The 228997-nt window shown below is 31.3% G+C and overlaps 7 protein-coding genes across 9 annotated transcripts; 4 read left to right on the forward strand and 3 right to left on the reverse strand.

Moving 5' to 3' along the window:
• Window positions 1–790: 790 nt before the first annotated feature.
• On the reverse strand, window positions 791–25718 carry LOC113517630 (annexin B9-like). 3 transcript variants are annotated; one of them, XM_026902374.2, is made up of 9 exons: window positions 25424–25718; window positions 24804–25292; window positions 19379–19555; window positions 15039–15243; window positions 9238–9317; window positions 7928–8000; window positions 7248–7421; window positions 5039–5220; window positions 791–4317 (listed from the first exon to the last, which is right to left on the reverse strand). In XM_026902374.2, the coding sequence occupies exons 1-9, from the start codon at window positions 25439–25441 to the stop codon at window positions 4261–4263; spliced, it is 1455 nt and encodes a 484-aa protein (XP_026758175.2). In that variant the 5' UTR covers window positions 25442–25718; the 3' UTR covers window positions 791–4260. The 3 variants fall into 3 exon arrangements, with proteins under 3 accessions (XP_026758175.2, XP_026758177.1, XP_026758176.1); XM_026902376.3 differs by lacking the exon at window positions 24804–25292 and having other exon boundaries at window positions 25424–25715; XM_026902375.3 differs by lacking the exons at window positions 24804–25292; window positions 25424–25718 and adding an exon at window positions 22094–22360.
• Window positions 25719–27374: 1656 nt separating this feature from the next.
• LOC113517645 (uncharacterized) lies at window positions 27375–50036 on the reverse strand. Its single transcript, XM_026902398.3, has 13 exons — window positions 49880–50036; window positions 41282–41390; window positions 40622–40858; window positions 39610–39783; window positions 38434–38588; window positions 37833–37982; window positions 34591–34764; window positions 33751–33865; window positions 32875–32994; window positions 32330–32554; window positions 29322–29495; window positions 28121–28275; window positions 27375–27647 (listed from the first exon to the last, which is right to left on the reverse strand). Exons 2-13 carry the CDS (start codon window positions 41381–41383, stop codon window positions 27500–27502), a joined length of 1929 nt encoding a protein of 642 aa, XP_026758199.2. The 5' UTR covers window positions 41384–41390; window positions 49880–50036; the 3' UTR covers window positions 27375–27499.
• On the forward strand, window positions 44103–47848 carry LOC113517644 (alcohol dehydrogenase 1-like). Its single transcript, XM_026902397.3, has 5 exons — window positions 44103–44263; window positions 45784–46020; window positions 46318–46491; window positions 47021–47175; window positions 47630–47848. The coding sequence occupies exons 1-5, from the start codon at window positions 44165–44167 to the stop codon at window positions 47778–47780; spliced, it is 816 nt and encodes a 271-aa protein (XP_026758198.3). The 5' UTR covers window positions 44103–44164; the 3' UTR covers window positions 47781–47848.
• A 10953-nt stretch (window positions 50037–60989) lies between the features above and the next one.
• LOC113517470 (15-hydroxyprostaglandin dehydrogenase [NAD(+)]-like) lies at window positions 60990–71396 on the forward strand. The gene is made up of 5 exons (XM_052898548.1): window positions 60990–61158; window positions 63849–63974; window positions 66806–66979; window positions 68151–68305; window positions 68843–71396. The coding sequence occupies exons 1-5, from the start codon at window positions 61063–61065 to the stop codon at window positions 68991–68993; spliced, it is 702 nt and encodes a 233-aa protein (XP_052754508.1). The 5' UTR covers window positions 60990–61062; the 3' UTR covers window positions 68994–71396.
• Window positions 71397–74207: 2811 nt separating this feature from the next.
• LOC113517422 (uncharacterized) lies at window positions 74208–188019 on the reverse strand. Its single transcript, XM_031912369.2, is given in 15 exon segments — window positions 74208–74342; window positions 75023–75245; window positions 79468–79655; window positions 80238–80360; window positions 80362–80469; window positions 81540–81753; window positions 82065–82271; window positions 82471–82659; window positions 82900–83133; window positions 84139–84494; window positions 85341–85930; window positions 86437–86728; window positions 110486–110622; window positions 151934–152224; window positions 187362–188019. Coding segments are annotated over 15 exon segments (3273 nt in total). The 5' UTR covers window positions 187375–188019; the 3' UTR covers window positions 74208–74234.
• On the forward strand, window positions 98596–103502 carry LOC113517469 (15-hydroxyprostaglandin dehydrogenase [NAD(+)]-like). The gene is made up of 5 exons (XM_026902137.3): window positions 98596–98853; window positions 100649–100885; window positions 101496–101669; window positions 101976–102124; window positions 103333–103502. The coding sequence occupies exons 1-5, from the start codon at window positions 98749–98751 to the stop codon at window positions 103481–103483; spliced, it is 816 nt and encodes a 271-aa protein (XP_026757938.1). The 5' UTR covers window positions 98596–98748; the 3' UTR covers window positions 103484–103502.
• Window positions 188020–211781: 23762 nt separating the features above from the next.
• LOC128200700 (fringe glycosyltransferase-like) lies at window positions 211782–221126 on the forward strand. Its single transcript, XM_052894965.1, has 3 exons — window positions 211782–212249; window positions 220794–220842; window positions 221003–221126. Exons 1-3 carry the CDS (start codon window positions 211959–211961, stop codon window positions 221107–221109), a joined length of 447 nt encoding a protein of 148 aa, XP_052750925.1. The 5' UTR covers window positions 211782–211958; the 3' UTR covers window positions 221110–221126.
• The last annotated feature ends 7871 nt before the right edge of the window (window positions 221127–228997 follow it).

Raw genomic sequence — 228997 nt, forward strand, 5'->3', positions numbered from 1 at the left:
GCTCAATATATGATTAAAGTTGTTTTAGCGGAAATATGAACAAAATATTTTTTAATTATTTTTATGTTTTATTTAAGTGTGCTATACCTAAATATAATATAAAAAAAAAAAAAACAAAAATGCACATTTTTAATGTAATTATGTTGTAAATATTTATTACCTTTAAACGAAATATTTAAGAACAATCTGAAATACTTTGTACAAGTAAAAATCCGGACGACTCCGAAACAAAATTAAAATTATAAGAAATACGTGATTTTTTGCTAAACTTCAATTCCATATAAATTCAGATCTGTGTACAAATTTACAAAACATGCACACTAGTGTAATCACTTTCTTTTCTCATTTTTGCGATTGCATTGTCAGTCTGTCAGTATGCAGTACGTTATACTACGTCTATGATTGGTACCTATAAGCTGGCAGGGTACCAGTGGGAGATGATAGACCAGTTAGCTTACTGTGATAAATACACTAGAAATTGAGCATGATGATGGTTTCCGGAGAGAACGTATGGAGTTTGAGCTGACATGGTAGTGTGTTGTTAACTTGATCGCTTTAGTACTGCGTTCGTGCTTACGTCAATAATTTGTATTGAAAATAATGACTGCAATCTAACGAATGGTTTCGAAATATAAACTTATGGAATGGGTTTCCATAATTCGTTATTGGATTTTAATTGCATGGTATTTAATACACACCATGCACTGCATATCTGAAATCAAAATCATTTGCTGCCTTTTAGAGAAATAAAACTATTTTTCTATTCTAAATGCTTTAAAGAAATAAAACCATTAATTTAATAATTATTTTATTATTCTTATATAAACATTGTAAGAAAATCAATATTACAATTACATTAATACAACAATATTTTTAAGTATAGTTATACCTACATACAAAATGAAATAACATTTATCTTGTATCCAAGCACAGAGTTTTCTCAATAAAATGTTAATAAGTAGAAAAACTTTTATGAAAATTATTTAATCATAATAAAACAAATTATTAATTAAAAATAAGGAACAGAACGAAGTATTTAATACTAACTGACATATACCATTTATATTATTCTAGTATCGAGTCATACATAGCCATGTGTTAGATACATAGCTACATACTTAAAACTGTTGGTATTCAAAATGGAATTGTGTAATCGAAGAATTAAAAAAAAAAAAAAAAAAACTTAATAAATAATTACTTATCTAATAACTAAAACATTTATAATGGGTCCATAGATCTTAGCAAAATGTTTTTTAGATTTATAACAATACACTTTCTTCTTTCCAAAGCATTTGTATTTAAAATACCAATTTCAGGATAAGTAGTATAGGTATTCTTAAATATTTTACTACCCGCACCAATCTATTAAAAATAGTTTAGTTCGTTTTAACATTTTTTGTTTTATATTTAATAAATTGTTAATTTTTCATCCTAACCTAATATTTTCATATAGCAGCAGCGGTAATATTACATATACCTATTAGAATCACATTGTTTTTAATAATTATTATTAAAACAATTTTTAATGTAGCTTTAACGACAGTACAGGTTTCTTTTTATAACAGGAGGCAAACGAGCATGCGGCTCACCTAATGGTAAGTGACTACCGCCGCCTATGAGCACTCGTAATACCAGAGGCATCACAGGCGTGCTGCTAGCCTTTTAAAAAAGGAATATGCTCTTTTCTTGAAGGTTATGATATCGTATCCATTCAGAAATACTGCTGCTGGAAGTAGATTCCAAAGAGTTGTTGTGTGAGGAAGAAAGTGCCTTGAAAAACGTCACTCACCCAAATAGTTGGGATGGAACTTTGGATGGGATTCTTTTGAACGTTGAGGACAAAATTCTTCAAACACGCTATTCAATGTAATTGTATTTGTATTAACGTTGTAAAAATACGTGAAGAAATATATTTTGTCTGTAGAAGCTCCTGAGAACTTAGCGGAGTTTTAATTTATAAATATAACAAGTTGAGAATAAAAATTTCTATAAATTTTTTTTTTGAGAATATTAAACAAAAATATGTGTTAAATATTAAAAAAATTAAAATATACTTCTGTCATAAAAGATTGGTGGGCATATGAGAAATAATAAAACATTAACAGGAACCGGGTCAGACTAAAAATAATACATGAGAGTTTAATATAATTGTATAATGTACATTGTAGACTTACTAAATTAAATGCATATTTTATAATGACATGAAATATGTAAATGCTAGATACCATGGACAATTTAAAAATGATAATATTGAGATAGTTCCTAGGTGTAGAGGTCAATGAGATGGCCTGGGAATAGAGTTGGCTGGAAGAAGTTTCATGAATTAGTTGCACCGACAAGAGGAAACTATTAAATTAAAAGTAGTGATAGTTTTAGGTTAAAACAATAAATATACCCGTCTTAAAGTTATTTTACCAATATTTGAGACTTGTTTATAATCAATAATAACTATAATTTATACTGGTTTAATCGAAAAAAAAGTGATTCAGTAACAATAACACACTCATATGCTTATTGAATTAACAATTACTAAAAACGCTAATAATAAAACCGTATATAACCAGCCTAATAATATAATCGGTGAACATATTGAGAAACAAACTTTGAAAACGTCTTATACTGTTTAACTAGAATAGAACAAAAATAGGTTTTTATATTAACCGGTTTTGGTGATTAATAACAAATAATTATCATAAGATTATTATTTATTAAAAACTTATTTAATAAAAAAAAAGATATAAATGATCCTTGTGAAAGACATGTGAGTCAAATAGATCTGAAATAGTTAACATCTAAAATAATTATTAGGATAAACCAATTGTCATAATACCTACAAGTTGAATAGCTATTATAATCTTGAGTATTTAAAATTATTTCGATTCTATTTATTTTTGATTGGCTATATTTAACAAAAATTTAATTATGATGCAGTAGGTGGACTTAATTGCTCTAGGTATACCATGCACCTTTGGAATTGTGTTAATTCATTAAATATATAAAGGCATCTCTAATAACATCTTAAAATCCTTGATTTAAATAGTATCATAGTATTTATACTACGTTTTTATTTGATTCGTTACCACATTTTAATGTAGGCACATTATTATTAAGGGCACAAGATAGTAGTCTTAATTACTTTCAATAATATTAAGAAATTGGGGTTTTGGGGAATTGGGGTACTTGCATAATTTGTGGTCTTAGTCCGTGACTAAGTTTATTTTGTATAATAATCTGCATATCGTCTTTTTTAATTTAAACAGTAAAATATATTTTTCGATCATCAATACTACTAGAACACAAACTCAAACAAATCCAATATCTTCATCAGACTGGCATAGATGATATTAGAATTCTTAAAAAGAAAATATATTTGAAAACTTTAATAATTTTAATGTAATTTAAACCTTAATTATATGTAATAAAATACAGTATTGTGTTGAAATAGATTTTTTGAAATATGAACTCATGCTATATTTGTGACTATATTCACTTTGACCAGACATTAGTAGTATTGATGACAAAAAATGTATTACACTAGTTATCATCGATTTAAATAGTTTTTCAATATAATATCGTATATCAAAGTTAGGTCTTTTAATCGACAAAAGATAATTTCGAATCCAATTGATTCTTTTTATATGCAACGCGAAACATGCGCTAAGTGTAACTAACTTTTCCTTTCCAATCAAATGGACTTTCCTTCTGAATACAGTGTCTCAAACAATTTTTGATACTCATTCATTTTTAACATTAAACAAATTTTGTTGGCATTTAAACATTTTAAGTTTATAATAATGTATTTCATATTGTTTACAAATATAAGACTTGTTATTTGGCATACATAATAGATTCAGATAATCTCTATGCAAAATCAGATCAGTGGGACGGCTTAGCTTACAATAGCATAAAAAAAAATTGGCAAAGTATATTAAACCTCGCCTTTTTCTAAAAATATTAGGCCTTAACAATTTCAGCAGAAAGCCTTGCTAAGAACCGTAAATTCAAGATCTTGACCGACTTCGTGAGTACATCGAAACGATTTGAACTTTTCTTAAATTACACAAATATAGCTTAGTAGTTAAAATGTCTAGATTTTCAAAATTAATATACAAGTTCGAATTCTTAGCAAAGGCATCTTAACATTCATAAAAGACATTTGCATATGTATATAAAATATAGCCATATAATTTCCGTAGCTAATTTGTAAAAATACCAGCAAAACATTTATATTTATTTTATGTAAAGCTAGCATTAAAAAGATTAGTAGAGACCTAGCAATCCAAGTAAACATTTCTTGTAGTGGCCGGAGCAGTCACCCTGAAAGCAAAGATAAACAATTATATAGTATGGAAGCAGTAACATCATCGTCATCATATTAGCCTTTAACTTCCACTGCTGAACATAAGCCTCCCCCGTTGGGAGTTTGCCAGTAGTTGCCACACTTGGCAGGCGGATTGGCAACCGTAGTTAGGCTTTAAAGATGTTTCAAGAGAGATCAACCCCCCCCCCCCCCCCCCAACAAATCATCATTATTATCATATTAGCAGTTAGTACATCAGCAGTTAATAAACTACTATGGCATACCAAAGGCAGTGAAGACTGAGGGAGACTATTGACAAAAGTCGTTTGCTTGGGCACCTCTGTCCCATTCATATATTTCTAGCGCAAAGCAGTTGTGTTTGCATGGCCGTGGGTTCGGTTTGAAGGGTGGGGATATGACAGTAAATTTACAGAATACAGAGGTATAACACCCGAGTCCTCAGGAATGGCAACGCATGGGTATCATGGGCGAAACAGTATACTCTGTTATGTCCATGGTACTGCTCATGTCTATAGGCGACGGTTACCACTTTCCACCAGGAGGGCCGTCAGCTTCTTTGCCATTCTAAGTTGCGTAAAAAAACTCAAATTCACTGATTCCTAGCAACAACATTTGGGGTCGACTCACTATTTCTTTCGAGTTTATCTTATGTTTGTCTAAACGATTGTCATGCGAAGATTTTTATGCTCGATTAAAAAATAAAGGAAATAATATTACCTCTATCCAACTGGCGAGGGTCTCCCCGTATTTGCTCTGGAACATATCCGAGATGTCGCCGAGGTCGACCTCGCAGCGAGTGACCATGATGCGAATGAGCTGCCGGTCGTTGGTGCCGAGACCTTTCATCGACTTGTGGAGACGTTCGGCGAAGAACAGCGGTTTGTTGCGTACCACTTTCACTGTAATGAAATATGTACAGATTTATTTTTACTAGTTTTTATCTACGTCTTCTTCCGCGTGACAGAGATATGTTTACAGATTGAGATAAAAGACGGCCTATATCCTTCTCTAACCCATATAATACGTGTACACCAAATTTCATAGTAATTCGTTAAGCTGCGCTATAAGGTAACAAACTAATTTTCACATTTATAATTATAGTAAGGATTTGTGGTTTTTACACTTACACCAAATATAACAACAATTATTAAAAAAAATCTAAAGCCAAAAGTTTTTTTTTTTTTACGTGTCATGTTTGATGGTAAACGATTACTTATTCCAGTACGCACATACATGAGTAATGACGACCCAGAATGAACCTTATTGCATCCTATATATGATAATATAATATTGTAGTTTTAGAATTAAGTGAACTACAATTTTAAAACTGATATCTTATACTTATAGGGTAGTGGTGACCCTCAAAGAATTTCGTTGTCACTTTTATATCTAATATCTAAAGTTATCAAGTTTAAATAAATATATTTACGTCAAGTGTTTATGGTTCCTCAAACATATAGTTTCATATTAATTTAGTTGAATAAACTTTCAAGATTAAAAGAGAAACTAAATGAAATAAGAGATGTAAATCATATAAGTATAACATCATCATATCGTCCGTTCATTGTTCACTAAATTATAGATAAATTGTGAGTTATAATGTAAATGACAAAACATCCAAAGAATCATTGTATACGTTCATAGAATAAAATTATAGGCAACACCTATGACTACATAGGAAGTAGCGCCAATCTCGCTTGAAACGAGGCCAAGTGAACGTTTAACAGGGATTGATCGCAACCACATCATGTTTATGAGTCAGCTTTACTATTTTGGCAATTCGTGACGTATACGTCATACATAATGAATCGATGACGCATGTCTGACTCGGGCGGACACGTTTACGTGTACTATGGTGAGTGTAATGTCTTTTATTTTGCATTACGCAGCGCTGTGACGTAACATGACTCATGCATTGCGTCGTATCGTAAAAAAAGGCCTTACAAAAGAAATATAATTATGGTTGAGACAGCTATCAATCGTAATTGTCAAGTTTAGTTTTATGTGCTGTAAATATGAACTAGAAACAATGCCATACTTTATTTAACGATCGAATAGTGTAACAGCATGGTTCGTAATTATCAAATATAGTAAATTGAATGCCCATTAAATATAAATTTATTAATTTAAGTATAGATTATTATCATAATATATACAATCATATTTATTATTATGTAAATTTATAATAATAGTTAAATTTGATTTTTTTATATAATGTAAGTTCGCCACCACTGTCTTCAAACGTTTTCTGTTTTAATGATTAGCTGGTAAAGGATGTCATACGGCATTAAGCTCGTTATTTGTACAAATAAAAATTGTACAATAAAGAATAAATAAACAATGCAAAGTTATTTAATTTGTATTACAGTATACAATGACTGATATTATTGACGAACATTAGTATTGTACAAAATGTCGATTAGTAAACAAAGACCAGAGGCCTACCATGAAATATTTGCTGAAATTTCGGGGGCAAACGAAACAGAAATCTGATGTTAAAATTACATAATACATGCTGTTATTATTGTTATTAAAATGTTAAAATATCGTTCCTCTGGACTATTAGGATAGGATTTATGATGAACGAAATGTTAACCTGCATTTACTGTGTCGATTTCGGTACGAACAAAAGTACGAAATTGAGCCCGAAAATTAGGAATAGAAATCCACCAGATTTAATGCTAAGAAATTGCAAAAAGTAGTGATATTTATTAGTTAATCATCAGATCCATAATGTTTAAAATGTTATAAACAAATGTAAATTCAAAGATTCATAATAAGAGCTCAAACTAAAGTCTAGACCTAGCTCTACAGACAAGCCATTTATTTATTTTTAGTTATCTCTCTTTTCTAAATTATTGGCAAAACTCATGTTCAGCAGTGGACGGTTAAAAGTTGATATGTATAAAAAAATATAAAAACTTACCAATAGCTCTTAGTGCCTTTTCAAGGTCACCAGAGAACTCTGCCTTGATGGCGTCATCGATGTCGTGTCCGGTGAGGAACTGGTACTCCTGGAAGATAGCCGCCAGCTGTGGGAACGAGCGGGAGCACAGCACCGCGTTGAATACTGACTCATCGGTGCCCAATCGAAGTTCACCTGGAAACATACATTTTTGTTGAAGAGAATGTTTTTTTTAAAGCAAAAGAATAACGCAAATAACTTAATATGCTCCTACTGGTGGGAAAGGTATTGTTAGTAATGGAGACTGAGAATCCCATTGCTAACAATATACCCAACCAGGTCGACCTCCTCGCGGTTCCCCCTGGAAACTATCATGATTAATTACAGATGAATTCATCATGATGAACTAACTGGCCTGTTTTCATCCTCATCGATCACCATTCACTGGTGCCCCGCCAGCGTATCCCGTTAGCGCAGGTGGGGTTACCATTCCATTTTCATCCAATAAAAATTATTCTTCTATTTTTGTAGCTGGCCTAGGTGTATTTGTAATACCAAATTGGTCAGATTACTTATGAACATTTGGGCTTAGAACCATTATTATTTGTACAAAAAGAAAAATCAGATATTTGTTGATGTAGGTAAAAATTATAATGTGCTCGGGTCAATTTAACTTTTTAAGATAAATGAAATAAACTCACCCGCTTGGAGCAAGCTCCTTGCGTCTTCCCTTGCCTTTTCCTGATCCACATGGAAATCCTCAGCTCTGTTGCCCTGGAATTATAATTTAAACATTTTGTCAATTAAATTGACAATATATATAATCGAAAGTTACCATGGTGTTAATGTGTTAATAAAAAATAATATATCTTTGTACAGCTGTATGATCTAACGACCTTAGCCTGTATCTAACAGCGAGCAAATTAAAAACAAAACAAATAATATTAATTATTCTAGAAAGAACAGTAAACAGTAGTAGCTTCTAACAATATTCTGACCTTTACTTGTGTTTATTTTGCTTTAGATTCTGAATCATTAGATAGACAATGAAGTAATGTTACAATGTTTTCAAGATATAGACTAAGTATCTATTAATACAAACAACACTTACTAATATTTTAGGTAAATAAGAAATTAATTTGTTTATTTGTTATCGCTTGGTACCATAACCCTCTGTCCGGGCATCCCGCGATTTTCGCGTGCAGTATCTACTAGTCTAATTTTACACATGCCGCGATTTCGACGTGCTCGCATTTTTTTTTTATTTATTGACGTTGTTATCCCGCGATTTTTGTTTTGGTAGATTGATATTATTTCTCTGGATCTCGTTACATGGCTAAATGCTATTTATTGCCAAAGCGATTTGTTTTATTGCTGTGAAAAAAAATACGCAGTCTGAGGGTTAACTGCTTAATTATCACGAAATTTCACATATATATTTGGATGGAGAAACACGCGAAGTATATATAGTTCAAAACAAATCTTTTGGAGGAAAAGGGTTGTTAGTAATGGGTTCTAACAGCCCCATTGCTAGCAATATACTCTATCAGGTCGACCTCCACGCGGTTCTCTCGTCGTGGTTAATTCTCGTCTAGTTCTTCACGACGGGCCGACTGACCTGTCTTCATCCTCACCTATCATCTATCACTGGCGCCCCGCCAGCGTATATCGAATATCGATAGCGCAGGTGGGGTTACCATTCCATTGTAAAAAAAAAAAAATCTCTTTCATATACATAAAACAAATAACAACTAAAACCCATTACAATGTAAGCAATTAATCATAATTGAAGTACCGTCACGCCCTCGTACGAACATGCGAATTCACAAAGAAGTACCTAAATGTTAGAATTAAATTATAGAGGTGCGTGAATGGAAATAATAATTAAAATTTAATAATACTAGGTTTAAACCGCGGAGTTACTCGCGTGAATTAGTATTGTGTTAATCTAGACATCTCCTAGACAGCTTCCGAGTAATATGAAAAGGATTATGTGAAATTGTTGACTTACCATACACAATGAAGTCATCAACCTTTTGAAGTTTCCCGATGTGTCACCGCGCAGATCATCTTCCAAGAAATTGCCGTACACTTGAAACAAAAATAAATACGATTAATGAAATATCCTCGATTATGTTATAAGCAATCTCTATTATTACTTTATAGTACAAATATATAACACCACGAAAAAAGTTAATTAATGCTTCAATATCAGACTAATATTGTTATTTGTTTTCCTTGTAATAGGTATTGAAAACATGACAGGAAAAACCAAACTACAATTATGAAACCTGCATAAATATTTGTTCCTTGTACTTTCATGAACAATAATTGTATGTTTAAAAAAAAAAAAATTTTTAAGATTATGTTCCAGAAAAAAAAAAACTATAATAATGGCAATACCAGTTATTTTAATTTAAAAATTAAACTATTGAGCTAATTATGATAAAATTTCTATGGGATCGATCTATCTGAAAAAATATACGTAAGTATACTTACGTATATTTTTTCAGATACGTAAAAATTTACGTAAAAATATACTTACGTATATTTTTTCAGATAATAAAAGAATTTTCCAAATCGGTTTACAACTGGCGGAATTATGGGGTGACAAACAAAAAAAAAATAACCGAATTGAGAACCTCCTTCTTTTTGAAGTCGGTTATAAATAAAAATACCTAATCACATTTTATGGATTAAGGTAGAAGGCATTTTAAATGATAATTATAAAACTGTAGTTCACCTATACATACGTAAGGTACAAGTTGTTTACATAGATCGTGCGTACCATCAACTCGTGCAGCGACCCTAATTATAAAGACTGCGAGAATTATATGCCAGTTTGTGTTTCAATTAAAATTGTTAATTATTTGATTTCGGCCTTAGTCTTACATAGCACTGATAGTTTATATAGGTAATCTTATTACAAATCTTAATAATAAAAAATTTTTGTTACGATTTTCGTTCACATTAATCTCCGAAATCGCTCAAATGTTTTTAATGAAATTTTGGAAATGTGTATTGAGATTGCTCCAACTTGAATATTGATTGAGGAGGTAAACGATCGACGATATCTCGCGGCTTTACACACGTGGAAAAGTATATAAAGTATCTTATGTGCTAAATTAGAATATAATCTACCTGTGCATTAAATTGCATTAAAATCCGTCCAGTAGTTTTGCGTGAAAAAGTAATAAACAATGATCCATCCATCGTTACATTCTTTTGCATTTATTATATTAATATAATATTTATTATTTTGAACCTAGAGGTGGAATCATAAAAAGCCTATTTCAATAAAAGATTATTTCTATTCTATCGCACGAAGAGCTTTGACTACAAACGTTCTGTTGACGAAGCATTATTACTGCCCGCACTAACATTTTTAACACATTTTAACGCGTAAACAATACTGCGAATCTCATGCTAGGCAGAAACTCATGTTGATAAGCTTTGCCAGAACGCTGACTGCTACTCGATATATGTATTAATAGAATTTCATTTATAAACAAAATACAATCAAGAACTCGTCGGCTTAATTTTTTAATTTTCAATGCGTATGTGGGTAGAAGGGATTGTTAGTAATGATGGACCTGTCCCATTGCTAGCAATATACACTGTCAGCCTGTCAGGTCGACATCTACGCGGTCAATATACTTGGAAACTATAGTGCCGAATTTCCAGGTTTATTTATCACAACGAGCTTTTATTTTCATCTATTATCCTTCACTGGTGTCCAGCTTATACCGGTTTCACAAGCTGGGCTACCATTCCATTATTATTCATTAAAAAAAAAACGCGTAAGTCACATGATCGACAGGAGACTTACGCGTTGTTGATACACTATAGTTCCAAGTTACTAATTGGACTCTAACATGACCATAGATAACGAAAGGTTGGTAATGAGTTTTATGAACTCAGAATATTTATGGCGTTCAATCTTTGGTGGCGTCATACCTATGGAAAATGAGTAAGTAAAATATTTAATTCAATGTTCAAACGTCTATATATTTTTTAAAAAGAATGACAATTTCTAAATTTTATACTGCGCGCGCAACTTCGCATGCGCTGTTATTTATAATTTATTTTTCTACAGAAATTCAAAAGGTATTTATAAAGGTTTGTTATAAAATATATATATACGCCACATCATCCCCTCCGAGACCGTTAACGGGCGATAGTAATCTGGAAATTTAACTACTCGTCCTGTTCTTGTTTTTATAATTTCTTTAGGTGGAGGTAAGGCGTCCAGAGGTTCATGTAGGCTGCGGTCATCTAATATGTAGGCAGGTTTCAAGCGATCTATTGATACAGTAACAGGTTTGCCTTTAACTAATAATTTGTATACTTTTTCAGATTTCTCCAGGACAGTATATGGACCGGTATATGCTGGTTGTAAGGAAGCTCGAACTGCATCTTCTCTTAAAAATACATGTGAAGCTGTTGGTAAATCCTTATAAATAAATATGGACGGTTTTGTATGTCTTGATGCAGGGGAAGGCTTTAAGTTATTAACAAACGAACGTAAGCGGGCAGTGTATTCTGTAACGTCTGTTGTTCCAGCTGTGCTTGGGTCGAAGAATTCTCCCGGTAATCGCAGCGGTTCACCATAGACTATGCAGTGCTTGCTTGTATGTCCTCTTTATAGGCGCTTCGAATCCCGAGCAGAACTAAAGGTAAGACTTCCATCCAGTTCTCTGTCGCATGACAGGTAATAGCGGTCTTCAGCTGTCTGTGGAATCTTTCTATAACACCGTTACTTGCGGAGTAGCAGGGGCGATATCCTGGATACGGTTTGCTAAATCAGAGAGCACCTCCAGTGACGCTGTAGGTTGAGCAGCTATCACTGTCTGTACGTTGCGTGGTAGCCTACTTGTCCATATGGTCTTGAGAAAGTCCTCTGGCACGTTCGGTCCGGCGAGGCTTTGTAAATGCCGTTTCCATTCCTCATGCATAAGTAGTTGTTTTACCTGCTTCTCGCGTGAATAGACGTTTGATAAGTTCAGTTTTCAATTTTTCATACTTTTCCGTCGGAGGTGGTGAAATTATAATGTCCTTCACTTCCTTTGAAAATTGGTGGTCAAGTTGTCCAATAACGTAATTTTTTGCATCTGCTGTTATTTTTGAGACGGCAAATTGTTTGAGCAAACCATATTTGTTCCTGCCAAAATGGCGGAACTCGTATTCTTTAAATATTTGTCGTTGTTGTTAGACGATGCCATTGTAATATGCGTTTTTTTTATGGGAAATTAAGTAAAATATTTAATTCAATATTCAAACGTCTATATATTTTAAAAAGAATGACAATTTCTAAATTTTATACTGCGCGCGCAACTTCGCATGCGCTGTTATTTATAATTTATTTTTCTACAGAAATTCAAAAGGTATTTATAAAGGTTTGTTATACAATATATATATATACGCCACATACCCTTATGAATATGAGATAATTCTTAGGAGGAAAAAAATCGTCAGTAACAGACACTGGCAACCCTATTGCTAACTATATATCCTCTCAGATCGACTTCCACGCGGTTTCCCCGGGAAACCATTGTGGTTAATTAATTCTTGGTGAATTCCTCACTGATCGGCTTTTATCCTTATCTATCATTTCTCATTGATGCCCCGTTAGCGTATTCCGACAGCGAAGATGCTACCATCTTATTATCCTAAAAAATCGTAATTTCCATAGAGGTTGGAATCAAGACTACTGTCATTGATTGCGGTTTGGTAGATTTTTTATTATTTTTGTGATTGTGTTTAAGTTTGTGATAGTCATTTTGTCCATTCATTTTTTTTTTGTTACAAACTTAACTTTTATTTGAAAATAGCAACAGCTGTTTCTTGCTCGTTCTTCTCAGATGAAATTGCAATCCGAATTGGGCGGTAGATTAAAAAAAAAAGAGTATTCAAAAATGTTTAGTATTAAGTTTACTTGAATAAATTTTTTTATTACACAGAATTGAGAAAGAATATCCTGGTCATGCGAACACAGCCAGTATAGAATATATAGTTACAAGTATGAGTATGTAAATTAAACGATAGGTTACTAAAAAAAAAATTCAATAGTGTGACGATAGGTTATTAAAAAAAAAAACATTTTCAATACTATGATAAAATAAGATAAATTTTTATTCGCTGTATCTTTATTTCGACTCAGAAGTATACGCGTAATTTTTGCATCTACTCTCGGAAACAATTCATTAGAATTTACAAGAATATGTAGCCAAGGACGGATTGTTCTGCGAACATACTGCTGTTTCAGTGACCTGGCCATTCTTCATATCATTTAACATTGGACGCGGTAATTGTTGATATCCTATCCTCGTTATTCACATTAGGTATAATCATAAGAATAAAGACTAGGTAGAAGCGACACTCCCGCCAATTCAATAATAATACCGCGTTTGTCGCTCGAGCCGTAAGAATTGAATTCCTTTACTCAGTGCGATCGCGCGCCACACACAGCATGTTTAATTGTACGCTAAAAGATGGTGCTGTATTTTTTTTTTATTTTACCAATTTAAATATCAATAATTATTTACTTAGCATTCGTAAAAAATGTATGTAAATTTTACAAAATTAAATTTAATGTTTTTTAAAGTAGTAACATTTCTTACTATTTATTTGACATATTTTGCTATAAAATAGATTACTGTTTATTCATTTTTTTATTAATAACTATTTTAATATATGATGGTGGGAACTCCAATAGAACTATTATTATTTTCTGGATATAACCCCTCTTCATATGCCTAAATATGTTGTATGTACCGTCTTTTGCCACGTTATTGATATATTTCCATATCGTAACACAGTGGGTCTCATTACAATACATTTATCTATACAAGGTCGCCACTTATGATTTTTCAGCTTTTTCAATAGGCTAACGGATTGCTTTTTCATTTGTGTGTGAGAAAATAATTTATTAAATGGGTATCAATTTGTGACAACCCTATTTGAATAAGAAGAAGCGAGGTACAGTTTGATAGCATCGGTGCATTTAAGAAAAAAAGTACATGAGTGTCAAGTATATACATATGCATATTATGATATAATCTAATGAAATCATATGGTCAATTTGTCAGTCGGAATTGACTTAATTTAGAAAATAAAAAATCGTAAATTGTTATAAGAAAAGACAAAAAGAAATATTAAGAAAAAAGATTAATTTTTAAGCGGGACAAAACCAGTATGGGCCAAAAGGAGAATGAATTATCGACTGAAAAAGATTTAAAAAAAAGGTATATAATTGTAAACGGAAAGCCGTAATAATAAAAAAGCAAACTGAGAATCTTTTACTTTTTTGAGTCAGTTAATAAAAATTAGTAAGCCATTAGACAGACAACAATACTGAATTCTAATTTCAGCATTCATTTGTGAGAAAGTGTTGTTAAGATGAGGTTGTTGACCTCGATAAACATAGAAATGCTAGTGTTACTTTCGTTGTCGGTTCATTAAATAGCAACATTTTCTATCAATAACTTCGAATACTAACGAAATTATTGTTCGTATAAATAATTTGGCAGGGGGAAAGGGATTGTTAGTAATGGAGACTGAGAATCCCATTGCTAGCAATATACTCAACCAACTCGACCTCCTAGTGGTTCCCCCTGGAAACTATCATGGTTAATTCCTGATGAATTCATCATGATGGGCTAACTGGCCTGTTTTCATTCTCATCTATCACCCTTCACTGGTGTTCCACCAGCGTATCCCGATAGCGCAGGCGGGGTTACCATTCCATTTTCACCCATAAAAAAAAGTTGGCATAAAAGAATGAAATTTTCAAAAAGTAAATCAATTACTTACTAGCCGTGTAAGCTTGTTTGATGACCTGTATCTCATGATTGGACATTGTACACATGACTTCAATCAGTACGTCCTCATCGGTTCCAATGCCTGAGGTAGCGTCATGAAGTTCCTTAGCATAAAATTGGGGCAGTGGAGTCATCAACGCCACAAGGAGATCTTCAAACTTGCCGCTCGTCTCACTCTTCAAATCGGAGATGAGATCCTGATAAGAAAAATATAAATATATAATATAACATACATACTCGGTTATGTAGTATCTTTATAAATAAAAAGTCTCCTTGACCCAGTAATGGAAAAAGGCTTCAAGAATGATGTCATCAACAAAAATGAAATCACCTGTATGTTTTTATAATAATATGTGTATCTAACACAAAATACAAACAAACAATTACAAACTATCTCAAATGTTCACAAAACCAAATTCAATATTAATATTGTGTTCGTGTGGTAATTGTAATACCTATTATTTTTCTTTTTTTAAATAAGTTATTTTTTTTTGTCATCACCAATTTACAATTTTTAACAGATATTCAAAGGTTGACGGGAAGAAATCACTTTTATGGGATAACTTCGCCATTGTACTCATTCTTTTCTTAAAAACGCTGTATCCAATAACTTAAAATTTTACAACAGTGTTACAAACCTATAGTATATGTGTACTTGATGAATTCTGAATTCCAATAAGCGGCATGTAATATCAGCATCAACGTACCAATTTCAATATGTATATTTCTAACCTTCTCTTGCTTGTAAGTAAATTACTCATTACTAATAAATGAAATTACGTATTCTTAACTTTTATTGACCCAGTTGTAGTTGCTACTAAATTTATTGATGTATATAAAATTTGTTTACAAAATATACACTCTGTATTCCGTGCTTCTGAACTGTAAACTTCGTATAAATTTAGCAAAATAATTATACTAAGAATTGAAATTTTGAAATAATATAAAACTTGATTTGATGAGATGTTTCGGTTCAGAATTTAAGATTCATAGCAAGAAGTACCTCTTAATCGTTCGGTTATTGGAAACTAGTAACAAAAAAAACTAGTAAAAAGAAAAAAACAAATAAACTCTCATATAATAGATGATACTGGTTCTTTTGTATAAATTTTGTCACTCCGTGTACATGACCGGTTACCGTGTCGTAATGTGCGCGGATCTAAACAAGAACTAACTCAAGGTCAATCATGGTACACACATATGATGGTTATATGAATGACGAAACTGTCAGGCCAGTATACTGATTTATAAAAAAATAAGTTACTGTGCATGCTCTACCCTTAATCCATAAAACAAATCACGAAAAAAACTACTGTATCTTTTTTATGGATAATAATGGAATACGATATGGGCATACACTGGCGGGGTACCAGTGAGGGATGATTGGTGAGGATGAAAAGGCAGATCAGTTAGCCCATCGTGACGAATTCAACGATAAATTAGTCACGATGGTTTCCAGGGGGAACCGCGTGAAGGTTGACCTGATAAGGCGTATTGATAGCGATGGGGACTAACCTCCCCATTACTAACAATCCCTTCCCTCTAAACTACCGTATTAGGACCAATTTCTAAGCTATGGTCTTGCTTTAAGACTGCCTAACTGGATTATAAGGGGGGAAAGGGATTGTTAGTAATGAGGTATAACTGACCTATTGTCAGCAATACTATTAGTTCGTCCTCCACGCGGAGGAATTCGTCACGATGGGCTAACTGACCTGCTTTCATCATCACCTATTATCCTTCACTGGTGCCTAGCCAGTGTATACCGATAGCGCAGGCGGAGCTACCATTCCATTATCACCCATTAAAGAAAATTTAGATTATTAGATATCTTTTGCAGACCGATATCCGGCACAAAAGTAAGCCAGTGTCGTCAGCCGGTATCCAACTCGCTCTACATTATTGTTTTCATCTCAATAAAGATTTTAGATGAATATTTTATGTATTTATATTTATGATTACAGATATATTTATTGGCCATACTAGTTATGTTATTTGTACCGCTGAGGTAACAAATAACTATATAGTTCACCTGATGGTAAGTGCTTACTATACTCTATGGGTGCTTGCTAAAGGCATTTTGTGCGAATTTATAATTAAATGCTTCTCTGCTGAGAGGCATTATTTATACAAGCTAACTATATACTGAAGGTTGCTACTGACCATATGAATACTAAGGTATCAATGATCAATTTACCACTTTAAAAAAATAAAAAAGAAATATCCGAATATACAACTATGGGTAGCACTATATGAATATGCACATGTCTATAGGCGACGGTTACCACTTGCCATCAGGTGGACCGTCAGCTTGTTTGCCATTCTAAGTTGTATAAAAAAAAATAAAAAAAAAAAAAACACTCAATTAATACATATTTGTTACAAGTAGTATCAACTCGAGACAGATTAATGATAAATAATAAATGAGGACTAAGGTCTCTTCTATCTCGAGGTGATTAATTCAAGACCTTAATCTTGAATTAGATATTGTATGTTATCATCCATATTAGAGCGTATAATACTTTACCTAACCAAGCGATTATACAAAACTCTACACTCAGTGGCTTGTTATGGTGTAATAGTCATAGCAAATATACTCATTCATTCATTCATTTAATAAAAAAAAAAACACTCGATAAGAAAGCGCCTATATATTGTTTGTGTAAACAATTAAACATATTAAGATAAAGAGCGATTATACAAACTCGACTCTCAGTGGCTTGTTATGGTGTAATAGTCATAGATAACGATAAGAAAGCGCCTATATATTGTTTGTGTAAACAATTAAACAAAGATAAAGAGCACGTACTTTTTAGAAAAATTTGGTGTAAAAAATGCCGGGTAAAACAATTATGATGTTTTATTTAGGTATATTTAAAAGTAAAATATTACAAATTGAAAAAGCCGAAGCTAAGGTATACCGTTCCTAATTCATGAACGGACAAAACTGTTATGTAGATTATTATTAATGTAAACTATGTCTGAAGGTCGTCTGATATATCGTGACAAATCGATTTATAATTACTAGGTATATTAACCCTGAGTGCTATGGGCTAACTTTATTTTGGTTAATATATATATTTTCAATAATTTATCACAGTAAATGTAATGGAATAAGGCAGAAATTCTATATAATGTGCGCTGACTGAACGATATAAAATAAAAAAAAAATCTATAGAAAAAATATCCATTACATTTAGCTTTACAAAAAAGTTCGCGACTCCATATATCGTGATTAAATATCTCATAATATAAATGAATAAATAAAATAAAAATAACAAATTTTGCAAGATTAAGTTTTGATACAGGTTTCACGTATATTTTACAAATTCTTATAAAAGCAAACAGATAAATCAAAACGTAAACTTCATGGAGATAAAGTTTTCTTTTCATAACATGTTAATTGTTGCAACTGGTCTGAAGATAATGAGAAATAAAAACAATCAAGCCGGTAAAATTGTTGCGTTATCGCAGGCGCTGGCCGTGCGAGAATAGTAGACCGGGTTTGGAGGTGAGGAGCGGATAAGGAACTATTATATATAAACGTGTCCACATTAAATTGCTAAATAGGTCATTCTTTTTAAAATCGTAGAAAATATTAGTGCAGTACTTTCACACATGCCAAAATACCAGCCTTACAAAAATATGCTGAACAGTTTTTAAACTGTTTAACATAAACAAACATTGCATCCGTGCGAAGCCGGAGCGAATCGGTAGTCGATTTATAAATAAGGGAGTTCTGAAGTAACAACATAAAAAAAATACAACCGAATTAAGAACCTCCTTTTTCAAATCATTTGAAAATTGTATAACAATGTACACAAATCGTATGACTGCCTATTTTTATTTTTAAATAACAATTTAAGTCACTTGAACAGGTTTGCTGGAAGAAATCTCTTATTAAAGATAAGCTTGCCTTTATACATTACATTATATATTGTATAATAAAGAATAAAGAACAATTTAATCCTATACCTTACAACTTAAACGGTCTCGTGCAGTGAGGAAAATACTCAAGAATTTCCACACGCTAACGTTTGTGTTACGAAATGACCTCACTACTGAGGTTTTTCAGAGACCACAAGACAAAAGGATTTTTAAAGCCCAGCAATGGACACGATTCGTAAATTATTACAGGCACCAATAGGCTTTAGTAATAGCTTACGATCAGACCGATTAATGTGATTTGTGTAAGCATAGAGAACCAATATTCAAGATATCCAGACTTCGAACGTTAGATGAAAACAATATCATCCAATAGGTGTCTATTACTTAATAATCTATCTATCACTGTCTCTTTAGCCATGCAATTTTGATAGATGAATAACTTACCTTTCCATACAGCGTCTTGAACTCGAAAGCGATTCGTAAACGCTGCTCATTGCTGCGTCTCGTAAGAACTTGGATGATGGCTTTCTCGTCTGTTCCAAAACCTTTCATAGCCTTCCGGAGCACCGCTGCATCCTCGCGAGGATCGAACGGATTGACAGGCACTACGGTGGGTTTGGACTGGAAAAAATGTTCTAATTTTAGATTTCTCTCACAAAGACAAAGACATCTAAATAATTTTTATTCGAGGAAATATAATTTTAAGCATTAGAGATGAGACATGAAGCATCCTACGTTGTTGATATTGTAATTAACATATTCATAAACATATTAGTACACATTGAATAATTGATTAATTAAAATTTTAATACGGAAAGTTACAAACAGTTTAGTGAATATAGAAACGTAACTTTACATAGAAGTTCCTGATATAGGAGCTAATGCATAGTAACGAGGGCGACAATCATTCAAAATTTTCATTAAATAAAAAATGAAAGTCTCTTTACGTAATATAGATGATAATTTTTCAATAAAAAGAGATAATAATAATTTGCCGGTGTCTAATAGACAATACTGATTCATACAAATGAATTCGAGCCAAACTATAATTGAGCTTGTCATCAAAGGTCATCAGTCAACAATAAAGTGGAGTACAGAATAAATTGTACCAGTTTCGAGTAATAACATCCTGTTTAAATATATTTTTTTAAATTACTACAAAATAATAATAATAATAGAACATTCTTCTTAACAATGGTCTGTCAGGACTTTAGAAAAACACGAAGAGAAACTCGAAAACACAATTTGAGTACTCCAATTATTTCTACTATTTTAATTCTTGCTTTTTAGTGCCTACTAAATGAATACATATTATTTATTCCGGTTTATTATTTATATATATATATATATATATATATATATATATATATATATATATATATATATATATATATATATATATATATATATATATATATATATGTTATTAAGGTAAGAAAGAATAAATATATGTTATTATCATAAAAACTATATGGTACTACCTGATTTCCAGAAAAGCAAAATTACTATGTCAGGAGCTAGAAAATCTGATCATACCTTAGTAACCTACAAAAATATTGTTTTGTGGGTTACTAAGCGCCATGCGCCAATGGTCTTACTTATAAACAAGAGCGAGACCCCAATATAAAAAAATAGCTAATTTTAGCTTGATTTAACTTGTGACGATTGCGATAAGCTGGTTATTTAACAATGTTGCTATAAATTAGTCATTTGTGAGACAAAAACATGAACCTGTCAGATAAGCTATCATAATGTTGAACATTTGCGGTTGAAATATACCCATGATAGCCAGTTACACACATCAACTTATAATACCTACGAACCTGCTAACATAGTGGTATGTGTGGTTAGCACTACAAACAGTAGGTACACACTTTGCTGATTGTATGAAAAACGGAAATGCGAGTGTTATCTTGTGATGGATCCTGAGTACAGCCTTGTCCGTTTTTGAGATAATACAAAATGTATTGTGTTAAATATATTAATATAGTATTAGGTCAGTACCTAATTTTTACTATATTAACCTAGTTTAAAGGGCGTAATTTATAATTAATATCTACATAAAAGTGATAATACCTACATATCCATTGGAGGTCTATGTTCACAGGTGGACAAATAATAGCTGATACGATGATGAGGGTTCACTCATAGTTTATAATTTCACATGTAACTGATTTATACAACTACCACACAATTTTTGAACCCCAAAATAAAATGTTTATTACAAAATTTGACACACAAAAATAATCGTGCGTGACGTGACGTCTTGATTCTTAGAAAGTCTAATCAATCTTAACTAATACTTTTCCTACTCATGAAAATACCAATCCCTAACAGCAATACCCGTAGTATGGACGAATAAGCAAATTATCATTATGTTCAATCATGTTTCAGAGTCTAACAGCTCGACCAGCCACGCGCTGACAGCCGTCTGGATATTTAATCACGACTGGCTCTTACCACCCCAACTATACTTGTAATTCGGTTTATACCAACTCCATTGGTTGATATTCTTATTCCTATTTTAGATCAGTATTAAAGTATATCTACACCAGACCACCTATTCATAAAAACGTTAAACCTCTCATAAATCTATTTTAGCTATCGAACTATTTTGTCTTTTTCGTTTATGCTAAATTCCTGATTTGAATGAAAGTGACAAAACAGTGTAATAGTTAAAATAGGTTTGTAGGTGATTTTAGTTTTTATGAATATAAGAGTAAAAGTATGATGAGAACAAAAAAAGAAAATCAGAATTTAAAATCAATACCAATAATATGCATGAACAACGTAACATATAAAATGATAGATACGTTAATGCTGTTACTATTACTGTACATACTGTATATACTGTGAAATGAGCAACTAAAGAATATTCTTACAATACTATCTATTAACATCCCACTTCTGGGCACATGTCTCTCTTAACACAGAGAGGTGAAGGAAGAGGACATACTCTTGAACTGTTGTACTGTTCTTTATTCCCTTAAATATCTCTTACTATATCCTGGGAATAAAATTAAAAGGTGACTCATTGTTTTATTATTTCACCACCACAAAAAGATTTGTTATGGGAAACAAAAATCCATAATAGAGATAAGCAGCATAGGTATATCTCTAACTGTGCAGAACGAAAAAGCAACAATGAAACATAAATACCGTATAACGAAACGATTTGAGCCCACGCCGTAGACCAATTGTGACTCTATATGCACTGCGCATACTTGAATTCGATGTTACAGAGGACATATTAATTGGTTATTCCGAATTCCTCACAGGCGTAGACGAAGTTCACGGAACGTACACAATAGAGTCACATCACTATGGTACACCATGAGTTCGAGCTATCAAGGTGTGTGAAGGTGAGAACAGAGGTTTTCAGGCCTCACCACATCCATTGTAGTGGGGACCAATGCCAAGACTGAATTGTTGCTTACTGCGACACACGAAGTGAGCATAACAATGTAATTGCAGCGAAACGTTCCTTGAATAGATTCATGTAGGTACTGACCAGCCTCCTATATTAGTGATTTCACTTGTTATCTGTACATGTGATAAAATGAATTTTGTTTTTTTTTTTCATGGCTTGGAACAAGCTGACGGTCACCCTGATGGTATTTGGTAACTGTTGCCTATAGACACGAATTGTCTATAGAATATACAATGTATTTGTCACGCCCATGCTATGAATAATAATAATCGTCCGTGGTATCCCTCATGCGTTTTGTTCTTAAGGTTAATATGTTCCTCTGTAGTAGGTACTTCATATCTAGTCATTTCAATCATTCAGGACAGCCGTACAAGTTTTGCTGCACGTATTTTATATATTCTACGCCGTGTGGTTCTAGCATAGAATGGACTACCCCTTCCTTTCCCGTGGGTGTCGTAAGAGGCGACTAAGGGAACTTAATGGTAGAGAGACAGCTTCAACATCCCTCCTAAAACATCACTAAAAACCTAACTACGGTTGCCGGCTCGCTTGCCAAGCGTGGCAACTACTGGAAAAACTTCTCATATGGGGAAGGCTTATGCTCAGCGGTGGACAGCTAACGGATGATATGATGATAAATTAATGTAATGTATAGCATAAGACACAAGGGGATGTCCCCTTGTGTTTCTAAATTACAAGTTTTTTTTTAATATAAATGAATCCATAAATAAATAAATACCATCAAGGATGACAGTTGGACATTATATTTTCAAAGCACATTGATGAAAACCATTGTTACTCTAAAGGCCAATTTCTATACATAAAAGGTCAACATCAAATATAATACCTATTAGGACAATTAAGAAAGTTATTGCTTTCCCTGAAAAAATGTTTGTCATAAAAGAAAACTATATGTATTTTCTGTTTACTTTGTGAACTGAGATTAGATGGATAATTAATTTTTTTTTAAACTTGCATGTCTCATGAATATAAGAAAAACTTCTAATGAACATATTTATATAATAGCCATTATATCATCTGTAGCCAGACAAAAAAATTTGCATTGTTTCAGGTTGAATCAGATTTTTGCTTCTTAGTCATATATGTACCATTTATAATAAATTTACAATATATCAATATAACAAATATCATGTGTTAAAAATTCATTTTAAATAATATTAATAAAATTAAGTGCATATTACTTAGACCAAATCTAAAGAAGAGTATTATAATTTAAAGATTTATTTTTAGAGTGGCAAAGTTAATATTATACTAATACCAAAACATTGCAAAAATAAATTTTATCAAAATTGGTTCAGAATTGGCATATATTATGACCTTAATATATACAGAAAAAAGGCAAAATAAGATAATTATTTTAACCTTAATTACAAAACAGAGAATTTTAGGTTATTAGTTCTTATTTTTTAATAACTTAGATCCTATAACAATAAAAAGAATATTAAGTTCTGACAATAAAATTATTACAAGGTTTATTAAGGTAAATAATTTGTAAAGAAATCCACAGATAATTTACACATTCATAGCACTCAATTTTATGCATTAATTGAATACATGGGTGAATAACAGGAAGGAAATATTCATCACTTATTTGAAAGTACTAACATTGAAAGGTAACATCACATGAATAATTTTTAAAAGAATAATATTTAGCAGAATATCATATAATTGTTACTATTAATTTGTACTGTTCCTCATTCAGTCTATAATAGTAAGAAAATAAAAAGCAAAGTTTAATGATTAAAGATAAAGCAAAATCTGTTGCATTAAAAACAAAACAAATAAGCAAAACATAAAACATACCTAATAATAGCAAATAATTGTGAAATATACAGTTACATTATAGCCTTATTAAGTTTGGAAATGTTAAAAGGGAAATATTGCAACTATTGATATACAAAAAACCACCACTCTCTTGTCTATACTAAAAATTACACTTAAAACTCCATGATTTAAATTAAACTTTAATTTTAGAATGTTGTTTTTTGTTTCTGTGTATATAGGTTTTTTAATATCAATAGTTTAAACTAGCAGTTTCCAATTCAATGTTTCGCTTATCACAAATAAAAATATTAAATACAATGAGAAATAAATGAATTAATGACCTTTCAAATGGAAAAATGATGGGTTACACACTGCTCCAAATAGAATAAATGTATAGCACAATAAGGTATAATATTTATTGAAAATGCCAAGTTAAATATACCTTTGGTGTAATGTATGAATAATTGGATTGATTTACATATATTTTAGTTGAGAATACTCGACTGGGTTTGGGGCCATCCAGGACCCTTCATCATAAGTGACCTGATTAAGATTGTTAGCCAAGCATTCTCGACTAAAACACATGTAAGTTAATCCAGGTATTCTTACATGAAAATATAATATATACTTACGAAACTTTTAACAATTAAATACCTTCGGTGCGTTGGGCACAGGTCCTGATGAGACACTGTAAGACTGCTGACTTTGAACAGGTGTATGACTATGCGGTGGATATCCTTGGTATTGGCTGGATTGGTGCCGTTCACTTGGTTGTGGATATCCAGGTTGGGGATAATTGGACTGAGCAGGCTGGGGGTAACCAGATTGAGCTTGTTGAGGGTAACCAGATTGAGCTGGTTGAGGGTAACCAGATTGAGCAGATTGTGGGTATCCTGAAGTTGGATAGCCTTGAGCAGCATTCGGTTGTGAATAACTCTGATTAGGTTGAGGATAAGGCTGGCTTGATGGATAGCCAGAATTTGGCTGAGGGTAACCCTGGGCGTTAGGATAGCCAGGCTGCGGTGCTGGATAACCCATTGTAGGGAAACCAGGCATAGGCATCGGGTTCCCGAAAGATTGTGGGGCCGTGTTGCTAAATCCAATATTGTGTAGGTATTGTTGACGTGGGTATGGCGATTGACCCTTGAAATGAAAGGAAAATGCACGTAAATGCACAATTGCATTGAATATTTTTTTGTTTTTGTGATAAACAAAACATGCAACAGAAATCAATTAACAAAAATAATATCTATTGACTGTTGAACACTACTTACTTGCTGATAGGGATTCATTTTGATAGAAAAGCGGTTAATCTACTTTCTTATTCGGATTCAATTCACTTGACTCACTACGTTTCACTTCACCGTAACTTTGCGAGGACTGAATTTAAATTCCAATAAAGGGGAATATTACACAATAAATATTTAATAATCGTGCGATTTTTCCTTACACTTTGAAACAGGTAAAAGTGACTAAAGTTTAAAAATAATATTATACACACAATTTAAATAAGAGGCAATGTTTTTAGGACAATGCTATAAAATGGAATGAATTGAAATTGAATGAAAACCGGTTTTTGCTTGACAGAGAGCGAAGTCTCTGCAGCATATGAACTAGAGAATGAATGATTATGATTGTATTATTTAAGAGTCGACACTTTACTAATAATAACAAAATTGGAAAATTATTTGTGCAACCACCCAAAAAAATACAATAAATGATTATAAATTAATACTCATAGTAATAAATTATTTTTCTTTATTTTTTTTATCCTTAATTTATTAGAATTATATTTGATTATTTGCTACGTTCAAGGCATTTTCAAGGGTTTACATTTGTTACAAAAAAATCTTACTAATATAATAAAATGGTAACTAGATATAAGACGATAGTTGTAAATTAGAGATATTAAATATATATGTATATATACAAAGTTAAAACTAATTATAAAGTTTAACTGTTTGTCTGTCTGTAATGGTCTGTCTGTCTGTTTATATATATTCTAATATTACATAAAAAAACTGGTGTATATTTTATTTGGTACACTATTATTAATTATTAATTTACCTACTTCTAAATACCAAAATACCATATGTATATAGTAACTGTCTGAAAGCTAATTAATTACAAATAAATTAATTGAAGATTTGTTTCAATGTTGTGTTCATAGTATATAAGTACATAGTATTGTATAAATAATTATAATACAGTTCTGTTTGAAATATGGGTAATGATAGACATTATGAAAGGTCCAGTTATTTCTTGGAAAACTAGACATTAATTAGTTAATAATTACATAGATATTTACAAACGTCTTTTTCTTAATTGAAGTGACGCGGTCCTGTTTTTTGGTACAGCGCTGAGAAGAACATCGCAGATGTTTGCAGATTTAGGATCATAATTTATATATAGATAAATACTGAGATGTAGAACCAGTGATAGAAAAGTTAAGAAGTAACCGTTTATCCTGGTATGGGCACGTGATGCGCAGAAATGAGGAGCATATTTTAAAAAAGGTATTAAGAATGAACGAAGATGGCTATAAGAGCAGAGGAAGACCTAAAAAGACATGTATGGATTGTGTGAAAGATTTATTATCTCTAATATCTGATATATCTTGAAATACTAGTAGGAAGATGATAATGACTGAGATGTAGAACCGCAAATACTATCCTTAATCTATGTCTCGGTCTTGTCTATAATTTATTATCTCTAATATCTGAAATCTTGAAATATAGAATCCTAGGTAGAATGTATCTAATCTACCATGCAATGCTGTGCCACAGACAGAGTAATCTTGCCACAGAACTGGATAACGTAGAAAAAGAATACTACTCATTAAACTACTAATTTAATAAATTAAAAAAAATAATCTAAAATGGAACTTTTCACATCATTGCTCATTATAAAATTACCTAGCGCCCATCTCACCTATTTGCAAAAATATGTCTGAGAATAAATATATTGTTTTTTGCAAAGGATCCAGTTCTGGAAAATAATCTTATTTTAGAATCTATTGTATATAGAAAATAGTATTTCATCTGAGATTTGAGCCTTGATATTTGATTAAGAAAGAAGTTCTCAATTCAATATATTTACACAAATTCTTCCACATATCTTCGCCTTTTCTATTCTGAAGTATTAGTTCTACAATTTTAGAAAGAGTGGTACATTTTAGAAAGAATGAAACAGTTTGGACAATGTAAAAAATTAAAAGAAACAATATAACTCAAAACAGATTTTTTTTTTGTTTCATGTCTTTTAGACTCACAAGTTACAGATATTTTACGATTTAAATTCTTAACAACACACTTTTCTTACTGTAACAATTTCAACAGAAACTGTTGGTACTATTCAATGCCTTCAGATAATATTTTGTAAGCTTTCTTCACGTTTTCTGTTATATCTCTTACGGGCTTATCATTCACTACCAGCCATGTGCTGCCACTTTCACCTTTCTTGTATGCTTCAATTAAACCTGCGGCCGCTGATTTAGAACTATAAAAAAGAATACAATTATGTATATAAATCGGTGGTAAAGAAGTAACATTATTATTACAGTACAGATAATACATGGATCTATTTAGATATGATAATTCGATGAAGATTTCTTATAACAACAAACTTTGCTAAAACTGCGCGAATGATAGCTAATTGTAAAAAATGGTAGGTATTACTACTAATATAGTATTATAATTATGGCCCCGTAAAAACGAGTACATGCCATAACCAAGACATATCTTTGGGCATAGCTGAAACTCGATTTTTGAAGGTGTTACCAGACTATTTTGAGGTGGGCAAGGCTCACCTGCCCTTCCTTATATACGCCTATGTTTTACAGAGTTTTACATTTAAAAATACTTTTACTAAAATTATAAATAATTTTACATATTTGAAAATATGTTTAGTATCTATCCAATTTAATTCAACGAAACTTCGAAACGACATCAAATTTTATTTTTATGGTTTACCTTTGTATTTGTAATTCATTTATTGACTCCATTAAGTTATCGTTAGTGTATTTATCGAAAGCGCCGACATTTCTTTCTAAGACTAGTGACGTCTTCGTGGCACCGAAACACATTGTTATCACTCGAACTCCAGTCCTGGCGTAGTAATAATCCAACTGTAATGTGAAAAAGTGTAAGATAACATTATTATATTAACTTTTACCTGTACCTTGTACGCATCGACTGTGAAAATAGGTAAACCAATAATATCGGCCATTTCTAGAAGGTATATCAAGACAGATAGATAGATACTCTTAATTGTTTCCTACAAAACATTTTGATAGTAAACTTATTATAGACACAAAAAATCACTAGAAATGAGCACACTGAGAAAACAATGGACGCCCTTATCGCTACAAGCAATCTCTTTCAGACAACCTTTTCCAGTTAAAGTTTTGGATTTTTTTTTTATACAACTTAAAATGGCAAACAAGCTGATGGCCCACTTGATGAAAAGTTATAACCATCGCCTATAGACATGTGCAGTACTATGGACATAACAGAGTATACTTTTTCGCCCATGATACCCACCAGACGAGTATGTACACTTGGAACAATTTGTTTGACTAGGTAAGTCCAACTTCGTGGGGGGAAAAGGATTGTTAGTAATGAGATCTAAAAGCCCCATTGCTAGTAATATACTCTATCAGGTCGATCTCCATGTTGTTCTCCCTGGAAACCGTAGTAGTTGTTGAATTCGTGACGATAGGTCAACTGATCTGCTTTCATCCATACCTATTATCACTTACTGATACCCCAACAATGTTTATCGACAGCGCAAGCGGGTATACTATTCCATTTTCATCCATTAAAAAAATCAACACCGAGAAAGTAAATGAAGGCAAAGCAAGCTGAAGTAGAAATGGGCTGGTCATATAGCTTGAAGAACGTACAACCAATGGGGAAGAAAGCTTTTTGAGTGGCAACCCCGTACAGGAAAACGTTCTCCCACTAGATGGAATGAGGACTCAAATGTATTGCAGGGAGTCAGTGGATGTAGGTGGCTTAGAACCCTTTCTTATGACAGTTAATGATTGAAATTATGAATGATGATTCGAATCATTATAGTAGCCAACAGCCATAGTGGCCAACAGTCAAATGAGTTGTAACTGTGATGATTTAGGTATACTCGTATCATGTAAATTGTACTTTTGTTACTTACGCCAAGGCAATTACTGAATTGTAAGACTGCACTTTTAGTGGCGAAATATATAGGTACAATTGGATATTGAACTAATGCTGCAATTGACGCTATGTTTATAATTGTTCCACCTCGTCCACCTTCATCCTTGCGCATTAGTTCCATTCCTTTAATAGAACTAGTACACACTGCCGTCTGAAATTATAATAATGGTTAAATTGGTATGTTATATTACCCTATTATGCCAGTGAATAATTAATAACTTAATATATAAAAGTTAGATGCCATAAGACTTAAATTTCTTGAATTGTGATCTATGTATACACATATCCCTCGCAACTGCCTTCTATTGAGGTAAATAGAAACAATGGAACGCCAAGTACTCCCATTCAAACAGATCTCTTTCGCTTTCTCCACATTAATCAATCTATTCATTCAGACTCTTTACGGTTATTTTTCAATTGGTCCCTCTTTAGCATGTCGCCTGTGATATCTGAGTGAGATATCTATCTGCAGTATGTGATTAGACAAATTGTTTTATACGAGTTCAAAAACTAGAAGGTTCCGCGATCAGGTGTATTGTATCTTTTTTATACTTATTTTTATTTGAGATCCATGTATACCCCATGAATTGCCCATTGATCTACTCTTATATTTGTATCTTTTTAATTTTGTATATTAACCTTAAATTGCCATTTTTTCTATCATCCTCACCTATTTTACTTGACTGGTGCCCCGCCAGCATACTCTAACAGCGCAGGCGGGGATATCATTCCATTTTTACCCATTAATGTTGTTCAAGATTTTAAATGGCCTTATTTTGATACCTGATGTTCTTAAGGATATACGCTTGATAGTACCACGTAATTTCAATATTAGAACTGCTAAAATAGTTAACACATTTTCAACATACGCTTGTCCTACTAACTTAGGATTCAATTCTCCCCTTAACAGAATGTTATTATCCTATAATAAAGCCGTAAACGTTGACCATGATATCGACATCTTTGGTAATTCTTTAGTGCAGTTTACTAGGCTTATAAATTATATGGATTGGTAATTAGGTCTTATCTAATTGTATAATTGTTACTTAGTATACATTGACGCTTATCTGTGAGAGCTGTATACACCTTTAATTGATGTGTTCATATGGCCTTAAGCTTGGTAGTGAGGAGTGAAATGTTTTTGTTCAAGTAAACTTAGATTTAAGTATTTTTTAACAGTAGTTATTAACTTTTTACTTACCTATATTATTATACATTGTCTGTTTAATTGTTGTAAGCATATTGTTGGTGTCTTTTATAAATAAATAAATTAATTAAAAAATATAGTAAAAATCATCAAGCTAAAATTAGTTAGCAGACATCCCCAAACTTGCTCAAATTTTTAAGTAACAGTATGGGGTGTATTTGCTACTCACGTAATGGCAAGAGATAATATTCACACATAGATATCACGGAGTACACATTAAAATTCTAGCTACCTCTCAAGCATTACCAATTCCTGAGGACTAAGGTGTATTGTCTCCGAGCCCTGTAATTTTCCTACTATTCCTACCTTCAAACCGAAACACGATCATACAAGCACAGCTGTTTTACTGTACAAATGCAAATGGTTAATGCAAAAAGACAAGGGCCACCCCTTCCTTTCCCGTGAATGTCGAAAGAGATGACTAAGGGAACATAATGGTTGAGGGACGGGCAACAGCATTGCTCTTTAAATTTCACTAAAGCCTACACTACTGTTGCAAACCCTGCTAAGCGTGGCAACCATTGGCAAAAATCTTTAAGGGCCAAGCCTATGTTCAACAGTCTACAGTTATAAGCTGATATGATGATAACGACAATGTAATCATTACTTATTCATACAGACGACATTTGCACAAAGTTTTTGTTTTGTAATATAGTCATATGGGTATGATACCCATAAAACGTAGGTATAGATGTTTGTACATATATATACTAAGGTTTGTTGCTCTCTTACCGCAACTGTTTCAACAACCATCTACCTATACTGTGAACTGTTTCAACATAGACGTACCTACACGCCCCGGACACATAATAAAGCATATTTTATAATTGTAGTAAAAAAAAATACGTATCGGAACGTACCGTTGAATGACAAGAATTTTAGAATACATTTAGAATAAAAATATTCAAATTTAAAACACAAAATTTACAAACAGTTTTTTACTCCACCTTTGGGAAATCGAATAAATATGGTGTGCCTAATTTATAACTCTCACTGGTAAATATATTTTTTATATATTATACTACCTTTTACCGGTGACTTAGTCCACGTGAAAGGGATATATTTACTGACCGGAATAAAAATGAGGCTATATCCTTTTCCATCCATATACGAATACTATGTGTATACCAAATTTCAAAGTGATTGATTAAGCCAATAAGGCGCTATAAAGTAACAAAGAAGCAAACTCAGTTTTACATTTATAATATAAGGATATATTATATTTAAAATATATTTTTTAGAAAGAGTAAATGAAATAGATCACTTATCTATGGGGTATCAAAATGAAAGAGATATCAGATTTTAAGTTACACATTCAGGAATACAACTGTGAAAACTGTATTTAATTTGGTGTCGTAGGTTTTGCATGATGCTGGATAAACATACAGACAGACAAGCATTTTTTTTATAACACAAAGATAGCAAATAATTATACGGATCACCTGATAGTAAACAGTTACCGTAACCTATGAATGTCTGTAATGCCAGGGGATTTCGCGCGCGTTGCCGTCCTTGAAGAAACCTCTTCTAAAAATTATTGTTTTGGCTTCTATCGCTTTTATTAAGACCTTATTTTCTTAAATAATTCCCATGCATAGACATTGTTTAATTATAATTTATTATTATTATTTTATTATTTATATATTATATGTCATGATAATTTCAATGAAATTTGGTAAACATCAGAAAGACCATATTCTGTGTTATCACAGCAGTTGATTGTACTATAATTCATATGAGGAAAGCCGCGGATCATAACTAATGAATAAAACACTTGCCACATTTATTTCAATTTCCTTCTTATACTTCTCCAAGGAATCATTCATGATGCCAGCGTTATTGATCACAACGTCTATAGATCCAAAGGTGTCGATCACTGCCTTATAAGCGTCAAAGAGTTGGCTATCATTAGTCACATCGCATTTTATATATTTTATTTTATTTTTATTGATTATATTTTGTACTATTTCCGCAGGATTTCCGATATCCAGAATTGTTACATGCTGAAAATAAAATAATGTGGCATTAAAACAAGGGAACGTTGTTCCACAAATTTGCCAGTTAATTGTAATAAATACATCGATGTACGTTGAGATATTTAGTAGACATTAGATCGAAAATATTTCAATCGCGTACGTTTGTGAATTTCTAAATAAAAATATTTTAAAATAGGTAGACTTTGTTTAACATTTTTTTACTTTTTTTTCGTCCTCCAAAGACAAATTAATATAGGAGCAAAATATAATGCAAAAATGAAATGATTCGTATATCGGCAAAAATAAGCATTCAGAAAAAAATTATGAAATCTTAAATTATTTATTACCTTTACATTTTCGTTGTCGACTAACATTTTTACAACATCAGCGCCTATTCCGCTCGCGGCGCCGGTAATCAGAACCACTTTGTCTGCCCACGAGTACGACATTATTTCACCGCGATCAAACACGATTTACATCGCGTTTCCTTATTTTCAACTTTTATATGAAGATCTATATCATATACCTATTGTTAAACTCTATATATACTTACTTATTTACTTAAATATAAGGTATGCTACTATATACTGAAATAAAGTATACAAAAGACTGACTGTTTTGTGTCTTTTCAGGTGACTTCCAAAAGATTACATAAAATTTATTTGTGACAAATTGAAATTGAAATGTTAAAAATTATGAATTTATTAACTTTTTTTTTTTATTGATAGAAAATGGAATAGTAACCCGCCTGCGCTAACGGGATTCGCTGACGGGGCACCAGTGAAGGGTGATCGATGAGGATGAAAATAGACCTAACTGGCCTGTTTTCATCATGATGAATTAATCAGGAATTAATCATGATAGTTTCCAGGGGGAACCGCGAGGAGGTCGACCTGGTTGGGTATATTGCTAGCAATGGGATTCTTAATCTCCATTACTAATAATTCCTTACCCCCCAATTTATTAACTTTGATAATTATTTTTGGTATTGATATGGTTTATTTCCGTATTAATCCTATCTATATAAATTTAGTCGCTTCTCCATTTGAAGTAGCTGTTTTAATTTATAATCTACGCATAGAAAATAATTCGTTTACAAATGTTCAATATACTTATTTTATCTCATCTTATATTCGCATATGGGGTCAGCTAAGCCGTTGCACGTCGACCGATCTTTTGTGCCTCCTGCCTTATACTATTGTTTCAGAGATCTTATGTGTTACGATATCTCGCGGTTTAAGATATCTGTAGTCCCTGGCTCTAAAACAACCGTTCCCAGTAGCATACGCATACTTGTCAACGAAGTGTTCCATGAATTCTGATTTCTCACCGTACAGTCTGCACAGTGTGTCCGAAGATAGACCCATCTTGTATAGTATATGCCTTACTGGCATATGTCCAGTTAAGTCATCCATTATGAGTCTTGCTGTTAGGTTAGGTTAGGTTGGTGTCTGCCACCGCTGTAGATGAGTTTATCTCATCCCTCAGCATTATCGTTTAATAACTTTTTAGTATTCACATACTCCTCAAGGACAGAGTTAAGAACACTTGATGCAAGTGGAACATATGGTTTAGGACCTATCATTTTTTATTCTGATATCCCTTATTGTCAACTCATCTGCCCTTTCATTATTTTACCTATATGTCCAGGGACCCATACTAAACTAACCCTACCCAATGCCTATTCAAATTATTTAGGTTTTGAATAGATTAAGGTTAACCTTGAATTCACCCTTGTTGATACAAGTGCTTTGATAGTCGCTTGACTGTCACTTAAAATATAAATATTCTTGTTTTTTTTTTTTATTTTATTATTTATAGCTGCACAGCTGGTAACAGCATGCATTTCTGTTTGAAAAACAGTAGAGTATTTACTTTGACTAATTTCGTTTTCACTTGAAAAGATTCCAGCTCCAGTACCTGTTGCCATTTTGGAGCCATCCGTATACCACTATAGGACATTTTCCTTTAGAAATGGCGGACCATGTTCTTACTCTTCTCTCTGTGGTATATGAACTTTGAAGTTCCTTTTGAAGATGTATTTTGTTGTTATTTTGTCACACCTTATGTCCATATATATTCCCAAGTCTTTATCGACCTCCATTTTTGTGTGATCTGTAAGTGGTATAGATCTGTTCCATAATTTTGTTTCCTGCAGTCTATGAGGCGCCTTCCTTGCCTCCTTTTCAATCACTACCATATATTCAGCGGAGAAAGATTCAATATCATCTCCATTGCTGCTGTTGATGTGCTTTTAAAAGTACCAGATATTCCTAGACATGCAGTTCAATATACTTAATACTAAAGTCTAATAAACTTATTATCGTTTGTAGGTGTATTATTCTTATTGAAATTCCTGTCTTTTATTTTGCAAAATATTCTATATTATCTAGACTGAAACCGAAATTAATAGTATACGTTTAAGGGAGTAATGTATCAGTGAAAATGAACATTTTTGGTAACAAAGCATGGAGAAATATTGAGAAAATATTTTGTGCCTCCAATACTGACATGGCGAGGTCTAACTTTATGGTTAGTTTGGATTTTAAATCATAAATATTCTTTATTGCACTAAAATATACTGTTATAATAACAATTAGAAACAATGCAAGCAAAGTCAACTAAAAACTAAAAGTATAGAATCTACAGTATCGAAGAATATTATGCCATTATTTCTCATGTTTTGTTTGAAAGAAGGTTTAGTCTGGAGTCTCTTGATCAGGGAGTGCATTCCAGAGCCATGAAGAGTGTAAGATAAAAACATTTGATACGAAACCAGTGCGGAGAGAGAGGATTGAGAGTTGGAGAGTAGACAAGAACGTAGGTTAAATTCGTAGCTTAATATTATTGTAATAAAATAGGTAATGTTAACCCTTAAATCAAAAGTTAAGTATACAAAGTAATTAAAGTCTACAAATAAGTATAGAATTAAAATAAAATATATACATACAGGATTGCCGGCTTTTAGAAAACCTCGTGGATGCTCACGCTCTTTTGATTTAACAGTTAGGCACATCATTATTATTTCAGCTGCAAGACGTACACTGCTTGTTGGCCAAGCAAACGTGACTTAAATATAAAATAAATAATGAGATAAGGATTATTTTAGTTATATTATGATGTCTAGTGTCGTAGGTGCTCCGCAGTCACTATTTACCTCTCGTGGAAACTGGAGCCCCCGAGCATTCAAGAAATCGGCGCCCCTGTATATATACAATAGCAAATGGACCATATTACTAGGCGTTTGTCGGGTACTTTGCGATTAGTGATTTCAAATCAGCAATGGAAACTATCTTCCTCCGGTCGTTGTTAGGAAGAATGATAGCTACAGAACCATCAGCAGACCGGCATTTTCTCATGCCAAAGTGATTACGAGCCACAACAAACATCTCGTTATACTTTAATTGACAACTTAGAGATATATAATTTGAAGCCTTTTAAAGTAGTTTTAGTTTTCCATACCATGGATCAGAACTGCAGTGAAGTAAACCGAACAAAAATTAGGCGATCAGAATCCTTTTTAATATCTTATCTGTGGCAAGAAAAATTCAACAACATTAGGCTCTACAGTACTCAGTTTCATTCTATCAATTAATATCTTCAACAGTTTTTAGAGGTGTCCACATTTGATATCTCTTTGATATAGTGTAAGTATAGTAGGATCTTTCTACGGGAGTGGGTATCTAAACGATCTTGTCCAAGTTGAAGCAGTCCACTTGCAATTTGAGTAAACTAAAACACTTCCACATAAATGTTTTGAATGTAATATAGCAGAAAACGCTATAATTGTGGTACTTGTTGAAGTAGGACCCTCTTGCTGCATACCCTTCTTCGAATTCTTCCATACAGATGCTCAGAGCGCCAATATTAAAGATATATATTATAGGCTTGGGTGGATTACATACCAATCTTAAGCATCAATATATTATGTATATTATATATATATTTTCGACGATTAATAGGTATTATATGTATGTATTTATACTGTGTTTGTGACATATTTTTGAACGTATATAATTTTTTAACGTAATTTTATAACGTAGTATAATTATAGCTCACTGTTATGACTATTAGGTTATATTTTGTATTTTTTGTTTAGTTTTGTTATAAAAGTTTTTAAAAATAGAATATGACAACAAAAATATTTACGTTTAAATTGGATAAATAAATCGTTATCAATTGACCGGTCATAATTGTCAATGACTGTTATTAAGCTCATTTCACCTCATCGCAAGATAATATTAACATCTTGATATACTCTATGTATATTATCATAATATATTTTATAAAAATGCAATAATAATATTAAATAACCTTAGATTATATAGATAGAGCAACGTGTCTCATAAACGGGTCTACTTTTGTCAACTAATTGTCAAATTAACTAACTTGTTTTTTTTATCAGTTTTCTACATATTTAGAAAGAAAGAAAAAAAAATATTTACGCACAAAATGTGACTTGACGTATCTTTATTTTAATTGTTTAATAAATATAACGAGTTTTTACGCATATAAACGATGCAAAAATTATAAATACAAAATAAATATAGAAGTTATAGAGGAAACACTCATAATTATTTATCACGCAAAATTGCATGAAAAAGTTAACTCGTTTTTCTGGAAGATTTTATTTGGAGACACTCTATCTACATAATCTAAGTAAATAGACTATGTTATTCTACACGACTAATAGTACGTGTGAACTAAAGTCACGATAACTGGTTCAGTTGTTAAGATATCAGGATTAATAAATATTATTTTACTAAATCTAGCTTCTATTAGTGTAAAATAAAAACACTTATCTATTGGAGATAATATTATGTTGATAATTATAAAAAAATAATCGTCACTAAGTCATAAGAACTCGACTGTAAAATTTCTTTTTTTTTTTTAATTTATTTTATACTCTCATCTTAACTATCATATTTATACGAAACAGAATGATGTATTTATTCTATTTATAAAAATCTGTCTCTATCTAACTGTTTTGACTCAATTCTAAAATATAGCGGTTATTAAATACTTAATAAGGTGTGAATGAAACAGTCAAAATAAAAACACAAAAATACGTTATAAATTTTATAATTCAATTTTATATAAAAGCAACAATTTCCAATTAATCTGAATATTATATAATACTTCTTGACATGTATTACTCATTAATATATTCATGTTTGTTATATCCGAATGTTTTATATTCAATATGTAATTCCCAAAAATATATGATTACTAGCAGATGGCGCTGGGTAATAGTTTTAGTGACATTTGTTACTGTGATACATCGTAATTAATAATTAAAAGTTGTTAATCAAACACATCTTCAGACATTATTTCGTAAGCTCTCTTTATGTTGTTTGTAATGTCTTTGACGGGCCTGTTTGTTGTTGCTAGCCATGTACTGCCACTTTTACCTTTCTTGTATGCTTCGATTAAACCACGAGCCGCTGATTCTGCGCTGTAACCATTACATAATTACTTAAGTAAATAAGTTATTAAGTGGTGTAATTTTTAAATTTCATACGCTGAAATGAAATCTAGAATTTAATAGACTCTGTCAATAATGTTTTTTTTTTTCTAGTGGGATGCAAATGTCAGCTTCCACTTAATTGAATTCCAACTTTCTTAACCTATGTTACACTTTTGAGTTTTTAAAAAAGCTCATTTATTATATGTTTTTTTTTTTATTAATTTATTAATAAAAAAAGAAATATAAATATTAATTATTTATTTTTAAAACAAGTACAATATGCAATTTAGTAGTTTCAATTCATTATCATATATTTAATAGTTTAGTGTTAATTTTTTCAATATTTTCAAATATTATTTCTCAACGTTTAAATTAGCTAGCTTTTATGATAAAAATAATGTAAAATGCTTTAAATACCTAAATACTATTTTTATTTTACCTTTGCATTGGGAATTGTTTTATAATTTCCACAAAAGAGTTATGAGTGACTTTATCGAAAGAGCCCAGTTTACTTGTAGTCAGCAGCGAGGTGTTTGTGGCGCCAAAACACAGCGTTATGACGCGGACCCCGGTTCTGGAGTAAAACTGGTCCAACTGTGTCATAAAAAAAGTTTCTATAGTTGTCTGTGGCTTTGATTTTTGTCTGTTCAAGTGTTTAAATTTATAAAAACATAAAAGTAGATAAAGCAAGAAGTTGTAATATAAAATTTATTTTAATATAAAAAAAGAACTAAAAGCAAATTAATCTAAATTATTATCGGTTTCGCATGGGAATATTTGTTTATGTAAATTCAAATCGTTCAATACATTTTATTAAGGTTGGTATTTTGGCGTGTGTGTAAGTATTGTACTGATATTCTCGTATTTTGTAAATTGTTTTACTTATAGAAAGATACATTATCACCGAGTATAATAGGCTATATGTTATTTTAAAAACATAAAAAATTAAAACAATGTATTCTAAAGTACAACAAATTTTCTATATTAAAGGTAATTTAAAATACCAATTCATCTTTGATATATATCTACCCGTGCGAAACCGGGACGGATCACTAGTTAATTTATAAAAGACGGTAATTTAGCGGTAGCGTTTCGTGTAGATTGTCTCAAATTATATTTGCCCGTTGTTTTCAAACAGGCACTTGGTCAGTTCACTATTGCTTTAATAGTTAACATATAAATCTTATACCTACAGTTGTAATTACAACTTATAATGTCAAATTGTAAGCCGAGACCTAGGTATGTTATTAAAGTATATAAAATGAGTTTATTACAATTAAAAATATGCGAATTAATGGCTTAATACAAGTATTATCTATTTATATTGATTGGGTAACGGTTTTGGTTTGGTTTGGTTTAAATTTATTGGGTCTCTGTGCTTTTTGTTACTATAACAGATAACCCAGAAGAGAAGGAATCAATGAATTAAATCTCATGACTATCTGATTATAAATTACTGCGTATTATAAAATGACAATAATATATGATATTGTTGTAGTCAGGGGGGGAAAATAGCCTCCTCAATAATTGAAATAAAAGATCTATCCATCTTATATTTAAATTATGAATTAATAAATATTCTAAATACGAAAAAATAAATTGTATTTATACTTACGCCTAAGCAACTGCTGAATTGCAGAACTGCACTTTTGGTCGCAAAATAAATTGGCATCATAGGATGTTGAATTAATGCCGCAATCGATGCTATGTTTATAATTGTTCCCCCTTGTCCCCCTTCATCTTTGCGCATAAGTTCCAATGCTTTAAGGGAACTAGTGCATAGGGCTGTCTGAAAATATAGACATATTAAAGTATAGAAAGAGAAAAAAGTCCTTTTATTAGGTTTTTTTTTCTTAATAAAGTATTTCGAACATTTCGTTTTCGTCGACGTGTTAGTGTCTTCACAAATGGAAACACGAAGGATGATAAAGTTATTCTAATATTGTATTGAAAAACGATTGTTTAATATTTTAGAATAAATAAAACGAAAGTGAATAATAAAGCGAATACTATATCATAAAACTGAGGGAGTAAGAAATTACATAAAAATTGGAAATATTGCAAGATTTCCTTTTTTAATAACATGACTGGTAATGAGAATTAAGCCGAAGGGTACGCCCGTTGATTATTTGCACCCTTATTTATGGAGTTCGTGGGAGCAAGATCAAAATTCACTTTGATGAGTGTGTTGTACCAGTAAAATAGTCATTTTACTACTACATTTAAATATTTTTTTGATAAGCCACAGCATATAAGCTGTTTCTTGGCAGATTTTATTTACAAGTTGGAATGGCCGCCGAACTTGGTCACCGCCATTGTGATAGAAAGTGACCCCCCGTTGCTTATAGATATGAACATAATCAAAGACATCACAGAATAGATTGTGCATGTTCATATCCATGCCACGTTTTGTGAGTCGCCATTCCTAAAGTAAGTCCTGGAAGTGGTAGGCTTTCATTCTCTGTTGGAAATTTTGTGTTCTGTAATTGCGTTTAATTGGTTTATCATCTATATATTGCGATCTATTAGTTACATCACCTAAAATCTACGCTCTTTAAAAGTGGCTTTTAAAGTAGTTTAGACTTAAAAACATTGCCGATAAAAGTTACTGAAAAATAAATACCTACCACATTCAATTCGATTTCTTTCTTGTACAAGTTTATGGCATCGTTCATGATACCAGCATTGTTAACGACCACATCTATATATCCATAGTTGTCCAGAACGTCTTTGAAGGCACCGAAAAGCTGGCCATCATCAGTCGCGTCACATTTTACGAACTTGACTTTATTGCGACCGTATTTTAAGTTGAGAGTGTCTTGTAATGTGGTTCCTGCATTATCGACATCCAAAATTGTCACATGCTGTAAAAAATAACATATTTTTATTTCAGACCATTACATAGATATTATTTACATGCAGGGTCTTGGTATGGTATTTGTCGTATTATCTTTCATAATATGTAGCGTATTTTTGTTTAAATTAATATCTCGGTTTTAGGCTTAGAATTTCGGGATTTTAAAGCGACTCCATCGTTTTAATTTATTGATTTTACAAATTACAGATTGACAAATTTTTATTTTAGTACATTATGATGATTTGGATATATGATCATTGAAAACAATACTGATTGGGGCCTTATAGCAGATTTTCAACCTGATTTCTGGTTTTGATTTAGTCTTCCCATTTGTCATACGTTAAACATTCATATCTTCTTTTACATTCTTCTCTTGTATCTATTGTCAGTCTTTATTCATTTAGTAACATGATTTAGATTATAACGTTACCTTTACGTTTTCAGTTTCAACTAGAATTTTTACAATTTCCGCGCCGATACCCGTTGCGGCTCCTGTGATCAGCACTACTTTGTCTTTCCATTCGAATGCCATAATTATTCTGAATAAAAAATATAACTAATTAGATGTTTATTTGTTTCTACAACCCATTATTCAATTTCTGTGTCCTGTGAGCGCAAAGATTTCTTCTTAAAGTTTAAAAAATTCCTCACACTATACGTACTACGAACTAAGTAATATCTAGTTCCTGTCTGACTATTTATGTGTTTATATTCCATGCCAAATATATTCTATATACCTATCATATATATTTTATACACCAAATTTCATAATAATTGATACAGCCGTTAAGACACTAAAAGGTAACAAACAAACTCACTTTTTTATTGTTGAAAATTTCGTAAGCACATATTATATTTTATTTGAAATATTACCGGTTTAATTTACGTGTAATTAGATTGAGAAAGCTCGACTAATCTCGTGATCAATTCGTGGTCCTTAATCATGAGCGGCTGTGATCCATCACAACGGTCTAATTACATGTAAATTAAACCGGTAGTTAATATATTAAAAACTCACTTTTACATTTATAATGATAGTAAGGATAGATTCGCTTTTAAAATTTATTGCACTCGATAGAATAAAGATAATAAGTTCATAACACAAATAAGTATTAATATTTTTTCATAACAGTTAAATTACCTGTAATAAATTTTTAGCAAAGTACAGATGACAAGAAAATCACATCAGAGTATCACACCAGTAAGATTGCTTGTTTTTTGTAGGGGGAATTGTTAATTTTATTACTTGTATTTTATAATTAAACTTTTTGACTATAAATAATATAGATAAATGGAGCTGAGATAATATTTGGCGTAATTTAGCTATATCATTCTTGACAATTGTTTAATTCCATAATCTACCTCTTAAAATATTACGTTCTTGAACGTTTTACCAGAGGGAGCCTTTATACAAAAGTCGATTGCTTGGGTACCTGTGTCCTATTCGTGTTTCTACCGTGAAGCATGATGTTTGCATGGCTGTGTTTCGGTTTAAAGGGTGGGATATGGCGTGAATTTACAGGGTACAGAGGAATAACATTTAAGTCCTCAGGAATGGCAACGCATGGGAGGGTATCATGGGCGAAATAATATACTCTGTTATGCTCATGTCTGCTCATGTCTATAGGCGACGGTTACCACTTTCCATCAAGTGGGCCGTCAGCTTGTTTGCCATTCTAAGTTGTATAAAAAAACATACCTATACTTATCATGTCATAAAATGAATAAATTTCTACTTAAATACGAGCAAGTGTCTTCACTATAGATATTTTTTTATTTTATTGTTAATTTTTAGAAATTTTGTTGCTAGTGAAATTGCTAGTAATTTAACCACTAAATGTATCTGACACTTCAAAAGATTAAATTACTGGACATTTTATTAAATTATTAAAGCAGTGCTAACTAGGCTTAACAGCTTAATTGCAGGGTTATATAAAACAAATACTCCTGATCGACTTGTTAACCCTAAGGACAAACGGATATTAAACATTTCCTGTTATGCACTCCTTTGGACATTCAGCATATAAATTCGCAAGCAATTTTTAAATAAATTGGAATAGTTTAATTTTTGTATAATACAATCAAATATTATGTTTTGAATATTTATTTAAAAGAATCACAACTATGTTGTTTTATTAGTAATTTAAATATAAGTCAGAAATATTCACTTTGACAGTCACTTCGTGTTCATGTCTAAATTTCAAATGTTGACGTACCTCGCCATTATGTTTTGTTTTATTTCGAATTTAATTTAAGTAATTGGAATTGTTGAGTGTCATCAAATAAATAAAAATTATTAATGTTTAACTTAAGGACATTTAATAGTTTAATTCTATTTTAATATATTTTAAACATAAAGCATACTGTGGTTGCCTCTAAATGTAAAAATAGTTAGCCGTAATCAACTAGTGTATTGTATCAAAATGTTTCGCTGTATCTTACGTTGGTGATCCTAAATAAATAAATAAAAAGACAATAAAAAAGAAAAAAAACGTATAACCAAATTAATAAGAATACAAAAAGAAAAGAAATGGAAATTGGCAATTGTCACTATTGCTGATGTTTAGCATAATTATGATACAGTACTTAACAATGACTGCCATAGCACCTGATATTGTGCTGATATCTGATATTGATCACTTAATGTACACCTTTGCAAGCCACTTAGGCATAGCGGCATTTGGTTTTCGGTACTCTGTAAATGAACATGGAAAAAAACTCACAGAGTTCTATTTTTAAATTCCTAAAAGAAAGTGTAGATAAGCACCCGAGAAACATTTTATAAGTGCAAACTGTCCTTTTTTAACTGTATATACTTATGGACTTTGTCCGTCTAATATACGAATAAATGATAACAATTGAAACAACACTGCAACTGAATAGTGATAATGAAGTGAAATACACTATAATACGACATACGTATAGTCAAAGAGTAAAATAAATATAACAACGAACGGCAATAAAATACGTTGTTTATCATATATTAATGTTTATTTGGTTAATAGATACAGAAAAGTGTCAGCAACAGTAAAAAAACATCAATGACATTATCATTTCATTAGTTGAAATTGAGTAAAGAATAGATAGATAACTTATTAATAGTATCTTCAAATGAATAGATATAAAATTGTCGATATTAATAATATTTCGATTTATGCCAACTAATGGTTTTCATTAGGAATATATTCTTTTGTAGCCGACCGTACGCACGTTGTGTTATCTATCAATGCTGCACATGCTCAAGCAGGACTCATATATATATACAGTCAACGCTGATAGTAACATTTCGCTACGAGATACCTCAAATAACACTATGGTGCACGAATTGACGAACAAAGTGGTAGTCATTACCGGGGCTGCAACTGGTATTGGTGCACGAGTGGTCAGAAAATTGGTTAATGAAGATATAAAGGTGGGTACTTTGCGTACTCTTGTATAGAATTTTAAAAATTTAAATATCAATATACTAAATGGACATTGGATACGACGTAAATCACCTTCAACATGTGATTATGATGGGCAAAGTTGTTGGTAATAGGATCAGTCGCAGAAAAAAGTCTTGACTATTGCGGGCACTGCGAAAGCAGCCGAATTATTTTATCTCGCAGAAGACTAGGATAGGTTCCGTAAGCTAATAGCCAACTTTCACTAGTGAGGTGGGAAGCGAATGTTAATGATACGGACTACCAGTCCGATTGCTAGCAATATACTCTGTTAGGTAGACTCCCACGTGGTCCCCTCTGGAAACCGTTGTGTCGAATTCCAGGTGTATTCGTCACGATGGGCTAACTGACCTGTCTTTTCTATTTTACCTATCATCACTCACTGATGCCCCGCCGCGTATGTTAGTCGCCGTAAGTAGTACGCCGTTAGCGCAGGTGGGATTACCATTCCATTATCATCCATTAAAAAAACCATAAAAGATATCTTCACTAGGTATAGATTCACTATTGGCTCCGGTCGTCTTCAACTCGGGAACCCGGGGACCCGACATATGCGCCTCGAGGTACGTCGTGAGGTTTTAGTGGGTAAAAATCCCACACACCCCCCCTGCCTTCCCTCCGGCAGTTGGGAAGGTCTTTGGAAGATTTCCTCACGTTAAAAAAAAAAAAAAAAAAAAAAAAAAAAAAAAAAAAAAAAAAAAAAAAGGTGTAGATTCACTATAAGAAGAAGAAATGGACATACCTTTCATATTGTTTTTCAGTAGACACAAAATGCTTTTATAAGTAAAAAAAAGCGTATTTGACACTATAAAAAAAGAACGAACGCATTTTCGATTAAAAATTATTAAAGTCAGTCTAAAATAGACAAAGAAACCCTTGAACAGCGATGAAAAAACATTTTTTTTTCAAGAGAAAGACCGCGACACCAGACCTTGAAAATATTAACAATATCTAACCAACGTAATCTACGTAGATGTCTATCACTATATTTTTCCAATTAGATTCTTTTTAAAGAAGGAGTTTATAATGTTGTTCAAATATTATTATAATTTTTAACATTTCTTTATAAAACCAATAAGGTTTACTCTCATGTAATCTACACGAGAGTAAACGGATTTTAATTTAAAGAAAATTGAAGCTGTCCGTTTTGCGGTGCAGAAAATTGTTATTTACAAAAAACAAAATCCATAAACACGTAATTTAACGTTTTTAAAATTCAATTATTTACAATGTAGGGTATCAACAAAACTTCCTGTTTGTAGAATAGTTATCTATGAAATGTCGTTTATATTGTATCAAAAGGAGCAATATAAGTTATATATGTTATTACTACCAGATTTTCATATTCCTCTCCTTGCTTTTATTCTTTTTATAAAGTCAATAATTGTATTGTTATTTCGTAAAATTTCCGTATTATGTAATACATAAACGTTACCACTATATAGATAACAAATGTAATTTATTTGTAATTAACTTTATCTTTTTACAGCTTGCAGCTATTTTAGATATAGCAGAAAAACAAGGCATTGAACTTCAAAATGAATTAAATGCCAAATATGGAAACAAAGTTAAATATATTAAATGCGACGCCACTAAAGATGACCAGCTGTTTGCTGCATTTGAAACGGTAATTGGCGAGGGTGGATCCATTGATGTTTTGATAAACAATGCAGGGATACTAAATGATGCTTTAAACAGCTACAGACTACAAATAGATTTGAATGTGGTAAGTTTATCACATGTATTAAAAATTAGACGTATTCACTACAGGATTAATAAATTGTATTACGATGTAATGTCATTCCTACACTTTGGAATACAATAAATGGACGTAAATGTAATATTATAATTGAAATTAAATATACAATGAATAAATGAAATATGTGTGACATTATTATGAGCGATGAAGACATAATAGTCGATTCAAAGTGAAGAATGATAAGAAAAAATAGACTATATATATGTTTTAAAGATAAAAGTTTTACTATCTATAAAACAATAAATAACATAAACAATTTTTCAGAAAGCACTAATAACGGGCACGCTTAAAGGGTTGGAGCTGATGCGTAAAGATCAAAATGGAAAAGGTGGAGTTATCATCAATATGTCATCTATAGCGGCGTTGTGCCAGCTACCAGAAACTCCTATTTATTGTGCAACAAAAAGTGCAGTATTGCAATTCAGCAATTGTATTGGGGTACGTTATACTTTTCCCTATGTTTCCGGTGTTGAATAGGCCACCACTTCCTTTCTAGTGGGTGTAGTAAGAGGCGATTAAGGAAGAGCAAGCGATGGGCAACAGCGTTCCTTTTAAAACATCTCTAAAATCTAACTGCGGTTGCCAATCCGTCTGTCAAGTGTGGCAATTACGGGTAGCTCTCCCCCAAAAGGTAAAGACCTATGTTCAGCAGTGAACAGTTAAAGGCTGATATGATGATGATGATGATGTTACACTTTATTAAATATACTCTACGCAATATGTACTACATATATTTGTTCTAAGAAAACTATAAAAAAAATTGTAAAATAAATATTTTTTTTTGTAAACATTTTGCATAAATTACAAAAGGGTAGAAGTGCTTTAGTATTGGACTAATGATAATATGTTATATAATACATGCTTGTTCATTTTTACTTTTCACTTTTTAGGAGATTCTTAATCATTTTGTTTCATATTTTTGTTATATGTTGAATTTAATTTTACACGAACCTCCAACTGATTTCAGATGGACACTTTTTATCAAGACACTGGTGTACGAGTGATCGCAATTTGCTTCGGTGCAACTGATACACCACTTTTACATCTAGAGAATGTGGGAGCATTCGACAAAAAAGCAAAGGAATTATTACCCAATTTACTTAAATCACTTCCTATGCAAACGTGAGTATTTGTTCTGTAATGAAAAAAGATAGTCTGAGGTACTATCTAATAAGCTTTTAACCGAATACAATATTGATCTAAAACAAATATCAATATTGCATTAAACAAGCTGGTGACTGATGTAAAGTGCTAACCGTAGTCTATAGAAGTGAATATACTACAGTAGGTATATGCTGTGATGGCTATGGAACTCCTCATGCGTTGCGGTCTGAGAACTAATATGTTATACTTGGAGATGTTGCTGCTTTATATGCCATTATACACATCTTGTAAGCACAGATGCTTAGTGGTGAAAAGATGAATAGGATAGAGGTAGAGGTATTTATTTATTTATTATCTTATTTTATTTATTTATTTATTTAGTATCTAGCCATATAAACGACTTTTGAGCAAAGCCATAAATTCTACCTATAAGTTCTTTCTCAGTCCACTTTTCTGTTTATTCCTGTTCCAGTCCAGATGAAGCTGCTGCTGGGGTAATAGAAGTGATTAAGAAGGGGGACAGCGGCAGCACATGGCTGATAAGCAGAGGTAGACCAGCGGAGGATATCACGAGTACAGTGAAAAAGGCTTACGAAATACTTACTACCCTTATATTTAAATAAAATTTCTAATGTTATAAACATTTTGCCTGTACACAGTTATATTAATCTATTAAAGTTTTGTTGCTGAACTCGAGTTTCTTTCTATAAGCAGAAATACATATACTTCTTAATTAATAATATAGAAGATGTGTTATAAGTTTTAAGTTAAAAGAACTTAAATAAAAAACAATAACATTGCTAAAAAAGAAAATATGGTGAGTGACAATATAGTTATTAAAATAGTTCCAAGAAATAAACGAGAAAGTTTAAAAGACATAATGGGTGTTTAGTTGTTTATTACTCAACCACTTCCAAAAGCTAAGCAGATTTGAATCAAATAAAATTAATTTAAAGGAAAAGGATGATGCCTCAGAATCTATTCTATTTTCAGATGTCGAGTAAATACATTAAGATTAGCAATTGTCTATCAATTTTCTAAAAATATTTTTGATTGATTATTTAAAAAACGCTTTGCTAGTGAGCTAATACCTTAATACAACATTGCTGCACTTCAGTAAGCAAAAGTATAAAAGTACTTAAAGGAGATGCACAAGATACGGCATCACATCAAATTATTTAGATTGTTTCTCCATACAAATGTTTCTTATCCCTTATCTTTAATCCTTTGTCTCTTATACTTAATAATAATATTATGGTAAACCTATTCAGTGCAGCATGAATAACATAGTTGACCTATTTTTAGCGAAACATTTGTATGGAGGCTCTATTATCTATATAATTTAAAAGTACCTATTAAAGAATTTTTTTATGCAACTTAGAATGGCAAACAAGTTAACGTACCAACTGATGGAAAGTGGTAACCGTCACCTATAGACATGAGTAGTACCATAGAGATAACAGAATATACTGTTTCGCCCATGATACTCCCCATATGTTGCCATTTCTGAGGACTCAGGTGTTATTCCTCTGTACCCTGTAAATTTTCTGCCATATCCCATCCGTCAAATCATGGGGAAAAGTCATTGTTAGCAATGGAGTTTGACAGCTCTATTGCTAGCAATATGCCCTATTAGGTCAACCTCCATGTGGTTCCCCCTGGAAACCATCGTGAACAATTCTAGTTGAATTCGTCACGATGGGCTAACTGACCTGCTTCATTTCACTGGTGCCCCGCCGGTGTACGAGTATAAAGATAGCGCGGGTGGGGTTGCCATTCCGTTATCACACATTAAAAAAAACCCTTTAAATCGAAACATAGCCATTTAAACACAACTGCTTCACAGTAGAATTACGAATGGGACAGAGGTGCTCAAGCAAACGACTTTTGTACAAAGTCTCCCTCTGGTCTCCCACAACTATTTCACAGTTGTGCGCAACTTTATTCGCGTGTAAATTTTTATATTACACAATCTTATTTAAGCTACTCACAATGACTCTTTAATTCTTTACAAAAAATTCCGTAAACCAATTATACTAAATGTTATTATAATTATATCAGCCGTTAACTATCCACTGCTCAATATAGGCCTCCCCCGTAAGGAGGGTTTTGCCAGTAGTTGCTACGCTTGGCAGGCGGGTTGGCAACAACAGTTAGGTTTTGATGATATTTTAAAAGGAATGCTGCTGCCCATCGCTCGACCATTAAACGTACTGAACATTAAAAACTAATTGTACCATCTTATTATGTACTAGTTGCCTCATACGACACCTACGGGAAAGAAAGGGGACCCTTTCTATGCAGCGATCACAAGGCAAATTAATCTAATTTTAAGCTATATTTAATTAAAAAAAAATGTAAATCAATTTGTCTATGTTGATCTATATTTAATTACAAAAATTTGCCTGCAACCAAATAGTTTAATGTTCATCTATTATTAATTTTACATAATTAAACGAAAAATTGATTCTCTATTTGTTGCTTAAAAAAAGATTTTTAACCACTACAAATTAATTATTATGGTTCGTATTTAATTTAACATACTGCAAAAAATTATAATATGCTCGGGAATTAAAAGACTGTGAACAATATTTGTGAATTGGAGGAGACAAAAAGAAATAATGAAAAATAAGAAAATAATTTGCATTACGACACGTTACTACATTTATATATTACTAAACAATATTATTATATCATAATAATGTACGTCGATTTTACTTACATATTTAAAGCTTCGATCTTACGTATTTAATTTCGGGGTTATTCACCTAGTTGCAGATACGTTCTTATTCATGGGCACTTACACGTCCGTGTCGCAAGCAGGACTGCGCGACTAGCGCCCCGAGTGTTGCTTAATATTCGTTGGATTTTAACATCGATTATGAATCGACAGTTGAATCGGAACTACAAATAATTTAATAATCGATTATAATTGATTATGTTACTACCGATTAATCGATACTAGCATATAATTAATATAGTAATGTATGAGTTTACTTAGATATTTATAGTTTAGGTATTCGTATTTAATTTCGGGTTTATTCATTTAGTTTCAGAAAAGAATCCTTACTCATGAGCCCTTACACGTTAATAGTTGTTGGATTTAAATACCGATTATCAATCGACAGTCAAATTGGAGCTACAAATAATAATCGATTATAATTGATTATGCTACTATCGATAAATCCATACTATCGATTTGCAAATGGATATTTATATTACTTTGGATAAATATCGAATATTAAACAATATTGCAACGGAATTTTTTATCGATACTCGCATGCAGTCGGTGGAGGTGGTGGTGGGACTATATGTGCGGTGTAATTAAATAGTTGATAAGTAGGTTGAAGAAATAAAACCAACTTAAATGTATTATTATGCAACAGTATTTAAGATAGGAGATGTTTACAAAATGTTTGGTGAATATAAAGATAAATTGAGAGTATATGCGAGTAGTCCTTGTATGCTTGACCTTAATTACTTTTTTGTACCAAAATATAAGATTTTGTTACCCGAAAAAGAAACATCGACTTCAATCTTGGCAAAAATTTAACCAATTTTGATAAAATTTCTATAAGAACCATCTGAACATATTTTCATACAGATAAGAAAATATTTTTTTAAATTGGTTTATTAATACTTAAAGACTTATTAAAGACTTTGTACAAAAGTCGATTGCTTGGGTACCTCTGTCCCATTCGTGTTTCTACCATGAAGCAGTTGTGTTTGCATGGATGTGTGTGTGGCGTGAATTTACAGGGTACAGAGGAATAACACCTGAGTCCTCAGGAATGGCAACGCATGGGGGGTATCATGGGCGAAACAGTATACTCTGTTATGTCCATAGTACTGCTCATGTCTAAAGGCGACGGTTACCATTTTCCATCAGGTGGGCTGTAAGCTTGTTTGCCATTTTAAGTTGTATAAAAAAGGAAACCTGCTTCTTTTTTGAAGTCAAATGACAAAAGTAGCAAATAAGCGCCCATTCCATTTGTTTGGAATTACTTACAATAGCCTATTCAATGTGATAAATGTAGACACCATGATAATTTATGTCTAATTAATAAAATTTTGCTTTGCCAAAAGAAACTCTACAACGTAGGTAATATGGTATTTTGAAATAGATATGTAAGATAGGTATGTAAATAAGTTTTAACGTTTAGTTTGTATAATTACACCATATGCTTTCAGAATTGCAAATAAGGAACTTGATATAGATAAGTTCTACCTAATTTGAAACGCTGGTATTTCAATAAATATACGTGTACAAAAACTAGAAGTATTTTTTTCTATTGTTTATTTATATTATATATATTTTATTAGTAATGAAAAAATCACTACATTTTAATTAAATATAGTAAAAAATTACCATTGTAAAAACCTTAACCAACGTTCATAGTATATCATGCTCACCTAATAAGGACTGACAACTGAAATGTAGATTACTCTTGTCCATAAGGTACTTAAATAAAAATTAATAAATAACATAGAAATATTTAGTTCTTGTTCTTTGGGTATGTAAAAAAAAAATAACAAAATATTACAAAAATTTAACTTTTTTTAAGAAAGAATAACAAATTATAAAAATAAAACCTACTAATATAATAAAATAAACACTACAACAATATAATATATTTTCTAAAATTATTTAAAAAAGAATTTACAAAAAAAAAAATTGGTAGGCCTTATTAAAATACTGTGCTTTAATAAGACCCCGATACCATAATTCAATTTTAATAAGTTAAGGAACTTCAATCAGTCTTATACGCTTTATTATATAATAATAGGAAATCTGGCACTTCTTCTCAGTTCTACCTATAAATGCAGAACTATTCCTTTTGTGACACCAACACAGGCTTCCTAATTACACATAAAACAGTTTTCCTAAACTTTTGAAGTTTTTTTCACCTCTTAAATGATTTTGTAAGGGTTCTTCTTAAAATACTGAGCATAACAACAAAGAGACAATAACGAGACAGACTTACAACAATTAAAAGTATCTATCTAGATAGATAGATACACTTTTTGTTTCCTCTTAAAGATTATAGTAGTAGATTTATTATAAATAGATACAAACAATTTCAAAATATGTTCACATTGAGAATACAATGGGTGGCCTTATGGCTAAAAGCGATCTCTTCCAGGCAATCTTTGGATGGAGTTAGTTATAAGCAGTTCGATCGGAAGTACGATGAAAATTTTGTTATTTTAAAAACATATGACATACGTACTGCAGGAACAGCCGACACCAAGTTCTCTTTGGATAGAAAAAAAAAGTAGCCTGTTTGACTACTGGAGTAGATTTTGGACAATAATGTGTAATAATAGAAGGAATCGTTATAATAAATAACTGAATAATTATTCACTTTACATATTACGACGTCAGAGAAACATGTTAATAGATAAATAAACGTCAATCAATAAGGCCTATGATCATAAAAAGGCTTATATGAAACAATACTTCGATTAGTATACAAATTTATAATTAAATTCGAATATTCTAAATGACGAAATGCAAAACCACGATTAAAAAGTAAACGTTAAATAAAAACTACGTTGTAAAACATTATTTACTTACCTTAAAATTATGACAATTTTATAACAGGCTTAACAACGTCTACCTCCCACAAAGAATGCGTTGCAAATGGTTTAGGGGCAGAGCACGGGACGCTGGCACCTTGCTTATTATTTTATAAGGCTAGTGTGTACACAGACGGGAAATATCTATGATGTTGTATTAATTTAAGTGTATTTTCAGGAATGTAGGCTTTATTTAAGCATAAGCTTTATTTGTATCAAGTGTCTAAGAAGGAGACAACAATAATCGTCTGCACTACATCTGTCCTACTCGTGTTCCTGTCACCAAGCAGCTGTGCTTACATGTCTATTTTCCGGGTAATAGAATGACTATTTTAAATTCACGGTCGGGGCTTAAAAGAATGAGATTTAATAATACAATTAATTAAGACTCGAAATTTTCACAAAAGAAATAATGATGAATTATTTTTATCATTATTTGTTCTACACTGACCTTGAATTATCTGTAGCGTGATAGAAGTAATTGTAGAACTATACGAATATAATATTTTTTTCTGGAGCAAAAATAATAACAGCAAATAGAGATCGAGGAGGTAAGGATATGTCCTATTAATTTATTTTTAATTTTATTACATAGTTATGGAATGAACTCCCCGTCGAGGCTTTTCCAAAAGACTACAGCATGGGGTTTTTAAAAAAAGGGATACTCTTTATCTAAGTTTCTTCTGAGTACGTAATGCGCGCGTAATGTCTCCAGTATTGCAGGCGTTCACAGGCTATGGTAACAGCTTACCATCATTCTTGTTTGCCTCCTCAGTAGTATAAAAAAATAGTTAAAAAATTATATAAATACAGTAAACGAATATTGCCAAGTGATATAAAAGGCGGCTTCATCGCTAAGTATTCTCGTCCAGACAATGTTAGGGTGCAAAATATTGAGGAAGAATAGGGGGTAGGTCGCCATCCACTTTCTATATATATATATATATATATATATATATATATATATATATATATATATATATATATATATATATATATATATATATATATATATATATATTTATATATATAAATAGAAGGCGCATATATAATAGGAGCATATAACACACATATAACAGGAGAGAATGAAGGAGAAAAGTGATGAGAATACATAGGAAAACAGTACATAAAGGACTATATATTATACTAGGACTTAACAGAAGTTTTGAAGCTAGTGAGTTAGGTCGTTGAGCGTATACACAGACAATGATCCACAAGCGAACAGTCTGGACAGTGAAGAGTTTAAATAAAAAAAAAAGGAATAAGTGGGGAATGTAAAGCGGAGGTTGTTATCACTGCGCGAAGTTATGGCCATTAACCTTACTGAGAAATAAGAATTGATCTTTTAGATAATTAGAAGTAATGGGGTTAAAAGGATCGAGCAATAAAGAGATATGACGACTTACTTAGATATACGACAAAAACGGATGGAGAGCTATTTGAGTCGAGTATGAATTTGAGAAATGTGATCACATGGTCACACATACGTATATTACATTTGCTATCGCAAATATTTGCAATTATATGAATTTTAAAGACCCTCAAATTACTTAGTAGATGGTATAATTGAAAATGGGCGGGAAGTTAGTAGTAGTAAAAGTCACAAAACAAGTAATCACTACGTGTAGGAGTTATATAACCTATTCAAGGCATTTTTTTATGGATGATAATGGAATGGTTACCCCACCCGCGCTATTAGTATACATCGGCGGGGCTCCAGTGAAGGATGATAGGTGAGGATGCAGAAGGTCAGTTAGCCCACCGTGACGAATTCAACAAGAATTTTTCATGATGGTTTCCAGGGGAAACCACGTGGAGGTCGACCTAATAGGGCATATTGCTAGCAATGGGGCTGTCAAACTCCATTGCTAACAATTCCTTTCCTCCTCATTAGTAGCAGCAAACGCTTTTTACTGCCCTCGTAAGACTTACGGATTTTCAATAATTATACAGGGTTTGAGGAACAGGTTGGCAAAAACTGGAAAAGTGAGTACAGACCATTATTCTGAACTAGAAACCAGTGAAAACTCCGTAAAATTTCAAATTTTATCCTGTATTTGTTTTTTCATTTAAAATCATTTAATCTATAATATTATGTCATAATATAAAGAAATAATAATATTTTATAGTAAAATACTATTAATTAAAAAAAAAAAATAGCAATGTAATACACGTATTAAACATCCCAACCTGACGCATGGAATCAGTTGTGTAAAGGTAACATCACAAGTGTGCGAAAACTACCTACGAAGAAGCGACATTGATCGAGCGATAATTACATATATCGTGCGTCGTGTGGATCGTAAAATTTCTAATACATTGCGCGGTATTTATATGGCTGTGGTGCATAGCCGGTTGGGAAATAATTTGGTATCTTATTCAAACCATTCATCTGAGTCAGTTGTTTTGGCCGGTCTGTCCCTTACATCCTGTATAATATTCCAATGTTTAACTTATTTGAAGTTCCTTGTGGAGGGGCTTAGTAACCTCTGTAGTAATTTGGAGTATTGAGAGAGAAACTGGAGTAATTGGAAGCAACGGGATGTCCATATCGCGAGGGAAGTATATTTATTTATTTAACGCACAGTAAAATTCTATGTATAATTTGGCGGACTTAATACCAAACGGTGTAATATCATCAATATTACACAGTATTTTTTAATCGACAGTGCTTACTTTCATTTACGTAATAATATAAATCCAATACTGAATTTTGCGAAATAAAATCTTAAATGTTTCTTTAATCATTGCTAACTTCTTTTATATATGCATTTATGTAAACCTTTGTTCTGCAATAAATTAATATCAATTCAATTAAATTGAATAAATAATTGCACAACAAGTATTCAATAATATTCATCTTTATTTTATGAAAATATCACTGACTCACATCTGTTACAGTTGTTTTTGTATCTGACTGTACTCTTTTGATATGTAGATTTAGTAAGTAATTTATAAATTTCTTATTCTATTTTGAAGACAACTGTATAAATATAATTGAAATTAATGGTATAAAAATTTAATTAGTTTCACCAAGAAAAAATAAAATATAGTGATGTAAGCTATCTACCTATACACTACAATATATAATAATGTCTATATAATAAGTTAAACGTATATTTAATAATAACGCGTGCGCGCACGTGTATACATGTACACGTGTGCTTGCATACGTGCGTGCGATCTTGCGTGCATGCGTGCGTACGCGCTTGTACGCACATACACACACACACACACACACACACACACATTCACATACATAAATATGTACACACATATACATACATAATAAATTCTAAATAAAAACTAAAATCATCCGTTGATCCGTGATTACAAATTAAAATAGTCCAAAGGAAACGCTCACTTCTGATACTTCTTGTTTTATACATGACGTAGGCATTTACCTGTTGATCAGCTGGGTAGCCGGTCCAAGAGTAGTAATTGATAATTGATACTGCGCTAACCGGTATTGTTGTGTGTCGCTCTGTACTACCTACGCTAACGCTTTATTTTACTACGCTATACTTTCTCTGTGCTTTCTTTCTTCTACTACTCTGCTCCCTCTATTATTTTTATGTTAAGTATGCATTTATAAGAGAGTATTTGTGAATGATGTATGTGTGAAAATAAAAAGGAATAACACAAATTGTAAGTCGTCTAGTCATTTTTAATCATATAACAAAACCTACCAACCTTTTACAGTACCAACTTGATTAATTTTTTCTTTATCATATCAGTCGTTTACGGTTCACAGCTGAACACAGGCCTCTCCCTATCGAGGAAGTCAGTAATTGTTGTCAGTAATTGCCACGCTCGGTAGGCAGATTGACAACCACAATTAGGCATTAGTGAGGTTTTAAGAGAGACGCTGCTGCCTATCCTTCGACCTCCCCTAGTCGCCTTTTATCACACCTACGGGAAAGAAAGAGGTGGCCCATTCTATGCCGGGGCACACACGGCGGACAGATACTAAGCTGAAAATAAATTAAATACAATCAGGTGGGATAAGATTGGAAATATATGGGATAGTATTTGCTTTAGTAATATTACTGAGTGTGATTGGACTGGAGCGAATGAAAAATGATTATGAAAATTGTTAAAATAGCTTTTAATAATTTTCAGAAGAATTATCCACTCAATTATTGGAGAAATTTTCAAATTTAGGTATTTTAAATACTGGAATGCTACAATTTAAAAAATGCTACTATTTCAAGTATTTTCTAGAAGTTTGATGGCTGCAAGTGACTCAGAATCGTTCCTTGTGACTGTCTATTGTGGACGTCTGTCATCAACAAAGAACAATAAATGAATGGAATGATAATTACGTAAGCTTCGACATAATTGATATCTGCAACGATATCTTCACAGACTTTGCAAACTGTGGTCCTGCTACACCATGTCTATGCAAAGAAAGAACACCACTTTACCTGCTGACAATATTGCTCCTTTCCACTTTGGGTTTGCTCGAAGAGAACTTTTTTAGAGTTAAGCTCACCTTTGTAGATTTATTTATCTCTGTCATATTTTTTGACGACTTACAATGGCAAATAAGCTGACGGTCTATCAGATGGAAAGTGGTAACCGTCGTTAGAAATGTGCAGTACCATGGACATGACAGAGTATACTGTTACGCCCATGATACTCCATGTGTTGCCATTCCTAAGCACTCAGATATTATTCCTCTATATCCTGTAAATTCACCGTCATATCCCATCCTTCAAACTGAAACACAGCTATACAAACACGACTGCTTCACGGATGAAACACGAATGGGACAGAGGTACTCAAGCAAACGACTTTTGTACAAAGTTTCCCTCTGGTGGAATGTACTAAAGTGTGTACAATAAAGTATAAATAAATTAAATGGCTATGGTTAAGTTATCTGTTGTTAATATACTCAACTATTGGTTACAGCCATCCTCACGCATCAAGCTCGACCGGCACATTATACTTAGCGACGCCTCATGTTTACCAGTCAGTTACGGCAGTTATCACGGCTATCAACTACTGTTAGCTGCTATAGCTGGTGGTAAATGATCGAAGTCTGAACCGACAGCGTAGCCTAGCCATTAGTTTATTAGCAATCTGGCCCGATTTGGTACTGGTAGGCAAAATTGTTGAAAATAATATATATAGTTACTCTTATATATATATATATATATTATATATATATATATATATATATATATATATATATATATATATATATATATATATATATATATATATATATATATAACTACGTTACTCGCTGATAATTTAGATAGAAACCTATAAAAAAATTTAAAATCGGTTGAGTAATTTTTAAGTTTTGTAATTAAATTAAAGTAATTTTTCCATTACTAACAAACAAACAGTACAATTTTTCCTCTTTATAATATTCTATTTACAATTATCTATGATATAGATAACTGCCCAGTTGCATTGTATCGAGTTCAATCCTTTCCGTGGTAACAAATAAGTAAGTAAGTAACTTTGTACAAAAGTCGATTGCTACCAAACCTCTGTCCCATTCGTGTTTCTACCGTGAAGCAGTTGTGTTTGCATAGCTGTGTTTCGGTTTGAAGGGTGGGATATGGCGTGAATTTACTGGGTACAGAGGAATAACACCTGACTCCTCAGGAATGACAACGCATGGGGGGTATCATGGGCGTAACAGTATACTCTGTTATGTCCATGGTACTACTCATGTACCACTTTCCATCAGGTGGGCCGTCAGATTGTTTGCCATTCTAAGTAGTATAAAAAAAAAATTGCTATTTTATTTTTATTTGTTTGTTTTTTTTTCCAAAAAAATACTTTATAGTTATTATTATGTTAGGTAGATATATCTATTAGTAAAAAATCTTTTAATTCCGTCAATAGCAGTGCCATCTATAGACCTTATCTCAAATTATTTTATCAAGAAGAGTAAGCGACACCTATAATCTGTGAACTTAAACTTTAACGTTCTATTGTTATTGATACAATAAAAGTATTTTAACTGTTTTCATAGATGGCATCATTATTGAAAAATTAAGAGGTTGTTTTACTAATAGCGATTCCTAACATATAATTACAAAGAAGTTTGTTGAATAAATGATTCAATAAATTAAAATAAAAAACATATGTAACATATTTGTTACTGCTTTGAGGATCGATTTCAATTTACTCGTAATGTAAATGAGCAGTTATTCAACTAAATAGCTAATGTTAGGTATGAAGCGATATAATCGATTGTAGTGAGTCATTAATACAATAGCTGTATAAACAAATACATGTTTATTTAGCCGGTTATTGCACTACTGACAGCTGGATAGTTAGGATATTAAAATTTCGGCTACTTACCCATCGCTGTCCGCAGTGTAAGGTGGGACGTTGCGGCATTAAGAATCGTTTTTACCCTGATGAAGGCTCGGATTAAGTCAAACAATTGTCTATATATATATATATATATATATATATATATATATATATATATATATATATATATATATATATATATATATATATATATATATATATATATATATATATATATATTAAAATCGTGAAATAAATGAACATAAGTTTTAAAAATAATGATTGACGTTTCTCACGACTAGTTTAATGTTGAGTACAAAGGTGAATAAACAACGCTACATAATCACACCAATTACCTAATTTTCAAGCTAAGATAGACTGTGTTATGCGGAACACGTAGATTGAATATATTTTGAAATGATCATTTCCTAAATTGGGCCGAACGGGAACAAACCCGAAACTTTATTTGCGCAATGTTATGTGCCCATCACTGTTCCACAGAGGTCGTTAAATATATATTATATACTAAGATCACGTGGCTGCATCGTTTCTTTGAAAAAAAATATTTCATTTGGAAAACAAATAATTTCCTGTTACACTTAGTATATACATATAAATAACACGAAAAATAGTGAAGTTTATACAAGTAAGTATAAATTACTTGACATTGAATAGATAGTTTACCAGAGGGAGACTTTGTACAAAAGTCGATTGCTTGGGTACCTCTGTCCCATTCGTGTTTCAACCGTGAAGCAGTTGTGTTTGCATGGCTGTGTTTCGGTTTGAAGAGTGGGATATGGCGTGAATTTACTGGGTACAGAGGAATAACACCTGAGTCCTCAGGAATGGCAGCGCATGGGGGGTATCATGGGCGAAAAAGTATAATCTGTTATGTCCATGGTACTGCTCATGTCTATAGGCGACGGTTACCACTTTCCATCAGGTGGGCCGTCAGCTTGTTTGCCTTCTAAGTTGTATAAAAAAAAAAAAAAAAAAATAAAAAAAAAATTATCAACTCAATTGTAAATAGTAAAGTTTTTATTGTTATGTTCAAAGAATTATACACGATTATAAAGATTAACAATATGTACACAAATAAAAAGTATAATTAATTATATAAACTTAATTACATAGAAGGAAAATAAAGAGTCAACAATGGGCGGCCAATCACAAAATTTTCAGAAACACTAAGTTCACAGGAATTTCCATATTTGGTGCTGAGAAAGGTTATGAATACTGAAATAAATATATCGGCGTTTGGCATCCCTACACACTCTGTTGCAGATGTTACAATTACATCAATTAAATAATTTATCCTTGTTCTGTTATGTAAGCCCTAATCTACATCTACACTAATATTATAAAAAGTTATTTTTGTGTGTATGTTTGTTGGTAATGAATAAACTCAAAAACTACTTTGCCGATTTAAAAAATTCTTTAACCATTAGAAAGCTACATTCATCCTGAGTAACATACCACATATTTATTGCTAGAAAAGATTAGGGATCCTTACTAAAACTTTAGTAAAGTAACTCAAGGTGTAAAAAAAATGCTAGGTAGGATCAGATAAAAATGTTAAATGTTGTAAAAATGACCACCCGTGCGAAGCCGGGACGGGCCACTAGTATATTATATAAAGTAATTATAAATCAGCTACAAGCATTATTCAACAATAGGTAGTATGTGACAGTACAAAACAAAAGAAAAAACAATATACATATGTATATTTACGTTTAGTAACAACTTGTTAATGTTTATTACCTCTCTTAAAGAATAAAGTATATAAAAAAAATAACCATTTTATATAATTATCTTAATATAATACTCATAATTTTAGTAGGTACCTAATAAGAAATAAATTAATTGTTAATTTATAAATTACCGTATAATATACGTAAACTTACGTCAATATATATCTACGATACAAATTGACATATCATCTTCTATGTTAATTCATATATCACAGTCAATGTAGGTACAAGGTCGGATATTTGTACTACACTCATTGTTCGGCCGTTGTGAGATCGAGACGTATTGAATAAAATGTACCAAGTTACAAATAAGGTTGTTCTAGTAACAGGTGGTGCTGCAGGCATTGGTGCAGGACTTGTAAGGGAGTTTCTGCAGGAAGGTGCCAAGGTAATTTTTTTTATCATTATATATTAAATTATAAATTATTTTGATCATACTACACAGCGCCATCTAATCATAAACTAATGTATATATATACATATATAGTAGAGATGTTGCATCTCTGTGCATCTTCTACCGAATTAATCATGGGGAGTGTTCTGAAGAATTGTTCGGATTGATACCTGCTGCTGATTTTCACCACCGTACAACCTGCCACAAACTAAAGTTTCATCCCAATCATCTGGACAAGTGGCGGTCTTCCACCGTGCGTTTTTCAAGGCACTTTCTTCCACGCACAACCATTTTTTGGAATCAACTTCCAGCAGCAGTATTTCCGAACCGATACGACAACATAACCTTTAACAAAAGAGTACATTCCTTTTTAAAAGGCCGGCAGCACACCTGCAATGCCGCTGGTGTTGTGGGTGATCATGGGCGGCGGTAGTCACTTACCATCAGCTGAGCCGCATGCTCGTTTGCCCCTTGTTTTGTAAAAAAAAGTCCACCAAATGTAAATAGAATTTTACTGAGCATTAAAGTTTAAACATATAAATAAAATATTATCGTGGTTGTGTAAAATAAATTTACTGAGAGCGTCTATTTATCCGGATATGGATTTTACAGTAGTTAAGATATTTTTACGGTCTATTTGTAACTATACATCTTAACTAAACATTTGTTGTACATGACTACATATTCGGTTACTTTGTATCCCATAATATTGGTAGTATTCCTAATAATATATCGGTAACACGGGTGAATTAGCCAGGAAAAACTAGTATTCTTATAGGGTAAATTGTTAATTATTATAAATTACATAATTAGCCAGTATAAGATTTTTGGATCAGGTTTACTATTGTAAGTTATTCTATTTCATTTTATGTAGGTTAGTAGAAAAATATAAACTTGTCCTATATATTTTTAATTTATTACAATCTTTACGATATAGGTACAAAGTCAGTTGATTTTTTGTTGTTTGTTTGTTTAACAGTTCATCTATAAAAACTTTTATTTAAAATATTTACAGTATTACATAGATAGGTATATAATTTATTTGCACTACTTACAGCATACAAATAATTACAGACATAGATAACATACACAAAAGAAAGAATACATATACAAAAAAAAAGGAAAATAATAAAGATGTACATACCCTTATACAGTACTGTAACTATTACAAAAATAGTAAGTTAAAAGAATATATAAATAATGTATAATATGTATCTACTTACACAGAGCAAGATTTTTTCAAATTTTGGATTTTTTGTTTTCTTTTTTATATGAAAATGTAAAACACGAGATTGTCAATTCGATTGTTTTTTTTTTGTATGTAAATTTCTCGATACTGTCTTTTTGTTCTGATTGTGATTTTATGTAGGATTAATTTCCGTGTCCCATATTAATTGCGTCACTATTGAGGTCACTTTTGTTTTTGAGGGCAGTGTTATAATTGTAATTAAATTACACAATATCTGTCACACCTGTCTTCCATTAGGGCAGGCAGAAGCAATGGCATGCCAAATGCATCGATTCAAAAAACATCTTTCCCTTCTTTCACATTCATCAATCTTTCATCTTTTATAATTACATTACGTTCCACAAAAACAAACTTCAATGGTAGTAAAACCAGTTATTTTTATTTAAAAACTAAACTGCTAAATCAATTTTGATAAAATTACTATCAATCTGACTAATATGAAGTATATTTATCAGACAAAAAAATAATTTTCTAAATCGGTTTACAACTAACGAAGTTATGAGGTAACGAACTTTAAAACGTCTATAGGCGACGGTTACCACTTTCCATCAGGTGGGCCGTTAGCTTGTGTGCCATTCTAAGCTGTATAAAAAAAAATACAACTTTCTTACCATTCGTCTTCTATAGTTAAAAATCTACTGTCTAAATTTGGTTTCCAACGCACTCCTAAAACAAAAGATTCTTACATCGGTAAAAGTTTGTTACCTCATAATTCCGTCAGTTGTAAACCAACTTGGATTTTTTTTTATCTGAAAGGAAATTACAGATTGGTTTCAAAGAAATTTTATCAAAATCCGCTCCGTAGTTTAGTTTTTATATCAGAATAACTGGTTTGATTAGAAAGAAAGTTGGGTTTTTTTTGTGGGACACAATCTTTAAGTATTTATAAACCTTCCAAATCGGTCAGATAAAATTATTATTTTATCTGAAAAGTTATATATATTTTATTGTTATATTATATTTTATTCCTCCAAATAGGTCCCAAAAAAACATAATCAAAATAAGATCAGTACTTTGATTTTTAAATCAAAACGACAGGTTTTGCCATACACAAAATCGATGTTTAATAAGTAGCTTCATACCTAATATTCATCATATCAGCTGTCTGTTTTTAAATATAGGCCTTCGCCATTAAGGAAGGTTTTGCCAGTAGTTGCCATGCTTGGTAGGCGGGTTGGTAATCGCAGTTAGGCTTTGGTGATGTTTTAGGCAGGACACTGTTGCCCATCCCTCGACCATTACGAGTAAGTTTCGTTCGTCGTCTCTTATGGTACAACAGTCACGAAAAAGGAAGGGGTGGCCTACTCTATGCTAGGACTATATGGATACCCTCATGCCTAATATTAGTAGACAGAAAAGTAACAATTATAATATTGTTAACATTGGTACTGAATGTAGAAATATGTACACAAGCATATAACAAATTTTTTTTCAGCATGTAGCGGCCTTGGATGTCGACGTAAATAGCGGCAAGGAATTAGAAATTGAATTGTCTTCAAAATATGGTGCGAATAAAGTAAAATTCTACAAGTGTGATGTGACCACGGAGGAATTAAATATTGTGAAATGAAATGAAATGAAATTTGAAATGAAATGAAATGAAATTTATTTGCTAGAAACATTGTAGAAAAGGTGTTGCATTTGTGAAGTTTATAAGATGTCCATTATGTTTCGCCACATCAAATGGCATGCAAATATTAATTATTGAATTTATCCATTTTCTATTTTATACAGGTACATCATATATTTAATTTTCAATTACATATACAATAAATCACTATTAGTACGAAGTGTCACTTTGGTCATGCATTACAAACAGTCAATAAAGCTACTACAAATAATAAAATAATAAAAATGTCAAATAAAATTAAAATTACAATTTAAATTTCAACTAAGTCAATGTCACAGCATTTATATTTTACAAAAACTCATTAATATTGTAAAAATTATTTTCTATTAACCATGTTTTCAATTTTAATTTAAAATAATTTAATGGCAATTCTCTTATTTTTTTTGGTATCCTATTATAAATGAAGGAGGAGGAAGGAGGTTCTCAATTCGGTTTTTTTTTATTTTTATGTTTGTTACCTCATAAGTCTGTCACTTGTAAACCGATTTGGAAAATTCTTTTTTTATCTCAAAGGATATACTTATAGATTAGTCATACAGAACTTTTATCAAAATCGATTTAGAAATTTAGTTTTTAAATCAAAAGCACTGGTTTCCCTATAATTAAAGTTATTTATTTTCGTGGGATACAATCTTTATTTATTTATTTATTTAACTCTTTATATAACCAAAAACATGAAAAAAGCAATGACATATAAACAATTCAACTGAAATAAAGTTGCATGAAGTACAGATTAAAATATACATATAAATATACAAAGGACGGTCTTATCGCTAGGGCAATCTCTTACAGACCACTTTTGGTTAAAGGAGAACATATAGAAGAATAGATGGCGCAAGAGTGAATTAATATTTTTTACGTATAATGCACAAAAACATCAAATACATATTATTTATTAGACTACTTATTATAACAAATAATATATGCTACATATACATACACATATAAATATATACATAGCACACACTAGGAAATATGACGAGTCTAGTAAAACGAAATTAAAAAATAAAATAAGAAAGGAAAAGAGTAACTACAGTGAAAGAAAATGGGATTTGACTTTAACATTTCTCATCTTAATTACATAAAGTATAAAAATATAGTAAATTCTGTACATAAAATATATTTCCAAAATAACTATCAGGGGGTGATTAGTGATCGATACTGATGCCAAAAATGCAATCAGTAAAATTTTTGTCGGTCTGTCTGTATGTTCGCTTTAGAAACAAAAACTACTCGACGGATGTCAACGAAACTTGGTACAATTATTCTTCATACTCCTGGACAAATTATAGTATACTTTTCATCACTCTACGATCAATAGGAGCAGAGCAGTGAAGGGAAATATTGGGAAAACGGGAGAAGTTATTCCATTTTTAAGCTTCCGTCGCGTGTACAGCCTTAATGGCCACTTTTTAAAATGTAAAAATGTCCACCCGTGCGAAGCCGGGACGGGCCGCTAGTACTAAAATAATGTAGGTACTATTTTTATTATCATTATATTTATAATTATATAATAGAATTATATCGTGTTTATTAGATATAAATAATCATAGAACATACACCTACTAACTGTTCAAATATTTACGTAAATGGTAGTGATAAAGCGTATATAGATTAAGTACTTACAAAAATAATTGTAAAGTTATTTACTTAACCAAACAGCACCCTTTACTGTCGCTGAGATAACGTAGTGAGGGATTTCTACCTATATACAAAAATTAAATTAAATACTATCGTTGTGTAATAGACTTATTTATCAGTCTAGGTAATATAGTGACGCGGGTAATAAAATGATAATATGGACATAAACACTAGTTTATAGATCGAAAAATAATAATTTGAAACTAATAAACTTAAGCCAATAAAAGCTAAAATTTGTTTTGCGTATATATATATATATATATATATATATATATATATATATATATATATATATATGTATATATTTAAAAAAGAAATAGTAACTTGCCATCGTTTATTATCATGATAATAATATTAATTACTATACATACAGGTGTTACCACTTAATACAATATCACATTCACGATCATTGTATATATACAAATTTTTATACTTATCATATTGTTGCCTTAGTAATAATTTTATTATTTTTAATTAATTACACTAATTTATTACTTATTTTTTATTTTATTTTTAACTTTACTGTTAATTGTTATTCGTTTTTATATAGACTATTTTTGGTAGATACTATAGATTGAAAATATTAGAATTGAAAATTAATAAAAATGTGAAATAAGTAGAATAGAAAATATACTTAATTTAATCAGTATTACCTTTGGATTACTTTCGAATGATTCCAATTCATCAGTAGGTATCTTCGTTCGGAAAATAATTTTCAATTTTCGTTGATTAACCTATCAACACAAACAGAAAATTTTAAATAGATATTGTTTCCTAGCTTCTACGTTTCATTTTATTCTATTTTCTAATAATTCTACTACTACTATAATCTTGAAAGTTCCTAAAGATGTGTGGATGGATATTTGTTACTCTTAGTTAGTTAGATTTGTTACGCAAAAAGTTACAGATATGAAATTTGGTACATCAGTAGGTTATATACTCGTGTAAACATAAAGAATACTTTATATACGGACGCAAATAAAGCGTATAATGTTATTGCAATTGACACACAGACATAATTATGTTTTTTTAAGAAAAGTAAGATTTATAATGCAATTAAAATATAACTATGTCATTAATTCATTAACGAGAAGTATACTAATTGTATGTTTATATTTTAGACGGCGTTGATAACAAGCTCATTAAGAGCGCATAAATTAATGAGCAAGGATAATGGTGGAAGTGGAGGGACGATCATCAACATATCATCAATTGTAGGCCTCTTTCAGACACCCTTCTTGCCCATTTATGCTGCCACAAAGAGCGCTGTCTTACAGTTTAGCACTTCTCTTGGAGTATGTATTTCGTTTTATTTTTTATTTTAAAATTTGAGTAAACGATGCCAATATTAGTATTAAGAAATTATGTAACTGCAAATTATGTAACTGTCTCTCATCTGCGCAGGATATAAGATTAGAAATATTTACATTATCGCATAGATCGAAAAGTTTTGTAGTATTTGTCCATGATTTAATGAATTGCAGTCTGAGACTCGTATAACCATTCGAATTAGATAAGAAATACCACTTTTGTATGAAGTATTCGTATTGTACCTAGCACCTCTAGCCTCATGGAGGATGGGATTGTTAGGAATGACGTCTAGCTATTTCATAGCAACTTACCCTATCAGAACAACCTTCACGCGGTTCCCTTGTTATCGTGGTTAATTCTTGAGGACTCATCACAATGGGTCAACTAACTTCCTGTCATTTTTATTATTGGGGTCAAACCAGTATATACTCTTAGTGAAGGCGGGGTTACCATTCCATTATCATTAATTAAAAAAAAAATCAAATTCAGTAGTAACGATTATTATTATGCTTTATACAGAGATATGCATATCGTGTATACATATGCATAACTCATATGTAACAAGTGTATTTTACTTAGTATTTTTAGTCATCTTTCAAGACTTCTTGAAGAAAAAGAAATAGTAGAGACATTAGAAATTTTTCACCAGGGGGAGACTTTGTACAAAAGCCGTTTGCAAGGGTACTCTGTCCCACCCGTGTTTCTATCAAAAAACATTTGTGTTTCGGTTTGAAGGGCCATATGACAGTGAAATTACAGGGTCTAGGGACATTATACCATAGTCATAAAGATAGGCAAAATAGAAAGGTATCATGGGTATTATAGTATATTCTGTAGTGTCTATAATGCTATTCTAGGTGCGGTTGTCAACCTGCTTGACAAGCGTGGCAAATTCTAGCAAAACCCCAAAAGGGAAAAGCCTATGATCAGCAGAGGATTGTTAACGACTGATATATATGATGGCGCTATTCATGTCTGTAGGTCATTCATGTCGATTACCGATGTCCATCAGGCGAGCCGTCAGCTTGTTTGTTATTCTAAATATCATAAAAAATTCAAATGCATAAAATTGTATTGTTTATAAGAAACGTCATCATTTAAGTAAACTATGATAACTATTCAGTGTGTAAGTCTAAAAATTAAAATTTATTACAGGCGGAAGAAAATTACTTACGATTCGGAGTCCGTGTGATTACAATATGCTTCGGCGTTACGGATACTTCTTTAATCATTGAATCTAAAACTGCGTCATACGACACTAAATTAAATGAAAGGCTGATGACAGCTCTGAAGGGCATGAAAGCACAACGGTACATGTTTGTTTTTTATTTTATTAATATACATTATGAAATTATAAAAGACGTGAATTTCTACAGGGAATAAAACTCTACAGAGAATTAAAACAAAATATAGCTGAAGTCTGTTTGGAGTGATAACGTTTGATCAGTATAATTGTAAAATTATTTGAATCTTTGTGATCACCACTCAATTGCTGTATATTAGAAATTTGTCTAACTTTAATGATTATTATTATACTAGTATACTAATTATCCTAACAGACGGTTTTCTATTAAAAGTTATTGTACGGGGAAAATAAATTGATTTCTTTCTTTTTTCAAACAGTTCGTTTAATTATTCTCTTTATAAAAAAAAAAATCTTGGACATTAAACGAATTTTTTTTTTAAGAAAAGTCCAATTAATTTAGCCGTTCTCAAGTTTTGCTCTTAGCAACACATAAATATTTAATATTTGTCTAGTACTTATAGTAACAAAATTATGATAAGTATTTATCACAAATTTATTACTAACAATTTAATATTATATATTTTTATCTTACTTATTTCAGCCCCGAATCAGCTGTGCGTGGTCTCTTGGAAGCTTACAAGAATGGTTCCAGCGGTAGTACATGGTTGATAATATCAGATAAGCCAGCAGAAGACATAACCGCCAACATCAACCAAGGTTATAAAATATTTTCACGAGGAGTATTTGAATAACATTATTGTTATATTGAAAAAAAAAAATCTTAATAAATATAAAATCTACGTTCTTAATCAGACCAAAATTTGTTATGAATATATTATATTGTATAAATTATTATAATTATAATATGAGTAAATTATAATAAGTTTACTAATGCCATCTTTTGGAGAAAACAATAAAGAGTATCTATCTATAATAAATCCTATTAAAATATAGATTTAAAAGATCATAAACATTGTTTGGATGTCTGTTACTCGATCAGAAATTAATTAATAAATGTATTTCTAATCGTAATTGATGACGATGAAGTGGTGTTATTCGTATCTATACACAGAAATTTCATTATATTTACCTTACAATACCATAGAATGTGAGAGAGTTCCCTCTTGTCTGGTAAATTAAATTGCGAATCTTTTTTAAACAACATATTCTAACAAAATAGACGTCATAAACATATTAGATACGTATTTTGCGACAAGTAGGTATGTTTTATTCTCCGTGTTTTACACTACATCCTCTTGGGTTAATTACGTAATGCTAAGGTATATTGCACTTCGAAAAACAATGTGAATAATGAATAATAACTACACACATACATACACGGTTGAGTTAATTATTTTTATAACGAAAGAAAAAGAAGGCGAGTCCTTTTTCAATTACTTTTTTTACATATACTGTTGCTCTTTCTTATATATGACATGAAAGAAAGTAATAGACAGTAATTCTTAGCTATATTTGTTTTGTTTAGAATTTATTAAAACATAATAAATTGGAGATCTATTCTTCCGGACTTTACCTTTTATATAGGATCAACACAGCGTATTTCACTTGGATTCTAAGCTGTATTCAGTCGTCTTGTTTATCACATCGTAAATGCTTGTCCAACATTAAATTTTTTGGGGTCTTTTTCTTCTTTTGAATTTAAAACTGGATATATCTATTCAATTTTAAATTCATTATTATTTATGTAAAATTATTCTCACAACTTGTTCTACAATCCTACCTAGTTAAACTCCATTCTCTTATCTTATAAATTACTGGTGCTACTTTCATGTATTGTACTTTCATGTACTCGTACGTGCTCGTTTCTAAAATCTAATCTACATATTTATCTTAGAATTCACAAAGTAAAGACAAACAATTTATATTAGCTTGTTATCATTATTTGATCAAATATTTGAATAAATTAGCGTTTTTGATGTAATAAATTCAAATAACGCTAGAAAAGTTTAGCATGGTAATTTACCACGATAAAACCTTCAGTGCTACTATATTAGTAATTTCAATATCAAGGTAACGCAGCGGAATTATGTTACCGGCTCTGTGTAAAAAGGTATAAGCATTTGTGCCAAGGCGATTAGAACTAGTTGCGGGGTAATTATTCCCTGTAATCAATACTAGTAAGTACTTAGGCTATGCATACAATACGTACCTAAATATGTATTTATTTATAAATACATACTTTAATATGAAATCAAAAAAGATATTCAGTAATGAATTAGGTATTTATTTAGTGTTAAAGTGAACACATATTTCAAAATCACTTCGGTACAGTATTATTGATCTTCATATAGGTATTAGCTACAAGAGATGAATATACATATATCTAATGTTTGACGTTTAAGCCAGGAATCCTTTAGTATGGAGGGTTTTGGATTTCATATCTTTGTTTCTCTTTGAGCTATTGCATTAATACTACTTAATCATTTAGCAAGATCGCTATAAGCAAATTGGATACTTCAAAAAATATTTATATAGAAACAGATAATTATTATGCTATTGTTCATTATATCCAAGACTAACATTACTCTCTTCAAATTTTTGTAAATTTATTTGATAGATACGTAGTTATGAAACGAATGGCTCACTTCATAAACTTATTCGATAAAAACATAATTACATCGAAGGTGAAGATATATTCTCGTAATTAGCTATAACCATTTTGATATATATATATATTGCCGTGTAGTTTCGACATAGAATGGGCCACCATTTCTTTACCCGTGGGTGGTGTAAAAGGCGACTAAAGGAACTCAACGTCGAGGGATGGGCATCAGTGTTCCTCTTAGGATATTACCAAATGCTTAAATGCTGTTGCCAACCCGCCTGCTAAGCGTGGCAACTACTAGCAAAGCCTCCCTCAAATGATTCTTCAATTCGATTTGGCCTACGTTCAACAGTGAACAGAAGACGGCTGAAAAGAATAATTACATCGAAGGCATAGTGAAACTTCTAGTTTCATATATTTACGTAATTATAACCAAACAAACTACAACCATTTTGATATTTATTACATTTTGATATTTATTATAAGTTGTAACTTGACGTATTTACGAGATTTTCGTGATCATAGAAAATTGTATTCGCTTTTGGTTTCGCCCGTAAATGTTGAACGAAATAAAAGAAATAGTTCATGCAGTAAATAATTTATTTTAAAAACCTCTTATTAATTATAACTCTTCGTAATCATTGTTTTGAATGTGAAATTAGGTATCTCTGCTTATACAGCTATTATCGATCATTATTGTCTTCCTGCATAACACATACTTTAACTATTTAGTTTCCTCAATACTTGAACAGTTTGATATGGCGTAATGCATCCGAGAAAATGAAATCTGGAATTATCGTACATTATGGAAGACCATACAAACTTTCTCTACACCAGACTAGTATTTTTTTTTATATTACAATTTTATTCAAATTAAAAATAAATACAGATTTACCTACAATCACAATATTAAAAAAAATATGGTAGATATTAAATCACCATAATAAATTAGTAGCAATAATTGAGAGAGAATATATTCGTAAAACGTAAAAGAGAACGTAGAATAGAAGAAAAAACTTTCTCAAATTTATTATACATGTATTTCTTTATACTACCTATCTAAAAATTCAAATATTCGAATCTCTAGATATTTTTCACTATATTTTATTAAATGAGAATAACTTGGTTAGCAAAAAAAAAAAAAAAACAGAAATCAGAACAAAAATAAAAGATCCAGATAATTACAATAATTAAAAAACTAAGTACATTAATATACTTTTTTTATTATTTTACTGTAAATTAAAAATGAACTTTTTATTTCTAACTTTAGCTCATTTGCTTATTTAAGTTGATCTCATTTAATACCAATTCGCCTACAGTTTTCACTAATAGTTAACGCGTTAATATAAACTTTAATAATTTCCTTGGGAAACAAACATATATCACTTCAATACATTTCTAAGATATGAATAGTTTTAATTCTATTTACATCGCAATTTATTCGGTTAGGATATTATAATTTTTATTTTTCTAAAATACGAAATTAATTCGATTATTCGTAGAACAATAATTTCTTATTATACTGAACGTGACCAAATGCTTGTAAAATTTTATCATTATCATTGTATTAGTTAACTTCATATATAATTCATATCAATTGTACCATATTGGGAACACAAACTGAATATTACAAATAAGGGTACAATTTTCTAATTTCTTTAATTGAACATGAGTAGTTCTTACAAAAATGGCAGTTTCATATCACGTATACGAATTTAGATCAACATTATAAGAACACAAGTTTTTAATATATCTGAACAATTTATTTTTCAATAAACAGATTTATTGCCGCGTTATCCACACTAATATTTAATTATATCTTATATTCCATGTTTATATAACGAACCTCGAATAGTAGACACTACAAAATCTTATTTATATACAACATGTTCAATCACAATCACATGTTCTCGAATTGTGCTTCCAATCGATCGGTCAAACATTCAATGCATACTTTGTGCGTTTACATTAGTTTGTCATATCAGACGTTAAATGCATTTACGGCGTTCTTATTCACGTCAATGTGATATTTAAATAAAAACAAACGTCCTTATACACTACTAACTATTGTCCGTAATTTTTTAGCTTTAGTTGAAACTAAATGTAATTAAGAGAAAATTTTATTTTCAAGAAATGTCTTTGGCAAATGCAAATTTTAATTAGACGAGTTTTATTATAATTAAAGTATAAATTGCTTCTTTTTTAGTTATTATTCTTCATAACTTTTGCTTACCAAAGTATGGCAACGTTAAATTATGTGCAAATTTAAAAAAAATATTTTATTAATTTTCAGTGTTTTCGATTGATTATTTAAAAAATGCTCTGCTAGCGAACATTAATCGTAAAATAATATACCTATAAAACTATAGCTGAAAATTTGAATTTTAATACCAGAGAAGTATTTGAAAAATTCCAAAGCAAAATAAGAAGTGAGTGTAAAATTTTTAGTGAAAGATTTATTTATTTATCCTTTATTGCACAATGCATGCACCTTTATTGCAACCAATCGGAAACATTGAAAATTGTTTAAATGTTTTTAAAAATTACCAGGTAGTTTTAATATGGCCACACCTTGGTAAGCAAAAGTATAATTGATTTTATTTATATAATGGAACAAATTGTCATCTCCAAGTCATAAAAAGGGACTTATTGGCCACCGATCGACCGCACTTGGTCCGATATATAATTCTTTGCCCTAACAATACTTACTACTTATTTCATATTTACATCGTCGTAGACTCAACATTTGAAGGAACCCTTATTAATACAATAATCTCTATTATTACAGACTACGAGGACACCCCAATTCAATAAGATTTTTAGACCATATTTAGAATATTACTTATTCCTCCTAAATCTTTGATTGTGTTTAACATGTGTATTTCAAACGTTATTTGCTTATTACTTATTACTTGAAGACGTTTTTTGTTTATTGTTCTGTATAGAACAATTGTTCTGTCGAATAATAGCTATGTTGAGTCATGAGTCATGCTTCATTATAACTATTTATGTCGGCGTCACTCCCGTTTTCAAATTCGTAAAAACAATTAAGTTCATGTCGTGTACGAAACTTGTCGAGCCTTACATAATTCTAAAATATGAATAAAGCTGATATGAATAAATGAATAATTTAAACATTTCTTTTATTTACTTAAATTGAATTTTTAAAAGATGAAGAAATAATTTTGGATATTATTGCTTTGTTTACGAAAAAACGCCGTTAAGTATAACTTGTACATTAAGTATAACATAACTGATTGAAATACTCATGTAAATACAATTAGCTTTCCCAAATCTCATCAAGAGATCACATTCTCAAAGTCCTCGAAAGCCAAAATTTAACAAAGATAGTGGACTCCATGCGGGAAACCGGTCACACAGTGGTGACCCTGTCGATTTCCACGTATCGCACGGAGTCCTCGCTTGGTCAGCAAATCACTTCTTTCTCGTCGAAAATCCCGGTGTCTGAGGAGATACTTTTGAGCCGCTGTTGCAGAGCTGAACGGCGGCGGCGGCAGGAACGCGTTGCCGCTATCTGGAATTTGATTTTCTTTTTTGATAAAAGTTACGATGAATCTATAGTAAATATCTATTGGTAACTAATTTCTTTAATGATACAATAATATATAAATACTTGAAGTACCGTTTTCTTAAGATTATAATTAGTTTTTTTTTTTTTTGTGAAACATGGCCTTTTCTACTTTAATAGCATAAAATAAAGTCACTATTCTATCCACCTCTGATAAAATAAGCGAAGCAACAATTTTCCGCTTATTTTTTCTGAACTACCTAGTGGATTTTAATATGGATATCAATGCCATTATTTTTTTTTTTTATGGAAGGTATGCACTTGTTCGTATCTAGTAATTCATGCCCACGTAAAGTTGGGGTGAATTGCTAATAAATTATATTACAATAATCTCAGTATGGGGGGAAAGGGATTATTAACAATGGAGTTTGACAGCCCCATTGCTAGCAGTATGCCTTATTAGGTCGACCTCCACGTGGTTCCCCCTGGAAACCATCGTGAACAATTCTTGTTGAATTCGTCATGATAACTGACCTACTTCATCCTCACCTATCATCCTTCACTGGTGCCCCGCCGGTGTATACCGATTTATTCCATTATCATCCATTAAAAAAAATTAGTATTATTCACAGTTTTTTTTATCCATCAAAATTAGTCTTTCACATTAAAATGTTGGCAATACTGACCACAGCAAAGGCCGCAAGAATGGTGAATGCCAACATTGCGGCAGCATAGTGCGCCGGCACCCGCAGTAGTGCGGAACACTGGGACAGCCGCTCGTCTTCTCCATGTGGACACTGGACCACACCATCACACCATAGTGCTGGTGCTATACAGGCGTCTAACGATGCGCAGCGGTACTCGCAATCGCCTGATAAAGCGAATACTCCACCACGTGCACTAGCATGTCTGTAAGCGGGAGATTTGTGTAAATTTAAAAGACAACGAAATTAGCGAATACTTTTTTCTGAATGGATACCTGTACTTGGGAGTAGTAAAAGTAGGAATTGTTGAAGCAGAAGAGGTTATTGACACGTAATAAAAAATTGGCAATGAATAATAAAAAAAATTTTTGGCAATAATTTTTACTTGTTTCAACGATACTTTATACAAGGAGAAGGCCTCGCTATGATCATGACAGTGTCCTGTGAGTTCATGTATTGAAAATAATTATATTTTCAGATAAGCTATATGTATGAACATCGAGTCGTATAAAAAACAGGTATATTACGTTACCTACAATTTTTCTGTCTTGTCACCATTAATTGTGCTTAGAAATAAAATTTCAAACTTAATAAGGGCACCTAGTAATCCTAATAATGGTTATTGATAAATAGTTGGAAAATATCCTTTTCTAATATTTTTTTTTTTGAACGTTTCACATGGCATAGAATGGAACACCCCTGCCTTTCCCGTGCATGTCATAAGAAGCGACTAAGGGAACTTAATAGTCGAGGGATGGTCAGCAGTGTTTCTCTTAAAATATCACCAAAGCCCAACTGCGGTTGCCAACTCGCCTGCCAAGCGTGGCAACTACTGGCAATAGCCCCCCTTATGGGGGAAGCCTATATTCGGCAGTGGACAATTAACAGCTGATACAATATAATAATTCCTTTTCTAATAGACAAAGATTCATATTGGATGGTTAATGGAATATAAATAGCTCGTTATCATGATTAACCTGTTCACCTATGCACATAGAGTTCATTTAGATTTTTGTAATATTGCTGATCTTGACTCATTATTTTAATTAGCAGTTACATACATACATATCTGTCACACTTGTCTCCCTAATGGGTAGGCAGAAACAAGAGAAAAATTTTCTCTCTCTCTTCAATCGTACATACTCGACAGAGTGATCGTGGGTTTTATGATTATAGTGGAAAGCCGATGAGGCCCTTCTTTGCAATTGAGGTCCTCGCAATGTGTCTCCGTCTACTGCTCACAACCAGTGAGAGCATTCCACAATAGACTGCCGTGTGGGCGCTTTGATGAGGTCATTCCATCGCGTTAGTGATCTATCTCAAGAACGTTTGCCTTGTACCGATCCTTGGACAATTAAACGTTCCATACAGTTTTCATATGGCCGAAGTACTTGAGAATGGAAACACAGTTCTCACTAAATAATAAGCAAAGGAATGTTTTCGATCTTTAATACAAATAAGTACCTAAGTACATTATTTATGTCAATACTGTTTTATTTTTATTAATGATAATCATGATTATCTAATATTATGACTAAAAATTTTGTTATAAGAAAATCTGTATTACGAAGGTTATCGTTTAACATTTTAATTGTTGAATAATTTTATTAATGATAATTCAGAAACTGAATATTCAAGATTCTGAGCGCAATGATTCAGCATGTAATATCTAATGGCGGATCGATTTAGATTCAGAATTTTAGTAGTGATTTTCCACATTATATTCCAACCAATTTGAATAAAATATCAGTTGTAGGCAAAATAGACTTTATATAATTGATATTCTTGTAATCACTATGTATATAAAATAACGAATAAAAATTTTTCGCTTCTGTTGCACTCTAATTTAGTCTTTTAGATCATTCGGTATTCAGTAGAGAGAGAAAGAGAGTATTAGTATATCATGTCAACTGTATTTTTTAAGTTTATATAACGTATGTATTATCTTTGACTATATTGAATCAATTTGTTATTTTTTTTAAGGTTTCGTACCAAAACAATGGTGCGACATGGTTCGTTCGTCTGTTGCAGTAATTACTAACGTTATCAATTTGAAATTTGAAATAGTTTTACATGTTATTGGCCCATACATATTACAGTGGAAATAATTGAATTATTATTTTTTTTTTTTGCTAGAGGGTCAGAATAGTGTATTTGTATTAAAAAAAAAAACTTAAATTATAATTTGCGTGTTTAATATTGACTGAATACAGAACTGTTTACTATTTCAATAAAAACTTTATCATCTATTAAAAGCAAATAAAGTATTCCATTATAGGTACTCAAAATTTTCAAAATTGATCTACTGGTGCAAGTAGTATATTAAATGAAAAGGCTTCATTTGTACATTTTAAAGCTGATTTCTATTTATTTTTATGCTGCGTAGTTTTTTAATTATGATCAAAAATATGGGGAAAAGCCGTCACCCCATTATCTTCGAAGTTAATAAAGCGAAAAATCTGAAATAATTATAGTTTCTAATTGGCACCGTTTTTGGAAAATTATCAAAAGAAAACAAAGTTATATGGTCCAGTATTTTACCACAATTATTATTTTTTTATTTATTCTTTATTTTTTTAATTATAGCCCATAATAAGAAATTACAAATTGTAGTATCAATAATAATAACTATTAGGTGTTTACTTAATGTGAGAAATACAATAAAGAACATTTTATCGAATAAATACACATTTATGTACGGAACTTTCGAGTGTGAGTTCAACTCTCGCATGACATCTTTTATTTTTTAAAATGTTTATTCCTGTTGTTAGTTTTTCTTTAATAAATTTTAAATTACACTCAACAGTCATTGTATCTTTAGAGTTAGATTTAACTGTTTGATATTTACAATGTTACTAGGGAAAGTCAGAGGCGTGTTACGAAACTGATTGCGTATATTAACGCAATGTACAGGATAACAGTAATATTGGATTTCAATATTTTCCAATGATTATTGTTTTGATGGTTCGTTCCGTTTAATTAAATGTTCATTGTCGTTGTCGTAGGAAATAGTGTTTGTAAATTATTTTCGTAACTATAAAAGAATTGTTGTGTTGTTTCACAAAACGAACTTTGAAAGAACCGTTGAAAATTTGAAATTTATTTATTTATTTATTTATTTACATTTTATTGCACCAAGTAAAAAGAGAAATAACAAATACAGTAAATATATAGATATAGATAAGATACCATATTTTAAAGTATTCGGTTATTTTAAGCAATTCTTGAGAAAGGGCGGTAGAAAAACTGAAAAAAAAATAGCGATAAATCAATTGCCAGATGTATTTTTATATATATTTTTTTTTTGAATAAAAAAATATTAATAATTTTTTTTTTCAAATTGATATGATTTCCTTCACTTTTACCCAAGTCTCGGTTTCACTAAACTAAATTTTCCAAAAATTACCAAATCATTATTTCTCCAAACTTATTTAATATTTTTCCATAAATTTCTCGAATTATTTAAATTTTACATATTTCGCAAACACAAAAAAATTCTCCAAAATTGTGAAAAAATATGCAATCTGGCAATACTGTGAGTGTGAGAGAGAAGAATATGATATAAGGATACGAGTATAATTAGAGTATTTAGAGTAATTTTTGCTCATAAAAAAGGACAAGGCGTTTCAATTACTACATCACCAGAATTATTTACTAGAGGATGACTCTACACAAAAGTCATTTACTTGGGTATGGTATACACGAATGGAACAGTATCCCATTCGTGTTTCTACTGTGAAGCAGTTGTGTTTGCATGACTGTGTTTTAGTCTCGGATGGTAATGGCAGTGAATTTATATGATACAGAGGCATAACACCTTAGTCCTCCGGAATAGCAACGGTATCATGGTCGAAACAGTATACTCTATTAAGTACATGGTACTGTTCATGTCTATACGTGACGGCTACCATTTTCCATCAGGAGGGCCGTCAGCTTAGTAGCCATTCTAAGTTAAATAAAAAAAATTGAAATGATGTAAATAATGCGAATAACACTAAAAGCATCAAACTTAACAAAGTTATATTCAAACTTTGTACCTAGCATGTATGCTTCATATATACAGCTTATATAACAGTAGTAGTAAGTAAACAATTGTAATGTTTTTGCTTATAAAACTCCTATTTTCAATTATATTCCAGGCCCTCTAGACAATTGATAAGCGAATTCGTCGATGGAATCGACATCGCTAGTGAGTCCATGATACAGAATTAGATAGCAACGCCGGATGACTCATTCCAACTCACGGACTTGCTAGCGATGTCGATTCCATCGACGAATTCGTTTGCCACTTGTCCAGAAGCTCTGGTATTTCAATGATTAGAATTCTACTAGAATTAGAATTTAAGAAGATGTAAAAAGGATTGATTTAAAGAAAATTCTAAAAATAATCTTATGCCATACAAGAATGTAGATTCTTAAAAACTTACCTTCTAGAAAGCTCCAGCCATGTGACATAATAGGAGCCAGTGTTTATGGCAATGAGCTCGACAGACAAAGACCTCGGCCAGTCCAGATCGAAGCGGTCTGGTGAAGGCGCAGGCGCGAGTACATGCCGAGCTAACGGGTCTACTTCCTTGGACCATCCATCTGAGAATATTTCTACTAATTCTTCATTCTGTAAATAATATAATTTAACATAAGCAAAAATTATGTTTTTCTTCTTAATTTTGCTAAAAGAGATAAATGAGTACGACTGTAGTATCGTATATCATCTGACGATCAGTATGTTTTTTTAATACTAACTTGGTAAGTATTAAAAAAAAACAATCGTTTTGAAGGGTGGGATATAGCAATGAAATTATTAGGTACAGAGGCATAACGCCTTAGTCCTCAAGAATGGAAATGCATGAAGGGTATCATGGGCGTAGTAAAAAAATTCTTTGATCAACAAGGATTTAAATTTTTCAAGGAAACAAATTTTTAAATGTTGATTTTAACAATACTATAGATGTAACAGAAAATACCCTAGTACCCTTGCTACGTCTCATGTGTTGTAATTTCTTAGGTGTTACGATATTACTATTAAATATTAGGTATTACGAGGTTAGCGATTAATACATCAGTTAAGACCTTTCAAACCTCACAATAAAAGAGCATGCATTCTTGTTTCAATGGAATTCATCAAGCAAAATCATACAAATCTTACGTCACTTAATACAAAATAACTACCAACTTACGATGAAATAAAGATGCAAACCTGTTCATCAGGCGGATCAGGGCATATAAATATTGGCCACAATCCTCCAGCGTACACTGCGATACGATTCGGTGTTCTACACAAATGTCGCAAATCAGGTGCTACAGTTATATTGTTGAGAAGGAGTAAAGTTGTCGAGTTCAGGTTCTTTGATTATACTGCCACGAATTTGGAGGTAAAGATATCTCCCAGGGGAAGGATCGATGAGCCAAGGCCGATGATCACAGCGATCCTAGAATTTAATATATACAAATTTACAATAAATACGAAAAAAAAATACAGTAGAAAAAGTTGAAGTAAACATTATGAAAGCGAAATTCTGCGTAATATGCGTAATAGGATGTAACCTACTTAAACAAAAGTTTATATAACGTAGAATTTCTATAATCGAATTTTAACACACAAGACAAATTTTATAAGAGATCAACCTTTATCAACTTATTCTTTTATTAATTTATCTTATTAATTTTTATACTTAATTCAATAATAATAAAGATATTAATTTTTTTTATCTGTATTAAACAATGCAAATTTAATCGTTAACTGTCCACTGCTGGACATAAACCTTCCCCATAAAAGGAGTTTAGCCAGTAGTTGCCACGCTTGACAGGCGGGTTGGCAAATGCAGTTAAGTCTTTGAGTATGTTTTAAGAGGGACGCTGCTGCCCATCCCTTGCCCTTCCTTACTCGCCTCTTCGCCCACGGGAAAGGAAAGGATGGCCCATTCTATGCCGGGGCACACACGGTGAAATTTTTTAACTACGGATTTATTTTCTCTGGCCTACTTGTAGTCCAATACTTAATTCTTTATTCGTCTTCTTTACAATCTTATTTTTATAACACAAATAAACTATTAATGCACATTTTGATAATCATTTTCTTATCGTAAAATGTTAATTAATTTTACAAAGAACTATTTTAAATTAATACATGTGCTTTAATATAGGTTTCATAAAATATACACGATTTATCTACTACTGTATATAATAGAACAGTCTAGTAATGTCCCATAAAGAGTGGCGCAGGGACACCTTACTCAACTGTTATGACTACATGTGTCAATAGACGTTGATTATAATTATTAATAGTCCACATTTATTATAATTATATTATCAATATTGTCCCTTTCCTTTGACTAAAGTAGTTACATATACAATATAGATTTAGGGAATCTACTTTCATACCTTCCAAAACTACATTTTTAGTAAGTATTGAATTCTTATATGCGTAAACATATGTACATTATAGTGAAATTATTCTATAATTTAACAATTAATTTTAACAAACAAATAGATATCATACCGATTCGGCCATAGATTGCGTGGACGCTAGTCTCAAATCTCCACTAGCTCCAAATACTCTATGCGTGCTCTCACATTGAACGTCGACTCTAACGAACTCAACTGATGCTTCAAAACCAAAAGAGCGGAAGTCATCTACTGACGACATATTGACGACATCGAATTTCAGTTCTGCTACCGTTGATGAAGATGTGAATTCATAATCGCCAGTATCACTGAAATCATGCACAAAAATTATATAACAATAGCTAATGTTTACTAATCAATCAATTAACTAGCAAACAATTATGTGTATATTATGCATAATAAACGTTAGAAATTAATACATATTTACGTAATTACAAAATGTTCGATCTTCTCAATAGAATTTTTGTTTTTAATACAAGTACAAATAGTCTATTCAATGTCTCGTCAACTCATAAGAAATCTAACATTGTCATTGTCGTCGAGAACATTTTTTAAATATTACATAAAATTGTAATTAACACCATATTGTTATATTTACAATACAGTATACTGCTAGTACCTGCACAAACAGTCTCTCGGTATCCTTGGGCCTGCATTATTCCAAGGTCTATCGAAGACCCTGACAGCTGCAGTAGGATCCCCCGCGCACCTGTACCAAGCTGAATGCGCTGAATGTACAGAACGACACAATCGGCCACCGCTTCGCACTCCCCATACTCGAAGCCGGACCACTTCTCCGGGATTTGCCTCAAACCGGTATGTACAACTGGAATTTGAAATAATCACAGGTTAAAGATAGTAAGCTTATGGGCTTTTAGATTAGTTTAGATTGGCTGAGTTAATTTGCTTAAAATGGCTACTTTGATAAATAAACCAACACAGCATTTTGTTATTTTTATCTTTATGGCTAAATTGCTATATGAGGATTATTTATCGTTATTAAGAATAACTGTCAATTAAATTACCTAATGTTCCTTGATCCTCCTCGTCCGTATAAAAATACATCCCTTGGAGAAGAGAAAGTCACAGGAGGATCAGGTGGAGCTTCTGGAAAAGAGCGTGATGTAAACCGTCTTGAACAAGCACCACGTCCCCATTGTTCACCATCTTGATGTAAATCAACAAACTCGTAAAGTGCTTTGAAGAATATAGGCCTGAAATGTAAAGACACAAAATTAAAATATTTAAAAGAATACATAATTAATAATTATATTTGTGCAAGAATATAATTGCATATAGACAATAATAAACTTAATTATAAATAGGCAGTTTGGACAGTTAATAATTGCTCTTGTAATATTTTACAAATTTCGGTCTACGCCAATAGCGGACACGGGATTATAAATTTTTCTACTTTTAGTAAAATGAAACCATTTTATAAATAAATATCTTACTTTAAAGCTGTTCCTTGTGTCAGTTTGAGTTCAAGTGTCAATGAATCTCCTTTTGATAAAAAACTTTCAGTACGCGCGCAAGCCCTGGATTTTCTCAACAAAGCATGTTCACATGTACGCGGGGCGCGCTCTCGACAAAACCTCGCTACAAGCGTCGCATTTGTTGGTGGACGACCGACAATTACTGATTGAGGTGAAGTAGCTCTTGACATCTGCACTGATCTCTCTTTGTCGCTGTAACATAATAATCGCACAATATTCTAACAATTCTCATAAACAAACATGTATATTGTGGCTAAGTGTGAGCATAATAAAATTCGAACTAACAAAACTCCAACTTCGGTAATTAGTGAACATTCCTATTGTAACATTTTACAAATAACTTTTGTGTTATGGTTCAGTTAATGTTTACACAATTTGCAATACACTATTGTTATATGTTCAGGTTAAAAGAAGAGTACTTTTTAGAAGGAGGCTTTATACAAAAATCGTTTGCTTGGATACCTGTGTCCCATTCGTGTTTCAACCGTGAATCAGTTCTGTTTGCATGGCTGTTTTCGGTTTGAGAAGTGGGATATGGCAGTGAATTTACAGGGTACAGAGGCATAACACCTTATTTCTCAGGAATGGTAATGCATGGGAGATATTATGAGTAAAACAGAATATTCTGTTATATCCATGGTACTGCTCATGTCTATAGACGACGGTTATCACTATCTATCAGGTGGGCCATCAGCTTGTAAAAGTTGTATAAAAAAAAAGAATAATAATTATGCAAAATATGTAAAAATGATTTAATGTTACTGTTAAAAGTTGATATGAAATCTATAATCCAAGTACCTGTATTTTTGACTAGCGATTGGGCCTCTCGTCACATGAATAGATAGAATTTTCAAGAGTCTACGTTACTCGTTGATGATGAAGATTTATTTCTATAGATGAAATAATTTTTATAATTGGTCGAGTAGTTTTTGAGTTTTTCCAATACAAAGAAACAATCGAATCCTTTTTATATTATAATATTATATATTACTATTGACTTGCAGTTGTCTCAAGTAATTTAAAATAATATTTCAGTTACACAGAGCATAAAATATCAACTGAGGTAATAAAAAAACTTTTAACTTTTAACATCTTTTTATTAGTAAGAATAAGGATAAGCATAATACCAAATTCGTTTGATAGATAGTGAAGTAGCAAAAATATGCAAAAGATATCAAAGTTAGCGTTTGAACTTACCAAAATATATCACTGCACCCGGGCGATATTCTCATTGGACCATCCCATATATTCAAATGGCTTCCGCAGTACTCATCCTCTGGCAAGTTCGGATTGAGAGCATTTGTTACATAAAATTTCAATACAGAAAACCATACTTTGAATCTGGGAGCTGAAAATGACGTTCTTCTATAAATTATATTTCTTCCAGATGGGCCTGAAGTATCGATTCCTTGCATGTGATATAAGCAAGTTGTGTTTGGAGGCAATGAATGTTGCGGGTGTTCCAATACACCCCTTCCAGTTCCCCTAATCCAAAATTCACAAGCTCTTTTATTTTTTGCATATGTGGGCGATTGTTGATCCACAAACCTGACCTGGAAATAGTTGAATACGAGTTAAACGCAATAAAATCCCGTATGATCGTTTCATAATATCAGAGGGTGATAAAGTAACAAATATTATTCCTATATACATTATTGTAAAAATACGAGTCCATTGCTTTGATAGTATAAAATCAATACGAATTTCTAACATAGTAACAGAACAAAAAACAAGGGTTTGCCCTTAATTCGCAACTTAAAACAATGCAATTGCTTGCCATAGCTTGCTGGCTCTATTATTGTGACCGAACTGTGCAGGCCTACGGTACTAATTATACTTTGGCACACACCCAGACGAGGCCTCCAGGGCGTTACTTGATTTATTATTGTTCACTGAGAGCGAAACACTTTAAATAACACTCCATAATGATATATTACTCCATTAACCCAATTTTGGCCGTATGCGTAGATGGATTAGAATTTAGAAAAGTTAATAGTTTCCTTTCTTTAAAGAAAAGCTTATGCCAAAGTGAATGTAATGGAATTTTAAATTAAATAAATACATAAATAATAAATCTAGACTCAGAAGAAGAAGATATTAATGATAGACGAGTACATTTTACCGACTGTTATGGAATTTTCTTCAACAAATCAAGTATCGTTTCTGAAACTCAATACTGTACTAGCAAGTAAAGTTTAACTTGTCTGAGTGTGTAATAATTTTAATTATTTTAAATGTGAAACAATGTTCTCATTGCAGAATTTTGACGATAAGAAGATAAATGAATTTGGAAAGATAAGTAATAATATAATAATAAATATAATAAAAATAATTAAATCTAGGATATATAGTTTCCGTAGATATTTCATCAAACAATACATAATTTCATAGAAGTTTACCTCAACTTCTAACTGAAAACCGTGCAGCGACTGCGAAGTTGCTGGTTGCAAGAACGTTCCAAATGGCGAAGTTGTGAATTCCACTAACAACTCGGGACCACTTGATATTGCTTCTGGTACAGATACCCCTCCACCACAGAACCTTAAAATCACCGGATCCCTGGTCGTATAGCCATCATACACAGTTACGTAATCTTGTACTTCATCACATTGCTGCCAAAATTTCAGTTCCCTTCCATTATTTCCTCTATCTTGTTGTGCTGCATACAAAGCCTTCTGACTTCTAATAGAGACTAGTTGCCCATTTGGCTGTTTTACGACGATTAAGGCATGCTTTCCCTGAGGTACTTCATGTTGTCTTACTGCATAATAACAAGTTAAGTTTCTAGGATAAACGCCTGGAAAATTGGGCGACTGTAACCTACAGTTTTTACGATCACAGTCACTGAATATACGCGAGCAATAAGTCCCTGAGATCAGATCCCCGAGGTAATGCTCCGGGGTTTTTGTCGCTTTTCCGATATTCGTATCTTCACCACGTGATATGTTTACGGGATAAGGCAGTGGTCTTAGTTTAAAGAAGGGTCGTTCTGAAAATACAAATTCACAAACGTTAAAATCGTTAAAACTATTAAATAATTAAATACCAGAAAATCCATTTTGCTTCATTCCCTTATCCACGAGATAAAATAATAAATAATTCAGAGTGATTTTCAGCATCTATAAATCAGTATGTAATCTGGGGCACAGGCTAGAACTGAGACAAATCCCAATGGTAACAAATGTGAAATGTTTATGGTCCTTTATTACGTTTCACTGCTTTAGTATAAAATCATACTTACTAGATAGCTACGAGAGTAGCAAATAAAATAAATATTCTTTTTCGTAAAATAATATCATGAAACCTACACATATGCTTCAACGCATTCATTGATTGATTTGTGCATGATTTTGATACTCATTTACATATCTAACGTAACTAAATATCTACAAGTGAAATGCTATCCCATCCGGAATAAATAAGCGACATTGGCAATATCAAAATAGGAAATACCCAATAAAAACACATTCGTCACGTCTTATTTGATTTACTTACCCGAAGGCGGTGTCCCCCCATACCGCACTGTTGCATACTCTTTTCGCAAAACCTTATACGCCATACGGAAATTGAAATTGTAATTATTCTGCTCTTTAGATAGATGTAGGAGTCTTATAATTAGGGTTATGGATTTAGTTTCGCTGTAGTATATTGATGGACCCCATGATGTACCGCACCAAGAGCCCCCAACTTGGGGTCGACTGGTTTCTTGGATCTGCATGTAGCCATCTGGGCAACCATCTTCGGTGAATGATATAAAGCGGCCAAGCGTGAAGCTATCAAATAGTACCTGTCGACAATGATTATAATTAATTCTTTGAACGACATGAATACGCCAGTAGATATTCAAAGTTATTATTAGCTAGGCAAAGTTACACGGAGGTATTAATTTGCTCGTGTTGATGTCAGATATATACAAGTTCCTAAGAGTATGTAGTCATAGATAATGTCTTTATATAATATTAATAAATTTACATGTAGGTATTATAAAGTTTTAAATGATGCTGATTTTATCTTGCTTTAAAACAAATTAGGTATATTTTTGCAAAAACGAAATTATTAAGACATGATACAATTAATTAGGGACCAACATATGAACAAAATTTATGAATTGCAAAAACAATTATTAAATCTGATCAGAATTGACACATGCATCACATAATACACACTAAAAAAATTGTACCTACAATAGGAGAATGGTAAATTTCTAATGTTGAAAGTTACTTAAAAATAGTATATAGGACAACGTCGGTCGGCAATGCGTACGTGACACCTCTAGTGTTGTAGGCGTCCATGGGCTACAGTAACCGTTTACCATCAGATGGGTATGTATGCTTGTCTGCCACCTTTGTAATATAAAAAAAAAATGATCACCTACTAATTGCCTATTACTAATCTATATTGTGACATTATCACGCTCACCAAGCAGCATAATATAAAAGGGTATTATTGTAAATTTTCCTTCTCTTACTATTATGGTATTTATATTTTCTACCCCTAATTTCTTTTAACAATATTCTGAGAATAAAAAAGAGTGGTAACACATTGTATTCAAACTCTGTCATTACCTTGATTAGATTTAGTTTAATGAAAGTGCCAAGTAACAACTAAAAGCTTATGTTAATAATAATCGACACCCATTGCTCAACAATTTCGTATATTTTAATGTATTATTAGAATATCATAGCAGATGTCAACCCTCTCTTGGCGCTCGAGTAAATTCGAGCAACTCTAAGCGCTTACGTAATGGATCAATTAAATTTGCAGACCACTTTCAATGGGGCAATTATAATAAAAGAGCAAGTCGTGAAATTTAATGACGCACCTACCATGCGAAATAGGCTGCCAGTTATATATATGTATGTATGTTATGGTAAGAAATTGTGTACCATTTTCATATGGTTCAGTTTATTGGGTTACATTTATATTATTATGGTATACTACTATGACTTCGTCTGCATAAAACTGACTTTTATATCCTCTACTTGAGAAATGACATATTACACACTTTATACACACTTTCATCCCCTATTATACTTATTTTAAGTTTTATTTTGTGTTCATTTCACGACAAAAGAGGAAAATTAATAACATAATTTTTAATAAATATTTTTAATAGAATTCATTCAATTTCGGCTATTATTCGAATTTGATGCCATTCAAGTTTGAAGTTCTTTATCTCCAGTTTTCATGAAAACGGAATATAACGTATAAATAAATTATTGTTAGTAAAAGATGCTACGCTATAAAGTAACTTTAGCTGTATTAAGATTCCCAAATTTTGAAATCCCAAAATAGAAGTAAGTGTATCAAATAATATGTTGCTAGCTATAGAAATTTAGTCTGTATAAATTACAGTCTGGCGATTGCTAACAATATACTCTTTGTCAAGCTAACTTCTATATGAAAACCACCGTGGTTTATTCCTAGTGAATTTTTTACGATGAGTTACCTAACCTAATTTCATCGTCTCTTATCCCTCATTGGTACGCCGCCAGCGTAAACCATCTGTAAATTGCAGAGACGGGATTACTATTCCATTTTTATCCATTTCAAAATCCGCTGTGATTTAGACCGTCTATATATAACTTATTCGTATATAATTCTATAGATAGGTTATATCAAAATAGGTGAATCAGAGCGGTTGCGAATATTCATAAATATAAGAAAATAAATTAAATAGATATTATTAATAAATTGAAAAATCGATTATAAATTAACAGAAAAATAATATTATGTTGCAAACTTTTTAATGAACTAGAATAATAATAATAATATAACATAATGCTATAATAATAATAAAAATAATATATATACAAAATCCTACATAATATTAATGTGGTAATTTAGAGACTTACATCATGCTTAATTATACCTGATATTAAAAATGTACATAGAATACTTAGACACTTTAATTTTAAATTATTAATAATAATAAGTAATAATAATTTTGTTGCGACCTCCAGTGTATTAATGCTACTTGTATTTGAGAATCACAGTCGAAAATAATTTTGCAGTAACAATATGATTGTAATTTGGATGAAATTCTTGCAATACGATACCAACAGAGGTAGAGATGGACTTTTTTTTAATACATTTCTTTTAAAAATAAAAAGAAATAAATCATTGCAAGCGAGTCACATCACATTCGCTTCGTTCATTCAGAAAATTCGATTTCATAGCAGCAAGCCTTCGCAGCTCTTTGATGAAATTTAAATGTGACGAGCGACACGTTGCGTTGTGGCGTTTCAATTTGTGTACCGGAAATAAACTTCTCGAAGTGAGATCTGTCTAGACGGTACTATCAAATAATAGAAACTCAAACGTATCAATCTTAATGTTTTTATTATTGAATTAAAGGATAAAATCCCCTTAAAAGACCACCTTCACTTATTATGTCCTGTTAATATCGAATGTTTGTAATTTTTGACGTCAGTCACACTTAAAAGGCTTGATAGGTTTGTACAAAATTTCATATAAGATATATATTTTAGCCTATTTCATGTAAGCCAAGAGATGTATCTGGGTAAATATTTGGAGGATTGTTAGTACCTAAAGGGGATATAATAACCCCATTGCTAGCAATATACGCTATCAGGTTTACCTTTACGCGGTTCCCCTAGAAAAAATTCAAACATTTTTTTTTTATTTTAATTTTAATATAAATACATTTTTATAAAGTATCTATTCTCACATACATTTGTGTTGTATCATTATAATATAGGAAGGTGCGATAAAGGAAATAAAAAATACAATAACCTTTCTTCCTTTCACGCACTTATTCTCCCAACAAATTCCGAATTCTAAACCCGACAGAAAACTTTATTTTCTTTTATGTTTCCACAAAAAAAAAGTCGAACATTTATGGCGGATGTTAAACAATTGTTTGCGTGAAAATTTGTTTCCATGCCCTTGCATCCTGGGGTTAATTTGTATAAATATCTCATGCTCTTTTTGATAGCAAGTGAAATCTAAAAATTTCTTAAATACACAAATAAAACGACCAGCTTTATAAATCTGTAATTTTTTTTTTTAATTCAGCAATCATTATTTTATCTCAAAAAAAAAAAAAAACTTGCGATAGACGGATGTTCAATACGTACTTAGATGTCTTTTTACAAAAGCGTGTCTGATATGTCTTTATGTGTAAACCAATGAAAGTGTATATTAATATATGTAAAAACAAAAGAAATTGAAAGTAGTAAGTTTTATTTAAAATAATTTAATAGATTTGGGACATAAAATAATAAATAAATAATATTATACCAATTAAACAATGTTCAACCACTTAGGCAGTTTTGTTAAACATTTAACCTTACACAGGCTTTATTTTAAATTACTTTTTGTGGTAAGACCGTTAATGTTTTAAAATTATCGTTTTATAATAAAAAAAAAAGATAAAACAACTTATGCCAATGCAGATATTATAGGGATGAAAATATACGGAATAGCTCCTGAGTAGATACCAGATTTATTTTGTTCCTTTGAGAATTTCCAAAATCCCTTTCCTCGTTAATACGTATATAGATCACATCAACAAACCTTTGGGAAAATTTCGAGTTATAAACTAGTTGATTACGCTTTTGATATATAGCTATATTACATATACGATTTCACAGTTAGTTGTAACCCTTAACCTTTTAAAACTTTATATATAAATAGATATGTCAATATTTGTCATGTTTCGGACCAATTTCAGTAAAAACTAAAACTAATTAAGAGAGAGAGAGGTGTGTATATAACAGATAGACTTACCACAGAAATATTTTAAAATTGATGCTCTAAGTATGTAGTTTATGTCACTATAGATAGATAGATTATCTATATTTAATATTTGCGTCTGTGTATTAAATGTTTATACTTCTATATCACAATTAAGAGTTAGTTGCAAGTTTTGATCAATGTTTGTTATAAACAAAGATTTAAAGCAAACAAAGAACTAATGGTTTTTTGTTTGACCTCTCCATAGGAACGGCGTATTAGATAGATCAAATAAAAAATCTTATGAGAACTATCTAGCTGAATAATATCGGTTGACTTTGAAATTCTAGAAATATGTCTATGTATCAGGTACTTAGAAATTAATTTTCTAAGTACCTGATATACATACACACACAGTTATCTCAGATCCGATATTTATAATTATCGTCATTAACTGTTTACTGCTGAACATAAGCTTCTCCTTTGGGGGGTATTGCCGGTAGTTGCCACGCTTAGCAACTGCAATTATTGATATTTCAAGAGGGATGCTGCTGCCCGTCCCTCTCCCTCCCTAAGTCACCTTTTTCGACACCCACGGGAAAGGAAGAGGTGACCTATTCTATGCCGGAACAACACGGCCACATTATTTACGATAAAAATTATTAATCACTAACCACTGCCCGCAGCTTTGCTCGTGTGTCAGTATAAACTATGTGTTAGGATATATATTAATCTATCTATGTAACAAAATTAATTATAATTTGTTCAGCCATTTAAGCGTAGTTGCGTAACAAATATGCAAAAATCCAAACATCTTAACATTTTTCTCATTCATATCCTTACTAATATTATAAATCGGAAAGTGAGTTTGTTTGTTTGTTTGTTACCTTATAATGCTTTAACTGTAATTTTTATACATGTACCTACTACACGGGGTAGAGATGGATATAGGCAACTTTTTATCCTGGTCAGTAAACATATCCCGGTGAAGTCGCAGTTAAAAGCTAGTTTATAATATTAATGAGACAAATATTTGCTTAATGTAGAACTACAAATCAAAATAACTAATAAAAGAATCAGCAGCCGCTACAAAAAATAAGGATGTCACATGTCCATACAAAACTGTCCAAATCCCTTCAGAGAGATAGTAATTCAAATTATAAAGAACGCTTTCCAAATATTTAGTATGTTTGTAGCGAGTACGAGTAAATGCAAGTGCTCTCCTAAATTGTGAGCTGTTTGCAAAGTAACCGCGTTTGTTGGATTCAAAGCACTTGTGCGTGTTTATTTATTTGCGCAGCATTTTGTATTTAACACAGACTCTACAGCTTTTGTTTGTCGATATTATTTTTTAAACTGGTTTAAAAAAAATCTCTGAAATATGTGGGTCGATTTACAATGATATTTTAGACAAAAGAGCTTACTTCATTTGTTCTTATACTCATTACATTTATTAGAAGTGTAGTATATATCGTAAATATATAATATATCATACTGTTATATATTTATATTAGTAATAGGTGGGTACTTGTGTATGTTGTAAATGTCTTTAACCTTATAAAATACACAATTACCCACCTATTACTAATATAAATACATAACACATACTATACAGTAGTACATGTAAATAAAGTAAAGTAAATCTCAGTGATTTAAAAATACGTATTTCGCTGACTACCAAACTATTCAAACTAATAATTAAGATTGTGTTACATAAAAAGAATCGACTTCAATTCTGGAGAAACGAGTTATTTCGATTTAAAAACTCCTGAACCGAGTTTGATAGTTTGATAATATTCATATGGGGCCAATCTATATATCTTATTAGATAAAAAAAAGTATTTTCTAAATCGGTTTACAACTGACGAAATAAATTCAATATTTGTTTACATTAGGAAGAAATTTATTAAAGCATATTTTCTGTACTATTACTAGTTTTCAGTACTATGTATTATGGCTGGTGCTGGATATTGCCACAAGTCGGGGCGCCGGCTGTTCGTGTTTGCGTATTTCACTGCAGAGAGCGTAGAGTCATGAAATCTCCGAGCGAGGATTTGTGGGGACTACTGCCCGTGTTCCGTTCATAACAATATTTCTTTCCTAACATGGTATACTGTATATTTTTAAAAAGACATTTAACAAAATTTATTCTTTTGTATAAAAATGTATAGACCACATTTGGTGAACACAGCGTCTTATATATTTGTATAGATTTTATTTCACATATATTTAAAATTAAATCATCTTTATTCAAGAAGACTTGTTTACAAGAACTTTTTAATAGTTATTTTTTATGAATGCAGGGTTCGAAAAGTTGTTATCTACTGAGCAGAACCGGAAAAAACTCAATCAACACTTATTCTTTTAAATCTATGTTAATATTATTTGTATGATTCGAGTTATATGTATATACTTATTTATTATGTGATTAGTTTACGTATAATTTAAATTTATAATAATGTATGTCACATATATGTCACAAAGAAGAATTACAACTTTTAATTTGTATTTTACGGCAAAAAGTACCTATTTTATCTAGTTTATTCTTTACTAGCGGCCCGTCCTGGCTTCGCATGGGTGGACATTTTTACATTTTAAAAAGTGGCCATTAAGGCTGCACATGCGACGGAAGCTTAAAAATGGAGTAACTTCTCCCGTTTTCCCAACATTTCCCTTCACTGCTCTGCTCCTATTGAGCGTAGCGTGATGAGAAGTATACTATAACCTGCCCAGGAGTATGAAGAATAATTGTACCAAGTTTCGTTAAAATTCGTCGAGTAGTTTTTGTTTCTATAACGAACATACAGACGGACAGACAATAATTTTACTGATTGCATTTTTGGCATCAGTATCAATCACTAATCACCCCCTGATAGTTATTTTGGAAATATATTTCATGTACAGAATTGACCTCTCTACAGATTTATTATAAGTATAGAAGATTGTAAATGAAAACGTACTCTATTTGAATAATATTTAAACATATTATTATTTTCAAGAAATGATATAAATAAATAATAAAATTAGTAATTTAGGATTGGTTGTGTATACAGATGAACATAGAACAAAAATCAAAACATCTTCGAATCCTATAATATACGAATACTTAATTTTAGTCGTATTAGGTATCTATAAAAAAAAAATAGAATACAAGAATAAGTTGAAACCTTGATAATTTACTTACATACCTATATTGAAAACAAACATTATTTTATTACAAACAAAGATCCTTGCCGCCATGTTGATTGTTTGTGGAGACTGGAGCCAGACACCCGCTGTTAATGTCTACTTTTAGGTTAAATTTCGTTTCAGTACCATTATAAAAAGAAATATGTCCTTTGAAAAATAGCATTAAGAAAGTATGCATCTAGGAATGTAGGTAAATTGTATATACCAACGCTTAAGTAACAAAATAGGGCTCGTTTGATTGTAAATGGTTGCCGTAGTCCATATATTGGGTTACGATAACTTAAAGCTGTAATCTATTCATTCCATTCCAGATATAGGACGTCGAATCATGTGTCTACCTCAACCAATACTATTTACCTAAGCATCTATTATAAACCTAAAAATATAAATAGGTATATTAGTTTATTATACACATGTACTCGGATAACATACGATGTATCATTACGTAATTTTAAATTACATTTTTGCTTGACGACAAATTGATTCTATTAGCCATTAACTGTCCAGTGATGAACATAGGCCTCCCTTATAAGGGGGGGGGGGGGTGGTGTTTGCCAATAGTTGGCAACCGCAGTTAACCTTTGGTTTCGTTTTAAGAGGGAATATTGTCGAAAAATATCTAAATTTTATAGATAAAATAAATAATGCATTATTATAATACGTAAAACATGTATTTTTGATATGCTAAAAGGTTATAGTCTATCATAAAATTAACAAGCATTAGGTAAATTCTATTATTATGTACAGAAATTTGAATTATTTTTCATTTATTCTTATTTATGTCAAATAAAGATTTTGATATATTAATGTACACAATAAAAATGTTAAGGTAACACTTTACATCTTATAAAACCATCATACTATAAATGTGTTAACCCTCCACTATCACTAATGATCACCCCTTTTAACACTGTCACTGTGTCACATACACCGGGTGTCGGATATCCGGCAACGGACAGTTTATTCCAGCACCTAATTGAGGACCGAACCATACAGCACTTTGATATTGTAAGAAAGATATGACGGTACCAACTATAGAAATAGATTTCTAAATACAATACCACTAAAGGGAGACTTTGTACGAGTAAAAAAGTTGTTCACTTGAAAGGATTGGATGCTTTTGTTTTGAGCCATGTTTAAGAATTTTTAAATATTTGTCTTTTTTTTCAAATATTATACGAGAGTAGTAACTGGCATGGCGCAGACCAAATTGCGGAAAACAACTAGTGTTATTATAACATTGGACAAGTAAGTAAGTAATTGTATTCATTAAAATGTTTTAGACCACTGACATAAATACTAGCTCAGTATGAATCAGCTCTTGCCCACAGAATTCTCCCGCATTGCTGCCCCGACTCGGCAACATTTCCACAGTGAAGTGTTCGCCTTTGTTCCTCAGTTTTCCACGTTACATGTTAATAAAGAGAGAATGTGCAGGCTTGGAATAATTAAAAAAAATACAGAGTTGTATGCAAGCAATTTGATTGAAATAAAATGTTTTAAACGTCTGCCTGCGCATTAGACACGAACATGCTATGCATGATAAAATACGATTTTGTTTTGTAACATCAAATTTATTTTAATTTTGATTTTTTTGTACCTATATGTTATTGTAAAACCCCATACATTGGTAAATCCTAGGGTTTACTAGTAAATACTTACCGACATGAGTTGTTAAATGCAGAGGAGGATTAAATGTCGATAAAGCCCCAGGTAAGTTCCTACGTAAACCTCTACGACACTTCTCTAGAGAGTCACATATATAAATTTTAATTAGTACTAGTAGTAAACATTGATGACTGGAGTTATGAATAATATATATGATAATAGAGATGTTTTAAGAGAAACGCTGCTGCCCATCCCTCTACTATTAAGTTCCCTTAGTCGCCTCTTACACCTTCGGGAAAAGAAGGGGTGGCCTTTTCTATTTTGGTACCACACGGGAACAATAACATTGTTATAGTTTACAGATAGCAATAAGTTTGATTCAATGTTAAGTGTTGATAACGAATTTAATCTTTTATCTCTCATGGTTGAGCGAAGATAATTTTTTACAAAATTTTTAGACAGGAAAAAAACCGCTCGTGATTGCAATTGCTGATCCCGTCGATATGCACATTTTTGAGGTTATGCCAATATTTAGATAAATTGTAGAAATATCTTTTATATTTTGTAAGTAGGGGTACATATGCACTTACTAACACAATTAATTTTATTTTTTTTTTTAGAAATATTCTGGATTTCGCCCATTCCTAACCTCGCGTCCCTAGGCACGTGCCTAGTTTGCCTTAAGGATAATACGATTCTAGGTAAACGCAAAGATGTATAATATAAAAAAGATCGTTCTTGGGGCTTACACTAAACCTTAGTGACTAGTGTAATATATATATATATATATATATATATATATTACAATAAAAATCCGAATTAAGGTAAATAAAATTTTTTCTAAATTCCATTAGAGACGTAATAAATGTCGTTTCGATGTTATATAATTAACAGCTTTGTACTCTACGAGACCAAACAAACATCCTAGAATGTATATAATGTTGTCGCGTATATCCCAAACTGGAGGTAATTTGTTTATTTATTTAAAGCAAACAGATAGCTATAACAATTTATATGACAATCACACTTATTTTAAGATCATAAAACATACGCATACAGCCTTTCTGATGGTAAACGGTCACTATAGCCTATGGGTGCCCACAAACGCATCATGTACGCTTTGCCGGCTCTGAAGAAATAATATTGCACAAATGCGTAATACAAGCGAAGGAAACATATCAAAACAAATAGTATTATTGAAACTACAAAACTCCATTCCCTGTATTAGTTATATACTGAATCACTTCTTGTCTAAACTACCTCGTTAATTTATTACCTGCAACTGCGTCTACTCTGCGAGTCCTAGACAAATTTGTATAGGACCATATAGAACTGGAGTGAGTTCAAAAACTCAGATTGCAGCCCAAATAATAAATATAAATATTATTTCTGTCACAAAATAAAACTTACAGTTACATAGGTTACAATTTAAACGTGAGAGACTGGTGTAGGTACTAGGATAACATGTCTTAAAAATTGTCCCATCAAATCACTCTTATATTTTAAATGTTGACTCTCTAAATCTTTATAGACTTGCATTGGTCATATAATTTTTATTTTTTTTTTTATTTTTTTTTTAATATGACCCTCTAGCGTCGTTAGCAGGTCTACTATTAGACGTTATTGTTGCGTATTCAATAGCTGCAGCACTTCACAACGCTTTAACCGCTTCGCCGCGTCAACCCCCTCGAGTCGAAATGAGCCGCCCGGGGGAAAGCGATGGAGTGCGCCGCGCTGGATTGAGATACCTCCTTTATAGAGCACTGAGGTAATGTTACAAAAGGAATTTGTTTAAGGGCGAATATCGAAGTTTGGCAACGTTGGAATTATATCTGTCAAAATCTAAAAATAATTTTACAATTTTCAAATATTTTGATTGGTATTTATGAAAAATACGTATTATGAAAGGATAATAGTCGTTTCTAGGCTCAGAATATTATAAAATTAGGGCGTTCATTTAGACGATACGTCAGTTAAAATAAGTATGAACGAAATGTGTTACAGAACAAATTTGAAATAACCCTATAAATTCTTACAATTATTAATAAATTTGTTTGTTACATTGTCCGTGTCATCGATCATGACCAAATTTGGTATACACGTAATATTTGGGATAGAAAAAGAATAAAGTGACATTTTAATTCAGTGATCAATATATTCTTTCCATATGGATAAAGTCTTAGGTAAAAACAAGTATCAAATACTCGTCTTACTTATTAGGACTTAAATATGTTCTAATAGTTATATATAGAAAATATAAATAGACTTATTAAATCCATGAGATATCTAATCATTATTACTATTAATTATATAATTATTAAATAGTCAATAATTAATAACATATTAAATATTATAGATAAGAAATAGTCGTCGTTTATAAATTTTTAGTATGTGGCAAGTAGGTAAGTAAGACCTCGGATTCGATTATTTGTTAGGACAAAAAAATAATTTCTTTTAATTGCTTTATTTTATACTGATTATTTCTCCGCCACTTCGTACGTGTAGATTTTAGAAGATGGGAAACAAATGAAATGGATCATTTCTAGATAGTGTATCCAGATAAAATATGCATCAGATTTTAATATAGACCTTTAAGAATACAATTGAAAGCACACCCAATTTGATGCAGTATTTTTTGTGTAATACCCAAACGAACATACAGACTGACAAAATTAAAAAAAAAAAAGATATTGTATTGGCTTCTATTGCTCCATTCTATATTATTATATCTTTTAATATTTTATTTGCCCTTTCTGTCAATTTTTCTTAAATGTTTTTCATGTACAGACATTGTCTTGTTAATTTTATTATATTAGTAAGATTTTCTTCAGTACCATTTATACGTACCTATGCTTCAAGCGATTGTGCTTACTTTTTAATTCATGTAAATAATTAAAGTAGAATTCTTATTTGAGAAATATTTTTAAAAACAAATTAATATATAAATTGAATTGCCTACTCCTATGTTAACTGAATAGACATATTATATAATAGTAATAACACAAATTAATAAATCATGCAAGAATTATAAAAAAAAAAACATAAACATGTAATAAAGAATAAATAAACATGATATTGATACTGAGCTACTAATAACATATCGAAAATTGATTTTTATCGATAAAGATAGATAACAGTCAAGTGGAAATTGCTTAGTTTGATAAAATTACTGTTTTGTGTTGAACGTGCCTGTTTGTAGTTTCGATTATAATAAATACTAATAGTATATTGCGTGCTTTGTTTTATACAAGTATTAAAAGAATCGTATAATAGTCGCAGTGAATTTCGATATTATTTATATTGAACGATAAAATGTCTCACAGTCCGTATATAGAAAATAAAGTCTTCCTTGTGACCGGTGGAGCCGCGGGAGTAGGAGCAGGCATTGTCAGATCATTGCTCCTGGAGTTTGCCAGGGTATATATTTTTTTATATATCGCACCTATATACAAATAACAGGTGATCATGACAAGGTGTAGTTTTGAACTTTCTGATAGGTTAAAGATAATGTGATAATCCGATTCGATAAAAAGCCCCACCTATGTGAGTTTATCACTGAAGTCGTTGACTTTTAAGATTTTTTTTTATTTGGTTCTTAAAACTATCAATATATAAAATTAAGAATCCATCCACGCTATAGAATATATTAAAAACAAATTTCCGAATGTAAAAACTCAAAAATGACAATGGTTTTTTAGCCTCTCGTAACAGCTGAATACGCCGTTTTACTACAGGAAATTCAAAATTTTTTGTTATATATTGATATATTCGTATATCCCTTTGGAAAATTCATTCTATTCACTAGAACTAGAACATTTCCTTAAAAGATGCAAATGATTTTGATTTAAATCTATTTCATTGAGCTGAAAGTCATGTAACTGATGATTATTCTCATTGACAACTTCCATATAAACATTCATTCAATATTTATGACGAATTTTCAAGATCCTTTTATTTGGGCTCACGTTGTATAAGTTTTCAAGTTATATAAGATGTATAAGATTTTATTTATATTTCTTTAATATTGATACGTTTACAATGTCTGTCAATCATTAGTGTTTTAATTATTTATTTAAACAACTTTATTGCCTAATGGAATATATGGTACAAAACACTTACTTAATATTAGTAGCATTATTAACAATCAACCTTTGAGATGAATATTATCAGTGACAGTATGTTTTATCAAGTAGATAGTCCTTTGGAAATCTGTTTCATAATATTTATCATGAAAGAATATACATTTTTAAATTATTAGTTTTGATTTAAAAATGCTATTTGTAACTTTGTTTGGGTAAATTTAAATAAAAGTTTGTTTGCATCATAACTTTAAGTACTGCTTTCTGCCATATCAGTACTTTAACTAAATATAATTTTAATCTTATTACTGACATTAAGCAAGTAATAATTGGCATTGCTCTTAGCTCGAATAAAAGAGAGATATTAGAGGTTAAATTTTAAAGTTATATTTGTTGCTGCTAAAGAAATTTGGGATTATAGTAGCTATAAACTTGATGGAAGATGTTTAATATTATGATTCTGAGACAGGTGGGCTAAAAATATACAACTAAAGTTACAATAACGTATAGTTGGAGACATTAGTTTGAATGCTATATCAATAAGATTATTAAATCTTGATTTATATGGACATCTAAATTATCATTGCATATTAATTTATAGTGTTCTAGTAACTTTACAGACGTTAGATGAAGTTACTAGCTGTCATCGCCAGATAATAGTTGAAATAGTTAATTTGAAACTTTCGCGTTGTTGACGCATATTTTAAATATAGATACTATTGGGATTACTATTGAATATCTGATTTTTTGTCGATGTTACGACGTGGATCGTGAATCGTGGACGTGAACGTGGACGTGCAGTGGCATCGTGTTAAGTCCCGATAGTATATTTAAAATAATTGAAATATTAAGGACATCTGTGGTTAATACTAATCACAAATGCTTCCATACTTTCAACTCAGTAGTGTCTTTATTAGCTAATGAACAAGTTAGCCAGTGCATAGTCTAACATAAAACGGACGATGAGGCAGTAAGAAAAATATATCTGTAATAAAATATCCACTCACATACTAAACTAATATTATTATGTTTCCCTCAAGGATCTATATCGATACCTACAGTACAATACACGTTCAAAATCTTCATCCTTACTTGTAATAACTTAATAAACCCAAGTTAACTTCCAATTACAGTGTGTCGTTTTTCTCGACGTGTCAGAGCGAGAGGGCGCAGCCTTAGAGACCGAACTCTTGAACAAGTTCGGCGCCCTAAGAGCTAAGTTTATAAAATGTGACGTAGCCGACAGCCAACAACTCGCCGCCGCATACAAGCAAGTTCTGGATAAATACCGGAGACTCGACGGAGTTATAAACAACGCAGCGGTCCTGGGCACAGACGGAGACTTCAAGAGGATGATCGATATTAATTTTGTGAGTTCGCGTCTTTGAAAGATAAGATCATAATGAGGAGATTGAACAAAATGCTTGAAAACAGTTCGCGAATTGAAATCAGCCCAGTAGGTTAACAGAATAAATCTTAAATTCGTAGAAAAGATAATTATTAAAACATCGATTGCTTTTAAGCGATGTTCAAAAAGATGGGATTCTCAATTCGTCTAAATTAAAAAACTTCTGCTCTTGGAAGTTTGTTTTGTTTTTATAACTATGTTGGGCAAATACTCCACTAATTCTAATTTTGATAATACTTTTTACATTATAACTGTATCAAATTATCAATATTAACTTCCTCGCTAGTAATAATAATGAACTTAATAACCGTAATTTAGCGAGCATTGTATTAAAGCCATACTTATTATTATAAAAATTATACAAAATGTGCGCCTTAATGTATAAAACTCACTGATGGGGTGGTAAAGGAGCTTGTTAACCATGATGTTACCATCGTGATGAATGACTCGAATGCCCACATTTTGCTGAGCATAAATCTAATGTAACACAAAGCGAACCCACCGCCATTATCTCCATTAATTTGGTTTATGAACTGTATCTCTCAAAATGTGATAATTTCTATTAATTTCAGACTGGTACAGTGGACAGTACGTTAAGAGCGATGGATATAATGGGAGCAGATAAAGGTGGTGCTGGTGGTGTAATTATTAATATATCATCCTTATCAGCACTAAAACTAAACCCACTTCGACCGGTATATGCTGCGACGAAAAACGCTGTGTTACAGTTTAGTAATGCAATGGCAGTAAGTAATTTTAATGTTATGATAGCACGGATAACATAGTTATTGAATAGGTGTATTAAAAATAGTTTTGTAATAATTGTAATGAAATATGTCATAAAAAGGTCAGAATAAAACATGCCTATTAAATTATATTTCTATATGAGTGACTAAAAATACCAGACGAAAGTTTGTGTCTAGAAAAATCTTATGTGTTCCATTTCCATTTTATTTTTGAAGTTTTCGTTTTCTTTTACGAAACATATTTAAAGTCGGAACAAATACAAGTAGATAGAAAAGTTTGCTTACTTAATATCATGAACTTCGCAGGCCGAGCTGTATTATTCAAAGACACAAGTTCGCATTATAACTGTATGCCTGGGGCCCACTGACACTGCTATCTTGCAACGACTGGGCTTGGAAAGCTTTACTAGAGACGTTCCAGAAAGTCTGACCACATCTGGACCCGAGAGACAAAAGTAAGTATAAGGTTCTAATGTTAATCAACTTTACCGTATTATTGCGGTGAATTCATGAAAACCAGATGTGAAGATACGAGCAACATCGTGGAAACGTAGAACATTGCCGTAAATTGGCATTGTTATTTCATTGAACGTATTATGATATGAATAATGCATGGATAAGGGCGACACCAGCTCTCCATTTTATATTCACATTGACAAAATTAAATTTTATAATTTTAACATTCTCCTACATTTTGCGAACAGATGTGTCAGAACAAACATATAAACGGCGCGAGTTGTATAAATAACAAGTTTAAGCTGGGAAATATTTTAGTCTTCATAACATTTTTATATGCATAATTTTTAGCGCATATTTCAAAAATTATTTTGTAATTCACAACTGTAATTCAATACTTATATAAATACATCTATTTCATATAGATGTATTTCGTTGTTTATTGTTGTTGTGGCCTTACCCATATATTGCCAATTGTATTGCATTAATGGCTGACATTAGCCAGTACTTTATCGATATCCGTTAACGATTAATCTTTAAATTTAATCAGAGGTAACAGATTTGAAATTACCTACAGAAACTTGGAAATTTAAATTGATTCCGGAAATTTTGGTATCGGCAATAATTGAACACTCAAATACCTACTCCGATATTTGAGTTGATGTGGTAATGTAACGAGTTACGTTGCGCTTCAACCTCTCATTTATATAAAATTAATGTAATTACCTACTCCATGTAGAAACAGAGTAAGAATACAATGTGTCATTTTATGTACTCCCAGTATGTCGTAAAAGAGGAATAAACTAGATTACACCACTGTTTAATGAAATAAAATTAGAAACTATATTATAAGCCACTTTACTATATTGGAAATAGCGAGCTAACCCTGAAACTCATTCTCCATTTCGATTTGACATTAATGTATTTATTGTACTTATAACACAAATAATTGTAGGTATCAAATTTTTACTGACATTATGAGCTAAGTTTTTTTTATATATATAATTATTGTTATTTAGAATTCAAATGATTAAGAAGTCCAATATAAAAACAAAAAAATATCTATTTATTTATCCTCAAAGTAATATTATTTTATTCAAATTAATAGACTGGTCTAGACAATCTTACCTATGCCTATTATTTGAAATGTAACAAATAAATTCTTTATACCAGTAATGAACCCATATACATAATTATTATTACACAGAGTGGAGTCAGCGACTTCGGGAATTTTGGATGTAATCAAGAGAGGTCAGAATGGTTCAACATGGATGATTGCAAATGACAAACCTGTCACCGAAATTACGGACACTGTCAAGAACGGATTTCAAATTTTATCTTTTGAAGTACTTAAATAAAAATAAAATATAAGTTGAACGATCTTTCATTTTTTTGTACAAAATATCTTTTCTTTGTAAATTATAGGATTTCTGTTCATTTAGAAGTAGCAATATTAAAGAAAGCAATAGGAAGAAAAACAAAAACAAATTCTCCAATAAAATCATAGAATTTAGAGGACTTTGCTATAAAAAATATTCTATTATAATATTCGTTTATTTCTAACGTATTAAGTTATTGATATACTTCAAGGTAATGAGCTTGTTTACAACTGATTTTAATATTGAAACAGTAAAAACATGTTGGATAAGCTATTAAATTTGTCATTAGATAATTAATACTATATACTCGCAGATGCATGCCTTATAATGATGACAGTCTATGTATTTATGTGTATTTGAGGTTATCCTAAATCAGAAAATATTCATGAGTTATGAAAGTGGATGAAACAAGAGATAATAATATAAGAAATAATAGTGGCCTTTGACATATGGTTCTCTCTATTTATTACATAACGAACAAAGATAATACTTACATCTTATTATTAAAATCAGTATTAGAAATATTAGGATATTTAAAAATGGAACACTTAATTTTCAACTCTATTACAAATAAAAATATTTTTTTAAAAACTTAAGACATTTTTAAATGAGTCCCAGTATTTGCTTGGTATTCTTAATCGAGGGATAGATATAGTGGTAATTGGACGATACTAAGACCAACTCAAATGAAGGATAAACATACGTACGCTTAAGCTCTGAGGATTACTTAGGGTAAATACAGCTTTAACCTTTATTACGAAAGGTAGTGGAAATGGTGTGAATTTCTTTTCTAACAGCTGCATAATCCTAAGCTTTGATATTAGGTATAACAGAGATACAAGTGAAAATAATTTATTATCTCATGCGATTATTATTAAAGCTATAATTTATGATAATAAAAAAGAATAACCTCTTAATACGAATAAATACGAATTTTAGTCAATTTACTTATAACGATGTGTATTATAATATAGATTGTAATTTCTAATATAATATAATCACATTATACTCGTATCAGATAAAAATTGGGAATTATGCTTGCTTTTATGGCATTTCTTTTTATTATGATTGCAGTAAGCTCAACTTAATATTGATGTGTAAAATTTATATTTACTTTAGAAAATAATTTTATTACAATATACTAAATAAAGAGCGTTAAATTGTTGAATTCACTTAAATCAGTTTTGCCTGTGGTGATTATGACCTTTCTTACCCAAAATATCGGTACATACAAAAGTCGAGAAATTTCGTTAAACTATTCAATCTTATCAGCATTGGAAGTTTATATGACATCTGTCTGTACGAAGGAAATTTAGTAACATTTCCTTAGTAAACGAGAAGTAAGAAATACTAAAGATTGGCAAAATTTTATGTGTATGAGGTAAATGTTGAATTTTTCACATGTAGTGTAATAAAATATGTACTTTATTTAGCTGCATGTACAGCATTGCAAATAGATTTTTAGATTTTTTATTCAATACACTTCTGTATGAGAACTCCGAATAAACTATGTAGAGATATGTCATTACTCAATAACCTTTGAATAGTCCATATAATTTAACTATCTATATGAACAAAAATAAAGCGATACTTGTTCTCAAATACTTGATTTAAGAACGTTTAGACTGATTTCACTAATTTTCTTTTAATGCCGATAATATTCCGATTAAAAATTCCAGAGAATTAAAATAAAAAAACAAACAATGAAATTTAAATAGAAAAACGTCTGTGAAGTTTACTAGTTTTAATATTAATATTTAATAATCGTTTGCTTGGATTCTCTGTAACTCTATTCCATTCGTGTTTCTATCGTGAAGCAGTTGTTTACATGGCTATGTTTCGGTTTTAAAGGAGAGATATGGCAATGAATTTACAGGGTTTAAAGGCATAACACCTTAGTCCTTAGAAATGGTAACGCATGGATGGTATCATGAACGAAACGGTATATTCTGTTGTGTCAATGGAACTGTTCATGTCTATAGGTGACTATTACCATTTTCCATCAGATGGGCCGTCAGCTTGTTTACCATTCATAAAATTATACATAACTGTTTCCTAAATTAAAGTATTCTAGTTGACTCGGTAGATTGTTCATAAATCCATTTCACAGTTATTTGAAGCAGTTTAAAAGCTAATAGTCCATTGAAAATAACTCTGTACTAGTTGGAGAGTTATCTACCTTTATGATCAATAATCCAGTATCCGAAATCTATCAGTGCATATGAACCGAATATTTGTTAAGCGACTCGACGTTAAACTATTCACAGGCATGCTTCAGCAAATCCTAAATTAGAAGCCCCATTTCTGCACAGCGAGATTTGAAATCCCAACTTTGTAGTTACGGTGGAAGTGTGATTTCAGATATGCGAGTTTGGAATGAATGAAAATTAATTTTGTGAAAGCTTTGCATAATGTGAGACGGTCGTCAACTCATTCGGAAGGTTCAGGAGGATGTTGAATATATAATATTTCTAAGCAAGTAATATACATTAATATATATGAATATTTTAAATACACAATAGGGACATAATGCGACGCAATTGTAGGTAAATAGTACCCATATACCTGATTTTTATATGTGAGGGTGGCCGAAGAAACTACGTGGACTGCCAGAAGAAGATGCCGCTTATTTCAGTCCTGTTGTAACCACGACGTGGTGTAATGCACGTCAAAATGTCAGCAATAAAAATTATTCAATCAATTAACAGTCAGGCTCGCACTCGCGTCACAGTTGATTATGACTAAGGATCAGGAATTGATACCGAAACTAATTGAGTTTCTAGATCTAATTACACGTAAATTCAATCTGTAGTTATTAGAATAAAATGTAATGTATCAAAATCAGAAATGTAGTTACTACTTACCTGCAATTGCATCGCGTTAAGTCCCTAAAGTGTATTTGAAATATTTGTTAACGTGAAAGTGTGAAATATTTGATAACGTGAAAGTTTAAAATAAGCAACATATGAATATTTCTACTTGTATATTATATATATTCAACTTTATAAAATTTCTGGCAATATTATACTTAAAAATATGTTTATTAGTGCTTCTTGGCAACTAAATAGCAACAACCAATTGTCATAAAATGTGGCGTAGATGTACTATTTCCAATGGACAAAAACATACTGTATATTATCCCGGTTAATCGCGGGACATATATCCGCTCATGGAAACAATGTAAAACATGTAAAAACTGGTTAATCATAATTATTTAAATTGTTTTTAAAATACTACAACTATAGTTACAATTTTGATAGTCTAGTTAAGTCATCTAAACCATAATATATCATTGAATTAATTTTTTTTTAATACTGTAAACTATTGAAAAATATGTAATATCTAACGTAATTAAAACAGCGAATTGCTACTTGTTAGTTTCCAAAAACTTGAAAGATATTAAACAATTTTTATGATTTTTTATTAACCGTATAAAAAGTTGGAAATGAAAAAGTAGTCGGATTTGATTTAGTGAAGTAATAAATTCACGAAACTCCTACCTAAGGAGCGTTAGCTATTAAACGAAAGGTCAGAAAAGAAGTAAACAAGTTTCAGTTATTAGACCAAGAGTTGGTATTTGTCTTAAAAATAGATCTATATCTTATAAAGTTGAGGAAAATATGAGACATTCGATCCCTCGGTACACGGTCCATTTGTGAGAGCGACGGACCTGAAAATTATATCAAATTACGATATGGAACTCCGGTAACTTGAACACAAAATCAGCCTACATTTTAATAAATTCGCCTTATGAAATAATATCAAATCCATTACATATATACGAAATGTAATTCAGTCACTGGCAAATCACAAAAAACTATTTCATTCAAGAAGATTTTATATTAGTTTACACGTAATACTCGTGTATTATGTTTACTAAGATAATAGTAAGTTATGCTGGAGAATAATATAATAAATACTATGAGATCGTAATCTTGTTTTAATATAAGCAAATATTTAATGATTTTTTTATGTAACTGAAAATGGCAAACAAGCTGACGGGCCACCTGATGGAAAGTGGTAATTTACGACTGTACATAAACATCACCATATCTATACCATATCAGACGTTAGTTGTCGACTGTTGAATATAGACCTCTTTCTGTTGAGGGGTATTGCCAAGATTGACATGCGGGTTAACAACAGCAGTGCAACCCATCCTTCAACTATTACGTTCATATGATACCATCATATAATACATTATGACATCCATTTAAACTTCTATATTTCTTATAAAGGTAAAAAAGTAATAGCAGCTAGTTGTAAAATGATAAAAAAATTACCTACTTACTATAATGTATTAGCTATGTGTGAATTTTCATTTAAATCTTTTTTTTTATACTACAAAGGTGGCAAACGAGCATACGGCCCTTCTGATGGTAAACGGACGTTGTAGCCAAAACACTCTTAACAAACATTTAAGTATTATTGAGTACCAAACATCGAAATACGTTTACAAACTTTTGCACTTATAAACTTAGTAGAATTTGGAGCATTTGTGTACCCCTTGTGAATTCATATCACCCTTGCACAAACAGCTAATGTTTCTATTTACTGAAAGCGGTGAGCAAACTAATAGTGAGACATATTGTGTTGAAGAAATAAACACAATTTCCGGTCAACGCGTGAAAAGAACGGTTGACCTGTTTCGATGCCATAACAGATGAAACTTACAATGAAAACTTGCTGACTTGTGAATGACGTTTCTATCAACTTAGATCATGTTTTATTTCTCTTTTCAGCTCACTTTAAAAAATGAATGTTCTTAATTTAACTTTTTGTACCAAATAGACTGTCGCATAGATATTCTGCAATTCTGCACAGAATTTGTTATATAGGTATAGTTTTTTTTGCACTATCTATTAATTTCCTAATAACAATCAACTCCAAATAATTTTCTCTTTGGATATGGGTGTCATACTGCTGAAATATAATATCAATTTATTTATGTACATTATTTTTTTAAGAGCAGACAGAGAGAACTGCAGTATACATATACTACTCGTATTGTTTTTTGAATGATCAAAGCAGTTCCTATAAGTCAATAAGCTTTCGGATTTTATCGGACTACCTTATTTGTGGGATTGTCGAGATTTAGTTCAGAAAAGTAGAACACGGAGTTAACCTACTCTCTTCTAATGTGATTCTTTCGTTTGTTTCTCGTTTCTATATTATCCATTAAATGATTTATTTAAAAAAATAGACGTGTGGTTTGTTGTTGTTTATTGTTTTTATGAAATCGTACTTTTAGTGTTAGATTTATATTTATGAGAAGAAAACGTGAGTAAAAAGGTAACATTGATGTTAGTATTATTTAAGGTTTTGTTATATGAAAATATGAGTTAGAATTAATACGGCTACAATATATTTGTTCCTTTCTTGGTCTTTCATAGATGCTGTTCTATTACTTTCATCTAGCCATCAGCTGTTTTTTCATGCTAAGTTGCATAAAAAATATCATTTTCATCGTGTATTCCATAATACATTAACAAAATCAGTTTAGAATTGATTAAGAAATCACAAAAAACACACACAAAAAATGCCAATTAAAAACCCCCTCCCTGTAAAGTCCCTGTGAAGTCGCTTAAAAAGAAATTTTATTGGAAACTTCACTGTAATTGTGATTAACTGATAATTAAAGGTAAAGGGAATTAAAAACGAAATACCTAGTAACAGAAGAAAGTCGAAAAGTTCGATAAGTAATACCTAACTCGTTTAATGACATGCAAATTAAAGGGAAGTCGTTGTTCCTTTAACAAACGACCGGCTGAGAATTAAATAGAGCTGGTAGTAAAATATAAATGAACCGGAAAATAAAATCAACTGCAATAAACTTTTGGATTAAACCCTGGAAGTTTCAAGAGTAAGTACAACAGTTACTCTCAAATTTTGCCAATTTTTTGCATTTTCATACCTTAAGTACTATAATAATATGCCTTTATTCCTTTTTAATCCTTTATTTCTTTTTTACCGACTTCCTTTACTCTCTCTCTCTCTCTCTCTCAACGTCATCCTCTTTTCTCCTCAATCCTTTTCTCCATACTGAAGCTACCACCAATAAATGCATTCCTAAAAAGGATTAACGTCAGGCAGACGGGCCGTAAAAACAAAACCAAAACCTGTGTAATACGAATAAAATCATTTTACTGCGACCCCAAATAATCGGGATTAGGGCAAGGAAATGATGATAATAATAATATATCTCTTTAAACATTATCAAAGCCAACCCGTCTACATGCGTGGCAACTGACAAAAGCTCCCAATGAAGGGAGGCCTAGGTTCAACAGTGCACATTTAAACGCTTATATAATAATGTTGATAGCTAAATAAAATCTCTGTATCACTATTACGTCCCTATATGTAAAAACTAAATAATTCACAATTGACACATAATTTTTAAACGATTTCAAAAATTAAAAGAGTTTACAAAAAAAATTACAAGAAAATCAAGAAGAAAACACTGGTAAAATAAATTTAGCACAGTTTCGTCTTTTAGTCACTTCATACAGTCTATTGTTTATGTGTAAAAACAGTTACTTCGATATTACTAAAATCAGTAAGAAACCCACACTGGATTAAACCCTATCGTTTATCAAAGGATTATCAAATTCGGTTCGGAATTTGTGAAGATATTGCGTAAATTATTCACAAAAATACAGATGAAAGAACCTTCCCCTTTTAGGAGTCAGAAATATAGATATCATTATTGTAGAAAGGGTACGCATATTACATTCCTTTATTTGTTCATGATACCCCAATTTCAATATTACGTATATTTTGAATCTATGTACGCGTATTTGGATGGCTTACTTCGTTAATTATATTTAAATATTGAATAATATTAATCACAACAAATTTGAATTCTGCATAACACAGAGCAAATTGGGTTAATGAGACGATTATTTCGCATACCTAATCTTTGTAATAAATTTTAATTTATTAAGCCTTATGAATTAAATTGTAAAATAAATACATACTAACCTGAACTAAATCACCATGAATTCCACCAGGTGCTGTGATGGTGATCAGACACACATACGGAACGAGATCTTCTCTCGGTCGGTGTAGTTCTAATTCGTATGTCCGACCAATATCGCCGTAGTAGGTTCTGTTACAACCTGGAAACCAATGACAATTTATTTATTTTACATTTAACCTTAAAAATATTTTGTAAGTACATTATAATATGCGTACGATATACACATCTCCATAGACAAAATCAAATATACTGTGTCGCCCATGACCATGGTTCCGTGTATGTCTCATCATATTCGTTTTTATTGCTGAAGGTTATAGTGCTATGATACTGTGTATAACCAATAGTAAATTTTACTACCTTTACTCTCACTTGGTGGCTGATATACTAATGGGATAGCGGTACTTATTCAAACGAATTGAGAAAATAAATTAAGACAGAAATAATATATACAATCTATAGGTTATAATTTTTATTAATTTATTTTATTTAATTGTAATTTTATTAATAATAATTTGTAACGCGCAAATAACACGAAATTACTAAAATGTACATCTTGAAAATCTAAAATATTCTTTGTATATTTATATTTAAAATGTTTAAGCTACTATATGTATAAACAAATAGAATGCCAGAATCCAACGACTCACAATACTGATAATAAAACCCCAATGAAACTGGTGATATTGCTGCCATAAAGAATTTTGTAAAATAAAGCTTTCCCATTTCAAATAAAAGAGGCTCGTGAGACATTTATGCCCTTTACGCCACTTAGCATATGAAGTAATATTGGAACAACCGTTACGGATATAAAGCACAGATAAAACATAATATAACTACCACATTTTTTAAGTAGGGATTTTTTACAAAATATTAAATATTGGGAAATTCAATTGTTTGTTTTGTTTAAAAAAAAATATTAAAACAATTTTCTTCGTGCTTCTTAAGTATTTCGTCGGTAACATATTTCTTTATAATTTTCATAAGCTTTTAGCCCTTTTTCCAGCACCTTACACATGCAATCCGATTTTCAACGGTTGACAGAAGAAATCCCTTACAAGGATAAGTCTGCCATTGTATATGTTTTGTTTCAGTGTAACTTTATTTTTTTTTACAGACATTAATTGTTTGTTTATAATTCTTTACAAACATTATAAATAAAATAAACAAGTAAATGTTTTGTGTAAAAGAAGGCCTTCCATGTTATATTTTCTCAAATTTTGGGGCCGACCGAAATAGAAATTTGGTGTTAAATTACATAACACATACCGTTTAAAAATATTAAAAATGTTAAAATATCGTTTCCTTGGACCATTATGGTAGGATTTATGACTAACGAAATGTGAAGCTCAATTTACTGAGCCGATTTCGCTATGAATAAAAACACGAAACTGAGTCCGAAAATTTGGAATTTAATTTCATGGTAGACCTCCAGCATATCTGTCTTGAATAAAAACCAAATTTGGAATTGTAACATTTTGTATTATGAAAGGTCCGACAATGTATCTACAGAAATTACAAAGTTCGTTTTGAAACGAACCCAAGGATCAAATCCAAAACTTAATTGACTCGAAGTATTTACCTTCACCGTTGTCGATCACTCTTGTCAAAGTGGTTGTGGTTCAATAGATGGCGTACATAATAGGTCTTCATCGTAAGTCGCCTTACAATTGTTGGACTTACGCCACATTGGGTGATTAATGGCAAACTTACTTAGTGGCTTTGTTAGAGACTTAAATAGGTATGTCCAGTACTGAAACAAGTTTTTCTTGCACCATGAGTCTTCCGAATAATTATTTTCAAGTACAAATTTGGTTTTTAAGGACGCGGTAAACTTAAGTGCTATTCTACAAAGACCGTCAATTATTTCCACGTTTGCAAATGAAGACAAATATCATAATAGGAGCCACAGCATTTAGAGAAAACAAGTAGAGTTCATAGCAAGTTTCGCTGCCGAGACGTGTTGTTGAAGTTCTACAGAGAGCTTTCAACTTGATTGCCCAAACAATAAATACGCGTCTCCCGGACTTGAACAGCGCATCTTATGTGGAGCTTTGAAATGAGCGGAGAAAATGAAAACATACAAGTTGCACAAGTAAAGTTTTGACTATAAACAAAAATAATGTCTTTTTGCAATAGTCGTGAGACGTGAACAACGAATAATGGTAAAATATTAATAATCTTATCAAGACAATAAGTAGTCGGCTTAACTCGATCGTAAGTGAAATCAACATCAATATAATACTTATTTATTTAATATTTATAAGCACTATTATCGAGTAATCAAAAATGTACAACAGAAAATAACTAAGTAAAATGATATTGTCTTATAATACAAGTTATATATATGATATGGCAGTAAAGTAATAGGGTATAGAAGTACAACGTTACAGTCTTCAGGAATGGTAACGCATGAGAGGCATCGTGAGCATTACAATGTATTTTGTGATATCAATCGAGCTGTTTATCTCTGTAAGAGACTGTTACCACTTCCTATTAGGTAAGCCGTCAGCTTGTTAAAGTATAGTATCATAAGCCTAAAGTATCATAAAAATGAATATTTGCCAAAAGGATTGAATTGTCTTTAGAAAACGCTAAGGTTCTTTTTATTTAGAATTGCAACAAGACAACCAATAGGAAAGATAGATTCTTGGGTGGTGACCCTGTACGGACAAACGCAGTGTAGGATGACCCCCCACTAAATGGAGCGACCACCTCAAATGCATTGTAGGGAGTAAGGGGATGCAGGAGTCTTAGGAATGTTGTAGACTACCATGCGTCTATAAGGGAGACATATGTTCAGCAATGAAAAGATAATGGCTAATATGATGATGATGATAATGAAATGTATATTAATAAAGTAATATAAAAAATACATTCATAAGTACTGTTAAACAAACACATACGCTTACAATACATTATTAACTTTATAATTAATTATATTAATGGCATAACATTAATTTACAGGGTACAGAGGAATAATACTCGAGTCCTCAGGAATGGCAACGCATGGGAGGGTATGATTATGAGCGAAACAGTATACACAGTTATGTCTATGGTACTGCTCATATCTATAGGCGACGGTTATTATTTTCCATCAGATGGGCCGTCAGCTTGGTTGCCATTCTAAATTGCATACAAAAAAATTAAGAAAACGTTTTTATGGCTCCAACATTACTACTCTAAATACGCCTTGTCAAACCCCGTACGTCCCTTACTTTGGTGTACTGAATACTCAAATGAACATTACAGAGTACATACGGGTCTTTACTTAAGGATAATAGAGTAAATGGTGTCTTCAAAGGCCCAATCCCTTTATTTCATAGTGTTTTATTATGTACAATTCTGTTTCATATTTGAGAAAGCTGAACGTAACATGTCTGTTTAACCCTTTGAGTAGAAATCTTTGTTTGGCAAACAATTTTTGCATCTAATGTAAGTACGTTGTATAAGTTGTATATGCCTTGTTGTCTTTGTATATGAATTGTAATAAGAAAATCTTATAATAAAAAAATACAAAACCAGTCATATTTTTTACTTATGAAGATGTTAAAATAAATGATATCAAAATAAATATATTTTAAAAGTAAAAGAAACTAATTAATTTGTAATTAAATATATATGTATATAAATATTACACGTAGGTATTTTTTCTACCATACAATAATATGTAAATTCGTAAAATTATTCTATGGTAAATCAATAAATTCATAAAAAGCTGTGGAAGCAATTACGAAAATTGTTAAAAAATATTATACATTGGAATACCGAAAGATGATAAATTTTCGAATCGGTTTTTTTGGTAGCCTTTTTATACATACAAATTGTTTATTTGGACAAATACATATAAAAATAAAATTTAACGACACAGTATATTTCATAATATCCACGGTACTACGTAATTTTCTGTCAACTTTAAGTATTGGTCATAAGATCTTAGGATCACTAGACTGCTAAAATGATTTGGTTTATTTTAAATTATCGACCTTAATTATTTAAAAACTAAAAAACAATATATATATATATATATATATATATATATATATATATATATATATATATATATATATATATATATATATATATATATATATTATGTGACAAGCAATGACATATCATTACGTGCATGTTGAAAGCTTCTAACTGTTCTTAATTGCATTAGGACTTGCAGTCTAGTCTATATCAAAGTGTAAACTTGGTCTACTTTAGCGTGGATATCATAAATCTGGAATATCCTCATATATTTGTGAAATATGTAATTTATTTTCGTTCAGCGTTTGGAAAACTACGACACATCTTCTCATCCAAAATACCTCAAAGTTTAATGTCTAAGGTCTTTAACCAGTACGTGTTACCAGTGATAACCTATGGAATTGAAACATGGTCCTACATGGTTGCTCGTATGCAAAAACTTCAAATTACTCAGCGAGCTATGGAGAAGGCTATGCTCAGAGTTTTTTAAGTGACAGAATCCGAAATGAGGATATCAGCAAAAGAACCAGCTTTCTATAAATGAATTTTCAAAATCAATTAAATGAAAATATTTAATCGATTTTCAAAATTGTAAAAGGAAAATCTTTCTCTTTATAGTATTCATTTACATTATACTACAAAACCACGTATTTGTTAATGTTTAAGAACAAAGTAACGAGAAAACAAAACTGTATACATATATTCTGTTTTCTCATTACGCGTTCCCGTATGCCAAATCACGAAACTAAACGTCAAAGTCAGCGAAATATAATGACTTTACATAGTAATTACCTTCAATTTTATCCTGAATAAGTGTTTTGCCAAGTTCAATTTGCTCACTTCACTCATTTAGCATGTTAGAGGCAAAGTACACATTAATTCATAATTTTTATATATAATATTAGGGATAGGTAATATGTTTAAAACCCGATATCTATATATTGAGTTATTCTGGACATTAATGGTGGAAAAAAGGTCATCACCCATTTCGATATCGCTCATATCTGTCGTATATCTATTTTTAAATATGTTAAAAGTCTGTTATCCAATATTATTTTTTTAAAAACACACATTTTACATTTTTTTTTATACAACTTAGAATGGCAAACAAGCTGACGGTCCACATGATGGAAAGTGGTAACCGTCGCTTATAGACACGAGCGGTACCATGGACATAACAGAGTAGGTATACTGTTTCGCCCATATTACCCCTCATGCGTTGCCATTCTTGAGGACTCAGGTCTTATTCCTCTGTACCCTATAAATTTATGCCATATCCCACCTTTTAAACACAGCCATGCAAACACAACTGCTTCACGGTAGAAACATGAATGGAACAAAGGTGCCCAAGCAATCGACCTTTGTACAAAATCCCCCTCTGTGTGTGCATTACTTAATGTTTTTGTCATATTCTATATAACGATTTTTTTCATGGATTTCATTACATTTAAAAAAAATCTAAAAGTTTATACTTATATAACTTATTACGAAGTACATTATAGTAAGTCTATGGTATATACAAAAATGAGATATGGTATATACAAAATTTACTCCGAGGGTATCAAAGAATCCAATTGAGAATTGCTGATATTGTGTACCTCGAACGGAACGTGTATTCAAAAATAATGCACAATATTGATTTTCACATGCTTATGAAAAGAGAAATATCAATATAAAATCAAAAGGCGGGAAAAACACAGAGCAAGTAATCAGTACGTTATTTAAAAGTCGGCACTATTCTTATATTGACGAAAATGGAAAAAAGAATCTGTGCAATCATCTACAATATAAATAAAATAAAGCAAATAAGTATTCATAGTGATATACAACTATTTACAACTTGACTGTCAAATATATTATCAATAAAATATAGGTCTGGCCGCATATATTTTATACAAACGTTTTTTTTTTGTGCAAAATAATGAAGACCAACTCTCAAAAATGGAACTATAAAAAATCATATGAAATATCAGAGTACTAAATAATTTGAATTTGGAATTCTTTAGTAAAAAAAGATATAAATTTTTACACTAGCCCGTATAAAAACTGGACAATTTCGAAAATATAGTAAACGACAACAAAACAACAAAAATAAAGTAAAAGGCAAAAATAAGAGAGAACCCCTTAATTAGACTATGGGATTTATTCGAGAGTAAGTATTATATTTTATTATGTCTAATAATAAATATGAGTAGGTGAACGTTCATTTACAGACAAGTACCTATATCTATGTGTTTTATTTTTATTTTTTAAATTGATTATAGAGAATGTTACTTGAAGGTATTATCAAAAATGTAATTCCTAAAAAATGCAAAACTATGTCATCCAATATTGTAATCATTATTTTAACAGTTTACATCTGCATGTTCCCGAAGAATGAGGTCAATTCAAGAAGGAACAGAAAGTGGTCAAACTATACTAAATAGTACACTATTACTTATACTATGTCTTAACTTTCAGAAACAAAACACTAACGCCAACTTTAGATGTGTCTAAAAGCTTTCTCTTTGATTGCAACGATATGGCACTTGGATTGTGGGACACAAAGATGCATCACCATTGTAGGATACCAAAGCATCTACAGTGCACTTGAGCAATACAACTGTTTACAGCTGATGCGTTTTGGTGCTTTTCAAGTGTCGCTTTTAGAAACTGGAGTAATACATAAGCACTAGTAAGATGGGTAACCCAATGAACTTTTTTATATTGAAGATGACTTATTAGGTGTATATTTTCTAATAGTTGTGTATTTAATGAGATTTCTCATTGACAATTTTTATATAAACTTATATTATTTATTTGAAATATCTGTTATTTTTATATAACGGAAATATTTGTCAAAAATTTATTGCGAATAAAAGAACATTTACATACACATACATACAAAAATACTCCTATATAAAATTGCATGCATTTAGAACTCCAGACTCACCAATTTTTAGTTGTATATTGCATTGTCTGTTAGTCAGTCACTTATTGTCTACTGAAGTATTATTATGTACTAACTGTATCCCACGGATTTACATGTATGAATTAAGATAAAAGTATCTTATGTATTAATCCAAAATATATATAATTAGTAGTACCGCATTCGAGTATTCTGACACTTCCCTATGGTTGACTGGGAGAGAATGCTTTTAGCATTAAGTTCGCCATGTACACATATTTGTACTAATGAACAAATAAATAAATAAATGGTCGCAAGTATCAATCGACTCTTCTAAACCTATTAACGGAAATTTTTTTAGAAACATCCAAGCATGAATACAAACTTTTACATATAATTAGTAAAATTTTTATTAAAATTATTGAATTTATCCATAATCTAAATGTATAATAATTTTGAACATTTTAATAGATCTTACAATCAATTCGTGAACAATTTGCTTGATGAACTGTCATAGTTTGCTTACATTGAGTTAGAATGGCATATTTATTGTTAGTGCGGCTTCCATTCTCGACACAATGGCACCATTTCAATAAAAAATTTTTCGTGGTTTGGAATTCATGTCGAATGTTTTTTTTTTTATTATAAACTGTGTGTATCCCGTGGCTTTATCCGTGTGTTTCACTACGAGATAATACCATACCATAGCATATCAGCAATTAATTATCCATTGCTGAACATAGGCCTCCTCCATAATTGGGGGGTTTTACCACTTATTGCCACGCTTGACAGGCGGATTGGCAACTGCAGTTAGGTCTTTGGTGATGTTATATGTTTATATAAGTTGCTTTAGTCGCCTGTTACGACACCCACGGAAAAGGAAGGGGTGGCATATTCTATGCCGAGTTCTACATGAGGTATAAACATAATATATCAAATTATCAACCGACTTAAAAAAAGGAATAGGTACTCAATAATGTTTCTTAATATAATTATAATTATCATTTATAAACCATAGAAATTTTATCAAATTTTTTCAGTACTTCAGTTTTTAAATAAAATCAATAGTTTTGCCATATTTTTTAATGAGGTCGACCTAATGGGGTATATTTTTAGCAATGGGGCTGTCAAACTCCATTGCTAACAATCCCTTTCCTTCCAAGTTTTGCCATATTAGAAGCTGGTGTTTTTTTTTTAGTAGAATAAAATCTACACGTGTGTTTTTTTAGTAGAATAATAATAAAATCTGTTAGATACCTTTTTAAGTGGCTTCTAAAGTAGGAGATTTACAATTCGTCACTATTTTTTGTGTGTATGTTCTACCATCAATTTTATTTATCAAGATAACTGATAAGCGCCTCATTTCGATTGTGGCTTAAAAATAAACTGACTAAATGTTATTCACCTCAAATAACTTTGTCAGAGTAATTTATTTGTTCTGTATAACGTGGTCATTACAAAAAATGTTTGGTACAAAAGGTGCACTTAATGCTATATAATATTTTCTCTCATTCAACCTTTGGGAATACAAAAATGTAGATATGCGTTGAAAATGTTGAAAATTACTGTAAATATTGACTCACAAATTACATAATATATACAGTGGTGAACATACTTACATGAATACATTATACAAATATAACCTACATATACAAATATACATCATACATGATGTCGATAATGAACCACTCACATAACCTCTTCATAAGAAATTCGCGAACTTTTTTATAAGTAGTTTGATCTGTTTGACAAAGTTTATAATAGCAAAAACATTAATTAATGCGCATACAAAATAGATATTCGAGTTAAGAACCATCTCCTTTTTGAAATCAGGTTTAGATGGGAGCTGGCACTTTTCTTTATACCACTTCGATGAATATAAACGCGCATAAAGAAAAATAATATCATTATACAAATATAAAAATTGGATCACCGAATCCACGGATTACATATTATATGTAAAATATTTTCTAATCAAATCGCAGGGTAAAGCAAATGTCGGTGAAGGCATAATCCAGATTATTTTGGCAGACCGTATGGTTACACGACAACGTAAAAATAACACTCGATATCCAGTTTTACGGTCACGGTCCCTATTCATCTTATCTTAGCTGGTTTATAGCTCAGGATCCGGTAATGGTGTTTACGTAGGAAGGGAACTGTTATCCAACGCACGGAGGCGATTTTTTTTATTTATTTATTTGTAAAGTATCTTCATTATTCGCTCTCTGCTATTTATTTTACCCGAGGCAGTGGTTGTGACAGTTTTATTTGATATCGCAAAAATACCTACGATATAAGATACCTACCTATCCTCGTCTTATTTATTTTCCACCCTTCTTCAGTTGGTTCAATTATATTGGATTTTTAAGACGGAAATGATTGATTTGAAGTGTAATCGGCTGCAGCTGACCTATTTCTTTATGATTAAAATGATACTAAAATTTGACGAGCGGGCCAAGGATATAAAGTTTTTTTTTTAACATGGAGTAGCCATCAATTTGATGACTACCTGATGATAAATGTGGCTAAAATTAGAAGGGATATAGGGACGTCATAAAATAGTTTATTAACCCCATGATAACTATCATTGTATAAGAAAGTCAAATCCCTATAAATATCGTAATACCCTCCAATTGCGTAATATTCTACCGATTCCCCTGACATAAGACGAACAAACAAAATGGTCGGCCCCAGTCCAATGTCTACTACGTCATCAAGAACCTAATTACGATGTGTTGAACCCCCTGGACATTCCATATTGATCGCTCCAAAGTGTCGCGAGTGATTGTTTACCTAATATATTATATATAGTGTGGTTTTACAAGTAGTCCAAAATAGATTGGCGCCATTGTGACATTCACGTAGCATGGCTTCCTGAAACCTGGTGCACCCTGAGTGTGTATTACGTACGCTAAATCCGCAGTTAAGATGAATTCGTACTTAGAACCCGGGCCCAGTCTAGGTCTCATATTACTACTTTCGCTTCCACTTGTGCTAACAAGTTACTATTCTAATCAACCACTTTTCTTAACACTCATGTATCGCCATGCTTATTATTTGTGTTGGCCGCCTGTTAACAGTTTTCACTATCATATCACTGTCAACTTATTTACTATTCCAAGTTACATATAAAATGCAAGTAAATTTGTGTTGGGAACAGATTAAATATCAAAAGTGGAAAGCTATTCTGCAGACACAATTTAAGTCAAAAATCGCAGTTGAGGGTCGAAACTCCATAGCTTTACTTACTATTGAAATATTACATACATACATACATATCTGTCACGCCTGTCTCCCATTAGGGTAGGCAGAAACAATGGAACGCAAACAAACAAATCGTCATAGTCGTAGAATACTGACAGATCTATATATGTAATATTCGTCAGGTCCGTCAGTATTCTACGACTATGACGAAATATTATTATAACAATTTTCTTAATTATTTAACCAGTTTAGGTTTTAATTTATTATAACACTACATGTAACAACACCACTCCTAACTTTCCCGTGGGTGTTGTAAGAAGACACTAAGGGAACGCAATGGTCGAAGCGTAGGTAGCAGTAGGCAAAGCTTAACTGCGGTTATCAATCCATCTGCAAAGAGTGCGAACTACTGAGCAAAGCAAAGCAAAGCAAAATTCCCCTTATAAGGAAGACTGATGCTCAGCAGCGGACAGTAAACGGCTGATATAATAATAATAATAAATGTGATACATCATCCTTAGTGAATAAAGGGACAATATGCTGTGTGAATGCGGTCAATCGAAAAGAGAATGCCCTACTCTAAATAGTTGTTCTCACAATGTAACCAGTATGTAACCAGTTTAAGTAAAGGCAAATTTATGCAAATAGATATTAGCAGAATTTTTTCATCTTCCTATATTATTATTGTAGTTGCCAAGCCGCAAGTTTGAACATTCATTGAAAAACTTCCGTTAGACATTATAATAAAAGAAAAAATGGAACGATTCACAAAAGTACAAAGCGTTATTGACGATAGCGAGCACCGTTCCTATAACTCTGCAATGTTGTTAATATTGAGTTTTCACTGAAATTACCCGCAGATCTGAATAGGCGCTGGTCTTTCAGAATTTCAATTTAACTTGTAATACGCTGAGCAACTTGTCAAAATTAACTTGAAGCTATATTTTCTAAGTTATATCTTTGATAATATATTATGAAGGGAAAACGTCGTAACTTTAGTCCGTAGTATCCGTTACTTTTTTATTCGTAGAGATTTCCAATATTGGAAATGACGTACTTATATTTCAGAAAAAACATATAATTTTTTACATTTATATCGGACCAATTTTAATTATAATAATATTATTCATAGTGTTAATAGAAGTAATGAAAAAGATTGATTTGATTAATTAAAGGCATTACTATGCACGTATGGACATTAAGAAAAAATATTAAAAAATAAACAACACATAGCGATATTACTTACATACATACATACATACATATTTGTCACGCCTGTCTCCCATTAGGGTAGGCAGAAAAAATGGAATTATTACTTTTATAATAATAATACTGATAAGCATACAAAAAAACAATATACAAGACTCATTTTGTTCCAACAATTAGAAATTTTAAAAGTATTCATTTCAGTAATGTGTATGAAAGTATTAAGTGTGATTTATTAATCAGATGGATTTATATTATGTTTTCAGTTCACTTCTCTGTTTTACAATAAATGAATTCAAAAATTTGCTTTAATATGTGATTCTACACGAGTCCTGATTTCAATGTATGCAGTCTCTATACTCTAAGCCGCGCTCTTGTGAGCTAATAATTTATTAGTCTACTTAAACCCAGCAAAGCATAAAATCCGTTCAAAGGTTAGTGGTCAGAATTCTAGGAATAAAAACTTTTAAAACAAGCAATACTTTTCGACTCTTCATAAAATTTCCAACATACGGTACATTAAGATTACATTTATTTTTAAGAATTTAGACGCTTGTTAATATAAAAATCTATTTTTTTGTGGTTTTCCTACGTATGTTTCTTTAAGAAATAATTTCATATCTATTCTTAAAGCAATAACTTTTAACACTAAATGGTTATCAAAAACGAAATCTAATTTGGCTTCTCAAAAGTTTAATTTACCCGAAGCAATATTCTATTCCTGTAACGCAGGATTGCACACACCCTTTGTTTCTCGTTGTACTATTCGGAATTTCCATTTAAATTCTCCACTCTCTCGGTTTCCACACCCTTCTGAGTATATTTCAAGCATAAAAATCTATGCTCCTTTATTCTTTTCCTGCGAATGCCAGCGGGAAATCTTTTGTTGTTTAGTTGTTACTTGTTGAATAAAAACTAAATTTCTTGAAGCTATAAATATTTTTATTACACAGTATTTGATATCAAAAAAATCCATTTTCAAAAGAAATTACGTTCTTCACCCACTTTATTATATTTCTTTGCTTCAGGTAGGTGCCAATTGAGTGACAGAAATACTACTAAAACCATTTCGTTGTATTTTTCTTATATATCTAAGAATCCTTTAAAGAAATACTAGTTGTAATCCATAGTATTCTCATATGATATATTTTACTTAATTAGGTATTATTTTGTGAAAGTCCATATCACTGGTTAGTTGATTAGTTGAATTATTATATTTAATTTACCATAAGGAGACTTTGTACAAAAGTTGTTGGCTTGGGTACCTCTGTCTCATTCGTGTATTAACCGTAAAGCAGTTGTGTTTGCATGGATGTGTTTCGATTTAAAGAGTGGGATATGGCAGTGAATTTACAGGGTACAGAGGATAATAACTTAGTCCTCAGGAATGACGACGCATGAGAGGTATCATGGGTGAAACAGTATACTCTGTTATGTCCATGATACTGCTCATGCTATAGACAACGATTACGACTTTCCGTCAGGTAAACCGTCAGGTTGTTTACCATCCTAAGGTGTATAAAAAAATTCGCTGCAATTCTTAAGTGTATTACCGAGTATCATTTATATTAATCTAGGGTATATAATATATAGATATCCCGTTTTCAATCATTTTTACACAGTGTAATGCAACTACATGATTGGTGTGTTTTCATAGACGCCCTGCGTCATCTTTTACGGCCGGTGATCGGTCGTCCCTCGAACTGGAGACTGGTAGACAGCAGACGTCGCCAGTTCGGGGGCCGACCACATACTCTTTTTTTATTGCAGTATCTGGCCGTAGTACCATCCTAATGCTCCTCAAATATTGCGTCTAAACTGCGCCCACCATGTTCCCCTTTTGTATAGGCATTCCGTCACCCGTATCCAAGGACGGGATGCCTTAAATACAGTACTGCAAACCATAAATAAATATATATATATATATATATATATATATCTGTGTAGTTATTTTATGTAAATCCATTCAATTGTTTTATCGTAATTAAGCAATGAATAACCAAATGCTTGTATGAACTTACATATTTATATTATTAAGTATAAACATTAGGTTAGTTGGTAGGTAGGTATTTCTTTACATAAGAACAATTATAACAGTAGAAAGAGATTGAGTGATTGATCAGCGTACAGCTGAAACTGACGAGTCTGGAAATATGAAATTTTACAGAGAGTTACATAATTATAATATACATTAAAAAAATAGAAATTGCCCATTAATATAAACAAATAAAAATTATTCCAGTTAATTTTTTTACAAAAAGGTAAATTTTTTAAAGTAACGGTAAGAAAATTCTAAACATACATTTTCACCGTACATACAAGTCTTTTTTTTTTACAACACAGGGGGCAAACGAGCATGCGGCTCACCTGATGGTAAGTGACTACCGCCGCCCATGGTCACCCACAACACCTACGGCATTGCAGGTGTGCTGCCGGCCTTTTAAAAAGGAATATGCTCTTTTCTTGAAGGTTATGTTATCGTATCGGTTCGGAAATACTGTTGCTGGAAGTTGATTCCAAAGAGTGGTTGTGCGTGGGAGAAAGTGCTTTGAAAAACGCACGGTGGAGGACCGCCACTCGTCCAAATGGTTGGGATGAAATTTTAGTTTATGGCGTCACATTTTGTGTTTACTTTTTATTTTGATAGAGCGTAACATTCCTTCCCCTCTCCCTTCTCCCTATCGCCTGAATCCATTCGATCCATAATTACGGAATACCTTATATATATAAAGCTTATAAAGTACAAAAGGTGGCCTTATCGTTAAAGCAACCTCATCCAGCCAAGAGAGGAGAAAAGAAAAAAGGCGATAATTATTTGGCGCAGGAAATGTATATAATAAAAAAACGCTCATGTTAATTAAACATATGCTAAAAATCATAAGTATACATTACACACATCTAATTACTTGTAACAGTATATATATATATATATATATATATATATATATATATATATATATATATATATATATATATATATATATATATACAATAGATATATATATATAATATTATTCATATATGTGTATATATATAAAATTGTTTCATACAAAATAATGAGACAAGTATGTATGTATGTAGGTATGAAAGGACAAAAATGTACATATTTTAATTGATTATTATTCATTTATTTATTCTTTTAAACATATATATAGAATATATATACTAGGCGGATTTAATAATGGGATTCTCTACAAAAGAAAGTTTTCTAAAGAAAGCACTCTTGGAGTATTAGAACTAACTAGTTAATTTTGGGTAACCCTCAGATACTAACAAGTGTAAGTTCACCAAATCGAACACGAATTCGGCAAGCCGCGGCCCCAACTTTATTCACTCTGAGAAAGTAGTAAACTTCTCAATTCCTTACGTGTAAGGATCTCCAAGAATTGGGATATTCTCGTAAGATGTTTATTGCTGTTTATCGGGCGTGCTCAAAAACTTTATCGATTTAAAACACACGCTATTCTTTTTCGACACTTCTCTTTCTGATAATTCGAATGAATTCGGATAAAGAATGTATCACTTCCATTACCTATACCACACCTAGATACGATATGTCTAGTATTGTATTATAAATTAACAAATCTTTTACAAAAAATAAAATAACTCTGTACAACAGTCATCTGCATGATTATGTCTGTCCTATCGTGTTTCTACCATCAAGCAGTTGTGCTTGTATGAGTGTGTTTTGATTTGAAAGATACTATATATTAATGATACTCATATCATAAGGAAAGGGTGTTGTAATTCTTGAGAGGTAAGTTGTTAGGTTTATGGATATTATAGAGTTTTTTTTATACCACTGAGGTGGCAACCAAGCATAGGGCCCACCTGATGATAAGCGGTTACCGTAGCTGTTCTGGTATTGCATGAACGACTGCAATACCAGAAGTATTAAGCGCGCGTTGCTGACCCTGAAGAAACCTCTTTACCTCCCTTTTGAAGAATCCCATGCTGTAGTCTCTTGGGAAAACCTCGGCAGAGAGCTCATTCCATAACCTGAGTGTTCGTGGGAGAAAACATCTCTGAAACCGCGTTGTATGCGACCATTTAAAGTAATCTGTTATGTACATAATGGTGTTCATGTCTATAGAGATAACACTACTTTCCAACAAGTGGACCGTCTGCTTGTTTGCCATTCCAAGTTGCATTTACAAATCTCTACTTATATTTTAATGTTGTCTGAAAATACTTATTTTTTTTATTTAAATATAACAACACTAAAAATTATAAATTAAAATTACAGTTCATTTAGAGTCAAATACAAATATTCAGTCTACTTCGTAATTTCCAACATACATATATAATCAATACAAATATATAAATAGATTTATTATTTCACACTTATTTATTGATTTAATAGATATAAAAATTAATTATATAATAATTTAATATTTTTGCTAAAAATTGTCATCATTCATTTATTGTTACTATTAAAATATTCATCTACGGAATAGTAACAGTTATTCGATAGTAATGCTTTCAATAGAATTTTTAACGAAGTAACATTATAATTAGTTTTAAAATCAACAGATAAATTTTTAGATACTATTATTATTTGGAATCGTGCAAAATAATAACCACTCAATTTTGATTGGATTTGATGTTTCTAATCTTTTCTTCTAGAATTCCATGCATAACTCTTTCTTCCTCTGTCTTAATTTGTGTTATTTTTTTTATTAACAGACTTAATGTTCCTAATATACCTTGTATATATATATATATATATATATATATATATATATATATATATATATATATATATATATATATATATATATACAAGGTACAATTACAATTTTTCATGAATAAAAATAATTTCTTTATTGAATAATAAATTACATTTAGTTAGATCTACTAACCACCGGGACTAGACCGAGCCTGTAACTCAGTTGATGTCAGTTAAATCTCTTAAAATGATTTTACATGATTCTCTTTACGGAATACTCATTAAAACCAATTACATAACCTACATAGTAACAATTCAGTAAGAAGTAATATTATATCTACCTACACAATCGTCAGCTTTAATAGCTCGATGTTCAACTTAGTTTGATAGCTCGATGGAGTTAAGTGATTCGGTTCTGTACATACGAGGAATAATTATTACTGTAGCTTCAGATGTTCCCTCGTTACAGAATATTTTCTGTACGGCAAATATTGAATTAAGTTGATTCAGCTTGTATAATTCAGGTGATATTAATTGTTAAGTTGAAGTTTATAGCTAGGTCAGATTTGATTTCTGTGTAAGTAAGTTGTAGAGATGAACTCAATTGTAAAAGAATAGAGTATAGTATTTGTCGGGTGTAAGTTAAAACTAGATTGTAATCCGAAAAGAAATATAAAAGATTATGTAAAATTGTTCTAAAATTAATAAAAAGCTTGTATTGTCAAATTAATTTTATTATTGAATATGCACCAATCCAACAGACGTAATCTTACTCAAATTCCAATTATTTTTTCCTAAAAACCTTCATCTGACATTAACGGATCTTAGAAAGAATTATCCAAATCAGTCCATTCTCAAGTGATATATTTATCAATCAATAGCATTTAATTTTTGTATATTTATGATTACATACACATATTATAGACATATTATTACATAAATCTCCCATATTTTTTCCTTTGGATTCAAAGCATATCCTTTATGTCACCATATAGACAAATTAAGCATCCATAACAGCAAAATATGTGTCTGGTGTGTTCATAATTGACTCTACCACAAATCTGTCATTCCGGGAAAATTCATCAAAAATTCACAACATTGTGCTTTACTCGTCACTGGTGTGGCGTAAAGGTCTGATTTTTTTGGTTCAACTCTCCATTTTCATCAACGTTTTAAAATTGGCAAACTGCCACCTTTTTAAATACACATATCCTTTTAAACATGGGCATTGCGGATATTTCAAGAGAGTTTTTTGCTTCGTTTCGTAATTTTCTGCATTTATAAGTACACCCATGTTGTTTTATATATAAAAAATATTGAGTTTATTTTATTTATATTTCAAATTTTACATAGGTAAAATTCAGATACTATATTTACATTATTTGCCTCTTTTTCTATAGTCCAAAAATCTGTGAATCACTACTTGACTTGACTACTTATAAATTATCTCATACAGAAAGTATTAGGGTAAAAAAATTATCGTAGGGAACGAAGCTCCTTAGCCGTTACTCAATGACATATCGGACATTTCACTTTTTTGACATTACGGGTCAAAATATGGATTTCTTATACTGATGTGTAGATTTAATAACTCTACAATAAGCACAGAAGCATAACGTCTTAGTCCTCAAGAATGGCAATGCATGAGGGATATCATAGACAATACAGTATACTCTGTTATGTTCATAGTGCTGTTCATATCTATAGACGACGATTACCACTATCCATCAGCTTGTTTACCATTTTCAGTTGCATAAAAATAAAGATATCTTAATAATGGTGACCCCATTATTTAGATATCTTTATTATTACTATTCTTAATTACCAATAATATACCCTGTCGACGTCCATGGAGTCCTAGTTAATTCCTAATTAATTTGTCACAATTGATTAATTGACCTGACTTTATCCTCGTCGTCTCATCTTCCACTGGTGTTTTACATTTGCACACAATTAATACAGGCGAGTGTATTTTTTGTTTTGATGGGTGAAAATGGTATGGTAACCCCGCCTGCGCTAATGGGATACGCTGGCGGAGCACCAGTGAAGGGTGATAGATGAGAATGAAAACAGGCCAGTTAGCCCATCATGATGAATTCATCAGGAATTAACCATGATAGTTTCCAGGGGGAACCGCCTCGACCTGGATGGGTATATTGCTAGCAATGGGATTCTCAGTCTCCATTACTAACAATCCCTTTTCCCCCAGGCGAGTGTATTATCATCATCATCATATTAGCCATGAATTGTCCACTGCTAAACATAGGCCTCCCCCTATTGTGGAGGTTTTGCACGTAGTTGCTTTGCTTAGCAGACGTGTTGGCAATTGCAGTTAGGCTTTGGTGATGTAAAGAGGGACAGTGGTGCTCACCCCTCGATTATTAAGTTCCCTTAGTCGCCTCTTACAACATCCACCTGAAAGGAAGGAGTGACCCATTCTATGTTTGGATCACACTGCTAAGTGTATCATTGTATTATAATTCATAAGGAAAAAATAAACATAAATTATATATGAACAAAAAAAATATTTGATAGTTATGACAGACGTTCACTTACTAGTATCAAATTAATTTTATCCGTCAGATAATAAAGAACATCAAAGCAGAAGGCATGTTGCACGTATCACGGACGTCTGTCTAGCTCATTAGGTCACGTAGCGCTAGTAGGTAATTGAATTAGTTCAGGACACGCGACAGACCGAGTCACAAAGCGTTCCCGATCGTTTCGTTCAACTACACAATCGGATTACTCTCGCGCCTTTGAACCTATGTGACCTGGTTTGAACCGCCTATAAATAAAAAATCTAATACTGGTTTTTAACGCATGGAGCCTTTTCTTGTATCATAATTAATATCTTTAGAGTGTAGCCTCTATGATGGGTACAATATTGCTAGCAATATATCGTGTCAAGTCGATCTACTAAATAACTTAACACATTATCTCTGATACCCCGATAGTGTATACCAGTACCGTAGGCGAAGTTACTATTTTATTTTCATCAACAAAATTGAATTCACTGGTAAAATATTATTTCTTTGTTTGACGTTAATCGTCTTTATACAGCTCTCGCTGTCGAATACAGTTTATAAATTTTATTTTTCCTTCCATATTTTTTTCTATTTAATTTATTTCTTCAACATGGTAGCAGAGCGTGGTTATGATCAATGGACCTTTAGACCACGAAATATCAACTATGCACTTATGAATTACTATAAGATCGAAACTTGATTCTAAAAATGAAAATAATCAAATTTGGTTTTGGCTTAGAGAACATACATAAACAAAAAACATGTAAAAATTGTCAAGAATTCTCAAAGAAATAGAATTAACCTTTAAAACGCTGATTAGAAATTAAATAAACAAAGAGTTATTTATACAACATAACCTTCTTTTTCCGTTGAAGATTCAAAAGCTTGCGGTAATCTTTAGCAAATACCAAGGCATAAACTGTTCGTGTTATCGGTAGGCTTTCATGCCTCCGGTCTTATTCCCAGGGGTATCCTGTCGATAATAAGGTGCTGCGAAACGGTACGACGATTCAATTTAGGGACATTAGGCTTGCATGTGCTTACGCAAGATATTTTCGGGTGAATTTTTGATTTATGCGTTGGTTTATCAACATTTACATAAATTGTCCCTTTAGGGTTAACATGTTAGGGGAATTTGAAAATATAAATTGTTACTCATATTTAAATGTAATAAAGTAAAACACAAATACGAATTTTTTATCATATATACAAATAAATAAATTACAACTGAAAACAGGGAGTTTTTTGTTAATTCTAAGTAATTTTATTAAACCCAATAAGAGTTGTTGCATCAGCTGTTAACTGACCCCTGCTGAACATAACCTCCTATACCTCTAATAAAAGAGTAAACTATATCAATTGCAAAAAAGAAATATCAACAAAATAGGTTAAAAGTTGGTGACGTAATCGCGTAACATAGTATAAAAAAATATAAAACAAATGAAAATATTTTGGAAATTGCTTAAAAATTAATATAAATCTGTATAAATAAACATCAATTGGTGAATTTATGTAAGTACATCATTTAAGTACGGCTGCACTTATTTAGTTGTTTTACTCTGTTTGTTATTGTCAGAATAAGGTATAGATTTACCTTATGGAATACGGATACGGAATAGGATGAAAGATAATGTTTGGAAATCATAACTAAAAGTAATAAAAATAAACCTTAAAAAGGGGTAAGATTTAGCCTGTTTTTCTTCATCAGTACATCCGGTAAAGCCTAGTTGAGCAACTAGTAGGTATATGTATATATAATTATTTAAGAATACGTTTTATTAAACTAAACATTAGACTGTGACCTAATTCTTTGGGCATCAAAATATTCGCATCTATAAATCAACTTCAAAAGGAGAATTAAATTATTCATTAGTAACTCTCACTTCAATATATAATAGAGGAATAAAAATAACGTTCACTAATAAAAAATACTCTCTGAGAAGCCCTTTAACAGACCGCCTCCATCGTAAACTGTAAACTTGCTTTCACTCTGGTATTTTCTGTTTTCTGACTGAAAGCCAGTTTATTGCTGCCCATAACGGTACATCGAACGGCCGATCGTAAAGTGAACCCGGTTGAGTCAGAAAGTGTGCCCAAAAGGTCACGTTGTTTTGACACACACTTGAAGGGGAAATAACGTATGTACCCACACTGTGGGCAACGCTGTCCCTGTCATTTTAAGTTGTCCACATAAAAATATTCGATTCGACTGTTTATTGTTGAGTAATGATAGCAACACTTTGATTTATGAGAAAAGAACTTTATAATTTTTACAGTATATTTTTTAATTACAAATTATATTTAGTTGATAGATTAATTTAAATTAATTTCTTTTTTTAGAAAAAAATAAAATTATAACAAATAATTTAATAAATATAACATTTACATACAGATTTCTGTATATATTTTAATTTCAAACATTATTAAGGAAAATGTATAATAAAAATTAAGTTTAGAATGATTGATGTCTAAATTAATCAAATATCATAAAACTATATTTATATTTAACGTGGAACATGTTCAAATATTTATTTAAATATTTTTTGTACATAGAATTTTTAATTTGGAAGTCGTAAAAATAATCTCCTTCATTGAAATAAATAGTGAAAGCTTCATACCACTGAAATGTGGATATAAAAAGCCACAAAACTATTATATTATATTTTAAATACAATACAATTTATTTGTTGCTTCAAGACATAAAGTGACACGATTACAGACAAATATTACCCACATATGTAGTTGATTTTTATTATAAAGTCGGAAAAAAAATCAGGTATATAGACACCTTGTTCATGTTACTTTTCAAGTCTATAGATAAACGATAACCACTTTCCGTCAGGTGGACAGTCAGTTTGTTTGCCATTCTAAGTTGCATACTATTTCTTGCAATCGCATCACGTTAAATTCCGATAGCGTAATAAAAATATTATTGACGAAGCTAAAATAAAAAAAGAAATTAAATAATAATATGTTAATTTATGGACTCATGTTTCTTTGTTGAAAAATGTTCAATTTCACTGCGAGAACACCATTTAAGAGGAAACTAATTATTTCGTTTTGACCCTGTATAATTAACATATTTGCCGCATGTTTCGTTCATTAATGAGAGTAAAATGTGATGTCGAATTTCTCGATTTAATAAATATTTTGATAATGAAATATCTGTTTAATTTAATACATAAATAATATTTATGATCACATATTTTGTGTACGAATAAATTACGTAAATATCAATGAATGAAATTTAATAGCTTTAAAAAAAACGGAATGCGTACTGAAAATCCAGCATAATTTTCTAAGAATTTAAATAAAGAGTAAAGACCATTATATGCGAAACCTTTACCGATTCTGACCCAATATGCTAAATATGTTTACAATCAATAGTCATCATTTTAATAAGTTTGTTTTTTTTAATGGATTATTTAAATCAACGTTATAAAAAACAACATCTTGATTTTCTTACTGACCCTCCTGTTAAAGAAATCCTCCAGGAGAGCTAGTTTGAGAAATGATGCCAATTTATCTTGCGGCTTAAATAATATATTAGAAATAAACCAAGCTGGAAGAAAATGGTGTATAAATGTTCCAAATTTCTCTTTTAATTGAAACGCTTTGCTATCGTGTTAGTATAGAAATTAAAGTTATATTCTTCTTTGAAATTAAATCTTACGTCTTACATTACCTAATTTATTAGGTAACGTAAAACATAATATAGTCTAGAGTTCATTTTAATAAACTTCTAGTATATTACAATTCCGAGTACATTTTCTAAAGGATACAGTGAGTGTAAAGTCGTCTGCATGCTAGTGTAACTCTGTCTGTAGTAATTTCGCCGTCATGTAGCTGTACTTACATACCATTTTGGTGTAATATTAGTAGATATGAAACTATAACACCTTCGTTCTCAAGAATGATAACTCATGACGGGTTTCTACTGCAGGTATCGCAGAGTGTTTTATATCGTTCTTGGTAAGTAAATGGTTATACTCTTCTAACCCCTGGAGGTATAAAATGTTTCCGGATTCGACAAAACTTAGTAAACCATATAAATGTACTAAAATAATAAAAAAAAGGTGCACTGTCAATTTTTTTTCCTAATAGTTGCGTTCATAAACTGTACAACTATGCACAAAAAAAAATCCACAATATTTTTTTTGATAATGACCCATATGTCGGAGTTTGCGATTGATGGCTAATATGGAAGGTTGTAGAACTTCTGGTAATAATAATAGTAGTCAGTCTTCGAGTGTTAATAGTAGCACACATACATAATGGTAGTAGAATTAAATAAAATAATTTTAATCAAATAACCAATTAATTGACATACTTACAGTGTGTCGTCAAAATCTTGGATCGAGGAATTCTTATTATAGCAGAATATATAAAGTATGCACGTAATAAAGTTTGTAATTAGTTTGTAGTGGAAATTTTATATTAACTTACAAATTAAATACTGTGAATTAAATTAATAACTAAAATCTTACAGAATAAGCTTTTACTTGCAGCGTTGGCAATGCGCCAAGCCGTTGCTCTGCGAACGATTACTCCCATTTTGACTTATATTCCTAACGTAGAAACGATTTAATATTTCTATTCGACGCAGTACCAAATAGAATATTATTACTCGCAGTACCCTAGCAGTTTTATGTTCGCCTTTTACGTATAAACTCGAGCTGGATGTTATATGGTAAATGATTCAGCACTTTCTATTGATGGTACAGTTTTGTCATACATGGAACGTTATATATAAAAACGACGTGATCCATGGACGTCATTACTACACAAATTGATGACGTTTGTATCAAACTAAGTCTTATTTTTTAAAAGACTTCAAAAAGCAGACAGTTTTGATCCATCCGTATTTTTTTTATATATATGTCGCGGGATATCTTCACAAAATCTGAACTGGTTATTATTATTATTTTTTGTGTAATGAACATGGTTTACTACCATATATTTATTTTATTAAAATTAAAGTCGATATTTTTTATTTACAAAATCGTATTAATATTATAAATGTAAATGTTTGTAACAATGGAAGGATATTTGTTGCTCTTTCACGTAAAAATTACTGAACGGATTTGAATGAAATTTAGTACATGGTAGGTTATATCTTAACTTAGTACATAGGATATAATATAATATATAAATTATATCATCATCATCATCATCATCATCATATCAACCGTTATCTGTCCACTGTTCAATATAGGCCTCCCCCATAAACTGCCACAAGGAATGGTCTTGAGCCAACTGCATCCATTAACCCCCTGCAATGCATTTGTGGTCGTCGTTCCATCTAGTGAGGGTCATTCTACACTGCGTTTGTTTGTACGGTCACTCCCCAAGGATCTTTCTTTCTCAACGGTTAGCGGTTCTTCGAGTTATGTGACCAATTTATTGCCACTTCAGCTTGCTTATCCTTCAGGCTATGTGGGTCATTTGGTTTTTTTGCGGATATACTCATTTCACATTCTATCCCGCAAAGAAAATCCGAGCATAGTCCTCTCAAAGGCTTGCGGTGTAACTTAAAGCTTTTGCATACGGGCAACCTTGTAGGGCCATGTTTCGGTTCCGTAGGTCATTACCGACACTCACTGATTAAAGTCCTTCGTCTTTGAACTTTGAGGTATTTTAGATGAGAAAATGTGGTGTAGTTTTTCGCATACCCAGTCAAATTGTATTCATCGGTTGACCTCTCAGTGGGAGTAAACTATATATAAATGCTTTTTTAACCTAAATGTAACAAAGCATATATTGTTGTGTTACAGGATTAGTAAACACATGAAAAGTGTCATAAGTGGGACTGTACACTTTTTCGCTTAATCGCTTTTTCATAAAATGCTCCGTCAGTTTGTTTGCTTTATTTAGTTGAGTTTGTTTGTTTCGTTTTGATGAATAATGAAGTCCTGAAAATATTCACTATTGTGCAAAAATCATTTACTTCGGTCACGTAATTATGTTTCTTCACCTTATAAAATGTTTTTATTTTTTTGTAGTAGCTAACGAATTTGACTGAAATTTTGTTTTTGACTTGTTTAGTCGAAGATTCAGTAAGTAATTAATAACAAATAGAGAGAACGACTTGATTAAAAAAAAAACTATTCAATCATTTGCTTGACTAAAAATTTAACTCTGCTTAATCACTTACTGAGCTACTCGACGGAAACTTTTCTATTCAGACACGTTTAGCAGCTAAATTACCACTCGATCGAGTTACTAAAGCAGTACGAAATAAGCTTCACCACCAACTGAAGCTTAAGTTTACAAATTGATGTGAAAACTAGGAACTGGGGCGTGAAGACAGGCGTAGTTTAGCGTTCAACGATATCGAACTACTTCGTAATCCAACTTCGTCCGCTACCATTATCTATTCCACGCGATACTAGTATGAAACCCAATCAAGGTTTACCGTCAACTTACTCATGCGTACCGTCTACTAATACTATAGATACAGGCTTGCACTGTTGACTTGTATTTACTCTACGAATTTGGCGCGAATGTTAATTATTATGTGGCAACATTATATTTTGTTTATAGCAACATTAAGATCTTTTTAGATTAGAAGACTTGAATTTTACGCGATTATTAGTATTTTTTATAATCAAATAAATAAATATTAAAAAACAAATTAATTAATTCAGTTTATTTATGGTATCTGAGATGAATGTAATGCATTATTTTAAAGAAATGAACGTAATAATACAATCATAAATTATAATGTTGATACAATTAAAAATAACTAAGCAGTTGAAAAATAACCTCCATGTAGTTTTTTTTTTTACGAAACTTCAAATGGCAAACAAGCTGACGACTCACCTGATGGAAAATGTTAACCGTCGCCTATAGACATGAGCAGTACATAGATATATATACTGTTTCGCCCATGATACCTTCCTCTCATGATACTTTCCTCTCTGTACCCTGTAAATTCACTGCCATATCCCAGTGATAGAGTAAAAACCACTCTAATGCGGGTAATCATTCCAATATAATCCCTAAGATATCATATGAGGTGACTAAGAAAATAAAACATAACAACGGTGCACAACAAAGACATCTTGAAACAAAACGCTATGATGCTGTAATAAAACGCATGTCTGGCGAGCATGGTAATAGTAGCTATGTATGTATGTATTTATATGTGTATATTTTGTATGTATGTATATATATATATATATATATATATATATATATATATATATATATATATATATATATATATATATATATATATATATATATATATATTGTTATAGTAAGTAGTTTAATAAATTATATGTATTTGATATTTTTGTGCATTACATGTTTTTGTATTTTATGCACGAAAAATTATTAATTCACTCTTGCGCCACCTGCCCTTTTCTATCTGTTCTCCTTTAACCAAAGGTTGTCTGTAACAGATTGCCCTAGCGATAAGACCGCCTTTTGTACCTTTATGTGCATATTTCAATCTGTATTTATGTTACTGTATTTCACTTCAATTATTCACTTGTCATTGTATATTTTTATTTATGGTGCAATAAAGAGTTAAATAAATAAAATAAATAAATAAGTTAATATAATATAAATTTGGCCTAACCAATAGCAGTGGTACGAGTAGGTATGTATCAAGAATTCTAATAGCGATTCTCGTTGGATAGTATCCTAATCGCTACTAATTTTGTCTAAATATAATAGACTAATAAATATCTTATACGTAATCCCTACATAAATGAAATTTAGTAGCATTAGTAACAATTAGCAATTTAACAATCCTAAATTTTCTAAACGCGAAAACCTGTGAGCATGGGTGAATGTTTGTACCAAAAACTATTGATCATATTTGAATGAAAAAACACAGATAGGTTATATTACAGCTTAGAACACAGGATACTCTGTGTAATACACTGGCTATATCCTGAGACTTTACTCTCATGAATCAGTACTAAAGTATTCTATGATATAATATACTTAGGTATCCAATTTCATTTAAATCCATTAATTACTTTTTGCACGATAGAAAGAAATAATTTATTCGTATAATTAATTGAAAGAGACATACATCTATCAATCTAAACAAATTTTGCGGGTAAAACCGCTAAACAAAAATATTAAAGTGAACTTATTATATTACTTAACATGTTACCGCTTGGCGCCTGAATGTGTGATTGTTATGAAATTTGGTATACAAGCACTATATGCTATGGGATGGAGGAAAACAAAATTAACTTTTTGTGCCGGATAATAAATTTAAGGGGGTATCCTTTAACATGGACAAAATTGCTGGACAAAGCTTGTATATATACCTATATAAATATGCATGACATTTACTACCACGTTTCAACGTCCGAACACATTGTCAGTAGCAAATATATACCGTAGTTTGTAAATGCAAATTAGTCCAAGTCGACTGCCAGCTGTTACGAGAAGTTACGTTTCGATCACGGAAACACGAGGCTGGCTTGTCGACCTTCCTACGGGACTCTTTGGTTACAGAATCACGTTTTACTCTAATGAAGAGAGGTTTACAGTGGCAAATGAGGTTTCTAATAGAGATTGAAGCTGAATCTTTTATATCACACCGAAATTAGATTTTTGGTGTAGACGAAAAAGCAATTGCACGATTTTAAATTTTATGCAAATTACATAGATATGCAAAAAACCTACACTCTCAGAAACTAAAAGCGGCACTGAAAAAATAGGGTTGGATTTAACTAGATATTTATAGACATCTTTGAGCATTTAGTGAGGTTCGTGTTAAATGTGCCAAAGGTCTGATTTAACAGTGAGTTAGTATCTAAGTGTAAACATATGGACCTAATTCTTGATTAATATGTAAGTTACTTGTTATCCAAGTTCATACGAGCAAAACTATATAATCCAGATAGTTTCTAAATTTGTTTTACAAGAGAATGTAAACTATTTTCACAAATGCTACGTCTAGGACTTGAGAGAATGTTGAATGATACAATTTAGAGGGCAAATATTTTGGTGACCCAGCACATATTTCATAAGATGAAAACTCAACGCAAATATGCAGGGTTTAACAGAAATATTCTGCTTACTTTGTATATAAAAATATTACGTGTAAGCTTCCCTACGTTACTCTATATGCATTTCAAATGATATTCGTATAGAATATCTTGCATAAAGTAATTAAGAGGAGTGGGGTGGTGGTAGATAAAGCGACACAGTGCAGTCGTCTGCACCAACGGTTTTAATGTGTAATGAAAATTTTCATATGCACATTTTAATTATATTACATTATATCTATCCTATTAACTACATAGTCGTTTTGTACTCCGACTGTCAAACCTCAATAGCAGTGAGTTTGAATCAGAATGATACCAAATACTTTGTATTAAAATTATTTGTTTTACAAATACCTAAGTTAACAAAACGAATCAATCCGAATGAGGGCGTTAGGTGCCCTTTGTTACTTTACATTCTGATGTGTACGACAAAATGCGGGCAAATAGATTGTAATATAAGGATACAAAATATTTATCAGTTGTAATTGTTATTACAATTGACAAATACCTTTGATCACACAGTTTTTTTTCTACTTTGATTTGAGTGTAAATATATATAGATAATTCGTATAAAGATAGCTATTATTTATGTTATTATTTTTATTATAAATCTCGAAATTTAAGAAATAGAAGTAGTAAGACTACTTATGTGTTCTTAGAGGTATTAAATCTCAGATTTTTCATGTCAATGGTGAATAGCTACCTCCTTTGTAGGTGGGCTTCGTCTTAGACTTAACAACTATTTTACATCTGGGAGGTTGATCCAAGTGCGAACCTATCGTCAAATAAAGCAAAATCATCTATAGCTATTTACCTATTAGTAATCATAAAATTGAATGTGCCTTATTTTAATTTAATTGCAATTGATTATTGTAAATAATCGGGTGTCGTAAGAGGCGACTAAATGATCTTAATGATTAAGAGATTCCATCTCTCAATCATTAAGTAGCGTGCCTCTTAATACATCACCAAAGCCTAACTACGCTTGCTAACCTGCCTACCAAGCGTGACATCTATTGGCAAAACCACCCCTTATAGGAGAGGCCTATCTTTAGCAGTGGTCAGTTAACAGCTGATATAATATGATGACTATCATCAGATCGTAAATAATAGTTATCAATAACAACAATGGTCGACTTAATCTTGCCAAGATAATGTCATATATGTTCGCACTTGTGAAGGTTTAGTGTTGATACTAGATGTTATTTTAGATAAAGATAATAGAAATGAGGTAACTACCTCTCACGATTTTGTTTTTAGATAAAGTACAGTCTTACGTGTAACGTTCCCCATACAGTCTACAGATTGCGAACGTTCTATTTTGTAATAGTTTACGTTTCAATAAGCTTATATGCCTATACATTGTTTATGTACCTATTCAATAAAATAATAATGATACAAGAATATCAGCTATTTTTGTAATATTATTCTAGTCTCATTATAATGTTAAAATTAGATAAATTCATGTTAATTCACGCGAACGAATCGTAAGATTTTATTCGAGTGAATAAGATTGAAGAGTTTCCTATTATATTTCTCTACTAAAGTCTGTATGCCAAATTTTATTTAAATCCATTCAACTGTTTTGAACATATAAGCAAAAAATATGCGTATCTATATAAATCAGAAGACACCTCTTACTTCCGAAGTTGAGTAGGAATGCACAACAGCATTCAGAACTTAGTATATGTTAAGGCGGTCTATGAGGGAGGCCTATGTTTAGCAGTGGATAGATTATTATGCCTAAAATGATATGACATGATATAAGTACATGTCGCCGTGTGGTCCCGACATAAAATGGGCCATCCACTCGTTTCACCTGGGTATCGTAAGAAGCAACTAAGGAAACTTAATGATCAATGAATGGGCAACAGCGCCCCTTTTTAAACATCACCAAATCCTAACTGCGGTTGCTAACCCGCTTACCACGGGGAAAGAGGGATTGTTAGCAATGGAGTTTGACAGTCCCATTGCTAGCAATATGCCCTATTAGGTCGACCTCCACGTGGCTCCCCCTGGAAACCACCGTGAACAATTCTTGTTGAATAAGTCACGATGGGCTAATTGGCCTGCTTCATCCTCACCTATCATCCCTCACTGGTACCCCGTCAACGTATCCCGATAGCGCAGGCGGGGTTACCATTCCATTATCATCCATTAAAAAAACCCGCTTACCAAGCGTGGCTCTCCTTGATGAAACTCCCCGATAGGGAGATTAACCTTATGTTCAACAGTGGACATTTAACGGTTAATATGATGATGGCAATGATATACTAAGGGCAAAGTTTTGTAAATAATTTTATATCATTTAATATTATCTAAAAGCAATAATATTTAGAAATGGCATTCAACTGGGTAATAATTGGCGCATTGTAAACACGCGGTGCAACTGCTGAAGTAGTTTGTGATTAACTCTATTGTTATTGTAGCAGTACAAACTCTACAAGTTGCACATCCGTACTATTTAGTGCACTGTTTATGGTTGCAGCTGCATTTTAGTTACAAACTAAAGTAATTAAACACAAGGTGAATTTAAAATTATTTGCATCATTTTAGGGAATCGTCCTTTGAGCTAAAGAAACTGGGAATATTACCAAAATAAACCTGTTTCTAAAACGACAAATTGAGCATTTCATATAAAACTTTCATATAATTTGAATACAGCGCGTTAACCTCTTTTTTTAATAAGATTGAATTTAGAATAAATTCTAAATTCCATCTTATAAGGATAAAAATTTGTTACTGCATTCCACTTTTTTCTTGATACTGCGAAACCGGTCAGGTCATATAATTAATCAAAACTTGCAGAACTATATAACACATCTGTGAAGCAAATTCCAATAAATTCTTCTGTTTAAACCGTGAAATACTCTATCGAGGATTATATAAAAGATTATGTAGCTATATAGCCTAAATATAAAATAAAATCGCATAAAGGGCGATCCCTTTGCGAATGTTATAAGGGTCCAGTTTTTTTCCTTTTGAATATGATAAAAAGGTAATATTAGAAGAGACCCAACCTAACGTTGATCCATAGTTTTGGAGTCTAATAATTTAGATAATGGATTAGCAGATTTTGTTATACTGATTGCTACAAACGTATTTAAATTTAAACATGAAATAGTATACTACGTTACAAATTAATGAAATGTTTGTTTAGAGGTAATTACATTTATATTGTATTATATTACTATATTTCATTTATATCGTATTTGTTGTGGTAAATGAATATGGCAAAAGAATAAACGTAACCGCCATAGCCCGAAGGATGAGCAAGCTGAAGTAGCAATGGGCTGGTCACATAGCTCGAAGAATCAATAACCGATGGGGAAGAAAGGTTTTTGAGTGCGACCCCGTACGGGCAAACGCATTGCAGAGAGTCAGTGGATGCAGGTGGCTCAGGACTCTTCTTTATGGCAGTCTATGGGAGAGGCTTATGTCCAACAGTGGACGAATTATGGCTGAAATAATGAAATAAATATAAAAAATATGTCCACGGTACCCTAATCCCTGATGGAGTAGTTAGAACAGTTGTGGACACAACACTTGTATATATCAACATTTCACCAATCATTATATCCAACATGGCAGGAGGCCTGCCCGGCGCTATCTATTAGTATATATTAAATAACATACTAAATGATTATATATATCAATTTAGTATGTTAATAATAGTTTCTATTACCGGAGAAATTAGTAACAAATTCAAACTCACGAGGCAAAGAAGCTGTAAGTTGAGTATATTACTAAACCACAACGCTCTTATTAAATTATTTTAATTAGAATAACTAGGTTATTATAACTAAAGAGTAACACCGATCTATGTGAACTATATTACCCCAATTGTTCCTTCTTTATGACTATCTCATACTAATTAAGTAGGTACTACTTAAATTCCTTCTCTAAATATAATTTATGATACAAAGTTTTTTACGATGGAAGAAATGAGAATTACTCGGATAAACAAAGTCAGAGATCGGCCCCAAACTTTATATGATGATGTGATTTTTCCTTGAGAAGCTTTTCTGGATAAAGATTACTTACTAGAATGTTCTAGAATATTTAAGTTTTAATGGACGCTTAAATATTGTTTATAAATTTTCATTGTGATACAAAATAAATAGATTTTACTTTTCAAAAACTGAGATTCCAACAGTAAAAAAATTAATATTGGCTAAGTAATCATGTTATACTTATTTAACAGGATATTTCATAGGCATATTAGATTTATAAATATATTGTTCTATAAAAAACAGATGGAATCATAACAAAATTTAACTGAGAATCGTTGGAAAATCAATACGGAAGTAAACACAATTAATTACAGAATAATATAAAAATATTGTGTTCCACTACAACAAAAAAAAAAATCACTTCAATTGTGACAAAATCAGAAATTTAAAAAAAAGATTTTGTTAAAATTTTCATGAAACGAAATTGAAAAGAATCAAAATATACAAATCTATTTACAAATAACTAAGTTATGAGGTAACAAACATAAAAAAAAAAATACAGCCGAATCCAGAATCGTCTCCTTTCTTGAAGTTGTTTGAAAATCCGTTTATAATTGACAAAAATTTCGTGCTACATTCAAACAAAAAATATATAGAATAATAAAAATCCTCATTTGAATGTCGTCAAAAAATTCAGAAACAAAAACAACAAACAATTCTCTACAACACTGATTGATCGAATTAAACATTTATTAAAACTTCGAATTGAAAACCGTTAATCTCCAGATAACAAGTAATCATCAATTTTTATTTTAGCTGTACATCTAGATCTTGAGTACTTACTCCATTCATATTTAATTTCCCCGTCTCGAGATTACATTCCAGACCGAGCCAGATTGCGACCGCTGTTATTTATCTTATTACGAGAGACATAGCGCCCATTATACTTTGTTTATCACTTCAGGACTGGAATTGTGGTCGACGTCATTAAAACTTAATAATGGTGGCTTCAATCCGCCGTGAGTTGCTTTCCACCATTTCCTAACCATGTGCTTACTGGGGGTGTTCTTTGTAAATTTTGTTTTCTTAGTGAAATTATGATACTCGTATTTTTTTTTTTTTATTATCTTTGTATATTATTACATTTCATTATTCCCATAAGACAGCAGTAGTGTCTATGTAATCCTATTAATTAACGGGGATATTAATAAACTTTCTATTTTTATCGTTTAAGTCTTAGTTTAGACATTTGTTATAATCCAAATTTAAGTGAACAAGTACCAGAGCAGATATATTACCGCCTACTGCATATGTACCATCTCTTACCAGAAGTTTACATCTTAGGAACTCTAATATTGCCCACTATCAAAACTGAAAAGGGATTTAATTTTCATCCTAAACTTACTACTTTAGATTTTCTAGGAACGAACTGTAGCATCTAATATTCGGCTTTTATGTAAAGACTTCATAAAGTTATTAACAAAGATTAATTATTTATTAAGTTTGTTATTAAAATGTTTGATATAATTGAAAGTAATAATTGTACTGGAATACATTTTAAAGGGTAAATCTATATCATAGTAAAAAAAGTATATATGTATTTTTTTTAGAATTCTTTGTCGAAAAACGTTAAAAAGTTTCGAGTCACCTGTACCAACAGCGTGCGTTTATCTATCAAGTTTGTAGGATTCTCGTAGTATGCTAATCACTGAGATTTCGCCCTTTATACCCTCATGAAGAATGTTCTAACTTTCTCAGATATATGTGACAAAACACCGAATCAGTTTCATCATGAGTTGTTTTCACTTCATTAGATATTTCTTGGAAAATCTATGTTAAATCAGTTTATATTATATACCGATATTAATAGCTTTTCAGTAGAAATTTATTTTATGGTTCAGAATTTAGCTACCTCCTTTCGGCGAGAACAAATTAATGAACCACGTGATCTTATTAGCTACCTCACTCAAGCCATTAGACGTCGCGCGCTCCGCCATTGTGCTTCAGTCGTTTAATTTAATAACACCTCTATAAAAGGTATTATACCTGCTGATATTGCTTGAGTGTAATGTTTTTAATGTGTTACAATTAAAGGGTTGTGTGAAGATAGTACTTGGTAAAAAATATTTATCGTTGAAAGCGAAAACAAAAAGAGACTAATTTATATATTCGATACTGTTTATGCAGAAAGTATGCAAGCAGGTTGTATCTGAATTTGGTAGGGTTATACGGCCAATAAAACCAAAAACAGATGATAATATTTATAATGGAAAATTTATCTGTCCAGTATAAAGATCCAGTGTCTACATTTATGGGTATTACACAAAAATAGACAGTAAAAAGTAATTACATGATTAATATCACGAATTGTAATGTTAATTTTCTGGGGGTATTTGGTTTTATTAACGAGACTTTGTACAAAAGTCGTTAGCACGGATACCTCATTCGTGTTCCTACCACTAAGTAATTGTGCATGCATGGCTATATTTTTCTCTAAAAGACATTCAATATATATGAAGATACAGAGTACAGAGCCATAACAACTTAGTTCTCAGGATAAAAACTCTTAATAGAGTACTATATAGGTGAAGAGTTACCACTTTCCTTCTGTTGGGCAGTCAGTTCATTTTCCAAGTTGCATAAAAAAATTACTTTGGTTTTGATGGAATAGGGAAGAAATATTCAAAGAAAAGGGTTCCATTTATCATAATGTCACGCTATTATAATAGAAAACTTACAATGAAAGCGTAATCGACCAGATTTAAAACTTAAGTTGGACGAGTTTGCCTCGCAGTTGCTTAATTTTATTTATACGGAAGAAAACAGAGTGAACCGGAATGATTGATTAAAATATTATTATACCTAATAAATAATGAAGTTAATAGATAAAGTTTACAGTTTGTTCTTATATATTTTTTTTAATTTAAATAAATATTTTATATTTATTTACAATAAACATCAACTAACTAACTACAAAAGGTCAAAATACAGTACCTAATTAGGACAGTTTGTCTTTCTGTTTTGTTTTGTGTCATAAACAAATGATTATCAATCTTAATCTTGTACTAATGTTACCTAAACTACGTCATTCAATTAAGAACATTATTTTTACTAAGAAAAACAAAGAAATAAGCTCCAGTTATGACTACTACAATAACAAACTCTTACAACATCGGTAGAGCTATAAAACTTTGTAAGTTACCCCCCTAAGTACGTTTGGATATTATTAGGTCAGCAGACCAGTGATATGGTTAAACATACTGAAACATTTTCCTTTAAATGTAATGTTCTCTTCTTAATATTGACTTACAAATTAGTTAGTCATTTTATACTTAAATAGTTATATAAAAAAAACTTATGTAACTTATATTCCAATAAATATTAAGCGATTGAAAAATTTCCAAGTGTCCTACGAACAGATGGTATTGTAAAATGGCATAATTCTAATTTATGCAGAAGACTTTAAAAGAAGAAAAAGAAGTTCTTTTTAGATGAGTTATGTAATAATAATAATATGTATGAATCAATTGTACGATTACAGTTTTTTATATTCTTCGGATAACATATATGTTGTATATGCTCTGTCATTACATATAATCTATGTAATGACAGAGCATGAATATAATGCATCTCCACTCTTTTTCATATTGATATAACTAGACAATGAAATGCAATATGAATATTTATATAGATAAAAACAAATTTTAATTACGAGTAGCTTGATCTTTGTTGTTGTATTTTTTTTTTAATGTATGATAATGGAATGAAATCTCGCCTGCGCTAACGGTGAGTGAGGGATGATAGGTGAGAATAAAAAAGCAAGTCAGTTAGCCCATCGTGATGAATAAATCTGAAATTAAGCACAATGATTTCCACCACGTGGAGATCGATTTGATAGGGCTATATATATTGCTAGCAATGGGACAGGCAGCCCGCATTACCAACAATCCCCTCACCCCTTTTTTGTTGTGTTTGTCAGGACAAAGTTGTTATATAAAAAAAAACATATGAAAAAAAGAAATTAATATATCTGTACCAATCTGGGATGGATAGCTAGTACAATATAAAAATAATATTCAATTTTAACTCTAGGGTATAGTGAAAGGTTATTACAGGAACCAAGTACAATACACTGAAACGAAAGAAGGAAAATTCGAAATAAAATTGTACACAGATCGCCTGGCCAGCGTAGTAACAGTATGATAATTTCCTCTTCTAATTGGAGGATATCCTTCCCCAATTATTAGGGTATACTAGCTTTTACTCATGGCTTCATCCGCGTGACCTCTAAATTCAATCATAGGACAAAAGTAGTTTAAGTTCTTCTATATCTCATACTTGTATACTCAATTACGTAGTGATTAATTAAACTGTTACGGAGCCGAGAGGTACTAAAGACTTTGTACAAAAGTCGATTGCTTGGGTACCTCTGTCCCATTCGTGTTTCAACCATGAAGCAGTTGTGTTTGCATAGCTGTGTTTCGGTTTGAAGGGTGGGATATGGTGTGAATTTACTGGGTACAGAGAAATAACACCTAAGTCCTCAGGAATGGCAACGCATGGGGGGTATCATGGGCGGAACAGTATACTCTGTTATGTCCATGGTACTCATACTCATGTCTATAGGCAACGGTTACCACTTTCCATCAGGTGGGCATTCTAAGTTGTATAAAAAAAAAATAACGAATTTACTTTGACATTAGTAATATTAGAAAAAATATTACAAAAGGCCTTGATAATTTACTTTCATCTCACCAAATTGACAAAAACGGCACAGAATGTATAAGTAATATGATAGAAACAGTGAATTATAAAAGGGCTTACTCGACTCGACTAGTGAAACCTATTAAAGTTTAACGTTATCTTTCCACTATAGAGCTGTACTAATCCACTTTCAGTGATGGAGACGAATCGAATTTAGGCGAATATCTAGTGTTGTCGCATTCCCAAACTCAATTATTATTATATTTGAGGTTATCCCTGCCTCCCTGACTCACTGTCATATGAGTTCTTTATTTGTTGTCCCTAAGCGTCGCAACCCAGATAAAAAGGTTTCTGCTATTAATATTACGTATTCAGTATGTTTTCCAGGGTTTAATAATACATTAGGGTACCTATTAAATTGCTATTTCTAAATATAGACTACTTTGATGGTATTGTTAAAGGTTTCGTAAGCACACATTATATTTTAATGTAACAATGACCTGTTTAACTTACATGTAATTAATTAAATCAATTCGTGATTCTTACTCAATAGAGCACGAGTCTAACTGCTGATTGGTTGACTTATTATTATAAGGCTCGTGCTCGTGTCACACTTACTCATGACTAAGGACCAGGAATTGATCCCAAAACTAGATTTTTTTTATCTAATTACACGTAAGTTAAACTGGTAGTTATTACATTAAAAACTTTAATGGTGATTATAATAATATATTTACCAGATATCCAAAGAAGGAGATTAATTTTTTGCATGTATGTGTATAAGTATGTAATTTATATGTAACTTACAAGTGCAATAAAGAATATATATAAGTATGTATGCATTTTTAATGAAAAAAATAAATGAATCTTTATTTCTATACAATAAGTAGTTAAAATAACTTGATAGATTTTTATAAAAAGAGTATAGTTTATTTTCGAATGGACTGTGGAATTGTTCACTTTATGACGTTCTTCAGCCAGTGCAGTCCGGATTATGGTTATAATGACATTTTCCTTGGCGACTCAGATTGATCCCGAGGATAACCTCGGGATCAATAAAATAAACATAGTAGCCATAAACAATTAAAAAGAATTTTTTCCCTTCGTCCTTTTGTCTTATTTAATATATTTAAGGGCCATAGTCAACAATGTAATTTTATTGCAAAAATAAAATGATAGTACGCAATATTGATAACTAAATATTTAATGTACAGTTCGGTGTATTTTTTTCGTGTAGGATATTTTAACTTGAGAACCAGATAATTGGTGTGATTGTGTTGCATTTATTATAATTTTTATTTCAACAATTTCTTCCTAGAAAGATGGGTATATTACAAAAAGAACTATGAAAATCGGTTCAGAATTAGCCACGTAATCTCGTAATATAATTGAAGACTCCAATGAGTGAAGGTATGGATATGTCACATATCCGGATTTTCGCTACTATTATGTATAAACTAACCATTATAAGTATAGTATATTATATGCATACTAAAAACTATAAGTTATGGTAATCGAGTTATTTCTCAGTTAAGATAAGATTGATTTGATGAATAATAGAAGAGTTAATATAAGTTATGTTAGCAAGCACATACCATACCATAGCTGTAAACAGACCACTGCTGTACATTGACTTTTAACTGTTGAGGAGTATTACCAGTAGTCACCATGTTTGTCAGACGTGGTGGCAACCGCAATTAGGCTTTGGCGATGTTTTAAAAGGAACGCTGTTGCCCATTCATCGACCGTTAAGTTCTCTTAGTCACCTCTTACGACACCCACGAGAAAGGAAGGGATAACCTATTCTATGCCGAGACTACACAGTACACAGCGGCATGCACATAGCACCTCCATCTATTCATAGAATAGGCCAAATCTCAAAATACGATTTTTCATGTCATGTCTTCATTTGCAATAAAAAATGATAAATTGTTAATCTTATTCTTTTAATAGTTACTTAATTATATAATACCCAATTTCCAAAACTGTAGATATAGCAGACATACTTAATCGAGTTAAATTTGTTGAAAATAAATTTTGTAACTACGTCCAAATCTAGATTTTATACAAAGGTAAAACTATGACTTGTTGGCATTATTATTTTATGAAATATAAAAGAAAAACAAACACCATTTATATTTCATTTCGTACATTTCACTATCACGTTTTCCTTCATTAATACAGTCCATCTGCGTTTGACGTCACAAGATGTATGGGCGTATCCGTTGAGACACCGTAGATATAAATCGGGTGAATTACATTAGGCATCGGTGAGCATTTTCAATAAAAGCTGGAGTAAAGAGCGCCATTACTCTTTGAGGTGGTCCCGCGGCACGGGTCAGATGGGTCGCCCTGGTATGAGGTAGCAAGATAAGTTTCGTTTTCTTATATTCCATGAAATCTGACGTATTTTTCCAGTCTTTTGGTAAATCATAACTGAAATCCAATTACATTCTGGAGTTTTCGTTTTAAAAGAATTTTTCCAGAACATTAACATTAGAAACCACTTTGCTTGTCTATATCGGTAAAGGGATTTCAGATAATTATACATCTGGATGTTTCTCCAAATGTATTAGAAATTCGTTTATTTATATTATCTTAAATATTTAAATACGAACTATTTGAAAATTATGTTATGTAAACTGACTCAACGGAAAATTTAATTAGAAATTACGCAAAATTAAAAAAAATTAAACTTAAAGAAATCCAAATTTAGTTCTGCAAAACTGAATTTCAAAAATAATAAATTACAACTTGGCAACTGTTTCAATCAAATAAATTAACTCGGACCGAACGAATGCCTATTATTTCCAAATGGAGATTTACTTAATTTAATCGAGTATCGACAACTTTGGGTTCATAGGAGTGCGAGAATAACGGTTGGGTCAGGGCGCGGACAAAAAGGTTCAGTCGAGGATATTGCACGAAGCCTTATTCAGTGTTATAAGACGGTTACATAAAAACAAAGGAAAAAAAAAACAGGAAAAAATTCATTCTTCTCAAGAAAATAACATTGTATCTGGTGATCTTTATTTCTGTTTCATTTATAGAATATTAAGATTGATGTTTTATAACTTGATAAACAAGAAATAACATGAAACAACAAATCTCAAAATAAATATTAATTTCTATAAAATGAATGAACATCCGAAATTGATGTAACTGCAACATTTTTCATAATTTTGTAAAAATTTTTTTTCATGACAGGGAGCAAACGAGCATGCGGCTCACCTGATGGAGAGCATCACCGGACTAATTGCTGATGTATTGCCAGCCTTATTAAAAGGAAAATGCTCTTTTCTTAAGGTTACGATGTCGTTTCAGTTCGAACATACTACAACTGGAAATTGGTTCCAAAGCATGGTTGTGCGTGGAAGAAAGTGCCTTGATGGAAAACCACTACTAATCCAAACAGTTGGGATGAAATTTTAGTTTAGGACGGGTTGCACAATGGTGAAATTCAACAGCAGGACGGACAGATAAATATTTCTTTACAGGTGAAAATTGATTATCCTGTGGTCCTGACATATAATGCCCCCTCCTTTTCTTTCCCGTGGATGTCGTAAGAGACAACTAAGGGAACTTAATGGTCGTGAGATTAGCAGCAACGTCTTTCATAAAACGTCACCAAAAACTTACGGTTGCTAATCCGCCTGCCAGGGGGTAAAGGGATTGTTAGTAATGGAGTTTGACAGCCCCACTGCTAGCAATATGCCTTATTAGGTCGACCTCCACGTGGTTCCTTCTGGAAACTACCTACTTCATCTCCTCACCTATCATCCTTCAGTGGTGCCCCGCCGGTGTATACCGATAGCGCGGGTGGGGTTACCATTCCATTATCATCCATTAAAAAAAACCTGCCTGCCAACCTGCCAAACGCGACAACTATTAACTAAATTCACCTTACGGTGAGGTCTATATTTAACAGAGGACAATTAACAGTTGATATGATGATGATGATATTTTTTTCTTATTTATTCAAAAGACTTAAAATGAATGGAAACTCAATTTGATTCGTTGCTTAATATATACATTACACGATCTTCTCAATTCTAAAGGCACCGAGAGATATCAATAATCAACGATTCTATGGAACTAATCTGTATTTCCTTTCAGATAAAAAAATAAAATTCAAAATCGGTTTACAACTGACGGGAGTTATAGGGTAACAAACATAAAAAATACAACCGAATTGACATCCTTCTTCTTTTTAAAGTCGGTTGAAAACGCATACTTTCACATTTATAATATTAATAAGGACTTTTGCAAATATATAACTTATATTTTCTTACTTATGTGAAACAAAAATTATCTACTTGATTTTCAGGTGTTTTCAAGTTTATGTAAAAAATATTACGAAATGTAAAAGATTTAATCCCTTCTTCAGTGAGCGAGCACTTACGTCTTTCGTATTCCCGCTTCTTTATTTAGCTATTCAAGATTTACATTTCAGTATTTTTCTCTATTTTTTATTACGCTTGACGCATCCGATAAGTTATTGATTCGATTATCTTGTGAAGATGATTGAATAGGTATTATATAAGAATAAAATCATAAGAGTTGACAGTCGCTACGTTATGTAAATAAATATACTCACAACTATAATTTTTAATGGGATAGTCAGAGATATTTGTAAAATGCTTCCATTGTAATGAATGTGGTTATATGAATGTATTTCAACAAAATTTACTGTATTTATATAACTCAGTGGCTGAGTTTATATTATATAATACTTTTTAACTGCGTAAAATGTCTCATTCCTACAGGGAAATACAAAAATTCGGCGCGCGAAGGACGTCATGAGCACAGATAGTGAATATCAAAACACTTCTTAGAATATATTATTATCATTACAGGAATTCCTACGAGATTTTCAGTTAGATATGCGGCGAAGGAAAATAAATTCCCTACAATAATTTGCATTAACAGCGTTTTGGAATACAAAAAATATAACATACAGTTAACAGCAGAAAAGCAGATCAAATTGTCCTAAACAAACATCTGAAATATAAAATCTGGGACTCGCTGAATCTAAAAACGGTACCTTAATAAACAACAATAACATAAAATGTTATGTTTGAAGGAATCTGTTTTACAATTTCCAGATATATATATATATATATATATATATATATATATATATATATATATATATATATATATATATATATATATATATATATATATATATATTGTTGACCGTCGAATTTGTTTGGGCAGAGACGATGTCAAATTACCTGTATTGCTTACACTCAGAACGGGTAGTTTATTATCTAAAACAATCAGATGTAAAATGTTATTAATACTCACGTGTGCAATGCCTTGGTTCATCAGAGGAATCGCCACAATCGTTGGAGCCATCGCAAAATCGGTTTATCGGAACACATTTTTTATTGGAGCACAGGTATTCGGATATCCGACATCTAGTGTCGTTACCGTGAAGTACTGGTAACAGTTCCGGCTCCAGAACCTCCTTTGGGCTATCTCTTTGGTAAATTTCGTTTGGCTCTCTATTTTTTGGACTATCGGTGACTACATTGCCATTCAGCTTTGTTATGGTGAGAACTATGATGCCAACTTCTATGAGGACTCTGCTTAAGCCTGCAACAAATAAAATCATCTTCATTATCGTCATCATTTCAATATAATGATTTACAGGAATTTTTTATACAACTTAAAATAGCAAATAAGCTGATGGTCGATCTGATCGAAAGCGGTAACCGTCGCTTATAGACATGATCAGTAACATGGACGTAACAGAGTATACTGTGTCGCTCATGATACCCTTCATTCCTGAAGACTAAAGTGTTATGCATATGTAACTTCTAATTCATTACCACATCCCACGTTACAAACCGAAACATAGCCATAAAAATACAACTGCTTACAACGTAAACATGAACGAGACAGAGGTATCCAAACTGACGACTTTTGTACAAACTCCCACTGGTTGCATGTAATTGAAACTCGAACATTATATAAATTTTTATTCAAATCCGCCTGCAAGCTGATCATGGATGTCTTCCTTTTACAGTACTCGGATAAATTAATGAAACTACATATACTTATTGATTCAATACATATAATTATTGGCTCTTAATAAAGCGTATTTTATTCAACAAGCATGTGGATATCGTGTTGTATTGCAAAATCAAATAACGTACGTAAGCGTAATAAAAGCAATAGTAAATATCCCGGTCGGAAGACGTAGTTGATTAGGAGCAAGCAAACAACGTACTCGATCGTATTTGACTTTAATCTTGTTTTGTTTAACAATAGTAATTGTTTGTTGTAGTTTTAGATTACATATTATTAGGCTTTTAAAATTTACTTAGTTCATTCGAAGTAAATTAAGTAAAATTTACTTAATTTACTTCGAACTACATTAAATCGTCCTTAATATTTCAATAAAATTAATGATTAAAAAATTTTGATATTTTTTTTATATACAATCTATTACATTAAATAAGCAAACCAATTATCTGATGGGATATGCTCAGTGACATCACAAACTACGCTCATGGTACCTCCTGTTGATATACCATATCATGTTTCAAGACTAACTAATCCAGTAATTCCACTATCATGCAGCTGCTTAGCGGTAAAAATTTGAGTGAGACAGTGATATTTATTTAATGCTACCTGCAGGATAGTCGTTAGTAAGACTAATAGATTCGCTGTTGACTCTCTCTGTAGCTTAATTCAACTATGAGGGATCATCTCCTTAGTGCTATATACATAACTAGCTTTTATCTGCAGCTTTCCATGTATTTCCCTTTTTAAAATAAAATTTTTAATATCCTTTCTTAATTAAATGGTTATTCGACTCAACTAAGTAAATCTACGAGTTGATAACGTGACACAAAACTTCTTATTGTAACATTGACAGTATGTATATTATTCAGTAAATATTAATAAAACTAAGATAAAATCAGTAACTAAATGATTATTTGACGCAACTAAGTAAATTTACGATCTGAAAATGTGATACAAAGCTTCTTAATGTAACGTTAACGATATGTATATTACTAACGAGAACTTTGTGATGTTGACATTCAGTTGACACTGTTCTCGCTCTCAATCATAGAATAGAATATAATTATGAGATACTTTTATAATCACACCTTCATTTATAATTTTTAAGTAATTTCCAAAAGCAAAAGGATTTCAATTTGCCTGTATATTTTTTAACGTGTATGTTACAAAATCTTCCATCTTTGCCAATTTTAAATTAATTGTAATGAATATTACTCCGGTTTCCATGGTTTGCAAATTTGGGAATTACATATATACTCGTATATTAAATTTTTAATGTTTCTAATAATAATACGAGTACTAATAAGAAATAGGCTTAGCATTGTCCTTGTGAATTTGTATTTTCTTTTTAGTGAAACTTCTTAAAAACCTATTCTTATAGAATGTCTACGCCCCCATGGACTCAAGGGAATCTTACCCGCAAAAGAATTCAATGTACAAACTTTTCGATTTCTACGATTTTATTATTATGTATATATGAACTACGAGTGGTAATGAAATAAAAATAAATTGTGTTACCACTCATTTTCAATATCAGAATAACTTAAGAGTTGGCTATGGAAACACATCATCACATACCTTCTTCATACACCATCTTGATAAACTCACAATAAAATTCTATACAAATATATCTATCTTACTAGGGAAAGGGTAATATTAATAATAAAAATACTAGTCCCCACCGCTGGCAATATATCCACCCTGTCAGAGTGGTCTCTATGCGGCCCCTTCTGGAAACCATCGTAGTTCATTCCTGGTGTATTTATTACGATGAGCCACCTGACCTATCTTCATGTCGAACCTATCATCACTCACCGTTACCCCAACATTATATACCGATAGTGCAGGCGTGTGGTCCCAGCATAGAATAAGCCACCCCTTCCTTTCTCGTAGATGTCGTAAGAACCGACTAAGGGAGGGTGAAGGATGGGCAGTAGCGTCCCTTTTAAACATCTCTTTAGCCTGACTGCGGTTGTCAATTCACCTGCCAAGCGTGGTAACTACTGGCAGAATCCTTCAAAGGGAAGGCTCATGTTCAGCAGTGGACGATTAAAGCCTGATATGATAATGATGATGAGTGCAAGTGAGATTACCATTTCAACTTATCTATTAAAAAATATGTAGCTAACACAATTTAAGCTCCTCTAATGTGGCCAGTAACGGAATATAAATAGTTTATTATTATATTAATAAAACGAGAACATCAAAACAAACCAATAATAATCAATACAAATTTTACTACAACATAAAAATAATTATTGCCAAAACAAGATAATTTTCAATAAGCAAACTGTCTGTAGAACTTCTGTGGAAAACTTTTTATTCCCCCGGGCTTTTAACTGAATAGAGTGGGGGAAGCTGTCATCAATCTTGCTTGCCCGTCTCAATGACATCTTTTCATGCTTTCCATCTTCTTGTATTGAACTAAGTTGAATAGGGTAGTAATAAATTTTTAACGAGTGTTCTTAAGGCGTTTGCTTGTATGCAGGTTTATGTCAAATTTCAGTTTGTATTGAAACCGACCGCATATATCTGTTATCAATAAAAAATAAACATTATTTATAAGTAAACACATTGACTCTCTTTTTCTTTGAGAGGAAAATAAAGAGTGATTCATTCATATCTTCATTCACTTGAAATTGGTTGTGCCGTTTTGACATTTTAGAGAAAGAAAAACAAAATTATAATTGGAACGATATAGTAATGTTTCATATTACACTCTAATTATTAAATTCATTTAATAGTACATTACTGCAGGCATTGATGGATGAACGTGCCAATGTGGGCCGAGGCGCAGCCGAGGCACACATACGTGAGTCCATTAATGCTTAGTCGTGGCCAAGGCTTGAATAGTACTTTTCCCAAACAATGCGCGGAAATCAAAAACACAATTTTACTTTTTAAATTCAATGACGAATAACGAACAATAATAATTTTTCACGCGCCATATCCTTTGTTTTTTTTTTTTTCAATAAACAGCTTTCTATTTGCAAGCCAGTTCATAATTTACATAAAACATTGTACTAGTTATCTCTTTGGTAGCCATGTTTCGAAGTAAAAGGTCACTCCATTTTTAAATTACCGGACAGATATGAGTTTACATAGTAATTTATCTGGCCGCAAAACGCGACAGATATGGATTTTCATAGAACTTTTGCCGGGCGCTGTCCGCATGTATCTGGCCAGTACGGCAATTTTGATTTATCTCGAAGAAGATTGTCAAAATAATGCTCACATTTCCATAATGTTCTTATAATTATAATCATGATTATAATCATTGAAGTTTCATCAAGATAGAAAGTTACTGTAAATTACTACAAGTGATGTTTACTATAATTTCAATTGCCAGTTATACAGAATGGCAACCGTATTAGTTGCTATTTTGTTTTCAAATATTTCTTTTTAAATATTTTTATTCACGTTTTATTTTGCGTACCTACTTTTGATAATAGGATGCAAAATAAATTTATTGATGTTTTTTAACTTATATTATATCAAGGGAAAGACGTTAATTATATTTTCATTATTTCATAGCATCCCGTACAATAAATAGTTGCAAATAAGTAAATAGTTCTTCTAAATTTGCTCAACATTCTAACTTACGTTTAATATTACAATTAATTTCTAAGTACATAGATAAGTATATAATAGAGTTTATAATAATACGTGACATATTCAATAATTCACGTTGTCTATTGTAAAGGAACATATCGCCCGAAATACAGGGTAACCTCCAGCAATGGCCTTACACGTCTCCATTCACATCTACTACGTATAGGGTATGTCAAATAAGGCGCCGTTTATGGACCCTTGTCAAGAATAATCATGATCTACAGGATGATAAGTCATTCAGAGCGATCACTGCTGCCTGAAGGGAATCTATTCACGTGAAGACAGCACCTTATCAAGTAATAACAGGGCTTTATATGTGTGTTGTGCTATCTATTGTGTACAGGGAATCTATTTTTATACACGAAGTAAAATATTGTGTAAGTACATACTGGGGGTATTGTACTTTTTCTTCAAAAATATGTAATCAAGAAATTTTGAAGAACAATTAAAAGATGATAAAATGAAAATAAAGGATAGTTTTGAAGATATATCATTTTGATCTGATACTAAATTCATTATTTATGTTATTAAACTTTTTGAAAAAGCAACAGCTGAGTTACTTCCCTGTTCTTCTTGGCTGAAACGGTATTCCGAATGCCTATTCGGTAATGAAAAGAATTTCTATTCAAAGATGCTTAAATCTAAATTTACTTTAATAAAAATATTTCTTTTTTGCTAGAATATGTAACATACTTGTATTATTATAAAATAATTCTTGTTTATTTATTTTAGTTATAAATAGGTAAAAAATAGAGACGATAAGTAAACTTATTTGTTTATCATTCATGAATATCACTATATTAGTTTGAGTGTTTTTATATATTATACGAAGACACGCATTTACTAAAAAGATATTTTCATACATCTATTAGGTATCTATAACTCATAGTATAAACTTTAGTCAGTTTAAAATTAAATAGCATTATATGCACGTTATTAACCTAAGAGTCTACAAATTTAATATTGTTATAAACTTCTATGTTAAATTCTAACTCAATGATAGTGTATTCCCGTACTTATAATTTAAATTATCTAGATGATAGTTTTCCAGTTATTTGTATCTTTTAAATCTATCCTGTTAAAATTATATAAACCGAATACGACAAATATTTTTTAATAGTCATGCTACTATAATCTTTTTATGCAACTAACAATGGCAAATAAATAGATGGCCCATCTAATGGAAAATGGTAGTTGTCTTCTATAAATGTGAACAGTACTGTGGGCATCACAAACTATACTATGACGCTCAAGATACCCTTCGAACATATTAAAATTATAATATCCAAACAAAAATACGTATTATAATAGTTAATTAAGAAAAAAGGAAAGCAAATGTCGTATATGAAGTGGTTTTAGTCATTGATCAACTATTATTTACTAAAAGAGTGGAAGATTAGATCCCGTGGGACCATCCCTTTGAGACTATTTAGTGTTGTTTTCAAAGCGAAGCTCGGTTTTTATCTCTTTTGTCTATACATTCAATTAATGTGATTGAATACTATTGGGAGAACTATTCAATTTTATGAAATAATCTTTATAAGTGAGGTTCAGATTTCTTTATAATATTAAATGTTTCGAATCCACCTATCTAATGTATGAAATAATAAGTAGGACCTCTGCATGACCTCTATTTTTTCAGCCTAAGATATCGTAAAAGTCGACTAAGGAAATAAAACACTCTGCAACAGTGTAAGAAATAGAAAAAACAAAATATATTACATTAGTCTTATGAGACTCTAAGAATCCTCAGCTATGTAAGTAGTTATTGCAGAAAAAGCCGAAATATACTTCTGGAGAGGACAAAGAAACAAAGGTTTTATATTATATCAAACTTGTCTTCCTAAACAAATGACATACGAATCTATCAATATCGATGCACATGAGATAAAATGAGACAACAACGTCCAGTATCTTATTCTTTGTTAGGTGAACAGTAATAAAAATTTATGTAACGATAATCACCATAGGTTAATACGAATCTATCGATAGAATTGTTGCCGCTGGCGAATTCACAATACAAAATGAGATAGAGACATGTGCTGTTTTATTCTTTCTCATTGAACTGTTGACCGAAGCGATTCTACAATAAGTTTTTTAGGTAGATTCTACAATCATTTGAGGGGGATTGTCTAGAAGAGAAAGTTAGATAGATATATTTCTTTATTAATGGCACATAAAGTATAATTAAATAGGAATTTATTAATGATTCTTTTATAAAATACGTTTGCCATTTGAGATTTATAAAAATTCAAATTAGTTGCTTCATACCTAATTATTTTTTGAGGAAAAATGTAATTTATCATGTATATTTATTATGTAAATTTTAATAACCATTTCCTAATTTCCAACAAGTTTAATTTCATAAAACAATCAACTATTTCATAAAGTAACTTAGAGGGATCAGTTCGTAGCCATTAAGCTTCCAGCTATTTAAACTTTTATTTCACCAAATTGCGATATTAATGGTAGTATAAGATGGTAATTTATTTATTTATATATATTGCTTTTGTACATCTACTTTTAATATATATATCACTATTACTATGATTCTTATTATAAACTTGATGTGTCGCCATTTCTGAGAACTTAGGTATTATATCTGTACTCCTGTAATTTCACTACCATATTTCATTCTTCAAACTAAAATATAATCATCTAAACGTAGCTTTTTAGCAAAAATAAATGGGCAAGTATTGTTAAATTTACAGGTTGAAAATATCGACAGAACAATTATTATGTAACTTAAATCACCAATCTAAAGTACATACTTTTTGTAAAGAAGCAAATATATATTATACCTCTATAGGTAGGTACCTATGTTCTATATATTACCTATATTCGATATACTTGACTGATTATGAGACTATAACTATTTAAAACATTATATTTAGTACTCCAGTCCAGTAAAGTGAATTTTCACACGGCGGCTGTGTATTAATACCCATTAAGTAAATTGGATGCTAATTCGAGTACTGCAGTCGACAGAATTAAGCGTCATTCACACAGAACAGTGCCTTTTTAATCTTGATCAGGCACGAGAAAAATTACTTGCGTACATTTTTAAGTGGCGTCAAAAAGAAGAAGGTTATTAGTTCTGTATTATCTTGTAATTTTGTATGTATATTAGGCGATATCTTCTTCAATTCTGGGGCGATTCATCATCATTATTTCAGCCATTATCCGTCCGCTATTGAACATAGGCCTCCCCCATAGACAGCCATAAGGAACGGTCCTGAGCTATCCGCATCCACTAACTTCCTGCTATGCATTTGAGGTCGTCACTCCATCTAGTGGGAGATCGTCGTAGGGGCGCCACTCAAGAAACTTTTTTCACCATCGTTTGTCGGTTCTTCGAGCTATGTGACCAAACCATTACCACTTTAGCTTGATTATCCTTAGGGCTATGTCGATCTGGGGTGATTATATATGCATAAATATGAGGTCAATTTCACAAGTTTTTTACATAATTTCGAACCTGGAGTATACGGATCCTCAATAATCTAAAGTATACTCTGACGTACTGGCTGTCAGTACTATCTTTTATTTATTTAAATAATCTGTGTCTTGTGTAAAATAAATAGAGAAAAACTTGTATGAATATGAGTAACACATGCTCGATCCCTGATTGACTGTACCTAAATTGTTCAGAGCTGGGAAGCAACTGATTCTGAGCTGTATGAATCGCACTTTACTTAAATGCCAGTTAGAAGCTGCAGATCGCTGATGCGTTTACGGGCTTTTGATTTCATTACAGTACGTTGTGTTTCTGTATGTGTATTTAAAATTATGATAATAACTTTGGCATACCATTATCAGCAATTTACTTTCAAACATTGAATTAAATTTTAATTGAATTTTTTTTCAATTTACGATTGGTTTTTTGATTAGAATTATTTTGTTAGTATGCATGTGACTGCCAACACTCGAAAATTTACTACTACTATTACTACCAGAAGTTCCACAACCTTCCACATTAGCCGTCAATCTCAGACTGCCATTTTGTTCACGCACGTTTTACAACACATATTTCACCTCTAAATGAGGCATATTCAGGCAAATTATTAGAATGCTGCTCGGAGCCTCGTTTTAACCGTTCGGCACCCAAACTGCGAAAGACAAATTTTTGACCTTGTTGCCATATTTATATCCTTTTACTAGGAGAGTGACATTGTTAATAACAGTTACAACGGAACCTTGAACAATTATGAACTGAAATAAAAATAAAATTCAAAAAAGAATCTAAAAAATTGGAACATGTATAACCAAAAAGGTTACCGCGCAGCTAAGTTCAGCTAAATGTCTAGATATTACGTATATAATGTTTAAATGCTATTTATATATCTTCGTAATTTACACAATTATATTATATATAGTTTAGGTGCCGAATGGTTAACACTAAGCTCCGAGCAGCGATCTCATAGGGAAACATTATCATCCAAATCTACGTATTTTACGATACAACCAAACTGTACTTAATTAACTTTGGTCATCGAACAAACATGACAATCTCGTAAAACGTCTATTATCTCATTATATGCCGTACATATAATCAACAAGTTCATAAACTATTAAAGATACGGAGTCCTAAATAAAAGTTAGATACGAGACGCCTAATCGTCACATACAGATAGGATCATCATCGTATTGTCAGAAATTTTGATGAAATCCTTCTCTAACATTTCTTGTTCAAACTTAAATTATTAGAGACGTCCAGATCGGCCTATTCAAGTTCCTTATTGGAAACTTGTCAAGTAGGCGAGACGAGCGCGGAAATGTCGGCTCTACGAGACATCTGTCGCTTGATGCTGGGTCGAGTCGCAATTTCAACGTATTCCACTGTCCAATAACACACATAAACATATTAGGTCAATAGATAAATCATTTTATCAGCTTATTTCGTTTGAACAATTAGGTATTTTGTGATGTACCATTTACCATTAGGTAGGCTGCCAGTTTGTTTAACATTCTAGGTATCATTAAGCTAAAAACTTATAATTAACTTAATATCAAATTAACTTTTTACAGTTTATCAATACAGTGTATCGATTACAATTTTTGTGTATACATTGATACACTGTATAAATTTCAGTTAAGTTACACCTTCAGGAATATTCACCTGTGAAAACCGCATTCATTTCAGTGCTGTAGTTTTTGTGCGATACCGGAACAAATAAACAAACAGACAGTATTTTTTTTTACAAATTATTGTTTTCGCTTCTATTATCCCTATTAAAACTCATATCAATTGTTTTTAAATATCTTATATGTACAGACATTGTTCAGTTGGAATTTTATTATGTTAGTAAGATAGGATGAAGAATTCATCTATATAATTTTTGATAATTATAGATAATACTTTATTTTTTTTAAATATGTAGGTATAATTTGAAAAATTATCAAACAAAGATATTCCAACTTTTGACATTTGAATCAAACTATAATATTACTAACAAACTTTTCAAGAATTATTGTTAGTAATATTATAGTCATAGTTGTGTTTATTTATATATGTATTTTAAAGAATATTTTTTAATATCCTTTCACTATTTACATTAAACACTTCAAGCTATAATTTCTTGATAAATATCGTTTATAGAGAAGATTTGAAACAGGATTTCACTTTGTTTTATTAAAGGTTACAATAGGAACCGCAACCGTAGTGCGTTTATAACATAACCATAAATAAAGTTACGTACTTTAGCAACTGGGTTAACCCCACAGCTTGTATTGTTGGGTTTAAACAGGATTTTAATAAAACACGACCTTACGTAAACATTTCTCGGATAGTATTTCGTATTTACGATATTCATGTTCTGTAAAGTTATTTTATGATACTTTTTAGTTTACATAAATTATTTCTATGTTGTAACAATGTTTATTATATTTATGTTGTAATCATTTGTTTCTTTTATGAATGAAAGAAAGAAAAAAAAGGAAAAATATCACTCGTATTCTAGTAAATTTTTTTTATACAACTTAGAATGGCAAACAAACTGACGGCCCACCTGATGGAAAGTGGTAACCGTCGCCTATAGACATGAGCAGTACCATGGACATAACAGAGTACACTGTTTCGCCCATGATACCCCCCATGCATTGCCATTCCTGAGGACTCAGGTGTTATTCCTCTGTACCCAGTAAATTCACGCCATATACCACCCTTAAAACCATAACGCAGCCATGCAAACACAACTGCTTCACGGTTGAAACACGAATGGGACAGAGGTAGCCAAGCAATCGACTTTTGTACAAAGTCGATTAAATCTGAATATTTCTTCATTTTTTTTTATGCAACTTAGAATGGTAAACAAGCTGACGGCCCACCTGATGGAAAGTGGTAACCGTCGCCTATAGACATGAGCAGTGCCATAGACATAACAGAGTATACTGTTTCGCCCATGATACCCCCCATGCGTTGCCATTCCTGAGGACTAAGGTATTATTCCTCTGTACCCTGTAAATTCACGCCATATCCCACCCTTCAAACCGAAACACAGCCATGCAAACACAACTGCTTCACGGTAGAAACACGAATGAGACAGAGGTACCCAAGCAATCGACTTTTGTACAAAGTCTCCCTCTGGTGACTTTGTATTCATCCAATGTATATAAATTCTAATACTCATCATATTAGAATTTCTATGAATATTACTGATAATATGAATAAATTAGTACTAATTTCTGTTGTAAAGCTATTTGTTACATTCTATAACAAAATAACTAAGCTCCTCTAGCCGGTTAGCCACTAAGTTGATAGTACTAGGTAGGTAATCTTGAAAGGTTTCATTTGATAGTGGCTATAATCCGACTTAGTAAATAGAACACAAGATAGGACTTGTATGTTCACTACATACTTACTTTCCCTTTAAACTTAATATTGTGGTTACTTTGTTTGAGTCATATATTGTTTTACTTGCTCGTCTAATAAAATTAATTACTTGTTATAGTAATGTTTTATGTGTTTATTTATGTATGTATTTATTATATGTATATATATTAGTTTATTTTATATATTATATGTATATTTATATTATACGAATATAATATAATTAGGTATTACTTTATGTCTCCTCAATTAATGGACGCAGCGTCCACTTAATTCTCTGTTTGCTTAATAGTTGACTGGTAGAGAACACCATCCGGGGTTAAGCCCGTTTAAATATGTAAATATATATGTAACACATTTTTGATCCCGTTTCCAATAAAATGGAATCAAAAATGTTATTTTATCAATTTAAAATGAATAAACTACACGTATTTTTAGATTCTGATATTTCACTTGCATTTTATTTAGATCTATATATAATATATTTACCAATATCCATAAATATATAACTTAGCATACAAAAATGTTTTAATATTCACAGTGATTTATTAAATTATAATAATCAAACAAATTATATATTAAAAATATATGAGTTTGTTTCAATAAAATTTTATGTAATTAAGTTTTGTACCACTATATGAAACAAACTCAATTTTTTTTATTCATCTTAGAATGGCAAACAAGCTGACTGTTCACCTAATGAAAACTGGTAACCGTCGCCTTTAGGCGACATAGCATAGTATACTGTTTCGCCCATGATACCTTCATGCGTTGCCATTCCTGATAACTCAGGTATTATTCCTCTGTACCCTGTAAATTCAACCCTTCAAACCAAACGCAGCCTTGCAAACACTGCTTGCTATAACAATTCTAAACATTCTATCAATTAATCGAGTTTTATTTGCACGTTTTTTTAACATTACCAGACTGTATTTTGATCGTATCAATTACTAGTTTGTTTACATTTTTATTAAGTTCTATTGAAATAAATTATAGACTATTACCATACCTTCTTTTTAACTGAACTGAACATTGTATTTAAAAATAGTTACTTGCATTATAATACTATCTGTACTTTTATACACAGTGTATATACAATTCGGTATTATCTCATAAAATGTATACTTTACGAGATTTCCCAATGGATATGACTTTACTGCTTTGGGAAACAATAATGCCGAGGTTGATCGACATTTTCGATCTCAGTTTTATAGTTCGGTACCTTTTATTTCTAGACATGATAATATTATTATGTATGTAATAAGAATATTTCGCCGTGTGTTCCGGCATAGAATGGGCCACCCCTTTTTTTTCCCGTGGGTGTCGTAAGAGACGACTAAGGGAGGGAAAAAGATAGGAAGCTGCGTCCCTCTTCAAACATCTCTAAAAGCCTAATTGCGGTTGCCAATACGCCTGCCAAGCGTGATAACTATTGGCAAAATTACACTTATGGGGAAGGCTTATGTCCAGCAGTGGAAAGTTAACAGCTGAAATAATAATAAAAATAATAAATAATTATCCGTGTGGTCCCGGAATAAAATAAACCACCCCTTAGTTTCCCGTAGGTATAGTAAGAGGCAATTAAAGGAACATAATGGTCAAGGGAAAGGCATTAGCGTAAAACATCACCAAAGCCTTACTACTGTTGTCAACCCGCCTGCCAAGCGTGGCAACTACTGGCAAAACTCCCTTTATAGAGGATGTCTATGTTCAGCAGTGGAGAGTTAACGACTGATATAATGATGACGATGCTGTAATAATAATTTAGTTATAGTGAAATCTTAAAAAGAATTCCATACTTTCGTTTAAATCTTATTATTCAAGAAATATTGAAGTTTCGATTAAAACAAGTTTCATGCAACAGTAACTATGATATATTTTAATTATTTGTTATTTATTTATTCACTAAAATAATTATATCATTATGATAGTAAAAACCAAATCAATGTTATAACTCTTGTGCTTACATACAACATTTTATTAATGGTATTTTACCCGACCGAAATACTGTTTTCGAACTTAAATTCAACTTCACCTAAATTATAAAAATAACTTTACCTATTTTCCTTCAAAGTATGAATTATTCATAAGTTTTAAATTTGTGAATTAAGTATTTTTAGCACTGTCTACTGAACCAGGTTTTAAATACTAGTTTCTTCTTTCAATCTTCACAACAGTTTCCTAACAGATTAGTTAGACATACAAAACCTCAGTCCTGATGGTTTATATCTTTATATAAATTCCTTACTTCGCCCACACTCCTAATTTATCTTATTTATATATCCCGATTTGTGAGACTTTTAACCTTCTACTCCAGATAATACACGATCTTTCTGATTATATTCTCTATATTTATTTATTTTATTGTAGAAATTATGTTCTTTATATCATAAATTATGTAATTTTTACTAAAAATAATTATAAAAAAACTCAGAGCCAATTTTGTGATTATTGTAACAACAGTTTTTCATAACTAAATTAATTTTAATCTTCTAAGTTATTGACATTTACAATATTTTATTCCGTATTGTAAATATAGTTATTTCAAACATAAAACAGTATTATAATTGTCTTTTTATTAATAATTCAAATAACGAAAATATATTTATATAACTGTTCTTATAAAACACAAAATAAACTTCAAAACTGTGTTACTATAAGTACATATTATGATATGTTAATGTGCATTTTACACGTGTAATAACATTGCATTATTCACAAAAATTGAAATAGTTTAATATAAATACACGTACGATATACATAGTGGTATTAAAACAATGCCAACTACGGTAGTCCGCAAAATGGCATGAAATTTGAATAATCTCGCTAGCTACGGTGCAAGGACGGAATAGCAAAACGTATTACGGTATGAAAATAGACTGTCATTGTGATTCATAGCAATGCATTTAGGTACTTATTGACTTCCTTGGAACTTGTTTCACTATATGCAAAATGCTTTGTCGACTATTTATTTTGAACACAGATTATCAATCTCAAAAAGTATATGTATACGTATATTTATACTCGTAGATAGTACAAAATATTAGTTTAATTTTAAATAAACAAATAAAGTCATGTTACTACTAATATTTTAAAATTGGTATCCTATGTACATTTAAGAAATTGTCACTCAAAATTAACACAAATAAAACCTAAATACTCAGTACCTTTAAAAAGCCAAATAAACTGCAAAAACAAAGTCAAATAAAGATAAATAACATGCCTATTCAAAATGTTTGAATAATTTACATTGAATATTAGATCTAGAATAACGGTCGCAAAACAGGCCTAGGATAACATAAAAAAACATATATTTGCATCAAAAATATCATCATAGAAAAAGTTGCAAAAGGAAAAAAGATGCTTGAGGCATTCGAAATGTGGGCATGGAGGAAAATGGAAAGGATAAACTGGACAGAAAAAGTAACGAATGAGGAAGTCTTGAAAAGGGTGAAGGAGAAACGAACATTAATAAAAACAATAAAGAATAGAAGAGGCAATATGCTGGGCCATCTTATACGACATGATGATTTTTTAAGAGAATAGTAGAAGGTAAAATACAGAACAAAAGAGCAAGGGGAAGATCGAGGAATAACATGGGACAGAAAAAAGAAACACTAGGTGTCGTGTCGTATAGGGACGTCAAGGATATGGCCTGATATTAGAGCTGGCTGGAAGAAGATGCATAAATTAGTTGTACCGACAAAACGAAACTCTTAAATAAAAAAAAAGATCCCATGTACATGTCATCCTCTTTTTTATTATTTTTGGAAAACAAACGAACCAACGCTCCATTTAATGGAAAGTGGCTAACACTGCCCATAAAAACTTGCAATACAAGTGTTGTAACCCATAGGAAACACATTGCTTTTAGAAAATTTATAAACACGTTTTTTGTAGGCACGAAGGAAAAACCCTTACAGAGGAACAATTATTCTCTGAAAGAACTGGTAAAACAAAACCAATCTCACAATGTACTTACCTCTAAATCTAATATTTTAATTTGATAACTTCGCGAAATTATTTTTTTATGTGTCATAAAAAATAATTAATATATATATATATATATATATATATATATATATATATATATATATATATATATATATATATATATATATATATATATATATATATATATATATATATATATGTGTCTTTATATTAAAAAATATAAATTTCGCTGTAATGTCGTAATTAAGGTAAATTTTTCTTTGTGAAACATACAAATTATTTATGACTGACCAAAAAAAATCTCATGTTTTCCAAGTTCTTGTATGTGAGTTTCTTTATTCTAAGTTCTAAATACCTGAACAATTTGAATATATGGGATTCGTTGGAATCCTTACATCCTCTTGAATGATACTGGCTATAATATTTTTTTAATTAGTTTTTTCTGGCGGAGGAGTGATGTTTTTTTTTTTAATTTGAAAATATTTATGACTGAGGAAAGGGTTGTTTTTTATAGATGCAAAGTGTATTTGTTAAATTTATCTAAGTGTAAAGTCATACGCTGGTAATGACATGCAATTTTAACTATGCACGTTATAATTCAACACGACTAGTAAAGCGTAGTGACCCCGTATATTCAGTTCAGTTCACACCGTAATCCTGCCTCAGGGTGGTCGCAATTTACTGAACCTTGGAGATTACTTGTCGAAGTTAGGATGCAGATATACTTGTAGGGTAAACTTATAAGATAATTTTCTACCTGTTTTTAAGCTGAAAATGTTGGTAAAAGAAGCAGAAATCGGTCGAAATTTGTATATTTGAGAAACTGTAAAGCTCGTCTGGTCGATTTAAATAAATATCAAGAGTACTTACGTACTACTACATACTAACAATAAGCTACGGTATTTTCATATATTATTTTTAATATTATAAATGTGAAAGTGAATTTGTTTGTTACTGATTAGTGCCGTAACTGCATAACAAACCAAAATACATATATTATTTTTACGTAGTATTATATATATTTTGTGAAGGAAAATGTTTGTTTGTTAAAAACTAGTGATCTATGTAAATAAAAGAGAGAGAGAGAGAGAGAGAAATACAAAAATGCAAAAATAATTTATGAGATGATCAAAATTAATATATAAACATATCCTAATAAAACATTTAAAATAAAGAATATTACGAAATTTAATAAAGTTTTACAATCAGGAACAAATGTGACTAATAGTAACTCAAGAGTCATGAGGATCCAAGAATTATAGATACGTTAATGGTAACCACGGCAACAGGCGGTTTAGTGGAGAAAGACCCTTATTACTCACCTACTTCTCAAATTCGGGGATCAGGCCTTAATGGGAGCGAATTGGGTACACCTAGGACACACATTAAAGATCCCATATAAGTTCAAATATTTAACGTTGAGCCCTTAAGAGATGTTAGGGATTTCGAAAGTGTTTACTGTGGATAAAGGCCTCTAAGGGCTTGTGCAGACTAGAGACTTTTATTATTACCGCGAATATTAGCGATCTTAGCAATGTAACTGACTGCCTTACCTGAATTCGCACAACACAAATATATGTTTTCGTAAGTCTGTTTATTTGTATAGATATGGATATTTTCTATTTTATTATACGGGATGTAAGGGACAAGTTGGCAAAAACTGAAACAATGAATTATTATCTTTATTCTGAACTGAAAACCAATGAAAATTCATTCCAGAAAATTTGAATATTTTTCCCTATTTTTTTTTTCTATTTAGTACAATGTGATCTATAATATTATGCCGTAATATAAAGAAATAATTGTATTTTATAGTGAAATACTATGAATTACCTACTTTAAAAAACTGCAATGTAATACACGTATTAAAATCCTACCGCGACGCGAGGAATCAGAGGGCCTATCATGAAATGTTTTCCGAAATTTCGGGCCCGAACGAAATACAAATATGACGTTAAAATTACATAATACTTTGGACTTTTATGGTAGGATTTATGACGAACGAAATATTAAGCTCCAGTTACTGGGCCGATTTCGGTATGAAGAAAAACACGAAATTGAGTCCGAAAATTCGGAATTTCGTTTCATGGTAGACCCCCAGCTGTATGAAGTCAACGCCATAAGCGTACGAAAACTACCTGCGAAGAATATCCGTGCTATACCTATGTATGTCGTCGTACATAAAATCGTGAAATTTCAAATACGTCATACGTAAAATTTCAGTCTCTCTCGATTCATTATCGAGCAAATATTTGATTTACGTAATTAAAAGTATATCTGTGATTAATTAAACAGATCAACAATAAAGACTTTCAGTTGGTACGAGATTAAAATAAACCGAGTGGAAAAATAGTAAGCTTGCTTTCTCTATCACCAAAGTGGAGGGACACGAATTCGGGTCAGACTTCAATTAGAGAATTAGTTTAGTTTTATTAACAATTTTCAATGAAGCCTGAAATCAATTAAATATTTGTCTTTTAATATATAAATATTTTATTAACAAATAAATAAATAAAAATAAAAATACATTCATTACCTTCTGCCCGTTTGACGACGACCCTTAGGAAACTTTAAAAAAAAGAAAGATTCTTGATTTTTTTTACATATGGCACAATATTTTCACCATTACAGATCTGAATTTAATGGTTTTCTTTCTGCAATTGGTAGGGTTTTCTTTTGTGTTAGTTACGTATTAAAGTCGCTGTTTTGCAAACAATAATCTAATATTTTATAATGAATTGAAAGAATATATACACAGTAGGTTCAAGCTTAGTATTAGATACATGGCTAGTATACTACAGTGTTAGTATCCTATTATCCTGCACCTGACTTTCCGAAAATTTTAAATTTAAACAGTTTAGTAGAATAGAGCTTAGTATACATTTATTTATTTATTGAATTGTGTCAATTTTTAAAATAAACATTAAATTTACTGAAATAAAGATCATATAAAATATTTTTTTTAATAATATAAATAACAATATTTTTCTTCTTCTTCTTGTTTGAGCTGTAATACTGTATATTATAGAATATCTACTTTTTGATGCAGTCTTATTTTTTTTTCATAGTTGGAATGAAAATAAAGGATATTTAAAAAATTTGCTACAAAATTGGCAGTGACATTACTGGATATAATATCATTGTTATCAAAAATGGCAACGCAGGAGGACTGCCATGGGTATCATAGTATTTTCTGTGACGTCCATGATGCTGTTCATGTTTATAAGCGCGTCTTATCACTTTCCATCAAATGGGCCGTAAACTTGTTAACAATTCTAAGTTTCATAAAAAAAATATCAATAGATTGATTCAGAAATGACTAATGTAATTATCATCAACATTACTATCAATTATTTTTTAACATGTATTTATTTTTCTGTGTTATCGTGATAATATACCGCGCCCTATTATGCTACGATAAATTATTAATTAAGCACCTATTACTTAAACTTGTAAAACATATATATTTCTACCGAACGTACATTTCAAAAATTCCTCACAGCTAAAATTCCTCAAGCATGAAAACAATTTAACACACACGCACAACTATATACCAACTCTCCTAAGCCTTCAAAGACCTTCGTATCTCGCAAATAACTCGAAATATTTTCTCTGTGGCAATCTTCAAGACGGTTTATTTAGATTAGCGTCTCGTCAACGCCCTGTCTGTATTCATAGCGTTCTTCCAACACTTCACAGCAAATGTGAAAGCTGCCTGTCTGTTCGGGTTAATATAAGAAACGGGAAGTAAATGTTTGCTTCGTTTATATCGACAATACATTCGCTTATACATACATTGACCTTGTGGCTACGGGGTATTTTCTTTTTCTTTACAATGTAAAAAGGTATAGTACGCCCGTTTATACTATCGATATACCTACAAAGACGAGGCGCTAAGGCAAAATGAACGTTGAGAATGAAGTTCAGATAGTCAGTTCAATTAGTCCATCAAAGTAAATTCACTGGAAACTAACCACGGTTGTTTCCAGAGGTAACCGCGTGATAGTCGATCAGATAGGGTATATTGCTAGCAATTGGGGCTATCATCCCCATTACTAACAATGCAGAGTACATCAATACAAGAGGAACAAAATCCAAAAACATCTTTTAATAGAACTCTGTACCGGTCTGGCCACCGTGATAATATTTTATTATTATTCCTTCAGTGATTGACAGTTACTAAAATTCCCAATTTAATTTTACGGCACATCTAAAGAATGTATGTTATTAGTCGTAATTAATGTTACATATTATATGTGTGATCACGGCATAGAATGGGCCACCCCTTCCTTTCCTATGCGTGTCGCAAGAGGCGACGAAAAGAACCTAATGGTCAAAGGATTGGTAGCGGCGTCCCTCTGGTATATCAACCAAAACCTAACACCACCAAGGGCTAATTGCAGTTTCCAACTAGCCTGTTAAGGGTTGTAACTACTGGAAAAACTCCCCTTATGAGGAAGGCCAGTAGGGTTCAGCAGTGGACAGTTAACAGCTGATCTAATAAAATAAATATTCTCTTATTTATTCTATTAAATGAAAATGGAATGGTAACCTCGCCTATGTTATTGGTTGCCGCTGGCGATACATCAGTGAAAAATAGATGTTGTAAGTAAAACATGTCAAATCAGTTGGCCCACCATGACGAATTCAGCGAGTCTAATAGCCCCATTGCAAGTAATATACCCTATCAGGTCGATTTCCACACAGTTCCCTCTGGAAACCATCGTAGTTCATTCTTGTTGAATTCGTCCCAAAGGGCCAACTAACCTGCTTTCATCCTCGTCAATTATTTCTCAGCCGTAGACTATAACGATAGCGCAGACTGGTTACCATTTTCACCCATTAGAAAAAACTCCATCCTATTCCAACATTGCTCATTAGTGCTGAGCCAATGTATACCAAAACTACAGGTGGATTACCACTTCTTTTTCATCTCAAATAACTTAGTATAATTAAAATACGATTGTCTACAATCTAGGGTAATGATCTAACGTAAGAGCCAATGTTAATAATAAATAATTATAAACTAAATTGTAATTCAGGTAGTGGATTAAATTTTAATGGATTTATTTACGCTTTAGTCAGTCAATATTAAAATTTAACGTAACTATTGACGTAAGAGATTTCACAATAAATAATTCCGATACATTCAAGATCCTCAGTACTTTCTCCGAATATCAATGGTTGATACTTCTATAAGGATTCCTGACTTCCTACAGAATAATCATCTTTATATACCTACTTATTGTAAAGAAGAGATTGCTTATAATAATTACAAGTGGCAAATATTATATGATATATATAAATTTATTTTTTGTCATTTAAATTTCGCGTTACGTGATCTATGGTCTTTTTTTATATTTTATCTAACTTTTCCGAATGAAATTTGTTAACTGTACATCCCATCACCAGAACAATAATAAAAAAATAAAATTAACAAAAATATATTGACTGCACTTTAAACAAGCATGAATGTGGGTATCTTACTTCCCAGCTAACATATAAATATGAAAATTACTCTATTTTTTTTTTTATATTAATCTTTTGAATCATAACGCAGCCACCAATTTTATTTTATAGTTATATTATTTTTGAGATGAGTGAAAGGATGGCTTTCTCAATATATCTGTATTTTTTATATTTGTTACGTTACCAATTCTGAACCGATTTAGATAATTGATTTGATCATTATTAAATAAAGCTATAGCTTTTTATAGACTAAAATGTACTTCTAATTTTACTTATAGTATATATTCTATATAAAACAAAATAAGGCATATAAACTTTTTATCTTGCAGAAAAAATCGCAAGCACAACTCACATGATATATTTTATTTCTAATATTCATATATTTAATATTTCTTTACCTATTCCAGGCGCATTAGTTATTAACATAAAGAAATTCGTCTCAGGAATATCCGTATAATCTATATGAATGACGCACCCCGTGATATTAATGGGGGAAGCTCGACATTCCCCCTGAATTTCTCAGTTATATAGATTCCATTACTGAAATGTTTTTCGCTGTTTCAATTCTACACGCTCAATGATTTTATTATGTTTAATATTATTTTATTATCATTACACATAATAATATCAAAGAATCGCAGTTTTTGAAATTTGGAAACGGAAAATAAAATGTTTGTGTTTTTGTACATAATTTCTGATGTTATTCGACATTATTTACCTGCATACAAAACTTTTCTAAGTACTGTTAATATTAAAAAAAACTTGTTACTAAATTACACAAAAACACACACAAATGGACATAATTAGAAGCCTTAAATACAATTAGAATTTTCTACGAATTTATGCTATAAAAGAAACGGTAGAAAGAGTGATGCAATAAAAATATAATTATAAGTATTATAAACATTTATAATTAAATATATAAATAATTATTACAGAAAGAATAAAATTAGTTTCTAATCTCTTTCATTTCAAGATATGGATTTTCTGATAAGATGGATCTCATAAAAGGTGACTAAAAGAACAAAGCAGAAAAACGAAATAAAATTATATACCAAGCGTAATCATAATTGACTATATTCTCCCAAAGTGGGACGTGATTGGCTTTTATAGATAATGGATATAGTCTGCTGCAGCAGGACTTAATGAAAATGTTTCATCATATCAGCCTTTAACTGTCCATAACTACTGAACATAAGCCTCCCCCTTGGGGGAGTTTGCTAATAGTTGCCACGCTTGACAGGTGGATTGGCAACCGCAGTTAGGCTTTAGAGATGTTTTAATAGAGACGCTGCTGCTCATCCCTCGCCCTCCCTTAGTCGCCTCTTACGACACCCACGAAAAAGAACAGGGTAGCCTATTCTATGCCGGGATCATATGGCCCATGAAAATGTTTACTAATTAATAATTAACACGACCATAAGACAGTCTGCTAATATTCGATAATAGTACAAATAAAAAATCAATTGATTTATCGAGTGTATCGGTTCATTACTAAATTCATTTAGAGAGTGTTTCTGTGATAATTCCAACAAAAATTTAATTTTTCATTAAATTTTATTGAAATGGACTATAATAATAAATATCATATATTATTCCACAAAATTCACCCTTACTTTAGATTAAATTATACAAGACATGTATAGCACATAAAAACTTCCTCGAGCCAAATCTATTTCAACTAGTTACCTAAATAACTTTATCCTATTAAACCTTTAAGATCTACCCAGGATAGTCTGCGATTTGCGATACCTATGTGAGATGAATAAAAATAACTCCTTTTACGTTTGCTATTACACCCTTTTCACGCTCATTAGAGCGGGTAGCTTGTTGGAAATAATTCTCCAACGGTCCGTTATCAGCACGGCCCCGAATAAAAATACGTGACCCTCGTGGGTCCGTTTTGGAATGTTTTACATGTAATTAAAAAAATCATTATATGTAAAAAAAATCGTTTGATAATCCTTATCCTTAATAATATTTAAATGTGAAAATATTTTCTTTAACTTATATTACGTAAACAGCTTAACCAATCACTATGAAATTTAGTATATATATGTACTAAATGGAATGGAAAAGGATATAAGTAGGCTACTTTATAATTATTCTAATATTAATTCAGTCGAATTACTAGAACATTTTTAACACATGATATAATTGATTATAAAATACTAACTACATTATACTATTTAATAACACTTTAAATAGAAAAATTTGTATAAAGTCATCGCTTTCTTACTTTGTCACTCATATACGTTGTTCCAATGTAAAGAAAGAAACGGGACATTTCTTTGTGATAGTTTCTTATCATGCGGTAAACTATTAAACCTGATTCCCATCCGAATTGCAATTCAGTTGCAAAATTTGCATTTGAATCCTATAATCGATTTACAATTTAACTATACTCTAACATTACTCTCAATACGGTAATTTAATAGTTAATTTTCAAGTTTTTCGTTATTTACCCACATTTTAAATGTAGGTAGGTAGGTAACCTGATTTTACTACTATTTAAATGCAATCACATTGCTTTAAGTTCAGATAGTGTATTTAAAATAAGAAATTATATACCTAGTTGATCCGAATGTAACATTCAATGAATACCGATACTTTCAAAGTACTTACAATAAAATAAAATAAAATAAAAATATTAGTGCGTAAAAACTAAGTAAACTAAACAGATTGGAAAATTTCCAGAACGTCTTTAATGATATTTGAGCGGCTGCGAAATAAAATTTTGTTACGTTTTCCAACAGTAGGTAATGAACATCGAACCCAATTTTTATACCTACCATTCACAATTCAATGAAACTTTCATGAAATGTCACAATGACCGAAATGTTTGTAACAAAATATATTTTTACAGTTCAGTAGATAGACGGTAACGAGTAAAATATTTATGTATAAGTAATAAAGAAGAATATGATGAATATATGAACATTATATGTATTTTATGAGAAAGATAGTTTAGTGGGGAAGAGAGGGTCTTGAGTGGCGACACCATATTGGCAAACGCACTGTAGGATGACACCCTACTATGTTAGATGGAGCGACGACCCCAGATGCATTGCAACATGTCAGTAGATAGTAGATAGCAGGTAGCTTGGGACTGTTCCTTATGGTCTATGGGAGAGGCCTATATTCAGCAGTGGATAATTAATGTCTGTTTTGATGATGATGGTAATATGTATTTTATATACGAAAATACAGAGAACTAACTTTAATACAGTTGAATTGGTATTCAAAGTAAATCATATCAAATAGACGTCAATAATACTCGTAATGTAACCTTCACTTGTAGTCGTATAATGAAAATTAATTACAGGATAAGATTTTAGTCATCAAGAATAGCAATGAATTGAAATAAACCTTAGACAATAAATCTTGCATAGCGGTTCAACAGATGAATTTAAAATGAATAGATAGAGTAACAAATTATTTACCTTGCATCATATCAATTTGAAGGATTGGCTTGAATAATATATACAATTTCAGTTACAAATATATTAAGCTTAAAAAATATTACCCTATTATTAACTCATATTGTTTCACTTTTAGGCAAAGATCTCCTCTATCTCCTTCCAATTGACTACATTATGCGCCACATCGAACTCTTTTTTAGATGCAACCAGGCCGTCGCTGTATTATTTTCTGTGAGTACCCACTGAATCATCTTTACCCATCTGTCGGGCTTATGATGCTAATGTTATGCATCCAATTCTATTTAAAGCTTATTCTGACCCAGATCAATTTAAGTATATTATTTAAAAAACAAAATACTCGTACTCACAACGCATGGGGGGGGGGGGATTTCATGGGCAAAACAGTATACTCTGTTATGTCCGTAGTACTGCTCATGTCTATAGGCGACGGATACCACTTTCCATCAGGTGGGCCGTCAGCTTGTTTATCGTTCTAACTTGTGTCTATGTAAAAAATTCTGTAACACAAACAGACCTTCTAAATTCCCAAACCGCACTACATACTATTTACAACGTTCCATCCAATCTAAGTAAGGATGCGTATCATAATGTATGAAAAACAGTACGAATGTTGTGTTACACACGAGGGATAAATGTGTCTCTGAATTTCCCTGGTGACAGTTGTTGATGGAGGCTCGGCGTTTGGTTGTCACTGAAAAATTCTTGGCCTCAATATATGTAACTATTTGACGTAACCCGATTCTTTAGGAATTATTTCACTGGCGATTTCCAAGTTTAATATTAACAAGGAACCAAGTGCCAAATTTATATAATAGCTATGCAGTTAGAAATCAAAATAACTTTAATCAAAACAAAAAACATAGATCCAAAAAAGACATTTTTTTTTATACAACTTAGAATGGCAAACAAGCTAACGGCCCACCTGATGAAAAGTGGTAACCGTCGCCTATAGACATGAGCAGTACCATGGACATAACCTCTGTACCCTGTAAATTCACGCCAAGCCAACATATATTTTGAATCTAATTCTTAACAGCTGAACGTACTGTATTATTATGAGAGGCTACTATTTTATTTATTATCTATGAGAAAGGAAGGGGTGACCCATTTTATGCTGGAACTATATGGTAAATTATATAATATATATATATATATATATATATATATATATATATATATATATATATATATATATATATATATATATATATATATATATATATATATATATGTATATATATATATATATATATGTAACGTATATATATATATATATATATATATATATATATATATATATATACATACATATATATATATTATACGTTGGCAGTGATATTCTAAGACCAATGTAAATTATACTTATCGATATTCGTAAAAAAAACTCTCGTGCACAATGGCAATGATTGATGAGTTTTAATTCCTCCCTTGCTCGTAAAAAGCCAAGGAAAGAAAATAGAAGCTTTTATATTCCATTTTAATACCAATTAATGCTAACCTAAAACCCTCAGTATAATTTAGTAGGTATCTAAAGGTCTTTCCTTTCTTTATTTATGAATTGTCGAGTCAGTGTTTTCAAGGATTTAGTCCATTTGTACTTTTTTTCTAATTGTTAAAAGGATTTAATTGGGTGATTTTCGCCATGCACGACTTCTGTTTAAATTCGGTGCATTCTTTTTTTTTCCAGTCTTCAGAAAAGTTGATATCATCAAAAGGCATTTTATAAAAGAATTCCTTGTATATTTCGGAAGCATCAGCTTTTCTAGGGGCTTGAAGTTGAAACCACAGTAGAAAGGGCCACCAAAGATGGACTAAATTTTCTTGATACTGCTCTCCCTCTCTTTCTGCTCTACTCAATTTTTTCTCAATATAAGTCAAACTCCACATATAAAGTTATAATATTTATTTGTTCGGCTTAACAAGCCGAACAAACTCATCTCATAAAAAACATATTCAACTAATTGAAAAATAAATAAATATACTCACGATTACTATCTCTGAAAGGGTAGGCAGAGTCATTTGTAAACTGTGATCATTGTGGTAAACACAATACTCGACATGTCCTCATTTTGCCAAACAAATTTCTTTATAGATTTGAAATTTATAAAATAGTAATATTTACATTATTTCTCTTTTGAAAAATTTGAAATATTATTTTACAATCTCGGTATTATAAAATAAAAGTATTGGTTGCTTCATAAACCACAAATTTTTTGAAAGGCCCAAAGTATCTAAATGCCTGCCAAAATTATATTATCTACTTTCTTTAAATATATTTAACTAATATAATTAATATATTCTGATAATTATATTATATAAAAAACTAGAAGAAGACTTTGTTACTCAAAAGTCGTTTGCTAGTGTACCTCTAACCTATTCGTGTTTCTGCCGTAAAGCAGTTGTGTTTACGTGGCTGTGTTTCGTTTTAAAGGGTGGGATATAGTGAATTTACAGGGTACAGAGGAATAACGCCTGAGTCCTCAGGAATGGCAACATATGGGGGGTATCATGGGCGAAACAGTATACTCTGTTATGTCTATGGTACTGCTCATGTTTATAGTCGACGGTTACCACTTTCCATCATGTGGGCCGTTAGCTTATTTGTCATTCTAAGTTGCATAAAAAAATTAAAAAGAAGTAGACATATTTCACGGTATTGCTTATCTGAATTAGAATAAAAAGTAAAATATGAGATATTGGCCAGCCGGTAATCGCTAAGAGTGGCAAAAATGAGAGGCGATAATATTGAGATTGAGGGCGGATGCGGTAAAAAAATGTGAACACTCCGCCTATCCCACACTTTTTCGCGTCAGGCGTTATATTTCTACAAGGTTACAAGATTTTTCTACAACATTTTCAAGGGCGGAAAATACTATATATGCAGGAAATATCTAGGTCGAACGCTGACCATGACATAAGTAATAATACAGTTCCATACACTGCCACTGCACTATTTGCAATTTTCCAGCTGATATCATGCTCCTCTGTAACTATACTAATATGTATCACCCTTCGCAAAGGATATATATATATATATATATATATATATATACAGGTATGTAGGTATATCCATATTATGATACATATAACGTACTAGTGACCCGGCCCGACTTAGCAAGATAAATTAGTATTTTAAATTAGCTTTAATAAGCAAATTTTTGATAATTTTCGTATGGACCTCATTTCTTTTTTTAAATAATATATAACCTAAATTACTAGCTATAATGTAGCTTTATGTAAGTAGTATTATAACAAGTTTATCTGTAACAAATAAATAATCAAATCTTTCCTCTTTGTAATATTATTGTGGTATAGATTACTATAGATAGCTACATATTACCCCGTTTCTGTATGAAGTCCGGAGTGTAATATAACACAGGCTGGCTTTTAAGTTATATACCTACGAATAGTAACTACGACCGGGCGTGTGGGTATAATAACATCCCTTTATCCTTTGTTGGGCTGTCATAGGCAGGTATCTACCTGATTATCAGGTTAACCTAAGTCGTGGTAAGCAATTTGGCTAGTTTAAGTTAATTTCAGTATGACGGCTTACTTAGTGTACATTTTATGTGCAAAGTTTATAACAAGTGGTCTACCGACACGTTTAGGATGTGGAGTAAGCAATTATTTAACGACGTTTGTATAATTTCAAACTATCTTCTAAGTAGGAATGTTGCAAATATACTCGTAAGCAGATTTAAGAAAAAAATGCCATATATGTATAAAGGCTTGCTATCATATAGAATTATATAAGTAAAAGAAATTTCATTTATAATTATATATATATATATATATATATATATATATATATATAAGAAAAACGATTAAAGGGGGACTTTATGAACACCACGCAACCCAAAACAATCATTTTTAGAATTTTTGTTTGTATGTCTGTTTGTCTGTACGTTTGTGCACACTAATGTCAGAAACAGTTTAACCGATTTGAATACGGTTTTCACTAATGCGTTACGATTTACTCCACTTTACATTTAGCACTTTATATTTGTTTTATTTCAACCGATTCATAAATAAAAAAGTTATATCAATCTAAAAAATCACTTATAAAATAGTATACAATAACCGATCACTTGAATTGGCTGAAACTTTTCTATAATCCGAGGTGATATAAAATAAACATGTCGACTTTATGATATAATTTTTATGCCATATTTGAAAAGACAATATTTTTTTTATTTCTACGTTACAGCAAAGGCATACTGCCATGATACTTTTTTTTATTATATGTATTGATTTTCGAAAATTCAGTCTACTCGTGCGAAGCCGGGTCGGATCGCTAATAGATAATATAAAGAAAAGGATTCCACGGTGTGCAATAAGATTAACATTTATCTATCACTAGAGAACGAAGGATTAACGATAATAGTTCCATCCTGATCCTGATCTGTGAATATTGTCTACTCGCATGCTAGTTTCCTGGGGTGAGTTATACAAGATGCAAGAAGAAGAAGAAGAAGAAGAAGAAGAAGAAGAAAAAGGTATCCGTGTTCAAAATGTAACTAGAGTTTTTTTTTTTGTTTTTTAAATTAAACGGACCCGCGATTGATCACGACCTCATCTGATGGAAAGCGATAATGTGGTCTAATGAGAGTATTTTTGAAACATAAGTATTTTCGCAAGGAAGACAGGGAATATATCGGAATATAAATAATAAGATTTTGTTTCATAAAAATAAATAGTGCATTTATTATCGTCAGGATAAAAGAAAAGCAAAATGTTTACAGTTGTTTGGAGATGATAGATCTATTAGATTTGCACAAAGATCGTCTGTATGGGTTATATAGGTCTCTGTTCCATCTGTGTTTTTGCCATCAAGCAACTATGCTTGTATGGCTATGGTTCCGTTTAAAGGGTGGAATATGATAAGGAAATTATCAGGGTGCCTCAGGAATCGCAGCGCGTGAGGATTACTAAAAGTGTCCCAATATTTTCTATGATGTTCCTGGTATTTTTCAGGTTTACCATTATCCATCAAGTGAACCGTCAGCTTGTTTGCCTTTCTAAGTATTATATACAAAAGAAGCTCTTAAATTTCCCCAACGCTACTGTGAATGCGCGCGGATAATGAAGGATACCTTCACGGCATTTGTCTGTATAGTCACAAAAAACCTTCCGTTTTAATCCCCATTGATTTATTATTAATTGAGGGTATGCAGCTGACCTATTTTGCATTATACTCCATTCTTATGATGCTATGAACTATTTACATATTTAGTTTAGCTCACTGATGAATGGCTATATAAGACCAAGTTACATTTACTATCCCGTTTGTCAGAACTAACCTACTTCAGTACGCTCCTTTAACTCACGCAGTACAATTATTAAATAATATTAAAAATATCATTGATAGCCTGCTAAAGATATTAAAAGCGGCTCAGAAATATCCGGAGTTGGGTTAAATACAATAAATACTTTTATTATAATTTTGTATGTAAGCACCCTAAATTTATAACATTGATTTGATTTTTACTGTCATATTGTTATAATTATTTAAATGAATAAATAAATGAATGTTTTGGCTCAGAAATTCATTAAAACTATCGTCTTCAAACTATATCATCATAGCGTTCGTATCTTCGATGAAAATGTATGGCGTAGTTTCCTGAACTTCCAGTTTAGTTGGATATACCGTCTGACCAGACACGGTCGAAGTTAGATTTACTGAATCTAATAAGTTGTTCCAAATAGGTACACCGACTTATATTAATTAATAACTTTAAGCATAATGTTTCCAAGTATTAATTGTATTGAATTAATTGTGGAAATTAATGTTAGACATTTGAATAAATACATATAACAATGGTGTTTTTTTTCATACAACATAGGGGGCAATACAAAGAGGCAATAGCCGTATAGGTTCCGGCATAGAACAGGCCATCCCTTTCTTTCCAGTACGTGCCGTAAGAGGCGACAAAGGGAGCTTATGGTGAAAGGATGGGCGGCAGCGTCCCTCTTAAAACATCACCAAAAGCCAAACTGCTGTTCCCAACTCGCCTGTCAAGTTTGGAAACTATTGCCAAAATTCCTCTAATGGTAAACTGCCATAAGGAACGACCGGTCTATGGGGGAGGTCTATGTTCACCAGCAGACAGATAATAGCTGATATGATGAAAATGATATTGCTGATAATGCTCCATATAGTTATGTTTAATAACTATTACTACTGTATATACAGTATTATACTGTGGTTTTTCTTTAATCTTTAACGGTTAAAGGATGGGCAGCAGAGTCCCTCTTAAAAAATTTCCAAAGCCTAACTGCGGTTGTCAACCCATCTACCAAGCGTGACAACTACTAACAAAACCCCCCTTATGGGGGTGGCAACTGATACAAAATAGGAGATAAACGAATATACAGCTCGCCTGATGGTCAGTGATTACCACCGTCTATAGGCACCTGCAACATCAGGGATATTGCAGGTATGCTGCCGGCCTCTTAGTTAAACTGTACTCTTTAATAGATATGCAACTTAATATTGAGAACTACTGCTATAAAATCTTTAGGATACCTGCAGCGGGCAGTCTAACTGTTGCTGTCAAAAGTTTTATTTTATTTTATTTATTTCGAATTAGGCACACCAACAAACAAAAAGTTTCTGAAATCATTTTGTATCTACACTATCACTTGTGTCCAATCATTGATTACTTTGTTATACTCATAAATCTTCTCTCAACATGTAAATTATCGCCACAAAATTCAAATCCATTACAAATTTTTCAAGTTAAATAATTTTATTGCAATAGCTAAAAAATGTATACCGTTAGTCCGCTATTAATTAACACTTGTAATGTATTTTTTATGTTTTTTTTGTAACAATTGGTTCTTTAACATTCAAAATGCCAATTACGACTGCAGTAATCTGTGATAACCTATGATACTAAAATTGGCATTGTATTTTACTTCTATCACATTTAATATATCAGGAAAATATCTACATAGAATATATTTTTAAAATTTACTTAAATCCTATTAGCAATTTTGAATAGTCGCATTGTTTTAAGATGTCAAAGTTTTAAATTAAATTGTCAAAAGCAATGTGTAAGGTCAAAAACCCAGACAGTTCTAACAGTTGAGAGAAACGAAAGCTACGACGTCTACTCTCAGAACATCTAACTCTAACGCTTTTATATAAGTTATATTATCGCAGTGCTGTTTGTATACAATTTAACTGTGAAAGATTCAATGGATTGAGAGGAAATAACAGCAAGAATGCAACAATGTAATTCTATTTTTAATATACTCGTACTATTTCGAGTAACAGTTACATTCTTACTAATATTATAAATGTGACGGTGAGTTTGTTTGATTGTTATCTTATAGGACCTTAACAACTCAACCAATCACTATTAAATTTGTTATACTCATACCATATAGGAAGTAAAAAAATTAGGTTATTTTTTATTCAAGTCAATCAACATATCCTAGTCACATAGATAAAATTGCGGGCAAAAGCTAATATAGCTAGCTAGCTAGTTATATAGTACGTATAACAAATTAGTTAATAAAATGTATATTATTTTTTATATTGCCGGTGGTTTCGACAAAATGGGCCGCCCCTTCATTTCCTACATAAGAGGCGACTAATAGAATCTAATGGTCGAGCGATGGGCAGCAGCGTCACTCTTAAAACATTAGCAAAGTCTAACTGCAGTTGCCAAACCGCCCATCAAGCATGGCAACTACTGACATCACCCTCTTTTGGGAAGGCTTATGCCCAATAGTGGATAGTTACCAACTGATATAATAATAATAATAATATTTATTATCACGACTTTTTTAGCCATGGGATAATGTTGACTTATCATAGAAAAAGTAGCTTACGTCTATTTCTATCACAAATTCTTCATGTACACTAAATTTTAAAACAATTTTATAAGCTATTAAAGCGACGAGAGCTAATAAACTCACATTCAAACTTGTAACATTAATAAGGACGAGTAAATATATTGTATAACTCACAAATGTTAAGGGCCATTGTCTATATGGAAATCTCTTTGATCACAACTAATCGTTTTCAAATAAAAAGATTTTCTTAGCTTAAAAAGTTTTACTTTCATGTTTGGTTAAGATTTCAGATCTATTAATTTATTTGCTTCTTATTACATCTATCAAGTGATTAAATAAGAACTCGAACACATGTCGTCACTAATAAGCAGACGTAACAAAAATGACTAGGTAAGTAAAACACGAAACGAAAGGACACGAAATAAAATATCATACCAAACCATAAAATTAAAATGCTAAGTAGTGGGAAGCTAATGTGTTGTAGTGGTGTAATATTGGACTTTTAGGTTGATATTATAGAAATCTTTATTACATCCAATACGAGGGTAAATATTCGAATACGTTTCGAGGTGAAGGAAGTGAGAAGAGCCCCTATCTACCAGCGAAGTGGAAGAGATTATTTGCGGTAAAATATGAAATTGAACCCAAGACCCCGTCTCTATGGTGAAGAGGCGGAACTCGACTTCTCCGGGCTTTTTTAATAATTTCCCCCATGTCAAAAAAGAAACCTTATAAGATACGCAGGTTCCATATTAATTTATTCAAAAAGTTTGTTTTTGGCAAAGTTATTAATATTTCATTTCTTACCTTCCACATCATATTTACTTCGACCATCAAATATAAAGTACAATACCTATTATATTGCTCAAAATATACTTCAATAGATATTGTGTATAGGTTTAGGTCGTAGGCATATTGATTTCAATTATATCGATCTGCTCAATGACATCTAAGTTCAACAAAGGTTAGACGAAGGTGCTTTTTAAAAGGTCGAAGACCCAGACAAGTGACAATTTCAAAGTAAACTATATTTAATTTTAAAAATGGAATTGGCACTAGTAAATAATTATTAACACTATCTCCGAAAAAGTATTATTTACTATCTGTCATTTAATTTCGACAAACCTTAAACGAAAGTGCTTTTTGAAGGCTAAAGATCCAGACTATTGATAATTTTAGAACAAATTATATGTTATGTTGCAATTAGATTTAATTTGTACTAATACTGATGAGAACTACTATCGTAGAAAAACTATTAATTTCAAAGTGACATTTAAAATCGACAAAAGTTATATGAATGTAAATATTTTTTAGTCTTTTTATACAAATATCTTTACGTATTAAAATATAGACACAAACGATGAATTTTGAACTTTAGAACTTTACTATTATTTGTTGTTATAAAGTTAAATTGGCAAATGTAAACTGATGTTTAGTACTATCACAGTCAAATATATTGCTTACTAATTGACCTCTAGGTTTGTATTAAACAAGATCGTTTTTTGGATACATAAAATTAAAAAAAATATATAACATATAATATAATATAATCATCTATTATATACAGTATTTACATTAAATAGACATTAAGTTGAAAGACTTAGCACACAATAGATTCTAAGACAATAGAAAGATTTTGAAGAGCAAGTCATCCAGTATTTAAACGTATTATATGAATTTATATAAGTTACCCTTTGTATAAAACGAATTTATAAGTGAATCGAGCTGTAAAGATCTCGGCAAGTATTAGGTAATAATTTCAAGTTGATGCTTCAAGCTGTTTTGATGAACTGACAGTGATATTAAAAGTTGTCTCAAAGGATTGTATTATACCTACACAAAAGTAAAAGAATCTTACAAATTTAACTCACTTTTTTTAATCGTTCACTCATTGCTGAGGATCTTGATTCTATTTTAGATTCTTTATTTCCATTTATTACGATCATGACCTTGTAAATTGATTACTTGACTTGTAATGAAATGGAATGAAATAAAGCTGTAAATTTATTTAATGAAATGTGATTATCGTCCCCAGGACTATCATAAAATAAACTCTGACATTGTACCTCTTCATTCTTCATCATTTCTAAGAACTTAGATATCACTTGTAGATATCATTTGTGCAAACTTAATGACTGTCAATTTACTATTTAAGTGTATAATTGTGTATTGTTATAGCTGTCCGTTTACCTTAAATAAACAAATAAATAAATCATCTGTAACTTCATGTACTACCCTTTTATCTATAACAGCCATGTAAGTACGGCTTCATGACTGTCATGAAACACGAGTGAGACTGAAGTACATCAAGTCAATCAGACAATTTTTTGTATCATTGCAGCATATTTGGGTATCCAATCCAGATATTCAAATATTTGATCTGACCATTCTGTAGTTTTTTCTTTACGGCCATTATAGGTAGGTCTTCTGCTCTTGATGGCTCAAGACGTGATTGTCACTGTGACTATTCTAGATAGTCGGTGTCTCTACGAATAATGTGGTCCATTTTGGTAATTGAACACAGACTTGTTTATTTCTTCTCTAGTTTAAGCTTCCTTATTATAGAAACAAAATAGTAAAAAATAAGGGTATATATGTTAACTATAATATATCATTTTATTCAAATTCTTCCAGCCATTTAACTAAGTTACATTAGTTAGCATAACTAAGTTAGTTAATTAAGTTACATATCAATATTTAACATCTTCTCTACCTTTTTTTTTTTTTTGATATAGTTGAAATAAGAAAAGATCTATATTCTTTCTTCTTACTTTATATATTGTCTTTTTTTCTTTTATTGTTAAATATCGCATTCCATATACGAGTAGTTTCATGAAATAAAGTCTCGCAAAATATGTACCTAAGTTATGTAACTTACATAAAAATACATATACAATGCATACATGTATATAAAAATTTAATATAGTGAAAACAATTTGATATATTTATGTACATAGGTAATGTACATATGTAGATATATCTACTTATATTCTTTTTATGTGGCTACTTATTCTCTGTAAAATTTGTGAAATAAAATAAATCCTATTTTATTATAGGTGTATATATATCGGAATATATACGTATTAACATGTAAATACATATATATTCCGAGTAAAACATAAAAAGCATTTAACCTTCTATTATCATATCGATCTTGTAAGGTTTATAACGAGTTTCCCTTTTCTTATACTACTATGTTATGTTTTGTTCCCCTGCCCGCCTTTTACTGCACTAATGTATATGCTTTGTTTCCTAGTCGCCTTTTACTTCGTAAGATATCCCTCGAACAATTTATATACTTTGAGAACTTATTACTGCAGGGACTATAAATCCTTATTTTATAAGTTCCTTTAATGTAGCTTAGAATAGCAAACAAACCCACCTGAATAAAAGTAATAAACGTTGCCTATAGACATGAACATGATCATGGACGTCACAGGATATACTGTGACACCCTTCAAGTACCATTCATGCGTTGCTCTTCCTGAGAACTATATTAAGTAGGTATCTAGTTAAAATATCATTGTAAGTATCAATTTAATTATACACAATCAACCAGTAAATTAAAATATTTAAATTGAATTCTTACCTATTGCTCTCATTTTGATAGCATCGGAGGTCTCGTCACTAAAGCGGTCACAAGGGGTTCATCTTTGTAAACTTCTTCAATTTTGTGGCTTATTTAATATTCAAACTTGAAGAGGAATTATATAATATAGCCTAACTTCACTCATTGTGTCCTTTTAAACATTCTAATCGGCATAATATTTACTCAATAAAAATTAAAGTTCTAACGTTAAGTTTTGAACGATGTACTTTCTAATTATAGAACGTACGCTAATTAGCAAAAGAGCACTCTTTTGCGGTAAATGTCAAGCGAGAGTGCAACGGAAAACAAGGAACGCTAGCGCGGGAAACCGTGTCAAGGTTACCCCGCTTGAATGGGGACCGCGGCGGACACAGCAATCAAACATTCGCACAGATCACCTATATTAACTACACTATTATCATTTTTATTGAAAACTAATAATAGTTTATTATTATTATTCTATGTCTATGCTATTTTAAATTCATTACACAACTTAATCTACACACACAACACTCAATAAGTCTTAACGTTAGGTATCGCGAAAACATCGATACAGGCAGTGAGCACTCAGACCGCTTCCACTCTCGGACTATTCCATTTTCAAATTTTTGACATTCGCGAGGTGAGGAGCCGCGCGGTGCAACATCCCTCCCCTGGCTCCGAGTGAACTGGAACTGCCGGCAGAGGCCGCTGCATGCGAAATTGGCGCAAATTCAACGCATGCGCTGTGCATTTGCGAACCGGCGGGACTCGATTTGACCCGACGCCTCCCTCGCTTGATAGAAAAATCGAGGACGTAAAGTGACGTCAGGCTCTTGTACACAAGTATATGGGTTAATCGGGTAAAACAAAAACAACTCGTAAAAATAATGGATGCATCACGGAGCGGTGATATTTCACATGCTTTGAGATAGGTCGCAAATTAGCAATTAGTACGTGCATGAGGGGAATAAATTACCTTTGGCATATATATGTATGGAGTCCCTGACCACTTCCATTATTCTTATGAGGAAAAGTACAAATCTCTTTTCTTAATCTCAGCGGTGAAGGCGCGCAAAGAATTGTTTTGAATACCTATTTGCCGCTCGGGTCTTTCGCAGCCTGAATTTTCGTCTCTCACGCGAAATTTCACCGTCTTTCTTTTGTTTCATACAAATGGTGCCCGGGGGAAACAAAAGGTGGTCTTAGTATTAAGATTACGATGGCGTTGAAATGTGTGAATTTTTACGTGTGTTATTAAATTGCATTTTTACACGTTATAGTCAGTAAAAATAATCCTTAATAATATTATAAATGTGAAAGGGAATTTGTTCGTTTGTTACTTTATAGCACCTTAGCAGCTTAACCAAACACTATAAAATTTGGTATACACGTACTAGGTATATGGAATGAAGACGGATATAGGCTACTTTTTATCCCAGCCAGTAAACATATCGCGGTCACGCGGACAAAGTCGCGAGTAAAAGCTAGTATGCATATAAATACGTTAGTGTATCATACACAATATAATCATAAGAATAACTTTTATTATTCCATTTAGCCTAAATATTAGTAAATAATAACCTAATTTTCATTATTTTTATAGTATAATATATTTACCTTTGATAGGAAGAGGAAATTGTTAGCAACGAAAACGACTTGCGGTCTTATTTTTAATAATTATATCTGTCAAGTAGATCTGCAGAATAGTCATTTAAGGAAACGCCACGGTCAACTCTTAGTGAATTGTTCACGATTGGCCAAGTGACCTGATTTCATGCACACTGGTACCCCAACAGCGTAAACCGATAGCACTGGCAGGTTTATCATTCCATCTTCTTCAATTAAAAATATTCTGCGGGCGAGCAATTATAAAAATACTAGGTCATGCGGCGGTTTTATTTGTATTAAATATTGAATAATGTCACATATTACACACACATATCTTTTGTATGTCTTTGAGAAGTGTACTGTTCTATCAAATTTCATATTCCATATTAATTTTTATATTATATTAATAATTATAAGTACAGCAAAATAACAATATTATCTGCCTTTCAAACCAAGATATTCTGTGTTATTAAAAACTGTGCTACGATGTAGTGGTCATAAACCAACACATCCAGGCTTGTGTCCATTTAAAAAACTTCCGTTACCAAAATTAACCCGACCGAGAATTGAAGTCGACAAATCATTTACGCATATCAACGTGCCACAATAATTATCAATACACGACAATAGAAAAAATTTTAAGAGACCAATTGCTACCTAGCTAGTTTTATATTAGAAAATTTTTGAAAACTTTTAGAATTTAAATGCAGAAAAATCTAGTTTATGGCAGTTAACAGGGCACATCTTGGAAAGTATTGTAGCGTGAAGGAAAGTTGTGGCTACACGACACTCTGAAGCAGTCGTACTTCGTAGATAAGTTTATGTGAAAAAGTTATTTTATCCCATTAGTTACGTGACAACAACTATTATTTCGTAAACAACGGCAGAACTGTAGTAGGGGAAGGGGATTTACATAATAGTATGAAGTTTTGTTTATATATTATTATATAAATAAAGTATATATAGCGATCAGCATTTGAGAACGAATTTAGAGTTTATTCTGATTCAACAAATAATTGAAGAGTTTTCTTCTGAAAATAAGCTTACTCGGCGCTTTTTGCAGAGGTACAGCTGTTTTATTTCAAAGACTGATTGCAGTAACAATGAACGAATTGGATGTAACCTCAGAAAGGTGAAAAAAAGTTTTCTTTTATGTAGATAAAAACAGAAAACCTGTGCATAAGGTGAAGGATTTTTTTGTTATTAAATGAAATAAAGATCCCGCCTGCGCTATTGATAAATATTGGCGAGGATCCAGTGAAGTATGATAGATTAAAATGAAGATGGTTAGTTGGGTAACGAATTCAATAATAATTAACCATGATGGTTTTCAGGGGGAACCACGTGAAAGGCGACTAGATATATGTAGGCATATCGCTAGTAATGAGTCAGTTAGACCCTTTCCTTTAACGTAATAAGTGAGGATAAAGATGCGTTAGCTGACAATGGTGATAAATTCACATGGGATTAACTGCTATAGCTTCCAGGGAAGATTAACTAAACAGTACATATTAACAACAAAAAGACTGCATTAATTAAGTATTAACAAAATTTTCATAACGTGGTCGTATGCTTGTTTGTAATAGCAAACCACTTCATGTTATTTTTTGGAATACCAAATCGAATAAAAATATATTTCTATATGTTATTTCATATAATAACATCATAATTTTTGTTACTTACAACAAAAAGAAGATATTTTTTCCTGACCATAACACGTACGTCCCATAGATCAAGCGAAAGCAACAATTCATGGATTTTCGGATGATTTGTTGTTGCTTCTCTTCGAAATAAAAAACTATTACTGGCTTGATTATACTATGCCAACTACTTATAGTATATATGAGTAGTCGATATACTACGCAGAATTATATATATGTGGGACCAAGGGTTTTAAAATGAAAATTAGTTGCTCCGTATTACTATGTATTTAAAACTTTTCTTAAAATATTAAAAAAATATATCACCGTTAACCATTAATCTAGAACACCGTAGCAAGAATGAATCTGCTCATTTCAATCTGTCAATCTTACTCATTCATGCACACTCGTTCATTCTCATTTATTATAGGTTCCGTTACAACAAATATTGAATATATTAAAAATATTTCCTACACACACATATATATATATATATATATATATTTATTTCATCAACTGAGTGAGCTTTACAGTTTCCTAATACGCTCACTCAGTAAAACATCAGTACAGTAACACACATGTATAATTAAATGGAATAATATTAATTATATTTAATTCACATAACAATAATAACATCTATATCTTAAATTATTAAATATTATGTCGGTTTAGAACAGTTCCGGTTATAATGGTATCTGCGCTCGTGATATTTTGATAATTCTATTGTATACAAAAAATATTCCCACATTGACCCATAAATTATATTACGATTGAAGAAACTGTTTGTTGTGAAGCAAAATCTTAAATTGTAAACCGTTATTGACGCCCCGTGTTTTTTTTTTTTTTTTTATTCAAAGTTCTGCAATTAGCACCAAAGAAAATTTAAAGTATTTGAACAATAAAGGAACAAACCGGAAGAAATATCTCATCCTCGTTCCCTATAGCCACTTCAATTGTCGACCGTTGGGGTGAAAACAGTTCGTTTACCAGTATCTATAGCTACGTGGTTTTAGTATCCGACGCGTTGGAACTTCGTATCTCAATAAATAACCGATTAGCTGACGTGGGTACACTATTTGGGATTGTAATTAAATTTTATTGCACCTAAGTAAAATCAATGGCTTCATACTTTCTATTAGTGAAAAGATTATGTAGAATTAGTGTCACTCAAATGAAAAACAATTTTGTATTACCGCTCTAGCGGCGTTTATAAATCACATCTGTTTGCCTGTATAAATAAAATCTATTGTCATGATCTATGGATATTAAAAGTATCTATGGTATTAATATCAGTTTTTTATAATAGCCCCAAACCCACGTACTAAATGGAAAATACGAGATCTAATTTAAGGCGTATTCAAATAGTACTATTTATCATACTTAAATAAATAAAATTCTCTTTATTAAGTAATAAAAGGAATAAGTTTGTAATTCTACTGTATTTATCGCATGTGTATCTACGTATTTGGTGTATGTGTGTGTGTGTGTGTGTGTGTGTGTGTGTGTGTGTGTGTGTGTGTGTGTGTGTGTGTGTTTGTTGTGTTAGAAATTGTTCTAATTTTCTTATATGAAATACCGAAACATAAAGCGCCTGAAATCGATCAATTGCAATTATTAATATTATATTCATAATAGTTCCTTTTTTTTAATAAATAATACGCCCAGCTTAATGCCCAGATACATGCCAGACTAAGCAAATAAGCATGCATATTATTATGAGTACAAAATGTTTTTATTGTACGAAAAATCTATAAGCAGCGTGTTAAATGTCTATAAATTCAATGTCAATTATTGTGTAAAATTTAAGACAGAATTGTCTATACCTTTTTAGGTATATTGATAGCAATATTTCTATATACATAGTAGTTGTTATAGTCTATTTCAATAAAATTTTATAAAAGAAACAGACAAACTGTTCAGTCAACCATAAGAGACATTGTTGAAGTTCAATAACTTTACAAATTAAAAAACGATTAATTAATCGTTTCAATTTAGTAGTAATAATTTCATTTATAAAATTTCTGTGATAATTTGAGCAGAACTCAGCGTTACTCTTTCGTTAACTTCTATTGAAATTAAAACAGACTTACAAATAAGTAAAACTGATCTGAAACCGCACTGAACTAAAATCGCACTATCGCTCTCAGCTTAAATGGCTTCACATACGCCGGCGAAGAGATTTACATACCCTCTCTTTGTTACATAATATTCTTTTTAATCCTGGTGTCCCTGTTTTAAATTCATCTCTTCTACCCGCACTTTAACATTACACTCTTCCGAAAATCTTTCCCTTATGACACCTTATCATTCTACTAAATTTTATCACAATTCATTCACTGTTTCTAGCATTAAGTAATGGAATTCATTGCCTGTTGTCATTAGAAGTACAAAATCCATTGATGCTTTCAAACGACGAGTAAAAGATTATCTTTTCTCTATCTGATTGTTTCTTCATTTAAAAAATTGGCATTCTTTATTTATGTATTTATATAATTATTTATTTTATGTAATTTGTTTTCCTGGTGCCTATAATGATTAATATATATCCTAGTATTAGGTACATATTTAACATATAATTTTATTAATTTTATCTATATATATAATAATAAAATTTTATATATATATATATATATATATAATTTGCAAAAGATGCTTTTTTAATTATACAGTACTATCATAACTACTTGTACAACAATTAGTCCTTTACCTTAAAGTTGTCTTGAAAAAATTGTTCTTAGCAATAAGACCGCCTTACTGTACTTACATCAATGTATCGTTGTGTTTGTAAATTGTTTTGCTTATTTCCTATATTATATTATGCAAATAAAGTATACTCATTCATTCAAATAAGTAAAACTGATCTGTACAATTGACTTATCTAAAACATTGCTATATATTATGTAGCAGGCGCTTAAAACGAGCAATGAATCGTTTGTCGTGTACTCGGGATTCGATAACAGGTTACCTTTCGTTAGTAATTCAATCAAAGGATTTATACGATCCCTAAATCATTTTTATTCTTCTGTTGTTCTCAGACACCGAACAAACAAGTAGGTACCTACGCTTTTAAGTGAATGAACTTGAACAAAGTATCTATTCGTGCGACTTATTAGTCGGTAACCACATAATATTATAGTTTTCGACTAAGAATGTTTAACAGTATTTTTTATACCACAAAGGTGGCAAAGAAGCATACAGCCCGTTTGATGGTTAACGGTCACTGTAGCCTATGGACGCCTATAACACTGGGGGTGTCACGTGCGCGTTACGGACTCTGAAGGAACTTTAGTACATCTTTTTTGAAGAACTCAATACTCTAGACTTTAGAAGAAACCTTGACAGGGAGGTCATTTCACAGCTTGAGCGTTCGCCGGAGAAGATTCCTCTGAAATTGCACTGTACGCAACTATGTAGGTTTTTGCGTGTGAGGAATTCTATGTGTGGAGAATTTCCTGTCGCCGGCGAACGGTGCGATAATAAAATGTGACTATACCATAATGTGTAAATTATTTAATTCCTCAGAATACAGTCCGTTATACACGCAGTTGAACAAAGGAAAGCAAAGTCTTGCCTTAGTCTTATAAGCTCAATATCGCCTGTGAGCTTGGGATCATCAATAATTTTCATTGTCCGTCTTTGAACCGATTCAAAAGGATTAAGCTATTACCAAACGTTCTGGCCTATAAATGAGAACAGTACTCCATGAGTGGCCGGACTTGTAAGTAAAGACCAAAAGAAACAAGGCAAAATATACCAATGGAAGAGATGGGAAACTCAAAAGAAAGTCTTCTGCATAACATTGTGTCAATAACTACTATGAGGGAGAGGTCTGATTCCAGCAGTAAAGTTACTAGATTGTTAAGTTACATATGAGTGTAAATATAATCGCACTTACTTAATAACTTAATCGCACCAACTTAAATAACATAATGGCAGTACTACTACATTGCAGCCACTATGGCTCTGCTAACATAGTTTGTAGTTTTTGTTACTAACATTTATGAGCTGTAATTGTCTGAAAATAAAGATTTTTTAAATTCATTTTCAATGATTTTCAAACTAAGAAACAATAAACAATATACAAATATAATTTATTTGAACTTGCGAATAGTTTAGAGACCAGACATTAGATGTCTGGAGATACTTACAACACTCATTATTAGAGTCGTAAGAATTTCGTTCTATGCCAGTATGTTCAGAAACATTAACCCTTAATATGGTTTTCATGATTTTTGCGCTGTCCCTTAAAATCTCTTTAATTATTCAAAAAACATAAATATTCTTTTGTAATATTAGCTTTTTGCCAGCTACTTCGTACGCATGGATTATTTACGTAGGAAAACCCATGAAATTATTGATGGCGTATCACGATTATCCATACACGAGTTTTGAAATTAGGTCTTCAGGAATATAACTGCGAATACTGCATCATATTTGATGTGATATTATTACTTTAACATGTCGAGTCAGATAGATAAAGGAGTAAAATTTCAGTCAGATTTGATCTGTAAAGCGGATGAAGCGTGTGTACAAACAGAATACAAATTAGCTGAGGAAATATATTATTTATGCTATATACACAACCACATAATAATGTTAACATAGAGAGGAAATACTATCACTTTAAATTTACAAGATCTATAGTTGTAGCAAGTCAACACAACCCTTCGCTTGCTTCTTGCAAACGAATTCATATACAATTCAATCTAGACTCCGGATTGCATTCGTGCAAATTGTAGACAGTTCACATTGGAAGTTCAATTGAAAAGAACGTTTATTACTAGACAAAGTATGTATGTCGGGGGAAGGGATTATAATTAATGGGGATCTAATAGCTCCATTGCTAGCAATATACTCTGTCAAGTTGGCCTATACGCGGTTCTCTCTAGAAATATCTTATTTACTTCTTGTGGAATTTGTCACAGGGCTAACTGACCTGCTTTCATGGTCATCTGTCATCGTCCACTGGTGCTGTGCCAACGTTTATACTGATAATAAAATCGATATAAAAATTTTTGAGTTATAATCTCTTTAGTAATTTTTTTCAGTATCACTGATAAAACTCTTTCTTAAAAAAATTTATGTGTATACTAAATTTCGTAATGGTTGGTTAATCCGTTAAAGTTAAGCTAAGACACATTTAAACACTTGTGTTTTAGAGATTTATTTGTTCTTTATTGACCATATTACAACAAATGTTTAATACAAAAGATTTACGAATATAACAACAAAAATATAATGCGGTAGTGATACAAAGTAGTGTTTAATTTTATGCCCTGAAGTTTTTAATCAGATCCAGAGGGGAAAGACCGGGGCACCTGCTCTTAGTCGCATTAACAGGTCATATATGTGAGTATTTTAAACAATTTATCTCAATCACTGGATAGAGGGGCCGCCATGATCCAGTTTCTGTCCCAGTTCGAAGAAAGCGTAGATCCGAGAACTGTTTTTGATAATTGACTCAAAACAATAAAGTTACCAAATGCTTTCCAGTAATTACAGTACCAACCTACTATTAAACAAATGTGAGCAACATAGTTTACATCCAATACAATTGTAATACTACCTTTTAGACATGATATTACATACAAAACTAAGAAACGTCTGTGGGTAGAAGATTCATAGTTAAACAACAGGAAAACCCCGCTGCGAACAACTCTAATTGATTTGCCGCGAGCATAGACAAGAGCCAGCTTAAATGTGATCTTAGCCACAGAGACGAATTGTTAGAGATGTAAAAAAATACCCACGACTATAATCCGTAACGCGATAACCAAAAGCAAGTTAAAAAAAAAGTATAAATGACTATAGGAATTAATATATATAGGAATTAATACATATCTTCACCTTGGTATGGTAGTGGCTTCGTTTCCCGCATAACACAAACATTTGTATTATGAATATAAACTTGTATTGGTATGGATATTATAGCCAATGGTGTTTAACAAATATACTACCAATATTAATTATTAAGATACCAAATACTAAAGAATTTTTTAACTTATGTCAAACATTTATCAAAATAATAAGTCTTATATATTATTTTATTATAATATCATTAAACCATATGATGCATATTTAGAACCAAAAGCTAACATAATACAAACCAATTTAGAATACCTAGTTTGTTTCCTAAACTTCGAACCTGGGGTCTGGGATTATTACAAATTTCAAATCATTGTTCATAAAATTGTACTTCAAATTACACTATATTCGATTATTATTATTTTATTGTTATTCTCGTTAATTTTAGCATGCAAGTATTAAGTTTCAAACTCCTATTCCAACGACAGGTCACTCTTAAGTAATTAAAAAGTAAAAGACGTCAGTTTAAATCAATAATGAAATATATTGAAAACAGACGAAAGCTCAAAATTACAACACAATATGTTTAAATGTCAGAATCAGAATGTTCCAGAAACAATAAGTTTAGTACTCGTATTGAGAAATGCATAGAGAATAGAAATGCATGTAGTTACTTAAAAATTAAATCCGGGACCTCGTCCACTTAAAACAACGCATTTATCCCTGCATTACCGAAGTCGTATTAAGTATTGAAAACAAATACAGATGAATTGATAATTTATTTAAATTTTATTTCATTATTTATTTCTCCAACCAACCATACCACAAACCAACTCTATTTACATCTCAGTGGTGGTAAGTTACCCTATAGGTACTGCGTCAACTTTTACTATGCCGACAATTAATATAGAGTCCAACATGCTTTATTCATCTGTCTGTTAGATAGTTTATACATTGTTTAACGTACTGTTAATTGTTATTAATACACTGTGGTCATAATTCTTAGGTTCATAACCTTGTCTTTCGACAGCATATTCATATTTTCTATGTTATTTCTTTTAGATCTGTTTAGTAGATAACTTACTAATCGCACATATGAAATAGGAAACTATAAAAAGTAAGAAATTCAGTACAGACTATGTTTCGAAATCCGAAATGTCTTTCCATGCTATACAAATGCACATATATATCTATAATTTTGTGGTTGTTAAAGTTTTTTTTTCTTTGTAAATAAAAATCCACTCATTAAACCATCAAAAATAGTTAATTAGTTGACGGCCTACCTAACAAAAAATAGGTGTTAGCTATCATGAAATTAAAATATCATGAAAATATGCGTGGACCAAGATATCCATCAAGTATTATCAATGTTACAATTTAGAGGATAAAGTACTGTTGTTACATGGATCGAAATGTAGATGTAATCATAAATAGTACTATGAAGTGAACACCAAAAAACGATGAGCGTGGACTGTAAACACAGCTGCTTATAGTTTCTTCGAATTCCAAATTGCAGTGTAACGATGTAGGGACCGTAAATCAAAACCAGACCTCTTTTACATTTCTTTTTTATATTTTAAATAAATAGAGTACATAACGTCTCGCTATGTACTCTATGTTTTTCACACAAAGTCAGTTGACGACAGAGAATGTTACTATATTACCAGAGGGTGACTTTGTACAAAAGTCGTTTGCTTGGGAACCTCTGTCCCATTCGTGTTTTTACCGTGAAGCAGTTGTGTTGGCTGTGTTTCTCGGTTTAAAGGATAGGATATGGTAGTGAATTTACAGGATACAGAGGACTAACACCTGAGTCCACAGGAATAACAACGCATGGGGGAAACATATCATATCATGGGCAAAACAGTATACTTTCTTATGTCCATGGTACAGCTCTTGTTTATAGGCGATGGTTACCACTTTCCATCAGATGGGCCGTCAGCTTGTTTGCTATTCTAAGCTGCATAAAAAAATACTATATATGTAAATTAAATATTATACTCTGTATATTTTATATGTTGCCAACAAATGTTACCAAGTAAATAAACATTAATTTAAAACTACTCGTACACTGATTCTAAGGAAAACCCAGTAAACAAGTACCTAAATCATTTTATCCCACTACTTGTGAAGCAAATATTATTTCTAAAGTTGAAAATAGAAATCTCACAGCTGTTTGTCATCTAACGTACAAGTTCTAGAAGATAACTGAAACTTGAATGGCATCAGATAACGAAGAATTATGTGTAATACTTTCAAAAGGATATTTTGATATACGAGAACTCTATTGGTGGTTAGAAAAATTCAACGAAATAAAGTGCTTTGTTAAAGCGCTGCGTATATGACATTGTTATTCTAGTGAATATAGTACGTTTTTTTTTTATAAGATAAAAAATTCTAAGTTTCTTTCCAAGAATTTATAAATATAGTAAACTAGCTAATGAACTATCTTATAATCTTTACTTTTAAAATCGTTTGTCCTGGCTAACTATCAATACAAAGCTAGAACTACTTTACGTTTCGTAAGCGTTTGTTAAGAATTCTTATACATTTCAACTTAAGGAGAAACATAATACCACTCAAGCAAAGACGAGTGCACCAACTAGTAGATCACTATGTGAAGTATTTTTTGTAATTAGATATTGAAAATTTTGTATTCATAAAATATGAAAACCCAGTGGGGAATTTACCTACAGGCCGTATAAGCTGGCGCCTAAAGCGGTAGATTTTAAGGGCGGCAAATTTGAGGCCAAAAGTTACAGTTTCATTGTCTAAAAATTGTCATTAACATGTTTGCGAACTGGAATACCGATTTTTGGATGTAGGTAGGTGTGGCGAATTTGTAAATCCTTTACTGTAAACGCCCTTGAAAACCTTCGTAGTAAATTCTTCGTGAGTTTGTCATGACCGATGGTCAGTTGATTAACTGACCTTACTTCATTCTCGCTTATTGTCACTCACTGGTACTCTGCCAGTATAAACCATTAGCGCAAATGATATTATTATTATTTTTAGAATATTTAAAAAGAAATCTCTATTAGTAGTTTGTCCTATAATATAAATAGAAGAAGAAGCAATTTTAATTACACTTATTTTTAAAATAATATTAAATTGTCATACAAGTATAACATTATGTATGTACGACTACATACATGTGGTAATAACAACAATTTTTAAATCCTTTAATAACCGGATACGGCTATCGAAGTAATAGAATTAAGTACAGTTAATTTAATTCGAACAATATCACGTCACAACTGTCACACAAATGTCACACTAATCTTTATCCTCTTATAGAAGACCGCATAGGAACCAGCCTAATGGGTTTCTTCTATCACAACTATTTAATACGATTATAAATAGTACCAATCAAAATTAAAGAGATAAAAATAATTTCCATAATAATAATTTATACAACTGTAAGTTTGTTGACCACAAAAAATTAAGTACAAAACCTGATATGATTCTTAATACATAGTATTGTGTATTAGTCTACAGTTATTCTTGATCATTGATAATATAGTACTATACTAATTTTGATCGAGGGGGGGACCTATAAATAGTTCAGCAGCTAAACTGATCTGAACATTCTTTTCGCCAATTTTAGTTAAATAATTAAAACTATATTTTTACTAAATTGCTCACCACATGATTGATAATAATTTGAGTTATATCTACATTAATTCTAAACTAAAATTCTGCCATTTATGTCTCGTGCAAATAAAAGTAATTTCTCCGCATATAAATTTATCTTATCTTTTCAGAATTTTGAGACAAATGGAAGACAATTTTATGCCTAAATTTTAATCCGGTCATAATAAACCTTCTAAAACTGCATACTCTTACTGTACTTGCATATTACGTACTTTATCGGGGTTGCCATATGTAATTATTCATTTTTACCCCAGTGTTGATATGTATTAGTTGATATTTTGATTCCCAAATTGATATGATTTTCTTGACTATTATAACCTAAACACAAACTTATATCTTTTCCTCTAGTTTTACCATGCCAACTTTTATCCGAACGACGAAATAAAAAGGACGCACTTCACAACGCTTCACTTCTGTACTTTCTGTTACTTACTTCAATGGTATATTTTATTGGATTTAGATACGTTTATATGTTTTACAAATACTAAAATTATTATAAAAAATAACCGATTGTTATTTATCTACAAAATTTCACAAACAATACAAAATTACCCTAAAATTGCGAAACAAATGCCCAATCTGGCAACGCTGGCAAATACACAATTTACACAAGAGAAATTTTATTGAATTAGGTACTATTTCGCAGAAGGACATATTACTGTTTGATTAATTAAATTGTATTTAATGCCAAAAGCCTCTGCTAATAGTGATTATTCGTTAATATCAATTTTCAATGGTGGAACGGAATCAAGTTAAACAAATATTCCAAATGAACTAAGAATGAAATTTGGTGTGAGGTCAAAACGATGAACGTTCGCATTGTTTTGATTGATTTGACCTTTAATGGGAAATTAAAATATTTTATTGGGTACAATTTTTCAAATTCCAAATTCAAATTTTAATTGTGAAAATGCAGATCAACGTCAATCATGATAAATTCAGGATGAATTGAATAATAGGTCGGAGTGCCGGTGGCGCGGCCGACGCCTGCGCCGGACGCCTCCAATCACCGCAAGTGCCGATAACAATCCGGTTTAATGTTCGACTTAATCCTTTAATAGAGCACATCCGATACAAATATACACTGCTTCTACCGCAAAATACAGATTATAACATTATCTTTACATATAACACACATTGTCGGCTAAATTTGCAAACATTATAACTTCTTTTTATTCAAAAATCGACTTTATGTTACCTTAACAAAGTCGAAATTATAACTGTATAAATACAGTAAATATTTTTAGAAAAGTTATTTATCAATATAATATAATTATAATACATATGATATTAAATTGAAAATTAATGTTTTTATTTGCATATTAACGTTTTACATAAAAACTACAGGACAAATTGTCAAGAAATTTTTAAAGTGTTAAAGTCCGTTCGGTTCTACTAGTCGAACTAAATCGCAGAACTATGATATACATGTATGATATTCCTATCAACAAATGTAATCATGTCTAAAAGGGGTAAATTAAAAGTTATTTTTAAAACCATCTACTATCAGTTTCTACTCTTAAGACATCACCAAAGCTTAATTGCGGTTGCCAATCTATCTGCCTAGCGTGGCAACTATTGGCCAAACCCACCCTTATGGGAGAGACCTATGTTCAAGTGTAGACAGTTATTGACTAACATGATGATAATGATGATTATCAGCTAGAGTGACTTTACCTAGTTGACACTAGATATATAAAAATAGATGTATGAAAAAATACTGTCGAAAATTTTGTTGTAAATAATAATAACTATACGCCAACAAAGTCCCGAGCGTAACTGGTATATCATAAAACTGAAGTACCTACTAGACACAGATGGTGCACAATTATGTACTGAATGAGTAGTTATTATCCCTCATATCATATGCGATTACTCACTGTTGGTACACAAGACGAGCTACTTGTTAACATAATTACAGACGCATCATTAAGCTATCCTTGATAATGTATCTATAATTAAGACTGCATTGCTGTATACACACTACGTCTGTGTACTGTATACATGCATGCATACAATAATGCTATGATGAGATAGTCTATATATATATAATTCTATCTACATATCTACACGAAAGAAAAGTATGACGTATTTTCTACTGTATATTATTTTCTTAGATTATATAGATAGAGCATAAAGCCTCAAAAACGGATCAACTTTTTGTGAGCTAATTGTCAAATTAGCACTCATGTTTTTGTCAGTGCTCTACATACTTATGCATAAAATGTGTCTTGACCTATTATATAATAAATTAAATGAGTGTTTACGCAATAAAAATATGCAGAAATTATAATACAAAATAAATATAGAAGTTATAAAGGAATTATTCATAACTATTTATCACGCAAAATTGTATAAAAAAGAAAAAGAACCGTTTTTACGAAGTATTTCTATGGAGACACTCTATCTATATAATCTTAGATTATTTATTATTAACTATATCCATTATATATATATTTATTTATTATATGTATATTCTGTGCCGTGTGGTCTTGGCATAAAATAGGCTATCCCTTACTTTCCATAAATGTCGTAAGAGGCGACTAAGGGAACTTAAGTCGAGTCTTTTATATTTTAATTTAAAAGTTATTATATTTTATATCAAGATTCGTCAAGGAAAATATAAGGTGTCTTTATATAATTACATAATATATTTTGCTCACGAGATAAAATCGTGTCTAGCTGTGCTTCGGCAATTAATAAAACACCCATTATTTCTCGTATTTATTTTAGTTAATGATACATAATTACTTACTACCACTGAAGAATTTGACGAAAATATAAATTCAACTATCGGCTAGAATATAACTCACGGCCGTTAATCAATATTAATAAATCGTCATTCAAAATAATTGGTGTCAGAAATTTAATCAAAGTTCAAGAGCAGAATCAAAATGTACAAGTAAATCAAATCACAACAACATCGTGGATATCTACAAGTAGCTTTTACCCGCGAATTTACCCGCGTAACCGAGATGCGTTCACTGATCAAAATAAAAAGTAACCTATGTCTTTCTTCATACTATAAAATACATACATACTAAATTTCAAAATTATTTCTTAGGCCACTAAGTAGGCACGCGTAATTATTACTGTTCCAATATCTATATATTGTGTTCGTTTGTACATTGATAGCGAAAAAAAAGGTCATCGTCCGTTTCGATATCGTCCGTAGGTACCGGTCGGATAAGGTACTCGTGCTGAAAATCAGCGCTGTAGTGTCCCTGACACTACAGCAAAATGCTAAGCACGCACCTCATTTTGCAGGTATTGCGACGCACGCACACACACTCATTTTGGATGAAACTGTTATTATACGAAATGTTTTTTTTTTCTAATTTTATATTCTTTTTTTATATATAAATATTGTGTGTAGTTTCGATGTTATAATTCTTAATTTTTTTTTAACCCCTGTGTGGGTGTAGTTGCATATTTCTGTACAATAAAGTTTCTTTCTTTCATTCTTTCTATCTATATAAATTTCTGTTAGGCTCTTCATTTCGACATTAAATATGGAATAACAGACATTTAACATATTTGTTATTAAGCCAATATACAGATATTGCTATATATTACACACCCCTGCCACCAAGAGTAACATTAAGAGGTAGCAAACTCGCTTTCACATATATATCTAATATTAAGTAAGAATTATTTTAACTTGTAATTATTTATTTTTTTATTATTTTTATTTCAGCCGTTAACTGTTCACTGTTGAACATAAGCGTTCCCCATAAGTCAGTAGTTGCCACGCTTGGTAGACGGATTGGTAACCGCAGTTAGGCTTTTAGAGATGTTTTAAGAGGGGCGCTGTTGCCCATCTCTCGCTCTTCCTTAGTCACCTCTTACGAGACCCACAGGAAAGAAAGGGGAAGCCTATTCTATGCAGGAGCACACACGCAGCATAATTATTTACTGTAATTTATTTTTAACAATAGCAAAAAATCAGTTATAAATACAAACAATTATGTATGATTCGTAGTAACAATTTAACACTAACTTGAAATCCGAGTTGGATTCGCAAAGATATCATCTGGGTACAAAGCTATGTTCAATGGAACGTAAGGTATAATCTGAATTGATTAACGTTTTGTATCTTATAGATCTATTTAATTTATTATTCATCTTACTAATCTTACTATTACAAATAAATTCTTGTACTTAATCTTACCATTTAAGCGTTACTTAATCAAGCTTACGGTTAAACTGCTTCATTCGAATGGAATTTTCTAGAGATGAGCTCCTTTTTATTTTAATTCAGAGTTTTGCCAGTGTAAGTTAGATAAGTCCAGATCTTTAATGCAATTTTTTTTCTACCTATTTAAATAATTTTGCAGTTTTAGTTATTTTTAATCGCTGTGTGAATGCTGTCGTATACATGTGCAAAATAAACTTTCTTTTTTTCTTTCAAAACTTTTGATAAACTTGATAAGTTTTATGATAATAAACAAATTATTCTTTGGCTGTTGGTGAGTGCTAGCCGTAAATTTTAATGTTCATTAATAATATTTATAACTAGATAAAACTGTTAAAAATAAAAAATAAATTATTTCGCAATAAATTTCAACTAACAATTGTAAAAAAATTTATGTGGAAACAAAAAGAATTATGTGTAATTTAAGCTGATGTCCCATCAAAAAAAAAAACTACTTCAATTGTGGCAAAACAAGTTACTTTGTTTTAAAAACTAAAGTATATCAGTTATACTGGATCTATATCGTTTTAGATAAAAAATAATAATAATAAACGATTCAGAACTCAAAAAAAAATATGGAAAACATACAGTGAATTGATTACCTCTTCTTGGTAATCGGATAATAGTAAAACCATAATAGAATTGAACTGTTTCTCTTTGCATGTCATACTTGAACAAAACAAAACTACTGAGTATAAGATGCTTCGAAAAAGACAGTTGAATTGTTACGCATCACTGGACCTTTGTTTGGACCGCTACACCCAAATAACAGTTATGACAAGTGGTGCTTGGTGAATCAATCTAATAGATATTACAAGATTAAACATTCGAAATTGATGTTATGAAGCACTCGTGCGTACGATTCCTATCATTTTCAATCAATACTATCATTTTAAGATTTTTTAATTGGAAGAACGATGATTCTATTGCATCGATAGACATAAAGTGGGCGTAGCACGAATAAATTGTAGTCAAGCTTATTTGTTTATGTCATATTTATCCCAATAATTATACACAGTTTGATAGTTGTTACTAAAATTTTGTCTCAATAATTATAAAGTGATACTTAAATTAATTAATTAATGTGTATTTAATTATTAACGATCTTACTGCACAATAATTTAAAACACTAACACGTGTTTAATAAAATTCTGTCTAAGTAATTAAACATTAATAAGTTGATATTTAAATTCTGACTCAATTTATGGAAACGTCGTTGATTATTATTTATTTAAAATTATTATTTCAATACAGTTAATTTATCAACCATGTGTCATTCTCATTGTAAATTATGATCCGAGAATTTATAGCAAAAATTATAATTTTTAGCGACTTTCCAAATAATTTTAACAATTTTCTTCCTTAGAAACTTTAATCAGAATATCTATATAAACAAAAATCAGTTGCCGGTTTTATGTAAGTGCATCACTAATTAAAATAATTGGCTAATTATTTCTTGTACCCATTTGTAATTGTCAGGACAAGGTTAGTATGAGAGAAATGTGAATATGTATATTTTTTCGTAAGTATGCTATATAGTTAGGAAAAATGTATAGAAAAATATACTAACATTACTACTAGTATATGTTTTATATAAAAACTTTATAGATACTTTCTCCTTTCGGATTGACAGAACGTGATACGTGTTAAGTATATGTTACAATAAATCTTAGGATTTGTTAACATGTGTTAGTAAGGATTTGTAATGTAGGGATTTTATATAAAAAGAAAGATTATTTCTAGGGGCTTTCACCAAATCAAATCTAACCTACCTTCCTGACGAGTACTTCCCCGAGCACGGATACCACGCTCCGAACATATCTAAATATTGTCTGTTACTGTAAAAACCCGAATTACAGTAAATTTTCTATACTTACTTCAGAGACGTGGTAAATGTCAAAAAAGACAAAATATCAAGACATGTTTAGAGCATTGTGTTATTATTCGTAATCAGAAAGATAGGTTTAGTTTACTAGTAACTAAATCTAAAATTTGCCAATGTGCAGGCTTTTACAGTAACATATACAAATAATGTTTTAATATTTAAAACAAAATATCGTTATAAAAAGCTAATCAATTCTTAAATAAAATAAATTGATGCCGAATCTATCCAAAGACATAACCGGAACGAATTCCAAATATACCCTATCATATAATTTTAGATGTAAGGAATGCTACCACTTGGAAATTATCTATTCAAGTCAGTGATTCAGCTGTCAATTACATTTTTTGATGATTGGACTTGTAATGTGCCTACGGGATTTGAGTTAATACGTTCTAATCAACAATTATATAATTTTTATTTTATTTTTAGACTTACTATTCATACTTGCACTACAACTGATTAATGATACAGTAAGAAAATGTTGTTATTCCTCGGTCTTCCCCTTCCTCTTTTGCCCTCTATTTTTTCTTCTACTATGCTCTTTAAAAATTGTCATGTCGTATAAGGTTACCAAGCATTTTGCCTCTTCTATTCTCTATTGTTTTTATTATTATTCTTTTTTCATTTATCCTTTTCAAAACTTCCTCATTCGTTACTTTTCCTGTCCAGCTTATCCTTTCCATTTTCCTTCATGTCTACATTTCAAATGCCTAAAGCATCTTTCTTTCCTTTTGCGTCTTTGTCTATGTTTCACACCCATATAATGCTGTGCTCTATGTAAGTTTTTATAAATTTCTTACGGATTATTTTTGATGTAAATATATATTTTTTGTTATCATAGGCCTATGTTAATTGTTCTATATTAACAGTACTGTTAAAAATACTGTTACCAGTATCTTATATTACCTACCTGCGTACCTTCTAATTTATAAAAAAAACAGTGAGTTACTGCCTAATTTATCAAGACATACAATGTTCCACGGTTAGACACGGATCTTTTTCCTTTAAAAAAAGGATAATAACTTTCTATTACTGAGGAGAAGGGAAGGGATTTTTAGTAATGGGGTTTAGCAACCCCATTGCAATAAACCCTTTCAAAATCGATCTCCTTGCGATTCCGTAAGGAAATAAAATTAATTAAATCAAATGACAGGCCAATGACCTGCTTTTTCATTCTATATATATGATGATAGATGATATATGGGGTATATAATTAGTATAGATAGAATTACCACTTCTATATTACTCATAAAAAAATTACTATTATCACACTAACTAATAATAATAATAATTTTTATTCAAGAAAGATACAGTTGCATAAAGTACAATTTACAATTAAACTAGGTGACTTTATATAGGCATTTATTCGCATAATATGTTTTAATATAATAACTATCCGTACGATCAAATTAAACGTAAGTTACGTTTAAATTGATCGAGAAAGCTCAACTAGTTTCGAGACCATTCAGAGCCCTTGGTAATAAGTACAAAGTGTACTTATTTTACAGTTAGTTATTAATATTTAAAATTTTAATAGCATAGACTAAGAATGTTGTATGTAAATGCACATCGCCTATTGTTCCCACGGTCACCCTGCCTATTGGCGTGTGCTATAGTCATTACAAATGCTTCCGCAATTAGAGATGGGATACGCTTAGCTTTCTCGCTACTAACACTCGATTATTAGCTGCCACTACTTATCGGATACTACCGGCAACTAAGCTGTGCGTGGTAAGCATTACCGCGCTGCAGTAGTGAATAATTTTGAAACATGAATTTGTAAGTCCATTATATAAATTTTTGTTTAATTATTTTAAATTTTTACTCCTTTCACATCTAACAATGGTTAGCCAATTGAAAAGATATTTATATGTACAATCTGATAAAAATATTAAATTAAGAAGAATAAGGACCACGGTTTTTTCGGTTGCAATGTGAAAATAAAATGTGCTTGTAATCGATCAAGTTAAAAATCCAGTTTGTACCAATAGTTCTAGCAGAACGAAAAATCGTAAGTCAAATATAAGTTTGCCTGGTTGAATGTTTTGAAAGTACTATGACGATTTTTATTGTCATCTTTGACAACCTTCGTAGTGCATTTTAATTCGACCAATTCAGGAATAAAAATTAAAAAGTAAATTTAAATTGAGTGTAGCTGTTCTGGGTTGATACAATTGTTGTGATTATGCATTTAAAAATAAATTAAATAAAAAAGAAACTTACTAATGAATACCTATTATTAACTTCTAAACCTAAAAATAAAAACAAAAAAATCTGTCAATTATACAGACAGAGATAATAGGACTACATAGTCAAGTCCAATAAAACAAATTATTATTTATAGCGGTAACATAAACCGGCCATTAATTGCCTCACTTGATGACCGTGTAGAAATTCAAATTAAAAATATGGCAGTAAAAACAGATCGTGATCCAGTTTTACTTCTTAATAAAGTGTAGTTGTGGCCAACGAAGGAATAAATATCAATCCAATTACGGTATCGCTACAAATTCTTGTAAACATCTTGTACGTACTTATACAACCAAACTGCTTGTGATCAAACTATATATAATTGGAGACATTACAGTAATGGAGTATAACTATTTCATTATTAGTAATATAGGTTTGTTTTTAATTGGTGAAAATGGAATGGTCACTCCGCCTACACTATCTGAATACGTTGGCGGGACATCAGTAAAAGATGATAGGTAAGGACGAATGCAGGTTAGTTGGTCCATCATGACGAATTCGACAACAATTAACCGAGATGGTTTCCTGGGGAGCCCATGTAAAGGTCGATCTCATAGGGTAGTTATGGGACTATTAAACTCCATTCCTAATAATTACATTAAATAATTGAAGTCGGCACAAATTCTATAATAAGGTGTGAGCTGTCTGAACGGTTTGAAATAAAAAAATAAAATCTGTATCAAAAATGTAAATTATTTTTAGCTTGACAAAAACGTCAACAATCTAAGTTTGATATGTCAATCAAAAAGAAAGTTTTTTTTTTTTTTGTTAAAAATAAAATAGATTTTACAGGGTGTGCATTTTAAAATAAAAAAAAAATTGTGCATTTTCATATTCGCCAAAATACCAGTACCACTAAAATGCGTTGAACAGTTTAAAAGCTACACAAATAAATATTGCACCCGTGCAAAGTCGGGGCAGGTCCCTAGTAGTCCATAATTAAATAGATTACTTGTCTGTTTACTTAATTTATTTCTAGTTAATTAATTGAATAACCAAAATCAAAATATTCTAACATCTTTACTAACTTTCACGTTTATAATATTAATAGGATTCTCAGACAGATATTAAATGGACAAAATAAGGAATCCCTCTTCTATTGGTTAGGCTGTTTATGATTAATTAATGGCAAATTGCCATGAAATTAGCGGGCGACAAGATTTCTTAGTGGGTGATCTCTGTTACAATTTCTTATTTAATTATTCAGTTTATTTCTTTCCTTATCGTTTTGTTTCAATCCCGTTGCTTTGCTTCGTAACTAGTTAGTTGAATAATTAATTTTAAACTAGTTTGAGTTTAATTAGTCTACTGTATTTTTACCAAAGACATCATTTGTCCGGGTTTTTTGATAACGTCGTTCATTCAAGAGATTTTATTTTTATTTTAGAAACGAAAACATAACATTTACCAGAGGGAGACTTTGTACAAAAGCCGATTGCTAGGGTATCTCTGTCCCATTCGTGTTTCAACTGTATAGCAGTTGTGTTTGCATGGCTGTGTTTCGGTTTGAAGGGGTGTTTCAGGGGAATTTACAGGGTACAGAGGAATAGCATCTGAATCCTTAGGAATGGCAACGCATTGGGGGTATCATGGGCGTAACAGTATACTCTGTAATGTCTATGGTACTGCTCATGTTTATAGGCGACGGTTACCACTTTTCATCAGGTGGGCCGTCAGCTTGTTTGTCATTCTTAGTTGTATAAAAAAATGCTGCATGCTTCTAAAATCATTTCTAATGTTAAATCTTTAGAATAGATGTAAAAAATAATATTTTGTTCTACTGAATCATATGATAAATAGGTGGTATTTCTTATTCAACATAATGATACGATTGTGTTAAACGAAGTCTTATACCAACCATCCTTAGTATAAATAATTTAAATTTGAAAATACATAGTGTCCTTTTATGTCTACACCTTCCTAAAAATATTTCTGTTATTATTTCGGGAGTCAAAACACATGATCTCACTTAAATATATCATTTTTATAAAAAAAAAATCATTGCAAAGTAAAATAAATGGCAATATAAATTACCGTTCAATAGATGGACAAATTAAAAATTAGTTCCATGCATTAGACATTCCTCTTTCACTTCTGGACTTTCGAAAATCACGCTATTAATCTTGATGGTAGGCAATTTTATCTCTTATTATCTCATTCGAGTGGAATTTAATGCAACAATGACTGGCTTTTAATTTCATTACCACCCACTGGCTGCTGATTTGACCATAGCAACCTTATATCTCCCGTAACAAAAGTGTATTGTGCACCAATGGAAACAAATTAGGAGGATGACTATGTGAAATCTATCAGTGAATCACGGAGATACATGTAATTTTATTTAATAGAGACTGATAAGTAAATTGACAATATTAATTTGATGAGAAAAAGTCTTCAGTACTTGTCTTATATAGGCCTAAAGAATTATTTTAATTTTCATAGACGACACTTCTCTATCAATGTTATTATACATTGCACTTTCATTAAAAATAATATTATATTGTGCTCATTTTATTTAAATTATCGATTAATGGTTTTCGTTTGGAAAAAGATTGTTATTCCAAAGCTAAATCACCCGCAATATATCACAAACTAGAATTAATTAAAATATTAAAATTGTTTTCATTAATTATATTACGATTGTATTTAATATTGTTATTTAATAAGAAATAATCACTGTCCATATACATAGGTTCCACGACTACAGGTACTGGGAGTCACTAGCCATAATGAGGCAAATACATTTTTCGATGGTTTTCTTGCCTAAAACAAAATATTCCTATTATAAGATACAGATACGATAATAATATTTATTATTATGTTTATTATTGATGGATGGGCTTTTAGAAAAATACCTTTAACATTGCAAACTCTTTGATTCATTGATTTTATAAAAGAAATGTATCGTTTATACAAATATACATGAGCGGGATGCAACCATATACTGTACATATAATCTACAAACATTTGTTAAACTTAGGTTTTATCACTTGCTTGTGGAGTTTGCAATATTTACTGAGGATCCTTTTTTACTTAAAATTTGACTGTAATGATGATGCATCTTGTTTGGTGTTATACAATAACACAATATAACACTGATAGTCTATAAAATTGAATTAGTAATTGTAAGCAAAATTAATTTTAATTCAATGTGCTTTTAAAAACAATAAATATATATATATATATATAATTTGGTAACTATGTCACCCAAATTATTCTTTGATATTGTTGTAGGTTGTTTAATAATCACTACATGAACCATCGACATGGGTATCATTGCTAGCGGCGATGCAGGCGGCAGTCAGGCGCGCGCGCAGGTAGGGCGAACTGAAAGACTGAGACAAAGGGATCGGACCCCTCACTCGCACCACGTGGTGGGGGAGACAGCAGCGCGGGCGTATGTGCTACATTTTTATTTAGTTTGTAACCATTCCCCAACGTTAGAGCATTGTGCCGGTTCGGACTGTACTTTGCGCTCTGTTTTTCAATAGTGTATCGATATAAAATTCAACAGATGAGTGATAAGGTGTTAAGACTTTCGAAAGCTTATCAGTGCTTCAGTGCCGCCGGGCTCTGGCATGGGAGGCCGCAGAATGATTAAGGCAGCAGCTGTGCTGATAACAGTAGGGTACTGTAGCCTTTTAGTGTACCATGGCGGAGTAACTTTCAACTTCCAAGAAAGACCGGGAGCAGTGCAAGTGCCTGACCTTTCTATTGAACCCGTGACAAAAACAAGCATTTACAATAGTGGACAGAACAAAAACATTACTTTAGATGATATTTTTATTAGTGTTAAGACAACTAAACATTATCAGTATACAAGATTACCGATAATTTTGAAAACATGGTTTCAATTAGCAAAGCAACAGGTAAGAATGATTATCACCTATAAGAATTTTACTAACATTTCTTAACTTAGAATCATATAAGTTTACCGTAGCCTAAACAGGCTTTTAACTTTTAGTTACTTATCATCAAAAGGTAAACAAAACAAAACTTGATAGTAGTAATATACACACTATACAATACCCCTAATATTTGCCTAAATATTTATCAACTTTAACGGACTAAATGAAAATTTATTGTTGTTACGTGTAGTATATTCACAATTTAACATTTCCAAAAACTTCACAATATGGACGAGCAATTTCACTCAATGAAATCAGAGCAGGCTTTGCTTATCAAAAACCAGGGTTTGACGTTTAAATTTACAAATTCTATTATTCAGTCCATTGTCGAAATTCTAAATAGGCTTTCAAACTCATATTTTAGTAACTATTGAACATTATTTATAGTCCACAAAATGTCATAAAAAAGTCATGTATTTTTTTTTTATTATTTTATATCTGCAACTACAATTCAAATCAAATAAAAATACGTGAGTAAATAAAATTACCTATCTTCTGAAAATGAAGCTAAATATTATAATAATATACACACTAATAAAACAATATGTTTTTAGAGGTCATTTTATCCTGTAATCAAGCTTTAAAAATATATATTATATTTTTTTTTTTAAATTAAATCTTCAGAGAAAACTTTTAATTTCAAATAACTAAACATTATTTTTTAACTTCTTTTAACAAAGACACATCCACATTACTTACGATAAACCAATTGAATTATATGGGAAAAAAAATCTTTATTCTTATATCTACAATAAAATTCATAGGTCTTAACTATTGCTGAACTTTAATCTTTTATCTATTCAGTAGTAAAGTTTAAGCAAAAATAAGACTAGCTACTCTGAGCAAAATCAGTAACAAAATTATAACAATCTTTTAATATAATGTTTTCAAGGATAACTTGCTAAAGTGTATTCCTGTATCTATAGGAAAATGTCTTTTTTTAAAAAACAATGCAGTAATTGATTTAGTTTATTTTACATTTATTATCGCTATAATGTTACTGTTTTTACCAAAAACAAAGACAATAAAATTTAAGGATCATAAAAATACTCCCGCAGTGTTAAATTTTAATAGCAAAGTGATAAATGCACTAGAAAACGTTCGCAGCGGGAACCGTATATTTATAAGGTCAATATCGCCATTAACTTCAGAAATAATTTAACAAAGAATGTTTTAACACTCCGATTTTGTATTTGGTTGGTCAAAAGACTATTTCAAGTTATTCGCTAATTGAGCCTTAAAAGCATTTGTGTGTTTCATTAATTACCATTACCATTGTGAATGCTAATGAATATTGTGGTGACTTTAAAATAAGATTTTAAAAGCTCAAATCATTATAGTATGTAAATGTTAAAAATAATTTAAGTCTATGTTATAACAACAATGTTTTAAATCACAATGATCAGTATTATAAGAATTCATTCTTTAATACATATAAAACTAACAAGATATAAATAATACTTATTCGAATAGATCAAGTGAAACACGATAAATCCAAGTGCCCTTTATATTGAATAGTAAGAGTACAAAAGCCAACAATAGAGAACGGACTGCGACTAGTCGTGCATTGCCCGTTTAACTCGAGTTTCCTGAATCTGGAGCGTGCATAATCAACCGTTAATCCGGTCCGAAGGACCAACATAAATAACTATTGTGCATGGACCCTGCGCTTGCGCGCGTGGCACGAAGCGCGCGCGCGCCGGCCACGTGACCGGACTGCGCTCGTTTTAGCCCTTTTGTATATTGATGTATCGCGTTTGATTTATCTGAGAATTTGTGATATTATCATTTTTCAAATTTAATAGTAATCAATGAAACTTTCTATAATGAATATTTTTTTACTTTCTTATAAGGATAAATTGTAGAAAATTCATTTCGGTCAAATTTTATTCGAATCACTATTAATATTATTATATTGCAATCATACTACATTTAATATTAAACATTGATGCAATATTTGAAATCAATCTTTCTGTAATAACATAAAATCTGTTTCTCAAAGGCTAAAGACCTAATATTTGGATATCGGGTATCCAATTTCTGCTTATCGATATTTCGAAAGTTTTTATGCATCCATTTCTTAGATATTAACGTATACCTCTGTTTGTTGTTGACGTTGTAACCTTAGCTTTTGTATAGAGACGTAATGATCAATATCACCGCAAAAAAAAACAGAGAATTCGTCAATACCTTAAATTGTGATAGAATGTTTTATAGGCACATAAATTTAAAATTAAACAAGAAAATTTCGCTGAAAAAATATAACAGCTGCTTCAATAGTGATAAAATAGATATAGCACCGTTATACATATTCCAAAAACAATTACACGTATTATATTCTGTTTTAAATTGGCCAAAATATCGTCCCCACGTTCACTTGGTAATTGCTTAAAAAGTAAACAATCGTGTCGAAATTTAGGAAATCCAGGATTATTCACAAAAGATAAATAATTCTTGATTTATAAGCAGCTTATGATCACCTGGAACCCAAGGATGGAAGATAATAAAGATAATTTAATATTTTGTTCTACCAAGAACATCGACTTCAATATTTTTATTGTATTAGATTCAAACATTGTGAAGCAATATTGGCCTATGTAAGTAGACTCAAAATAGCGTACTTGTATTTTTGTTAAATTCTAATTGATAATTTATAATATTTAAAATATAGTTATTTTTAACACGTTTTTCGTTATATGTTTATTATATTATGTAATATTATCATTCTAATATTTATTAGTAAACGCATCAGCTTTTAGCTCTACACCATTTGGTACTTAATTGCGCATTGTAATATATCCTATGCTATTTATTAAAATTTTATATTATTAAATAATAATGTATTAAAATGTTTAAAAACATCTTGCAAATTTCAAGACTAACATGACGTTCTAGGTATTAAATACGAAAATCAAAATTCATTACACGTTATATACTCACTGGTTCGGAACCGACTCTTCAGATTACAAATTGAGTTATAAACGTATGCACTATACAAATATACTATTGTAATACGAAAAGCGTAGAACGACATTGAAAACTACAAACCTACCTATATTTACAATCGTATTTATTGCATTTACTGATGTTGCGATTTAAAAATAAACTTATAATAAAATATACCTCAATAGCAACATCAGAAATAATATCAGAATACAGAGGGAGACTTTGTACGAGAGTTGTCAGTTTGGATATCTCTGTCCCATTTGTATTTCTGTCGTGAAGCAGTTGTGTTTGTATGGCTGTGCTTCGATTTGAAGGGCGGGATTTGGCAATGAAATTACAAGGTACAAAGCCATAACAACTTAGTCCTCAGGAACAGCAATATATGAAGAGTATTATCGACAACACAGTATACTCTGTTATGATCTTGATACTGTTCATGTCTATTCCATCAAGTAAGCCGTCAGCTTGCTTGCCATCCTATGTTGCATAAAAACATTTTAAAAAAGAAATAGAAAAAGTTAGCTTTTGTTTTTCTTCAACGTAGCAAACAAGTAAATAACGCCTTCAGCACTAAAAGTTTTGACAAACACCGTCAGATATTTGCCAGTAACTTGAAGTTTGTGCGGCGCGAAACTGAGAATATTATGCACCTTGTATTTCGTCATATTAAAAAACACTGTTATTTCTCATTTGCCTGTACGTATTAAGTTTTATGTATTTATCATTTCCTCGCAACTTTCTCGGCCTAACTGGAATATGGTTACTGAACGGGATAAAAAGTGGCCTATGTCCTTCTCAATACCGTATAGTACCTGTATACCATACCATACCATAATAATTTATTAAGCCGTTAAAGAGGTAACAAACAAACTCACGCTCATATTTAAAAATATTAGTAAGGATTCACATAATAATAATTTATTTACATTAAAAAATTTACAGCGTAATATCAATTTACTAAGTACTTTTACATAATTAAATATTAATCTAAGCCAATTGAATTATATAGATTTTGATAATAATATATCATATCTTTTATTTTTTATAAACTTTGCCTAAAATACAGAATGTACTGTATCAAAATATTTATTTAGACATTTTTTATAATCTATCTATTCTTATTAACAATCTGCCTTAGGTTCTAAGGTAATATCTGTAAAGTTATATTCGATGAAGAGTGCCGGGAATAAAATAACCGGAACAAGCGATCTTAATGCTAGTTGTTAGATATTATTGACCTCAACACGGAATGCTGGAAGCCATCTTTATTAATTGCTCTAGAATTTGGCACGATGAGCCAAATGATCTGATCGCACCTATTATCCCTCATTGGGGGAAAGGGATTGTTAGTAATGGAGACTAAAAATCCCATTGCTAGGAATAAACTCAATCAGGTCGACCTCCTCGTGGTTCCCTCTGGAAACTATCATGGTTAATTCCTGATGAATTCGTCATGATGGGCTAACTGGCCTATTTTCATTCTCATCGATCACCCTTCACTGGTGCTCCGCCAGCGTATCCCATTAGCGCAGGCGGGGTTACCATTACATTTTCATCCACAAAAAAAAAAAAAAATTATCCCTCATTGGTATTCAGCAAGTATAAACAAAAAAGTTATTATTCTATTTCCATCCAAAAAAAAAAGAAACAACAGAATCTGTGGCATTGCCTTAAATTAGTAAAGCACATTTAGAAGAGGAATCTACTTACAATCCCTTATTATTTGCTTATTGTTATTACTTTGAATTATTTTGTTCCTTATATGAGATAAGGTGTAAGTACAGTTTATTTTCACACTAAATGATTTCATTATATATTAGAGAAGTTAAATATAATAGCATACACTGAATCTTTGTGATTTATCCGGTTGGTCACGTTAGGCAAACATGTTGTGAACAAACCGGGGTGTGTCTAATGTTATTTACTGACCTGATTGTATAAATAGTGATCTATGGAAGTGACATATAAATTGAGACGTTAACTTTGAGTGCGAATTGAATTCACGTAAACGGATCTATATATTCAAAGCTCACTTGAATAACTCAATTTAATAAGCAGTTGGTAAATTTCCGACTACTGGGTTAATACTCTCTATTAAGTGAAAGATCAAGGATTAAACCATTACCATCCAAATAGTCAAAAAAGTATTTAAAGTACTAATTTATTCTGATACTAAGTGGTAAATAATTAGACACCAAGACGGTCAGATTGCCTGAATGACTAAATTATCAATTAGATGAGTTGTTTAAATTTGTTTTAGGATACTATAATAAAACTCCAAATTGCCCATATTAGGTATTGGCAATGTATGTTGATGATTTAAAAAAATTCACTAGTTATTTAGTATTTACTTGTAGCAAAAAGATTAGATATCCTTTTGCTACAATTAAATTCATTGATATGTATCGAAACCTTGACAATAATTATCGACAACACTGCTAGTGTTACAGATGTCCATAAGCTACAGTTTACCATCAAACAGGCTGCATGCTTATTTTTATACTACAAAAGTGGCAAACAGCCACCTTTGTGATATTAAAAAAAACATATTTCCGAGTAGTAGGAAAAATATGTCTGCGTAGAATGACTAAAATCCACAATGATGTTTGGTATGTGATAAGTTTTTTAATATCCCTTTTAACTAAAATTGTTTCTTGTCATAAATATAAAATATGACCACAATTTAACAGATAACTAGAGGTCAAATACATTTCACATGTCGCGAACGATTACATGAGAATTCGGAATGCATTGCTTTGAATTATTTAGATATAACGTAGTTTTTATGCACCTTAAGCGTCCTTAATAAATAATCTGAAAAAGTAAAAATTCTCAGTGTTCACTACAAATTCTACTACTTCACTCACAATTACTACTAGTTAAATCACTACTAGTTCACTACAAAATAGTACGACGTTGCAAAATAAAAAATTGTGTAATTCTTACAGGCACAATTATTACACTAACGCTAAAAACTATGGCATGCCATCTTCATATAGCTACTTACAAATTTACCTAGTAATTTGTAAACTTAAAAATAGTATAATAAATAATTAGTAATCATTTAAAACTTAGTGGAATTTAGTTTTTTTCGCAACTTTCGCATTATTTACACATATTTTAAATACACTATTGGGACTTAATGCGATGGAAATTAATTTTAGTTAATTTTCTGTAGATAAATAGTACTTACATACCTGCTGCTTTATTGCCGACGTTTCAATGTGGACTGGATTCTAGACCTGCCATGACCACGACGTGGTGCAAAAATTTTTCATCATATTAAGACCCGATAGTGTATTTAAAATTAATGTAATATGTTAGAATTACACTAAGTTTTGCCAGTTATGGCACTATAAGTTCCACTATAATAAAGAACTATGTCACTTCCATCTAGTTCTTTTCATTGTATCTGCTTTTGACGTCAGGTATTATCGGCGGGTGTGTATTGTCAACAGACGACAAGATTGCGGATGTACCGCCCTAAATGCTAATATTGTGACTTGTGATACCTCCATTATATTATATCTAAGTATGTAGGCGTTGTTTTCATAAATAACACATAAATACTAACCCTCGACATGTTGACCAGTCGGTCAATTTGTTAATATAACGATTTATATTCATTAAAATTTTACTAGTTTGATAAAATCTACATGTTTTATCTTACATTATTATACATTCTACTATCTTTATTAATTTAGTAAGTTTAAGTCCCTTTATCTATTATAATCTAAGTATATTTATTTGTGGTCAACGGATAAATACAAATTGTGAATTGTAGTGTTTTTATAATTGAATTCAAATAAAGAGTGTTACAATTCGACATGTTTTTTTTTTAAATATCTTCGTCGATTCTGCGCTTATGCTAATTTTTCTTACCTATTTTATTATTTTAATTTTTTTACGAAGTATAAAACAAAAATTCTTTTATTTTCTAAATTATATAGGTATTCATTGTAGCAAAATATTATAAAATTGGCCATAAATATAATAAATATTCGTACCATATTTCAAATTTAAAAATATAAAAGTATTTTAGATGATATATTTGTATGTAATGAACATTCACAATTTGTTTTTTATTTGAAATCAAGCATTATCTGCTTTTGAACTAAGCATAACCATGCAATATAAATACTAAACATCTGACAGAATAATGACACTTAATTTTTTTTAATATATACATGTATTTAATATACAACAAATATTCAGACCAATACAAATACATGCAGCTGTGAATACAAATGTTTGTATCGTGCGGGTATCGAACCTACAACCATCTTCCGATTGCTAAACCGCTACACCAAGGTCGTCGAACGAATTTCGCGGAAATGTTCAACACGCCGTGAGGAAGATAACAAAGTTTAGCTTGTATGGTACTTTGCATATTTGAGATAAGAAACGAAAGCAGCTTACACGATATATCTGCACACACATGTATAAAAATTAAGAATCCAATTACACCGTGAAAGTATCGTGTAGAGGAAGTAATATTTTGTTAAAAAGTCAAGTAATTTATATTTTTTTTATGCAACTTAGAATGGCAAACAAGCATACGGCCCACCTGATTAAAAGTGGTAACCGTCACCTATAGAAATGTGCAGTACCATGAACGTATCAGAGTATACTGTTTCGCCCATGGCAACCCACCATGTGTTGCCCTTCCTAAGGACTCAGGTGCTATTTCTCTGTGCCCTGTAAATTTACTGCTATATCCCACCCTTCAAACCGAACACAGCAATGCAAACAACTGTTTCACAACTGTTTGATAGAAACACGAATGGGACAGAGATGCCTAAGCAAACAACTTGTACAAAGTCTCCCTCTGGTATATATTAATTAACCGAGGAAAAATACCCCGTCTCCATCCCATAAGTGTACTACAATAATGGCAATTTCATAACGGCTGGAATAGCCATTGGGTTTCCAAAAAGTACAAATTTACAATATTAATAATCATTAACAAGAACTGTTTCGTTGTTTTTCCTTTATTTTCTAATAAATTATTATAGCTTTTTATACTTTCTTATTATTAGGTAACCAATAAATTCACGTCCTGGCTTTTATGAGCACCTGTGCAATAAATATCATATAAAGGCAGCTAGTATCTCCTTGTCAACCCCTATATAAAGCTTGCCCCAGTTTTCTTGTCAGCTAAAGAGTATTTATTTTAACGGCACCTACATAACAAACTAAATGTCCATAGTACTGCTCATGTCTATAGGCGACAGTTACCACTTTTCATCAGGTGGGCCGTTAGCTTGTTTTCCATTCTAAGTTGCATAAAAAAATGTGTATTTGTAATCATTTGTAAATACATCCGACATTACTTATAGTAATAGTACATAGTCCATAGTACTGCTCGTATCTATAGGCGAAAAATTGAAAATTTTACGAAACGGTTACCACTTTGCATCACAAAGTGGTAACCGTTTCGTAAAATTTTCAATTGTGTGCATTTATTATTTATTTTTAAATATAATTAACAAAAAATTTGCATTTCTTATTATTATTAGAAGAGATAATATATTCAAACTGTATTATCCTTTGTTACAGACTTGGTTCTTCACAGATACAGAAAACCGACAGCATCAAAATCAAACCAGTAAGTCCTATTACCAACTTTCATTTCAACTTCGTATATTAAAACTGTTTTGATCTCCATTTGTTGGAACTTGAGATAAGGGTTCCTTTACCTGAAATAAGCAGTATTGAAATTTTAACTCTATGTCGTTATGTTACAGTTTATTTTCATGTGCTTCCAGATGGACATATGGTAAACACAAACTGCTCGGCGTCGCATCAACGCAAACACCTCTGCTGCAAAATGTCGGTGGAATATGACCATTTCCTGGAGAGCGGTAAAAAGTAAGTAACTTAAATGTTATAAGAACTCAAAGAAAAATGAATAGCTTTTTGAAATATTTTTCAATTTCGCATAGGTGTTACAAAGAAATTTTTGGACAAAATCACAATATTGTAACTATATTAGTATTGATACAAAAGTATATATTAGTAATATTATTATTTACATTCTTATATTATCATACTTTCATATTCATTATAGTAAACATGAAAGATCTCTCCTCTTACTTTCCTTATCAAACAATTAAAGATCGTTTAAAATCTTGATGAACATTAGCTAGATTGTTATAATCAACTCCAAACGGGGATGATATGAGATACATGTAGGAAAAGCTAATCATTCATAAAAACTTACTAGTTCCTTCCAATTTTAAACTATATAAAATTGTTTAGATCTTTGTTACTAAACCTCGCTTGACGCGACAAGTGTGAATAAAATTTTATACACAGAGGAACTGTATTCTTAATTGCCTTGCCATTATCCTATATACACACGAACTAACCTATAGGACACAATAAGTAAATTACAACAATGCGGTCGTTCATAATAACATATTTGTATATGTACCAACATCTTTGTTTTCACATGAGTGACCACCTCTTACGGCAAGCCCGAGTCAGTATTCGGCCTTATTGTTCACTGATTTCATAACAACAGTATTTAATAACGCCCGTTCAGAGGTTATCATTTAGTCCACAGGAAACCCAAACACGGTATCATTATATCATTAAACAATACAAGCGCCAATTAGCGTTCGTTAAAAAGTTTTATCTATTGTGCCAACATTCAAAAAGAAGGTTCCATTTCATCTGTATTCTTTAGCGTTCCGTACCTCTTGAGTGAACTACGGAACTCGAATTAAATCAGACGAAATTTGTTGCCATTACTGAAAATTTATTTTTTTATAAATGGGCCTAAATAATTCTAGTTATGATTTGTTTTCTATATTTAATTTAAAGAAAAATAATCTTGGCATTTTTTCTTCTCGAAATGACTATGTATCAAATATACGAATATAAACATTTATTATTTTTTATGGATTACTACATATACATAATAAATTATTAAATTCGATAATAGTACATTACTGCAGCGACCAGCAACTGAGGCATTGATGGATGAACGTACAAATGTGGCCAAGGCGCAGCCGAGGCACACATACATGAGTCCATCAATGCCTAGTTGTGGCCAAGGCTTGTATAGTACTTTTCTCAAACAATGCGCGGAAATCAAAAACACAATTTTAGTTTTTAAGTTCAATGACGAAAAACAAACAATAATAATTTTTCACTCGCCATAATGTTCCTTTGTTTTTTTCAATAAACAGCTTTCTATTTGCTAGCCAGTTTGAAATTTAAATAAAACATTTTATTAGTTACTTTCTTGGTAGCCACGTTTCGAAGGAAAAGGTCATTCCATTTTTAAATTACAGGACAGATATGAGTTTATATAGTAATTTATCTGGCCGCAAAACACGACAGATATGGATTTTCATACAACTTTTGCCGGCCGCTGCCCGTATGTATTTGGCCAGTACGGCAATTTTGATTTATCTCGAAGAAGATTGTCAAAATAATGCTCACATTTCCAAGCATGTTTGAGAAAAAACATATGCTGGTTCTTTTCTAATTATCCTTAATAGAGAAAATAGACGATCTTTTTTTGTGAAGTTTAATTATCTTCTAACAGTTGGAAGATATTGATAACCTAACTCCTACACATACATAACGTGGATATAAATACAATAATCGAATGATAGTCGGCAGATATTTGAACATACATAATTACAATCTGCCACACCGTTACCTAGTCCATCAAAGTGACACATCTCAGCAATTATAACGCAATCAAAGCACTATTTGTAACATGTGAAATGATGGATGCTATTAATCAGTCCCGTAATTATAACCAACGTGGATCTGAGAGCTACAATTAGAACAGGAATTAGAGATTTCATGGTAAGCGGTGCTAAACATACAATACTAAAAAGATTAACATAAGAGACGGTCTACATTGTATTAATATAATACCTATAAATATAAAAGTTTGTAATGGTATTTTTTTAATCATAATCAAACGGAGATTAAGCAAAATTTAGTACCGACAGACTATAATTATAATAAATTAATATAAGAATTATTTTTTTATCCTAAATAACATGAACAAAACAGTGACACATGTTTAATTTAATATTAAAAATGTGAAAATTTATTATCTTATTGCTCAATTACACTTAAACGGCTAAATGAAATTTGATATACAGGCCGTATTCTAAATCGAACTGACAAATATACTGGAATACACCTAGTAATATTAATATTACAAATGTGAAAATTTATTATTATATTTTATTGTTCAATTACACTTAAACGGTTAAATAAAATTTAGTACACAGGCCGTATTCTAAATCGTGCTGGCAAATACACTGGAATATACCAAGTAATATTACTATTACAAATGTGAAATTTTGTTATTTTATTGCTCAATTACACTTAAACGGCTAAATGAAATTTGGTAAATAGACTGTATCCTAAATCATGCCGGCAAAACCACGAGATATACCTAGTGATAAACACCCGTAATTTCAAATCAATGTCCTTAAGAAGAGGTAATTAATTTTTTTTCTACTTGTTTCCTTTGAGAACAATACTAAATTCTTTTATGAAAATATTCAAAATTTTAAATATTCCACAAATATATTTTATTGCGAAAGCAAAGAAAAAAGTTACAAATACCTTGTAAAGGTAAAGAAATTGTACCACTATAATATGTATTATAATAATCTATAAATCTTCATTTTAAAAAAGTATAGCTAAGTTTTAATTTTATCTCCAATCTAAACGTGTGCCACATTAACCTTAAATTGGTGCCTAAAATTGCTTTTAAAACGGTACCTGGAAGTGTAATTTCTTTAATAGTCCAATGATTCTCAAAGTTTTTTTTTATCTAAATGACCGTTTTAGTTCAAACTTTATTCGTGAATGCACACTTGAGCCTTTGTTTTTAGTAAAAACAAGATGCTCTTAACTTCTGTTTTTAGAAGCCTGTTTGAATAAATATTTGATGTTAGTTTCTCTAACCACCCCAGTGATCATATTTATCGATCTCACGGGTTATGGCATCGTTTTTCTTTAAAAGGCAGCCGAAAACGTATTTATAATTCTTCAAACAAAACCTCTCTTGTGTCGTGTTACTATGGAAAACTAAAAAATTTATTGTAGGTTATAATTTAAAAAATTATTGCTCGTAAGCAGTTAATTTAAATACTAAATGTAATAAAATTAGTGTGATGTTCCCATAGGCGAGTAAGTAAACTATGTAGTGTACACTTTCTTCTACGCACAACCACACAATACTTTGTAATCAACTTCCAGCAGCAGCATTTCCGAACCGATACGACATCGTAACCTGCACAAAATAGCATATTCCTTTTAAAAAGCCGGCAGCACACTTGCAGTTCATCTGGTGTTACGGGTGCTCATGAGTAGCGGTTCTCGCTTACTATCACATGAGTCGCGTTCTCGTTTGCCGACGTTTCAAAAAATGTCGATTTCAATAAAATCAACGATAATTGTGCCGAATTGGGAAGGATATCGCGTAACATCACTCACACCAAAAATATTCAAATTAAGTAATTTCTCATTTCCTTATTCGATTATAATATTTAATATTATGTAACTTACAACTCTCTAAAAGATAATTTTTTTTTTGTATATTTTTGTAACACTCCATTGTCCTCCTGTTGTAGGTTATTTATAAATACAGGTGTTTCTTTGTAATAAATATAAATACAACCGTAACGATAAATTGTTTTTTTTTTTTTTATTTCCAAACTTCCGAAATTAATATTAAAGATCTGACGTTACCTCTTACCCGTGTTTACTGTTCTATATTCTTGTTCTATGATATTTACTCAGTCATCTTCAAACTGTAAAAGGATGTTAAACCAAGTGAAAAGCTTTTTAATCTGTAGACATGAAACTCAACAACCTCGATGTTGAAATACACACAACAAACGTTAATGGTTTTTGAAGAGCAAATTCAATATTATGTTGAGCTTCACAATGATTTTCACGCGTTTACACAGAATCCACGTGATTGTTTTTGTTGGCCTCCTCTTTTTTTTTACAGCTGCGATCCATCTTGGTACCCCTTAAAGTTATTAAGCAACTTCTAAAAGGGAGATTTTCTCAATACGTTTGTATTTCTTTTCGTCGCCAATTCTGAAACGATTTTGATAATCCTTATTGCTATCGATAATAGGGTTCACTCCCGTTTTGCTTTTAAATTTGTGACGATTGAAGCAATCGCTTTTTTGTGGCGAAAAAAACTGCTCGAAGCGAAGTAAAATCTATTCTATGCGCAATAATTTATCTAAAACATATGATTACAGGATTATATGTTTTAGATAAAATACATATTTCTTAGTTAGTTTCTTTCTTAGTTAAAATACATATTTTAAAGCCAAATTATAAGTAAATCTATGATACATATTATCGTTCGTAAGTCGTATCACTATCAAAACGTTTATCGACTCTCAATCTTCAATATAAATGATAAAAGCTTAATCAATACATTGGGATTAAACCATTAATGAATTACGGCAACCCTCTAATGAATTGACAATTTGCTACGGCAGTATTGATGTTAAACGAGATATGGCTCTTTGTTCGTAGAATTAAACCGTGTCATAAAGCAGGATTCACACTATAATATTCTCGGTACATTCGTGGTCTGATAAAAATATTATTACGTAAGAAACAATCAGTCTTTTTTCATAAAAAATATTGTAGGCTTTAAGAGCGATTAACTAAAACTTCCAATAATGCTTGAACCTAAATAGTATGTTATTCATAAATACTCAATAAGCCCTTAATAATTAAAATAAGTATATTGGAGGATTTACGTTATTATGTTGATGAGGCACTGAGAACGAACTGAACGAACGAGACGTTATATGTGAATCCGGCCTAAGAGGTCATTGCTTGAGCACGTTTGTTTCATTTCCTTATCCCACGCATCAATTGATGTATTATAAAGCCAGTTAATTTACAATACAATACAAAGTACCTTTTATTGGAATACAGTAAATTAACTATGAAACCTTACACTATCAAAAGAAAAGAGGACATAAGGTGTACGAGATGAAGTCATACGACGAGGTTGTAGTGACAATGTCTTATATTTCAAACGGATAGCTAATAATTAATATATGTATAATAATTATAAACTTAGATACTAAATAAATATAAGCAAAATACATCTGAAATATTGGGGCGATACATTGGCCCAGTACATGCAGTGCTAAATTAACAATTAATAAATCTCTTATTACACAATCTCTTTCTGCACTGCACGCAATATATGTATATGTGCTCGTATGAGTATCTTCATGAATATTTAAACATAGTTTTTGTTAATAAAATTTAAATTATGTTTCTACATTTTATTTTATAACATGGTTTTCTAATGATGAACTAACTTTCCTACTATGATGTCCTCTCAATTTACAACTTCGACTTCTAACTTTGTGTCGTATCTTGCTAATGTAATAAAATTGTAATTATTAGCGCCTTACTATCCGTCTCCACCCACTAAAACTGCGTAGAGATGTTGCGTCTCTGTATATCATTTACCAAGTTTATCATGGAGAGTACTTTGAGGAATTGTTCGGATTGATACCTTCTGTTGATTTTCACCACCGTATATAAATACCACTATAAATATTGGGGTGGAACTTTATTCCACCTCAACAATGTGGATGAGTGGCGGTCCCGCACCGTGCGTTTTTCAAGGTACTTTCTTCCACGCACAACTACTCTTGGGAATCAACTTCCAGCAGCAATATTTCTGAACCGATAAGATATCATAACCTTCAAGAAATAAGCACATTCCTTTTTAAAAGAACGCCAGTACACCTGTAATGCCTCTGGTGTTGCGGGTTATCATGGGCGGCTTCCAGTCCCATCAGGTGAGTCGTATGGTCGTTTGCCCCCTGTTATTAAAAAAAAAATGTAAATATAGTTTTCAATGTAACCTTGATTGATAAGCAATCTATCAATTAATAAAAACGTTATTCGCTCAAAACTCAGATAATTTTAGTACTACTTGTTGCAATAATTTGAAAATGATTTTCCAGCATTATTTAAACGAGTTATAATTTGATTAAATGGAATACGTATAAAGGAAAAGAGTAGGTATCTCTGAGGGACTAAAAATACACGGCTACGTAGAACGAGGCAGTTCACTTTATCGGTCTCAGGTGACTGCTTTGACTCAGAATAAACGGATTATACTTAGTCCCTTTAGCAAGGAATCCCTTAGCTGGATTTTGTGTAAGTACATTAGATTTTTCTCTAGTCATTATGATTAATGATTCATATAAAGACTAGATGAAAATGTTTTTTGTATTAGTCTAGGATTTAATGTATCTATGTACCTTACATTAAAATTTGTACATTTGTTTGAGTGTGATAGAGTAATAAGCTTATCTTTACAAACTTATACTTTTATAATACTATTTTCCGCGTCTTTGAACCACGTGGATTTTAATAAAAAATGTCTTATATATTATTCTACGTTACGGTCTGTCTGTGAACGAAATTTTATTCAATACTGTTCAGACATTTGAGCGTGATTATAACATAATCTTTAATAATATTAGATTCTCAAGACTTTTTCTGCATAAATTTGCATAAGTTTTTATTCAGAATGTGGTTTATCTTTGTAGTAAATTTTATTTAAACTTCTTTGACTTTTTAATCATGATTGAGTAATAAACATCAAATATCTCAACCAACTTTTACATCAATAATATTAACAGAATATCACAGTTCGAGTATATGACAAAACTTATAACAAATATTTCAAGTATATACAACCACAAAGATAAAATTTTAGCTGATGCCGTATTGAAATAGCCGACGTTAATCCCTTTTCGGGTAAAGCCTTTCCTATGTTGTTAACTGGTTATTTTAGCAATCTCTAGACCAGTTCTGTTCATTCGTTTAAAATTATGTACCTGTCTATTCTGTGATTCATCTAATTCTGTCTGGTCTAGTGCTAATCCTACTGTGCTTTAATCCTGATATTTGCTTTTTGCTCGCTACTTTGAATACGTGGATTTCAAAAATAGGAAAAAGCAAATAAATAGACTACATCTAGATGGCGTATTAACATGAAACATTCACTAGATTTTAAGTAAATTATAATAATAACACAGAGGAATAACACCTGAGTCCTCAGGAATGACAACGCATGGGTAGTATCATGGGCGAAACAGTATATTCTGTTATGTCCATGGCGACTACTAATGTCTATAGGCGACGGTTACCACTTTCCATCAGGTGAGCCATCACCTTGTTTGTCATTCTAAGTTGCATAAAAAATATTTTTTATTGTAAGATAGACATTGTTTGTTGCAACTTGGGAGATAGGATAGTTTTGTCCCAATAAGAAAAAATAGGTAGGTAGCGGTAGAGAATAAATAAAGTTTGACAAGTCAGCTAGTATATTGTTGAGAAAACAGTTATACCTTCAGGAACACAACTATGAAAATCAGATCCAATTAGGCACAATAGTATCTGCGTGATGCGGGAACAAACATACAGAAAGACAAACAGACGTACAGACAGAAAGACGTACAGACAGGCAGACAAAATTTCTAGATTTTAAAGTTGATGTTGCTGTCCCTTAAGTCTTACTTTCTATTATTCTTTCTAAGTAGCCCCATATATACAGTCATCAGTCTAGTTTCAATTTTATTATCTATACTTATAATAATAATTAATAAGATTCAGGATAATGAGTGAAATGTCCTCATAGGACAGAAGCCTCGAATAAATAAGTGGACCTGATAAAATCAGGGCGTGAGCCTCCTGCTTGAGATTTCCCT

This window comes from Galleria mellonella, unplaced genomic scaffold (genome assembly GCF_026898425.1).
Source record: "Galleria mellonella isolate WM207_F2 unplaced genomic scaffold, CSIRO_AGI_GalMel_v1 utg103, whole genome shotgun sequence".
NCBI lineage: Eukaryota > Metazoa > Arthropoda > Insecta > Lepidoptera > Pyralidae > Galleria > Galleria mellonella.

Excerpts from the sequence above, each read along its gene's own strand:
- LOC113517630 (XM_026902374.2), bottom strand. Across the intron at positions 19,556-24,803 it reads CTGTGCCCAACGCACCGAAG|TCCAAACCCACCGTAGTGCC; the intron begins GTATTTAATTGT and ends CATTTTTTCCAG. Across the intron at positions 4,318-5,038 it reads CCCTCGCCAGTTGGATAGAG|GGTGACTGCTCCGGCCACTA; the intron begins GTAATATTATTT and ends CTTTGCTTTCAG.
- LOC113517645 (XM_026902398.3), bottom strand. The coding sequence starts at position 41,383 with ATGGCATTCGAATGGAAAGACAAAGTAGTGCTGATCACAGGAGCCGCA. Across the intron at positions 39,784-40,621 it reads AAGAAATCGAATTGAATGTG|ACAGCCCTATGCACTAGTTC; the intron begins GTAGGTATTTAT and ends CTATATTTTCAG. Across the intron at positions 37,983-38,433 it reads AAACAATTCCCAATGCAAAG|CGCAGAATCAGCGGCTCGTG; the intron begins GTAAAATAAAAA and ends TAATGGTTACAG.
- LOC113517644 (XM_026902397.3), top strand. The coding sequence starts at position 44,165 with ATGGTGCACGAATTGACGAACAAAGTGGTAGTCATTACCGGGGCTGCA. Across the intron at positions 46,021-46,317 it reads TACAAATAGATTTGAATGTG|AAAGCACTAATAACGGGCAC; the intron begins GTAAGTTTATCA and ends ACAATTTTTCAG. Across the intron at positions 46,492-47,020 it reads AATTCAGCAATTGTATTGGG|ATGGACACTTTTTATCAAGA; the intron begins GTACGTTATACT and ends AACTGATTTCAG.
- LOC113517470 (XM_052898548.1), top strand. The coding sequence starts at position 61,063 with ATGTACCAAGTTACAAATAAGGTTGTTCTAGTAACAGGTGGTGCTGCA. Across the intron at positions 63,975-66,805 it reads CCACGGAGGAATTAAATATT|ACGGCGTTGATAACAAGCTC; the intron begins GTGAAATGAAAT and ends TTTATATTTTAG. Across the intron at positions 66,980-68,150 it reads AGTTTAGCACTTCTCTTGGA|GCGGAAGAAAATTACTTACG; the intron begins GTATGTATTTCG and ends AATTTATTACAG.
- LOC113517469 (XM_026902137.3), top strand. The coding sequence starts at position 98,749 with ATGTCTCACAGTCCGTATATAGAAAATAAAGTCTTCCTTGTGACCGGT. Across the intron at positions 100,886-101,495 it reads GGATGATCGATATTAATTTT|ACTGGTACAGTGGACAGTAC; the intron begins GTGAGTTCGCGT and ends TATTAATTTCAG. Across the intron at positions 101,670-101,975 it reads AGTTTAGTAATGCAATGGCA|GCCGAGCTGTATTATTCAAA; the intron begins GTAAGTAATTTT and ends TGAACTTCGCAG.
- LOC128200700 (XM_052894965.1), top strand. The coding sequence starts at position 211,959 with ATGGGAGGCCGCAGAATGATTAAGGCAGCAGCTGTGCTGATAACAGTA. Across the intron at positions 212,250-220,793 it reads TTCAATTAGCAAAGCAACAG|ACTTGGTTCTTCACAGATAC; the intron begins GTAAGAATGATT and ends CCTTTGTTACAG. Across the intron at positions 220,843-221,002 it reads ACAGCATCAAAATCAAACCA|ATGGACATATGGTAAACACA; the intron begins GTAAGTCCTATT and ends ATGTGCTTCCAG.